The sequence below is a fragment of the Bacillus rossius genome, chromosome 6 (genome assembly GCF_032445375.1).
Source record: "Bacillus rossius redtenbacheri isolate Brsri chromosome 6, Brsri_v3, whole genome shotgun sequence".
In the NCBI taxonomy this organism is placed as follows: domain Eukaryota; kingdom Metazoa; phylum Arthropoda; class Insecta; order Phasmatodea; family Bacillidae; genus Bacillus; species Bacillus rossius.
In genome coordinates this window covers 4,836,481-5,124,838 of record NC_086334.1, presented here as the reverse complement: position 1 = coordinate 5,124,838, position 288,358 = coordinate 4,836,481, and the positions used below count along the sequence as shown (strand labels likewise).

The 288,358-nt window shown below is 40.7% G+C and overlaps 8 protein-coding genes and 2 long non-coding RNA genes across 24 annotated transcripts; 4 read left to right on the top strand and 6 right to left on the bottom strand.

Moving 5' to 3' along the window:
* Positions 1 to 30,315: 30,315 nt before the first annotated feature.
* Positions 30,316 to 33,322, bottom strand: LOC134532549 (glutathione S-transferase C-terminal domain-containing protein homolog). Its single transcript, XM_063369061.1, has 2 exons — positions 32,126 to 33,322; positions 30,316 to 31,756 (listed from the first exon to the last, which is right to left on the bottom strand). Exons 1-2 carry the CDS (start codon positions 33,320 to 33,322, stop codon positions 31,238 to 31,240), a joined length of 1,716 nt encoding a protein of 571 aa, XP_063225131.1. The 3' UTR covers positions 30,316 to 31,237.
* A 4-nt stretch (positions 33,323 to 33,326) lies between these two features.
* LOC134532550 (protein JTB) lies at positions 33,327 to 37,001 on the bottom strand. The gene is made up of 4 exons (XM_063369062.1): positions 36,860 to 37,001; positions 34,309 to 34,457; positions 33,579 to 33,672; positions 33,327 to 33,489 (listed from the first exon to the last, which is right to left on the bottom strand). Exons 1-4 carry the CDS (start codon positions 36,913 to 36,915, stop codon positions 33,327 to 33,329), a joined length of 462 nt encoding a protein of 153 aa, XP_063225132.1. The 5' UTR covers positions 36,916 to 37,001.
* A 14,596-nt stretch (positions 37,002 to 51,597) lies between these two features.
* Positions 51,598 to 75,062, top strand: LOC134532547 (non-lysosomal glucosylceramidase). 3 transcript variants are annotated; one of them, XM_063369047.1, is made up of 16 exons: positions 51,598 to 51,858; positions 54,535 to 54,623; positions 56,672 to 56,852; positions 58,219 to 58,381; positions 59,097 to 59,217; positions 60,751 to 60,869; positions 61,969 to 62,092; positions 64,868 to 65,003; positions 66,269 to 66,394; positions 67,077 to 67,184; positions 67,731 to 67,975; positions 68,605 to 68,863; positions 69,651 to 69,793; positions 70,463 to 70,569; positions 72,061 to 72,252; positions 74,868 to 75,062. In XM_063369047.1, exons 1-16 carry the CDS (start codon positions 51,725 to 51,727, stop codon positions 75,060 to 75,062), a joined length of 2,442 nt encoding a protein of 813 aa, XP_063225117.1. In that variant the 5' UTR covers positions 51,598 to 51,724. The 3 variants fall into 3 exon arrangements, with proteins under 3 accessions (XP_063225117.1, XP_063225116.1, XP_063225118.1); XM_063369046.1 differs by having other exon boundaries at positions 68,521 to 68,863; XM_063369048.1 differs by having other exon boundaries at positions 51,617 to 51,858; positions 64,868 to 65,007; positions 66,273 to 66,394.
* On the bottom strand, positions 74,502 to 95,055 carry LOC134532548 (DNA-binding protein RFXANK-like). 11 transcript variants are annotated; one of them, XM_063369051.1, is made up of 6 exons: positions 94,967 to 95,055; positions 88,921 to 89,152; positions 88,199 to 88,328; positions 85,631 to 85,854; positions 84,463 to 84,610; positions 74,502 to 83,731 (listed from the first exon to the last, which is right to left on the bottom strand). In XM_063369051.1, the coding sequence occupies exons 2-6, from the start codon at positions 89,110 to 89,112 to the stop codon at positions 83,685 to 83,687; spliced, it is 741 nt and encodes a 246-aa protein (XP_063225121.1). In that variant the 5' UTR covers positions 89,113 to 89,152; positions 94,967 to 95,055; the 3' UTR covers positions 74,502 to 83,684. The 11 variants fall into 11 exon arrangements, with proteins under 11 accessions (XP_063225121.1, XP_063225129.1, XP_063225128.1 ...); XM_063369059.1 differs by having other exon boundaries at positions 88,921 to 89,138; positions 94,967 to 95,039; XM_063369058.1 differs by lacking the exon at positions 94,967 to 95,055 and adding an exon at positions 94,878 to 94,899.
* Positions 95,056 to 105,688: 10,633 nt separating this feature from the next.
* On the top strand, positions 105,689 to 120,328 carry LOC134532546 (uncharacterized). Its single transcript, XR_010075153.1, has 2 exons — positions 105,689 to 106,011; positions 119,943 to 120,328. It is a non-coding gene; the product is annotated as an uncharacterized LOC134532546 (long non-coding RNA).
* On the bottom strand, positions 113,720 to 213,303 carry LOC134532544 (NADPH--cytochrome P450 reductase). 2 transcript variants are annotated; one of them, XM_063369044.1, is made up of 15 exons: positions 212,910 to 213,303; positions 151,719 to 151,887; positions 147,003 to 147,192; positions 144,898 to 145,047; positions 128,713 to 128,837; positions 126,315 to 126,503; positions 125,613 to 125,740; positions 123,859 to 123,966; positions 123,029 to 123,162; positions 122,158 to 122,355; positions 120,003 to 120,169; positions 118,952 to 119,055; positions 118,711 to 118,817; positions 116,364 to 116,485; positions 113,720 to 115,284 (listed from the first exon to the last, which is right to left on the bottom strand). In XM_063369044.1, exons 2-15 carry the CDS (start codon positions 151,883 to 151,885, stop codon positions 115,140 to 115,142), a joined length of 2,034 nt encoding a protein of 677 aa, XP_063225114.1. In that variant the 5' UTR covers positions 151,886 to 151,887; positions 212,910 to 213,303; the 3' UTR covers positions 113,720 to 115,139. The 2 variants fall into 2 exon arrangements, with proteins under 2 accessions (XP_063225114.1, XP_063225113.1); XM_063369043.1 differs by lacking the exon at positions 212,910 to 213,303 and adding an exon at positions 184,497 to 184,731.
* On the top strand, positions 116,364 to 119,935 carry LOC134532545 (uncharacterized). Its single transcript, XR_010075152.1, has 3 exons — positions 116,364 to 116,592; positions 118,476 to 118,835; positions 118,927 to 119,935. It is a non-coding gene; the product is annotated as an uncharacterized LOC134532545 (long non-coding RNA).
* Positions 213,304 to 218,370: 5,067 nt separating the features above from the next.
* On the bottom strand, positions 218,371 to 236,821 carry LOC134532542 (ras-related protein Rab-34-like). Its single transcript, XM_063369041.1, has 7 exons — positions 236,579 to 236,821; positions 232,548 to 232,790; positions 225,036 to 225,137; positions 223,886 to 223,950; positions 222,392 to 222,522; positions 220,820 to 221,027; positions 218,371 to 220,579 (listed from the first exon to the last, which is right to left on the bottom strand). The coding sequence occupies exons 2-7, from the start codon at positions 232,784 to 232,786 to the stop codon at positions 220,515 to 220,517; spliced, it is 810 nt and encodes a 269-aa protein (XP_063225111.1). The 5' UTR covers positions 232,787 to 232,790; positions 236,579 to 236,821; the 3' UTR covers positions 218,371 to 220,514.
* LOC134532543 (ubiquitin carboxyl-terminal hydrolase MINDY-3 homolog) lies at positions 234,561 to 236,585 on the bottom strand. The gene has a single exon (XM_063369042.1). The coding sequence runs from the start codon at positions 236,438 to 236,440 to the stop codon at positions 235,028 to 235,030; it is 1,413 nt and encodes a 470-aa protein (XP_063225112.1). The 5' UTR covers positions 236,441 to 236,585; the 3' UTR covers positions 234,561 to 235,027.
* Positions 236,822 to 238,311: 1,490 nt separating the features above from the next.
* Positions 238,312 to 252,429, top strand: LOC134532541 (deoxyribodipyrimidine photo-lyase). Of its 2 annotated transcripts, none has more exons than XM_063369039.1 (10): positions 238,312 to 238,530; positions 239,507 to 239,620; positions 240,406 to 240,532; positions 241,728 to 241,853; positions 244,145 to 244,347; positions 245,789 to 245,947; positions 248,567 to 248,765; positions 249,872 to 250,064; positions 250,762 to 251,003; positions 251,991 to 252,429. In XM_063369039.1, exons 2-10 carry the CDS (start codon positions 239,519 to 239,521, stop codon positions 252,155 to 252,157), a joined length of 1,518 nt encoding a protein of 505 aa, XP_063225109.1. In that variant the 5' UTR covers positions 238,312 to 238,530; positions 239,507 to 239,518; the 3' UTR covers positions 252,158 to 252,429. The 2 variants fall into 2 exon arrangements, with proteins under 2 accessions (XP_063225109.1, XP_063225110.1); XM_063369040.1 differs by having other exon boundaries at positions 238,313 to 238,530; positions 250,762 to 250,999.
* The last annotated feature ends 35,929 nt before the right edge of the window (positions 252,430 to 288,358 follow it).

Below are 288,358 nucleotides of genomic sequence, written 5' to 3'. Positions count from 1 at the left end.
TTGTGAGGCGTCTCCACTGGGTAGCTTGTGATTCGACGCTTCATTGGTCGACAGTCTCTCATTGGTCCGGAGAGCTCCAGTTAAACTGCGAGCCAATAGTAGAACCAGCAGTATTGTACACATGTTTGAATTTCAGCCTATCACGAAATGAATGCGCGAATTTTTCCGGTCTCTACTTATTAGTAGAGTCCCGGAAATTTCGCGGATTCCTCTGGCCTCAGGATAGAATTAAAAGTTATAGGTGTGCTTGACCCATGTTTACTTTCCCATTGGTTGATTTCTTAGCGAGAACATTTTTATCCTTGTTATTTGGCACTACCTGATTCGCTTACTTCTCTCCTAGCTGGACATCGTTGGCTCACGGTCGTAGAGGGGCGTGTCCAGATAACTGCGGTCCAATCATGAACACAGTGCGACAGTGTGGAGGTTTTCATTTTATCTTGCGACTAAATGAATGCGCGAAAATTCCGTGGCTCTACTCATTAGTACCATATTTATAGGGGCATGCAGATTTCGCGGAAATATTTCGGGACTAGATGGAAGTTAAAACACTGTAGCATCGTCTGTGTTTCGTGATTGGGAGAGTTTCTCTCAGGTACATATCGATTGTAACAACACCAATCAAATAAGGCAACGACTTCTCTCGCAGAAGGCCGCCAATCACAAGGAAGACAACACAGGTGCGGGTATACCTTTTTGCAGTCTAATAAGTGTTCAGATCTTTTCGCGAAAAATGCCTGCCCCTACATATTTAGTTGTAAGACAATACTGTCAGCACCTTAAGGGAGTAGTATCATCCTAAATATTTTACTTTAATTTTTTTTGTATTTTTCCTTGTCATTTTAAATAAAATGTTCAATAAATTATGTATGTATTGAATAAAATTTCTTATAAACCTAAATGCCAATTTTTTTTATGTAAACTCTAGCATAAACTAATAGCATGTGTGTAGTTTTAAATTTTTATAGTTTGTGTGTATCCTTTGACGCGTATTACATTTTTTTTTCATTGCCTAAATTTCCCAAAGCGTTAAAATATTGCGGGGGGGGGGGGGATTTTTTGATATGTGGACGATATACGACAAATTAACTTATGAGTTCAAAAAGCCTAAAGACAAACAATTAATTCAATAACTTTATACAAAACGATTATAAAGTTATTAGTTCATGCTAGGATTGACATTAAAATTGGTTTTTGAATTTTTTTAAAACCATAATATATTTTTTTTAATTTAGGAACATTTTATAAGTAGAGACAGGAAAAATTCGCGGATTTATTTCGTGATAGGATGAAATTCAAACATGTGTACAATTCTGCTGGTTCTGCTATTGGCTCGCAGTTTAAATGCAGCTCTCTGGGCCAATGAGAGACTATCGACCAAAGAAGCGTCGAATCACAAGCTACCCAGTGGAGACGCCTCACAATTTAGTACCCAATGAACACGCGTGTTTACTTGAGAAATTCTGGAGGATAATGGAGGCTATCCTAGAGGTCATTGAATCCGCGAATTTTTCCGGTCGCTAGCAATTAACAATAGTTATATAATGGTTCTATTTAAAGTATGAGGGAAAAAACCACCAAATCATGGACGTAAAATAATTTAGGATATCACCCCCTTGACTCAGCCACGTGTGAAGTAGGCAGATGTACTGGAACTCGCGGTTCCAGGGTGCGCCTCCTGGAATCTCCGCGGCTCCGGCGTCTGGACGCACGACAGGCCGCGACTAGGACGACGCTCTTCCCCCACCGCCTCCTTTGTTTGCCCCTGGGGTGGGGAGGGGGCGTGGCCCGGGGTGGGGGGAAGGGCGAATCTCGAAGTCTTGTTTCCAGATAACTCGGTCTGCTGCGAAGGGGGAGACGCGAGTGTATGAGACGGCGAGGAAAGTGCAGGTCGAGTCCAAAAAGGAAGAAAAAGTGAAGAAGAGTGCACGAGGGTTAAAAGGGTAGAAAAGTTCCCTCCCTCTCTCTTTCTCTCTCTCTCTCTCTTTATCTTCCTCTCTTTACTTCTCTCTTCCACGTGCGAGGGCAGCCCGAAACTGTTCGGGGAATGTTTATTAAAAACACACTGTCTGAGACGAAAGTTAAAAAAAAAAAGATTTGTATGATGAAGGAAGAAAAGGGAGTGAGGGAGGTTCGGGAATAAGAAGAGGGCTGGTTTCAACCCCGCGCCAAGCCTCTATCTCGCCTCCTGGGACTATCGGGGGATTCTTTTCAGCTGCGACGTCGCAGTTGCAGCGCGTATGTTTGTACCGGCGACCCCCGGATCCCTGCAGGGCTGGAGAGACGTCGGTGCGCAAAGAATCGGCGAGCTGACAGAAGAGGAACTGGTCGGCTCTGCGGCGCACCAGAGCAGTCTCGGTTGCCTGCGGTGTTAGGGGCCTCCGCAGACACGGGCGTCAGCCGGCCGAGCAGGAGTCCCGACTCGGAACTCGATGGAAGCTGTAGGTACCATCGTCTGCGGGTACCCTGATGGCGGCGCAGATCCCGGTGTCGTCGTCGACGACAACCACAAAGACCTTGACGGAAGCTGTGCCAGCGACTGCGGAGACTCGTCGGCGACATTGCAGATGGCCGAGATCATGACCTCGGCGGTTTAGCGCGGGGTTGTAGAGGCGGACTGCAGGCTGCTTTTCAGACGTTTAAAAACTGTGACATTTTTGAGGACTAAAAACGGGACATTTTCTCTCAAAACCGCACGAATTATTCCTTCTAAATAGGGAAATTTTCTTTTTTTTTCTGATTTTTTTTTTTTTTTTTTTTTTTTGAGTTTTTTGGCAGAATGTTTCTCCTAAAACTGTAAATTTTGGCGAATGTTGGGCTAATTTTAGCAATTTTTGAATCAATTTTTGGCAAATGTTAGCAAATTCTGAAGGTATAGGTAAAGCACAACCAACATGGCCGCCGTGACGTCAGAATCCAAGATGTCGGTCGGCTCCTCGACTCCTCCGCCTGCCGCCTGTAGCCGGACAGGCTGTTTGATACTACTGTCATAGCTTAGACCTCTGGCACGGCCAGCCAATTCCCAATAAATCACACGATGTTTTCGTTTATTCCTGCAAGGTTGAAACCCCCGCGTGAAAAAGGTTTATAGACTTTGGCCGGACCCAGACCTTTCCGAACCCACCACACTTAGAATAAATAATGCTATAAAATATTTTCAGCTATAAATGCGCGGGCTGCGCATGGCGCGGTGTTCATAAAATTAAAAAAAAAAGGGGTGTTGTCTGTAAAGTCGGTTTACGGACGATAATTTTACGTGATAACGTCATAAGAAAACAATTTATGTAAAATTGCATACTTTTTTATAATTTTCAAATATCATTTACAGTTTTTTGCAAATTTAATTTAAATAATTTGTTTAAATATAATCACGAACAATTAGTTCAAAAAAGCCCGCCTTAACCTGTTTGCATATTATAGAATATTTTCCTCTCGCACGGTGGTCGGCCGGTTCTTGAACGCTCGGCTCAGGTGGAACGTGACACTTTTTTTCCGTGCGTGCAGCCGGCGCCCATCGATTCATGAGACGTTATCGCGTCGAAATGAAGGAGCGCGTCAGGTCGCGCGCCTAGCGGACAAGCGGAGGCGCTGGTGTCTAGGAGTGTCTGAGGACTGCGCGGAGGGAGGAGTTGAGACAAAAGAAAGTCGCCGGCCTCCCCGGGGTTATGGCGGCGCTCGTAGCCGACCCCGGGGGATGGCTCTTAACACCCGGGCCGGGCTAAGGCCGTACCCCCGTGGCCGCGATGAGTTACGGCCGGCGTAAAACTTAGCGGGCGGCCGCGGTAAATCTGCGGCCTCGCAGCGCCCCTGCAGATAACCCCCTCCTTTTCCCTTTCCCCTTCCCCCCTTCCCGACTCCGCGATGGGCAACTTCCGGCGGAGATGGTATCGCCGCCCCGCAGACCCGGCCACGGCTTGGAGAGGGGGTGGAGGGGGGTTTCGACGTCATAACTGGCCCGGTGGCGGCCATGTTTGGTCCGCGCTTCTTCTAGCAGCGGCTCAGCTCCGACAGTTCGCCACCTACCACACGGGGCTATCCATCTCTTCGTGACGTGTTGTTGCATTCACCAAAAGAAAAGAAAAATTAAAACAGCTATTTCTTACTTTTTTTAACTTTATTTTACTCAATGTTGGAGTCTAATATTCGAAAGTGAAAAATACTTCCTGTGGCGAAGTTTTCTTTTCTTTTTCTTTTTTTTTGGCTTCGTTTATGTATTTTGAAGAATACTGTAAATGTTTAAAAACAAAAGGAGAATTTTTTTCTTGAAAAAAAATTACCTTTGTCAGTTAAGGTGAGACGCGGACAAATTGTAATATTTTAAGAAAAGTTTTGATATTGTTCTAAAAGAAATTTTAATATTTAAAATCAAAGTCTGTCAAATTAAAAATGGTGATTGACACCTCGACGAAAATGCATGACAATACTTATAAGCGTGTTATACAATGCCAGTAGATATACCTTAAATATTGTACCCCGATGGTTCAAAATTGACTGAAATAAATGTTCACGGTAACGTAACAGATTTCTTGCTTATTTATTTATTGGACTGCAGCAATTTGTGGCGGTGTCTTCTTGGACTTTATAACATATGTAGCGAGGAAAGGCAGTCATGTCGCACAACTCTTGTGAAGTTGTGTGCTGCGAGTCAGTTCATATTACTTTGGAGCCCGTTGGTTCCAGGTTATGAAAGCGTTTTAGGCTTCCGTGTGACGCTGAAGCCTGAATTGGTATTTGATAGACGATTTGGTCTTAGTCTTTTGTGCTCTAAGGTACACCAAACTCTTAACCGAATTGCATGCAAGTTTTTTTAGATCCTTCTTGACACCAGAATGAACTAGCAAAAACGTTTTCCTATCTCTGATGACTATTATAGAGAATAATAATGATTTCGTGAATTCGTTCCTTGCATTTTTCTTCTTACTGGAGAAACAAGCTAAGTGGTTTGGGTGGTACAGGCGCGAAGAGTGGGAGAATTCTTCTGGATCTGTGTGACACAGGACGCGGTTTCGCTAAGTTTTGCAGGACACACACACACACACACACACACACACACAGCGTAGGTACAATAGTAACCTACCACTTCAAACTAGCTCTTGCTTCGATTGCGTTCTTTTTTATCCGAACTAGAATCGTAGATTTGTTACCACACGCCAATAAGCCAGCTCGGTCTAGCAAGAACCTTTCGTGGGCCAACACGCAGTTGGGAGCTGCAACGTGGTGGTCTAAGATAATTTCAGATTTTTTTCGCTAGCTGACTCGTGAAAAAAAAACTCCCCTTAGCTAATTTACAGGAATAAATAAAATACTACCGTAGAACTAATTATCTGGTGTAATTAATTTGCCAATTTAATGGGTTTTTTTTTTTACAAATTTCACGTAGGTTTTGACAGAACAATGATTCCGCTGAGAAAAAAAAATTGGTACTGTAACATGATTTATTTTCTACCTCAAATACATATACAACGTTTCAAATTACATTAATGGACGGCCGGTGATGTTATTTGTGCTGCAATGTTTTGGATCTGTTCACACGAGGTTAAAAATAAAATGTTTTCACATTCCTCCACTGTCGTGGCTTCAAAACGCAACCCCCCGTTGAAGAGAGAGAAAAAAAATGTTGCGCGATTTTTCTAAATTCATTTAAACGCATTTTTTTATCATCACTTGTTCGCTGCATTTTTTTAGAGGAGAAGGGGAAACTGGGAACCCACAAGTGCTTGTGGTGGACATCAAAACCTTCGAGAGTGTTAATGTTGTTTTTATTATTATTAATATTATTATTAGCTGGCAGTTGATTTCATAGGAAACTGTTTCACCCATGACTGTGTACTTCATGTTACCCCAATGGTTTTGTTACAAGTTTGCCATTCGCTCTAAAGCAGGCAGAAAGTCCAATTTTTTTTTTTTTTAATAAATACGAGCAGTTGATATGCACATACGGTTGGGTTGTTTTTTTTTTTTTCCAGTGTCTGTTGGTCGTTTGAAGAGCATTAATTCGTTGTTCGAAGAGAGATAACATGTATGAGTGATCCATTACCGCTAATTAATAGGTGCCTCTAAAATAGTAATATGTAATAGTCCCTATGGCGCCAGATTCTAGGGTCCTGATTGTTGATTGTCTACCACCATATTTAATTGTGACGTCACGGTGGCCATCTTGAAAATTATGACACCACCTTTGAACTTTAAGTTATGGCCGCCATCTTGAAATTTCATAAATATTAAACTAAAAAATTGGGGAAATTTTATAAAAATATATAATTAATAAAACCTTAATGAAAATAACTTCTGCCATTTTGAAATTCGTCCGCCATTTTGAAATTTGTCCGCCATATTTGAAAATCCTCAATTTTATGTTATAAAATCGGGAAAAAATTTAATTCATAAAAAATTAATTTACTTAAAGTGTGATTATAAAATTTAAAAAAAAAGTACTGGATTCGATTCCGACGAGATAAAATCATGGTGATGGATCCTTTCTTCAAGGAAGCCACCGGCCGACTGACCTCCCACCACTAATGCCAAGGCAGATATTACGTCAGCCAGTATGACGTCATGGCGACCATCTTGTTTTCGTCTGCTGGAGTGATGTGTAACATTTAAATGTTACACATCACTGGCGAATACTGAAATACTCGCTCATATAAATGTTTTTTTTTTTTTTAATTTTAATTTATTAGGATTTAATAGCTTTAGATTAACGGGGAAGCAGCTAACACACCAAACTCAACTTTATGTTATCATTTGAAACGACACGCGTGTATGTCTAACCCAGGACTCCAACCCAGTACCCTTCACGTCGCTCCAACCCACTGCGATGCTGCGGTCGGTGCGGGGTTGTCTGAAGGCGGGTTCACTGTTGCGTTGCGCCAACTGCCTGCGAACACTCGTAGTGTCGAGTCATTCCGGGAGTTGGTATCGAACCCGCGACCCTTACCACGTGACAGGACGCCTTAGCAATCACCGCCATCACCGCATTCCCGCAAACAGTCTAATTTTTTTATTTTTTATTTATTAATTCTTCTTCATTGCCGATTTCCGCAGAAGACACTAGATTTCCCTCCGCGAGGATAAACATTTCTGTTTTCGCCGCGCGCGAGTTCCGTGGGTTAGGTATTTCATTTTCTGGGGGAGGTGAATAAATACCGCGAGCGAAATAAATACTTCAGGAGGGGGGGGGGGGGAGGACGCACCGGCTGCAGCGAGCGGCGAATAAATGACTTCTCCGGGACCTGAAGTCTGTGGTCGCCCCGAGAGAGAGAGAGAGAGAGAGAGAGAGAGAGAGAGAGAGAGAGAGAGAGAGAGAGAGAGAGAGAGGGTACCGCCCGCGCAACACTGCCGGGAGAAATATGCGGCCGTGAGATACTGAGATACGCGGGCCGCAATGGGCGACCATTCGCGCCGGCCCGCGCCGTAATAAAAGAACTGCCTTCTGGGGCAGGGGGGGGAGGGGAAATGGGGAGAGGGGGGAAAGAGAGATGGAAATATTAAACTCAATAAATTATTTAGATCGCCTCCCACCCCTCGAAGCCGTAAGTTGCGTTTTTTTTTATTTTTTTTTTTTGGGTGGAATTCCGAAGTTAGGCAAACACTTTAGGTAAAGTTGTGTTCGTTCACCCTGTCCTCTCAAAAGCGAACTGGCGTTCCTACCGTATTACAGTTCTTCTAGCGCGGGCAGCTTGATTGTTCTCATTAGCGGGTCAGGCGCTAAATACTGAAGTTAATTTATAAAGTTGCCTCTTTTTTTTTTTAATTCGCCACACTGCAGCCAACGGTATAACTGCATAAGGTATTTCTGCCCCTTTTGTTTTGTTGACCCAGCCCTCTTAGCCGTTAGGCCCTGCCGGCCTGGGGCCCCTACGGGCGTGGATATGGATACGCCGTATATACGTAACAGGAGAGGTGTTAGAGATCCAGCTATGCCCAGAGGGTGAGGCTACCCATCCCAGCATAGCTACCAACCTTCACCCCCTGACTCGCTCAGCTAACCAGACTAGTGGCTGTGTCCTTAGCTCTTAGACGTTACCAGCACTGCTGGCGCCTACCCCGTGCGCTGGAAGAGTGAATCCCTTTCCGAGAAATTTTGTACCCATGACATATGTAAAATCTCATGGATGCGATGAAAAATTACTTTATTTAACATTCTTAAAATATTTGAAAGCAGGTATCAAGAACTTTATTTTCTGAAGTTTTGACGACTGCCGACGATGAAATGTAATGCAATATTAGTAAGATTCCGGTAACACGTAATCTGGATTTAAATTGTTGACAAGATTTTAGTTTTTTTTTTTTTTGTGTTGTTATCGGAGAATAATCAGCCCTTTCCAGTTTATTGAATGTGGGTAACTAAAGGAAAACAGCTCGTATTAAAGTAAAACACAGTGTTACCCGTTCCATATATACTTTTGACGTAACAGAATTTTATTAAATTTGCGAAGATCGCTTTTCAACGTAGACCCACTCCAGTAACGAGAGAGCTAAGTATGGTGAGCCCAACAGGAATATTGTTAAATACCAATAAAAAAAATATATGTATAAGCATACGTGTTTGTGTGAGTGGTGTGTGCGTGTGTGTTTAATATCCTGGTTTCATTTTTTTTTTCAGTTTTCAGAGATTAAATGCGCATGTTTCCATTTCGTGCGAGCGTATTGTAACATTTTACGAGTCGTTCAGTTCAGTCCTGGCGCGCCGACAACTCCGGCTGGCTGATGTAATAACTGGCCGTGTGTGGGGATATGAGTTTTATGACACGGTGCTGTTTGTATTCAGTTCGGAGGTCGCAAAACGCACTCCGCATGTAAAACCTCCCGGCTGGCTGTGACAGGGCCTTTTTTTTATGTTGTTGCTCAACTTGAGCGTCGAAATTTCGGAAGGCTTGGGAATCACACAGTGTTTATGACAAGCGAAGGTTTTTACACTCCTCCGGAGTTATGTTTTAGGCGTAGAAAATAAAATACCTCCAGAATTCACTCATTGTGCAGATTTTTTTGTACTTCATATGTTGCTTCTTTTAATACTCGAAGTTTATTATTAATGCATTGTTAATCCTGGAATTCATGGGTCATAAAACGTTTGGAAAAACAACTGTGTAATGAGTTAGTAAACAAGCCAAACTAAAAACTCTATAACACATGTAATTTTTAACCTTGGCTCTTTGCGATTTATTGAAACAAATGGTGTAGACTAACTCATGAACTATACTAACCTAACTTTTAAATCCCCATTTGTTTATTCTGCTAAAGTTATTTTTTTTTTAATGAAGCTTCCAATGAAATATATTTAAAATGCATGCTGTTATAATTGAAGAGCCTAAACATCTCGTGCTCAGGGGAAGGAGTATATTTTTAGGAATGTTAAAATATGGACTTCCATCCGGACGGAACTGGGTTTGAGTCCCGGCTAGCCGCCCGGATTTCTGAGTATGAGCGTACACAGGATTTCATTTGGGGAGGGGGTAATATAACCCCTTTTCTCGCTGCTTGCTTACAATTTTTTTTTTCCTTATGTGGGTGGGACCGATGAATTTTTCAAAGTTTTGGGAAGGGGGGGAGGGATAAATTCCCGTGATCCTCCCTGTACAGTCCCTGGTTTGTGGGTTCCTGGGTTGGCCCTAAATCAAATACCTTAACCCGGAAGCCCAAAAGTAGACAAGGACACTGCACACAATAGACTCCCGGTAGCAACCCCTACAAGTGCTGTGGTGGTTCTTTACATTAGGTCAGAGCCAAATCATTTTTCCTTTTCTTGTATTGTGTTAGTCGTTCCCCCGGATGTAGCTATCCCGCTGGCCAAAAGACGCATAGCTTAAATAAATTTAATTCACGGAAGAGGGTTACATAGTGACTTTTCCTAAGTATATTCGACTCTCTAGCAGAGACCAGAAACGACGAGCCCATAGAATGCAGTCTGCACACTCGTGCCACTGTACAACAAAAACTCCAGTTTGGCGTTGCTAACCTAGTCATACTCCGTGCTTGCTGTAAGTGACGACACAAATCCAACTTCATTTAAAACTATTTCTTTACTAGACTTAAATCCTCCAAACTTTGCAAGTCTTTCCAATAACTCCTCGCGATGTATTGATTTTAATTTAGATAATTAATCTGGATCGTAATAACACTGTTCCCAAAAGGTTTTCCCGCTATACAATTTATTCTTATGTCCATATATTTGACTGGTTTGTTTGTAGTTTATTTTAAGAATTAATGTTTCGCCACTGTAAAAAGATTACAAAAATTGTATTTGTTTAAAAAAAGCGGCGGTTTGGAATCGAATGCAAACAAACACGTCATATAAATTCAGCGAAAACTTTGATGTACTGTGTTGGTGTCCTGCGATTATTTTGCTTCATGTTATCGTTTAATTTGAATTTTAATGACCGTATTCATTTTTGACGAGCAGTTAAACGTGTTTATCTAGTTAGGTCGCTGTTTGTTTACGCCGTACAATGGACCCCGGCGGAAATGTAATGAGGTCATCCTGGAGTCTGGTTGCTAGGCGACGGCGGCCCCAATCCCAGTTTGGAAACGCATATACCGGAAAACGTGGATTACGACACAACAAAGGTTTTAAGAGATGCGTCACTCTAAAGAAATAAGTTATTTTTTAGAAATTCTTCGACAATTTTGCAATTTACAAACAATATTCCCAGCAGCTTGCTAAAATAATGTAGAGATACGCTTATCATATTCGAGTGGCTGGTCCATTGTGGGTATCGGAAATAGAATTTGTTTTTTTTTTATTTATTTTGCTTAACTATTTGTCAACAGCAAGGTAGGGCATAATAGACGATAACACACTTATTCAAGGAACATAATATTAGTAGTAAAGTTTACCATGGCGTGTCTTAAGGAACCAGTCCAGTGGAATAATCTAGAGGAAACCATGGAATACTGAAATCAGAATGGTCGGACAGGATCCCAACCAGAGTCCTCTGGAGTGAGGGTCCAGTGTGTTACCACTGCGTCAGCTCGATCCATACATCGATTAGTTGCAGTCTTGCAAAGTCTGTGACATGTAAGCTTGTCCCAAATTCTACAGCTCTGGACAGTAGCTGGGAAACTAACACAACAGGGGTTGGTATATTCATTTTTGCCAGTGGAGTTCAACAAATTGAATTATATGAAACAGATATATACGCGGCCAAAACTTTCTCACTGAAAAATGCTGAGACTATCGGCATCGTCAAAATATGACGCTCTGCGTATTATCTTTGCGCCACGGACTCGGCAGCAATGCTATGAGGAACAGGTTAGCAAAGAGCAGTGGAAATATTACACTGTAAGCTCTTGAAAACAGAATCCATACAGCATTACAGAGTATTTACGAGGTATATTCGTAAAATAAGCTTCGTTTGGTCATTCAAAAAATACAAACGCGTAAGTAAAAAAGGTTTTTATTGACAGTTTTAGTTTACTACTAACCTACTTTACATTTTCACATAATTGCCATTCAGTTAAAAGCACTTCTAATAACGTTGCACCTCTCCACATAAAGGTTCGCCGCCTAGAAATTAAACCAGTTGACAATCGTCATTTTGTAATTATTGCTGTAATTGTTGACCCACGTTTCATCAAATGAACCAAAAACGCTATTTTTGTCCCAAAGCATCACACCCAGAAAAAGTTTTGTTTGTCACAAACAAATAAATTATTTGTATATGGCGAAACAAACATTTTGTTTGCTGTAACCATGCATTTTGTTGGCGTGAAAAAAAGTTTGCGTTGAACTAAATTTATGTTGTACGCCTAACAATACACACAATTAAATGGACTAAAACATTTTTGTAGTAGGAAAGTGTTCTTTCACTCAACGGTATGTATTTCTTTCGTCAAAAAGAAACAAATATATTGTGAAGGCAAACAAACATTTCTCTCGATGCACGTAATGTTTGTTTACGAACATTGACATCACACATCAGACTCTTTCGAGAGAACAACAATGTCAGAATGAAACGTAGACCACTGGTAGTGCTTTTGAGACAAGTTGCTTGACACAGGCTGTAAGGGAAATCAAGGGCCGAAGCAATGTTGGTACCTAGGATGAAAATGATAGCACAGTTAGGTTCCCACGTTGCTGGCAGATTCTCGGAAACGCTGCGTGTTTGTCTTACACCAGAGCCAGCCTCGGGGTGCAGTGGTCAGCGCAGCTGACCCCTGACTGTGAGGTCGCAGTCTCAAATACCACCTCGTTTCAGCGAGCCGTCCATCCACTAACCCTCGCCGAGTTTCAACGTCACGTCATGGCTGTTGGTAAGTCACCCGAAACAAATCGTTGGCAAGATTTCTTCCGTCGCCGGGTCCTATTGGCTAGAGGAGCTCGCGGATCTCTTCGCCTGGCCAATAAGAAAGCAGCTAATGCCTCACAGAAGGTTCGTGATTCGCCCGGAAATAACAACTTCACCAAGTCCAGAAACCCAATCATTTAGAATCATGTTTTTTTTTTTGTTTGACGTGACTACGTCTAATAAATCGATGAACGACGGCTGCACGCACGAAAAAGTGTCCCGTAACGCGCATTGTCCCGTTACGCTCATTGTACGCTTGCGCCGCATCTATCTCTCTTCCACTCGATTGGAACAACCATCGATTTGACTTTTTCGAGGCACATTAAACTTGAAACACTCCCATTCGTTTCCTACTTTTCCTATCATCGTCCTATCCTTAACAGAATAACACAAATTGGAAGAAGTTAAATAGCAAACATGTATAAAAGTTATAGTTAAAATAATCTGTTCGTTAAAGTAATAAACATATTTGAATAAATGAGTGCAAATAAAAGTAAATTTATCAATTAAATTGTAGATTTCATTTCACTACTTCTTTGTATCCATACAAAATAGTTTTATTCATAAAGGTATGTAATCATTTCATCAATGTCTTGTTATGACGTTGTCACGTTAAACTATCGTCCGTAAACCGACTTTACAGACAACCAATTTTTTTGTCTAAGATCATGTTCGTCGAAGCTGTGCGTCTCTCTCAAGTGTGTGGTTGATTTTTTGACGCCCCCGAAGGACTCTGCGCCAGACACGGTAGTGGAAGGGGAGGCGGGGTGTTGCTGGGAACCTCAGGACGCGCGCTCATTGGCGCGTGTGTTTCCGCGCGCGACGTCGTGATGGAAGCGTCTTGTTCTGCCCCTGGCCGAGGCGGTTGTGCCCGACTAGGATGTAGGTTAGGGGCGGAGGAGGCCTGGGGTGGTCCGGCCGCGCTCCAAACAATTTAATTAATTCCGTAATGAACGCTGTAAAATGTAAATCCCAGTCCGCTCAAGTGCGGGCAGTTGGGGGCAGCCCCGCGCCTGTTTCGGTCGGTCCATGACGGGGGAGGGTCTGGTTTGGGGGGGGGGAGGACAGAGATGTTGCAGGACATGACACGGTACTTCAACCCCTCGCCCCTCCCCTCCCGGCGACGAGGGGGTGGGGATAAACCCACCCTCGTCGAGCGCCCACGTCATTAAACTGCATAATGAAGTTTTTTTTTATGTGTCAACCCTTCATCCCCCACGGGGCATACACTCACGAACATGCGACAAACAAAAAAATTAATACTCGCTTTATGACTTGGGTCCTGCCAAAAATAAGCAGACTAAATGACAAGCGTTTGCATGTTTGGGCAACTTTTGTGATTGGGTCACAGTTTTTTTTTCTCTTTTTTTTCGACAGGGTAATTTTACGAGTTTAATGACAGGCAAGCTAGACTTCACTCCTTTGTACATCAAAGACGAGCCGGTTTGGTAGAGATTTTTCCGCGGTTTCCTTAGGTGGTAAAGTAGACTAGAAGCACATATAGAATTTTTTAACTACAGTTAAAATCAATAAATAAACAAGAAAAAGAAGTACTTATTCAATCGCGTGCAACCGGCCAAAGAATGTGAACTTCCTAAAGATCGTTTTGTTGTGTTTTTGTCTCGTTTGTTGTGCTGAATTTTTTGGGGGTTTAATTCATCATTTGTGGGGGTTTTTCGTTCTCTTAGTCCATTTTTCTTTGTTTCTCTTTGTTTGTTGACCATATTCCTGTTATGGAATATTATGTGGTGTATATATCCTGTTGACAACAGGATTTTTTGCTTAATTTGCGTTGTTTGTCTTTTGGTTTTTTGTTGTTTTCTTATACAGACACACATTTTCTTAGAAATGGCGTATGTCCAAAACCTTACATCAAGTCATTTCTAAAGACCAATGAGTGAACTAATAAAGATTGATTGTGTGTAGGCATGATGAGTCTATTCTGGAGGGAAATGAATCAGCGAAGTGATCGTGCTCTTCGGTTGGAGATTGTTAGAGACCTTACAGGCTGCTCCACATATATCTGTGTGTTTCTTCGTTTAGTGTGGTTGGGCAGTCGTCACTTTGTCGATCCCTATAGATAGGGACCGGAAAAATTCGCGGATTCAATCACCTCTATGATAGCCTCCATTATACTCTGCATTTCTCAAGTAAACACGCGTGTTCATTGGGTACTAAATTGTGGGGCGTCTCCACTGGGTATCTTGTGATTCGACGCTTCATTGGTCGATAGTCTCTCATTGGCCCAGAGAGCTCCAGTTAAACTGCGAGCCAATAGCAGAACCAGCAGAATTGTACACATGTTTGAATTTCAGCCTATCACGAAATTAATACGCGAATTTTTCCGGTCTCTATCAATCAGGCAATACCGTCGCAGGGGTAAGCTGCAGCTGTACTGTCATCACAGCCACTGCGGGCCTCGAGGTCCGAGTGCAAGATCCGGGCATCGAACCAAGGGCCCCTATAGAAGACCTTGAGCAAATGATAAACATTCAATCCTCGATTGTCGGCTTCCACTGAGAGCGGGTGATGGCGCCTCACCCAAGCGGCAGCCAATGAGCGACACGGAATCTCTCGGGGGGTGAGTATGCCTCCGCAAAGAAATGGCACAATCTCTGGTGATCGGCCCGTTGCCTTCTTGGATGCCTCGTCTCAATTGTTGGCTGGACTGCGCAGCTGCGCTGGCCTTATCTTCTCCAAGTCTTTCCGAGTGATCTTTGGTCCGACCGCTAGTGCGACTCTTGTGCGTGAGAATTCTGGCGTCTTAACCTGTCGACAAATGAAATCGCAATCTACGTCTGAGTGTCAAATTTTTACATTTTATAGCAAGCGCAAAGTAAAGTCTTTAAAGTGGCATTGCCCTGTTTGCATCTTTTTGTCGTGTTGTGACCACCAAAAAAGAGAATTCAAAATTGTAATTTTTTTTTAAGTCTATTTACATTAATGTTTCCGCTCGATGGGGTAAAATGATGATGTGTTTTGGGCCGGGGACCACCTATGCCTGTGCAAGTCTTCAACTCGTCCTCTCTGCCGGCGAATACACTTCCCGTGGGGGCGGAGCTACCCCGGGGGGTGGGGGGAGGATCGAACCCCTTCCATCCGCCGGAAGCACATCCGGCTCGCTCTCCTCGCCGGATGTCGGTGCCGAGCTCCCGGTACACGTGAGGACGTACTTCTGCCGGGAGACGTCTGCAGTCTCCGCCGACGCTACGTCAGGTTCGACCACTCCTGGCGCGATTTTGACGCGAAACTGTCTTTCGGTTCGGCAAAGTAAGCGGGGTCGCTCGCCAAACCCGCGCACGCAACGAAGACCATGTCGGGAAGCCTAAGATGCACATAAAGTTCTGCCATTCCCGATTACACCCGAACAATTCACCTTCGGCCAACCTCGGGTTTATTTATATATATTTATATTTCTCTGTTTATTTTAATTTAGCTATACCAACCTAACTAACCGTCCATTGTGTTTTGAAGTGTTTTAATGTAGCTTACCTAACCGACAACTTTTAATATTTGAATTCATTTTTCCTGCGCAAAATTAAAACAAATCCCGAAGTTGGCCGAAGGTGAATTGTTCGGGTGTAATCGGGAATGGCAGAACTTTATGTGCATCTCATGTCTCCCAGACATGTCGCCTTGGTGGTGACTGTAGCTCTGTGACCGCGTGCCAGGCGCTATTCATTCTTGCATCTTTGTGGGTAGAGCAGAGCGGCCATGACCCACGGCCTCTGACTCATGGCACACGTCGCAGTTACGTTTGCTTATAACTCGTCAGTGTGTGTACAGATTAGGACGAAAGTGGTCGCGTTAGTTTGAATTCGTAGCCCTCTAAGTATTTCAAACATAAATATAATTAAAAATAAGTGCCCCTCAATAGTTATAGTGGATTTAACTTTAATTTTATGGAAAATTTCAGATTACTTAAGCTATGGTGCCTCCTGTACGTACCATTTTGAGTCGGAAACATTATTCCTAAGAACTGTAGGTTTATATCTTCCATAAATCTGTAAGACAATTAAAAAAAAAATTTTTTTAAGAAAAGGAAGTTAGTTATTTTGGCTGTCATGGCGCAGTGCCACGTGTATTAACAGATACATTGCTCCTACTGGGCATACCGTCTGCCATCTATCGGACTGACGTGATAACAACGCCAGGTTTCCACGCGAAGCACAAGTTCCGCTCGACGGAATGGACTCGAATCCCCGCCGTTCCGAGTTCCGCGAAACAAGCTCGGGGAGAGCTCGTATTTGTAACTGTCGCATCTGGATCGGTTTGGAATGCTCGTGTACATCCGCCCGATTCATCTCCATCCGAGAACGTTAATTTCCACAGCGGAGGAAGTTCCGCCGGTTGCTCGGATCTTGGGAATTCCATTCCGTTCCCAGGCGTAATCAGTCTCTCTTGCCTTCTCCCGGGCTGCATGCTACCTCGATCATTTTTTATCCGTGTTTTTCATTCCCTCTTTCCCCGCTGCCTCCCGCTGGTGTTGAGATGCGCTCCGTTAATTTCGTTACATTTAAAACATTTTCTCGTATAAATTCTTTACCGGTGAAATTATTCTTCCCCGCTATGCTGTGTTTCAGCAAAGGCTGAGTGTCCAAAACTTTAATACCCGTGATTTTTTTCGCGATGTCTATTCGTGGAAACCGAAATATTTTGCGGATTAATCTCGTGATCGATGAAAAATTCAAACAATTTTACGTTTCTGCTTCTTCAGCGATTGGCACGTTGTTAAAATTAAGGCCTCTGAGCCAATGAGCAACAACCAACAAGAGAACTGCTTAATGAAGCGACCCCAAGTAGCCATTGCTGACTGACCAACGGGGATACCATCATCGCCAGTAGCGGACCCCAGAGGCCGAGTACCCCAACTATGGCATCGAACCCCGAGGCCCGCTGAATGCGGCCCCTAACCTCCTGTTTCTGTGCCTGTAAACAGTAAGTTTTTGACGGGGATTGTGAAATAACTACACTTTGAAAGTGCGCTGCGAAGCTTGGTGACTATAAACGGCCTCTTGTCTTGGTAGCCGTGGTCGTGTAGTGGCTAGTACATTGCGTTGTGTCCAGGCATACGGCGAGGCCCCTCTGCTCCCTGGAGAGGGGGAGGGGGGTTGTACTCGTGAGTACTGAAACGTTTTTATTTCATTGACGTGATAACGTCTTATAAATCGATGAACGCCGGCTGCAAGCACGAAAAATTGTCACGTTCCGCCTGAGCCGAGCGTGCAAGAACCGGCCAAAGCCCGTGCGAGAAAATCTTCTATAATATACAAACAGGTTAAAGCGGGCTTTTTTAACTAATTGTTCGTGTTTATATTCAAACAAATTATTTAAAATTAAATTTGCGAAAACTAAATAATATTTGAAAATTGAAAAGTATACAATTTTTCATCAATTTTTTTTCTTATGACGATATCACGTAAAATTATCGTCCGTAAACCGACTTTACAGACAACCCCCCTTTTTTTTAAGTGGTCATCAACCCACTTCCTCTCTCTTTGGTCGCGTGCTTGGAATTCATTCCTTACCAAATTTCGCGCCGGACCATCGCAAATCATTGGAGCGTGGTCGTACGGCCAGAGAACACGGAACTAACCTCAGCTCGCTTCCCCCTCCCTCACCCCCGAGAACCGGTCGCTGACAGGCAACCAATGGTTGCCGCACTGCAGCCTTTGTCAGCCGTGACTAATGACTGTGGAGGAATGACGAATGCTCGCCGATTGATTCAGTGACGTGCTACCTTCAATCAGCCGTGTGTTCCTACGACCTCTGGGATTGGGTTCATCGACTAATTTTTTTTTTCCCTCGGCGACACCCCTGTTTCATCCCTACTAATATTATAAATGCGAAAGTGTGTTTGTCTGTTTGTCCTTCTTTCACGCAGCAACGTAGCAACGGATCGACATGATGTTTTTGCGTATAGATAGTACATGGGCCGGAAAGTGACGTAGATCACATATAATTATGAAATTCCAATCCTAAGGAAGTGAAAAAGTGATAGATCCAGTTTAATAATATAAAATCATAGGAGTTAGGTAATAGACACACAAACATATTATCCTAGGCAAAAGCCTTCCGCTTAGTGAAGCTCGTGGCTGCTAGCGAACTACAGGCGCTAATAACAGCGTAGTTTGGAATTTCGTCGATAGATGGTGTTGCCTTGAATTTGTAACGCGCTATCGATTTGTGCGTCCGTCATGTCTCGCCTAGGGGTTACCTGCCTTCCCACCAAATGAAGCTGAAGATTGGCGTCCCGGTTTTGCTGATGCGTAGCCTTGATGCATCGAGACTGTGCAATCAACGGGACTTTAAAAATCAAATCTTCCCGTTTTTCAAGTGTATGTCCTACAGACTTGTTACTCGGTAGTGATGTTCCTTATATTATTATGTGTTCAGCCCGGGGCAATGCCAGGTACTTCAGCTAGTTTATCGATAAATACGTGCTGGAACACCTCATTGGTTCAATGACCTGGCTCAGGGAGCAGTTACCTACTAAAGTTCTTACCAGTTTTCCTGCCTTTGTATACTCTCGCCTGGGGAAGGGGTGGAGGTGCTTCCTGATTGGCTGCAGCTGCGGGCCAATCAGAGCCTTCCTTTCTTCAGGTTGGCTGGGCTGATTTGCCAATCAGGGGCGATCTGTCTGATGTTGGATGTGGAGCTATGTTTTGAGAAATGTCTTTAGAAATTCTCAATGAATTATTAGCTAAGGACACGGCTACAACCCAGAAGCCAAGCTACTTCAGACGAATGGCCTTGAAAGCCTGCGGACATTATTGACATAAGTGGGATGTTCGGTTTCTTGGGTGGTGTCGTCAGAACCACACTCGCTGGTTGGTTCGCCGTGGCCTCCCTGGTTCGATTCCCCGCGGGGTGCGAGTCAGCACTTTCGGGCGAAGTGAAGTGCTTGGCGGTGTTTGCCGTGGAGTTGCCGTCTGTTCCTGCGCCCGCGGCGCCTCGTCTGCGTCTGCGCCTCGCGCACGTGGTGTCTGCGTCGCCCCGAGCCGCAGACGTCTGATTATCCCCTGCATTTCTCAAGTGAACACGCGTGTTCATCGGGTATACTGAATTGTGAGGCGTCTCCACTGGGTAGCTCGTGATTCGGCGCTTCTTTGGTCGATAGTCTCTCATTGGCCCAGAGAGCTCCAGTTAAACTGCGAGCCGATAGCAGAACCAGCAGAATTGTACACATGTTTGAGTTTCAGCCTATCACGAAATGAATCCGCGAATTTTTCCGGTCTCTACTGATTGGCTCTCGGCGCGCGCCCAAGCCGCACGCCTGTTACACCGGCGTCGCTAGGGAAGGGAGTTCAATCCTTCACGCATGCGCATCAGGAGGATGACCTAGGGCTTTGCTAGGGAACTATAAATAAACTTCAGAAGCCAGCATCACCGCTTAACGTGTGAGATTTCAGTTTAAATGGCATATGGCACTACTTCGTGAGATTATTTTAGTTTTAGATGTGCACAGGTGTACTTTACTTAATACTAAAGCCATCGGAATCAAGATAACGCTTAGTTTTGAAATAATAGGAAACAGTAATGTTTTGATTTTTTCGCTAAGTAAGCATTGTCATACGTTGACCAAATATAACATGATCAACCAGAAGAATTTTAAAAGTTTTAAATAAATCAGAAGTAACATTTATATTTCAAATATAATAAAAATTATAAAAAAAACATAAACTATTATTCATCGGGGAATTGTGTACCATTTATGAGGTTATTTTACAAAATTTCTCATAATACCTAGTTTAAAATTATGAATGAGTTACAAAGAGTGGCAGTCTGTGCATAGGTATTGCGAGAATAATTTTATAAGTTATTGGTAGTAATGCCTCTGAAACAGTTTTTTGTCAATAAAAAATCATTTATATTTCTAAATTGCTATAATGTTTTATAGCACGGCTAGCATTAGTTTTAGACATATATGAAAAATTATTTCTGTTCGGCTAGAACATAGCCCCTGCAAAATTACAACACGCGTGCCTGCATTGCTGTTGTGTGATGCGGACTGCGTTTAAAGACCTTGCAGGCGCCGAGCTACCAGTTTCGCAAGTTGCGTCGTCGTCTGCAGGCGATTGACGCGACGCGACGGTCCGAAAATATTTCAACTGTCCAATTTTTTTACCGACCAGAAACTTTGCTGGACTTGATTGGCGTTTTGCTGGACTTGACTGAACGTTGACTCTTGCAACTAGAGTACTGTGTTGGAACTTGTGCGACAAATACCAGCTCAGTAGGCGGGGCGGAATCTTCTCACATTGCTAAAGCACTTACTTCGATTACATAAATACATTCACAGGTATAGTCCAGCGAACTAGCAAACGCAAATGTTCACTTCCCAAACTTTGCTTGAAACCTCTGGAAACATTTTTTTTTTTACACAGTTAAAACTTCAGGAACACGCGATTTTTTTGTTAAAATCCGACCTTTTTTATCAGTGCCTACAAATATAAGGCCATAGGTTTTGCTAGTTCAAATAGCGAGGTAAAATTATGTATCAATTTTGTCACAAAAATCATAAAAACATACTTGCTACCTCAAATCGTTTGGGGTATAGAGCTACTTTAATAATTTCCTTTGCTGGCGGAAATTTTGTAACACCTCGTGACAAAATTTAAAAAATTTTCTCTCACCCCCTTAGCTAAAACTTTGTTCTACTCTCATCAGCAAATGGTGTTTTGCTTGGCTCACAGCAACTTGGGCTGGGTTCGAACATGGATCACAGTTTGGTTGTTTTAAACATTAGCGTGGAAGCAAACCTGTTAGTCACCTGCACCCCATTTTATATAAAAATTATTTTCACATTTTACACGAAAAATCTTCTACAACCATTAAATATTTTACTATTAAATACAAATGAATGCCTGTTCCCCTTAGGGACTACTGTGGGTTTTTTTTCTGACGTGATAACGTCTTATAAATCGATGAACGCCGGCTGCACGCACGAAAAAGCGTGACTCGTTGTCATGTTCCGCCTGAGCCGAGCGTGCAAGAACCGGCCAACCACCGTGCGAGAAAATCTTCTATAATATCATACAGGTTAAGGCGGGCTTTTTAACGAATTTTTCGTTATTATATTAAAAAAAATTATTTAAATTAAAATTGCAAAAACTGTAAATAATATTTGAAAATTAAAAAGTCTGCAATTTTTCATCAATGTTTTCTTATGACGTTATCACGTAAAATTATCGTCCGTAAACCGACTTTACAGACAAACCCCCCCCCCCTTTTTTTTTTGTAAAGATAAGTCATCAGATTTTCACATTTGTCAGCATGACTGTCGTACTTTCAGTGTTCCGAAAATTATTTGGTCAGCTTGCCTTCAATGAATCTGCTTGAAATAATACAAAACGATTGCTCGTTTGAAGAATTTTTTTTAATAATGTGCACGCTGATGCATATAAAATGAGAATTGATTAAGATAATAAAGATATTATTTGAGCTTACAAAGATTTTTTTTCTTCATTGAACTACGCCTTTAAGAAGCGGAAAGCAACCAGAACTGTTCCAGACTGCTGCGAGTGTAACAGGCCCAGAATACCAGTGGGTGAAAGCAAGATTCCGACCCTGTCGAATCCCTGTTTTTTCCCCCGCTTTCCTCTGATAAAGAATCTCGCTAATGAAAGCACGTTCATATCATCCTTCCCTCCTATTCCTCCCCACCCCCTCTTCTTTCCCCATTCTCCCCTTCTTCCCGGCGAAGGTGAAAGCACGGATGGAATCGCGATGTACACAGTAATTATTCCGCGCATGCCAACAAAAGGGACGTGGATTGGAGTGAATATAAATCTAATAGGACAAAAGAAAAGTTCTTCCTTTTTTTTATCAAACCTCCTTCCCCCTCCTGCCGCTCTCTTCTATCTCCGGCACAATTAAAAGTTTCTGCACTATTCCGAAAATTTATGATCGGATTTCTCGGCGAAATAAGTTTGCGACGAGAAAAGAAGGGAAAAGAGAACTCTGATTGTATAAAGAACAAAAAAAAGTTGGGACGAAAGAAGGAAGTGCTAACAACGATGACTGATTGCAGATTAATTTCATACATTCTCTTCTTAAGCCGAGCTCAGGTGCCAATCAAATGCTCTATCTAGGAGCTGCTCATTATTTCATCGCCATTGCGCGATAAATTTTTTTTTATGTCCTTTTAGTTGGACTTTGTCTGACTCTGGTTTTCATCTGTTTCCTACATATACAAAATATAATTACAGTAAATAATGATCATGTTATCACTTGATCAATATCAAATCAGAAATCAGATAATTTTTTTTCCTTCTATTTTCGTCCTTCTTAAGATATACAAGCCTTTAGATGGCACGTAAATATCATGTTTTTAGCTACATTTTACAAAATGGTTTAAAAAGTATGTGCTTAAGTGACCCTTCATAGTTGAATGAATTTATAGGGGAAAAAACATGGACGTATTGTCCTTACGAGCTATGGTCAACTATACCCCACGAGTCTATGGCAGAGAATAATTATATTTGTTGTTGTTGTTGTTTTCCTACACTGCGTTACGTTAGAGAAATCGAGAAGAAAAAATTAAATGAAGGAAAATATTTTCGGGTTTGTACCAAAGCTGTGTCTGTGAAAATTTCTTCTTTCTGTCGTCGTTTGCTGTCGACGAGCTAGAGGCCTGAGAACTTTAAGCGATGTTGAAGTTAGAGATCCAAGTTCCTTTCCTTGAAGTCGATCCTGTGATTATCATTCTTACTGTGTTCCATGTTTAGGTTGTTTTCAGGGTGGGAGTATTACTTGATGTTTTATTTTGTATTTTGTTTAAAATTATTTATTTATTTGGTTGGCATCCAGTACTCATCTCTGTTAAGTTTTGCTAGAGTATTTAAAATAAATTTAAAAACTGGAATAAAATGTTAATAAAATCTCTGGATTATTTTGTAATTAAAATAAAATGTGAAAATTGTTTTCCCTGTTATACTTGTGTTGGGATAGGAGCCTAAAGAAAAGGCTTAGGAGTGTTCTTTGTTGTGATGTCACTGTGTTAATGCCTTGTAAATGTTGTTACAGAAGTCATCTCCATTGGCTGTGATAACGACGCGACCTTTGAAGCAGGGGTTGGCGGAGAAGTGGGCAGCCCTGACGTCCTGTTGTTATCTTTTCGATAACCTTTGTTCAAGAACTCGCGTCGGACATAAATCAGCTAAGAAATTTTTATATTTGTAACAGGGGACATGATACTTAATTTATTTTAAACAAAAAAAATATTGTTACAGTAGGTTTAAATTAAAGATAAGAATCAGGAAAGAAATAATGTAAAAGATTACTTTTGTTCGAAGAGACGGAAATTTAGAGAATAATCATTCAATAGGATACTTAGGAGAGTGATTGATTACAAACAAATTATCAGTTTTAATTTACTAGATTAAGTTTCTGGCCGAATTCATATACTTTTCCTAGGTTAGGTTTAATTAATAAAAATTTACTTATGCTAAGGTTATTATTTCGTAGATTTAGTTTACGATTGCTGTAACGACGTACCTAGCGTTATTATTTATTAATATATATATTATATAGCTCAATTAAAATTATATTATACTAAATGTCTCGATTTTCTTTTGTTAAATTCAAGATAAATATATGGTGTGAATTCGTATAGTAAGATTTATGATAGTCGATAGAATTTCGTTAGTTTTTAGTGACTTGGGCGGGGGGGGGGGGGTTGGTTGGGGGGCTTGGACATTGTTGTGCGCAGTGTGTTTGGGTGGCGCTGGTTGTTTCGGGGGCGACTTTTTGTCGTTTCCCGCCGGGCTGCCAGCCGGCCCACTTAGATTAAGGAAGTGTGAAAAAGTTGTGTCGAGTGATCAGAGCGCTGGTTCAAACCCTCGGCGCAGCGAGCCCCGGGGCTGATCCGCTCTCGCGGGTTTGCGCCCCTCGGCCGTGGTCCAATCAGGCGGCGGGCCTCGGTACTAGAGCCGGGCTCAGCCGCCCCCAGGTCGCGCCGAGGAACCAGCATCCCCCCTCCCCCCTCCCCTTTTATAATTACGTATTGTGCAGGCTGTCCACAAAAGAATGCCCCAGTTTCGAATTGTACATTATCACCACATAGCAGAGACCTGAAAAATTCGCGGATTCATTTCGTGATATGCTACAATTCAAATAATAATTATACTTTAGTGCTGCTTCCACCACTGGTTCGCTGTTAATCTGGAGTAATGAGGGCCAATTAGAGACCCTCACTCATAGAAGTGTCGAATCACAGATACTCAGTCGAGACGACTCACAAGTCAGCAGCCAATGAACAGGCGGCATTTTCCCGAGTGTGTAGAGTGTAGCGGAGTCTATCCTGGAGGTCGTTGAACCCGCGAATTATTCCGGTCTCTACTACATAGTTTAAAACAAATTCGCTTCCCGAGGTCTGTCCCTATGTTTGCTTAGATATTTAAAACTACGCAACGGATTTTGATGCGTTTTTTTATAGATAGAGTGATTCAATAGGAAGGTTTATAAGTATAATACATGCATAATATAGTAGAGAAACACTGATAATTTTTAGAGGTTTCTAATGTGATGTCGTAAATAAACACATTTTTTTGCGCTTACATTGCAAACGCTGGCTGAACCCTACGAGATAGATCAAAATAATGTACTACAGTATTGTACACCTTAAAAAGGTCTACAAAAAAGTCCGCGATGATATATGACAATACTCACCGGATGTGGTAACGGAGAAGATGTATTGATTCCCCAAATTCCTCTGATACCATCGGATTTACCGTTCCAATTTAAACGCCTACAATTTCCGGTAAAGATATCTTTTGCAATGATCCAATGACCATTAATAAATCGCAGGGTCAAACTTTCAACGTTGCAGGCTTAGATTTGAGCGTTGAGTGTTTTTCACATGGCCAATTATATGTCGCTCCTTCAAGAGTAACCTCTAAAGAAAACATGTTTGTATTGGCTAATGACAAAAAAGCTGTGAACGTTGTATATAACAACAAAGCATTACTCACGCATGTGCTTATCTAAAACTGTTATGAGTTACCCTTTTATTGTGATGCTTAGGGCTAGTTCAATTAGAAAATACGGCCAAGAAAATTTAATTTCCTAAAATTACAAGTTCAAAACATATATTTAAGTTGAATTTTTGTTTTTTTGTTTTTAATGGTACAAGGGATTGTTTTCACTTAACATTTGTCAGTGGCAATCTCGTTAAGACAGAAACTATCATTAACACACATCAAAGATGCCAGGGAGCAAAATAATTATTTACAATACATATTTTCAAACATCTATATTTTCATTCAATTGAGGAACTTCAGCAGGCTTTTTTTTCTATATCCGAGTATTTGTTTCTCTGTTTATTGAAGCTAACCTCAGCTGGCGTTGTTGTAGTGTTGTTTTTTTTTAGGTTAGTGTAATGAGTGTGACATCAAACTTTGGATTTTTCCAGAATGATCTAGGCATTGATAAGGAACAAGAGTTTTTATTAATATTAATGAGGTACCTATATATCTAATGTTTGTATAGTAAGGAAGATTTGTGAATAGTAAGTTAAGTGAGCATAAATAAAGAAGTGTGTTTCTGGTCGTTGGCGTAAAGCTGTAGACTACATACATATATGTATGTATACACACACATACAGTAGAACCTCGATTATTCGTGACCCGATTAACCGGGCACTTGGTTAACCAGGTTCCCAACTAAAAATTATACTATTTTTTACATGCTTTATATTAGCTTCACCTGTATGTTTGTCTGTCCGTCTGTAACTCTTTCGACTAAGAGTGAGTGACTCATCACTGTAAAATGTCCCACCCATTTCATTACGTTCGTTAGCCGAGCGGTCTAAGGCGCGCGACTTCTGTGACGTCAGCTTTCGGATTCAGCGATCGTGGGTTCTACTCCCGGCCACGCCGAAAAAAAAAAAAAAACGTTTTTTTCCCCCCGGTAAATTCTAATATTATATCCATACATCTAACTGCAAATGATTCGTAGAAACGTTACCATTTCTTTGTGACGTTGCAACTCCAAATAGTTATCTCAGATGGTAATAGGTAGTGTCGGTAACTCATTTCCCTATGATAATTATACATAAATATAGTTTAAAAAACTAAAAAAAACATGCTTTTAAAGAATATCAAACTAAAAAGTTAAAAATAAATATAGTTTAAAAAACTAAAAAAACATGTTTTTAAAGAATATCAAACTAAAAAGTTAAAAATAAATATAGTTTAAAAAACTAAAAAAACATGCTTTTAAAGAATATCAAACTAAAAAGTTAAAAATAAATATAGTTTAAAAAACTAAAGAAACATGCTTTTAAAGATTATCAAACTAAAAAGTAAAAAATAATTTTAAAATTTAATTTATGACAATAGTATATAACCAATACTAGTATAAATGAGAAAAAAGCATGGGGCGCTTAATATTCAAAAAATATGGCACAAAGCGCCTCAAGCTTTTTTCTCATTTATACTAGTATTGCTTATATACTATTGTCATAAATTAAATTTTAAAATTATTTTTTACTTTTTAGTTTGATAATCTTTAAAAGCATGTTTCTTTAGTTTTTTAAACTATATTTATTTGGCTTGAGGATGGGGGGGACCAAGCCTGCAAAGTGTAATTCATTAGGGAAGGGACAGGAAAGGAGAAAAGCTAAAAACTACGTATTAAAAGTAGAAACGAATGTACAAATATTCTGACTAAAATTTCCAGTGAGAAGAAATATTAGTCCCAGTTAGAATAGATTACAAGTATATAACAAAATTTTGCTGTATTGTATATGACCTAAATATATTTTAATTGGATTATTCGTGATTTTTGCTTATCCGTGCTTACCTCCCCTTGCTTCACAATATAAGCACGAAGCTACACAAGTATTATGTATGCTAATGAATCTTCCACTTTAAACTGTTGAGTCTTTTGTAAGATAGTGTATCTTTGAAACAGAAAAGTGACATAGGTACCTATTGTGTATACTTTACAAAAGAGATTTTTCTGGTTTCTTTTTTTTTTTTATTTCAGTCAAGAATTTACAACTTTTCGACATTTTCCATAGTACTACATTGCAAGATCTATTAAATTTTAACCAATCAAAATGGCATTGTGAAAACCACAAGATAAAACTATTAAACAAAAATTTGTCTCCACTAGTAAAATTGACTGAAAAATCAGATATTGATGTAATATTTCTTGTCCTTTAATTATGATATTTAAAGAAAAATAATATGAAATAGCATGGCTTCAAAATACCTCTTGCCTTACTGAACAAAATCAACCATCTGAGTGCTCCGTGGCAATCCAACTAACGACAACTCTCTCCGCACAGACAATGTAACAATGTAAGCGCACACATGACGATACTGAACAATCCCAATGGCAACGTGGAGATACAGCTGAGGACGAGGCATCATTAAGGCCTCCCACCTCAGCCAAGGCACTCGCACACTAATGAAGCTCTCAAGACAAATAAACATTGACACGGAATTCACTGTTTAGTCTTCATTCCCCACTTACAGGTACCTATACATATAAGGTACTTCTTGCAACTTCCTAAATAATTTACCAAAAAACCTTAAGTTGTGCAAATGTACGCCACAAAAATTAAATTACACCAATATCTCAATTAGCACGTCTTCAAATGGCGCCAATTTTTTTGCTGCTAGGTCCTTCTATACGGACTCTTCAAATCCTGTTCAACATCTCCACAAGCAATAATTTATTTTAAACCTATAAAAACTGAATCTATATTGCTGTGCCAATAACATTTTGGATTTAGTATTTCACACAAAAATGTTATCTTCATATGTATGATATATGTGACAAACATGGAAATAACAAATTTATATTGGTATAAATTAAACAAACATCATAAATTGCAGGAAACAGATTGCAGGTGTTTTGTAATCCATAGGAATTCATTACATTGCATCAAATGAAGTTAAAGATGGACTAAAATAAAATAGTGCAAATAACAGGAAAAGGTAAAAAGCGGTAATTTAAAATTGAGGTTCTTCTCTATATATTTTTTTAAAAGAAAAGGTTTACATTTTCACCTTCTTGCAAAAAACAAAAATTAATTTTTTAATATATTAAATTTACAAATCTCATTTATCTAACATTAAATTTGTATCAAAATATGGATATATAGATAGGAATTTTTTTTTACATTAAATGTATGTATAATTCCAAGTAATTCTGTCCTTGACAAAATAATTACTTATTTTTATATTGTAAAAAATTTTCATGTATCAGTCAACAAAATTACATTAGTTTAGTGAAACAGGTATTAAGAAACACTTTTGTGGCATAACTGTGGAACAATGCTGTATGTTTATTAATAAACAGCATTAGTTAAGAATAAACACAACACAAAAATCTCTTGTTTCAAAAGATGAAATTTATTTAGTAATAATAACTTATTTTTATACAGATAATTATGTAATTATATTATACACAAGTTGAATAGATATATTATATTAATGTATAATTAAAAATAACATATTAATAAAAACACATAATAAAAACACATATAATAAAAACTTATTTTTAATCACATTAGTGTTTAATTTTAACATATTTACTCAAGAAATTGTAGACATGAACATCATTTGGCTAATCCGTATTAATTATTTTTATTAGGTGGATCGCCAAGGAAGACTACTATTGCAGTTGTTACCATGCAGCTATTACTTAACAGCCATAAACCATTAACCAAACATCTATATATGTACATAGAACTGAATATCCTTAAAAAAAAAAAAAAAAAAAAAAAAAAAAAAAGAGGGGGGGGGGGGGCTTGTCTGTAAAGTCGGTTTACGGACAATAATTTTACGTGATAACGTCATGAGAAAACATTGATGAAAAATTGCATGCTTTTATGAATTGAATTGAATTATTATCAATGAATTATCATTATTTTCTATAATACAAAGAAGGAGTTAATTGAAAATTACAATTTTTTTCATTGAATACTAAATAAAAGCAGCAGTTGACTTTTTATACGACATTTATATGAGATAATAATTTTTTAGTCATACATAATTGTAACATGACCTATTATTACTGCACTCGCCGACCGATGCTACTTTTTTTTAATAATCAAAGAACATATATATGAGATTGTATCGCTAATCAAATTCTTTAAAATGCAAGAATTAATTACTTTTTTTGCTAAAATTGTTGTTGTAATAAACAATGGAAACCATATTAACTTTTCACTTCACTTTATAAACAGTTGACAAAACAGTTCACGTGCAGGTTGTGTGCTGCCGCTGTCTCTCTTCTACTCGGACGCATCGGCCGATGGAGTGGAAGAGAGATAGATGCGTCACAAGCCGATCGTGCCTCTCTATCGCTTGTTCCGCGCTCTCGCTTGCACTCTCGGCTCAGGCGGAACGTGACAATGAGTCATGCTTTTTCGTGCGTACAGCCGGCGTTCATTGATTTATAAGACGTTATCACATCAAAAAAACCTCAACTAACTGAAGGTTGTGAAGATTTTGCAATGTTACAAACTGTTAACAGAATTTCTGTTGACTTCCACATGATAACAAACACAACAATTATATAGCAAAAAAATAATCTTCAAACAGAACCTTGCATACTCCATTTTACAGTGTGTATGAAGATGACATTTTCATCTCAAATTTTTTTTATTTCTATGAAGTTGTTAATGGGTAAAATTGGACCAAGAAGGATGAAATATGAAATATGATTTATATATATAAATAAATAAACTGAAAAATACAACTCCATTAATATAAAGAATATCACTGAAAAATACAACTCCCTTAATATGAAGAATATCGCATACCTCAAGCTATTATACACCTTTAAAATAATACCAAAAACTTTAGTTTGAAAGGTTTTTTGATACTCATTAGCTTAATGGTAAAAAAAAAAAAGGGTTGGGGGGGGGGGAGGTCAAAGTAAAAATACAGTTCATTACTCTCTTAGTAGGTACAGAAAATCAAATCTGTTCAAAGTTACCTCTTATAAACATTCTAAATATGTACTATTAACCAAACTATTACCATACTTCAAAAAAAAAGTAGCTTGCTTTTAGAGAAAACCTTTAATTGTTTTCACATGAACAGAACAATTATAATATTATTTTCAGCCCAATATTGATATAAGATGACTATATCTCACAGCAAAGTAAGGGTTATTTTTTTCTTCAAAGTGCATATTCTTTTTGCAGTTGTGACTATAGAGTGACCAAAAATAGTAAGTACATGAATGTTTTCAAATACTTTTCACTACCATTAAGTTGAAACCATTTACGTAGTTAATTTCTCTGAGAATTAAAAACCGAAAAAAAAAAAATATATATGTATATATTGTTTGGTTCTTGCTCCTTTGAAAACACTGGCAATATTTTGCACATAATACGTAAGATACAGTAAAAACCCTGTTAAGAAATTTCTCAAGGTACTTAGAATATCAGACTTATTACAGGTAAAACTTAATTAGAAGGCTAATGACTTGACGTAGCTTTTGGACATACACCATTGCTAAGCACATGTATGTCTGTAGAAGAAAACTACAAAAAAAAAAACCAAAAGACAAAAACACAAATTAAGCAAAAAATTGCTGTTGTCAACAGGATATAAACACCACATAATATTCCATAACAGGAATATCGTCAACAAACAAAGAAAAACAAAGACACACATGAGCATAGCAATGGCGTATGTCCCAAAGCTTACATCAAGTCATGCACTCCCATTGCACAAATCTTTCAAAGATAATACAGAAGGGTAATATATAATATTGTATGTACTTATAGGTCAATTGCCTCATTTTATAAACTTATTATGCAGGAAATTTTCTTAAGAGTGTATCTACTGTATATACAAGTATGTCGATATGCGGGCCATTTTGAAGACAAATAATTGGTACATTACATTTGCTTTTCAAGGTACTTTACTAAAAGACAGACGTGTCAGTGCACTGTTGACGCAGCGGGGCAGAGGCAAGGATCACCGGGCGACGCGCCAGTGGCGCGGGACGCCCACCAGCAGGTTGTTCTTGGGCGTGCACGACGGGGGCACGAGCTTCGCCAGGGACACCGTGTAGCCGTGCTCGCGCGCCTGCAGGCAGCGGTCCGCGTCGATCAGCCCCATGCACAGCCGGCCCTGGCCCGTCTTGGCGTCCGCGTCGCCGTGCGTCTGGTCGGCCGAGTGGCCCAGCACGAGGTACTCGCGCGGCGTCATGCCCGCGTCGCGCAGCGCCCGGCTGCGCGGGTACGACAGCACGTGGTTGTCCTGCACGGAGCCGTAGCAGCAGGGGCAGGACACGAAGGCCGCGCCGTGCCGCACGCAGCGCCGGATCACCAGGTCCGTGGCGACGCCGCAGGCGTGCAGCGACGCGCCCACGTCGAAGTCCGCGCAGAAGTAGTCCAGGTTGCACTGGCAGAACGTGACGTTGGGGAGCCCCAGCCGCGCTACACGCTCCCTCGCGCGTCCCAGGCTCTCCTCCTTGTTCTCCAGCAGCACCACCTGCGCAGACAACACCGTGCTCAGTCTGGCCACAACACCACAAACATACCATGCACTTGTGTATCCCATAGTTTTATACTTCACATGAGAGAAAGTTGCACAAAAGAGTGACTTCTTTTCAAAATAAAGTCTAGTAAATAAATATAAAGTTAAGAAATCGGTATTGAAAAATATCATTACAACTAAGTCACTAATTTAAACATCTTTAATAATTTAAACACCTTTTAGTATTATAATTCACACCCATGACTAACTTAGTTATTTCTTCACTAAATTATTTTACATCTTGAGTAGTGCAACACACTACAAGCAACATTTACATATATAAAAACTACTAAGTACATCAAGGACTCCTTGCCAGACACGCACCTGGCAGCGAGGCAGCAGGTGTGCCAACACAATCCCCAGGTGCCCGCTCCCTGAGCAGAAGTCCACAATGATATGACCAGGCTGGGCAATCTTCAAAACTGCCTTGGCCAAGTTCTCCAGCTGTTGTGCCTTCCTCTCCTGTCGCTGGACCGGCAGGTGGCCCCCTTTGGGGTGTGCCTCCGGGGGCAGCGACGACCAGTCAAACTCCTGCTCCCAGCCGAAGGGCACGTCCTGCCAGTCCGGCACGACTCCCAGGTCCAGCGCCAACTTCACGGACACCTCCACATCCTCCTGCCGCGTGAAGATCCTCCTCCTCGGCTTGTAGCGCTTCGGGTCGCTCTTGTACAGAGACTGCTTCGGCAGGTCGGGAACCACGTAGTCCACGTACAGCCTGCCGGCGAGACCGCCCCCCAGACCTCTTATCAGCCCCAGGGCTTCCTCGGCGCCCTGCCGCGACCTGACCAGACCGAACCACTTCATGGTCAGCGGCAAGTGCTGAGGGAGGTACACGCTCTTGACCGCTTCCAACAGGATGTGGAAGCACGGGAGCAGGATGATGTCCGCCAAGGTCATGGCAGGGCCCTCCGCAAAGCTGTGCTCCAGTTCGACGCTCAGCCGGCCGGCAGACTTGACGTGGTCCTGGTACACCTTCTGGATGTTGTGGATGCGGAGCGGCTGAGCCATGTGGATCTCGAAGCGAACGAGGTCTTCCGGCAGGACCACTACGTCGCTCTGCTCCTGCTGCCCGGCGATCACGCTCTTCACCGACGAGATGACATCCACCTCGCAGAAGCGGGTCCAGAGGGAAGACTCTGCACACGCTATCAGGCAGCCCTGCCGAAACCCCAGCAAGTTCCCGCAATGGTGGCCGGGAAAGAGTGCCACAGTGCATTTGACAACCTGGCGCAAAACAGCACAAAGTCCGGCCACGACGGAACTGCTGTTCGTCAGCACGACGACCGGCAGCTGGCATATCGTGGCCAAGTGAGGTAGGTCAGGTACCTCGATAAGATCGTATTCGAAACACGACACCCTGACCGTGAACACGGGGTTGATCGCAGGCTTCAAGACAAACACTAAATTAACAGGTGAATCCTGCAAGAACTTTAAAGTGCACAGGGAGATTAGCGTCTCGAGGGGTGCCTGCACACAGTCGTTCTCCGGCCTGGAGAACACGTCGACGTAGAGGACATCCATGACCTCACACACTGTTTGCCAGCTGCCTCTGGATCCTCCTCATCATCCTGATGTCAAGCACCTTCTGACGCGCAAACACAGCGGTGGTGGAGATCACGCCCAACACCAACATCAGCCCTTCAAACAGCCAGAAGTTTCGCTCCTCCAACCAAGTCACTTTCGCACAGCTGAAAACAAACACACCCCGCACACACACATTACAGTGGAAAAACACGCTTTCTAAATTCACAATTCACATAATAAAACCTTATCTCACCTTCTACTGATTAATCCTGATGTTTTGCATCTCAATACTTCTTTGAAGTTTGTTGCTACACATACATTACTTATTTTGCTAGCAAGTTCAAAATCTGGAAAAAGAAAAGAAAAAAATTTGTGAAATTTAAGAGCAAGAAATACTGTGTCAATTTTATTCCCTGTACTCAACACTTGATAATTAAACTTATATGGTTTATTTATTTGACAATCTCATAATTAAAATGGCTGTAAAAACAACCTTTCATTAATCATGCACTTCAGCAATGTAATCAACGTTGTAATTATTTAAACATAAGTAAAGTAAAATTTAGAAAACTGAATGAGATAGTAAGGTGTCTAGTGCGAAAATGCTGAAAAATAATCCAATGATGCCTGTAATCTGTAAATACATATCTAAGATTGGCTGGAAAAATTGCACGTCAAATTTTGTATTGGCATTATCATACAAGCGATAGATTTATTATTATTACTATTATTATGTTGTATGTTCTTCTAATTTAATTCCTTTTATTTGCACATCCAGAATTTTCTTGGTTACTAGCTGCCACTAAACAAATAAAACTCTCTCCTGCAAAATGAGGGATTTTGACATATGTAATTTTTCCTGCCGACCCTATATTTTGTTCGCATGCAATCTGCAGGCCTACTCAAGAAAGCTTCCTACAGAACGTTCTTATCACACACGATGAAAGCAGACGACGTCGAGGACAGAAGGACGCACTCGGTACCTGAGCACTGGTGGCAGGGTTCCACTACAGTGTAGTTCTCCCGAAGCCAGCACGGGCCTTCTCCCGCGGAACTGCCGTCAGCCAGCTGCGGGGCGTTCCTGTTCGACGACGTCCATCGACTTTCCACCACCAGCACGAACACAGTCAGTCTGCCGAACAACGCAAGGAGCGATCACCTCCAGAAGATACGGCGCGATAACAACCACTTTGGTCAATGTCGAAAAGACGCTCCTGATTGGAACTAAGAGAGATAAATAAATGAAGTTAATTTTATCTGCATCTAAACTAAATTATTTGCCGATAGACGCATTGAAATATTGCAAGTGTTTTTCTCCTTGAAAGGTTGTATCCTGGTTGGTTTATATACAATTTTCCATAGCCTCTGCCACAGAGCAGATTATTTTTCACATTCCAAAATTAACAAAGCAAGTAGATTAATTAGTCAAAAATTGCTACGGATAAATTTTGAAATTATTAATATTATAACTGCAATTCGTTTTTGTTTTTATAATAGACATTTATCATTAGGAATGTAAGAAGGATTTCATTTCAGGGGTTGGGGGGGGGGAGAGAGAGAGAGAGAGAGAGAGAGAGAGAGAGAGAGAGAGAGAGAGAGAGAGAGAAAATCACACTGTTTGCCCACTGTTTGCTTTCAAAATCTTCATTTTTTTCATGGGAGTGATGGATTTTTTAATCCCCATCCCTTTGCATATGCCCCTGTTTCTCATTTTTATTTGCTTTCACATGTTTAGTTAAAAAACATTTAATGTACAAAATACCGATTTTAAATTTTTCGCTCTCATTCAAATGTTCGTTACTATGTGACTAAAAATCCTACATTAAATGCAAATGTCAGCAAACAAAGATTCCATAATGCAATTAGTTATTTACAAAATCAACAAAAGAAAATACAAGCATTAAAATTTCCCTTATAATTGCAATACAGTCATTATATTAACTCCTTTCATTATTAAAAAAAATACCTCTGTTTACTAAATTTCTCCTTAACAAACACCCAGATCCACAAAGAAAAATAAAAGGTTGTTGCAACATTAATTAACATACATTATATGGAAGCTATAAACAGTGATTGCTCAGAAACACTATTTTCAGAGTAAATACAGGTACTTCTCTAGTGTTTGAAAAAAGTACATTCAAATTTTTATTTTTACTTTACGTAAAAGCCTCTCAGTACCGGTAAGTATATTACCAAAAAAATGTTACTAGATGCAGTGAAAGGACTATAATTAAGCATTCTATGGTTCGTCACGTACTGCGTTCCGGCACTAACTGAACCACTCTCGTTCAGAATTTTTTTCTGGTGGGTTCCAGTTGTTGGGCAATGGCCTTCAGGTCACAGTACTGCGCTGCCGGCATTTAAAGTTACTTTTGAATTTCACACCAGCACTTTCTTCCTGTTTTACAGCAGTTTAATTTCACATTTTGCATTCCCATTAAAACTACAATTACTTTCGATAATTCAGCAAAATAGCTTATCTGGCCTGGCCATGGTACCAAAAGTGCTCGATTTAATTCCTTTACCATATAATATTTTACAAAAACCTCTCATTACTTGCAATTATTAGCCAAAAATAAAAATTAACTCACACAATATCAGTTTTGAAAACTTTAAAAAAATAAAAATAAACAACCCAAAAAAATATCTCTGTAATCCTACTATTCTAAGGGTAATTGCAAAGTTATTGAATAAACATAGAATATTTGAATTACTAAGCATAGAGCTAGAAAATAATGAATTACTGCTGCTACAAGAATTTTTTAATGGTTGTTTCCGTAATACTTGGATATAGAGGCTTTTTAGAATGGAAAGAAAAAAAATTGGAAAATATGTTTTTCACACACTACACACGTCCCTAAATAAAGACTGTAAGTGTTTATAAGTCTAAATGATCGTAATTAAAGTGATAGGTTGGCTAGGTATGTGGCTTTTAGAATACTGTGAAACCATTAAAATATTGTGAATTGTCACAAAACAGGGTAAAATAACACGTAGTCACTGCTTATTCTTATAATAATAATAATAATTTAGCAGCTACAAGTATCAAGTGACTTAAAAATACTAGCTTCAATTTTCAAATAACTATTTTTCGTTTTTAATGGCTCTTACCCCACAATTTCCCTTGACTTCATTGCCCTGCCTACTAGCTATTGTCTTAGAATTCTATTGACAGAATCTAATTTTAAAGACCTTGTAATTACCATATTATAATATTTAAGGGAAAGAAGTTAATCAGTGGTACCGATAAAAATTATAGGGAATTTTTTTTCTAAGACGCTAAAATAAAAATTACACATGATTATGGGCACAGAAAACGTCAGTTTTAATAAACTTGAACTAAATATATTATGTATATATCAATTTTCCGTAAAAAATTATATATTTTTTTAATACTTAATTTTTATAGAGCATCAGTTAAAAGTGTTATTTATCACATACCATTTGTTCTCTCATGAGACCATTCTCGTCCCTCAAATGATTCCATGTCAATTAATATCCAACTAAATTTTAAAAATCAAATAAATAACTTACCCTCCTAAGAAAATTACTGCCAATAACATCTGTTTTTTCGAACACGATTCTATCATTTTTTCCCCGAATATTTTTTATCATCACAAAAGTATTCATATAAACTCTTATAATCCATAGATGAATGATAAACATTATAGCATAGAGAGAAGTTATATAGGACAGAATCTTGTTTAAAAACAAAACACTGATTCAAGCGCTTCCTTTAAATGTGCAGAACCCATAAACTCATATTTCTGATCAGATTTAATATAAAGATAGCCTGCCATCTTTTTCCCGTGCTGACTGATTCTCTAGTGAAGCTAAGGGTGCCAACAAACTTCATTTACGGTCCTGCAAGTTACTCCACAGGTAGAGAACGAGTGTTGTATCCGAGAACGACGTCGCCACGTGGCCAGCAGACAGCAGGTGATGACAGACAGAAGCTGTTACAACTACTGGGGACTTTATGCTAAATTACTGTCTAGCTTGCTACGAGATTATAACACTCATATGCCAGTATGACTGTTTTAATGACACATGTCGCTCATACATGGTGCTACTGCCAAAATGACATGAATTATCTCCGGAACCTAACCTTAACACAACACATTGTACAGAGACATGTGGTCATGATTAAATGGAGGTAGTTATACTGTGAGCTAATAACCACCTTTTGGTCATAGGTTAAACCTAACGTGGCCAGGCTTTACTGAAATGCTGATTTTACTTGGAACATGAACACATTATACACCATTAAAAAAGGCCTTCCCAATGGTTACACCCGTGGAACAAAGACTGACGCCGTCCCCGCTGCCTGTTTTAAAATTAATGAATTTAAGTTGTGAAAACTAAGATTTTGACTCGAGGGCGGGGTTCTTTGCCTCGTGGCTGCAGGCAGGGACGCGTCACCAAGGACTCCCCGGGCTGTTTAGGCCACCCAGGATGCCGTAACGATTAAAAGGAACACGTAAATATAACTAGATTTATTAACACATCACACGGTACATTATGTCACCTGGTACAGTACACAGTCACGTAACTGGCCGTATCATCGTCTACCTTCTCATCTCCGCACACACAGCCCTCGAATGGCGGTACTGATTCACGATTTACGGAATTCCCTGGAAATACCCCACCGAGGGTTGCAGGCTATCCTGAGATTACGAGTAGAGGCGATGAAGGCGCGTGACACGTCCGGATAATGTGGATGATATTCCGGACAGTGAACAAAGGAATAATCCAATTAATTAATAAATAAATGGCCTACGGGAAACACTGGAACTACACAAATATACATGGCTGAGGGCCGAAACTAATGCTAACATCGATACCCAGGGGGAAGAGTCTGACCTGGAAATGTCCCGAAGGTCATGATTAATCTTATACAGCCACTGCTCAGATTAGATTGACATAGTTACCGAGAGTCCATCCACGTGGTGGCGTGGGGCCACGTAATTTTGGGCGCGGGCGCGGCAGTACCGGGGCACGAAACTCACTCACGACCGCGGTACGTCCCAAGAACTGAATCGTTAGTAATTCACTGTTCGCATTTGGTACAACACCGCCCCGCGTAGGCAAAGTTCAATTCTCCTGATGGAGCGATTATGGCGTGAAGCGCGGGCACATCAGTGTGCTGCCCAAAACTATATAAATTACGTAATACACTAAACGACTCATGGTTGAGTCACACACATTTAATAAAGAACCGCACGACACGTCGTACTGTCGATTTAGGGTGGATGAAAACAGATTGCAAGAAATTACCTATGAAAGCTACATGTTGGTTTTGGTGCGAAGATTGAAGGCTCCACATGCGCGGAGCTGCCGGCCCTGCTGAGTGGTAGATGGCGACTGACGACTCTCCCTGGCAACCCGGCCAGGGTGGGCTCGATTTCCCGCGAAAAGTTATGGAGCGCGGGAAGATGTTGACGGCCAGTTTTGTGACAAAAAACATATCAATCAACATGTAATAATTATTCATAAATATTAAATACATAAAAAGTTTTAGTTAGTTCTCTTAATTATAATTGCATGTGCACTATGTTGCGATTGCGCATCGCCACACCCGGCCGGGCGCGTCGCACAACACAGCCGGCCGTGACTCGTTTCACGCCGTTCGATGCACTGCTCTATTCTACTCTACTTTGCATGCACGGGCATGTTTGTTACACTTGTCCTGATTCAGGTGTTGAGGACACATAACGGCCTGTGCTCTCAGAGGGAGCACCGACAGGCGGCGTCAATACAAAAAATCCAACGGATGACTAGCACGAATACGAAGTATTCACTTAACATATGAGAATATAATTACCCATGAAACATAAACTAACGAATGGTATGCAACTTTTAACTTATTCTACGTCACATAGACGAACAAATAGGCCCCTAAAGTCTATGGGTTGACGCCGTCCCCGCTGCCTGATTTGAATTTACGTGAATTAGAAATGTTTTGATTAATTTTGATCTCAAGGGCGGGGTTCCTGGCCTCGTGGCTGCAGGCAGGGACGTGTCGGCAAAGGGCTCCCCGGGCTGTTATGGCCTCCCAGGATGCCGTATTAAGAAAAACACACACGTTCTTTTAACTGGTTTATTACGCCGCACACGTTACACTTGACACTCTCACGCGACTGGCCATGTGTGTGTGTTTTTTTTTTCTGCAGTGTCAACAATTATTAAAATTTTGAAAGCAATAATAATTTTCCTTTTACTAAAAACCTGAGATAATTCTGACTTTCATTAATAAGTGATTAAAATTGCCATTGTGTTTTGCCGTCGTCTGGGGTCTCGGGCTCGAGTCCCGGTGTGGCTCCTAGTGGGAAAAGACGGTTCTTGATCTGTGTTGTCCGGGTGGACGCCAGACTAGCTCGTTTCTAGTCGTGAATTTGGGGTCGTGGATGTATGTGCCCCTGCGTGGCCCACTAGGGCCGGCGGCGGTGTTGCGTGAGATGATTTTAAATAAGAGGCGTGGAGTTGAGGTGGTGGTGTCGTACCTTTTATTCATAGGAACGAGTCGTACACAATACTGACGTCGTACCGACGCTACCCTTAAGCCGGTTTCACCCGATCAGTGGCAGGTTGCCCTTTCGGAGCGCATCCTCTCCAAACCCCGGACGAGTCAAGTGAGAGCTCCGCCACGGGACCTAATTCGATGCATAACTTATAAACATAATATAAGTACAATGATCAGTCCCGTTAATTTCAATCACCACCAACACTTTAATTACTTAGTTAATCAATGCGCATCAGTGTAATTACGTGTAAACAACAGTCGTCCACTGACTTATATTTTCAAACAGTTACTTGCTAGTTTGTCATATATCAAGCCCTCAGCAATTAGTTTCCAGATACTAATTTGTAATTAAGTACCTGGAACGATTTTTTTACTTAAACTTATAGTTGTAAGGTGATATAAGTGTCTTGGCGCGCGGCGCGGGGTGGTGGGGGTAGCCCGGAAGCTACCCCGCGCGGCGGCCATCTTCCGGCAGTCTTCTCCAAGCTCAGGCCCGGGGCGCAACTAACGTTCCGTGAGCGGCCATCATCTTTGAATTCAACGATCACTCATTCTGCCATGTGAGTAATTACCCCAAAACTTCCTTTTATTAGCTGCCCACGTGTCCCCGAGCCCTTTTTCCGCGGATCCGGGACTATCCCGACCGGCTTAAAGAGCATCGAGTGCAACTGCGCCACTGGCTCCACTTGCGGTACTGGCCGTCTCCAGTGAACTTTTTAATTAACATGTCGTGCAAATGCCTGCCGGTATCACGAGCGAATAATTTGTAACGCCAAGCTTCGTAACGCCATCACGCGACCCCCCATGGTAACATACGGCACTGGCCGCCTCCAGTGAACTTTTAACCCGCAAGACTGCCGCGGAGTTAGATCGTAGCGTAATAATTAATTAGTGTTTTCATTGGGTAACCCGGAACTTGTACCGTGTACCAACGTAACTTGTCATTCGTGAGTAACGACTAATAAAGTTACTCAGAAACGTCCCCGTGTGTAATTTCAGTGTTCTTGTAATCCCATCAGCCAGGCATGCAACCCCCTATATTGCTTAGGGCGTATCCAGCACCAACACAGTAAGTTCGTCGTCATCGTAAGCCGACTTATCTAGCGGACCACGCTGGGGCAGAAAGAACCCACGATTCATCTCATGGTCTAGTTCAGGCTAGCCTGGCGCCCACCGGACATTCAATCCACATACACGTCACTGCAACCCGCTAGATATTCCCCCTCAGCTCCCACAGAGAGACGGGCGGCGGCAAATGGCGCCCCTGCGTGGTGCGTGACAAGAAAAACGAAATCAGAAAAATTCGAAAAATTCGCAGGAAAAGTAGGAAATTACGACGGAGAACGACCATTTTTAGAAAGCGAAGGGCGAATAGTCGCGGGCGTGACGTGGAAGGCAGACAAAGGTTTTTCCACCCCCCACCCCCTCAAGATTCAACATTCCAGCAGGACGTGCGACGCGGGCGGGCGACGTCACACTACCCCCACTCCGCGGCGACCGTTTCGCTCTCTGCTTTGTGCGGTGTTCCGGGCATTCCTCCTGCCCACCGTTCGTTCTCGCTCTTCGCTTCACACAGCCGGCGCGGCAGCCCCTTCCACCGACGATTTGGATCGGCGCGCGCAGCTCCAGCTGCCACCATTATCGGCCTCTGTTATATGCGACAGTCCGGGCACCTAGCTCGCGACCCGGCGTAGCGCGCACGCGGACACGCAACAAAACAGGCACGTACAGTGCGTGTCATCACACGGCCACGCATACGAGACGAAAGTTACGTGTTAACACTAGACATCATGTCATACCAGGGCGGCGGATTACCGGCTAATATGGATTTATTAACCGGACCGGAACCCGCCTGGGTACAATTCCTAAGTGGAAAGGGGAAAACGGAACCCACGACACAAGTTAACAACGGACTCACCGCGCCCGGAGCGACGGCTGTTTGCCCAGCGGCAAATCACGCCGAACACGTGCCCCAGTTACAAGACACCACGCGGTACATACCTGACTGGGCCACGGTGACCACACTCGCACGACCGAGCACTGGCCAGGCGATGTCGCTACCCGAATTCGGAGGGGCCCCACACGAGGACCCAAGCATGTTTCTCGAACAATGCACATCGCGGCTAACGCATAATGGCACACACCCTGCCGAATGGGCGGAGAGGGCCAGCGGGCAGCTACGCGGCGCGGCGCGGACTTGGTGGACCAGGTGGGGGCGCTTCGGAATGCCGTGGTCCGAATTCGCCGACAGCTTTACGCACCGGTTCGATACCGGATGCCCACTCATAGACTGCTCGGCGCAGTTTTATGGGGTTAGACAGCGAGAGGGTGAAGATGCGGAGGCATTCGTAGCCAATAAGATCAGGCTGTTTCGGCGAATTTCGCCTAACCAGGATCCCGCCCAAGCACTGCCAGTCGTGACCAAACTGCTTAGGGACGACCTACAGCCATTCATGCGGCTATACCAAACCACGTCCGTCGTGGACTATGCTCGACAAGCACAGGCCACGGAAAACAACCTCGGCGCCGGGAACCAGCGTCATCAGGCGTCCACGACCCCGCGACGACCTTCGATACTACCCCCACCGCCTCAGGCGACGCAAGATGTTCGCGGGCACGAGGAGCAGTCACGCGGGACAGCCGGACGAGCGCCAGACGTTAGGGTAACCGAAGCCCGGGCCCCCCAGTGCAGGTTAGGTTGCCCGCGCGGCACGTTCCATTGGCACAACGACTGCCCCCGGAGGAACGACTCACCCGGCCCACCGCCACCCACAGCACGACCGGACCCGCCCCCGCAGCGACAGACACCCCCGTTCGCCCCCACCATGTCGGGAAACGGGCCCCGGGGGGACCATTACTGAGTCCCCCGGCCGTGGCACCAGCTGTCCCGCCGAGCGCCCATCAACCCCTACCGACCCTGGGGCAACTGCACAGCCTGCCCGCCGGTCTTATGCGTGTGCTCGTGGAGGTCAACGGACACCCAGCCACCGCACTGATCGACACCGGAGCAAGTGCGGTCTTCGTGCGCCCCAACCTGGTGCCGCCTGGCACAATGCACCCGGAGCAGGGCGAACTACGCCTGGCCACCACCGCCCACACCGGACGGATGATCGGCCGCGCGGATATCAAGGTAAGCCTACGGGAGCTCGACACCAGGGTAAAGGCCATTGTAGTGCAGGATCTGAACGAGGAGGTCGTGCTGGGCATGCCGTGGTTAATTGACCAGGACGCCGTGCTTGAGCTACGTCATGCCCGACTCAACCTGGGCCGGACGGAACGCTACGTGGCTTACGCTATGGGACAGACGCCCGTGCCGGAAGGCACCATCACGACGTTAGCCGACATCCGTCATAATGTCCCTCCACAACACCAGGCCGACATAAACCGAGTGCTGTCGGGACGACCGGGCGTCTTCATGACAACAGGCCCGTTGAGACGCACCACGGTGGCAGAACACCGTATCCCGACCACCTCTGATCAACCAGTGTACGACCCACCACGAGGTTATGGTTTCCACGAACAGCGAGCCATCCGAGAACAAGTCACTGAGATGCTACTGAGCGGCGTTATCGAGCCATCACACAGTGCCTACAACTCCTGTGTCGTTCTGGCCTCCAAGAAGGACGGTACGAACCGGTTCTGCGTCGACTTCCGCCCCCTGAACGCCGTCACTGTTAGTGCCCCGCCCCCTCAAATCAGCGTCGAGGCCGCCGTGGCCGGACTGGGGAAAGCGTGTGTATTCAGCACGCTAGACTTAAAGTCCGGTTACTGGCAGGTGCCGATACGGCGCGAGGACCGGGAAAAAACGGCGTTCACGGTACCCGACGGACGCCGATTCCAGTTCCGAGCCATGCCCTTCGGACTGAAGTGCGCCCCAGCCACCTTCCAGACCATGATGACCAGGGTCCTGGAGGGCTACATCGGGGAGTTCGCCCTGGCATACTTAGATGACGTCATCGTGTTCTCGGAGTCGTGGGAGGACCACTGTCGACATCTGGCGCTGGTGATGGAGAGACTGGCCACCAATCACTTGACCGCTAATCCCGCAAAGTGCCACATTGGGGCGACCGAAGTCGATTTTCTGGGACACATAGTTAGCGAGGACGGCAACAGGCCACAACCGGGTCATCTCCGGCAGATAGCTGAAGCGGAAGTGCCACGCACGCGCAAACGGCTACAGCAATTCGTCGGTCTTATCAACTGGCTGCGAAACTATATACCTAATTTTTCGCAACGGATCGCGCCGCTTACAGACTTGTTGTCGCCCCAGACTCGTTATCGATGGACCCCGCCCGCCCAACTGGCCTTCGACGAGATAAAACAGGAGTTCACCCGATGCCACACACTAGCGCGCATAGACCCTGACCGGCCCTTGGTCCTACAGACCGACGCCAGCGCCCTCGGAACCGGCGCTGTACTGTTCCAGGTCGACGACCAAGGGGAGCGGCAAATAGTGGACTATGCTAGCGCTAAGTTTGGGGCAGCCGAAACACGCTACCACAGCAACGAACAGGAATGTCTCGCCGTCGTGTGGGCGATTAAGAAGTACCGCCCACACCTGGAGGGCCGTCCGTTTACGCTCCGCACGGACAACCGCTGCCTCACCTGGCTGCATACCATGCAGGGGCAGAAGGGGAAACTGATCCGCTGGGCACTGCTCCTACAGTCCTTCGACTTCGTCGTTGAGCACGTGCCCGGCGTCGAGAACCAGCTCCCCGACCTGCTCTCCCGTGAACCCGACACCAGCGAAGGGGTGGTGGATGACCACGACTGGGAAGACGTCCTGCCCCCAGACTACGCCACGGCACGAGGCGCCCAACAACCCGCCTACGCTCAGAACATCGTAGGCGAGGCCACGGACGACGCGCCTCCGAACACGGCCGCCGACGTAGACCGCCGCGTCTTAGAGGCCCAACAGCGATCTCCTGATGCCCACCGCCGTCGGCAATCGGCCGAGAGAGTGGGGCAGACGACCTGGCTCCTCCAAGGGGACAGGATAATGAATAGGTCTCCCGACCCGACGGGAACATGGAGGACCTACGTGCCACCGGAGGCCCGCGAGGCCGTGTTGCTGTTTCACCATGACCACGACCTCGCGGGACATCCGGGGGCAGATCAGACCCACCGGGCCATCGGGCAGTACTACCACTGGCCCGGGGTAGCTCGGGACGTCCGTGAATACATCAAGGGGTGCGAGGTCTGCCAGCAGCGCAAGGCTCGGCGTGGGGACGGGGTGCAACAACAACAACCCCGCCTACCGTCGACGCCATTCCAGACCATCGCCCTCGACGTGATGGGGCCCTACCCGCGCTCACCACGTGGCAAACGGTTCCTGATCGTCATCACGGACATGTTCACCAGGTGGACCGAGGCCTACCCCTGCGGCAACTCCCGGGCGGCAACCATCATCGGCCTACTGACCCGCGAGTTCCTTCCTCGTTGGGGCTACCCCCAATCCGCACTGACGGACAACGGCAGCCAGTTCCTGGGTGCACGTTGGAGGGACTGGTGTCGTGAGGCCCACATCGACCACCACACGACGCCCTCCTACCATCCAAGGGCGAACCCCACTGAGCGCCGGAACCAAGAGCTCAAGATCCAGCTACGACTCCGCCTCGGGGACGATCATGCTCAGTGGGACAGCCACGTCGCCGACGCGCTCTTCTGCGTCCGGAGGCGCGTGAACGCCGCCACCGGCATGACACCTGCGGAGATGGTACAGGGCCACAACCTCCCTCTGCCCGGCGAGTGGGCCACCCACGGCGTCCCCCACCCCGAGGAGCGAGGGGGAGAACGCGACCAACGGCGCACAGCTGAACATGATGCCGCCCGGCAACAGCAGGAACAGTATACCCAACATATCACCCCCCAGACCACCAGGGCACCACCCCCTCTACGGACGGGAGACCTGGTGTTCGTGCGGGTCCACCCGCTGTCCACCGCCCCGCGGAATTACTGCGCCGGACTCGCACCCCGTTGGCGGGGGCCCTACGTTGTCCAACGCCGCGTGGGAGCGACCTCGTACCGGATCAACCTGGGTGGTCGCCATGTCCGGAAAATTCATCGAGACGACCTCCGGCTAGCGGCCGTACCGGGTGCCCCGCCGCCCGATGGAGCGGATGACGACGGCCCAGTGGAACCCCGAGACGACGATGAAACAACTCCGGCCACCATGAGCCCGACGCCGCATGGGATGGGCCCCGCGGACGAGCCCCACCCCAACCCAAATGGAACCCCGGACCAGGCCGTTACCCCTCAAGGGGCTCAACGGGGCACCACGCGCCCCAAGAGGCTCTGCTTCGCCCCCACGACGGCAGGCGAAGAAGGCCACGGAGCTGGGCCCGCGTCTCAGAGGGGCGAGGGGTCGCCTGGCGAGAGAGTAGACCGCCCCCGCCGAAGACGACGCCGCCCTGCTCGGCGTCGGGGCTGTGTCCCCGACCGCGCCCCCGACGGGAATATGACGAGTCCCACAGGCGAAGTCCGCGTGACACGCCCAAGCGACGGCCCGGGAACCAGCACGGACAATCGGCTCGGCACGTCCGGCCCCGGGACGCCAACGCCCGGGACCCCCCCATCCGACCCGGCCACGGTCTTCATGGGCCCCGACGGGGATTCCAGCCGGAGCACGAATAGGCCACGACGGGAGCGCCACCCTCCGACGTGGCTCCAGGACTATGTGCTCGACGACGGCGAGCCAGGCGCCGCAACGCCGCCGCCCGACCCGGCAGCCACTGTCGCGTCGCCCCGCAGCGAACCCGCCGGACGTGAACACTCCCCAAACCGGGAGAGCTCCATCGCCCACGACGTGGCCCTACAAGGGGGAACGGACCGGGATTGGTCAGGCCAGTGTCGAATTACGGAGGCGACGCCGTCGGAGCTCAGGGACCTTGACGGGAACATGTCCGACGCGAACCCCGTCATCACGGAACCAGACGAGCCACTAAGCATTGCTACGGGAAGGCCACGACGGGAGCGCCACCCGCCGACGTGGCTCCAGGACTATGTGCTAGACGACAGCGAGCCGTGCGTCGCGACGCCGCCTCCCGGCCCAGCTGACATCGCAGGGATTGGGGCGGCGTCCCCATGCGCCGCGATGCTGCCTCCCGGCCCCGCTGCCTTCGCAGGGACTGAGGCAGCGTCCCCGTGCGCCACCGCTTCGTTCATCGCGACGCCGCCTCCCGGCCCAGCTGACATCGCAGGGATTGGGGCGGCGTCCCCATGCGCCGCGATGCTGCCTCCCGGCCCCGCTGCCTTCGCAGGGACTGAGGCAGCGTCCCCGTGCGCCACCGCTTCGTTCATCGCGACGCCGCCTCCCGGCCCAGCTGACATCGCAGGGATTGGGGCGGCGTCCCCATGCGCCGCGATGCTGCCTCCCGGCCCCGCTGCCTTCGCAGGGACTGAGGCAGCGTCCCCGTGCGCCAACGCTTCGTTCATCGCGACGCCGCCTCCCGGCCCAGCTGACATCGCAGGGATTGGGGCGGCGTCCCCATGCGCCGCGATGCTGCCTCCCGGCCCCGCTGCCTTCGCAGGGACTGAGGCAGCGTCCCCGTGCGCCACCGCTTCGTTCATCGCGACGCCGCCTCCCGGCCCAGCTGACATCGCAGGGATTGGGGCGGCGTCCCCATGCGCCGCGATGCTGCCTCCCGGCCCCGCTGCCTTCGCAGGGACTGAGGCAGCGTCCCCGTGCGCCAACGCTTCGTTCATCGCGACGCCGCCTCCCGGCCCAGCTGACATCGCAGGGATTGGGGCGGCGTCCCCATGCGCCGCGATGCTGCCTCCCGGCCCCGCTGCCTTCGCAGGGACTGAGGCAGCGTCCCCGTGCGCCACCGCTTCGTTCATCGCGACGCCGCCTCCCGGCCCAGCTGACATCGCAGGGATTGGGGCGGCGTCCCCATGCGCCGCGATGTTGCCTCCCGGCCCCGCTGCCTTCGCAGGGACTGAGGCAGCGTCCCCGTGCGCCAACGCTTCGTTCATCGCGACGCCGCCTCCCGGCCCAGCTGACATCGCAGGGATTGGGGCGGCGTCCCCATGCGCCGCCATATCTATGCAGCACACGTTCAAGTGCTGTATTTGGCTGAAGATACCAAGTGACGTCGGAGACTAATCGGCAAAACCGGGCTTCTCTAGGGGGGGGCGTTTGACGTCGTACCGACGCTACCCTTAAGCCGGTTTCACCCGATCAGTGGCAGGTTGCCCTTTCGGAGCGCATCCTCTCCAAACCCCGGACGAGTCAAGTGAGAGCTCCGCCACGGGACCTAATTCGATGCATAACTTATAAACATAATATAAGTACAATGATCAGTCCCGTTAATTTCAATCACCACCAACACTTTAATTACTTAGTTAATCAATGCGCATCAGTGTAATTACGTGTAAACAACAGTCGTCCACTGACTTATATTTTCAAACAGTTACTTGCTAGTTTGTCATATATCAAGCCCTCAGCAATTAGTTTCCAGATACTAATTTGTAATTAAGTACCTGGAACGATTTTTTTACTTAAACTTATAGTTGTAAGGTGATATAAGTGTCTTGGCGCGCGGCGCGGGGTGGTGGGGGTAGCCCGGAAGCTACCCCGCGCGGCGGCCATCTTCCGGCAGTCTTCTCCAAGCTCAGGCCCGGGGCGCAACTAACGTTCCGTGAGCGGCCATCATCTTTGAATTCAACGATCACTCATTCTGCCATGTGAGTAATTACCCCAAAACTTCCTTTTATTAGCTGCCCACGTGTCCCCGAGCCCTTTTTCCGCGGATCCGGGACTATCCCGACCGGCTTAAAGAGCATCGAGTGCAACTGCGCCACTGGCTCCACTTGCGGTACTGGCCGTCTCCAGTGAACTTTTTAATTAACATGTCGTGCAAATGCCTGCCGGTATCACGAGCGAATAATTTGTAACGCCAAGCTTCGTAACGCCATCACGCGACCCCCCATGGTAACATACGGCACTGGCCGCCTCCAGTGAACTTTTAACCCGCAAGACTGCCGCGGAGTTAGATCGTAGCGTAATAATTAATTAGTGTTTTCATTGGGTAACCCGGAACTTGTACCGTGTACCAACGTAACTTGTCATTCGTGAGTAACGACTAATAAAGTTACTCAGAAACGTCCCCGTGTGTAATTTCAGTGTTCTTGTAATCCCATCAGCCAGGCATGCAACCCCCTATATTGCTTAGGGCGTATCCAGCACCAACACAGTAAGTTCGTCGTCATCGTAAGCCGACTTATCTAGCGGACCACGCTGGGGCAGAAAGAACCCACGATTCATCTCATGGTCTAGTTCAGGCTAGCCTGGCGCCCACCGGACATTCAATCCACATACACGTCACTGCAACCCGCTAGATATTCCCCCTCAGCTCCCACAGAGAGACGGGCGGCGGCAATACAACACTCTACAGAGGTCCCCGGGGGGGGGGGGGGGGTTTACTCGTTATTCCGTGGCGCCGTATTGTTTGTGTTCCGCGTTACGTGGCCTCGGACGCTGTTACGTCTCAGACGTCTCACTGGATACGCAGGTAACGTAATTTCGTAACACAAAGGCAGGACACAAAATACACTGAATTAAGGGGGCGCGCACAGGTTACGTGGCACTCGTTACTCGGGTAACGTAAGTTAGCAATACAAAGTACGGGATACAAAAATACACTGAATTAAGGGGGTGCGCACAAGTTACGTGGCACTCGTTACTCGGGTAACATAAGTTAGCGATACAAAATACGGGATACAAAAATACACTGGATTAAGGGGGCGCGCACAAGTTACGTGGCACTCGTTACTCGGGTAACGTAAGTTAGCAATGCAAAATACGGGATACAAAAATACACTGAATTAAGGGGGCGGGCGATTGGAGACGGCCAATCCCGTATGCAAATGTCTCGGCGCGGGTGTTGTGCCCACTGTGGTGAAACACGCACCGCAATTAAGTTTGTCCAAGTTCCCTTGCGGGTTTGTGGTCAGCGCCGTGCGCGTGACCTTAAATAAAGTTCTGTAAGTTGCGGGAGACGGCCCGTGCCGTATACTGAAGAACAGCCCCGCTGACCAAGTGTGGTGCGGGGTGTCTTTAACTTGATGCGGCCAGATTAGGTCCTAGACCGAAAAAAGGGACCGGGTACTCACGGAGAGGTTAAGTAATAAAAGGGGTTCTGTTAATTAGTGACTATATTTACCGGACATTACTTTCGATGAAGACAAAGGATGTTGCCTCTCCGTGGGACGTAGGTCCGCCCCGGTCCGTGAGCTGCGCTGAACTGCCGAACTGGCATGGCGTCCGAGGGAGGCTCTGCCTCTCTCGCGCCAGGCGTGACCTCATTACGCTAGACTCCAAACGGGTGTGTCTGGAAGAGATTTTACTGTCGCTAAAATCCTAATTTAATGTTTCAGGAGGAATGGGTACGGTTCTTCTCTTGTCTACTCAGGTTTCCGCGGTTTTGCCTTTAATTGCTGTTCGGCTCGCCTGACTCGGGTGGGCCATGGCCAGGGGTGTGTTCCGTTAGCGGGTGCGTATACTGGCGGGTGCAGGTCGGGCTCTGGGGTGGTCGTCGGCCAGACGACGTCAGTTTTATAATATTATAATATACAATGACGTCCCTCGGCTTCTAGTCCCTATTTCCCCGTTTACTAGAAATTCCTGTTATGCCCGTACTGCTCTCGTCGGGAGAGGTGTGGGTCCACTTAATGAAAATTAAGCGCGCACAAATGACGTGGCGCAAAATTACGTTAACAAAGTACCCTTAATGAAAATTAGGCGCGCACAAATGACGTGGCACACAGAGTTTGTGGGTGACTGGAGTCAGCCAGTCCCGTAAGCGATTGTTTCTACGCGGGTGCCGTGCCCACTGGGTGGTACACGCACCGCCACTAAACTTGGCTAAGTTTCCCTTGCGGGTTTGTGGTCCGCGCGAAGGCGCGTGGCCTTAAGAAAGTTCTGTGGTTTGCGGGAGACGGCCCGTGCCGTATGCTGAAGAACGACCCTGCGCACCAGGTGTGGTGCGGGGCGTCTTTACGTTTACGCGGTCGGATTAGGTCCTGAACCGTAAAAAACGGACCGGGCACGCACGGAGAGGTGAATAGAAAAAGGTTTGGCTTATGCTAAATGACTATATTTACCGGACGTTACTTGCGATGAAGACAATGGTTGTGGTCTCTCCGTGGGACGTAGGTCCGTCCCGGTCCGCGAGTCGAGTAGAACTGCGGAACTGGCATGGCGTCCGGTGGCGCGTCGGCCCCTGCCGCGCCAAGCTTGACCTCATTACGTTAAAAACTAAATGACTGCGTCTGGAAGAGACTTTAAGGTCGCAAAATTCCTAATTAATTGTTTGAGGGGGAATGGGTGTGGTTCGTCTCTAGTCCACTCGGATTTAGTGTGCTTTATAATAATAATGTCTGGTTTGGCTGTTCGGCTCGGTGGCTCGCTCGACTCGGGTGGGCCACGGCCAGGGGTGCGTTCCGTTAGCGGGAGAGTATACTGGCGGTTGCAGGTCGGGCTTAGGGATGGTCGTCGGTCGGACGACGTCAAAGTGAACTGACACCATTCACATTTTCAATACATTACACTTTTACCAACCAGAAATGTTCGCTAAGTTTCACCACCGCTGCTTTTTTTTTCTCCTTAATGTTTTTGGGTTTTTGATTGTTAAAGGTATGTACCATTTGTTTATAGGATTTTCAAATGTTTAAAATAGTTGCCACATAAATTTTTCTTACTTCTTGTTTAAAATTAGGTGAAGGCCACGAAGTAAATAAAGTCCTGTTTATTTTGGTTAGGTGTTCAATTAGTGAGGCACAGATAACGTTGACATATTTTGGCAAGGGAGAAAATGTAGTTTAGAGCTTCATTGAACATATTACGAATAGTTATTTTGAATAGGTTACAGTTAAAAATGAGTGGTGATAAGAACTTCATACCAGAATACGGGTGGAAAGTTAAATTGAATCATGTTTTTCCTGAAAGAAGAGATCAAAACTTTTTCCCAAAATTGAAGCAAATCCCGCCATTGTTACCGCTAGCATTTCGGTAAGAGTGGTTATGCTGGTGTAAAATGATGATTATATTATATTCTAGTTGTAACTACACTTATTTGGTGATTTTGTACAGGGAATCGATATGGGAAAACAGATACATAGAAGTTTGTTTCATCGACTTCGAAAATGAATTTAATAAGGTACCATAGGCGTGCGCACGGTAGGTGCCACAGGTGCCTTGGCACCACCATTAGGGTTAACGTTATTTTGTTTTTTACACGCAGAAATAATACATACTTACAAAAACCCGTATTATTTCCAAAAAAATATGTTTTCCAATCGTGTCGAGTTACAGATATGTGCTCATAACACTATCAGTATATCAATTATCAATCGAACCAACTATACACACGGAAACAAGCCAGTTGCAATTACTTGTGTTGTACACGCGGGCCGCGGCTACGAAACTTCTGAAATGTAAATACTTCTCCTAGTTCTCCTCGAATTACATAGAATGCGCGCTCGGTGTCCACTGTTCACTCCACTCGGCAGGCGCACGGAATAATAGCCGCCGTCCGCCAGGGTTTATTTAAAAAAAAGAGAGAGAGAGTTTAGTTAGTTAAAAGGATAGGCTTACTCGATGACTTATATGCAGTCGCCGACTAAACATTTTTGTTGTATTCCAAAAGTTAAAACTTTTGCCCACTCTTATTTGTGTATTTTTATTATTTTAATTTTTTACATATTTTAGGTATGTTACAAAAACTCCCTTCATTTGTTGATTTTAAAACTTAACATTTGAGAATGTTTTTTCTAGCATTTACTTGGCGTCTTCAGAAAACATATAACTAAGGTTTTTCAAAGCCACCAGCATGAATTCCGTGCAAACAATTTGTGCAATTTACTTTAAGGCTCAACAAAGCTTAAAACTGTAAATAGTTTAGTAGTTTTCCTGGTGATTATAACGTTCAAAGCTATAATTTGTAATAAAAAAAGTTAAAATTTTTACATCTGTGTATTTAATGTTTTTGTTCGGAAACACCTTAAATAGCACCATTTTGCGCTTTCAAATCCAATTTTTTCCGGGGGAGGACCCCCGGGCCCCCCGCTTTAGGTTCGGGGTCCGTGAATGACAGGGCTGTTGTGTAATCTGGCACCACCAATAATGAAGTCCTGCGCACGCCTATGTAAGGTACCGCATGCAAAGTTAATGTTGTAGGAGCAGACTGAAAGGATTATGAGGATGGTGATCGGAATTGGGGATTTCCTAATGAACAGAGAACAGATGGTGCAGTTAGAGAATGAGTGGTCTGAGAACGGCAGGGTTTCATTAGGTCCACTTGCTCTTAACCGTTAATTTCAATGACGTAGGAGAGGGCATAAATGGTAACATGCTGTGGGCAAGCCAATGGTAGTTAGGTTAGCAAGGAGGAACACTGTGAATAAGAGGATATATCGCTGGAGAAGGGAATATATAGGATAAACCAAAATTACTAATACCAAGGGATATTTCCACAAGAAAACCTGGAGTAGGGGGTGCATGAGGAGAAATTATTGAAGATCAGGCAGGCCGTGGTACTGGGTACTGAAGGAGAAGGTATAAATAATTCTGCAGCAGTGTGGGATCTGTACGCAGTGGTGCTCAAGAGGGAGTGCAGATGAGAGCAGAAAGTTATTGAAAACAGAAGTACACTATTAGCCCATCAGAGCTAAAGAAGGAAATGGGGTGGGATAGTCTAGGAAGATAGAAGGCACACTGAGAGGATAGTTAGGATGTACTGGATATTTAGTGGGGTGGGAGTTGGTTGGAAGTTGGGTCATGGGACAGAGAGGGAGAACTGTATAAATTGGAGGAAGAACTCTAGGTATGTTTTTATGAAGAGAATTAAAACAGAAAGGGAAAAATAATCATTCTTAATGATTGGGTAATGTAGTAGTTAAGTTAAGGGGAGTCTTAGCAAGTACTATGTTATCGCTTCAAGGTGGAAATGGACCCTCCCCTCCCTTCCCCTTGGAAAATGTACATGCTGAATTTCACAGCTCTAGACCTTTACATTTGCACGTTAAATTACAGACAGACAAGAGTTCAGGGGGAGGGTGAAAGAAAAGTAAGTTGAGTGCCGCCCACTGGACTTGTGCCCAACAGCAACAGGCTTTAAATTGAAAAGTTTGAAGTTAGTGTTTAACCACGTTCAAAACCTCAATAGAGCTCAGTATTGGCCAATTTAACATGTTACTGGAGTGAATGTTTTTGGGTTTCAATATTTATTACCTAATTAAAGTATCTGGAAATGTTAGCTAGTGCTAAAATAGTGTGTAATAAATTTGTTTTTAATTTTTTTTTTGAGAGTAATTCTGAGATATCAAGGCTTTTTAGAACGTAAAGAGAAAAAAATCGGGAAACATGGTTTTCACACACTACGCAAGTCAATAAATTTACCCTGAAAGGATGGTTTCTTAATTCCTTCTGGTGAAAAATAATGGTTTGAAGCTTACATTCATTACAATACCTGTGCTTTCACACTGTCGCCGCCATTCATTGTTTACCCGCGTTGGTGTATTCTTTTGTTTAGCATAACTACTATGGAGAATTAAAAATACATAATATTTTCCGTTTCATACGTTGAAGCTTATCCCTGGATCCTGAAGGCTTGACCCTTATGGCATGATCCTGTTGTCTTGATCCTGTGGTATATGATGCTGAAGGCCACACGTTTGTCTTGTCCAGGTACGTCAGGTACATGGTGAGCTCGTACAGACACGGGCGGCAGCCGAACATGGACTACGCCAAGATGCTGACGGGAAAACAGATTTATGGCAAGTGTCTACATTCCAGTCCTGACTGTGGTTTTTCCAAGTTGTTTTAAAAAAAAACTTGCACGTTGTTCATAGCAAATGCTGAATGACTGCATGAAGTGGCCAAACATTTTAGTATTGAGAGCCAATCAGATGGTTGTTGGATCGGCTTGGCCAAGTGTTTATATTTAGGACTTTTTTTTCCTCAATAATTTTTCTATGCTTAAGGGGTAGGGATGTAAATTAAAAAAAAAATAAACCACCATCTTCAGGGTTTTTTGCGCCTCCTTAATATCCTTAAAAAGTCCTTTAATTGAATAAGGCCCTTATAAGTCCTTAAATTTCACTAAGAATCCTTGAAAACTCGTTAGTAAAGACCGATAGTGTGAAAGTAATAGATAAATGCTGGTATGTTATTTTGTTTTTATTTTATTATGTCTTGTCAGCAAAAACACTTTGTGCATGCCCATTACAATTGGTGAATTTCAGGCAACACAATTACATTTTATATTTAAAAAATGGAGTTAGGTTTTTGCTCTTCTTGTATACCACCTTTAAACTAAAAAACGTGTGTTTTTTGTTTTACTGTCTTACTGTAAATGCAAACATTCAAGTCTTCCTTCACAAATGGAAAATTGCAAGAGTGGTTCGTAGTCGTAAGAGTGGTACCAAATTAAATATCACCAATTATCACCCAATATTTCATCTCAGTGGCTTTTAAAAAAAATTTTGATTTTTGATTTGATGATTTTTGTTGTTTTGTGTTGATATATTTACCATTGTACATGATGGGGGGAGTTAAAATTTAAATGAGTAGGGAATACTCCGAAAATCCACAGAAAGTTAATTGTTCATGAGTACAACTGTACTTTAAGACCAAGTGTGTGAAATGGAGAACATGTTCAATGTTTATGTTTGTTTAAAATTTAGTTTGAAAATAAAATTAAATGTACGCAAAGCACATCTCTCGCTCTTTATTAGTCTAGTGTTGCACCTCCCGGGGTACAGCACTGGGCAAGAATACTGTTATAAAAGAATGAGTTTTACCAACGTTTATGTTTGTGTAGATTGGGTAGATGCCTCTTATGTAATTAAATTAGAAATTATACTACTGGTTTTTAGTGAGTAATGTACATTTAGAAGATTTTGGTATTGGTCTTGTCTGAAATCAGATAAATTTAAAATATGTAATTTTTCAAAATGTACATAATTTTATTTTAGTATTTTATATTGTCTATGATATTGTAGCTCACAGTTTTGAAGATGTTGATAAGGCAGTAAACCTTTATCTACCTACAAAACTTCAAATCACTTCAACATGAATATAGTACCAGGAATATATTCAGTGTTTTGCATCTTAAAAGATAAACAACGTAATCGTCAAAATAATATAATCATATTTCAATACTTCGAGACTGACAAAACATGTTCATCCAACATACATGTTCTAGAACCTTTTTCCTGCTACTTTTGTAACAACACTACATCCAAAGAAGAAAAATACAATAAAATATATTACAAAAACATCTTTGTTTAGAACAACTACCATAGACAAACAAACAAAAAATTAAAATTGCATAAAGAAATATATAAAGAACACCCATAAGATTGTTTAAGTTTATATTAAACTTCTTTGTACAATTAATATCTAAAATATAGATGTAGGTCTTGATTAGCCTAAAAAAAAATTTTTGTGGGTTTAGAATTTATTTTTATTTTTCCCCCTGAAAAAAGTTATAAAAAGGCTGTATTGTATTTATTCATTTACAAGTTTTCGAGGTACAGCAGTGTTAAAATGTCTATTTTGGCAATGTGAAGGACTTTCAATAAAACATTTGCCAAGTGAGTGACCTCTCTAAAGTAGGTATCGTGCATAACGATGAAGGATTTTCTCTTTTCTGTCGAAAATGGATCGCGAATGCATTCGGTTGTGTCTTGCAAGGCCACGTATTTATTCATTCACGTGTCCCCTCGTGTTCCAGGCCAGAAGTGGGATGTGTTTTCGGGTGGTTTGGAAACGAACTGCAGTAAAGGGTCGGCTGACGGCGAGCGCCCGTGTGTGTGTGCAGGCGCTCCGGTCGGGGGCATCGGGGGTGGGACGATCGGGCGCGGGTTCCGCGGGGAGTTCTGCCGCTTCCACATGCGGCCGGGGCTGTACGAGTACCACACCGTGCCGGCGGACCAGTTCATCGTCAGCATCCAGAACTGCGAGCGCGACACCGTGTACCAGCGAGTCCTCTCTGCGCACGGGTGTGTCCCGACCACATCGACGAACTTCACATACCTTTGTGACTGCTCCGTTACATTTTTGTATTTTTCTGGATTATGACACTGTGTTTTGGTAATGAGTACACAACTGAGTTTGCTAAAATATGTGTCACTTGAATATGGATGTCATTAAATGGAAAGTGATAACAGTAACAAATCAGGATTCCTGCAGATATGAAAGTCTGGAAAACAAACTTCAAATACTTTTGTGACTGCTCCATTAAAAATTTTTATTTTTCTGGATTATGACACTGTGTGGCTGGTAATGAGTACACAACTGAGCTTGCTCAAATATGTGTCACTTGAACTGAAAAGTGATAACAGTAACAAATCAGGATTCCTGCAGATATGACAGTCTGGAAAACAGGGAAGTGAGGGAATTTATGAGGTGTCTTCAAAACCTGGAAAACACAGGGAAATTAACACTATATTAATTACCAAACTGCGTGGTCCTGGATTGGATCAACAAACTTCAAATACTTTTGTGACTGCTGCATTAATTTTTTTTTTCTGAATTATGAGAGATCCAAAATTTAGTATTTATTTTGTGGAGAGGGTGGTGTAATAAGCTGTTTAGCTGTTTAGAATAAAATAAGTGTTTTACACTGTGTTTTGCTAATGAGTATACAACTGAGCTTGCTAAAATATGTGCCACTTGAATATGGATGTCATTAACTGGAAAGTGATAACAGTAACAAATCAGTATTCCTGCAGATATGACAGTCTGGAAAACAGGGAACACAGGGAATTTATGAGGTGTCTTCAAAACCTGTAAAAAAAAACAGGGAAAGTGACACTATATTAATTACAAAACTGGATTTATAATTTTTTAATAGTAGTTGGCTTATTTAATGTCATAAAGTCAACCCGTATTTTAAATACTAATTCATGTATATTTGAAAACTTATCTGTTATCATTATTATTAGTTAAGTGTAAGAACAACGAATGAATAAACATATTGATTAAATGATTTGAAGCAGGATTAAAAAATGTCGGTAATTCCCCTGGTCACTATTAATAAAAGCATTGTTCCAAAGTTTGAAAAATATATGTGCTATTATATTACAGACTGACAGTGTTGAAAATGACAACAGTGTAAAGTATTTTGACATGTTAAATGTAGTCGAAGATAAGTATTTTTTAGTGAAATGTATTCATGTTGTATTGCGAGATTGATTGATGAGACGGATAAAAAAATGTTTGGTTGGCCAAGGAGAATAGAGAAAATTCTGGAAAATAGTCTAAAGTAAGAGTATTGAAACTGTTGCAATTGTAAGAAGTAGGAGGGCGGCTTGGTGCGAGCGTGAGCCAGAGAGAGAGAGAGCTGAAGCGAGCGTGGCCCTGCAGGAAGCCGAGGCACGGACTGTCGTCGTGGGCGTGGGGCTTCGACGGCTCGGACGGCCAGTACTGCGCGCTCTACCCCCGCGCGTGGACCGTGTTCGACATCCCGGAGCTCAGCGTGCGGCTGGTGTGTCGCCAGGTGTCGCCCGTCATCCCCCACAACTACAAGGCAAGTGTGTCCGTCCGAGATCGCTCTCTCGTCCTGTTGCCGTCGCTGGCCTGGTGAAGCGTGTTTGAGAGGAGATTTCTGAAATTTCTCAATGGCTCAAGCGAGTAGAGGGGAAGGTTGGAATGACGAATAAAACATAGTGTCAGGCAGTTGAAATTTTCTTTGTGTTTCATTGCCATATTGCAGCTGTGAACCTCTATTGTGTACTTATTTTTTTTTGTTTTATTGTTTAAGTGAACTTTTGAATATTTTGAATTGAAAATCTTAACTGTCTGTATCATAGATAGCAGAAGCACATACACTCCTATACTTTCAATTATTGTGCATACTTTGCATGCTTTACATACTTTGGCATATTTTCGCGTATTTTCGCAATTTGTCATATGCCATTATCAACTCTCAACTCTGAAGTTGTTAGAGTAAGAATCGTGAAAATTTGTAGAGTTATTTCCAGTAGGGTTATCTATCATATTTTGGCTTATCATATACCCATTATTTCATTCTTAGATTCCACTGAAGACATGGAACTAGTAAGTAAAAAGTCTATAATCACATGTGTTTCAAATATTCGTGTACACTCAAAACTACATAGTATTTCCTATCTCTCTAATGCGCATGGTGGCCATGCGCCCATGTTTTTTTTTTTGTAAGAATGTTTGGATCAGCATCGAAGAGAAGCGTTTTGTGACGGGCAAGCGGCTTGGTGATGTTCCAGGACAGCTGTGTTCCCGGGGCCGCCTTCGTTTGGACGGTGGAGAACAACGGGGACGACAAACTGTCTGTCAGCATCACCATGACCTTCAAGAACGGCACGGGGAGCAAGGAGGACAGGAGCGGTAACGGACATGCTGCGACGACGCTCCTTATCTGTCCCGTCTGGGTGACTGTTGGCCCTCGACAGCCACTCAGATTCTCTGCACGGTGGCCGTGATAGCAGAGGGTGTCCATGCTAGGGGTCTGCGAGCCTACTTGAAAATTTTTAGTTTGAATCAAATCATTTTTCCAATTATTCATTATCGATATATACTACAATAGCCTATGGAAGTTAAAGTTTTATTAGCTGTCACAACTATCCATAACATCGCACCATAAATCCTGGCCTTTCGTGTAATAAAAAGTAAAAATTAACAGTTTTGTATATTTGACATTTTTCAATGTCAAAGTCATATCATTGTGATCAATAATACATGATCTCCTGATCAGTAACATATGTAAGTCATATGAAGTACGTACAACACAATCAGTTTTACAGGATAGTAAGAAGTATTTACACAACTGAAACTTTCAACATGCTACTTAATGATTTTCCCTTTACCAAAACAATACTACTCCGTTTCATTTTCTTTGTGCACCTGACCACTTATCATCTAACCACGTTTATCATTACACACCTGCCAATATTTGAAATACATTTCAAGAATTTAAAATATTTAAAGGTATCATTTCATAAATATTTACAGTGAAAAACCTCTCAGTAAGGACTTTGTTGCACGGTAAACAGACAGCTAACTTTTAACTTTATCCATCTTCAGACTGCACAATGGCGGTTTATGTGAACACAAGTCAAAAGTTTTCATTCGTCGTGAGCGGTTATATTTTTTATGGACGGACGGGCGGGCGGGCGGGCGGGCGGGCGGGAGGGTGCGTGCATGCGTGTGTGGTCTTTTTTTTTTCTATTATAAATTTTGAGCACCCTTGAGTTCATATTTGTGTGTTTGTGTGTGTGGGAAACATGCATGGCATTGCCATAGGCTGGCTCCTTTTGTCATGGCAGAAGAATTTGCAATGTAAAATTTTATCTCAACCCACTCTTTTATTGAATTTTTTTTCATCCCATCCTGAAACAAGATAAATAGTTTTATCCAAACATAGACACCATGTGGCTCATTTTTCTCATATGTCTTAACTGTCGTATTACTTCTCAGTTAGAAACATAATTTATTATACATAGAGACCGGAAAAATTCGCTGATTCATTTCATGATAGGCTGAAGTACAAACACGTGTACAATTCTGATGGTTCTGCTATTGGCTCGCAATTTAACTGAAGTTCACTGGGCCAATGAGAGACTATCGACCAAAGAAGCGTCGAATCACAAGCTACCCAGTGGAGACGCCTCACAATTTAGTACCCAATGAACACGCGTGTTTACTTGAGAAATGCAGAGGATAATGGAGGCTATCCTAGAGGTCATTGAATCCGCGAATTTTTACCGGTCCCTAATTCTACAGCACAAAAAAAAAAATTCCGTACAATTTCTTAAATGGCGCAAGTAAAATGATGTGATTTCTTTGTAAGTTGGAAAGATATGGCAAGTGGATTATCTGATAGTGATAAGGTAAATGTGAAAGTAGCGTGTGCTGCCTCAGGTGGATGCTGGAGCGAACTGTTTGAGCGGGAGGACGCTGGTGTGAAGGTGTCTGGCGTCCAGATGCACCACAGCCTCAACAAGATGCCTTACACATACGCAATAGCGGCAGTGCACCAGGTACTGTCTCTTTTACACCATAGACTATTTGAATATGAAATCTATGCGAACAAAGGCGATTATTTATGTATTTGGAGGGGGGGGGGGGGGGGGGTGTTTAAAAATTGGCCCGAATTCTCTATTGCGACCATTCCGTTTTTAAGTCCGTTTTTTTCGGAAACGGTGAGGGGTCGCATCAGCGGGATTCTACTGTACATCTTTTAGGTCATTGTTTATATTTTATCACAAAAATATTTATTATTATTTTTTTTTTACTTTTGTCTCAAAGATTTTACAATTATTAGGAAACTAAATTTATTATTCACTATCTAATGTTATTTGCAAAAGGTAAACTATTTTAATTTATTAATAAAGTAAATATTTTGTTGGGTAGTTGCTGAAAAGGTTTTTTTTTTTTTTACTGAAGCACCAAATTCTATATAGCCAAATTTCTGGTACAACTGGCTTTCTATTTGCCTCTTAAGCATGTTTTGTCATAGTACAAACATTTTTTAATGATGTTCATTATCAGATGGTGCCAAAGTATTGGATGAATTGATTCTGATTCTTTGATAACTCGTAAAACATGAAGATCATAAAGTTGCTATTTCTTTTAAAAAAAATTTCCATTTTATATTTTATTGATATCATTATATTAGGGCGGAGCCGATAAAATCCTCAAAACCCTTCAAATCCTTAGTATTAGAACGATTCTATATTCGAGGAAAAAGAGTCAAAGAAAAATATTGGAGGAAATAGAATAAAATTAAAAAAAATTAAACGCTGATAACCTCTGAAGATTACTAGGTAAATTGTTTTCTGCTGTTGGCATTTCCCAGGATATTGTACTTTTAACATATAATTATGTAAATATAATTACAATATATGTATATTGATTCGGGGAACTTGTTCATTAATAAAACATTTAAAGGGGTAAAATGTTTCAACACCATAGTTAATACTGTTTATTTTGTGAACAATATTTTATTTTGCACCCTTGAGACCTAGATTCAGATTCAAGGGGTATATTCGAAGCATTCTTTGTAATTCAGATTTGACAAGATTGCTGTAATGTTGAGTGCTGGAGCAGCGAGTGGACCGCAGCCGCGCGTGTGCGCAGGAGGACGTGTCCGTGAGCCGCCTCACGCACTTCGACCCGTGCGGCAAGGGGAAGGAGGTGTGGGAGCCCCTACTGAGGGGTGGGGAGCTGGACTCGAACCCACCGCCCGCCAGCCACAAGACCCGTGAGTGCCTTCTGCACCCTGCTTCCTTCCCACTACATGCTCTCGAATTCAAGAGTTTGAGAAAATAAAAAGAAAAAATTGGTTGTCTGTAAAGTCGGTTTACGGACGATAGTTTAACGTGACAACGTCATAACAAAATATTGATGTAATGATTGCATACTTTCATGAATAAAATTGAATCATTTTTATTTTAATAATAAAATAATAAATACTTGAAATTATACTAGTAATCAGATTTTTAAAATGTAAGAATAATTAACCTTTATTGCCGAAATTGTTGTTGTAATAAGCAATGAAAACCACATTAAGTTTTCACTTCACTTTATAACCAGTCAACGAAACAGTTCACGTGTAGATGTAAGTTGTATGTTGCCGCTGTCTTTCTTCTCCTCGGACGCATAGGCCAGTCGAGTGGAAGAGAGATAGATGCGGCGCAAGCGTACAATGAGCGTAACGGGACACAGCGTAATGGAACAATGTGCGTAACGGGACACTTTCGTGCGTGCAGCCAGCGTTCATCGATTTATTAGACGTCACATCAAAAAAATTTCCTCGTAACTGCGTTTAATTTAACTTAGGTGATTATCATAGGCAATAAATTTGTTTCAATTTTGCTTCCAGTGAAAATTACAGGAATATATATTATTGTTGCTAGACTAGTGCATGGTTGGTAAACCTCTTTTTTGAAGTAATACTCCTTTAGGCACGTTATGGAAAAAATGATGATAGTGAATTTTTATGATGCGTGCGCATCATGCAACAAAATTTTCACAGGAAGATGGTGGACTAAGCTATCAACATAAACACATATGTAGTCACTTTCATTAAAATTAGGGGACATACCAAACGTAATGGTGTGCCAAGTGAAACTTTATGATATATGCAATATATTTGGTAAACCAAATAGTCATAGCTAGGAGTAATTTCCAGTTTTAAAAAACCTAAGGATATTGGTATTACAAAAAATTTAATGCATATTCTCCGTACAATATTTTGTCAGGCTTTGGAGCACAGTGGTTATAGTGCGCGGCTAATAAACTAAAGGAACGTGGTTCAAAACAAGCGGTGGAAAATTTTTTACTTTTTTTTTTTTTTATAAATTACAGATTACTGGATTATACAAATTGTATTGTAAGCAAATATATGTGAATACATTTTATTGTTTTATCGTATTGCTATAATATTATTAAATACATAACTCAGTCCATTGGATTGATTATTTCATACTAGGTAGGCCTATATCCTCTATTATTTACTTAAAGTAATATTAAATTAATTATGTTTGTTATGAAATGAATTTCCATGAACTTGCATAGGTTAATAAATAAAAATTTTGTATTACAAATAATTTAATTAAATAGTTAATAATTTATAGTCATCTTATGTGTGGAAATTACATATGTATATAGTATTAACTTTTTAATGTGTGCCAACCATTAAAGGCTTGTCCTGTTGGTTGGCATGTTACAATTACAAATAAATAAATAAATAAAATAAACAATGTGGGCATTATTTTAATAAATTTCCTTGTCAGAAATTAGGTTCAAGCCAATATTTAGTATTTTTCTAGTGTTTTTAGTTTTTTATCGTAGACGTTTCATTATATAGTTTAATCTTTCCTTCTACAAATCAAATTATTAGATATTTGACGTAGCTGTTCTGGCAGCAAATTTCAGCGGGGGTGCAAAATTATCTGTGAGTCGCGCTCAGAAATGTAGTAATTGATTTTGAATACTTGTCCATATAACAAAAACATTTAATTATTGCAAATATTATGGATAGAAGTTGTGTTAATAAACTTTATCAAGTGTATTTATAAAAGTCAGGTTATGTTCCTATATATTTTTTTTATTTGCATTGTAAGTTATAAATAAATACATTATTTAGAAATAAATAATTAAAATTTATCTAATTATTTTAATAAATTAAATAAATAATTTTATACATGTGTTTATATTAATATGAGTACTGCATATTTATTTAATTCATTTTTGTTGCATTAAATTTCAAAATAGTTCAGAGTATTAAATCAAAAAGAATTTTAACTTGTAACGTGCATACATAATTACACTCACTTTTGTTTTTACATCATGGGCACCCAGGTAAGATATATGACTTTCCACTCCAATTGTCGTTGGTTATATTGAGACACCTAGTGTATTAGTAGTTTTAACCAATGACGAGCTTCTGGTCCTCCAAAAACATAACTTGTGACGGTTAAAAATTCATTCTCCTTGGCCTAAGTTACATTTTCTATTTATATAGCGGTTTGTGCCCTTTTGCCTCATCTATAGTCCTTTTTTTTAATGTTGTTTCACTCACAGGGCCAAACTCTTGTCTTAGAACATTCCCCTAGTGCGAAGTCGTCATTTTTCACTTCTCCGAATAAAGAATTTTTCCAGGTGTGTGAGAAAAAAAAATGTTCAGGAGTTTGTATGATTTCGTAACAGCTGTGTGCATTTTTTTGTTGCGTGGAACCAGGTCGTGTGTGCCAGTGGCGTAGCCAGGATTTGTGTATAAATTTGGATTTTAAGGTGTAAAATAGTGCTATTTAAGCAGTTTTCGGTACTTAAATTTTAAGTATTGTAATGGTAAAAATTTCATTAATTTTAATATGAAATTTGTTTGAGTGATGAATAAGAAATTAATTAAAGATTTGGTGCTAATGGGTGGGGGTTTGAACCCCTGGCTACGCCCCTGGTGTGTGCAATACGTAAATGAGGACTGGGTAGAGAGTGAGGCAGCGGCCGTGTGTGTGTGGTGTTGTGCGCGCAGGGAACGGGGAGCAGCTGGCCTGTGCCGTGTGCGCGAGGCTGGTCGTGGCCGGAGGGACGGCCGGCCGGGCCACCTTCTCCCTCGTGTGGGACATGCCCGTGGTCCAGTTCTCCGGCAAGAAGCACTCCTACCTCAGGTACCTCCTTCCTGCCCGCCGAGACGCCCGTGCGCTGCAGTCGGGTCTCAAACACTGCTTCGTGAACCACGTTCGACAAATTACCAGGGGGGGTCTGTAATCCAACACGTTTCGTACCACTGCCACGCTGGATTAGCCGTTTGGCAAGTTCTAACGATAATACAAAAGAAGCTTTAACATTCTTTACAGTGATATTTTTAGAATCAGTTTGTAATAAAGCTGCACTGTACGAAGAAAAATACGTAAATATCGGTGTTCTTAAAAAAAAAATTCACTACGGAACTTTACCCGTGAAATGAAAACCCGCTAGAAAAAAGAAAACACGATACTGAAATGAAAAGAGAAGTTACAGTAAAATGTGAGCGAACAATGAACACCAGTAGCGAAGTAATTCCACCTGGTGCCCAAGTTCAACAGCCGAAATCCACTCTAAAAAGCAGATCTTGAGTGGTTTGTTGGTGCCGGAACACAGAATGTGCCAAATTATGGAACGCCAAAAAAACCATATACGTAATGATATAATTCCTTACTGGACTTACCATTTTATCATTTTTGAGGTACAAATGACACATTTTTTCAGCTCTGCCTTATAGTTAGGAGTGAGTAATACCAATTAATGGCTTCATTAGTTTTCCTAATATATTTAAGAAGGGTCGTGTACAGTGCATTAGAAAAATCCTAATTGCCAATCTTTTGTAAAAGAAAAATGCCTTTGTCATGTGAAAGAAGTTCCCAATACAATGAAATGCTGTTTTGTTACAACCCCATTTATTACTACCACCTCTGTTACAACCGCTTTTCGAAGAACTGTGAAAAATTTGTGTTAAAAGTAAAAAAATTGAAGGAAATTGGGTCAGAAATTTGTATGAAGTGTGTTGTGCTTGGTCTTGGACACACTGTCCTCTCTGAGAGACAATGCAAAATTTGTAATTATGATTTAAAAAAATTAACATTTCTGACCCTTTGAAGTTAAATTTCAGTTTCCTAAAAAAACTTTTTTATTAAATTCTTGCCAATAAGGCTCTCATACTATGAATGTTGTGTTCACGACCTTTTTGGTAAAAGTATTTATTAAAACTGTGCATCATAAGAGAAAACATGCGTTGAATAAATTTTATTAATGAAAAATGGATAGTAATGATAAGTGTCTAGCAGTAACACAACTTTTAAGAAGGTTGTGAACAGATGTAAAAGACTTGTTAGTAGGCACCATCTTTGCTGAGTAACCTTGGTCGGCGTCCGCTCAGAGGCCAGGCTGCCCGCAGGTACTACACCAAGTGGTTCCCGAAGGACGGCACGGCGGCCCCGGGGCTCAGCCACTACGTGCTGGCCAACCACGACCGCTGGGAGAGCGAGATAGACGCCTGGCAGCAGCCCATCCTGCGAGACCCGTAAGCTACGACCGTGCCGAGCCTGTATCCCGGGAGCTTTCACTCCCGGCCCACGTTATCATGCTCGACTGTTCTTTCAAAAAGACAGTCTTTTAATCCAATAAATGTTACTTCGAGAGTAAGTTTAATTTTTTCTGTGTTCGAAAAATGTGCCAATGTTAATGAATGTAAAAATGTGTTAGCGCACTGAGATGCAAGATCAAAGAACGTGACAATTTTTTATTCCACTCCATTTAGTTAATAGATTTTTATACGAAATTCATGCTTAATAAATTAAAATTGGATGAATTTACTATAATAATAGATACAAATTTCGTAATCTGAGTTAGGTTTTGTCGAATTTCTGATTTATTTAATGTTTTAAGTTACATTTTGATGCTAAATGGGGTATTAACTTGCATTTCCGTTTTTTATGTTGTATTGGCATACTTTTTGTTTTCTTTTGTTTTGTTTTATCGCTATCCACCATATAATCTTGTCCCTAATTATTACACATTTGGCAGATCTGGCTGGTGTATTTTCTTGTCTCTGCCAAACGTCAAATTTTGCTGCTTCATCAGGCCTTATCCCACATATTGCATTCTTCAGCCTGTATAGTTTCCAACCACAAGTGTAATGAATGGCCTGTTAGGAGGTAATGTTCCCTGAATGACCGGCCTAGCAGCGAGCACTCGTGTTGCAGGGAGCTGCCGGACTGGTACAAGAGCGCTCTCTTCAACGAGCTGTACTTCATCGCGGACGGGGGCTCCGTGTGGCTGCTCGCCGAGGGCCTCGGCCCCACAGACCCGAGGTGAGCATGTTAGCGGTCGCTCTCGGGGAGAAAACCTTCCTTTCGACACTTCTCAAATGACTGAGGCTGTTTTTTTTGTTACATTTCAGATTATTTCGATGGTTTCACTTTGACATTACAATTTAGGTAACAGTTCAATACATTTCAGGTCTTTGCTTTGATTTACTGTATTTCGTTACAATTCAAACATTTGAAACATTTGAATCATTGAAATTCTTTTCTTTTAAAATAGTTTTTATTTTAAGAATTGAATTGGTTTCTTTCGAGTCTTTTTCATGTTGTTTCACACTTCATTTCATTTATTTCATTACATTTAAGTACATTTCATTTATATTCTTTAAATTAAAATGTGTTTAATACATTAGGATTCAATTCATTTCCAGGAGGTGTAAGCATAGAATGCACTTCTTGCAGTGCTGTGGTTGTTCCAGGAGCGATGGTTGGCTACTGTGAAACCTTCCTTTCAACACTTTTAAAATGACTGAGGGGAAAATGGATAATAATTCCAGGAAGTGTAAGCATAGTGCAGTGCTGTGGTTGTTCCAGGAGCGAGTACGGGAGGTTCATGTACCTGGAAGGACACGAGTACCGCATGATCAACACGTACGACGTGCACTTCTACGCGTCGTTCGCCCTCGCCATGCTGTGGCCGCAGCTGCAGCTGTGCCTGCAGCGCGACTTCTGCGACGCCGTGCCGCGCGAGATCGCCACCCGCCGCTCCCACCTCTACAACGGCAAGGTCGCCTTCCGCAAGGTCAAGAACTCCATCCCCCACGACCTGGGCGACCCAGGTACTGCTGCATGGTGTCGATGGGCTGTCACACTTTACAGGCAGAATTCTGATCGCTGGTAGCGCTCGCTCAGACCAGAAATAACAACATTTGCATTTACAGCAAATGTGCAAATTGTAAAAAAAAAAGTATTTTCTAAACCAAGTTAAAGGACGTTAAAAAAAATATATCTATTAAGGTATTTGCTCATCCGCTTAAATTGTGGTCGAGGATCTTTGAAATACATGACTTTACACAAAAAAATTTTTACATTGTGCAATTTAGTCACACAAAGTAAAATATTTAGATTATGTGGTATGTCTACTTTTAGGACAATAATTGTTCGATAAATAGTATTTGTTGGAAGACTTTTCAACTTAGTAAAAAAAAAAGTATTTTTCACTTTGCCACATCCCAAAACCGTGTAATGAAAAATATTTACAAAACTACCCGAGGCATGTTGCATTGAACTTGAGCGCACATTTACCGACGGCGGAATCATAGGTTTGCCTTTTCGAAGTTCAGTAGCTGCACGCAGCTCAGTGTAAAGACTGCCGTGGGTGCAGACGTGCGGGCGGGTCCCGCAAGCTGTGCGATGCAGGCCGGCGGGTGGCGGACGAACGGAGCTACAGCCGCGGATCCTGTCGCAGACGAGGAGCCGCTGGAGCTGCTGAACGCGTACGGCATCCACGACGTGGCGGACTGGCGCGACCTCAACCTCAAGTTCGTGCTGCAGTGCTTCCGCGACCAGCAGCTGACGGGCGACGAGGCCCACCTGCGCGCCGTGTGGCCCAGCGCGCGCGCCGTCATGGAGCGCGCGCTCGAGTGGGACCAGGACGGCGACGGCCTGGTGGAGAACAGCGGCACGCCCGACCAGACCTACGACAGCTGGGTCATGAGGGGCCCCAGGTGGGTGCGCTGAACCAGACGTGAGCCGGTGCGTTGGGAGTTCCTATCGATACAGCTGGTGTCGCTTGACGTTAGCTGATTTTTCACAGTTCTGTTGCCCATCATGAGCTGGTAATGGCTCCATGGACAGAAACCAAGAATCAGTCTGTATGATATCAGTAGGATGATACAGTTCGGGACTTTCTTTGCCCCGAAATTCCGGCATACCCAAATCGGGTTCCTCTTTCGAAAATGGCCTTTCTTCTTTATGGAGTGAAAAACAAAACATTCTGTTCTTATTGAGACAGCACAAAGTTGCTGGGATAAGGCTGGTGCTTAGTAGAGAAATGATATTTTATGTATATTTTGAAATGTCACAAATATGCATGGTTTTGAATCGTTAACGTGATTTTTCCGTTACTTTTTTTAGCGAGACAGTAGAGAAAAAAACCCTTGAATACTCATTGCATGTTGCATGTTTGAAAGTTTGTTTATTGTTCATGTTTTTGATTACAAGGTCACATTAAAACATTTAAAAAAAAAAAGGATATTTTTATTTTGCCAAATGACAAATCATGATGTATGCTATGTCAAATATTTGTAAGCAAGTGAATATAAGTGTAGTATTCGAGCTCGGGATGAATACAAATGATAAACTAATACACAGCTATACAGCTGCAAATTAGTACTAGAAATATTCCAAATGGTTGAAGTCCATACGGCGAGTGGAGCTGTGGACTAAATATTCATCTGTCAATGCCAGTTGCACACTCAGAAAGATCAGATGAGTGTGTTGTATTGGCTGCAGTGCATACTGTGGAGGGCTGTGGTTGGCGGCCCTGTTCAGCATGGGCAAGATGGCGGACAAGGTGGGGGAGACGGGAGTAGCGGCTCGCTACCGAGCCATCCTGGTAAAGGCCAAGCAGGCTCTGCAGGAGAAACTGTGGAATGGTGAGTGCCTGACAGCTGATAAGTCGTAGCAGTGCATGATCTGTTCTAGTTGCAATCTTCCTAGCACAGCTTTTGTGTGTTGATGTTCAGTGTTACTATTTTGTATCCTGAGTGTCTAATCTCGATTATAAACCTAAATTTGTTGAAGTGTTACTCTAACTTTTTTTAGGGATGGACCAGTCAAATCTGTACTTCGTAGTATTTGAAGGATTCGATATTGGAGGGAAAAGATTTGAAAAAAACTTTTAGAGGAAATAAAAATAATGTAAATAAAAATTCAACACTCATTCAAATTTGAGGGGTATATTCAAAATACTCTTTGGGATTTGAATTCGAGATTTGGATTTGAATAAATTGAGTTTTGACCTATGATTACTTTTTTTAAAAATGCTACCTATGAATCATCAGTAGTAATGTTTGGTTATTGAAACTAAACAAAAAAATGTACATCAATAAAACCTGTATTGGTATTGAGGTCACATAAAATTTCATTTAAATACATAATATTGAGACCAAAATTCTGCATGACCATTACAAAAAAAGCTTAAGCGCGAATTTCTAACCCCAAATATGGACGTCTATCGCCTTGCTTAGCTTTTCCAGCATGTTGAAGTATTTCATGTACCTTGTTCGAGGAATGGATGGGATGTTTGTGATGTTTGTGACCAGGCAGTTACTACAACTTCGACTGCTCTGGCACGTCGCGGTCCAACACCATCATGGCGGACCAGCTGTGTGGACACTGGTACTTGCGGGCGAGTGGTGTTTCTGACCAGGTGAGTGGTCGCTTCTCGAGAGGTGACTGTCGCAGTAGGAACAGTACACTTGTACCAAAACAATACATTTATCCCTGAAATTATTGTACCGTATTCACCCAAATATGTTGGCTTGCGTTTAAGTCAAATCATTTTATGGAAGAGGGAACAAAAAAAAAAAGGAATGTAAAAGAAAATCTTATGACAGTTGAATTTCATTTTCAGTTGAAGATTTTTAATCATATACCTCAAAAATTAAAGTATTTAAAATGTATAATAAATATTCAAATAAATTACCTATTATTAGAGACAAAATTTTTTTTTCATATTAAACTCGAAAAATAACGTGAATTGTAATGGTTTGAAGTTGGAACACAGTTTTCTTATTTTTGTTAACCTTTTACATGAATTTTATGAATTTTCATGTTTCTGGGCTTTTTCATCAATTTTGAACATGTCAATTAGGCACAACCAAATACAACCAACGTATAAAAGTACAAATATCACTTCGAAACAGTTCAGCACTGCATGCACTGCTGACAAGAGGTAGAAATACGTCAGAATGTATAGAATGTTAAGATATTGCGGGGCATAATTTTAATTGGTGATGCCAAACCAAGCGATTTTTTGAGGAATATTTGTCCATAAACACAATCCTGCTGTGTTTCAGGCATGAACAGTAGTGCACAAATTTTTAATTTTGCGCTCATTATGCGCCACTCCATTAGCTGAAAGGACGTGCAGTCATAAGCTCTATGGGAAGCAGGCGACCAGCCAGGTGCAGATGGTGGTAGCTATGCTCTCTAGCAACCAGCAGTCTGGTCTACAGCACCCTTCAGGCAGTGCAGTAGCTACGTACACGTAATATAAATGATGTATTATCATATTTTTTGACGTTACGTCTAATAAAACAATGAACGCCGGCTGAACGCATGAAAAAGTGTCCTGTCACACACATTGTCCCGTTACACTGTATTTATTATTTTATTATTAAAAAAGTAGCATCTGTCGGCGAGTGCAGTAATAATAGGTTATGTTAGATTACAGTCTATTTATATGAAAACTTGTTCATAATTATATTAAACTTTATAGCTAAATGCCAGTTTTTAAAATTAATTACAAGTCATCTACACGTGAACTGTTTTGTCGACTGTTTATAAAGTGAAGTGAAAAGTTAATGTGGTTTTCATTGTTTTACAACAACAATTTTGGCAATAAAGGTTAATTATTCTTGCATTTTAAAAATCTTATTACTAGTATAATATCAAGTATTTATTCTTTTATTATTTAAATTTAAATGATTAAATTTTATTCATAAAAGTATGCAATCATTTCATCAATGTTTAGTTATGACGTCATGTTAAACTATCGTCCGTAAACCGACTTTACAGACAACCAATTTTTTTATGTTGGCAACTTTGGGCACCAAATGCGTACAATCCGTGTGCTGTTGTGTCGTAAATAACGCACGGTGCACGTGTAACAGCCTGTTCTGTTCCGTTTCGGGATGAGGTGTTTCCCGCGGAGAACGTGAAGTCGGCGCTGGACACCATATACACCCACAACGTGCTGAAGTTCCGCAACGGGACGCTGGGCGCGGTGAACGGGATGCGGCCCGACGGCCGGGTGGACGACATCACCATCCAGAGCGAGGAGGTGTGGGTGGGCGTGGTCTACGCCCTGGCTGCGACCATGATACACGAGGTGCGTGCCACGTGTCGTATTACATTTGACTCCTGGTGCAAGTGTTTTGCTACGAGTATCTGTTTCATCAAGTGAGCATGATGTTACAAATGGGAAGCCTACAACTCACGTAGTATCGGTTCCCTGCGAGAATTTCCGAAGATTTCCGAAGTTTTGCGTTTTGGTATTAACGCCACTTCAGCCGCTAAATCAGAAGTTTCAAGCATGTTGTGACTGACCTAACCTAACCCAACCCTTCGATTTTTTTAATTTCAATTATTGAGAGAAATCCGATGTTGCACGAACGTGGTAGGGAACCGAAACTATGTGAGTTGTAGGTTACCGGTTACAAGTCAGAAATCATTTTACCCTGTCAAATCTTAGTTCATGCTTGATGCATTGGAAAGGCTATTATTTTATTTATGATTTTTCATGGAAAAAAAATTTTTAGTGCAAACTCTTGAGGTAATAAATAAAATATTTATTCATTTAGAAGTTAGATGATAAAGCGCATACATACTGTAGAAAGCAAGAGAGATACTGGAAGAAATTAAGAGGAACCTCTCTTGATTAATAGTAATGACTAGAAAAATGAAATTACTTTCTTGCCGAAACCTTAGGCTACACCATCTTTGTTTTCCAAATACACCACGGTTTGCAATACAGCTTCCGTGTACTAACGCTCACGGTTGAGGTATAGTAAATTGTGCGATGTACATACCCTTTTTTTGATGTTTTAATGGGACTTCATATTTAAAAACATGAACATCAAGCGACATTTTAAACATGCAACAACAATTCACAGTTTTTTCCACTACTGTCACGCTAAACCATAATGGAAAAATAGCATAAACATTTTAAAACATGGCACATTTGAATTTCAAACTTTAAAACAAAATATTAATTGTATTTTCTTTTTGTCCACCAAATATTTTGCTCACACACACCAGAAGTAGGAAAAAAAGTCAACAACCATGGACTACTCCATAGCGATGATCATTACAAAAAAGTAAATGCCGTAGTTTCAACGGCATCTATAAATCAAAAGCCATAATCTATCTTAACGCCATGTGACACAGTAGCAGCTTTCTTGCTGTATGTATCTATGATGAAACAGACGTTGCGACTCAACAAATATTTAAAAAATTAAATTATGGTTTGATATTTCAGATGAAATGAGCAGAATTTGTGTTTATAATATGCTTATTTGTATTCAAATCGATTTTAAATACTAACACTTTGAAAAAACTAGTTTTGTCATTTACGAATACGGCTGTGCTGAATCTAAAAGTTTGGAATGATTTTGAGATCACAAAAGATTTTCTCGTGGCATGGGGACATTTCCACAGGATTTTCCGTTGTGTTTTAGGGTTACGTATTTGTGTGGATTTTTTCTGGTACGTAAATTTTAAGTAAATCAGAACCATTACTAACACCTACATTATCAGCTAAAGTACCTATTTTACTGAGAAGAGTCCTGCAGGTTGCCAAAACTAGATTATAACTGACAGCATACTGACATACTGATTCATATTTACTTTTTCTTTAAATATGTATTAATTACGTATATGTGGAAAAAAAATTAGTGGGATTCTAATTTGTATTATTCCAATTTTATATTCGTATTTGAAAATAATTTGATATTTGTATTTGATTTAAACTAAAAAACTGATATTCGCACAGGGGCTGAACCAAAATACAAATTGTCTGGCTGATTCATCAAAGAAAACTCATGAATAACTTGGGTTTAAATATGTAAATGTGAGCTCAATTTGTAATGAAACAGTTAAAAAAATGTTTCATGGTATTTTACCATTCATAAAAATTTCCTGGATCAGCATGTTGAGTAACAGAGTCTGTAAAGTAAGTCGAATAAGGAATGAAATGAAATTAATATTGGGGTTGGTCAGTTTAGGTTAGGTCAGGTCAGGTTTAAAAAAAAAATGTTTTTACTATTTTTAATATTTTACATATAATTAATGTATCTGACTTAACCTGGCCAACCTTTCTTTTTAAATTATTTGTTGTATAGAGGTGCATCATTTGTTAGAAATTCTTCATTGTTCTCAAGATTTGAACTCATCATTATGTACTGTTGTTCATACTCCAACATAGTGCAGAGTTTGCTACGACTGTTACTGCATCTCCATCACTAAATTAAAAAGATTACATTGAAGTGGATAGCTGTCATAGTAACCTAAATCAGAGTGAGTTGCATAATAATTACATTACAATTAGTTCACCTATTTTTAGGTCAGATTATTTTTAAATTTTTGTCATTTTTTTTTAAATACTATAAAGATATGAAAATATGTTCTCTTGGTATAAACATTTTAAAAATGTTATAAAAATGAAGTTAGTTAATTGAAGGAGTTTATTGAGCGATTGGAAAGAGGCCTAAAATAATTTCCTTAATTTCTCTCGATAGTCCTGTTTGTGATGCACTTACCAAGGTGTGAACAATTTTAACGAAGAGACAAGTTTTTACCATGAGACGTAAGTACATATCTAAATTTAATCTGGCCTTTCTCTCCCCTTCCCGTTTTTTTTAATGAAAGTGACTATATATTTGACATGATGAAAGAGCAAGAAAGTGCGAGTGGTATGAGTAGTGATGAGATCGTGGCGGTGCGCAGGGGATGCTGGAGCAGGCGTTCAAGACGGCGGGCGGGGTGTACCACACGGTGTACCACCGCATCGGCCTGGGCTTCCAGACGCCGGAGGCCCTGTTCGCGGAGAAGCACTACCGCTCCATCGGCTACATGCGTCCCCTCAGCATCTGGGCCATGCAGCTGGCCTGGGAGCAGCGCAAGCGGCCCGCCGCCTCGTAGCCGCGGTGGTGTGTCGGTCCTGGCTTCACCCGGAACCTCGGTCGTGCCGGATCAGTCGTTTTCCCACGATTACAGAACGGCAATTCATTTTTAATGGAAATACCAAACAAAAATTAATATGGTATTAAAAACGGGCTTTATTATTACTAAGCTGCTGTATAGAAGTAAAAAAAAAAAGGGGGTTGTCTGTAAAGTCGGTTTACGGACTATAAATTTACGCGATAACATCATACTTTTTAATTTTCAAATATTATTTACAGTTTTTGCAAATTTAATTTAAATAATTTGTTTAAATATAATTACGAACAATTAGTTAAGAAGCCAGCCTTAACCTGTTTGATATTATAAAAGATTTTCTCGCACGGTGGTTGGCCGGTTCTTGCACGCTCGGCTCAGGCGGAACGTGACAATAAGTCATGCTTTTTCGTGCGTGCAGCCGGCGTTCATCGATTTATTAGACGTTATCATGTCAAAAATAATAATTTAGAGCATTAGTGTTGAAAAAATTTTCTGATATGTTTCGCCAGTGATTAAGATCTTTCCTTCAAAAAATCATTACTGAAATGTACCAGAGAAATGTGAACTGTAAAATATAACCTGCTAGAAAACAGGAATCACTGTACTGAGATGTACACCGACAAAAAATAAACAACACCGGCAATGCAGTAACATGACCTGTCGGTCAAGGCCTGAACTTGATTGGCTCAATATGTATCGGATTGCAGACGGTGCCGAACCATAGAATCACGGATTAAAGACCCTTTGCTGTGGAGCGTCGCTCTAGCCTTCTAGACACACGCAAACCAACTATGCTACTTAGGTGCTGGTTGACTTGTTTGGGGTTAGATTATAGCAATAAACTGGAGTGCTAATAAGTTGTGTTGAACAATCAAACTTTACTATCAGAACATATTTTTAGTTCAATGGTAAATTATGTGAGAATTAAGATATTTTTAAGAATCTGAACCCAACCGAGAATCGGGGTGAAAGTAGAACTGACACATCACTAGTTTGACGAAATGCTTGCTCAAGACTGTTATAATGAAATTTTCCCCGAAATATGATAAGATAACCTAAGACCGACTACTGGTGTGTGCATTTTGAGATGCGTGGTTAATTTTTTATGATTTTATAATTGTGTTGTTTTTATTTTATCAGTTTTTATGTACTCATAAAATCTCTTTTATAATTGAAGTGATATATTTTAATGTACTGCCACTTTGATTTTAAGTTTTTCTTATTCTGTATATAATACTAAATACGTAATATTTGGGTCATTCTTGGAAAAAGGGAATTTTTGAAGTGCTCAATTATTTATTTTTTTATTTTATCGATTTAAGTTTTTGATTATTCTGATACACTTATTAACTTATTCTGAATCGGTGTATGCCACTGGTCAACATCTTTTTTCATTTACTTATAGATTTTTTTAATGTTTTGTAAAAAACTGTTAACGGAGGATACAGCTATGTAACGGAGGAGACATTGCGTGCAAGAACAGCATAATATTATGCAAATCAATAGAGATTTTAATATGTAATGTAATTCTTTAAATGACATATGTACATTTGTATAAAAAACTTCAAAATTGGACTTTATTAATATAATTCAATATCTTTATTAATATTCTTCTTCTGTTGCTGCTTATTTTTGTAGCTGGTCTTTATTTGATTTTGAATAACTTCTCCGAAAATTAATTTTCTTCGAATAAGATGTGTCGCTGACGTTTTGCCTAAAAGTTTTGTAACTGTTCTCCTTGGTGTCTCTTCCTTATCTTCATTATATTTTTTTTGTAATCTGTGTTTTTGCTGTCTAAAATTAGCATGTTGCCTATTCCTATCCTTTAATTTATTTTCTAACACTGCAATTTTTTCCTTCAATTCCTGTCTGTTTCTTCTCCTTACTTTCTTTCCACTTTCTTTTCGCTTATCATCAACCGTAAGAGGTCTACTACGGTTATTAGTACTTCTGGAAGTACTCGGAATGCCAGGACTAAGAGGTGCGTTTAAATTTTCAAGCATCTGGTTTCTATCTTTTACAGATGCTCTATATTTCCTAGTTTTTTCTCGCCATGTTTTTCTCAGGTTCCTTTTGGCACGATCACTCATTTTGGTTTTAGCAGTTTTAATTTTTCCGTCTTCTACACGTTTCTTGAATCTTTCACGTTCCTTTCTCTTAGATTCCTCATATAGATTTGTATCGTTCTTAATTTTCTCTCTGTATTTTCGCATTCTTTCTTTAGCTGTCATCTTGTTGGTTTTGCTCATTATGAACTGTAATAAACAAAAAGACCATACAATTTAAGAGTCTGTAACAAATTTGTGAAAATGTAATAATAACACTATTTTTTGTTTAAATATCCCAAAACTATATGTTTAAGGAATTTTTAAGCAAGTTACCAGATAAACATCTTTTTCTAGTCCAAGGAAGTAATACTTTTTAAGCCAGACTATAAATTAAATGTGACCTAAACCAGACCAAAGATTTTAAAAGTATACCTCAATTACACAAATGGTATCCTCCGTTACACCACGCGTAGGATACCATATTGCACTAAAAGGCAAAACACATGCTTTACTTCGAAGTTATGTCTGTTGGCTATTAGTAAGGTTAAACATACTGATATGTCACAATTAATTAGGATTTAAGTGATTTACTGGTAATTGAAATTACCTTTTTAGATGATGAACGGATGATACATCAGGTGTATAACCTTCCAATGAAATATTTGTTCACACTTATAAAACTGTTGATTCAGCACACATTTATCCACTGAAACATCAAAGATGGCCTCCTCCCAGCTGTTCCAAAGAGGAAACAAAGCCAATATTGCTTACATGTGAGGTTCTGTAGAACTTTCATTTTAATATAACGGAGAATACACTAAAGTTCGTGACAAAGTTCAGAGTAACATTACAGGTTTTATAAAGGGAAAATTGAAAAAACTATACATTGAAGAAACAAGAACACATTTTATTTGTTTTACTAGGATTGTTAAACTTATTGTCATTATTTTTTATATCTGAGATAATTATAAAAGAAAATGTCTAAATGAAGATGTGACATGTAACGGAGGTATACATGTATCCCTCCGTTCACTAAAACAAAAAATGTTTAAAACAGATTTGACGTTCAAAATTAAAAGAAAGGAAGGGTTTTAGTTCCTGTGATTTAGAATCAATTAATTAAGTGTGTATGTATTGTTTCTTTTTAGTGCTGCTTTAGTGACATAAAATGTTCCCTTTTTGCAAGAATGACCCATTTAATGTTGATGTTGCTTGGCGTGTGGTTGTAGCCAAATTGAAGGGAACACCAAATGTTTGGTCGCTATTGCAGTCTCCAATTTCAGGATAGCTGTCTTCTACTGAGGGTCTAACAGTCCGTGATGTAACTCTGGAGTTTTTTTTACTTGTGTAGGGATAGGAAAATGTACGTTAAACTGTGTTTACATATTGTTCAAACAGCTAATATTGAAGTTTATGCTAGTGTGTAGACCTGTGTAAATATTGAAATTTTGGAATACGAATAGTTTATAATTCTTATTTGATTCGACCTCGAATTGTGCGATAAATAACCAAAGATTTTTTAACATTGGAAAAAATATGCCGTTGAAACATAAATTATTGTATCGTGTCTATTTCAAATTTTGGGAGCTGTGTAGTTTCGGCTTCAAAAGATCACACTTTCCACCGTCATTCGCGAAGGATTTAGGACAGCGGAACCTCACAACTAAGAGAACTGACAATGGCAGAAGATTTTCTTGTAACAGAAAATATTCACAATGCCCAAGTGATGATGCAATAAAATTCCAAACTTAGATTCCCACACCTTCCATAAATGTCTGATTTTCATTTCATATTTAGAAAATGGTCCATTTTAGAGGGGAAAAAAAATGGATAAAATAAAAATTGTTCAAAATTTATTTATGAATAAAAAAGTACACATACTAAATGATTCTTTTTTCTCTAGCCATTTTATGTTACTGCTACTCTCCACATGAACGTGTTTCTCCGCTCAAACTCTGAAGACTTTAATAACTTTCACAATCATGCACTCTTAATTAAAGATGGGAATGGCTCAGTTGATAAACTATGCCCTCTGTGTCTAAACTACGTCACTTATGCCACTGTTGTTTACAGGCCTCCTGAATTTTGGCTTGGACTTGGATGTGGTAGCAGAGACAGGATAACACTTTGGAATACAGAGAAAGGAAAAGGGGAGTAGAAAAGGAGGGAGCGGTCTTTTGTGTATCATATTGTTTACATGTTTGCTTTGTAAACAAGGACTCTTGTGCTGCAACTGCAAAATACACAATTTTTTTTTTTTTCAAATTGCCACACACATACTGACACAAGCAGCTGCAGAAAAAAAAACATACAATGTGCTATAAAAGTGCACATCAATACACTCATATATATATATACATACACACATATACATACATACACACATACACACACACACTTTGAACCTCTCGTAATATCCCTTACTTGTATTAGCAAGTAGTATGTATTTATTAAAACAAATATAATTTTTGTTTTGATTTCATGATACTAAAAATGATATTGCATTATTTAATTTGGTTTTGCTAAACATAAGTGAATTAAATCCCCAATGAAATAGGTTCCATATGTTCAGTTGTAACATTTGTAGACATGAACTCTTTTATACACCTTAATATTGTAAAATAAAAAACTCATTTTATTAATAAAAAACATATAATACAATCTAAATATTAAGTTTTATTTTATCTAGATATATTCTACGTACATTGACATGAATTTTACTTTTAAGTAATATTTCTTAATTCTTATAATAGAGAACAAATTTATTTGTGTAGATTCCAAAGTTTTAAGTTTTACTAAATTAGTTGGGTTTTAATTTACCTTAAATAAAAGTATCCACATTTTAAACAAAGAAAATTTTTTTTCTTAGGTGAATCCACCTATTTCATTCTTTTATCCACTGTGCTGTAATAAATATTGAACTACAGTAAAACCCTGTTGAGAAGTTCTAAAGTACATGTGTATTTAGTAGTAATTTAGACTTATTAACAGGGAAAATTATATTTGATTTTAGGTCAATTGCTAAAGTTTCTAAACTTATGATGCAGCAAGCTGTACGTTTTATAATTAACCAATATTTATTATATTATGACAAATATTTTTCTCTTCTGGCTATAGGAAAGTTTAAGTACTTGAGCTTTACTTCTGCCTTAAATTTGTATAATGATAAAAAAAAAAGTTGTCATTGTAATCACAATTTTTAAATCAATTTAATGTTATATATATTGGACACATAATTTGCTATCTATTGGACTGGTGTGGCCATACCCATAAGCCATTGCGAAAGGTTTTTGTAAAGTCTTGTGGTTTGATGTAGGTGTATAGGATGTTTGCTGAAACCAAAGACTCATTACTGATTTTGAACATGAAATATTATGTATTAGGTTATTCTATGCTATATTTTCTGTTTTAATTTAATTTGAAACTTGCATTTTCAATATATTTAAAATGTAACCATATAATTTAGCATCTTTTTTTTTATGGCCAAAAATGTTACTGGTATTTAGATTTAGTTTCGTGTATTTCAATGTGAATCTAAAATAATTATAAACTTTTATACTGTGTATCACAATCATTTTCTTTTTCTTAAAATTGTTAGCAATATTTTATATATGTGCCAAAACTCATATTTCCAATATATCAAATGTGATTATAAATACATAGTGTAGACTTTACCAGTATGTGAAGTAATTACTCTGTTTATAGATGGTGCTGTATCACATCTAGTTTAGATAGTGTTGTTTTTTTTTTTTGTTATTTTTTTTTTTTATGTACCTGTAATACAACTATTTCTGTTATATGTTATGTCAGTATCACGAAAATAAATAATAACAAAAAAATAATGTTTACAATCACGTAAATGTGCAATTCCGACAGATTCAGCTCTGGTACGATGTGATGACAAAGGCAGACTTAGGCAACAGAGAAAAACAGAAAGAAACAGGCTGATAATTAATTATAAATATATATAATATAAATGTTTCCTTTGTAAGTGTGCTATTCTGAACGTTTAAGTTTTGTGAAATTAAATTAATTATAATATTATTGCAAATGATAAAACGGAAGAATGAAAAACTAGGTTACAATGATCTTGCAACTGATCAACTTAAGTACTGAGAACATTTTTTTTTATCCTTTTAATAAATGCTTATAAAAGCCGGGGAGGGCATGGTCCCACAACGTTACAAGCATTTATATTACGCCATCTCTGGAGAGAAAAGCCAGAAGCTTTCAGGGCTAGTTTACCGTGTGCCTACTAGGTTTCACTAGTGGCAGATTACGACACACACACATTTGGTTAACCAACAGTCTGGAGTGATTAATTAATGTTATAAATTATTAAGTTCATGTTTTTTTAAACCTTATTTTAATTTAAATATATCTCCTATATTGATAACATTATTATTTTGTAACTCATTAATGTTGTTAGAGCCTCTTTGGAATGTTATGCCCAAGCCTGTGCGAACATCAGTTTTTTAGTTTGAATCGAATACTAATACCAAATTAATTGCGAATACTAATTCAAATAGTAAGAATGAAAATTAGAATCCTGCTAATAATAAAAAGTGAAAGGTTGGGTAGGTCAAATCAGCTACAATAATTATACAAAAAATGTTTGTTAAGATATTTAAATTATAAAATATTTTTTTTATATTTTAAAATTATACAGCTAACCTATCCTAACCTAACCTAACCCAACCAACCTTTCTTTTGGTTCCTATTAGCCTTATTTTCCATAACCTGCTACCCTACATGTTGTTCCAGAAAATTTTCGCTAACCACAAAATACCATGAAATCCAATGTAATCCATTTCACAAAAAAGTTAATTTTTTTTTTAATACTGTATGTACTACCAAATAAAATGAGCTCATATTTAATTATTTAAATCCTATTTAACGCAGTCAAATACATTTTCTTTTTCAGCAATATTATAAACACGATTCCTGCTAATTTCATCTGAAATCTTAAACTATTATTTACGTGTTTTTGTACATAAATTTTTGAGTCACAATATCTTGTTTCATCAATTTATACGCAGTTGAAACTATGATCTTTACTTCTTTTAATGGCTATTGCAATGGATTGTCCATGTTTTGTGGTGTTGTAGTCCATTCTTTTTTTATATTTATTTATTTTTATTTTATCTACTTTAGGTGCGTGTGACAATATTTTGTGTGATGAAATGAATACAAATGATATTTTGTATTCAAGTTTGAAATGACAAATATGACTTTTTGAATTGTTCACGCAATTTTTCTGTTACTGTTTAGTGAGACAATAGTAAAAAAAAACTTTGAATACTTGTTGCTTATTTTAAATGTTGCTTACTGTTCATGGTTTTGAATATTAAGTCCCATTAGAACATCAAAAAGGGTATTTAACTATTTATAATGCACAAATAACTTGACCTCAATATTGAACGTTCGGTATATGACAATTTCATGAGGTATGCTAGGGAAATATTCATAAGGAAACAAATATTTACATATTTCTAAGTGTTAGTATTCGAGGTCAAATCAAGTATGAATGGTTTATTATTCATATTCAAAATTTTGAATATTCGCACAGGCCTAACAATTACATAAACAATGCGCCTGTGAATTTTTTAAATTAAATTTTATGTCATTTAATCTCAAAATGTTACTCAGCATTTTTTTTTAATGTATTTACACATATATTAGTACCGTAAATTAATTTTAACTTAAGTTTGCCTTGATTTAAATTTATCAGCAAGCACACTTACCTGATGGGAAAATAATTATATAGATCAATGCAAACTATTATGGAAAAAAGTATCTGACTAGCACTTATGTTTTCCTGAAATTAATTTATAAAAGAAAACTTTAAAACTTTACTCAGACAACTCAATTTTGATAGCAAAAATAGACTATATTATCTCATATCCTTTTCACTTGAGCAAATAATTGTGTTACATAGTTAATAAAATGTTCATTTAATTTTTGGTTACAAGTAATTCTGATCAAGCCATTTATACTTTAAAAAACTGGTTTTCTTTAACAACTGTACAGCTCGTACAAAGATAAAATGGCACTATTTCACTGAAAATGGTATAAAACATTTTATCATATATATTTAATATATAATCATTTTTGTTCATAAAATATTTTTAAAAACAAAATTTAAAAATTAAATATTGCGCTGGACATAAAACTGTAAATGTTTCTACCAATAACATTAACTATTCCAACTGTTAGAAATGTATCTCTCAAGCTCTACCATTGCAGAGAGAAGACTTGAAATGATCTTCCAATAACCCAGAAATCTTACAGCAGTGGCCTGTTTCAATCACGTGCTATTCTGGACAGATACGTATTGCATTCGGATGTTGTTTACTACCCGCTGATCCTCTTACGTGGTGCCTCGGTGCATTATTCTTCAGATACACAGGTCCATCCCCGCCGTTGACTCAAACACGAGGATGCACATGTTGAACTTGCGCGGCGCAAGGGAACCGCAATACGCGCACCACGGTACACGTATCGTCAAAAGTTAATTGTACGTCGCAGCGCAACCTGGACAGTTCAGTCGCTGACCTTAGCTTGCCAACAGATTCAGCAAGTGGTTCTCAATAACTGACTGCGCTGAAAATAGAATACAGTGGAAATCCATTACCACACGAAATCTTTGAAACCAAGCATTTTTCACTGTCCCAAGATAAGATGATTATACCATTCTTAACTCACATAAACCACAGTGCTAATCCTACCATATTTTCGAGGTGTACAGAAGCTGAAAAGTAAGCCAAGCCACCCAGGCGGCCAGCCAACTGCCGAGACTCGGAGCTGGATGTTACCACTCTAGGATAAGAATCCAGGGCTCCCAACATCGACAAAGGGCGGACAGGGGCGGAGAAAATGAGGAAAGTACGGTTTATATCTGTGCTGAAGCTGCAGTTGACCACTCACTCCTCAGCCGTCACCAAAGCCGTAAGTCACAGCTTTGTCAGATAAGACAAGTATTGTTGGAGTGGTTTCTAGACAAGCAAGGTGCAAATACTGCGGAGTTGAACTTTAAAAAAATATATCAAAAATAAGCATTGAAAAACAGGTGCTATGTGATTAAGTATGGTAGTACATTTTTGCTGCTTTACAGGTTTTGTAAGGCTCGGTCACAAATCTTGTCACTTAAGCTACTTAAGATGGTTGTTAATTACTGCCTCCTGAACAATTTTTGTGAAAATGTTGCATTAAAATTTGGGCTTGAAAATTTCCTCTCACCGTGCCCAAAGAAGTTTCACTTAAAAACAAATAATGTTACACTATACAATCCAAATTCTTGGTTCAACATTAACAGCTACGTAGCAGGCACTCACCAAGCCTGCTCTTCCTCTTCACCGCGATGCTGTAGGCAGTGTCTTGGTTGTGATTGGTGACAGTGAAGTCTGCTCCACGGAGCAGCAGCTCATTGGTGCAGTGAGGGTGGTTGCCGTGCGCCGCGTACATCAGCGCAGTGTTGCCAACCTAAGAACCATGTACCACCACGGATTACCAACACGGCAGGCTACCACCTGCGGCTGAACCCACAGAGCCACAGAGGCCATTACATTCTAGACGGCATGAAATGTTGATGCGGATAAAGACCACACTATCCACGGTAAAGGCAGTCAAGCAACCTTACTGCTGAGTCTACCCTGTAAAGATCTTGTGAGTTTAACAGAATGATCAACATTATCTACATCCAAAACCGTGCACAACCCAATGGCGCAGATCAATCCAATATTTCAAACATAATTTCGAAAAATTTCCAATACTTCAGTCAAACATAGTCTGTAACAAATTTACAGCCAGAAAATTAGGAACACATTGTAAATCGACAGCTTTCTGATACTGTAAAAGGATGGCTAAAAATATAAAACGGCCAAGCGTCGAAATGTGCCAGAGCGATGCCATCTTTTATTTACAGCTTCAGAATATATCAAGCCAATAATTTAACTAAATTTAAGCATGGATAATCTGAAAATTGGACAATCTGAACCTGGATAATCGAACGTTTACCGTAATTTATCTATTTTGCAATTATATGAAATAAATAACGAAAATCCTGCCTTCCAGGCCTATTTTTTCTCTCCGCTTTTCCTTTATTTCTATTTTCACAAAAAAAAAATTTCAAACCAAAAAAATTTCAAACCAAAAAAAACCTTGCATATATGCAATTTGATAGCGTGTATGACTGTGCACTAAAAAAAAAAAAAAACATAAAAAAAATATTCTCACAGTCTGGGTGATGGCCAGAGTGGACCCTCAAAATAACTATCTCCTAAACATCATGATAGGAGAACATGGGGAAACTCGCACGATACACGTGATAACAATGAACCTGGTAGCGTGGTGTCTAGCGGCGCGGAGTGTAAAATAGCTAGAAAGCTATGCCAATGCTAACTCGCACGAGACACGTGACTACAGTGAACCTGGCAGCGCGGGGTGTACAGCCAGAGAGCGGTGCCGGTGCCAGGGCCACGGAGGGGACGGGCGGGCACTCACGTCGTCCACCAGGTCGACGGCCGCGCCCTCCGCCAGCAGGGCGCGCAGCACGTCCAGGTGGCCCCCGGCGGCCGCCAGCAAGAGGGCAGTCTCCCCCTCCGGGCCCCGCCGCCCCGCGCCGGCCCCCCGCCCCAGCAGCCGCTGCACCGTGGGCACCTGGCCGTACGCGCTGGCCCACATCAGGGCGCTCAGGCGGTGGGCGTCCGGCGCGTCCACGTCCGGCTCTGCCCGCACGCACACACACACACACTGCCACAGGACCGCATCCACCGACAACTAGGGACTGGAAACATTCGCGGATTCACGATGACCTCCGGGATAGACTCCGCGATCCTGTGCATGCTCGGGCAAACTTCACCTGTTCACTGGCTACCGACCTGTGAGGCGTCTCAATTCGGGGACTTGTGATTCGGATACTGCTTTGACTGAGGGTCTCTAATTGGCCCACAATCCTCCAGGTTAACAGTAAACCAATAGCAGAAGTCGCATAAAAGTATGATTATTTGCATTTCAGCATATCGCGCAATGAATCCGCAAATTTTTTCCGGTCTCTACCGATAACACATTCGGGGAATGAAAAACCCTACCGGCTGAACCACGCTGTTGCTGGTTGTGGGATCCGTCTCTTCTCTCCCGACCCTGGGGGCAGCTATTCGAGGACCTGATCGAGATCCTCTCCCTGGAGTGGCCTCCCGAGAACTTGCCCCTAGGCCCGCCTCAATACGCCCCTCCCTCCCTCCCTCCCGTGGCCATCAACAAGGTGGGATTTAGCCACAACAGGCAAAGCCAAACACTGACGAGCTAAGGAAGAGCGTTTGCCAGCATACCAGCAGGGCCACTTAAAGCCACAGGATAAAACAAAAAGAGATATACATAAAAAAAAAATGGGGGGGGGGGGGTGGGGGGTTGTCTGCAAAGTCTGTTTACGGACGATAATTTTACGTGATAACGTCATAAGAAAACATTGATAAAAAATTGCATGATATTATGACTTTTAATTTTCAAATATTATTTACAGTTTTTGCAAATTTAATTTAAATAATTTGTTTAAATATAATCACGAACAATTAGGTAGTTAAAAAGCCCGCCTTAACCTGTTTCATATTATAGAAAATTTTCTCGCATGGTGGTTGGCCGGTTCTTGCACGCTCGACTCGGGCGGAACATGACAATTTTTCATGCGTGCAGCCGGCGTTCATCATTTTATAAGACGTTATCATGTAAAAAAAAAAGCACACACCAATTAATTGAACTGACGTGCTCATATTTAGTTTGCAGTGCGCACTTAGATGGGCATTTACTCTCTCTTTCTAATGCATGATACCTGCCATTAGCACCATCCTTGTTCCGGTCTGCTCTGTTGCCAGATACACTCAAAGAGCACAAAAGTTTAGGACACAACTTTATAATGCAATAAAAAATTTTTTAAAATTAACAAAAAAATAATTTTAAAAGAAAAATTTGAAATGAGAATTTTAGAAATACGCTTTTGTGTTGTATTACATCAAAATCACCATCTGATAATAGTGATAATACTTAATTCTTACATAAACGAAAATGTAACTAAAAACCGCCATTCTGGTTTCACCAGTTTTTTTTTTACATAAACTTTTCCTTTATAATTTAATATCAAAAATTTTTGGCTCTAGTTGTATTTAGTACAATATTAATTGTCTTGTTTATTTTTAGTGACCAACTTCCAGGTACAAAGAGTTTCTCCTGTAAAATAATTACTGGTGTTTATAATTTAAAAAATTTTCTTTTAGAATGTATATAACTGTAAAAAAATACTGTCAAAGACACTATAGTTGTCAAACAACCATTCAACAAATTGCAGAAATGAACACAAAAGTATTGTTACCAGTATACCGTGGGAGAACTGGGTTACTAATATTCACATTACTAAAAAAATAATTGTACTTAAAAATTTCTGATCACCAATCACTTGAACTTAAAAATGTTCATTCGCAAGTCACTCAACGTCTTGTCAAGTTCCACAGTCCGCACTCTTCACTGGAGCTAGGCTCGCCCCTTATAACTATAAAGTATAAATAGTAGTGAAAATGTATCTTGTATATGTTGATTACATTGAAGATCACAATCATTAAAGTTAAGCACATATGAATGATTAAACTCAATTTTTTTATTGTTCTCATATTTATTAGTATATTTTCAGTTTTACCGTACGTAATTACACTTCCACGTCTGTCAATTTTTGTATCAAACATATATCTTTAAAATGTTTTCAATGGTTTAGTTAAAATCATTTAATGTAAGCTGCTAAACAAATAAACACGCTTCAAAAACTTTTTGAGATAGTAAAAGGTTGCTGACAATACCTTGCTAACATTTTGGAGGTTATAATTGAATCTGTCCATATGTCGAAAGTTAAAGTTTCGGAAGCTCCTGGATCATGATTTGCTTGGGGTCACGTGATCGACGGACAGATGGGAAACAAACGGACACGACGGAGCATCGAGAATCCAGCGCGACATGCAATACAAGCAGCCGTGCAAGCTGGCACGGAGGCTGTGTCCGACGAAGGAGCACCAAGGAGGGAGGAGTTACCGCTCTCAATGTCCTGCTGAGTGAGGTTGCCCTGCCCCGCGCGGTGGTGGAAGCTGGCGTCCCCCTCGGTTGGCACCACTGCCTCCGTGGGGATGTTGCCCCTCTGCAGGTTGGTCAGCACCGTCGTGGGCTGCGGACACGAACAGCAATGTTCCTGTGAGTCCACTGCTGCCACAACGCCACTCACTAGCAGAACAGTGAGTCGGAGTGAGGGCGCCTTGTCACCGTTACTTCTTTCTCACGGGAAAATTTTTCTATTTGCATTTCAGACTGCCCAAAAGAAAAAAAAGTGTGCATGTGCAAGACCAAGTACCTTACATTAGCTAAAATTAGATTGTATTTTATAATAAATGATTTGAATGCTTGTGTATTTAAAAGTAATGTCATAATAATGTTGCTTCGCCATCAGCTCCACGATAAGTACCCACGGGTTGTTTCCTGCCCCTGATGGCTGAGAGGGGAGGAGGTATGTGGAGGTATATGGAGGTATGGGGAGGTGTGTGGAGGTGTGGGGAGGTGTGGGGAGGTATGGGGAGGTATGTAGTGGTATGGGGAGGTATGGGGAGGTATGATGCGGTATGGGGAGGTATGGGGCGGTATGGGGAGGTATGGGGTGGTATGGGGAGTATGGGGCGGTATGGGGAGGTATGGGGTGGTATGATGAGGTATGGGGTGGTATGGGGAGGTATGGGGAGCCCCCCCGACTCCACGCCGGCGCTCACCCGGTACGGCTGGAAGGCGCTCCGGCGAGTGCCGTCCTGCCACGAGCCCGGAGACCACCGCATCTTGACCGGGGCGTCGTCCCGGGCCGGGCTCCCACGCAATTCCACCTCCGACTTGACCTTCAGCAGGTTGCAGCAGGTGTCCTCGTTGAACAGCTCCGGCCGCACGGGCTTCCTCTCGTCCTCGCTCATGTCCGCCCGCCGTGCGTCCTAGAGGCCTGACCGGTCCTTACTAACACACATGTCACTATACTGGTGCTTTCTGTAATGTAATCCACACTACATACCATATTCAGAATTTTGGTTTTTACTAACAAAAAAAATTCCTTCTTTCTTCCAAAATTTGTTAGAATACCTTTAAATATAATTTTAAAAATATTATGTTTTCAGAACTGTTAATATTTCTTGTAAAATGAAAAAAAAATGATTGCCATGTGGCTTGGTTTGGTACATTAAAAAATCATTTTCTGTATTTTGTATCAAACAACAAATATTAAAAAGTAATAAATGATGAGTTACTAAGATTGATTCTTAACCTTTATAGTTAAAACTTATTGTTAACATTTTTAACTTACCTATATATTAAGTTTAGAGCTTAAAACATTAATATTATCAATTGCAGTTATACTTAGCTTAATACTTAACTTATTATTATACAGTTAAACCGCATAAATGGTAAGAACACAAAATATATTTTCCTTTATATTTAATTGAATATCGTAAATTATTGTTATATCAGAAACTTTGTTATGTGCAGGATCTTTTAACGCAAAGAATTATAACAGCAAGCATCATGTACCTCAGGGTCAAAACGTACAGGATCATACCACCAGGATCAAAGGATAAACTTGGATGCGTGATATGGAACAATTATCGTTACATGCTTGGACAACACAAAGAATTCGTTGAAGGATTTAATTCTAAAAAAAACAGCACAGTTGAACACAACAGGCTGAACAGATAGTGAATACATAAAAAACTTTGGGCAAAACTGTGACGCACAGACGAAACCAGTAATGAAAATTAAAAACCAGCTATGGCGTGTGCCCAAGATATTATGTTACATAAATCTTCCTTAAAGCAAAAATAATTTACATAAAGAAAATGTAATACAGTTGTGTTAAGCGATAAACAATTAAATAATTAATGTGTCCAAATTGAAACACAACATAAATTAATAAATTCAAATTTAAAAACTGCGAAATTTCATCACAGCTATCCCATAGCTTTGAGGTAACAGGATGCCACTTTGCTAACCAGAGTGCAAGCAGAGGGAGGATATATATATATACCCATCAACCTTGTGCACTTGTTGATTTGGTAATTATAAAATGACGAAAGTAATTATTGAAAAAATGTCATTTCCTGAAAAATAATTTACTAATTAAAATTCCATAAATTGTATTTGAGTGCTACTAATTAATACCTAAATGTTTGATGTGCAGACATTTCAAATATTTATGTTATAATATTCTTACTTAATATATTTAATTGGTTTCATAAGTTGTTAACAATATTGACAAATTTCAAATCAAATATTTACACAGAAAACAAAGATCATATCCAAGAAAACTAAATTCCTCTCCTGCTGCCAGTGAAAATTCGTATTAATTATTTGACTTGGGCATTTTATATTGAAAACTTTCCCTCAAAAGTACCATTTCGGAAAACTTATACATTTATTTACTTTTTAAAAAGCATCAATTTTCAAAATAATCACCATGCCTCGCCCTATTTTACTTCGAGCATATATATCATAGAGAGCTTATTCGTCGTTTGTTTGGAAACCGAGATCTCGAACAGCTGATTGTTGGCTACCTGCTGGAAAACTTCCATAAGAACCAATGTAGTGGCGGGCTATCGTGCGGGATTTCTATAGTTTGCTGCGTTTGAGAAAGATAATAGGTTTGGTTTATATTAATAAACGTATTAATTAACCAACGTAGAAATATATTAGTGCTGAAGCTTATCAGAAAGTTTTTAAAATATGGTTTTTTAACTTGAAGACCCAACCCTTGTTTACCCTACTTCAAATGTATTTAATTTAATATGGTTACTTCTTGTGTTGCGTACGGATGTAATGAGAGATTCGAAAAAAGAAGCAGTGTTTCGTTTCACAGGTAAGGTTATGAATAAATAGATTTAGTTTAAGAAAGGATTTGAAACAAAGCTGTTGCGATGTGACGATAGCCGACTTAACATTTTGTGAATTAGGCAAATCCGTATTTATAATATACTTTAGTTAATGTCAGTGTCGAGAATTCTATGAAACAATTATTCTAAAAGACAATTATAAACTGATATTCTCTTATTGTTTTGCAAAAGATATTTGGAATGTGATAAACCTAACCTAAGCGACCTTAAACATGATCAACCATTGGACCATTAAATTACTTATGAACTATTTGAATTATTGCAATGCTATTTTACATAATCATTACAATAGATGTCAGTAGCTAAGAAAAATGTTTAATCTTATTTCTAATTTATTTTTATAGGATGACCCCTAGTTTGATTTTTAATGTTTTTTGTAGGTTTTGTGTCAAACTTATTGTTAACATTGTGAGAGTTTTTAAAATTTACTGTTTTACAGTTTCCCAGTTGATGAGAAAAGAAGAAGTATTTGGACTTTGGCTCTTAAAAGGGTTGATTTATATATGATCTTTTGTTTTGAGTAAAGAGCAGACATTCATAAAACTAAACAGGGTTGATGCATTTGTAAACAAAGATTGTGCAATGATATGGATGCCAATGATGTGACCAAATTCTTGTAATTTATGTCTTTGGACTAAATTTATTTACTACTTATTAGAATGTAAACTCAAGAAATGTAACATACTGTATAAGCCTGTTTACCATAATTATATAGTTTTAAGTTTCATTGAAGCTAAATGTAAAATGATTTTGGAAAAGTATCTGTATGTGTGTGTGAATGTGACATACAATTGTACATGAACTATTGTATTTAATAAAATAGATTTTCTTACTTTTTTTTTAACTAAAATGGTTTTCAATTTTGATTTATTATTTATTTTAGAACCTGAAACCTCATATATTTAACTGCTGTAATTTAAACATAACTTATTTTTTGTTTACTTTTAATTGTAGGTAATTCGATACCTACTGTAGATACCTACCATATTGTTTTTCAGTTCCTAACTCGGTGGCCAAGGCGGCAGTTCAGCTTGTCGCTCAGCAAGTCAGAATATAATGTCTATATTTAAATGTGTGCTTTAATAAGAATAAATTTGTCATTCCTTCCTCATTATTATTTCATTTCAAGCTAACATCCCTAATAAAGACAAATGAACCTGTCTCCTTTTTTGCCCAACAGTCTGAAATCAAAGAAGGGAGGGATAGAAAAGTAGCAGAATAATGACTGGCAGGAAGAAGATGAAACCAGATCACAAAACCGAAAACTAAGCTTCATAGGTTCAGTATAGTGGACAGATTTTATAACTTTTAAATTTAGTGTGTATAATTTAAAATAAATAATGTTTAAAAATGTATGGCTCTTTGCTTAATAATTCTTTATCTGGCCAAAATCTAGAGAAAATAAGGGTTGTTGCTGGTTTTTCAATAGCAGATGAATACTTAGTTGTGAAAATGTAGTTACATTTAATTTGAGGGCATTAAAAGTCTAGGTCAAACAAGCATTGCTACTATTTTTTTAAAAATGTGATTTGAGAATTGAAAACCTAACACACTACTTAATATTTACGAAGTGTATTTTTATAAGTTTTCCATTATCCTAAGTTTTTTAATGGCAACATCTTTTAGGGGTTCCATATAACGGCCAAAATTCATATGCAGAGCTTCTAGTTACACATTTTTCTCGAAAACCAATGTTTGTTTCAGCACACTATTTTCATATTGGTAACATCTGTCACCATTGTATGCATGTATCTTAAATAACTTATGTAAGTTATAGGCATTATAAACACAATTTTACATTTATTAAGAGCATAAAAATTTTAACCTCTTTATAAAAAATAGTTATTTTATTGTTAATTCAAAGTTATGATCAATACTTTCAATCTTAAGGACTTAACATGTTTCTCTGCATTGTAATATTCTTATGTCGCCGCTTTTCCGTAATAAAACATTCCAAAATTACTTTTTTCCAGTCACTAACTACATTCCTCTACTTATCCTGAAAACGATGTTTCTAAAATCCTACTAGTTTCTTAGAAATTATCATTTATAGCTTACATTGCAATACCTGAGCATTTTTGCGGCTACCACCATTTTTGCTTTTCCTTGCGAGACTATGTGTGTACATGTTCTGGAGAACATAAAATTATTGTGGATGGTTGGTTTGGTTAGTATAGCTAAATTAAAAATACTGTACAGTATTTTTTTTATAGTTTCTTAGGTATTTATAATTTAAGTAGTAGGTAACTATCCTGATCAAAACAATTATCCACAATATTTGTAAGTATTTTTAATTTAGTTTGAATATTATCTAATTCCTGTCACACAACTCTATAAAAGATGATATGGAGATTTCTCATGCACATTTTTATCCTTTAATGTTGTGGTATTAAATTTTCTTGTGTGAATGACAAACTTCGATGAACTTTGAAACTATTTGGGTCTCGGAATTTTCTGGTGTGAACTGTTTGCACACTGTAGTAATTTCTAAGCAACCATTAAAAATATTTTACTTTATTTTTTAATGTACCCATACTAAACTACATATTTTTAATGTAGCTAACATATTCAAATTGTCCATTATTACATCACAAATTCATGATTATTTACACTGAACATGCACAAACGAAGCCTCAGAACAGACTGTTGTAAACGTTAGCACGCTAGGTTTGCAGATCCCGTGATTCTCCATACATACAAATGTTTACCTGGATCTGAAGCAACAAAAGGCTGTTGCTATATGAATGCACAGATATTGTTATTTAAGTTATAAATTGTGATTTCTCAGAAACCTACAGGAATTTAAAAACACAATGTTTAGGGTAAATAGAAGAATGTCATTACTGTTCAAAAACTGTATTTTCTAAATTCTATTATTTTAGTCGAGCAAAAGTCATCATGTAAGAATATTACCCTCTGAATATGCAATTCAAGCTTTCATGTAGGCCTAATACAATTACAACTCTGTCTTGCATGTACATACCCCAAGGTAGGCTACCTGTGCCCCTTAATACACATCTAATTATTTTCATAGGACATGGTGGGGCATTATTCATTTCATTTAAAAATCATACGGCCAATCATTATGGTTACCTTTTTTTATAGTTTGAGGAAACTGTAGAGTAACATTATTATTTTATTTCCACTCAGCATAAATTATCTGAATAAAAATTACTATTTATTAGCTCCGGTAAATATTAAACAAGCTCACTCAAACGACCAAAGCCAATAATGATAGAAATGTAGCAGTCTCGAAAATAATGTTATATATCTTGTATCATTACATTTAGTATATTTATATTTCCAATATTGCCTAGCATTGTGTAGATTTTAATAAAGTTCGTAATAAAATACGAGCTTAAGACTGAATCCATCAAAACGTATTGACAAATACACAAGTGTTGAGGTTAGAGGTACGATACACAACAAAAACACTCCCTTCGGGCACAATAATAACGTGAATTCCGATCAATTCAGACATATTTAATTACTTATTTACTTCTACATTCTTTACTTAACACATTTATTGATATAAACGAAGCCTACAATCGTCCGTGAATGCAGCAAACACAAAATATCACACATGTTAGTCGACTACTTCATTGTTTCCTATGGCAAAAACCCGTCGCGTAGCCTACAATCAGCTGATTGAGATCCCGGGATCAACAAACAACACAGCAGCTATAGCCAATGAGCTATCTATAAGTATATATGATCGAAGCTATTTTATAATTATCACCATAACCATCACATTATTTACACTGGACAACTTAACCTACAAGTTATTGCACGGGAAATCTTACTAAGAGACAATTTACAGTAAAATGTATTACAAATAAATTTTTCGATCGTAAATACTACTAAGGAAATAGAAAAATTAGTTCAACTTTACCTTAACACAGAAATAAATAAGTTAATCTCACAATTCAGAATATTTTAAAACAATCGAATATCACAGAACACATGCATAATAGTAGTTTAATTAACTGGTAAAATAATTCCATGTTAAAAAAAATTCGTATAGATATTTCCAAGGAAATTTGTAGACACAAATAAAAATAAAACATAAGGTATACATATTTACAATCTACAAAATTTAAAAAAAAAAGTTATAATTAAATTAAATTAAAGTTTACAACGACTAGTTTGTACCCGCTGCTGCAATCTCCTGGATGTTCAAAAGAGTTGATTAAGGAGTAAATTCTTCACTTTAAGGGTCCGGTTATACAGGGCTCTGAACTTCTTCGGGTAAACATGTTCTCATTTTGTGTGTGGTTACACAATCTGAAAATGTTCGCGTAATATTTTACTGACTGAAACAAAAATATCAACCGGAAAATATGTTCTTGTTTTAAATTTGAATCTGGCGGTATTTCTCTAATAGAGGTACACTTGCTCTAATAAACATGATCCATAACAACATTTTATTATGACAATAGACAATCAGTTTTGGAGTTAAACATACCTACTTTACACCAACTGCAGTGTGACCATACACTTTTGCGTTTGTAAACATGTTGACGTCCCTCGGCTTCAGGTCCCCGTTTTCCCGTTGAAATAAATGTCCTGTTATGCCCGTACTGCCCTCGTCGGAGAGGTGTGGGTCCAGGCCAACGTGGCCGGGACCGGGAAAGGCGGGACCTGGAGGGAGAGTGAAGTGATTGCGAGGAATGTTGGTAGGTTGTCGCAAGCAGAACACGGCATTAACGAATTTCACGAGCCGTCTTTTATTAACGCTTATAAAGTCCTGCCGCAGCCTGGCGGAACCATCGCGGAACAAGTGCCCTACCACGGCGACACGGACTCCCTGATGACGGGGCGGTTCTCAAATACGTTTCGGCGCGAATCGTAAAGTTTATTAATGCTAGGCTGACCCAGTGAGAAAGGGCCCGAAGACGGAACGCTGTACATACGCGGCCCGTTACGTAATGTTCCGTGGACGGCGAAAAGTTCAGAGACTCGTAGCACCACGTTCGCGTTGTAGAAACTGCCCGCTAGACACGTCTCCCGATGACTCGTAAGTTAACAATGCTAAGCTGATTCGCGGTGGCAGCTCAGCTGCCGTGACCGACTGCGGACTGAGCGAACGTTCAATCCCGAGCGCAACGTGCGCGGCTCGCGGAGCAACGAACACGTCTGTCTCCGCTCGAGACCAGGACGCGACTGCCTCTCCCCGCTCGCCCGCGGGCCGGCGCCCGCGGGTTGCGGGGAGGGAGGGGAAAATCGGCCGGCGTGGGAGAGAGCTCCGTCCCGCGGCGCGCCAGGCTGCGATTACATACTACGGCGAAACCCTTCAGAAAGTTATTGAATTATTTACAAAGACATACACGAGACATTAATGAATAAATAAGTTATTTACATTTAAGACCCTTGATCGTTTGCAAATATATATACACAGACATAACCCTCACTGGCATGCTAGGGCGCACGCGGGTGCGTCCCTGGCCGTCGCACTCCACTGGGGACACACAGGGAGGACGTTGACGAGGCATAACGGCCTGAGGGAGCCGAGGAGACACTTGGGTCGACGTCAAATGCCCCCCCTCCGACGAGGCCGTTATGTCCGTCAACGCCTCTCATTTATTAAATGGACATGAACCACCAGGCCGTGGCACTGGAGAACTGACCTGCTGAGTCCGGGACCCTCGTGACAGATGGAAGGGGCGTGGCACCTTTCGCGTCGCGCGCGGCAGTGGGCGGCGGCGTCGCGTCAAAGGTGCCCACGTGATGGTCCGAAGGGGCGTGGCACCTTTTGCGTCGCGCGCGGCAGCAAGCGGCGGCGTCGCGTCAAAGGCGGCCCGCATGACAGTCCGAAGGGGCGTGGCACCTTCCGCGTCGCACGCGGCAGCTGGCGGCGGCGTCGCGTCAAAGGTAGCCCCCGTGACAGTCCGAGGGGGTGTGGCACCTTTCGCGTCGCCCGCAGCAGCTGGCGGCGGCGTCGCGTCAAAGGCGGCCCACGTGACAGGTGGAAGGGGCGTGGCACCTTTCGCGTCGCCCGCAGCAACAGGCGGCGGCGTCGCGTCAAAGGTCGCCCACTTGACAGTCCGGGGGGGCGTGGCACCTTTCGCGTCGCACGCGGCAGCAGTCGGCGGCGTCGCGTCAACGGTGGCCCACGTGACAGTCCGAAGGGGCGTGGCACCTTTCGCGTCGCGCGCGGCAGTGGGCGGCGGCGTCGCGTCAAAGGTGGCACACTTGACACTTCGAGGGGGCGTGGCACCTTTCGCGTCGCCCGCAGCATCAGGCGGCGGCGTCGCGTCAAAGGTGGCACACTTGACTGTCCGAGGGGGCGTGGCACCTTTCTCGTCGTCTGCAGCAACAGGCGGCGGCGTCGCGTCAAAGGTGGCACACTTGACAGTCCGAGGGGGCGTGGCACCTTTCGCGTCGCCCGCAGCATCAGGCGGCGGCGTCGCGTCAAAGGTGGCACACTTGACAGTCCGAGGGGGCGTGGCACCTTTCGCGTCGCCCGCAGCAGCTGGCGGCGGCGTCGCGTCAAAGGTGGCCCACGTGACAGTCCGAGGGGGCGTGGCACCTTTCGCGTTGCCCGCAGCAACAGGCGGCGGCGTCGCGTCAAAGGTGGCACACTTGACACTCCGAGGGGGCGTGGCACCTTTCGCGTCGCCCGCAGCATCAGGCGGCGGCGTCGCGTCAAAGGTGGCACACTTGACAGTCCGAGGGGGCGTGGCACCTTTCGCGTCGTCCGCAGCAACAGGCGGCGGCGTCGCGTCAAAGGTGGCACACTTGACAGTCCGAGGGGGCGTGGCACCTTTCGCGTCGCCCGCAGCATCAGGCGGCAGCGTCGCGTCAAAGGTGGCACACTTGACAGTCCGAGGGGGCGTGGCACCTTTCGCGTCGCCCGCAGTAACAGGCGGCGGCGTCGCGTCAAAGGTGGCACACTTGACAGTCCGAGGATGCGTGGCACCTTCCGCGTCGCACGCGGCAGTTGGCGGCGTCGTCGCGTCAAAGGCGGCCCACGTGATAGTCCGAAAGGGGCGTGGCACCTTTCGCGTCGCCCGCAGCAACAGGCGGCGGCGTCGCGTCAAAGGTGGCACACTTGTAACTTCGAGGGGGCGTGGCACCTTTCGCGTCGCCCGCAGCATCAGGCGGCGGCGTCGCGTCAAAGGTGGCTCACTTGTAACTTCGAGGGGGCGTGGCACCTTTCGCGTCGCCCGCAGCATCAGGCGGCGGCGTCGCGTCAAAGGTGGCACACTTGACAGTCCGAGGGGGCGTGGCACCTTTCGCGTCGTCCGCAGCAACAGGCGGCGGCGTCGCGTCAAAGGTGGCACACTTGACAGTCCGAGGATGCGTGGCACCTTCCGCGTCGCACGCGGCAGTTGGCGGCGGCGTCGCGTCAAAGGCGGCCCACGTGACAGTTGGTGGGGGCGTGGCACCTTTCGCGGCGCGCGCGGCAACAGGCGGCGGCGTCGCGTCAAAGGCGGCCCGCTTGACAGTCCGAGGGGGCGTGGCACCTTTCGCGTCGCGCGCGGCAACTGGCGGCGGCGTCGCGTCAAAGGTGGCCCACGTGCCAGTCCGAAGGGGCGTGGCACCTTTCGCGTCGCCCGCAGCAACAGGCGGCGGCGTCGCGTCAAAGGTGGCCCACTTGATAGTCCGAAGGGGCGTGGCACCTTTCGCGTCGCGCGCGGCAGCAGGCGGCGGTGTCGCGTCAAAGGCGGCCCACGTGATAGTCCGAAGGGGCGTGGCACCTTCCGCGTCGCACGCGGCAGATGGCGGCGGCGTCGCGTCAAAGGTGGCCCACATGACGGTCCGAAGGGGCTTGGCACCTTTCGCGTCGCGCGCGGCAGATGGCGGCGGTGTCGCGTCAAAGGTGGCCCACGTGACAGTGGTCGCGGCACGCCCTTGTGTGTGCAGAGCGGTTGTGTCAGCACAGCCGGTTCGCACCGCGTAGGCTCCTCGTGAGCCCCTACGGCAGTTGGGGGCGGCGGCGTCAGGGGCGGCGTGTCTGAGTCGGACTGCCGTATCCACCCGGACGTCGCGTGCCAGTCGTACCACAGGGGCTGGACGGGCGCGGCTTCCTCCGTCTTCAGCGATGTCCTGCTCGGCGTCTCCACCCCATAGGGCGGGGGCTGTGTTGGAGGCGGTGTCGGAGGCAGCGTCGGCGGCGGTGTCGTGGGCAGCGTCGGCGGCGGCGTCGGTTGCAGTGGCGTTGGGAGTATCGCCGACTCCTGCAGCGTGATGGCGCCCGCCCAGTGTGACCACTCGACCTTCGCGGTCGAGACACTTGCGGCACCACCCACGCCCAGTTTCGCTTGGCACTGGTCACACGTAAAGCAGGACGTCCATTCCTCTTCTCGCGCGACCAGTTGTGAACACTCCCTGTGCCACAGATTCCCGCACGTCCCGCAGATCCGCCCATCCGATGTCCCGCCGGGGCACGAGTCCGCACCGCACATTGTCCTACCATACGCCCGGTACTCAAAGCAGAAACCGCACTCGTAATCTGCGAAGTGCTCGCAGCACTCGCCGGGCTCCGGAAAGTCTGTTTCCGCCCATGTCTCGTACGCTTCCTGGAAGTCGTCCATGTTTATCGGGAGTGTCTCTGTTCGGTAATTCAGTCCGTGTCTTCCTCTCGCGGCGTTATCTTGAACCGAAGATCCCTGCTGCGTCGCGATCTCAGGTTCGTGGCGCTCCCACGACACGTTATCTGTCGCGCCACCGATCCCTGTCGCGTCGCCCGCCGTCTCCGGTTCACACCGCTCCCACGTCGCGTTATCTTACGCCGAACGTCTCGAGTTCGCGTCGCTCTCACGCCACGGTATCTCTCGCCGAAACGTCTCGTGTTCGCGCCGTTCCCGCGCTGCGTTATCTCCCGCCGGCGCGCCGGCGCGCCGTCTCGAGTTCGCGCCGCTCCCACGCCGCGCGGTCGCACCTGCTTCCGTCCTGTCCTGCATCTGCGCGCTTGCGTGCGCTTGCGTGCGCTTACGGCCACACTAGTTGGGCGCCAAATGACGTCCCTCGGCTTCAGGTCCCCGTTTTCCCGTTGAAATAAATGTCCTGTTATGCCCGTACTGCCCTCGTCGGAGAGGTGTGGGTCCAGGCCAACGTGGCCGGGACCGGGAAAGGCGGGACCTGGAGGGAGAGTGAAGTGATTGCGAGGAATGTTGGTAGGTTGTCGCAAGCAGAACACGGCATTAACGAATTTCACGAGCCGTCTTTTATTAACGCTTATAAAGTCCTGCCGCAGCCTGGCGGAACCGTCGCGGAACAAGTGCCCTACCACGGCGACACGGACTCCCTGATGACGGGGCGGTTCTCAAATACGTTTCGGCGCGAATCGTAAAGTTTATTAATGCTAGGCTGACCCAGTGAGAAAGGGCCCGAAGACGGAACGCTGTACATACGCGGCCCGTTACGTAATGTTCCGTGGACGGCGAAAAGTTCAGAGACTCGTAGCACCACGTTCGCGTTGTAGAAACTGCCCGCTAGACACGTCTCCCGATGACTCGTAAGTTAACAATGCTAAGCTGATTCGCGGTGGCAGCTCAGCTGCCGTGACCGACTGCGGACTGAGCGAACGTTCAATCCCGAGCGCAACGTGCGCGGCTCGCGGAGCAACGAACACGTCTGTCTCCGCTCGAGACCAGGACGCGACTGCCTCTCCCCGCTCGCCCGCGGGCCGGCGCCCGCGGGTTGCGGGGAGGGAGGGGAAAATCGGCCGGCGTGGGAGAGAGCTCCGTCCCGCGGCGCGCCAGGCTGCGATTACATACTACGGCGAAACCCTTCAGAAAGTTATTGAATTATTTACAAAGACATACACGAGACATTAATGAATAAATAAGTTATTTACATTTAAGACCCTTGATCGTTTGCAAATATATATACACAGACATAACCCTCACTGGCATGCTAGGGCGCACGCGGGTGCGTCCCTGGCCGTCGCACTCCACTGGGGACACACAGGGAGGACGTTGACGAGGCATAACGGCCTGAGGGAGCCGAGGAGACACTTGGGTCGACGTCAATGTTTATATAAACCTTGATGCCGATCGTTTGTACACCCTCTGGTCATACAGGCTACTATGCCTCATCAGCCAGTGCAAGTTTGACGAACATGCCCATGCATGCTGTGTAGTGTAATGTCTGAACGGCCCGCGCCGCCGACATGTCGATAGTCGCGCGGGCGGCTGTATCACTCCGCCAATTATGACTGGATCCTTATACCTGTTGAATCCGTCCCCGCTACCTCCTATGATTTTTACGTGATTTTTGTTTGGGTTCGAAATATCAGGGAGGGTTCGGCCTTGTGGCTAGAGGTAGGGATTCAACGCAGTAGGGCACCCCGAGCTGTTATGGCCACTCGGGACGCCTGAAGAAGAACACAAAGTTACTGGTGGATACTTGACGAATTTATTACGGCACAGCCCTATACATAATGCTGCCCGTTCTGGCCATAACGGTTGTCCCGAATCGAATAGTCACACGCGCAGCCCACTTCCTCAGTGGCGGATCACGATTTTACTGCGCGTGAAGGACGTATTCTTGCACACGATGCGGCGGTTACAAAATAAACTCTAACATGACAAATTATACCTTGACGAATAAAACACTTCACTATTACACAATACGTATTATGCTGAGCTAATGACACGTAGGCCCGTATCTCCGGCGACTCTACGTGACTCTTAGATGTGTCCCAGAAACTGATTCGTTAGTAAGTTGGGTGGTACGATACCGTGCGGCGGTTACAAAATAAACTCTAACATGATGAATTATACCTTGACGTCAGAAACACTTCACTACTACATATTACGTATTACACTGGGCTAATGACACGTAGGCCCGAAACTCCGGTGACTGCGTGGCTCTTAGACGTGTCCCAGAGACTGACTCGTTAATAAGTTTGGTGGCACGTGTCGCCTACTGGCTGCCCCGTGCAGGCTGAAACTAATTAGCCGGTAAGCTAAGTTGTTGCGTGAAGCGCCGACGTAACGTCTCATAGACTCCCCACAGTACTTTCGAAAAATGCTGAACACTCATCTTGGAGCACTGATTTATTTAAGTGAAATACCTCATGGTAAATTGAGGCCGACCACGGAAATGTACGTAAAAGATTAAGAAAAGATTATGACTATTGAAACTACATGTCGGTGAAAGCAAGAGTTGATGGTTCCGCGTTGCGCGAAGGCTGCCGGCCTATCCGAGCTCCTTAAGGACACTGACGGTGTTGCCGCGCGCGACCCCCCTTCCCCCCGCCAACCCTCCCGCAGAAATGTGTGAATTTCGCGGGAAACTGAACGGGCCAGGTTCGTGACAAGACGCACAGTGAAACATGATTTTGAAAGGACTGAAATATTAATTGATGAAAATAATGTCTAATAAAAACCTGTGGAAAAATATACATAATTGCATTTGTTGTAGTTCGGTGGAGGGATATGCCACACCCGGCCGGATCCTTCCGCCGACGTAGCACTCGTTGCCTGGCGTTAGCCTCGTTGCACGAACTACAATTTGTTGCGCGCACGAGCGCGTTCGATGCACACGCCTTTGCGAGACATTGATGACGCATAGCGGTCTATGCGACTGACGTCGTCCGACCGAAGGCCACCCTAAAGCCCGACCTGCAACCGCCAGTATTCAACCCCGCTAACGGAACGCGCCCTTAGCCATGGCCCACCTGAGTCAGGCGAGCCACCAGCAACCAAGGTAGAACCCAAACCCCCCCCCCCAAATAAACAGACCGTCATTTCAACCAACCACGTTATAAAAACAAACACAGATTATTAAACAGTATAACGTATTAATTTAAAGTTGGTTGACGAAAGTGCGAGGTAGGAGTGCCCGGGCACTCACGTGTGTAATACGTCGATATGTGTGTGAGTGTTCCCCTGGCTGCCTTCTACCTGAATTAGTCAATGAAACCATATGACATAATTATTCATCCCTCGTGTTACGTTATTACCCCCACCAGAGCAATCCGGCAAGAGACGAACAGTCGCTGGTGTGACGTAAAATTTAAATGAAATAATTCCTAAACATAATAACTTCAATTTGTAGAAGGGACGAATGACCTTGGTTCAGCTTTAATAATTAATGTAAATTTTAACGTCATTAAATTCTCTTATTTAACATGTCGCATTGGAAACTAACGTAATGAGGTCAACCCTGGCGCGAGGGCCACCGAGCCTCGGCCAGACACCATGACATGACGCCAGTACAGCGCAACACGTGGACCGGGGCGGACGCACGTCCCACGGAGAGAGATCATCCTGTGTCCACACCGAGTTCACTTCTGGTAAATATAGTCACTTCTTATAACCTCTTTTTTACTAATCTCTCCGTGCGTACCCGGTCCAATTTTCGGTCCAGGACCTAATCCGGCCGCATAAATTTACAACCCCCCTGCACCACACTTGGTCCGCAAGGTAGGTTCAGCATCCGGCACGGGCCGTCTCCCGAGGAACAGAACTTTAGTTAAAATCAGTCGCTCCGGCACTGACACCACCCGTAAGGGAACTTTTAACGAATTTAGCTGCGGTCCGTGCTCCACTACCATGGACGCGAACACCGCCTCGATACGTAGACTTACGGGATTGGCCGTCTCCAATCACCCTCACCCCTCATGTGAGTAACCAGGCTCAGAAACTCCTAGTGCCACGCTAATAAGTAATAGTTAGTGACTTTGTACGGCGCCTTGAAACTGATCGTTTTCGTTTGTAAACTTGTGCAACGCACCTCCACGTAACATTCATAAACTTGTGCAACGCACCTCCACGTAACATTCATAAACCTGTGTAATGCACCCTCGTGTAACATTTCTTTTGTAAACTTGTGCCACATTTTATTAAGTAACTTTCAGACTTATTTGTGTGTAATTGTGTAGTTTTTTGTATTTTGTGACGTCACCTGTTGTACGACGTGGCGTGTAACCAACGGCGTTACACCCAGACCACAGTCGCCTGAATAAATGACACATGTCATTTATTGCCTCATTTCAGCGTATGATTACTTAACCCTACGATTCCCAACCACCGCCGAGTAAGGAATTCCTTAAACCCACGACACATCGCCGACGGTCCTAGTGGGCCACGCAGGGCAATCGACCGCACGACCCACCTACCGACTAGCACCAGAGCTAGTGTGGCGCCCATCCGGACACATTACATTCACAGCAGCCACTCCCGCTAGGAGCCGCACCGGGACTCGAGCCCGAGACCCCGGACGACGGCAGGTAGGTAATAAGTTTTCCTTTATATCTCTTTCGATTTGGAGTGTTTCCGAGCCATTCGGGGTCCTCAACATCACCCCCCTCCCCCCCCCCAGGTGGTTAAAGCCCCAAAATTTCGAAAGTTTAAATTTTTTTTTTAAATCTTTCTCTTTCGATTTTAAGTGTTTTCGAGTTATTCAGGGTCCTCTAACCCCCCCCCCCCCGCCCCCCTCTAGGAAAAAGCCCCAAAATTTCGATAATTTTAGGAATTTCAAATATCTATTCTTTCGAGATGGAGTGCTTCGAAACATTCGAGGTCTTGAACCTCCACACCCCACCCCCCCCTACCGCCCTTCCACAAAAGTGAAAGTCACAAAATTTCGAAAAATTGGAGGAAATTGTATTAAAATTAAGTCATTACGAACTAAAGTGCCCGGGGCATGGTGGAACTTTTACCCAAAGTCGACTTCCCACCCAATTTTGAGGGAGGGGGGGAATGCAAAACCCCAAAATTTCGAAAAATTTCTGAAATTTAAGTATACTTTTTTACTATTTTGAGTGTTTCCGAGCCATTCGGGGTCCTCAAACTACCCTCCCCCCACAAGTAGTCAAAGACCCAATAGCAAAAAAATTTCCCAAAATTTCAAAAACCTATTCTTTCGATTTGGAGTGTTTACGAGCCATTCGGGGTCCTCAACATAACCCCCCCCCCCCCCCATAGGCGTGCGCAGGACTTCAGTAGTGGTGGTGCCAGATTACACAACAGCCCTATCATCCACGGACCCGAGCCTAAAGCGGGGGGTCCGGGGGGCCTCCCCTGGAAAAATTTGAATTTGAAAGCGCAAAGGGTGCTATTAAAGGTGTTTCCGAACAAAAACATTAAATCCACAGATGTAAAAATTTTAACATTTTTTATAACAAATTATGGCTTTGAACGTTTTAATCGCCAGGAAAACTACTAAACTATTTACAGTTTTAAGCTTTGTTGAGCCATAAAGTAAATTGCACAAATTGTTTGCACGGAATTCATGCTGGTGGCTTTGAAAAACCGTACTTACATGTTTTCTGAAGACGCCAAATAAATGCTGGAAAAGACATGCTCAAATGTTAAGTTTTAAAATCAACAAATCAAGGGAGTTTTTGTAACATACCTCAAATATGTTAAATACTAAAATAATAAAAATACACAAATAACAGTGGGCAAAAGTTTTAACTTTTGGAATACAACAAAAATGTTTTGTCGGCGACTGCATATAAGTCATCGAGTAATCCTTTTCGGGATCCGGCTTTTTAATTTTAATCAACCATTTATACATCATACAGACAGATATATACCTACAGCAACTAACGAACCATAAAAACTGTCAACTAGTGAAAATAAAATGATAATTAATTAATGAGTGATCCACCTAACAAACACAGGCTGTACTCGTGTACTCATTAGAATAGTAAACTGATGAGTAAACAGTAAGAGTAAACACTACACAGTAGTGCTACCTGGCGGACGGCGGCTATTATTCCGTGCGCCTGCCGAGTGGAGTGAACAGTGGACACCGAGCGCGCATTCTATGTAATTCGAGGAGAACTATGAGAAGTATTTACATTTCAGAAGTTTCGTAGCCGCGGCCCGCGTGTACAACACAAGTAATTGCAACTGGCTTGTTTCCGTGTGTATAGTTGGTTCGATTGATAATTTATATACTGATGGTGTTATGAGCACATATCTGTAACTCGACACGATTGGAAAACATATTATTTTGGAAATAATACGGTTTTTTGTAAGTATGTATTATTTCTGCTTGTAAAAAATAAAATAACGTTAACCCTAATGGTGGTGCCAAGGCACCTGTGGCACCTACCGTGCGCACGCCTATGCCCCCCCCCCCACTACACAGGGGTCAAAGCCCCAAAATTTAGAAAATTTCAAAAATCATTCTCTTTCGATATTTAGTGTTTCCCTGCCATTCAGGGTCCTCAAAATAACCCCTCCCCCTCTGGGGACAAAGCCCCAAAATCTCGAAAATTTCAGGAATTTAAATATTTCTTTCGAGATGGAGTGTTCCGAACCATTCGAGGTCCTGAACCTCCCCCCCCCCCCCCTCCTTTTTAGCAAAAGAGAAAGCCACAAAATTTCGAAAAATTGGAGGAAATTGTATTAAAAATAAGTCATTACGAACTAAAGTCTCCGGGGGATGGCAGAACGTTTACCCAAATATTTCTTCTCCAACAAATTTGTGGTAAGGGGATTGGGGGAATGCAAAACCCCAAAATTTTGAAAAAAACTCTTTAATTTAAGAATACTTTTTTACTATTTGGAGTGTTTCCAAGCCATTCGGGGTCCTCAAACTACCCTCCCCCCTCAAGGAGTAAAGACCCAATAACAAAAAAATTTCCAAAATTTCGAAAACCTATTCTCTTTCGATTTGGAGTGTTTACGAGCCATTCGGGGTCCTCAACAACACACCCACCCCCCCTCAGGGGTCAAAACCCCAAAATTTAAAAAATTTCAAATATCATTCTCTTTTGATTTTTATTGTTTCCCAGCCATTCAGGGTCCTCAAAATCACCACTCCCCCTCTGGGGACAAAGCCCCAAAATTTCAAAAATTTCAGGAATTTCAAATATCATTTCTTTCGAGATGGAGTGATCCAAACCATTCGAGGTCCTGAACATCCACTTTCCGCAAAAGTGAAAGCCCTAAAATTTCGAAATACAAGAATCTATATAATTGGATGTTGGCATGTATGACGTCGATAAACTCTTACACCGTTTGACCGATCGCCATGAAATTTGGCACATCGAAGTGTTTTTATCATGAAGAAGGTTTTTATGTTATCCATTTTTTTTGTAACTCGCCGCTAGATGGCGCTGTAGCGCATCAACTTCTAAACCTTTCAACCGATCGCCATGGGTAAACAGAAAATAATAGGTCACAGATACACAAACAGTAATTATGTGTCATTTCTTAATGTCCAACACACTGGACATATCGCTATTCATTTTGCTGTAACTCGCGGACAATATATCACCCGGTGTTCAGCCCGGGCAAAGCCGGGTACTACAGCTAGTAGTTCATAAAATAATATTATTTCAATTGTAAAATGTCATGACAAAAAGTCCTTAGAGAGGTAAGAGTATTACATCTATGCTGGAACAAGTAGGTGCCTAGAGTCAAAGTGTCGTAGATACGATTCGAGTATTTATACACAATATTGTTTAGTAGGTATGGCAAATGTGATTAACTATTAGAAATAAAGTTATTAAAATCTGTGATGTATGTGTTTTAGCACAATATGTAGTATTATCTGATCGCAAGAGTCTGTCGTAGCCCCGGATATCACCCCCGTGATGCGGTTTGCGTAGTATTCTCAGGGAGGGTTCAGGCCTCGTGGCGGGGGAAATTAACACTATCCGAGCTACAATGATGTTCCGACAGTTTGACCACAAGTATTTATTGAGCCCTTCGCGTAATCTAGGTACATGGGCAATCCGCGGCACAACCCCCGTCCCTCCGCGGAGTGAGGCTCGGCTGCACGTGTTTGGGGTTGGGCAGGCGCCAAGTGCGGACTGCACCCCCTGGTTCTTTATGCGAATGATGAACGGTCTCTGCCCCTTCCCTAGGATAATGAGAAACCAATTAAGTTGGAACGCCGTCGCCAGCGACGTGAAGTCCGTCCCGTTGCGGCATGCACGTGTCCGCCGATGCGCGCAATATCCCGCCTCAACAAAACCAAGAAAATACTTATTTACAATTAAATTAGTTACAATGACGACTGATAGCGTAACGCCCGTGAACGTGAAAGTCCCGATCGCGCGGATCCAGTCTCACCAGTTCTGGCTCACATCTCGCTGCCACACTCGTCTCGCCTTGCGACCGCCTTCCTCGGCCGCCAGATGACTACTCCCTCGTTGCCCGGCGACCCTCGTCCCAAGACACGTCTGTCCTCTCCGGCCACCAGACTCCGCCTCCCTCTCCTGCCGCGCGTCTGCCTCTCCGCCCGACCTCCCCCCACCGCCGCGACACGTGCAGCGCTCGGAGAGATTCTGGGTGTTGGCCTCGGTTTTGTTGCCAGGTGACAGCAATTAAAATAATACTTAAGAAAGACATATAACAATAATAAAATTACAAAAATTACTGAAAAATAATACATAAAACAATACATGACCCCTTATTAAATAAAAAGTACATTCTTAATATATACAAATTAAAACGTCACACTGCACGGGCAGGGGTGGTTCAGGAGTTGGCGCAGCATAACTGACTTTATAAGCAGGGGAGACACTTGGGTCGACGTCAAGTCCTTATTAAGATAGTGTTTTTAGAAAAGTTTAAAGCTACACTCTCCCTTAAGCTTAATGTACTTTGTCAACTGCTGGTCCCTTTTCCTCCCACCGTAACTTTATTTAAAACCACCTGCCAGCATGTGTTGTTTGTATTGGTCCGTCGTGAATGAGGAGTGTTGTAGTGCCTCTGTCACACACTCTTAACATAAGTATTTTAATTAAAATAAATGCAGTTGTTCTTTTCTCTTTCAACCCCAAGTGTATATTTCAGTTATTTTATTATTGACGGAGCAGTGCCATGCGCGAGTCTCTTCCGATCACTACCCTTTTCATTATTTTCTTTTGTTAGTTTCAAGAATTGCAAGAATACATAGATCAAAATTAATTGTGCCCTGGCCATCAAAATTAATAACTTACAAACAGATTATTAATTATACCTGGAATATAAGGCTAAAATTTTCCTTTAACATAATCATTCTTTCACAAAAATAACAAATACTTTAACATGCATAGTTTTAAGGTTGTTAGCCCAGCTAGTGCGGGACTATGTAAATTATGATTTAACAATACCTATCAGATCATTGTCTGTTCACTGGTGGTGGTGGTGACTAGAAGTGGGAGAGAAGCGTAGAATTCATGTCCATCCCGGAGGGAAGGGTGCAGATTCGGGTGAATTCTGTGATGGGCTTGAGCCAGAGAAAAACATGAACTCTTGTACCATATCTTGGACCCCACTGGACAAAAAAAAAAAAACTCCAGTGGTCAAGAATAGAAATTAAGTGGACAAGCAACAGGAATCTAGAAGTCATGGCAAAAGTTAAGTAGGGAGCCAACTATAAGCAAAGAGCATAGAATTCTCCACTTACCATTCTGGGGGTGGAATGATGAAAATCACTCCCTCGAAAGATGCAGTAGATTGCATAGTAGCCACGCGTGAGTCATGCTACGAGATTACCTAGTAATTCTAACTGAAGCGAATAGTAAATTTAGAGAATTAAAAAAAAACTAGAGATCACTCCTGGACGAGCACGGGGTAGATGCGACCATGGTGATGACAGTAGGACGAATACATCCAGCCATCCATAGGGCTACATGTAGTTTAAACTTGTGTTAGGGGCCTGGAGGCCCAGGAAGCTGGGGAACTGGCTTCTGATTGGCTGGAGGTAGCGCGCGGAGGGCTTGCTCCGCCGACCAAAAGAAAAAAATGACAAAGGTGGCTGGTAGCCTAATTTAAGAGGCATCAGAGCTCACTCGGCCTCCGAAAGGCATCGCGCTCCATGGGGCGCGGGTTAAACAGACTCGGTGTTAGTTCACAAAAGTCCCGCAAGAGGGACTAGCGTAAGCCAGGCACTTATGGGACCAGCAGGTTTCGTGCTGTAGGGCTAAGAGGAACTTGAGACAAGTAAGGTGGCAGCCGCTAGAGTTCTCGGAACTAAAATTAAGTAGGTAGTTGTCATTTTCGCCGCGAGATGGCGAAGGCAGGCCTTTCGCCGACCAGCCAGAACACCTAGATTTAGGCTCGCCGGGAATGGAGGTTAACGACTCGGTCGGTGCCTTGGCTGAAGTTTGTGAAAATCATTGGTCAGGGGGAGGGGAGATCTGCTGGCTCACGAAAAACACGTTAGGGCGAGCTACAATATGTGCCAGACAGTCCTGGAACATTAGAATGGAGCATGACTGGAGCTGCTAACCTAAGCTGAGCTCTGGGAAGTGGGCTGCCCTGGGAGGACGCTAAGAAAAGCGTAAGACACTGTTACTGGTCGCATTCATGGCCCAAGGCGGGAAGAAAAATGATGTCTAAAACTTGCCTAGCGAAATCGCAACAGGCTATCGGGTGCAGCGCTGGGAAAACGCAGGACTAGAAGGAATGATTTGATAAGGGTGAATAATAGGCTAACAAAGTTTATTTTAGCGAATTTAGGTGAAAAATAAATTTGTGCCAAATCATTTCAAATTTGCAGCACACTTCACTGTGAGTTCAACTGATCATTTAGCATCTACCATATACATATATTATTATTATTATTATTATTATTAAACCTTTTTGTTTCTTTTTGGGGCCTAATCTGGTTGGAAGGCTGTTTCACTTAATTGTTTAAGTTATCCAGAACATTTAAAATAAACTAAGAGACATCTAACACCATGTAATACAATAGCAGCTTACAAGCTGTATACATCCATGACAAAACAGATGTTGACTCAGAAATATTTATAAAAAACTTAATGGTTTAAGATTTCAGATGAAGTTACCAAAAAATTGTTTTATAACATTGCTGAATTAAAATACAATTTACCTGGAGACTGTTAACAATGAAAACTCACGAATATTTAAGGTTTGAATGACCTCATATTTACATATTTAATCACTAATTTATGAATACACCAATAAAAAAAATCAACTTTTTCCTAAAATAGTGTGTAATGGATTTCAGTGTATTTTGTGGTTCGCAAAAAATTTCTGAATCAATATGCAGAGTAGCAGGTTATGAAAAACAAAAAAAGGTGAATAGGAACTGAAAGGTTGGTGGGTTGGTTGTTTGGTTAGGTTAGCTGCATAAATAAAAAAGTTATTTACTAATTTAAACATTTTAACAAACATTTTCTTTATAATTATTGCAGCTTATTTAACCAATATTTTACTTTACTATTATTTGCCTAATATTCCAGAAGTTGTTACATAACATGAACCATTTCTTTTATAGTGGGATTCTCATTCTTACATTTGAATTCAATATTTGTATTCATATTCGATTTGAACACACAAACTGATATTTGCACAGGCATAGTTATTTATTATGACGGCTTTAAAGAATTAGGCTTACTAACTATTAGAACAACTGTATCAGTAAAGAAATAAAAATTTCAATATATATTATATTTTATTCTATACAACATGACATACATTATACAGGAATAATAAAATACAAATCTCAACAATTAGTTTAGTATACACATAAAACAAACTGTGCGACATTTATACCATAAAATATCATGCAAGTATTTTGAGCAATCAAGGCTACAAAATTGATTCTTTGTTTTCACTTCGCATTAATGCAGTTCGCATCTGTGCGGCTTAAGGCACTGTTCACGCTGTGCTCATTCCCAAGCTTTCTGCTGCAAAGATAAATTTTTACCATTAAAGTTAAAGTGGGGGGCATTGATCGAAATTAATGAACCAGAGGCCTTATTCTGCAACTTTCATCTCATTAACTCAACTACATAGTGCTTACAATAAATAAAACATTTACTATGCAGCCAAGATTTTATGGTGTTATAAAACTCCAATTTCGTCATTAAATATAGTGGATTTCCTCTTTATCATCATTAAAATGAAAACATGTGTAATAATAAATATAACATTGATCAAATGCTTTAACAACTCGTGTACATTAAATTAAACAATACTACTACAGCAAAACCCCTTATTTGCACTTTTCATGGGGACAAAGTAAAAAAGTTTAAAAAGCGGGAAAGTGTAAATAAAGGGAAAAGTATAAAAAGGAGTACAGTTTACCTTATTTAGAATTTTTTTCCTTTTGTTTAATAGCACATACTACAATGCAGGTACAAACACACTAACAACAAATTTTTCTTTAGTATTTAATCAATTATTAATTTACCACATTTGACAAAAATAAAAAAAGAATGAAAGCCAAAATGTTTTTCTGATTACTTCCTAAAAAATAAATTTGAAATTTTCTTCTGCTTGCTTTTTTGGCTGTTCAAGGAGATTATTTGCCTCTCCAAATTATAAATACAGTTGCAACCGGCAGGGTTTATAACAAATACGGGCTACATACACATTGCTCACAGTAAAAATTTTTTTAAGAAAAGGCCGCAAATTGATGAATATTTACCGTCAATAGCGCGCCAAACGCGGAGAAAGGTCATTGTACTTGGTCAGCTGCTGTAACGACGCGGCGGCGCATGCGCACTCTATGCTCCGCCCAGACTCATGACGCCATCAGCCGCCAACCAATAGATGCGAGCTTAGCGGAAAAAAATATAAGCTCCACCTCCCGTGTACCAATTTTATCCAGTTCTAATACCAGTTTATTGGTATACGCACCAGTTTTCTCGCTGCCGTGACATGTTCAAGTTTACGTTTATCATGATGTCTTGATACCAATAATTAATTATTTACGATCCCCAGAAATAAATGGTTAGTTTAAAAAATATGGCGTCAACTGTACAATACTTCCCAAATTATAAAAGACGTATAAAACAGTTACCAAGACACCGCTCATTTTATCTTGTGAAGTTTATGTCTCGTACCAGTATTTCGGCTAAGTTGTGACATAAATACAGTATCAGAACTTACAAGCAGCCATGTTTGTACATTCATGAGTTTACGTTTTTCCCTCGTGCATTTTAGATTGTCTCCTGCTATAATTACTCGTACTTTTACACGCCTAGGCTTAAATTATTACATGTTTAGAAATAAAAGCAACTTTTCATGTTATAAAATATGTATATTTTGCTATTTAAAATGTTCATTGCCTACTAGCTCCACGGTATTTTCTGGTTGTTTATGGTTGTTACGTGACGTAAACAGCGGGATTGATTCGATTTTTGAGACGTAATTTGCGGGAAAGTATTGTATTGGACTATATGGGAACCAAACGGGACCTGAAGAATATAGTGCAAATAACGGGAAAACGTAAATAACGGTAACGTAAATAAGGGGTTTCGCTGTATATATATTTTGCTGAGAGTAGGTTGAACAAAAATCTGCAATTATAACATTCAATACACACGAAATAACTATGCAATGTTAATAGCTCAAAATTATACATGTACATTTTCTTGTGATGTTTCTCAGTAGGTCTTTATCCGTGACTGTATGGTGTTAAGCTATAGGCTGATTTTATTTAGTTTTAAAAAACCATAGATACAAAAAGATACTAAAGATTAATGAGATAAATCGTAAATTTTAATAGCTATAATGAGGTAACCGAGGTGAATTTCGATGCATTTTGGTGTCACGCAGTGTTACAGACTTCCATTTCCATGTTAGGCGGTGTATCGACTTAATTTCGCCTATATTTCGGTTTTATCGCTTTTCACCATATAATCTTCCCTCTACCTTTGACAATTACTAAGTGAGACTATAACATCTTCAATATATAGTCCTAAAGAATTCACAAAGGTGGAGTAAATATGGTCCATACTTTTTTTTTTCCCCGACGCTCTTCTTCATTCTTATACAACATTTTAAATTTAATACAAAAAAAACTATTTTATCAACATCTTTTTTTTTTAAATATATAGATTTCACCACAATGTACACTATTTAACTGAAAAATTAATCACACCCAGCATACAAACTTCCAGGTTTGTAATGGGATGTCTTAAATGTTTCAAACTTAATTCTTCTTAAAGTCAGTTTGCTTACTTGTGAAGGAAACAACTACCTACTATTCAGAGGCATGCAGAGATGGTCTCTTCATTGGTGAATTCTGCCACAGTCACATTTCACTAGCTCAAGAAAAAATAACAAATTTTACATAACATATAATTTTTTTTTGAAGTTTGTTTATACACTGGTAGTTTGCTCCTTTAAGTTTGTTGGATTAAGGTTTTTGTTGCTGTGATTTGGAAAAAGGTGTTTGTTATATCAACAACATAAAAATTTAAGATAAGCTACAGTGGCACAGGTCATTATAGACACACAATACAACTAAGCAATAACTTAAGGTTGTCGGAAGATAACAGAATAAGGCCTCAGTTCTTGTCCAATAAACATCAATGCTCAGCAAATTCGAAAATGCTGAACTCACAATAAATGTATACATGCAGTAATTCCAACTGACAGTGACAATGCATTTCCAAACAGATGGTGGCATGAATAGAGAGTCAATTTTAAAAATAGACTATAATTTCATAAACTGGCCAAAAAAGCAACTGTTCAGGCAACAGGTGCGGGGAAAAGTTATCAAAACTCTGAACAGGGCTCATTTCTCATTTCGTACTCCAAATTCATTATCAATCTTAATTACATAGCTTTCATGATATTTACGATTCATGAACACAAATGTTATCCCACAAGTAGTGTGATTTATTTTGATGTACAATACATATTCTGTAAATCTATATGAAATTAAAATCTCATCTTAAAATGCACAGTGTGGAATGTATTTTTTTCCGAGCATTTAAATAACAGTTTATAAAATGCATCACTTAATATGGAATATTTCCTTCGCCCATATAAAACCTGGTTCCTATAAAAAAAATCTAATGTACTCCAAATTAACTATTACTGGCATTCATTATTCCTCTGGACGAATTAGCAACCTCAAAATAAAATAAAACATGCCTATTTATATAAGCAGTAATATTTAAAATATTTAGTTAAATAGGATAAAATCAACGATAGCACTTGGAGGGTCAACAATTGTCACTCCACGACTTTGCATTTAAAACACTGACGCAGTTGTCTTCCCGAACAAGCTGGCCGGTTAGAGAGTCCTCGCTCCACGCGACTTCCAGTCCGATGGTCTCTGGAAGCGTCTCGCGGAGGAGGGCCCCCAGACAAAACTCAACGCCGGCAGACCAGAAGCGCTGCACTGCGCACCGATCGGGAGACCCATCGCTGGACTGGGGTTGGCCGCAGCGTCGCAGCTCAGCTCCACACGTCCGCCGAGTATCTCTTCTGCGCCTCCATCTTCTTGACGTAGGTGGCGGCCTGCGACTCCGTCATGCCGCCCTTCTCCTGGACCACCTTCTCGATTATGTTGTGGACGTCTCGCGCCATGTTCCTCGCGTCACTGCAGCCACAACGGGAAAACCATCAGAACGCCTCCCGTGCGCCGTAAATACTGAGCACTGCCGAGCCCCGATACATCCAACCTCGGATCTGCACTTGAAAATGCTACGAACTGAAGGCCAGAGAATGTATTTGGTCAGGATGAAGTGCAATTGGTATGCCAAACACAAACAGAATACCATATGGCAAAGCTGAATTTGACACTGAAAAGATGGGATGGTCTACCAATAAAACTAGAATTAAAAAAAAAGATTGGAACATAGGAGAAAGGATAAAATTTATCTTGAGGTGAGGAAGATGGATTAAAAAATAATTTTTTTATGTCAAGTATTAGTCATCGGATTACTCACATGCACCTAAAAAGAAAATTAATCATCTGATATTTTGAAGTATATATTTCTAAACTTACCATAGAAACATTAAATAAAAAAGAGGTAACTATCTCTGATCCACTACTAGTGAGCAAACCCTGCAATTGGGCAACAGAACAATGAACAAAGAAAACCCACATGGAATGTCACAGATTTTGAGGACGTTTAAGTTGAAAATACCGTAGGAGTCCTAATGCGACTTTAGGAATCCTTGTAACACAACTCTGTACAACAGGACGAACAATGATCCAAACGTTGTAGAATAACTGCATCAACGGCAACCAAGCAGATTACACATTAACTGATGTGATAACGTCTTATAAATGGATGAACTCCGGCTGCACGCACGAAAAATTGTCACGTTCAGCCTGAGCCGAGCGTGCAAGAACCGGGCCAACCACTGTCCGAGAAAATCTTCTATAATATACAAACTGGTTAAGGCAGGCCTTTTTAACCAATTTTTCGTGATTATGTTTAAACAAATTATTTAAATTAAATTTGCAAGAAACTGTAAATAATATTTGAAAATTTAAAAGTATGCAATTTTTTATCAATTATTTCTTATGACGTTATCACGTAAAATTATCGTCCGTAAACCTACTGTACAGATAAAACCCCCCTCTCCCTTTTTTTTAAAATTAGAATACACTGAGTTTCCCCGACTGCAGTAAGTGGCGAGGTGGCGGGACTACAAGGGGACGACACTCACCCGCACACATACAGGTTGCCGTTGTTCTCGCCGATGACCCGCCACAGCTCGTCCTTGTTCTGCTCCAGGAGGTGGGTCACGTACACCTTCTCCTTCTGGTCGCGCGAGAACGCCACGTGCATCTGCAACAGGCAAGCCCTCGGCCGTGCCACCCTCCCGCTTCCGCCCGGTGCGCGTTCCCGGTCCCGAATCTGCACCGCGCCAGCCTGACCTACTGAACGATGTCGAGGTACGATCCCTCTTAAAATGATCCCATCCACTGAAACGGCAATTAGTGGCGTAGCCAGGATTTGTGTATGGGGGGTGTTAAGAAGCATGCCCCCCCCCCCCCCCCCCCCCGTATTTAAGCGGGGGGTCCGGGGGTCTTCCCCCGGGAAAATTTGGATTTGAAGGTGTAAAATAGTGCTGTTTTAGCAGTTTTCGGTACTTAAATTTTAATATTGTAATGGTAAAAATTTTATTAATTTTAATATGAAATTTGTTTGAGTGACGAATAAGAAATTAATTAAAGATTTGGTGCTAAGGGAGGGAGGGGGGGTTTGAACCCTTACACCCCCCCCCCCCCCCACCCTGGCTACGCCTCTGACGGCAATTCATAAGACTGATTATATTCAACTGTTCCCACCCTACGACCTAAGCCCGTTTGCACACTTGTCTCCACAATTACTCTACTCTGAACCTTCCATTATTCCTTATGCTGTCTGTTCAACCCGTTCTTCCCGAGTTCTCCCTTTAATCCTTCGATTCTTAAGATATTAGCACTTCACTAGGCACCTTCTCTTAAAACTGTGTTTGCATCGTGCTGTCGGAAAAAAAACAAATTGCTGCCATGGTTCCTCTAACATACAAGAACATGGTTTACCAAGCTTCACTAGTTGGATCAGTCAGAGTTTATGGTTTTCTGGTAATTGGCAGTTTGCTTCTGTTACTGTTAAATCTTGCAACCTGAGGCAAATTAAAGTGTGGAGAGAAATATTTTTGAATCATGGAACCTGAGACACAGATTATAGAAGCTCTGTTGTTCGCCAACTAGTCAATGACATTTATCTCATGTTCAGGTTTCAAACTAAAACCTTTAAAATGAACAAGGGCGTAGTGAAAAAGTGAAAAAACAAGGAGCAAGGAACTGTAGTTAGAAAATTTATAAATAATCCTCACAAACAATTGTTCAACATACAGCTGTCCCTCGAAGTAACGCTGTTCGATCTTTGCAGTTTTGAAGTAACGATGCCAATAAATTACGGCATGATTTGAAGTAGTGTGATCATAGATTCGAAGTAACTCTTTTTTCTTTTACGTGAAATTTTATTTCCGTGCACGCACAATGGAAGTAGCACTTGTGTAGCATAAATTAAATGCAACAAATTAATAATGTGATGAATCAACAACACTAGATTTTGCCCTTTCTTTAACAGCTATCACTTCCTTTACTACGTATTTATTTCCGACACTGCCCATGTGATCAGACACCGTTTATTTATTTTATTTATCCTGCATGTCAACAGCAATTCTGGAGAGAAAAGCCCAAAGTTTTCAGGGCTAGTTTACCTCACGCTTACTAGGTTGTGCTAGTTGCAAATCATGACAGTAACACAGTTAGTACACAACAGAGTCAGAATTACATTAATAGGTTAAATAATATTTCAAATAAAAAATTTTAAGTTTATGCTTTTTTAAATCTTATAACTGAAATATACCTCCTGTATTAATAACTCACTCAGAACACTCCGAAATGTGTTTCGCTTACTTAGGACATGTAAACAATGCAGTTCGTGAATTTATAAAATTTAATCTCAGGTTGTGTAATCTCAAAATGTTATTCACCATTTAAATATATGTACTTCAATTGTATTTAGACAAATATTAGTACTGTAAATTAATTGGAGTTGTGTCTTGATTAAAATCTGATTCGAAAACTAATTATTTTGTTAAACATACTGTTGTAGGAAGAAGTATCTGATTAGAGCTATGTTTTCCTGGAACAAATTGGGGGGGGGGGGGAATATTATATATAAATAAATGATGTTCTACCTTTATATCTGTTATCATTGTATGGCAACATGGACCCTCCTCCTCAATGAAAGAGGTTTAATTCCTACTTTTTCTTTGCAGTTACCACACTATACTCTTACAAACATCATAATCTAATATGAAGGATGGAGAAGGTGAGAAGGGGTAAGGAAAGGGGGAAGAGAGAATACTAGAGAAACTTATGCACAAGAGCAGAGGAAGCTGGAACAACTCGACAACACGGTGGGAAGAGGTGGAAAAGATGCAGATGCAGCAGTTACAACCCAAGCAGGTGGCCGGGAATCCACAGACCACGGAGACGACAGGACGTCCTCACCTTTAGCGTGCCGTTGTTGACGTACTCCGTCAGCTCCTCCTCGTAGATGAAGTCCTCGCTCTTCTTGCGACAGCCGAAGTACAGGATGGTCTCCCCCACTGGCTTGCCTGCCGGGCGACACGACAGTGAGTCCTGCACGCCTACCGCCTCAGCATTTCACATGTTCATCACGTATTACCACACTCAGCATTGCCGTACTACTATGTTACTCCACAGTTCTCGCGTGTGCAGTCAGACCTACCTTCTTCCCTCAACTGGTTGCGCTCCTGGATGAACCCGCGGAACGGAGCCAGGCCCGTCCCTGGACCAATCATTATTATCGGCACCTGCGGTCTGGTGGGTAACCTGCAACAACGTTCTTCACGTCAGTGACGACCCGACACTCATCATTCCCTTTGTGTATTGGGAAAATATTTCGGAAAACCTAGAACCACTCAAACTATAATAGCTTTATAAATTAAAACGTCAGCTTTGTTTTTTTATTATTATTCTTTTAAAAAGCATATAATGTATTACTAAAAATGTGTTGCAGATGCAAGAGTAAAGTGGGGGTACTTTACATTGTATGGGTATGACTCATAAGCAAGGATAAAAAGGGAAAAAGTGTAAAATAAAATATCCTATATATAGTTGTTATCACCGACTCACCAACTCAAACACCAAAGAGATATGTATACCTTGGAGACAAGCATGGAGCTCAAGTATTAGTCTACTCCATAGAGATGTGTATAAAATAGAAAATGGTATATAAAATAGAAAATGGAAAATTAACAATAGAGCAACATTTGAAACACAGCTACATGAGCGGAACACGTCTTAAGTTATTAAATTTAAATGTTTGGTGTATTCATCATTTTTCAATGGGCACCTTAGATGCCTTAGGAATAACTAATGCTCATAATTTAAAAAAAAAAAGAAGCTTATATCTCAGAAAGTTTAAATCTACATGAAAAACCATTTCCCTTTTTGGAAACTTAAGTTTCCTCACCAATAATATTTTGAATTTTGTACTTATGACCTTTCAAAAAAACTTTTGTTTTTATTATTTTAAATATGCTTATACCTTTGAAGTTTATAATTTTATTAAAAAAAAGTCAGTATTTTTTTTTTTTTTTTTATGTATGTGTGTTTGTATGACAAAGATTTTTTCGAAGATTTACTTTTTGTAGCTAAACCCTTTTGAATTTCTGTATTATATATTCTTCTTTAGCGGTCAGTCAATATCTTCCCAGCAGGAGGAACGGGATGGTGCCAGCGCGAGTGGCAGCGCGGGGGCGAGAGAGCGGGCCCACCTGAACTGCGACCTGCGGATGTAGATGGGAGCCACGCAGCGCTCGTCGTCGCCGCCGGCGGGCTGCTTCGCCGCCAGCCACGTCGTCGCCACGCCCTTGTTGGTCCTCTTGGTGGGCGTCTCGTACTGCACCAGCACCGCCGTGATGTGCACCGTGTCGGGGTGTACCTGCACAGGACCCCGCTCCGCCTGCTACCCCGCTGCTCTGGTGCTTGCGATACAAGTGGTGAGGTTAGGTCACACATCACAAACACAGTGACTTTGATGAAAATGGATCAATTAATTAAGTTTAGCTACAATAAAAATCCTAAAATTTTGTTTGAACAATTCGTTAGGAATCACCAATATAATGTAGCTAACTTAAACTAACCAGATATCATTATTTAATAGTGTTTCTAATGAAGCTAACTTAACCAACCATTTTACAATTTTACTACTGTTTAATGTACTTAAGATAACCACTGTTTAAATGGAAAATTACTGGCAAGATACTTGTAGTGTCACAATGCCCTCTTAGATAATAATTGGATAACATGTCAGGAATTAAAAACAGAGGCATTTAGAATTTTTATTGCAATTTTTGCGGAAAAGTGGATCTCCTTTAGAATAACTAGTCTCATTTTGCTAACTTAACTGTCTGCTACACTTTATTTGAATAATTTGCATAATCTCATCAAAATGTTTTTACTCTTGCTGAGTTTTGTCCAAGGATAGTAAACAACTAGAAATACATATCAGAGTTATATTGCTCCACTTTGAATAAAATTAAGTTCAATCTTTGTTTACTCCTTTGGCTGTTGAAATATTTGCAGTTTAAACAAAAAAGAATGCTGATTAATTTTTGAAAGTGAAGTATCGTAACGGTGAAAATTCAGGGCCAGGGAAAAATATAATCTGGTCAGGGAAAACGTGGAAAAGTCAGGGAATTTCATTTGAGAGATTGTGTGGCCACCCTGTGGTAGGCCACAACATGAAACAACTGACAAGTGCGTTATATTTAATCTGTTAGACCAAACTGTAGTTTACGAGCGAGTGGAAAGAGAGAGTGGCGCGTCCCTGGGACACGAATGTCAAAGGGATTGCTCCTCCTTTTATTTGTTAACCCAGCCCTCTTAGCCGTTAGGCCCTGCCGGCCTGGGGCCCCCACGGGCGTGGATACGGATACGCCATATATACGTAACAGAAGAGGTCTTAGAGATCAAGCTATGTCCAGAGGCTGAGGCTACCCATCCCAGTATAGACACCACCGTCACCCCCTGCCTCACCCAGCTGACCAGACTAGTGGCTGCATCCCAAGCTGTAAAGATGCAGCATAGCTGGCGCCTACCCCGTTCTCCCACATCTCACTGGGACCCCTCAATCACCCGGTGAACCCATGGTCCGGTGGAGGCCTATCCAACCTCTACTAGCTGTCTGGGCTAGCACCGGAGTTGTGCGTCCCCGGGGACATGTTATTCCGGGTATTCTAGGAGCACTCCTTTGTTCTTGAACTTTCCAAGCATCTATCGGCTTGATAGATGACCTTGGAGAGTGTTTGGCCTTAGATGTTCCATTCTGCCTTAAGAATGGTTAGAAACCATTCGATGGGCCATTACCGAGAATAACATATCCATTCTGGATCACCGCCGTGCCAGCAGCCAGAATAAAGCTTCGTCAGTTATAATAATATCCATTCCTTTTGTGTCCACAAATTAATAACGGCGGTGGATGATTTTACTTTGCTGACAGTCCGTGTGGAATCTCTCACATGTCCACTGTGCCCGGGACATGATTATGATTATGCCGGTCCAGGGGTTTCCCCCCCTTTCTTTCGTAACCCAGCGCTCTTGGCCGATAGGCCCTACCGCCCTGGGGCCCCCACGGGCATGGATGCGGATACGCCGCATACGCAACCGGGAAGGGCGTTAGCGCTTTTGGCTATATACAGAGGCTGAGGCTATCCATCCCAGCTTATGTACCACCTCCGTCCCCTACCCCACTCAGCTCACCAGCAAGTTGGATGCTCCCTTAGCCCTCTGGAGTTGTGTTCACTTCTGGCGCCTACCCCAGTCTCCCGCCTCACGCCGGGACTCCTCAATCACCCAGGGAACCAGCGGTCCGGTGGAGGCCTACCCAACCTCTCCCAGCATGTGCCCGGGACGGTGACGAGCGCGCACCTTGGGGGAGGAGGAGATGGAGTAGTAGCGGGCCTGCAGGCGCGGCAGCAGCTCGCACAGGTGGTCCAGCGCCGGCTTGCACGAGGGCAGGTCCTCGAGGATGTGCACGATGTTGCGGTTGTCCTGGATGATCCACTGGGTGTACTTCTGCTTGCCCTCCACGCTGTTGCTCGACATCAGCCTCAGCAGCTCCTGGTCCTGAGAACCACCGACACCAGCTGTACGTCTCGGGGCGTGCACCACTGCCTCTCTCGAGGAGGAACATACGGTGATTCGACATTCCTTGAAGGGCCAGAGATTTGTATAAACAGGTGACTGTCATTCCTTGAAGGGCAAGAGATTTGTATAAACAATGTGACTGTCATTTCTTGAGGGGCAAGAGATTTACATAAACAAGCAACTAGTTCCTTGAAGGGAAAGAGATATGCATAAAACAGGTCACTGTTATTCCACGAAGGAAAGAGAGATGCATAAAACAAGTCATTTTCATTCCTTGAAGGGCAAGAGATTTGCATATACGGCCAACTATCATTCCTGGAAGGGCAAGAGATCAGCATAAACAAGTCACTTTTATTCCATGAAGGGCAAGAAATTTACATCAACAGGCGATTTTCATTTCCTTAAACGACAAAAGATTTGTATAAACAACGCAAGTACACAAGTCATTATGAAACTGGGAACTTTTTGTAATAATAATTTTTTTCTTCAAACATATTTCAACTTGGTACATACATGCTCACAACAGAAAAAACTAACACACCAGTAATATGTTTATAAGTACTTCTTCTCGTGAAAAAAAAAAAAAAAATAGAAGTCCATCAGTAATGTTTGAACTGGCGACGTGGTCGGTGCACACTGGCGAAGGCCCTACCTTGGGGTCCTGGGTGTACTCTATGATCTCCTTGAGGACGTGTGTGCGGGGGTTGCTCGTGATGTCCAGGTAGTGCGACAGGGCCGTGCGGTACGAGCACGGGCACGGGAACGGGTGCTTCTTCGTCGACTCCTCTGCGGCAAGCCAGCACAAACACCATGTTTCACGCAACAAGCGCAACAGCTAGCTAGCCTTTAGCTACTCGGATACATATTAGAGGGCCACACCTTTTTTTTCAAGCTGAAACTATTAAATGACTGGCTTCCTTACCTTACATACAATAACAATTTTTTATATGTTCAGCACTAGCCAAATGACTTGTCAGACAGAAATGATGTCAGACACAAGCAATTCATATAACAGTGTTCCTAAACAACTGACCATAAAACTTAATGGGACAGTAAAATTTCCTGACAAATTTTTATCATAATGATGCAGCCAAGATAAAAATAGGTATTTCAGGTAGAAACTAGTGGTGGGAGTAAAACAAATTTTGTGTCTGTGAAAGCTGTGACCAGCTACATAAAAGTTGCAGGAACAAGTTCCTACGACTGTCACTTACAGCTACTTCATAATCCTGAAGCTTCACAAACAGTATATCATAGAGGGATACCAAAACAGAACTTTTTTTTTAATGTACCATAAAACAGGGTGAACAGAAACAAATCTGAACTTTGGATTAAAAATTTACTTATTGTTTATTAAGTTAAAACAAACAAAAAATACTACCCGAAACTCAGGTCTGTATTGCCCGTCAGCTTATGATATAATTATATTATTTTATTTAAATAAAATTTAAAAATATATAAACATTGTGGCCGCTTACTCACCGTCGGTGTTGGTGAGAGTGATGACGGTATCCAGGTCGACAGACAGCAGCTCACCCAGCCTGTTCACCAGCTCCGTGTTGTTCTGCGGGTACACGGCTAGGTGGTCGCCTGGCAACAACCAACCACGACGTCACACACCAGCACACTGACTCCTCCGCACACGCCCATCAAGCTACGTGATACTACCGTGAACATCGTATCTCTCCAACAGAACTGTAATGACGCACGCCGGGGAACATTACAAGAGAACGAGGGTTCGGACGTTGATTTTAACAACTAACTCGGTTATTTCATAGACTAGACATGACTTGGACCGAGTTCAATAGTCTGCATATGTCCTGCGACACAACGTCACAAATTGTTCAAGTCATAATATATAAACGTGTTTTAAATAAATTACTTTTAAAAAAAAATTTTGTACACACTTTTACAACTTATTTAACTGTTTAAATGAAATTCAGACTAAGAGCTATCACATACTTTATAAGATAGACAATTTGCTAATTATCAACTCTGCGCTACGTGAATCTGTAAACTCAATCGCTAAACAAAACATTCTGATGCCGAGTCCAAAATCACTAACTGCACCCATGTTCACTTTAAAGTTATACAGTCTAGGGTTGCAACAAGACACTCGTAACTCCCAACCACTGGAAGTTACCTAGCTGATTTAATTCCATGTCATGCTGTACACGAGTACCAAACAATTCCCAGCTAAGTCTTGTGTGAACCTGGATTGCCAATTGCAACACTGGAGATGTGGTAGTTACTGAATTTAAACTGACAGATAAATATTCCTGTGCGAAGCTTCCGACTAAGCAAATCAATCAAAGCTCTTTTTAATGTTTGTTTTGACTCACCAGTAAATTTGCTGTTAGTTTTATTTGAAGGTTAGGTTGAGATGCAAAGCTTTAAAATATTGGAAACCTAAAAGTCACTCATGAAACTATTTACTTTAGTTTTGTTTTATTTTGCTTTGCTTGAATAAAGTTAGTTATGTAAAAAAAAAAATTGTTTGCTTATGAATGCTCAATATTTATATTATGCATTGTTATTTTATAATTTTTATTGAATGATGTTATATTTAAGGGCTGGTTGGTTAATCACTTAATCAGTTCAAAGAATACAAACATTAACCTTTTTTTTTTACTTCAAACTTATATTTTGTAAAATAAGTGAACTCAATCTTTGCTGGGAACAATATTTGCAATTTGATTCGACTTCGCAAATAATTTTAACATTTGATTTCATATTCACTTTGCATAAAAAAAACTAGCATTTGCACAGACCTACAACCATTCCAATTTTCTTTGAAAACCTTCGTAAAACTCACATCCAAACTTGCATTTAAAAATATTTTCCTACCTACATGGGCAAGAACATGTTTAAAGAAACCAAATGAGAAAACATGACAGAAGTATATTATTATTTGTGAATAAAAATAATGAAGATCAGATAGAAAACTCATCAATTGCAAAGTAATAGGTGGTTGGAATCTTCTTACCAGATGCATGGGTGCCAATGTATTTAAAGATAAAACATTTAATTATATAGTACATAAATGTCTTGAAATCTAGTTATGTTAACCTAGTGAGCAAAGTATTACTTACCCAAATATCTCTATTTTTTTATGAGTAACCTATTGAAATTGTATTTATGTTAAAACATAAAATTAAAGAGCACCTCATAACTAGTTACAATATGTTGTCTGGAACAAAAAAAGAATAGTTTAAGATAATATTTAAGATTCTCACCTGTTTCATATCGCATTTTGGAGTTCTCAATGTCAAATTCAATGTGCATACACGAGCGATCTCCAGTCTTGTGCAATTCCCTGTTCACCTTTATCTTCGATAAGAATGGGTTCTTGGCGTCAAATGGCCTGTGGACAAACGTAAATATTTTAACCAATATACACTTTTAACATTTTAAAACCAATGAATTACAGGAAAAAAACTTAAAGCAGCTTGAAACACACTTCAAAGTACCATGTTCCAAACAAACAGATAACAATAAACTGAATTATATTAGAAAAGGGTTTGAAGTTACATTGCGAACCCCTTTCCCCACAACGGGCACCCAGAATAAGGATTTCCTCACACACAAAATAACGTAATACTGGCTGAAAAACCTCTTGCGCACTATTGTGGCTCTAAGAGTATCTATGATTGGTGGCTAACACCCCTCATCAATTCATTAAAGTATAACTTGCTCACACTGTAAAATAATAAAAATTAGATAAATTTATAACCTCAACCAATGACATCATAATACCAGCGTTAGCTACACTGCCTACACTGTCCAACTGTCCACATGAAATAACTCATGCACGGCTTCTTTAAAACAAACTGCTGGATAAAATGTTCATGAGAGCATTTCCACAGGAAGACAATAGAAAAATTGTACTGTCAATACTAATTGAACAGTTTGTGTGAGCGAGGGGAGTGCCAACTCACGGGCGCTGGTTCTTGAGCGAGTGCAGGCGCGCCATCTCGCCGGTGTACACGCGGTCGAGGTTAGCGTCCGTGTGCTCGGTGAGGCGGTACTGGCGCACGCTCACGTCCTCCCCGGTCGCCTCGATGCCGAAGTACTCGCACACCACAGGCCAGAAGCGGTCCTTCCACGTGATGAAGTCCTCCTCGATGCTGCAACCGTCAACCATGCTCGGCCGTCGACAATGCCCCGGCAAACACACGACACTCTTTCAGGAATCACCAATGATGATGGGTATGAGGAGCACTAAACCCTTACTGGCCACAGTTTGTAGTACACATATGCTATTTATAGGGACCGGAAAAATTCGCGGATTCAATGACCTCTAGGATAGCCTCCATTATCCTCTGCATTTCTCAAGTAAACACGCGTGTTCATTGGGTACTAAACTGTGAGGCGTCTCTACCGGGTAGCTTGTGATTCGACGCTTCATTGGTCGTTAGGCTCTCATTGGCCCAGAGAGCTCCAGTTAAACTGCGAGCCAATAGCAGAACCAGCATAATTTTACACATGTTTGAATTTCAGCCTATCACGACATTAATTCGCGAATTTTTCCGGTCTCTAGCTATTTAATTTCATGGCTTCACAGACCACAGAACCTACCATTAGACCTAAGGTGAAGAAAACATTCACGGCCTAGTTCACTACTATGGCAAATGAATTTGCTCGCGTGAAATAATCTGGGATTTTCTCCCCAAAGTTACTTGGTGGACAGGAGTGTATGTAGGTGGATGGGGGTAGGGGGGATATATACCTCCTCCCCCTGAAATCCTAAAAAAATCTATCATGCTCACCAACAAACTGAACGAATTTGAAAGCAAACAGCAGGCAAAATATCCTTCCTCCACCCAACCCACATGAAATTCTGCGTATACTCCTGTTGGACTATGTTCACTGATACCGTACAACAGCAGCACAAAACAACCAGGAAATATATTTTTTATGCCTTATGTCAATAACTAGGTTAGATGTTTCAAAATAGAGATAACAAAAAAAAAATTCTAAATTTAAGATTGCAGGATTTGTTCCCCCTTATTAAAGGCACCTTTCATAGATACAAATAAATTATTTTGCTTGGTAGCTCAAGTACATGACTGAACACATGCCAAAAAGCTTGGCTTCTAGGCATAAATAATTAGGGTTTTTATTTTTTATTTGGGCTTAAAGGTCCAAACCACAGCAAGGTCATTATTGAGCAGTACAATTAAGACAGGAGTTGACTGTTGCTTGAAGTGAGGGACCCTCTCAGCTTTTCGCCAGGGTTCCCACTTCGCAGTATTGCACACCCATGACCAATTTTTTTTACTTAACCAACACTAATAGTCTGAAAAATGCAACAAATATTATATGTTTAATCAACTTTTAAATTTTATTGTTTTTGAAATTAACACGCCACTGTTGTGTTACTAAAGATTAATGACGAAATATATATCAAGCTTAACACATTACGATCCTAAATCTTAATATATATAAATCCAGTGTCCTGATGTTTGTTTCCAGTGAACTCTTCACCAAGTCAACTGATTTCGATGAACATTGGCATTAATGTGTAATTTTTTCCAACTTGAGAGATAGGATAGTTTTCATTTTGATTAATTGTCTTAATAATTTATAATTAATAATAAACTGATTATCAATGTTGATTGGTGTTATTAATCGTAAGTTTCGTAAGTCTCAAACAGATGGCATCTTAAATCAGGTTTTTACAGACAACTGTTGTACTGTCTGACATAAATATCTCATAGATGGCGCTACGTTTCAATTCAAATTTTATTTTTCTCCATATTGTGCACATTTTCGTTGATCAATGTACTATGTAACCTCGCTTTTTTTGTATTATTTTTTATTTTGTTCTCACATGTTTACAATTATTGATATCTATCTTCAGCTGTCAATCTACAGATATAATAATAAAACAAACAATATTAGCTAGAGAATCAGAGTTCACCAATTTTTATTTCAAGTTAAAAAATTTGTAAGGATTAATTAATTCTACCTTTCCTGCAAATTTTATAACATAAGTTTATAAAAATTACAAAAAAGATCTATGTATTAAGTGCTTGCTTTTTATTTTCTCATTTTGATTGAATTTTTACTATACTTAATTATTATTTTCAGTAAAATGCCACCAAAAAAATCGAATCTCACTCAGCCACAGCAACGCGTGGCCGGGTCTGCTAGTGTTATGTAAAATTTCTGATAGCAGCTGCTGTTTTGCAACCGACATTTTGTCGATTTCCTTGATTTATCCAGGTTTTCGAGACATGTTTCAAGTCGCCAGAGTGGCGGGTGGTATCCGGGGGAACCGGGGATGGGCGCGTGGCGGGGGGGGGGGGGGGGGGGAGTCATGCAGGCACTCACTTGGCGTCGTCGTCCCCCAGGCCCAGCTCGAAGACGCGCGTGGCCCCCAGCTCCTCCAGCCGCTTGTCCACGTACTTGCCCACCTCATTGTAGTGCTCGTACGTCTTGTTGCCCAGGCCGAACACCTGCGGGCAAACGCACTCTCTCTCTCACCCCCTTGCCCCAGAACACCACTCCCTACCATCCAGCCGGCCTCACGCCAGTCCTCATCATCGCCTTGACAACAGGGCCGCATTTAGGGGAGGGCAACCGGGGCGAACGCCCCGGGGCCTCCACAAATCCTTTGATATTTCTTTTTTCGCTGTTTTACCTTTACCTACAGTACTTTGTACATACATGATTACATTATTGTTAAATATTAATAGAAATATTCATTAACACTAAAATTTAATTTCAAATAATTCTTGTCTCCAATTATCCGATTATATTTATGTATATTTTTTTAAATACTGAGAAAATCTGCTTGAATTCACAATAAATTATTTATTGGAAAACTCGAATGAAAAAAATTGTTCATTTTATTTGGAAAATAATTTGGGGCCAGGGGGCCTCCGCTCCTCTGTTGCCCCGAGGCCTCCTGACCTCCAAATCCGGCCCTGCTTGACAACGTAATTACCACGAACAATCTAATTACCACGTAGTGACGAATAAATATTCCTGTGCGAAGCTTCGACTAAGCAAATCAATCAAAGCATTTTTAATACTCGTTTGGACTAGTCAGTAAATTTGCTGTCAATTTTATTTTAAGCTTCGGTTGAGTTGCAAAACTTTAAAATATTGGAAACCTAAAATTCACTCATGAAAATATTTAGTTTTTTTTTGTTTTGTTTTAGTTTTGCTTCAATAAAATTAGTTATGTAAAAAAAATTCACTTTTGTTTGCTTATGAATATTCAATATTTATATTATGCATGGTTAGTTTATAATTTTTATTTAATGATGTTATATATAAGGCCTAATTGGTTAATCACTTTTCAGTTCAAAGAATACACACATTAAACTTTTTTTTTTTACTTCAATCTTATATTTTGTAAAATAAGTGGAACTCAAACTTCGCTGAGTACAATATTTGCAATTTGATTCAACTTTGCAAATATTTTAAACATTTGATTTTATATTTACTTTGCATAATAAAAAAAAACTAGCATTTGCACAGACCTACAAATATTCCAATTTTCTTTGAAAACCTTGGTAAAACTCATATCCAAACATGCATTTCAAAATATTTTCCTACCTACATGGGCAAGAATATGTTTAAAGAAATATTTAAGGAAAAGGGGGGAGGGGTAAAGGCATAGATGACCGGCGGTATGTTGGAGAGCAATATTCTGAAAAATATAAGCCCCACCAGAAGGCCATCTTAACGCATTATCTGAAGTCCTCTAAGTAGCAGCTTACTTTTGTTTAAGGTCTAGTTGAAGCAAAACTTCTTTCCTGAGGGTGCTGAAATTTTCGAGCGTTACGAAAACTCCGATCGCATGAGGGGAATAATCAGATACGTGTTGGGTGCGGGATAGGGGGAGGGGGAACCGGTAGAGGAAAACAGGCGGTGAGGTAGAGGTAGAAATGACGCAGCATTCTTGCACACTAGCGCAACAGCATAATATTTAGCGCTCACATACTTGCATTCGTTTCCCTACACCTAATAATATAACAAGCAAGAAACTTCACTTCTGTCGCGCATGGACTCCACACATGTTTCAGAGGCTATCGAGAGTGGAAGGTGTGAGTTAGGTTAGGACCAGTGGCGGATCCAAGGGGGGGGGGGGGGGGGGGGGGCCACCAGGGGCAGGTGACCCCCTCCCCGAAAAACCAGTTGTCTGCTTTAATATTGCCGACAAAAATGATTGTTTCTGAAACCAATAAAATATTTTTATATAATTAATGAATTTCTTGTAGAATCATAAAATCTGGTGGTTGGATGTTATGTGTAGTGTGAGCAGATTAAATACAAATTTATTTAATTTTATGACATTTTTTTCTCTGGCTACTCTGAAATCCTAGAGTGCCCCCCTCCGAGGTGAACCTCTGGATCCGCCACTGGTTAGAACCGGGGGGGGGGGGGGGGGGGATCTCTCCCATCGCCGGGCAGACACGGCTGGTGGTTGGGGGGAGGACATTCGCGCGTGGGCACAGGGTTCAGCACGGCAGACTGGCCGCGAACTCCCGCGGACACAAACCGGTCCCTCCCCTCCCATTCCCAAACCCTCCCGGTCACATGACCCCGCGGCAAGCAGCGGTGCGTGCGACCGACACCGGGACCCCGCACGCTAACCCCTTCGCTCGCTAACTACATACATACCTATACTGTGCGCTACGGAAGTGAGACTCCTTGCTCATTAGGTGTACATAGAGATAATTCATCTAAATTTTCAATCAACCATCCACATAAAAAAAAGGGGGAAAAAAAGGGGGGGGGGGGGGGGGGTTGTCTGTATAATGTCGGTTTACGGACGATAATTTTACGTGATAACGTCACAAGAAAACATCGATGAAAAAATTTCATACCTTAACCTGTTTGATATTATAGAAGATTTTCTCGCACGGTGGTTTGGCCGGTTCTTGCACGCTCGGCTCACGCGGAACGTGACGAGTCATGCTTTTTCGTGCGTGCAGTCGGGTTTCATCGATTTATTTATAAGACGTTATCACGTCAAAAAGAATGATACTTGTAAAGATAATTGCACAAATCAATTACTCTTTTCCACACGAATAAATAAATTGTAGATTACGTTAAATTCAATTAAAAGAAAATATGGTAGCGTCAATTGTTACCAGTCACAACAACCGAGGCGTAGACAAACACAAGCTGCAATACGAAGCCTTCGTAGCATCACTGCTGCGTCATTTCTACCTCTCTCCTGCCGTCTCCCCTCCGGCCGTTACAACTGGCATGCAAATTATTTTAACCTCGGTGGCGGTGACGTAACTTTTGCTATGACAAACACTATAAAACAAAGTCATTTTTCTAACAAACTGCAACAACAACACGGCGGAAAACTTGTTCGTCAAGTGGCAAGTATGGAGATACAATAATAATTAATATTAATTTAGTTTTAAGCTTTTACGTTGAAGGTGATAACCACATGTCTTTTGTTAGTTTCAATCGTGGCATATCATAATTCGATAAAGGTGTTATATTAATTCCGGTACTCTCAGCCCACAGGTTAATGTGTAGCTATAACACTAAAATCGTGAGTTTCAAGTTTCGATGCCAAAATTTACGTGGGCATGCCCAACAATTACTTTGAAAGCAAACCTGTCAGACGGATTTCAAGAAAAATTGAAACTTTCTGACATGGACCTTTTGTTGCTTGTTATTTCGAAAAAGCGACGGACCACACAAAGCGAAGCTGTACACAACGTGTTCCTAGAGCTCAGCTGCCGTCCGACGAACAGGTACCCAGGATTGCTTTGTTGGTTTCAAAAAGAGCGCGTATCTCGCCGCGCGGTCGGGCCGACGCGACGCTCAGGGCACAAGGTCACGTGAGGTACATGGAGTGGGGAGGAGGGGCTCAGACCAAGACTGGTAGAGAAGAAGGTTGGGCCGTCTCGCCTGTTTTGAGTAACGGTACCCCGGAGGGTCGCGCGTGACGTCACCGCGGCGCATCCCTCTCCGAGTCTAGGGCTGACTGCCACGCATTGCCAGTTCCAGACCGCGATTTTTACCCGCCTTACTTCGGCATGAGTTCGTAGTTAGATCGGAGTGGTTTAAAATTATATTTATTTATAGTAGTTTCCTTATCCTACTTATGTTTCGGAGTTTAATGGTATTACAACCGCACAAACGGGAGAGCTGCGAGTTTTTTGTTGCTGCGATCAGTAGTCGCACGCCGTAGTGGATTTTTTTCGTGCTTCGTCGTGGATGTGACTGTGTAATAAAAATGCCCGCTTGTGCAGTTGCGACCTGCAGAAACGTTTCAGGTCGTGGTGACAGTGCGTTATGTTTTTATAGATTTCCTGAAGATCCAGACATTTCAATAAAGTGGGTGTTAGCTTGCAAGAGAAAAGACAAGTTCAATCCGAGGAATGTTAGCATTTGTTCGGATCACTTCGTTTCCGAGGACTTTGAAAGAGACTTACAAGCGGAACTGACCGGTCAGAAGAGAAGAAAAGTCTTGAAAAAATGTTCTGTGCCACATGCAAACATACCTAATAAAACTGAATGCACTTCAGACTATAGAGGAAAACGTCTTCGTTCGCGAAGCGTGAAGAGGAAGCTTGTGGAAGAATTACACAAATCTGTAAAGGCACGAAAATCGGACGATTCGGTGCATTGTAACACTGTACATGATGAACAAAAAAACTCCGAATTGTCAGTTAGTTGCAGAAGACGATGTGAACTCAGAGGCTTATTTGTCAGCGAAAATGCAAGCCATGGAAAATGAAATAATGATATTAAAAATGAAAGTATCTGACCTGGAAAATGAAATAATACGGAGGCGAGAATCTGAAAAGCGCTTGGAAATGGAAAACAAAATGTTGAAACAACAGTTATTGAAAATTAAAATTCTGCATAAGCGATGTCCAAAATTAGTTAAAACTGAATTGCGGAATATTTTGAAAAATGTTTTCACGCCAAAACAAATTGAAAGATTCATAACCAAAAAGAAATGCTGCTGGGGAAAAGAAGACATAGCAGCAGCAATTACTCTAAGATCAATTTCTCGGAAAGCCTATCTTTACATGAAAAATAAAGTAGGCTTGCCACTTCCGGGATTGTCAACTCTTCGAAAATGGACCAGGAATTTAAAATGTATGCCAGGAATTCAAACTGAAGTGTTAGCAGTCCTTGAAGCTACGACTAAAATCATGACTGAAACAGAGCGCATAACAATTCTGTCATTTGACGAGATGAGTGTAGATTCAAGATTATGTTACGACCAAAGTGACGATAGAATACTTGGGCCAAATATAAACGCACAAGTAATAATGGCTCGAGGACTAGCTTCAAAGTGGAAACAGCCAATATTTTACGACTTCGATAGAAAGATAACAAAAGATCTTCTTTTCGATGTTATAAGAGCGCTCGAGGAACGGCCATTTTGTGTCGTTGCGATGGTCAGTGACATGGGCGGAAGTAATATAGGCTTGTGGAAAGAACTAAATATAACACCAGCTAGTACAACGTTTGAAAATCCCCATAGTAGCCACCCTGTGTGGGTTTTTGCAGACATGCCACATGCCATTAAGTTGTTGAGAAATAATTTTTTGGATTATGGAATACAGCTCCCTTGTGGAACAGTTATTAGGAAAGATCATGTGCAAGCCATAATTGAAAACACAGAATTGAAATTGTCTCCAAAACTTACTCCTCTTCATATTCAGCTAAAAGGGAACACTCGCCAGAAAGTAAAATTTGCTGTTCAGCTGTTTTCGCATCACACAGCGACACGGCTTTCCTTGAAATATCCTGAACATCCAGAAATCTGTAACTTCTTTGAATTAGTTGACAAGTTTTTTGATGTTATGAATTCAAGATTTATTCACGATAAATGTAAGCCGTGGCACAGTGCTTTTGGTTTTCGAATTGAAGAACAATTGTCAATAATTACAGAAATGGAGGCGATGGTTCTTAACATGAGAATCGTAGGTCACAAAACATTGATGCCATTTCAGAAAGGTTTATTAATTTCTGTGCGATCTGTAATTGGTCTACACAATTATCTTCAGAAAAATAACTCACTGAAATACATCATAACTTGTCGCTTAAACCAGGACTTACTTGAAAGTTTTTTTTCGCGCCTCAGAAGCATCGGCGGTACTTACGATAACCCTACACCAACAGATTTCAAGTACAGGTTCAGACAAATGTTACTAGGATCTGAACTTCCTCTGCCACAAGGCGCATGTGTTGAAGACGATAGTTTGAAGCAAAAACCATATCTGACCAGCCAGATGTTCACCGAATTGAATTTAAACATTCCAGAAAACAAGAACGAAGAAAACGAGGCGGTTCAAGATGATTTGTTCACGCCCTTGACTACGTCATGGGAAGAGAATGAAGCATTAAGATATGTAGCTGGATATTTGATTCATGCAAGCGAGGACGCTAATCTAAAAAGTATTGAAGAAACAGAAAACAAAGGTAATTATCATAATTTTATTTGTTGCTATGATTTATTTTATTTTATTCTCTGTTTACTGTAGGATTGTGTGTTTTGATTTTTATAGATGGATGGATAGAAATACTGAGTCGCGGAAAATTGACTGTCCCGTCATCAAAATTTGTGAAAACTGTACAGCATGCTGAAGAAATATTTAAAACACATCACGGGTTAGGATTACAGAACGGAAAAGGTGTTGTGCGAAACTTTTTCGTGAAACTAGTAGAACATTTTCCAGATGTTAACAAAAAAGTTTTAATGAAGTTTGCAAGAACCAGAACTTTTATTAGACTTCGGCATTTAAATCGTCAAGCAAAAATTGCAAGCACGGAAAAGAAAAGCCAGAAGAAGCTTGCACAGCTTGTTCAGAAAACCAGAAATTAAGGTAACTGATATATTAATATTCGTCAATGTGCTTGTTTGAGTGACAAAATGTTATAACTGCATGCATATGAGCAATATACAATGGTATGCGCATTTTTCGAGCCATGGTTTATTTCTTTTTCTAGTCAATTTATGCACTCCCGTCTCGTGTTCATATCAGTAAGGCCGAATTGGTAATAAACACAGCGTGTAGTTTCTACACTACTTAAAAATGAACGTCTTAGTCTACAATATAGTAAATTATTAGATTATTGGTATTTGTATGACCGTCTTCAGAAATGCTCACTTAGTCACTTTAGGAGTATCCTTAAAATAAGTTTCAAACATACATAGTATAATTATAATATAATATAATTACCTTGCAAACAAAAAAACAAATACGAGTAGGTATTATTAGAATTTGTCCGACGAATCGCTTGCACGAGCATGAAACACGATGCGCATGAAACTGTTATTATGTATATATACTCGTAACAAAGTTATTTATTTTTCCTCTCCAAATTGTGACAGCCACATAACTGTGTGAGATATAAAGAAACTGTTTGATATGTGTTCCAACACAGTAGCTGTATCGGCGTGAAAACGAGTGAAAGATGTAGGTTTTGCCCTTAGCTGAGAGCTCAGCTGGCCGGTTCCTGCGCCGCAGTGACGTCACGAGCAGCCCTTGGAAGTACCGTTACTCAAACCGGCCCTCTCGGGCCAACCTCCTTCTCTACCAGTCTTGGGCTCAGACTAGCGCGCTTGACCCCTGCTATCTCGGCTAGACCCAGGCCAGATAACAGCGCCGCCCCGACCTCACTGAGACACTCGCTCGCTCGCGGGCGAACGCCAGCTAATTTTGGCAGCCGCGCTGAGTACATTAACAACTAGGTCGGAAATGCATGGCAATCTCTTGTTAGTTTCTTTTGTACTGAAAAAAAAAAAAAAAAAAACCTCACGTAGTTTCCCACTTGCGGCATGGATGGAACGAGGCTGACACAGGGGCATACCAGGGCAGGGCAACTGCCCAGGGGCCCGAGTCGACCTCTTAATTTTTTTTCCCATTTTGTCAAGTTTCCCGTTAAAAAATAATGGAATGCAGTGAGAAAAGAAACACTTAAAATGTAGCTAGCATAGTGCCTTTCGATTTCAATTTGGGTTATCACGATTGCGTACTAGGAAAAAAAAAAAGTGTGCGTGGAGTCGCCGTGCGACAGAAGTGAAAATTCTTGTTTATTATATTTTTGTGCGACAGAAGTGAAAATTCTTGTTTATTATATTTTTGGGTATAGGAAACATAATTCTTTGGTTGAGGTTGCAGATTATATAAATATATATAATATATATGCAATTATGAAAGTGTAATGTGTGAAAAGTCTGCAAGTATGCTGCGTCATTACTACTTTTCCCCTGTCATCTCCTCTACGACCAATACCCCCACCACGTACCTAACTATTTTCCCTCCTCTCCTGGTTCCTCTACCACATACCTACCTATTCCCTTCTTCTCCTGGTTACCCCACCATGTACCTAAGTATTCCCCTCCTCACTCTATTCCCCTACCATGTAACTACCTATTCCTTCCCCTCACAGTTTTCCACCATGTACCTACTTATTGCCCTCCACTCTCGATTCCTCCACACTTTACCTAACCATCCCCCCCTCACGGTTCCCCTACCACGTACCTACCAATTCCCCATAAACTCCTGGTTCCCCCACCATGTATCTAAACATTCCCCACATTTCTTGGTTCCCTTACTACATACCTCCTCCCGAAATAGTTCATATGTAATGGGGTAAGTGGGAGGAGGGTAATAGTTATATTTGGTGGGGGAACCGGGAGAAGGGAATGGTTAGGTACGGGAAGCCTTCTTTTCACAAACGAGAGAGCCAAAACCCGAAGTTCCCCGAAGTTCATGCTTTTTTTCCGTATCTTTAATGTAGCTATCCTAACCAAATCAACCGTCTACAATGTTTTAAAGTATTTATAATGTAGCTAACCTAACCTAATTGACCATTAGTATCCTTTTATCAACACCGCCATATTTATTTACAATGAACAAAAAAAAACAACCGAAGATGCACGATCGGGCGTTTGGCTCTCTCGTCAGTGAAAAGAAGGCTTCCCAACTATTTCCCTCCTGTCTCGGTTCCCCCAACCCGTACCTGCCACTGGACACGCACAAACCGGACAAACCTGTGGTTCCGGCCAGCCTGAAGAAAACGCGCTGTGAGACGAGATGTGTGTGTGTGTGGAGCAGGGACGGAATGAATTGGCGAGGGGAAATGGGAGTACCCCGAGAAAACAGGCGACGGCAAAGTCCGCCACTTTCCCCACTTGCGGAAAATTTTTGTTCGACCCCGCCTTGGTAGGAGGCGAGTGATCTTACCACTCAACCACCATGTCCATTTCCAACTGCAAAGCTTCACTCGGCACTTGTTTGCAGCTTGCACCATTGCACAGAAAGTTTGACGCGAGAACCCCCGTTTGTCGAACTTTATTGTTCAAATAATAAAATAACATATTATTATTAAAATCGTTTTTGAATTGTTTGCGCAAATTGTTATTAATCATATACATTATAGTTTAAAATGACAATGATATATAAATAAACCAAAAAGTAGTAATGAAAATGTTTATAAGTTTTTTTACGTACGTAAAATTTATACCGATCAATACTTTTGATATTCACTGGATCTTAAGGCCTACTTCATACCAGTAGGGTTCGAGTAGTAATAATAATCATCATGTGCCATTATTCGTCTGAAGCGACAAGGCGGTTCGAGGGTATCTTATTGTCTACAGTCATCCTTGAGCGTGACGTAAAATAATGACCTAAATACACAAAGTTTTAAGCCAACTGTCATAAAAGAGATACTGGCAGGCCTACTTCAGTAACCAACAAATCAAACTAAGTCGAGCGATTATTCTTAGCTCGCTGCTAATCCAACTAGAATACACCCAGACAAAAATACGTTAATTGACAAGGGTGAACGGGCTAAGGCTGATTACAAAAATTTCTAGATTAGCATGAACAGTCTGTGCATAGTTGGAAGGACATTAGTTTGTAAATGCATCGCACAATTCTAACAGCTTTCCTTCACAATCGATTGCACTATAGGCCATTTACAAGCTACTTGAAAAATTCTCTTCCGTGTACGCGTGTGGTAAACAACTCAGCGAGTGTCAATTACATAGCGTGAAATATCGCTTACTAGTTAAAATGAAGTGAAATGCGAGTTGCATCTCAACTAATTAATTATTACACTGTTTTCAAGTTGTTTTGATTATTTTATTTTTGAAATTATATTTTTCGTATCTTTAAAACCCTTAAAACAGGTTTTCAAGACTTCTAAGATGGCTAGCAAATATATAGACAGTGGCGGCCACAATATATTATTTTTAAAAAAATGCGAGCGAGTCTTTCAGTACTCGCCAGTGATGTGTGACATCTAACCTCAGTAACGAGCAAATTCATGTGATCTCATGTTGCAAATAAACTTATAGTACGAAAATCGGACATGGCATTTAAATTAGAATTATTAAAAATAATACCGAGCGTGATAAATATATGCAAATTGTGTTTCAACTAAACTACATTTCTTGACGCGAGTAATCAAATATCTATCATCAATTATATGAATCACCATATTTTTTTAGTCAATTGTAACATAACCTATTATTACTGCACTCGCCGACAGCGTAACGGAACAATGTGCGTAACGGGACACAGCGTAACGGAACAATGAGCGTAACGGAACACAGCGTAACGGAACAATGTGCGTAACGGGACACTTTTTCGTGCGTGCAGCCGGCGTTCATCGATTTATTAGACGTTGTCACGTCAAAAACTCTATTGGCTGAAGTGTAGTGTTTGCATAGTGGAAAACAATTTTAAATTGTCATTTTTTATATCATAAAAGTGACTTTTCAAGGACGGGGATTGTTATTCGTACTCAGTGACCATCATGAGACGTTATCAAGCAAGGTTCTGGGCGGAGCGATACGGCGACGGCGGGGTTACCAAGTGAATACCACTACGACGTCACAGCTGGCGTGACCTCACCGCTATCACGAGCTTATCATCGCAACCGTCGGTGCGCGCAACCTGCCCGCTCACTGCTGCTCACCTTGCGTGAGGCCCGTCTGACAGGCAGAGTGCCGGCCGCCAGCTGAGAGACAGAGAGCGAGCGAGAGCGGGAGAGAGAGACAGTGAGACAGACAGAGGAAGAGAGAAACAAACAGACAAAGAGAGACCGACAGACATAGAGAGAGGGAGGGAGGGAGGGGGGGGGGGTGGGAGGGAGGGGGAGAGAGAGAGACAGTGAGAGACAGATACAGACAGAATAGAATATAGACACACATACATAAAGGAAGAGAAAGAGACAGACAGATAGAGAGGAGACAGACAGACACACAGACATAGATAGACACACAGATATGGAGACACAGACATAGAGGGGGGAGAGAGAGAGAGACAGAAAGAGAGACCGACAGACAGAGAGGAAGAGAGAGAAAGCGACAGACAGAGAGAGAGAGAGAGACCGACAGACAGAGAAACAGTGATATCATTCATCATTCCAATTTCACGGTTACGATTTAGCAAGCACAAGAAGGGGCTTTTTAATTTCATGAGGAAAAAAAGGGGGGCAAAGGGGGGGGGGAAGGTAGCAGCATTCGAATGTAGCACGGGGCCTTGTCCCTGCCGCTGACGTCAAAGTGACTTGTAACAACTGGGCGAGCGTCAGAAGGCCGCAGAGAAGAAGACCCTGGCCGAGCCTCGCTGGCCGCACCAACTATTTACCTGCAGCGCTGTCCACACCGGACCGCGCGTGGATTGCTTCATCCACAAACTAACAGCTGGGAATTACGAGCGAACACAATGTCAGTGCGACATAAAATCGTGAACAAACAAAAAGTGCGCTTACTTATGTGGGTTGGTGTTCAGCGTAACCTTGCTGGGGCTCCGGATGGATGTACGAAGAAAAAGGGGGGATGGTGTTTCAAGACTTTTTTGTTGTGTAACATCTGAGCTCTCGGAGTATGGCATATTGTGGGAGTAATCATGTGAATGAGACGGAAGTCCAGGAACGGAAACGTGTAACAACCACGGCGCTGCATCAGTGGCGGATGACGCGAAAAAAGAGTTCACCGATACAAAGGGAAATATTTAGAGTATTAACTGTTTAATGAATTTAAACAATATTGGCAGTATTTTGATAAAATTCCTTGTCATGAATCAAGTCCAAAACCGGGGTTTTGAACTTTTTTTTGACGTGACGTCTAATAAATCGATGAACGCCGGCTGCACGCACGAAAAAGTGTCCCGTAACGCACATTGTCCCGGAACGCTGTGTCCCGTTATGCTCATTGTACGCTTGCTCCGCATCTATATCTCTTCCACTCGATTGGAACCATCGATTTGACTTTTTCGAGGCACATTAAACTTGAAACATTCCCATTCGTTTCCTACTTTTCCTATCATCGTCCTATCCTTAACAGAATAACACAGATTGGAAGAAGTTACATAGCAAAAGTTAGTGTTAAAATAATCTCTTCGTTAAAGTAATAAACATTTTTGAATTAATGAGTGCAAATAAAAGTAAATTTATCAATTACATTGTAGATTTCATTTCACTCCTTCTTTGTATCCATACAAAATAGTGATAATTCAATAAAAATGATTCAATTTTATTCATAAAAGCAGGCAATCATTTCATTAATGTTTTGTTATGACGTTGTCACGTTAAACTATCGTCCGTAAACCGACTTTACAGACAACCAGTTTTTTTACAATTATTTTTTCTTTTCTTTTATCGGAGTCGTTTCATTATTTAGTTCAAAACATCGCTCTGCAAACAGAATGGTTCGATAGTCGACGTCGCTGCTCCGGCAGCGGAAACCACGTGCGAGGCGCGTCAAGAAACGTTGGAAACACAACTGGCGTATATTTTTATCGCGTTCGGAATTATTTTAAAGAATTCTACCTTAAATTTTGTGTTCCGAGTTTTGTTATTATAAGTACAAATTTGCAACATGAGAACGCATGAATTTGCTCGTTACCGAGGTTCGATGTCACACATCACCGGCAAGTATTGAAAGAATAGCTCTGGCTCATATTATATATATATATATATATATATATATATATATATATATATATGTTAGGGTTTACTCCGATAGAACGAATTACAAGTCTTTTTAACAGAATGAATGCACTACCTATACCTTACAACTTACGCGATTAGTAGAGCCACGGAATTTTCGCGCATTCATTTAGTTGCAAGATAGAATGCAAGCCTCCACACTGTCGCACTGTGTTCATGATTGGACCGCAGTTATCTGGACACGCCCCTCTACGACCGTGAGCCAATGATGTCCAGCTAGGAGAGAAGTAAGCGAATCAGGTAGTGCCAATTAACAAGGATAAAAATGATCTCGCTAAGAAATAAACCAATGGGAAAGTAAACATGGGTCGAGCACACCTATAACTTTGAATTCTATCCTGAGGCCAGAGGAATACGCGAAATTTCCGGGACTCTAGCGATTAGTTATGGCTAGAGACCGGAAAATTACGCGTATTAATTTCGTGATAAGCTGAAATTCAAACATGTGTACAATTCTGCTGGTTCTGCCATTGGCTCGCAGTTTAACTGGAGCTCTCTGGGCCACTGAGAGACTATCGACCAAAGAAGCGTCGAATCACAAGCTACCCAGTGGAGACGCCTCACAATTTAGTACCCAATGAACACGCGTGTTTACTTGAGAAATGCAGAGGATAATGGAGGCTATCCTAGAGGTCATTGAATTTGCGAATTTTTCCGGTCCCTAGTTATGGCCACAGTAACGATCAGTCTTTCTTAGATGTTTATTTTACATTTATGGGGTTTGCCGAGTTGTGCTTTAAGGAGGCCCGACAACACTATTTGCCCCCGGGTCCTCGGTTCCTCTCGACGGCCGGGTGACCTTGGGACTGTGGGTTCGAGTGGCAACCCTGGCGTGGGCTCCTCAAGTGGGAAGCCTTATTTTCACAGACGAGAGAGCCAAACGCCCGATCATGCATCTTCGGTTTTCTTTTGTTCATTGTAAATAAATATGGCGGTGTTGATAAAAGGAAAGACCATAAACGAGGCAACGGTATTTATTTGTTATTGTTTTTAGAGGAATACCTAACTGTGCTACAAAAATTCCTCTATTTAATACAACTTGCGCTGATACGAAATTCCAAAACGCGTACGAGAAATCGCCGTTTATTCATTAACATACATCTGTACATTGGTGCGCCCGCCGCAATATTTTCGTTTGCCGTGTGTCCGTGAATGTTTATTTTGGACAACTCATGGTAACTAATGGTCTCTTAGGTTAGGTTAGCTACATTATAAATACTTTAAAACATTGTGGACGATTGATTTGGTTAGGATAGCTACATTAAAGATACTGTGAAATCATGTAAACGGTTTCCTAGCGCTGGATAGCTACATATTAAAAAGTTATTTGCTAAGACACCCTTAAAATGATTTTACAGTATTTTTAATGTAGCTATACTTACCTAATATAACCAACCATCCACAATGTTTTAAAGTATTTATAATGTAGCTAACCTATCATATGCTTCTTTTAATTAAAAAAAAACCAGACACGGTTATATCTTCATTTACTGAATAATTCTTTAAATTACTTCTTGCTAATTTTAAGAATGACATCTTATAAGTTAAACCCTCGCATTTGGAGAATAAATGCCCGCGAATTCCCCCCCCCCCCCCCCCCAAATAAATACACCTGTTGTGGTACAGAAAAAAAAGAAGCGAGCATGAACTTCGGGAGTGGTTCTCTCGTCTGTGAAATGAAGGCTTCCCACCTCAAGCATTGAATATATATAATGTTATAAGTTATATATATTCAATGCCTCAAGTCGTCCCCCATTGGCTCACCAGTATCTCCGGCCAAACACCGTCACGCTACCACCCTCCGGGAAGAAACTAACTAAGGCGCACACGTGCTCAAGCAGATGGATGTGTTTCACGGTTCGTTTACGTTCGGGCGAGACGTCTGCTCGCCAAGCGCGAAGGCGGATCTTTTTACACACGTTTTGTAAATATCGTTAAAAACTTCATTAGATTTGCGCAATGAAAGAAAATATGTTTTGCAAATCTTTTTTTCCAAAATACACTCGTTACTGATTGTTTTCTTTGAAAATAAAGAAAGGGGAAGAGAGTAACGCGAGACAGAGGCGAGTCATTTTAACAACTGAAAAAAAAAAAAAAAAAAAAAAACCGTCGTCCAATCACGGAAGTAAATTACACCGTAAGAGTCTCGCTTATACGTCATTAACGGGCAGGCAGACAGTCTGCTCATCCGAAAATGTCAGATAAAAGGACGGTGTTTAGACAAAAAAACTATTTGACGTCAAGCTATGTGATAATTTTACACAATACGAACATTATAATCTTGTGTTACAACAGAATAGAAAATAAATTTATTGGAAGTGAAAACTTCTTTAGCCGTGTTGAGCGATTTTTGGTAGGGGCAAAACTTACGGGTTCGCGTCACCGACATGCTAGTGACGTGTTGCGCCAGACTGGCGACGCGCACCGGCCTGTGTACATGTACACGCATATATACACTCATACATTGTATAATATACTCAACTGTATCATGTGCGTGTTGGACTCTTTTTTTTGGATGGGTAAAATCTTGTGAGTTCGCATCACCGACATGCTGTAGTAGCAGTAAGTGAAGTTAATTTGACCACGTGAATACATGACCTAGGTCTGACATCACTGGTAAGTCACAGCTAGGAAATGAATTTTTACGTAATTTTTTACATACCACTGACATATGCTGACTAAAAAATGATGTAAGGATAAATGATGTAAGGATAAATGATATCATGCTGACATCGTACTGATATAATACCAAAATCATTTTCTTATGTACACTGTGACGTAGAAATGATGTCATATTACACATTTACAAACAAAGTTTTAATTTTTCGCTTCTGTTGACAGTCCCCATGACTGGCTATTTTTTTGACGTGATAACGTCTTATAAATCGATGAACGCCGGCTGCACGCACGGAAAAAGCATGACTCATTGTCACGTTCCGCCTGAGCCGAGCATGCGAGAAAATCTTCTATAATATCAATCAGGTTAAGGCGGGCTTTTTAACTAATTGTTCGTGATTATATTTAAACAAATTATTTAAAATTAAATTTTGCAAAAACTGTAAATAATATTTGAAAATTAAAAAAAGTATACAATTTTTCATCAATGTTTACTTATGACGTTATCACGTGAAATTATCGCCCGTAAACAGACTTTACAGACAACCCCCCTTTTATTTTTTGGCTACAGCTACATGGGAAGCCTTCATTTCACAGACGAGAGAGCCCAACCGAAGTTCATGCTCGCTTTTATTTTTCTGTATCTTTAATGTAGCTATCCTAACCAAATCAACCGTCCACAATGTTTAAAAGTATTTATAATTTAGCTAACCTAACCTAATTAACTATAGTATCCTTTTATCAACACATTTACAAGGAACAAAAAAAAAAAAAACCGAAGATGCACGATCGGGAGTTTGGCTCTCTCGTCTGTGAAAAAAGGTTTCCCACAGCTACATTCTTCCTCCTCCTCAACAGGTCGGGCGAGACGCGGGAGCGGGGCGGGGCGGTGCGGGGCGGCGCGGAGCGGGGCGGCGCGGAGCGGGTACTCACGGCGTAGTTGAGGCCCGACAGGTCGCCGTCGCCGCTCTGCAGCCACTCGTAGAACTCCATGGCGTTGTCCGTGGGGTCGCCCTCGCCGTACGTGGCGAGGCAGAACACGGCCAGCGAGTTGGGGATCTCCTTCAGCGCCGTCAGCTCCTCCTGCGGGCACATCACCCTTCTTTGACGTGACAACGTCTAATCAATAGATGAACGCCGGCTGCACGCATGAAAAAGTGTCCCGTTACGCTGTCGGCGAGTGCAGTAATAATAGGTTATGTTACAATTGACTAAAAAATTATGGTGATTCATATAATTGATGATGGATATTTGATTACAGTTTATTTATATGAAAACTTGTTCATAATTATATTTAAACTTTATAGCTAAACGCCAGTTTTTAAAATTAATTACGAGTCATCTACACGTGAACTGTTTCGTCGACTGTTTATAAAGTGAAGTGAAACGTTAATGTGGTTTTCATTGCTTATTACAACAACAATTTCGCCAATAAAGGTTAATTATTCTTGCATTTTAAAAATCTGATTACTAGTATAATTTCAAGTATTTAATCTTTTATTATTAAAATAAAAATGACTGAATTTTATTCATTTAGTATGCAATCATTTCATCAATGTTTTGTTATGACGTCACGTTAAACTATCGTCCGTAAAATTCTTAACTAAAACAAATCAATTCTTTCGTTAATTCGTTAAAAAAGAAAAAAAAAAGTATTTACTAATGTTATTAGAAACAAAAATCGTTACTTTCGGTAACGTGTGTGCAAAATGGCTATTATAACAGACTACTTGAAATTCTTGCCGCTCCTGTGTACGAAGCATGTCGGGCTATTATTGTAGCCCACTCAGGATTACGATAATTTTCTTATTTTGCCTTGGCTTCTTTTGTTTCTCCTGGAAGGGAGGGGTCCGGACTTAGGTACGTACACCAGCTAGGCTACGTCCCAGCATGTGTTCCAAAATTTAAAAAAAAAAAAAAAAAACTGGCATGTCTCTCAGCATGATACCTGCTGTTAGCGCTGTCCCTGTTTGAGTGTGCCCTGTTACCATAAAGCACAAACACTTAAGTCACAGCTTTATATTGAAAAGATCAATTTTTTATAACGTATCTGTTACATTACATTTTGTGAAGGAAAAATTGATATGAGAATTTTGTAAATATATTTTCTTGTTGCATATCCAATTTTTATTTCAAAGGACATGTATTTGAAAGACACCATATCGGTTTCAGCATTTTAGTTAACAAGTACGAGGACGAGGGCAAGGGAGTTGGGAGTGAAGAGAGGGGCAGTGGGAAGAGGGGGAGGAGAGGGGGAGGATAGAGGGGGCCGGGAGGGGCGTGATGTGGGAAGGGGTAAGGGGAGGAGGGGAGTGATGAGGGGGTGGCGGAGGGGTAAGGGGGAGGGAGTGTGGAGGGGAAGGGGAGAGGGAGGAGGGATATGGGAGAGGGGGTGAGAGGGAGAAGGGGGAGGGGGAGAGGGAGAACGGGAGAGAAGGGTGAGTGGGAGGGAGGATGGGTATAGGAGAGGAATGATGGGAGAGGGGTGGGGAGAGGAATGATGGGAGAGGGGTGGGGAGAGGAATGATGGGAGAGGGGTGGGGAGAGGGAGATGAGGGAAGGTGGAAAGGGGGAAGAGAGGTAGTGTGTAGGGGGGAGAGGGAGTGTGGAGGGGGGATAGGGAGTGTGGAGGGGGGATAGGGAGTGTGGAGGGGGGAGAGGGTGTGGAGGGGGGAGAGGGAGTGTGGAGGGGGAGAGGGTGTGGAGGGGGGAGAGCGAGTGTGGAGGGGGGAGAGGTAGTGTGGAGGGGGGAGAGGGAGTGTGGAGGGGGGAGAGGGAGTGTGGAGGGGGTGATGAGAGGGGGGAGAGGGAGTGTGGAGGGGGTAGAGCGGGTGTGGAGGGGGGAGAGGGAGTGTGGAGGGGGGAGAGGTAGTGTGGAGGGGGGAGAGCGAGTGTGGAGGGGGGAGAGGTAGTGTGGAGGGGGGAGAGGGAGTGTGGAGGGGGGAGAGGGTGTGGAGGGGGGAGAGGGAGTGTGGAGGGGGTGATGAGAGGGGGGAGAGGGAGTGTGGAGGGGATGATGAAAGAGTGCGGAGACCCACCATGTCGCACTCCTCGGGGTCGGCCACCATGCCCTTGAGGCGGTAGCGGATGCCCTCCTTGGCGAGGCGGCCGGCGAACTCCTCGCCGGTGCCCGTCTGGCTGCCGTAGAACACCACCAGGCTGCGGCCCGACGTCTTCAGCTTCTTGATGAAGGACGTCTCCGTGCTCTGCGTGGCCAGCGCCGTCGGCCTGCGGGGCGACCCCCCTCGGCATCACTGCCTGCACTGCCTGCACTGCCTGCACTGCCTGCACTGCCTGCACTGCCTGCACTCCCTGCACTGCCTGCACTGCCTGCACTCCCTGCACTGCCTGCACTGCCTGCACTCCCTGCACTGCCTGCACTGCCTGCACTGCCTGCACTGCCTGCACTGCCTGCACTGTCTGCAATGTCTGCAATGTCTGCACTGCCTCTGCTGCTCGGACCGTACACAGTGCACGCAACCAAGGAGGTTACGAAATACTAGTTAATTAATGCTGCAAGACCACAGCAGAGGCAGAATTTGCATGTATAATAAAAATAAACCACAAAGAAATGTAGCGGTCAGGTCCACTACCTCTTTGCATCGCGCGTTTGCGCGGGCGTCGGCGCACCTCCCCCCTCCTAGTGTTTGTTTGATTTCTCCTCGCCACCCCTCCTGGGGTTGGCGCATGCGCGCTGTGCCTTGAGTGGCTACATTGTCGGTTGTGGCATGTAGTCTGTTAAACTTTATATTGTAACGACGTGCGAGAGCGACTTCGGGGGAAATAATGTAAGTGTTATTCTTGTTTGCGAGTGAGGCGGTGGACCTTGCCCTAATGTAACGTAAAATAATAGGTTGTCTTGTTTAAATTCCCTTTCGGCCGCCACCTAGAAAATTATGTTTGGCTTAACTGAATTTATTTAATGAACTTAACTTGTAATTGTTCTCCCCTGAGGCGTCGACGTACGTAAAACTTACGTAAAGTACGTAAAATAATTTAAGTAATTTTGTAATAGAATCTAACTTCCTGGCGCGCATTATGTTGTTGTTCGCGTAGTTTTTTTGTCTTTGAAGTCTCATTCGATGTAACTTTTCCGTATTTGAGGCGTTTGTCTTGTCTGGACATAACGTCCCTTTTGATGGTCCGATTAGGGACCACGCACTGTTAAGCAGGTGTCGCTTGCATTTTTCTTGGCCTTGAGAGATGGATCGTCCACCTCAATATTCATCGTGAATTTTCTTTGTCAATTATTAATGTCACTATTAAAATTGTCTAACTATTTGTCATTAATGAAGTGAAACTTGTAACCGTAAAAACAAACATAGTCTGTCATGCTTTTTCTCTTTAACACGTCAGTATTAAAAACCAATGTCAATCTTAATGTATTTCCAGTAATTAAACCTGCTCCCAAACACCTTACCGCAGTCCCAGCCGTGGTATAGCTCTCCCTGCTCGCCTTTAAGCCTTTAAGCTTTCAGGAAAAAAAAAACCTTCCTGCACAGCCTACAGGTTGATTTCGAAGTATGTACCTTTTTTCTTCTGGTAATATTTTGTTAACTGCTATAAACTCCTGGAACATTTTAGGAACTTAACGTAGCCTACATAACATCATATATGTTCGCCAATATTAGAAAAAAAAATACATTAAAAAATGTTCCGAAAGTTGCACCATGGTAACGGCTACAATAGGTAGCATTTCTTTGAAATCTACCAAGCTGAATATTATGGTTGTACTTGAAACAATTTTTAACGTGTTTAGGATATAAACAAACATGGCTACCACCGCAGTCAAGTACTCAGCTTCTATTGGTCACACGGAGAAAAGTAAACGTAAGAGCTCAGCATTACCAAGCTAGTCCGTACGGATCCGTCTCCGTCTGCGTGTCATTGTAGTAACTCTGTTCCGTGAGATCCGTTTACGTTTACGTGATCCGTTTCCGTGTATATGTCATTGTAGAACGTGCCTACCACCGGCAGTACATACCAAGCAACCAACGCAAGAAAATCACGGTCGTTAAAAAAAAGTACGAAAGTAGCACGATGTAATCAATCCTACAACGTGAAATTGAAACAGCAGAAGAAAATATTCCATCCTCGAGATATATTGATAATCCTCATCATGAAAACATTAGAAACTTTTGAACACTTTGATTTTAAAAGTCTTCTTTTCTTTCACTGCGCGAAAGGTAAAATAGCGAAAACGTGAAACGTGTACTGAAAACAGCTATTGATCGTATCTTTAAAGTTTTGTGACATTTCACTTCAAATACGAAAGGCGAAAAAGCAAAAGTCGCTATTAAACTCCTTTGCGTTTTGCGTTTCTTACTTAGTTTTCAAACCTGGCCTAAGAAAATTTGTCGTATACAAATAAAGTGAATTGGCGTGAACAGGACGTGTGCGAATAAGCTGATGGCTTAAGAATTAACAGAAATTTCTTTCGCGGTCATTTCCTAATATAATAAACCTTGGCCATCGAAGCTAAGCCGCGTTCAAGTGGTAGATTGTACCAGCGCAGCGTTTCGCTATGCATTGCAACAGGCAGGCATATTCGGAGTTAGGAAAATATCAACTGATTTGATTTGTTGATTTTCGAACCCAGCAGATGTTTGCTACACTGTAATTATGTATTTAAAACTGTGTTCGCAAGACCAGGGTGTCTACAAATATTTGGTAAATCAATTTCAGGACTTCTTCAGGTAGTTTTAATAAAATCTTTTATAAGTGTGTTGTCATAGGGTAATTTTAGTTTAAAATAAAACTAAACTGAATACATATCATATTCGCAGGAACATGCCGGTTTTTATTTTCGAAAAATTATATATAAATTCCACGCGATTTAAGTGGACAGTCTTCAACTATTCATATTTGATGTGCGACTGTGAAATGAAGCGAGGCGTCAAAATAAAAAAGAAAGTCAGCAAAATGCTGTTGGAAATTATACGTTTCGTGACTTCCAGCACCGCTGCTGTTTATTCCGAGAACCTTTCGTGACCAGTCCTACAGTTTCGTTTCTTATTCCTGACCTGAAAACGCCTGAAGACCCCACATAGGCAACACGCTCCAAAGGGCTGACGGGAAGTAAAAAATAAAAAAACTTAACACATAAAAAAAATTCTAACTTCTTTACAAACACACACACAATCTAAACATCAATCACCAGAGAATATTAAGTTGACTTTGAATTAATTAAAACGTCTACAGAGGTTATAACAGGTAGAGACGATTAAGTATTTAAAGCCGCCGTCGCCATTGATTCTGGATGACAAACTCAGAAAATATTTCAGGAGATTTAAGTAAAGTTTTGAGATATTCATGCACGCTACAGATTATATCTGAAGTAGAATCCAAGTGAAAAGTAGTGATGATGTTAAAAATGTCACAGTGTAATTATACTATCACCTTATTATATTTGGTCCTATCGGCTCCAGGAAGACTTTTCGAGGTGGAGGGGGGAGCTATCGAACAACGAAAGTGGCATTTGCAAAAAAAAATTACTTTAAATATTTTAGAGACGGGCTTAGGAACTTTTCATGGTCTTAAACACTTAACCTTAAATGTTTCACACAAAGTTTGGAAGATACAAAGGTTGAACACGTGAACAGGGTTTTACATGTCCCGGGTACCATGACGCCATGACGCATAACTCTTCCTTGCTGGCGGCTGACATCTGCAGAGATATCACGATAATTAGACAGTGGTTTTGAAAACATCAGCCAAATATGTTATGAAAATCTTGTACAGAAATGACTGGGTCCAAGAAACCTGGACGGTATTTGCAACTGCAATCAGTTAACTCGAATTACTGATATTGTACCTAGTATGCTACAAAGGTACCGTTTAGCGCTTCAACTAAAAACTTTAATGATTAGATTTTTATATCGCTGGATCTTAGATTCTGTGCCTGGCTCCTGAAATTTCAGAGATTTTCGTATAGGCCTGCAAATGAATTTAAGTATTAATTTTTTGTACGTTTTACGAGGAAAATCCTTGGAAACCCAGTTGCCAACGATATCTCTAGTAAAAAAATAACTGTAAGGCACAGCTTTGTAAAATCGCAAGGCAGATGTTTGTACCATTTGCAATTTTACAAGTGACGTAGTTTCCAAGGGAAAGTACAAAAGTAAAAATACAAAACTTTTTTTCTTTTACGGTAAAATAAATGAACGCAGTTATGCAAGGCAGGATGGTTTAAAAGAACAAACAATTAAAGTTAAAGGGCTCGTAAATAATTCGATTCAATTTTCGGTGATATTCTTACTTTTTTATAAGACCACTGTATTCCATGATGTCGTGGTGGGCGAGAGGGTAAAGGCGTCAGCTTTAGCCAAGACTATCATCAACGTGAAGCACCATCGGGCGCGGTTGATACGCACACACACCTTCGGGGTTCCCGAGACTTCCACCGCAGACCGCGGCGCCGTGGTTACGCATTTCCGTTTCATCGCCAAGCTCAGGGGCGTAGCCAGGGGGGGGGGGGTTAGGGGTTCAAACCGCCCTCCCCCCCCCCCTTAGCACCAAATCTTTAATTAATTTCTTATTCATCACTCAAACAAATTTCATATTAAAATTATTAAAATTTTTTAGCATTACAATGTTTAAATTTAAGAACCGAAAACTGCTAAAATAGCACTATTTTACACCTTAAAATCCAAATTTTCCCGGGGGAGGACCCCCGGACCGCCCGCTTGGCCATGCTTCTTAACACCCCCCATACACAAATCCTGGCTACGCCACTGGCCAAGCTGTTCACTCACTGAATGGTGTAGGACTTGGCGGCGCTGGGCGGCTCGCTCTTGCGCTTGCCGCGGAACAGCCACCAGGCGCCCGCGCACAAGATGGCCGCCAGCAGCGCCACGTCCAGCAGTCCCAGCAGCGGCTCGTCCTTCATCTGCTCCGTGGCGATCTCGTCCCCGCCCGCCATGCCTGCTCAAACACGCGCCCAACAATGCCGTGTCACCACTCCGTCCGAACTGCAAATACAACTACTAAAGGGAAGCCTTCATTTCACAGACGAGAGCCACACCCGAAGTTCATGCTCGCTTTTTCAGTATCTTTAATGTAGCTAACCTAACCAAATCAACCGTCCACAATATCTCAAAGTATTTTTAATGTAACTAACCTAACCTAATTGACCATTAGTATAGAGCCTTCGTAATTTTTATAAACATGTTAGATACAAAACGATTCAGTATTCTAAAAATCAATCAGAAATAGCATAATTCCTTACCTACCTGAAAATTACAAGTTGCGTAAAATTGCAAGGGGCCATATTTATTTACAATGGACAAAAAAAAAACCGAAGTTGCACGATCGGGAGTTTGGCTCTCTCGTCTGTGAAAAAAAGACTTCCCTACTTTAACAGGTGCATCTCACACAAAAGATCGAGGAAAAAGGTGTCAGAAAACATTAGTGAAATTTACAAGTAACCTTGAACAACAGCAAATACTTATATCAAACTTAGAAAAAATACTGGCCATTAAAGAAAATAACAAACACAAAAATTATACTTAACTCTCCAATAACCTCCATACTATCGTGTCCCCCCTTCTCTCTCACTCTCTCTCTCTCTCTCTCTCTCTCTCTCTCTCTCTCTCTCTCTCTCTCTCTCATGTCATTGATGACAAGCACCGAAACCAGCAATGGCGTATGTCCAAAATAACTTCTTAAATCATTCTTCCACATTGAAAGAATCATTTAAAGAACTATTTCCATTGCCTGCCGGCCTCGGCTGTTCAAGGAACTACTCTTATCTCTGGGGTCGTGGGTTCGAATCCCCCCAACTTCCAAAGCAAAAGGCGGGGAACCCGTTAACAACCACTGTCAAGTATCCCATTACAAGAAATTAACACCCAACAGATATGCCTGTGTGCTTGCCTAGTTCATAAATAACCGGCTAAGGCAAATGTGACTTCGTAATGACCGTGAATCAAAAGGTAATCGCTGTTTGCACTTGTTTGTTTGAATGGCCAGAACCCAAGGGTTTTCCATCATACTCGTGTGACGAGTAACAGCTTTATATTCACCCGTGTGTACAAATGTTTGCAATAACATTCTAGATTCGTTAGAAAACATCGCTAACCAAATGTAAAATAAAAGTAATTCACTGTGCTATATACCCCACTACATTTGTGCAACGACGGAACGTGTCATCACGCACTTTACTTCAAGAAACATCCATTAAGTCGCCCATTATTCTTCACTAGGCTGTCTGTATCCGTAGCGAGGATGTTTTCTTTTTATGAACAGCACTCGGTACGTTTCGTAGAAGTCTTCTCGGATTTGTTGCTGCCGAGTTTGCAAGTTCTTGATTTTATTGCAACTTGGGTACCCAAAAAAAAAAAAGCTTTCTTAAGCAACCTATAAAGTAAGGTCAAACAAACTTTAAATGATACATGAGCCCTGCGTTATTTAATATGGAAATTTTGATTGTTATTACAACTTGGGTACCCAAAAAGCAAACATAAGCAATCTATAAAGTAAGATCAAACAAACTTTAAATAATACATGATCCATGTGTTATTTAATATGGAAATTTTTATTTTTATTGCAACTTGGGTACTCAAAAAGCTTTCCTAAGCAATTTAATTCATGATACATGCTCAAGTGTAATAAACTATTCAGAGTAGATCGTAGTCAATGTGTGAGTAGTTTTAAGATAAATTATACTTTTAACTATAATCCCACTCAACACATTTAAAATGTTATTTTTTGTCAAACTTAAGAGTAAGATTAGATTACACGCAAGGTTACGTGTTTTGGAAACAGCCCTGCAAAATAAACCGGTTAGTCCACTGGCATTGTGTCACTACTGGGTAAGCCAAGTAACAAATTACTTAAAAAAAATTACAAATCATAGCCGGATACACTAACATATTTCCTGGTACAAACATTAGACTGAGTGATATACATTCTTTTTCGTGAAATTAAAAAAAAAAAAACTTAATTTTACTATGGTAATATGACAAAATTAGCTTCAGCCAAACAGAATGAGTTTTTGAACATTATCAATAGATTCTTTCCCCAATGCAACCATATTTTAATTAGCAAAGTCTAAAATTAAATTATGAAGATATGCGCGAAAATCCAAGTTGGAGGGAACATAGCATTCTGAAAACCCAGACACCTTCCCGTCTTTGGAAAGAATTCCAACAATATGTTGCTATAATGAATTGACATCGTTGAACATCCTGGTGTTAAAGAAATAATTTCGAATTGTTGACTATACCAGTATACTATAACTAATTATCAGACAAAAAAAGATAAATAGTGCTAAGTTCACTGTTTGATTGAGATAACATAATGACACAGAACTCAAAAAAGCCTTGGAAACAGCGACTACGGCTTATCTCGCGGAGTTTCAGTCAAGGACACGATAAGGCACGCCACCTGCAGACATCGACTGAAATTCACTGATAACGCAACTGCCTCGCATTGCAAATGTCGTACATATTTCAGGTTTCTGCACCTGAAGTCAGCACTCGTGGTCCAATATGCCAATTGGGCCATCTGTGAATTAACCAGTTTTCTTCACTGTGGTTGCACGGTGGAACAAGATTGGTTAAAACCAGAGCATAAAAAAATATATATATAAAAATAAAAAACTTCGGAAAAATCAATTTTTTTTGCCTTGCCATGTCAATAATTAGAATAATAGATTAAATATGCGTATAATAGAAAAAAATTGATACAGCTACGATAACAGACTTTCAGCAGGATCATAATTTTATTTTATGATTGTTTCTGAAGAAATTACTGTTGCGTACTAAACTTTCAACGCTTAAACTGGTCAACTTTAACCATTTTGCCTCGCATAACATTACATATGAAATGCATAAAATGAAGATAATGTTATTGTATAGATGGTAACAAAAAAATAATGGTTTTTCTTGAGTAGTTTTAAATAAAATTCTTAAATTTCAAACTCCGCTCGTAGTTTTGAAACTTAAACGCCTTTAAATGAGTACCTACTATCAAATAGCGCATGGTTGTAGCTTTAGTCTACACTAATGTTATAGCTTCGACTTCAAATTGCTACAGTATTCGTTATTTATACTCTTGCTACAGTATTCGTTATTTCTACACTTGTGCTCAGCTAAGAACTTGCACTGTAGGTAGAAATTTTTGATGTGTAACAATCTTAGCCCTCGGTATAATATGGTAGCAGTGATTTCGTGAAGGGAAGCCGCCTGTTCACGTACGAGAGAGCCAAACGCCCGATCGTGCATCTTCGGGGTTTATTTATTTTGGACAACTCATGATAACTAATGGTCAATTAGGTTAGGTTAACTACATTATAAATACTTTAAAACATTGTGGATGGTTGATTTGGTTAGGATAGCTACATATTAAAAAGTTATTTGCTAAAGCAACCTTCGGGAAAATTCGGGTGTCTCTCTCTCGTCTGTGAAATGAAGGCTTCCCTTTCGTGAATGGAACGGAAGTCGCATGGAACGGAAATGTGTAGTTACGGTAGTGCCATCTTCGGCAAAAACAAATTTTAGAAAGCCAAAGGGAAACTTTAAATTATTAACTGTGTAATGAATTTTAACAACACGAGCAGTATTTTAATAATATTCCTTGTCGAAAATCAGGTCCAAAGTCGGGGTTTAGTAAGTTTTCAAGTATTTTTCGTTTTTTATAGGAGCTGAAGTTTCAATATATATTTTAACATTTCGCTGTGCAAATCGAATGATTCGATAGTCTACGTAACTGCTCCGGCAGCGAATTCTAGCAGCGAGTAAGGAAACTACGTGTGATTAGCGTCCAGAAATATAGTTAAAAACACAATTCGCGTATATTTATCACACTCGGCATTATTTTTAAGAATTATACGTTAAAATTTGTGTCTGAGATTAGTTTAAGTGTATTTTCTACATGAGAACACACGAATTTGCTCGTTATGGAAGTTAAATATTACACATCTCTGGCGAGTACCGAAACATTACACGTTCAAACATGTTCAAAAATTACACACAATCCGAAATAAACTTGATTTAGGAGGAATAGATTTTTTTTTTTTTTTTTTACTTTGCTGATACGGCAAGGCTGTAATACGACACACAGTGTGAATAGTACTGTTGGTACCTTCCAAAACGAAACTCGTCTACCATTTTGTGATTTACATCCAGACGCCAAAAAATAAATTACACAATAAGAAAAATAACCCAACCAACAAACTCACGCCTATGTGCCTACAATTCAGTACCATGACAGTGCGAATGTAAATATCTTATGCGAACCTTATTGCAACGTATCTTCTAGTATATTTTTGAACATTCGGGTAATAAATGAAACCACATAAAGATAAAGTTATCTTATCACAATTAACAGATGACTTAAGTCATTCGGATTTTCCACCGAGATGACTTACCTGCTATTTTAAAAACTAGCGAGACTTCTAAGAAGCTATGGTGATGAAGAGGCACACACGTGAACAACATGTGTACACCTTTCATTGACTGCTGAGTCATGACGGCGGCGCTTCATCACTTCCGCTACCACACGAAAACTTGGCACTCTCGTCAAATGCTCTTCGCTCCCGAGATATCTACTGATGGTGTTACATAACGATGACATGGCAATGTTCGCAGGTACGTAACGACCACGAGTCATGCTCACGTGATTCCTACAGCACTCGTGTTTTATGGTCGACGTCATCAGCACCTCACCACAAATCTGAGCGGGTCACGGTTTTAGGTCACGCCAGTCCAGAATGTCAGCAAAACTCACAGACAATACTTCTCCATGTCACTCACTTCTCAAAACATCCAAAATTTCTGTAGAAATCTACCAATAAAACACTGACAGAGCTCTGCCTCACAGATTCATCAATGTGAAAAATAAAATGAAGTTTCTCACATACTTCAAGGAAACCATCAGAGATTGGATTGAGCCTCACGTGCCTGTAAATAAGACTCTACTAAAAAAAAAACTTGGCACGAGAGCTTTGCAGCACAACACAAACTGAACCCAAACAAAATCTGCATAGTTGATGGGTTAGTGATAGAAGACGATGCCTTTGGCTAAACCATTTTAGTCGAACTCCCCGATTTTTTCCCCAGGATTTTCAAATTTCCATGCTTTCCCTGCTTTAACTTATGCTTAACACCTTGCAGTGTTACATTCAAACTTGTTATATCTCTCCGTACCAAAGCTAACTCGGATATTTAAATACATGGAAAGTGGTCAGTATTCCTACCTGCCAACTCCAAGGTCACGGATTCGAGTCCAACTTCGGGCATGGGTGTTTTGTGAAGCCCTCTGGTATAAAGGTAGGAACACTGGCATTCTCTGGAGTAAAAATTTAAGTTATGTTACACGATTTAAAATAAGCCACAGCAGATCGGCGGATAAGTGAAAACGAAGTGTGAGAGGGATGAAATGTAGATGAACTAAATGCGGTGAAATTACGTTAAAATATATTGTTAGCGATATTTTCAATAAATCCAAAGCAGCCGTTTTAACTTACACCGTAATCAATCACACAGACTCCAAGGCAATTTCCACAATTTAAATTTAAATTTTACCACACTGCTTCAGAGATGCACACATTGATATTTCGTGGATACGGGGGTATCTGAAGAGAAAAGTTACCAATTTAAAATATATATATTTTTCAAATCATCATTTCGGTGTGATTTCTTATGAGAAATCAAATAAAAAAAAGTTCTGATAATTTTAAGTGTCTATTTAGAAACACAGTTACTTGAAAATCTAATGTATTAGGTACAGCAGCTCTTAAAATTAAATAAAAAAGTAACCACGCAAGACAAAACCATTTTCTGGTGCATAAAACTTAAATATTTTAAAGCATAAACCATGTTTTGTCTGCAAAACTAATAATATTGTCTAAGTAAACATTTACGCGGAATAAATACATGCATTACAATATAAAGAATGAGGCGTGCTCCACGCCTCAGTGTCTCTCGTTAAGTTTTATTTAATTTATCAATTTGTCACCCTTAATATATTTATTATTTATAGCTCTTTAGGTTTAATTAATTTGTTTGGTTTGGAACGGAACTTTTGTTGTCTCTTGAGTCTACCGAAACATTTCGCCTCTCAGCTGTCAGCGTACCGAAACTATCGACCTTGCAGTGTGTTAAGTTTCCATGCCACTGCATGGCAGTATGGTTGGACATGAATCTCTTTGCAAATCAGCAGGTATTTTTTTTTTTTGCCTTAGCTGTGACTGGGACACTCTACTAAAGTGTTGCAAGCTATAGCAGTAAATATAGTTTGCTCTAAGGTTGCTACGTTCGCTAATCCCTAGCATCAGCAAACATTCTAAGGCCGGTATTCCACTGTAAAATATTTTATAACACATATTTTATAAAATACATTTTTCATATTTTAATAAAATATTTGAAGAGTGATTTTTTAATAAAAGTTTTAGGCTTTAAGTACACAATGTAAAATATATATGTCAAAGAAGTATCCCGTTTATAAGAATTTCATAACATGTCATTGTAGTGTAAAGAGTATTAAGTGTTCATTAAACAGTTACACGTTATAACCACATTTAATTGATTTTTTTTACGTCTAGGATAGTACAACCAGGTTTAACTGTGTTTATAACATCTTGCTTTTTATTTCTATTTTTGTAGTCTTCTTACTTTGCATTGTGTAGCATTTCATGAAACATTTGCACTAAGAAATACACTTTGTCGTTGTGTCCACACTCCAAGTCTACTTATTTGTGGGCTGTGTGGCCATTTAGACAATTCACAACCGTGACACGATCTTAACAGTTAACTGGATAACTGCTTTTATAAAATGTAATGCCAACCCATTACTTTTTATAAAATAAATTTTATAAATGTAATAATTTACGAAAGATGGCCTATTACACTATCAAAGAATCTTGGTCAAAGACGTTTTATAGAATATGTTTTATTAAATACTTAACAGTGGAATACCGGCCTTAGAATATGAAATTGACTTTCGGAGTGGCAAAGAAGTTTGGGTGGCGCAATAGTTGTTTTGACGACGGAGTTATACGCGAGTGGAGGCGTTCGCTTGTGTTCCAAATGGACATATCTGCGTGCTAAATTAATGTTAGTAACATTCGTGTTACGTCTCCGCCATTCTAGAGCTAGCCTACATTATATGGAATTTTCTATTTAAGTTTTCCTTTTTGAAGTGAAAACTTCTATGGTAAGGTTTGGATAGGGAGTAAAATTCATGTAAGTCGTCATCGACATGGTCACGTGACGTGTTAACGATAACACTATATCTGTTCCTATTAGCATAACTTATTGCGCTTTTAAATCTTAAGTAAACGATTACTGTGCAGTAAAACGTGAGTATAAAATATATTAATATTCTCATATAGATATATAGTTTGAATAACGAAGAAAACCGAGTCTTTGTAGCAATATAACCTAAAAATTAAGATCATTATTTATTTTTTTAATACCTACAATTACTATGCAATGCGTATTTTATAGTAATTTATGAGTTATTTTTACTAACGTGATAAAACAAATTTGTTGTGTGATAATATTTTGTCGTAAAAATTGCAAATAAGTCTGATTTTTATCACAAAATATTTTATTATAACAAATTTGCTGTGTAATAATATATTTTTCGTAAAAATTGTGAAAGTTATCTGATTTTTATCAAAAAATATTTTCTTATGTCACACACTTATATTTTACAAAGTTAGTATTTCTTATTTCAAATTATATTTGTATTTTCTTAATTCTATTATTAATATTAATAATAATTACTTCTATTATTATTATTTCTTACATTTTAAGTTTAGGAAAAAATGTTGTGTAAATTATGTTGTTATTCTCTCTAAATATCTATTTTTAATATTTTTTTAGATCCTCGATTTTGTGTGGAAAACGGAGTCTTTGAAGCAGTATAACCTAAAAATTAAGAACATCATTATTATTTAATACCTATAATTACCATGCAATGCGTATTTTATAGTAATATAGGAGTTATTTTATTAACGTGATAAAACAAATTTGTTGTGTGATATTTTTTCGTAAAAATTGAGAAAACGTTTTCACTTCTGTCGGCAGTCCTCATGACTGCTTTGAATTTTTTTTAAAACTTATTTTCTGTTAATTATTTAGTATAATTTTATTACGTTTGTTAGTATATTTTTTTATTTAGGTTCAGAAGAAATGGTAGTTACTGGCCGTTTACAGCAGGCCGAAGGCCATTATGTGCATGAATATTAATATTTCCTATTTATGGTGGTGTTATTTCAGTGTACGATGTTAAGACGATTATTTTTAATTTATTTATGTCTAACTATAATGTAAAAACTACATAAGACTGCATATATGGCCAAAACATTTTTTTCGTGCCGCTAAAGGGGAAGCCTTCATTTCACAGACGAGAGCGCCACACACGAAGTTCCCGAAGTTCATGCTAGCTTTTTTTTTTCCCGTTCTATCTCATTGTTTAAACCGGTGTGGCATTAAATTTTGCGGTCGATTAGGATAGGTTAGCTACATTATAAATACTTTAAAACATTGTAGATGGTGGGTTATATTAGGTAAGTATAGACACATTAAAAATACTGTAAAATCATTTTATGGTTGCTTAGCAAATAACTTTTTAATATGTAGCTATCCAGGGCTAGGAAACCGTTTATGATTTCACAGTATCTTTAATGTAGCTATCCTAACCAAATCAACCGTCCACAATGTTTCAAAGTATTTATAATGTAGCTAACCTAACCTAATTGACCATTAGTTATCATGAGTTACAATGAACAAAAAAAAAAAAAAAAAAAAACCGTAGATGCACGATCGGGCGTTTGGCTCTCTCGGCTGTGAAAAGAAGGCTTCCCCCGCTAAAGTACGGGCATGTGGTCGTGACGTCAGACGTTCCAGCGGTTGGGCTGAAAATAGTTCCGCGCGGGGAACGACACTGTGTACTACGCCGCTCCCGTCCCTAATTGCAACCCCGCGGAATCATATGTTTAAGCATATATGGTTTTACAAGCGTTGAAAGTAACACTGGGTGCGTATAACCTACGCGAGTGTGTGTGTGTGTGCAACGGAAAACAAGGAAGCAACTATATCCTCATGACTGCCTCGTCGACACGTCGTTGTGCGTTGTGTGTATTAAGGTGTGACGTTATAACAATAGACACCTTTGGCATTGTACGACTAAACTAGTCATAATCAGGTTTGTATGCCCTGCAAAACAAGTAAGTAACCACTTATAACTAACTATATTTGGGTGTCGGAGATTTTGCATGGTGCGAAGATGTGTGAAACGATTAATATTTAAAATACTTCACAATGTATAACTTTTATTTCACGCAAGGTTAGTGCAGAGACTATATAACAAAAACTATAATTACACCGTGTACAGTTGCAGACGTCACCCCCGCGTTTGACTTAACAACTTGAGTATGCGTATGAGACCCCACTCGGATATCTTGAGTAGTTTTCAAATCGCGCTGTTTTTCCTGAAGCTCTGCGCACCGTATGTGCTCCCGGATACACGGGTCCCTTATCAAAACCAATTTTCGTTTGATCTCAATTTTCTTACGATAAAAAATTTTAATTTGTCTTTCACGTAAGATCCAACCTCATCATTTCACCAATGGAAACTGTGTGTAGTCCCTCCACATGTTAAGTGCATTCAGTACACGTCTTCTCATACAGCAGTGTAAAAATGTTGCTTCTGTGTGTGCGATGTGCAGACAGTTTGAAAAAAGTTATCGCCCTGACATAGTATGGAACATTTTTCCATTTTCGTAAGCAAATTGCGAATATAACGCAGAGCTATCAACTTCCGGGCACACTCGTCAGAAATAACGATTATGCACGCAATAAAACACGCGTAAAATAAACGCCATAAAGATTACATCAAATAGTTAGACTCCACAAAATAATCAACAGTCCCTCCTATGTACATTAACGAGGTAGTCATCCATTAAATATTTAAAATTACACACAGGTTTGCAAACGACTTCATATTTTAAAAAGCTAAAATAAGTTTCAGAATTTATACTCATGTTAAGTACTAAAAAAAAATGGGTGCCTGTACTTAGGTACGCGCGTGAGAAGTTAGGCCTATACTTCTTTGGCATCATTAAAAAATAGTTTTTAATTGCATGCAAAAATAATGCGTGGAGTCCCTCCGCGCGGAAGGAGTGAAACTTCGTAATGTGGAAATGAAAATAGGAAGGGGTAGAAATTGATTTTTAGTGAAATCATATTGTATCAAATCAAACTAAAAAAATAAAGGAAATAAATTTGTAACGATTCATAGATTGATTTTCGGCGAGAGAGAGACCTATTGAATGTCTATAAAACTAACTTTTTTATGAGAGCAGATTTTCATGAAATAAATCATGAAATCATTCAACGATAAAAGCTGTTTATTTAACTAAGCGGACGGGTTCGCCCCAAGGAGAAAATTGACGCGGCGAGACCTCGTGGACATAGAGAAAAGACACACACTCACTATTTATGTGTCTATGAAACATGATTTTTTTCTGCAATTTAAATTGTAATATACAAAAAGGCTATTGAAAATTGAAACAAATATGGCGACACTACACAAACTGTCAGGATCTTTATTTTTTTTCTTACTCTCTACTTAGTTCCTTACAATAGCAAAACTTAATGGCTTCTTATAATGATTATATTGTATGTCATAAAATTAAGATATCTTTTCTTTTCTTGAGCCGATTTTGATGAAATAAAGCTTATATTTCTTTCTCTGCTACGCTCAAGTTAACTTGAAAATCCCATTTTAAAATTCGTACAGTAGTTTTGTAGAACACCGCGTACAAACAGAGTGCTTTAATACCCCCTCCATGGTAGAGTTAAACGTTTAACGCTACCTTGTTGGAAGTCGCATTAGAAGTATAACTCCAAAAAGTTTTCCTTATTACATTAAATACATGATAGATTTATCGTAACGCTGATACACACGATGTTTCATACGCGTAAATTAAGTTTCTGTTCCAGCAATAAATAACACTCCGTAATTCCCTAACGGGACGTCTAAACCCACACCAACCAGGGGAAATACTAAACCCACACCAACCACGGGAATTACTAAACCCACACCAACCACGGGAATTACTAAACCCACACCAACCACGGGAATTACTAAACCCACACCAACCACGGGAATTACTAAACCCACACCAACCACGGGAATTACTAATCCCACACCAACCACGGGAAATACTGAACCCACACCAACCACGGTATACTATACTGCTGCTAAACTTCTTCGGTGTGTTCTTACTGCTGGTGCCAGTACCATTAATAGTACTCGTTTATTTATATATAGACCCTTTTGTTGTGTGTGTGTTGTCGGGACGATATACACTGGCTGTCATCTATTTTTCAAAATATATATATAGACATATATATATATGTGTCAATGGTACTGTTATGCTCTTGTACTCTGACCCTTAGAAACATGCAAAAAAAAAATGTTATTTATCATAAAACACACACTCTTGGACACAGGTAGCTAGGTAACATATATCAACACATAGGGATAGAATTCAGGTTTTTATTAATAATAAAAATTGCTATTCATCAGGGACAACTAACATATGTGTAGAGATAAAAATCAATATTAATATAATTAGATAAAAAAAATCACAGAAAAACAATCCTAACGATACTGAACATGACTCGTGGATATGCGCTTATGTAAATTAAAACATCAGGAAAATACGTAGCACACATGAATCGTTCAGAAAAGTTCGTTAGTGTATGTTCAGAAAATAAATCAAATGATGTTTCTACGGACGCATTCTTACATACCAGAAAATGTTTGAAATCATAGCACAATTAATAATTAGTATGATTACTGTTTATGTTTATATTTGGGTTCGTATTTGCCTTGGCTTAACTCAGTTTATATGGTAGAGACACGAAACTTGTACTCCCATTTCACCTCTGGGTATCACAAAATAAAATAATAATTTAAATCTTGGAACTAATAATTCATGACGTAGTTCAGGATAATTGACACCTTTTACGTGAAAACTAATCAGTTTGTAGTCAAATCGGAGTTATTTACGACGAAATTACATACAGCTGGGTATGTCTATGGGCGATACAAAATGCAAGATCTTTACTTACAGATTTTCACTCCTAATAACATATCCGTCAGAATATGCCCTTATACTCTTACACATTATTTATTTATACGTCGTTTAAGCTCATCCTGAGTGTCGGATGGCATAATCTAGCTAGCTATATTTCAAATTTAAAATAGGCCTCGCGCCTTTGCGTCGGCATCAGACGCCTTCATACAACCAACCTCTTAATTAATACGTTCTAGACGCCTCACATCTAAAACACGGCCTCTCATTGGCCGAAACCAAAATCGGTTAGCGTAATTTACAATATAAATACCGTAAATAACACTTATTAATACAATTGAAAACACAAAAATGCGGTAAATTTAAAACGAAAATTTCCAACAATGAAAATTTCTTTAAGTAATACCCCGAATAAAATCCTCGTTAATTCGTTAAGTTCATTAGTCCTTAGAGGGGTATACTCAATTGGCTGTCCATATAAGTCCATTTCAGGTCATAGAGCATAGCTCTCGTAGATATACATAATTAATAAAAATATATTTAAATAACTTTTGCGGGCGAACAATATACAAATTAAATAATAAAATTTCATAATAATAATAATAACAATCAAAATAATAAGACTTTATAAATAATAGTATCATTAAAATAAGTCATAACTTTCTGTGCATTATGAAAATAGTAACAGCACAGAATTGCCGCCCTTGTCAATCATATTGAACTGCAATCGTTGACCTGTTCAAAACAGTACAATGTGATTGGCAGTTTACCGTCTCTCTCGCACTGTGTACAACGAATAGCCTTGTCGCCAAGCGGCGCGCGCACCACACATAAAAAAAAAAACTTGGAGCGACTGAGTTTCTTCTTCTCCTCCTTTTTTTTTTTTTTTCTATCGTCCTTTCGACCGTTACACCAGACAATTCGCGCAATTTTAATCACTTTGCATCGGGTCGTCGCCGCTAGCAGACCTGCGCTCGAATGGTCCACGGGTTTTCCCGCGCAAAATCTCTGCTGGACCTGCTGCAGCTCTCCGACGGCGTCTACTCCCTTGAGCCGCTCCTGTTGAGAGGGACGTGGGAGGACATACTTACTGTAAGTAGCAATCTCATATGGCTGTAACGGGTGTATGTACATGCGTGTCAACAATGTGACGTTCTCCAGGACACGTCACGGCAGTGGATCAATGTCCACCCGCGGTGCAAACGACATCCACGGCGGCGGCTGAGGAGGCATCGGGACAGCGCCCGACCTCAAAGCGGCCAACACCAACACCTGCTCCACACCTCACGTCGGCGGGATTGGCGTGTGGCGGCTCGCAGTACCGGACACCACGGCTCCTGGCTCCGCGGCGAACATCTGCAGCGGCGGACTGCGGCTGCAGCTGCCGCCCTACCCCACGAACACGTGAGAGGCGGCGTCGGGACGTCTGCGGTGCTGCTCGTGTCGGCGGAACCGCCCCTTCTCACAAGGACGCACTCGTCGGGTCCCATCACTGATAGGTACACAGCCGTTGCGAACTGTATTGTGTACATTTTAACTAACAAGTATCCCGGTCATTAAACAGTCTTAAAACTCTTCACTCATGTGTGAATCGTGCACTTGTAACGCACGAATGTCGGCAGGCTAAGACATCTTCTGTGCTTAACGTAGCCTATCCACAAGCCAGTTCAGTATAAACTAAATCTATTAAAACAAATAGTAACTAATGGGATCAAATAACATCAGATATTAAATAATAAGTATAGTAACTTAGGCTAAACATTCAATAACTTTCAAAGTGAAATTGTTACATCTTAACAATAGGTATCATTAGCTAGATAACATTCAAGCATAACTAACTAAACTGATTTTCATGTTAATGAAATGGTTTGTTTACCTCATTGTTAAGCATCCTTATGCCTTCAGGTTGTACCTGTTTTATTCTATGTACAATTTCATTATGCATCTCGTGCATTTCCATAAGCATCATCTCACAATCTTTCATAACTTCATAATATCAACAATTGATAAAATTAATAATTCTCATTAACATCTCATATCATATACATAAAACATATTTACAATATCACTTCAAGGAACATTTCATATATTACATAATTAAAAGCATTTGTTTATGTTAGCAAACAAATCAACAATAGTTTTGATTTCGTTTAAGTACACGCATCATGTGTAACTTGTGCTTGGAAAGGGAACGCACAGTGTTTCCTTCTCTTTTATCTCTCTTTTCTCGCAGCTTACCGCTCGGCTTTCTTTTTCTTTCTTTTATTTTACTCGAGTGTCTGGTGAACTTTTATTTCTACCACTTCTCGCAAGGTAGTATTTTTTTTTTTTCTGTAATCAGCTGGGTTCTCATATAACGCAAACAGCTGTTTGGAAAGTGTATAGTAGTTTCCCTCTCATCTCAACCATTAGTTTCGTTTTCAGGTATCCGATGCGGGCTTCGCAGGATCCTGACTGTGTATTCATATCATTCAGAAATTTCTCTGATAGGAATTGTTTCTTGTTAAAATCACTTGAGATTCATGATCTCGATGCAAAGGATAATTCTATCCTGACAAAGCTATGTGAAACAAAAAAAAATGCTTTCATGATAGCTTGCAAAAAAATTTTTTTTTTTCTTTTCTGGCTGGCTCAATTTTGCAGTAACTTAGTACTTGTTTATAATACAGCCTGCTGACATTTACTGCAACAGTGTACTAAGTCCGCGACATATTTGTTAGACATTGAGTTTTTCAGGTCTTCGTTTGACATCATATTCGCCTACTCGACGATTACAAACATAAACAAACAAAATCTCAAGTTCCACGTTGAATGAAATTAAAATCTTTTGTATAGTTTTTTTTTTTTCACAATAAATGACACAGTCGTTCGTATATATCTCGTTATCATTTCATAAATATCATTATTTAAAATAACCAATCAAATTAATTTAAAGAAATAGCTTTCTAATACTGAGTGGATTTGTATGCGAAAGGAATGCATACTTTTCTACTCTGCATTCAGGGCAGAATGCAACCCTATGAGATCGTTTGCAAAGCCCTACTTCAATCATAGAATTCGTGTAAAACAAAAGTATTACATTTGCAAAAAAAAGAATATATTTTTTTTTATCTTCTTCTGCAGCAGTGTTTAATAACAGAAAATGATAAATCTCGGCGATTCTTAATAAATTCAGTGGTGTGTTGTGCTTCGGAAAAAATGGAGTAACCACATCAGTAATTCAAGGTAACCTTATTATTATTATTGTTATGCTAGTAGTTGCAAAGTGTTCATGTGCTTCTTAGATGCTTTGTAGAACAGTGCTCACCCATGTTTACACAGCTAGGCCATACTTCTCTCACACAAGTTAGTCGACAACACATAAGCTTGACATTTCTTTTTGCTAGTTAGTATGATAGTACTTACAGATAGGCGCATCTCATTACATAGATTCAGATATTACTGTTAGTGAACTTATACTCACACGAAGAATAATGCAGACCAACTGACAAACAATATTATACACATAATACACTATTAAATTCGAAGATTCATTACATCTGTGTGGGTGGCATTTCACTTCACCTCACTACAGGCAATAATAAGCGGGAATTGCACTTCCGCATCGACGCGACGATAATGTACCAAGCGGGTATCACACTTCCGCTACACATTAGGTACCTGTCAGTGGTTGCAATACGCCTCACATGGCGTATCAAATTACACAGTAACCATTTAATACCTTTCACATTTATACTGGTCTGGTCCTGGCTCTGACCTAGACATTCCGATTGCGCTCAGCTGTTATGCTACCTATACTCGTACTATACAGGTGTCTCACTAGCTTGTGTCGAACTTGTTCACTGGGACACAGGTTTCTTGTAGGCTCTCAACTGCGAAATATTATACCGGCCTACTGGTCGGCCTGTAGATGGGTCTTTCAGAGCATAACAGTTCTCTTGAACTATGTCAGTTATGACATATGGTCCGTCGAAAAGCAAAAATAATTTCCTGGTGACATTCTCCCATGCCTTGCTGACAGGAGATGTTTTCTTGAGCACAAGGTCGCCGATATTAAATTTAGATAATTTGGATGCTGGTTTCCTTCTTCTTCGTACATCAGCTTCTGCTGTGAGCTTCATTCTTACGAATGCTTCCACTTCTTCTCCGGTGGGTAGTCTTGTCCTTTCGGGCTCCTTGTCACAATGGGGTATAAATTCAGGGTTGATCGTACAGAGATCCTTAATAGTTTAACGTGCCAGTGTTGGCACGTCCACCTGGAGCTGGTGATCTGGCTCCTTCTTGACGATTCCACTGTCGGTTCCCTGCTGCTTCAGACACAGCAGCTTTGAATTCTGCTGCCACCTGATTTGCTGGTCCCTGGTTGTAGTACGTCGTCTGCTGAGATGTAGACGGTGCAGCAAATGGTGGTGGGAATGTTGTCATCTGTGTGTTCCGGTTGTATGAGAGGTGGCTGTTCTGGGCATGGCCGCCACTTGTCTCGTGAGTCCTGGGGGCATAGTGATATGGCGGGCGGTAGTCCTCAGGTTTGCCGTTGTAGCGGGGCTCGTCGGTACGGCGGTACTTCTTGCAGTACTCCAGCTCGTCTTCTGACGATGCTCTCCGGCGGCGGTCTGCTGACTCCCTGGGTGGCCGTGACTCTGGCGAGAATGATCTTCGCTTGTTGTGTCGGTAGTCCCCCTGCCTCCGGCGGTGGTTTGCTTCGTCATCGCTGTGGTAATTCCTGGAGTTGGACCACCACGTCTTTCTCTTGTAATAGGGGGTCTTCCTGTAGCCTGTCTGGTATTGATCGTTCCGGCTAGGTCCTCCTCCTCTTGGCTGCCAGTTCATTGTGTTTACCGCTGCCTGTCTGAGCTCCTTGGGTTTTCCCTCGCGATTCTGCCAGTAGTTGTGGACTGGCTGTTGTCGGTGGGGCTGTGATACCCTCTCACTCTCCTCCTTGGTATTGGGTGCTCTGTCCATTTTCTCAAGTTTATCATAATTGAGAAGGCGCTCGCGGAACTCTGTCACATCACGGTACGGCAGGCCTGACAACTGCTTCTGATACTTGAGTGGAAGCTGCGTGAGGATGGCCGCGATGAATTCATCATCCGTCATGGGCTGATCCAAGTAGCGTGTCTTCTCAAACATTGCTGATAGATGCGCTTCCAAGGACGCGCACTTCCTTGGGTCATACTTCTCCGTGTGAAGCTGTGCACGGAGGTGACTCTGTATTCGGATGTTCCAATACTGGTTGTGGAACAGGGACTGGAACTGGGCGTAACTATGCGTTGATGCACTCAGCATCTCCCACCAGTAAAATGCCGGTCCTTTCAGGGCGCTGTTGAGACACTTCAGTATCTCTGTATCTCTCAAATGAAAGGTTGAGGTGTATTCCTCAAATCTTTTCAGAAAACGGATGGGGTTCTCTGTAGCTCTGCCAGCAAACGTGGGCATAGCTTCTGCCCAATGCTTAGCTGGATGGTGCATGAGCGTGGCCGCATCAATGTTGGATGGGCTCAATACAGGGGTTTCTCTGGGCAGATCCATTTGAACGGTAGGATGATTGTGGATGGGTAGCAGTGGAATTGTGTACATCTCACTGGGGTACGGTTGCCTGTCTACTGGGGCAGTCGGTACAGTTGACACAGGGGCTGTGTGTGACGGTACATGAGCTTGGCGGTCAGCTGACTCACTCCTGGGACTGGGGTGTACACTAAGGTGCTCGATTCTATCTCGTAGTGTGGCAGTAGCCACCTCCATGTCCTCCAGTCTATGTTCGAGATGCTGGAGATGTCCTCGCACCTCCTCCCTAGCACTAGCTTGTCCCTGGTGTTCATTTGAGATCATGTTTCGTATGGATGTTACATGAGTCTCCAGACTGTCCACACGACTACTGTTCTGTGATACCTGCTCAGATATCTGCTGGACCTGTTCGTGTTGCTGGGCCAGCCTAACCTCAATGCTGTGTTCCAGGCTCTTTAATCCTGAGTTGGTCTGATCCCTCAGCGCTCCCAACTCAGTCGTAAGCCTCCCCATTTGAGTATTGTTCTGTTCTAATTTTGCATTTAGGGATGCATTATGCTGCTCCATTTGAGTATTGTTCTGTTCTAATTTCGCATTTAGTTGAGTATTACTCTGCCGTAATAATTGCATGAGTGCTTCCAGTGTCACAGGTGATGTAGAAGTATTATCTGGCAATGGTGTGATGTTAGGGACAGTGGCCTCCCTTTCCTCCTGCTCCCCTGTTGCTGGTGACGTGGGCCGCCCTAACCTCTCAGCCACGGTGGTAGAGTGATCACTAGGCCCCTCCACACAAGTGTTCCCTGGTGAACCCCCTGCTGATGATGTCGCCGTGTCACTTCCTGAATTCCCTGTGTTATCGCAGTCTTCACACATACTGTCATGCCTACTCCTGAGCGAGTATGTGGGGTGGTTGTGTGCCATGTTATTATAATGGATTAGATACACAATGCAGGATCAAATGACAACTTGAATTAAGGTGCGACAACTCAGTGTCAACACACTCGGGCCCCACGTTTATGTGCGCCACTTTCTATACTATACTGCTGCTAAACTTCTTCGGTGTGTTCTTACTGCTGGTGCCAGTACCATTAATAGTACTCGTTTATTTATATATAGACCCTTTTGTTGTGTGTGTGTTGTCGGGACGATATACACTGGCTGTCATCTATTTTTCAAAATATATATATAGACATATATATATGTGTCAATGGTACTGTTATGCTCTTGTACTCTGACCCTTAGAAACATGCAAAAAAAAAATGTTATTTATCATAAAACACACACTCTTGGACACAGGTAGCTAGGTAACATATATCAACACATAGGGATAGAATTCAGGTTTTTATTAATAATAAAAATTGCTATTCATCAGGGACAACTAACATATGTGTAGAGATAAAAATCAATATTAATATAATTAGATAAAAAAAATCACAGAAAAACAATCCTAACGATACTGAACATGACTCGTGGATATGCGCTTATGTAAATTAAAACATCAGGAAAATACGTAGCACACATGAATCGTTCAGAAAAGTTCGTTAGTGTATGTTCAGAAAATAAATCAAATGATGTTTTTACGGACGCATTCTTACATACCAGAAAATGTTTGAAATCATAGCACAATTAATAATTAGTATGATTACTGTTTATGTTTATATTTGGGTTCGTATTTGCCTTGGCTTAACTCAGTTTATATGGTAGAGACACGAAACTTGTACTCCCATTTCACCTCTGGGTATCACAAAATAAAATAATAATTTAAATCTTGGAACTAATAATTCATGACGTAGTTCAGGATAATTGACACCTTTTACGTGAAAACTAATCAGTTTGTAGTCAAATCGGAGTTATTTACGACGAAATTACATACAGCTGGGTATGTCTATGGGCGATACAAAATGCAAGATCTTTACTTACAGATTTTCACTCCTAATAACATATCCGTCAGAATATGCCCTTATAATCTTACACATTATTTATTTATACGTCGTTTAAGCTCATCCTGAGTGTCGGATGGCATAATCTAGCTAGCTATATTTCAAATTTAAAATAGGCCTCGCGCCTTTGCGTCGGCATCAGACGCCTTCATACAACCAACCTCTTAATTAATACGTTCTAGACGCCTCACATCTAAAACACGGCCTCTCATTGGCCGAAACCAAAATCGGTTAGCGTAATTTACAATATAAATACCGTAAATAACACTTATTAATACAATTGAAAACACAAAAATGCGGTAAATTTAAAACGAAAATTTCCAACAATGAAAATTTCTTTAAGTAATACCCCGAATAAAATCCTCGTTAATTCGTTAAGTTCATTAGTCCTTAGAGGGGTATACTCAATTGGCTGTCCATATAAGTCCATTTCAGGTCATAGAGCATAGCTCTCGTAGATATACATAATTAATAAAAATATATTTAAATAACTTTTGCGGGCGAACAATATACAAATTAAATAATAAAATTTCATAATAATAATAATAACAATCAAAATAATAAGACTTTATAAATAATAGTATCATTAAAATAAGTCATAACTTTCTGTGCATTATGAAAATAGTAACAGCACAACGGGAAATACTGAACCCACACCAACCACGGGAAATACTGAACCCACACCAACCACGGGAATTACTGAACCCACACCAACCACGGGAATTACTGAACCCACACCAACCACGGGAAATACTGAACCCACACCAACCACGGGAAATACTGAACCCACACCAACCACGGGAAATACTGAACCCACACCAACCACGGGAATTACTGAACCCACACCAACCACGGGAATTACTGAACCCACACCAACCACGGGAAATACTGAACCCACACCAACCACGTTAAATACTGAACCCACACCAACCACGGGAAATACTGAACCCACACCAACCACGGGAAATACTGAACCCACACCAACCACGGGAAATACTGAACCCACACCAACCACGGGAATTACTGAACCCACACCAACCACGGGAAATACTGAACCCACACCAACCACGGGAAATACTGAACCCACACCAACCACGGGAAATACTGAACCCACACCAACCACGGGAAATACTGAACCCACACCAACCACGGGAAATACTGAACCCACACCAACCACGGGAAATACTGAACCCACACCAACCACGGGAAATACTGAACCCACACCAACCACGGGAATTACTGAACCCACACCAACCACGGGAAATACTGAACCCATACCAACCAGGGGAATTACTGAAGCCCACCAACCAGGGGAAACACACAGTGTGTGGCAGCAATTGCGTGCCGGCGGCGACCGAGCGTCCTTGGCGCACACACCCCAGGGACATGGCCGTGGACGGGAGTGACTGTCCGCTGCACGGGCGAAGTAACTCCCGAACCAAGGCCGGGAAGTGACGAAGCTTCACGAAGAGTTTCCCGCCGGCGGGGCTCGAAAAAATATTGTTTCTATACTGTAATTATTCATAATGCTCATTACTTGCACCTACTGCTTGAAAGTTAAGAAAAAAAAGGGGGCACAAGAAGGCCTCGATGGTCAAAAACACACACACACATTTAACAAGGCATTAGAAAACTTCTAACATGGCGTGTGTGGGTGTAAAAACCAACATTGAAATGGCAGGGCAGTTTTTGGGCAGCAGATCCTTGCAGAGCGAGTCGTTTTTTTTGTTTAGGTGGCAACTGTGCTTTTGGTAGAGGAAAACGATTTACGTCTTGAGTCGCACCCCTTCTTCCACTAAAGTACTGATAACTTAAAAAAAGAAGTTAAAAAGCTAAAGTAAAAAATATATTTTCCTCTTCGTAAAAAAAAACGGAAGTTTGTTATTTACTTGGCCATTCCAGCGAAGAGGTGACAAACGTATCGATGATCGCGGAGGTGCGGGGCGACACGCAGACATTGCGACACGGGCGAGACACGGGCTCGTATTCCGCGGTCGCGCGGGGAAAGCTGTCGTGGGAGAAAGTGACAAGCACACGGCGACTTCCGGCGCATCATCACCGACCCCCGAGGGGGGGGAGGGGGGGGGGGGGGGGGTCCGCGGCCCGCGGCCCGCGCGCTCTCCGTGGTGACACGGGCGGGGACGTCGAGGGAGCTGAATTGTTGCCCCTGGGATGGGCAGCCCTTCAGGATTTTTCTGACAGTGGTTAGTTTAGTTTAGGTTAGGTTAGGTCACTTTACAAACTAACCACTGTCAAAAAAATCCTTAAGGGCTGCCCATCCAAGGGGTAACAATTCAGACAACCTTTCAAAAACACCACTGTTAAAGATATCCTGAAGGGCTGCCCTTCCAAGGGGCAGCATTTCAGTCGGCCCGGGACGTCGAGGCAGGGTGCACACGAGGACCTCGCCCCAGGAACCAGTTCGCAGGACACCCACAGTGAGAGGCTCATCTGACCGGCAAACACCCACCCGAAATACGTCACGGCGGCCAGGGTCACGTGGTGACCGACAGTTCAAAGCTCCCGACCCCAGCATGGCTGGACATTCCATCTTCCGGGCCATCCCTCCTCGTCCTGTACTGAACCTGCCTGATGCTCCCACTATCTAACCCCGCATGGATGAGCCCGGGGTTTATTCCCGTGTCTATGCAGGGAAGCCTTATTTTCACAGACGAGGGAGCCAAACGCCCGATCGTGCATCTTCGGGTTTTTTTTTTGTTCATTGTAAATGAATATGGCGGTGTTGATAAAAGGAAAGACCATAAACATGGCAACGGTATTTATTTGCACGCCGCCATATTTTTCGTTTGCCGTGTGTCTGTGAATGTTAATTTTTGACAACTCATGATAACTAATGGTCAATTAGGTTAGGTTAGCCACATTATAAATACTTTAAAATATTGTGGACGGTTGATTTGATTAGGATAGCTACATTAAAGATACTGTGAAATCATGTTAACGGTTTCCTAGCGCTGTATAGCTACATATTGAAAAGTTATTTGCTAAGCAACCATAAAATGATTTTACAGTATTTTTAATGTAGCTATACTAACCTAATATAACCAACCATCCACAATGTTTTAAAGTATTTATAATGAAGCTAACCTAACCTAATCGACCGCAAAATTTAATGCCACACCGGTTTATACAATGAGATAGAACGGCGTATGACGTATGAGTAAGCTACATCCAAAATAAATACACCTGTTGTGGTAGGTACGGAAAAAAAAGCTAGCATGAACTTCGGGGAACTTTGGGTGTGGCTCTCTCGTCTGTGAAATGAAGGCTTCCCAACACAACTAGCCATAGTCTAGACGTATGATAAGCAGGGGCGCAACAATTAAATTTCAAAAAGGGGGCAATATACGTTTTTATAAAGAATCGTCGATCCCCCCTTATTGAAGCGGGGGTCCGGGGGTCCTCCCCCGGGAAAATTTGTATTTCAAGGTGGAAAATGGTGCTATTTAAGCAGTTTTATTATCTAAAAATTGATTACACAGCACTTTCTTTGCCCCCGTTTGCCACCACTTCAAGGTTTCAGAGGGGGGGGGGGGGGCAAAATACCCTTGCCCCACCCTGTTGTTGCGCCCCTGATGATAAGGGGAGTTACGTCACGGCATCAATTGCTGCCATGGTTGGCCAATCCCCAAACAAAGCACGTGATACATGGCTACCCTTTCTGCGTGGCTGAAACACAGCATGATTAGGCGTATAGGCTTCGGCCTGAGGCGAACTTAAGACTTCCAAAACCCAGACCCTTCCCAAACAAATACACTTAGTTTTAGTTAGGTTAGGGAAAAAAAATATTGGCTGCATGGATCTTTGTATCACCGAGATTAAAAGCAGAAAGTAGATAACTAGTACATTAAAATAATTTGCTACTGTTTCAAACTGCTAATTTACATTTAATAATATATGCGAATATATATCATAATATATAATAATGTATATAATAATATATGCAAATATATATAATATATGCAAAGATGCACACTTGTCATGTTTACATCAGACGATTTAGACAATTCTATTGGCAAATTGTAAATCGATGATGGGGCCATGTGTAGAAGAGAATCAGTCTATGTTAAATAATGTTGGAACCAAATAACCAATTCGTAACTACTTTCGTAAAACTGAAATTTTTAAAGCTACGTTAGACAACCGAACACAGCAAACAGAAATACCGAAATGCTTAATCGATCGCATCAATGAATTTCGATCACTTGACCATTTGGACACCACTATCGCCCTGTATTGCCTTCCGCTTCTGTCGAATCTCTGTCAGCCTCTCGTTTTCCTCCTCCCTTCGAATGTTACACCAATTGCCCCCCCCCCCCCCCCCCCGAAAAGGGTCGATAATGGCCCGTCTACAATAGCAATGTCCCAAACTATGTCCGAAGGACACTCGTCGCTGATTGGTCCACGTGACCCTCTGACGTCATGCGTCAAGAGGGCGAAGGTCCGAAGACATTCGCCAATTCGAACTTTTTGTCCCAACCTGTGTACTTCAGATACAGAAAAAGAACACTCACCATATTTGAATTTCCGGTTCCCGTTTGAAAACGTGGTGTTTGTTTTTGTTATTGAAGAACATGGAAGGTGTTGTATGTCACTTATAACTTACATAACTTCAATCTCAAACTACAAAGCATCAAAACAATAAACAAAAACATTTGGTTTGGCACATTTACTACGCTCTGGAGACAACTTTAGAAATCAATACATCGGACATCGCAATTCTGAACAGGGAAGTTTTCGGTGAGACAATGTGACGTCACTCACATTCGGATAAGGACATGGACCACGCACAGGTTCGGACTATTGTAGACGGGCTCTAAGTCAGCCATCATGCGAGACGTGGTAGCCCGTGTCTGAATCAAAAGAGATGCGTAAATTAAAACATGTTTTCTTTTCTTGTCACTAAGAACGACGTCGTGTGAGGCACCTATCAGCCGCTGATTACGCTTATCAAACTAATGAATGTTGGGAGAGGCTGCGCGTGTCGGGAGAGGCTGCGCGTGTCGGGAGAGGCTGCTCGTGTCGGGAGAGGCTGCTCGTGTCGGGAGAGGCTGCGCGTGTCGGGAGAGGGCTGCGCGTGTCGGGAGAGGCTGCTCGTGTCGGGAGAGGCTGCTCGTGTCGGGAAAGGCTGCGCGTGTCGGGAGAGGGCTGCGCGTGTCGGGAGAGGGCTGCGCGTGGCGGGAGAGGGCTGCGCGTGTCGGGAGAGGCTGCGCGTGTCGGGAGAGGCTGCGCGTGTCGGGAGAGGCTGCTCGTGTCGGGAGAGGGGCCTCTCGTGTCGGGAGAGGGGCCTCTCGTGTCGGGAGAGGCTGCTCGTGTCGGGAGAGGCTGCTCGTGTCGGGAGAGGGGCCTCTCGTACCGGGAGAGGCTGCTCGTGTCGGGAGAGGCTGCTCGTGTCGGGAGAGGCTGCTCGTGTCGGGAGAGGCTGCTCGTGTCGGGAGAGGCTGCGCGTGTCGGGAGAGGGCTGCGCGTGTCGGGAGAGGGCTGCGCGTGGCGGGAGAGGGCTGCGCGTGTCGGGAGAGGCTGCGCGTGTCGGGAGAGGCTGCTCGTGTCGGGAGAGGGGCCTCTCGTGTCGGGAGAGGGGCCTCTCGTGTCGGGAGAGGCTGCTCGTGTCGGGAGAGGCTGCTCGTGTCGGGAGAGGATGCTCGTGTCGGGAGAGGCTGCTCGTGTCGGGAGAGGATGCTCGTGTCGGGAGAGGCTGCTCGTGTCGGGAGAGGATGCTCGTGTCGGGAGAGGCTGCTCGTGTCGGGAGAGGCTGCTTGTGTCGGGAGAGGCTGCTCGTGTCGGGAGAGGATGCTCGTGTCGGGAGAGGGGCCTCTCGTGTCGGGAGAGGATGCTCGTGTCGGGAGAGGCTGCTCGTGTCGGGAGAGGATGCTCGTGTCGGGAGAGGCTGCTCGTGTCGGGAGAGGATGCTCGTGTCGGGAGAGGCTGCTCGTGTCGGGAGAGGATGCTCGTGTCGGGAGAGGCTGCTCGTGTCGGGAGAGGCTGCGCGTGTCGGGAGAGGCTGCTCGTGTCGGGAGAGGCTGCGCGTGTCGGGAGAGGCTGCTCGTGTCGGGAGAGGCTGCGCGTGTCGGGAGAGGCTGCTCGTGTCGGGAGAGGATGCTCGTGTCGGGAGAGGGGCCTCTCGTGTCGGGAGAGGCTGCTCGTGTCGGGAGAGGATGCTCGTGTCGGGAGAGGATGCTCGTGTCGGGAGAGGCTGCTCGTGTCGGGAGAGGCTGCGCGTGTCGGGAGAGGCTGCTCGTGTCGGGAGAGGCTGCTCGTGTCGGGAGAGGCTGCTCGTGTCGGGAGAGGCTGCTCGTGTCGGGAGAGGCTGCTCGTGTCGGGAGAGGCTGCGCGTGTCGGGAGAGGCTGCGCGTGTCGGGAGAGGCTGCGCGTGTCGGGAGAGGCTGCGCGTGTCGGGAGAGGCTGCTCGTGTCGGGAGAGGCTGCTCGTGTCGGGAGAGGCTGCTCGTGTCGGGAGAGGCTGCGCGTGTCGGGAGAGGCTGCTCGTGTCGGGAGAGGCTGCTCGTGTCGGGAGAGGCTGCTCGTGTCGGGAGAGGCTGCGCGTGTCGGGAGAGGCTGCGCGTGTCGGGAGAGGCTGCTCGTGTCGGGAGAGGCTGCTCGTGTCGGGAGAGGCTGCTCGTGTCGGGAGAGGCTGCGCGTGTCGGGAGAGGCTGCGCGTGTCGGGAGAGGCTGCTCGTGTCGGGAGAGGCTGCTCGTGTCGGGAGAGGCTGCTCGTGTCGGGAGAGGCTGCTCGTGTCGGGAGAGGCTGCTCGTGTCGGGAGAGGCTGCTCGTGTCGGGAGAGGCTGCTCGTGTCGGGAGAGGCTGCTCGTGTCGGGAGAGGCTGCTCGTGTCGGGAGAGGCTGCTCGTGTCGGGAGAGGCTGCTCGTGTCGGGAGAGGCTGCTCGTGTCGGGAGAGGCTGCTCGTGTCGGGAGAGGCTGCTCGTGTCGGGAGATGCTGCTCGTGTCGGGAGAGGCTGCTCGTGTCGGGAGAGGCTGCGCGTGTCGGGAGAGGCTGCGCGTGTCGGGAGAGGCTGCTCGTGTCGGGAGAGGCTGCGCGTGTCGGGAGAGGCTGCTCGTGTCGGGAGAGGCTGCTCGTGTCGGGAGAGGCTGCGCGTGTCGGGAGAGGCTGCGCGTGTTGGGAGTGGCCCCAGACCCTCGCGCCGCTGTGGTGAAGAGTCCGCCGCAGGCTGACTACATTCCGAGAAGCTGCCAAGTATCTCTGCCAGTCCGCTCATTCGTCCATCCACAGCGATGACGCACAAAAATGTTTCTCCAAGTTCAATATCAGAGTTGTTCAGGAAGTCCACCGTGGTTTCCTAGCACCAACGAGCGCAGATCTTCCGCTCTATCGTGAACACACGTGACATCGATCTGCGACTTTTGGGGTTTCTAACACGCATTTGTTTCATTGCAACAGTAAGGTTGTGACATTTCAAATCTCAAACAAATCTGGTATCATGCTTTTTACATGTTTTTATTAGTATTAACATGATTAAAAATTAAAAGAAAAATAATTTGTATAGGCCTAAATCAGCGTATAAAATTGTGAACTCCCATTACATCATTTTTAAGAATCGAGGTGAGAAAACCGGTTCCGAATCTTGCAAGTTGTCACAATTTGCATTGAATTTTTTGGTAACATATATTTTTTTTAAAGACATAGCACAAAATTTATCACAATAACTGAAATCAACCACGACTGACTGAAACAAAATTACCCCCCCCCCCTTTTTCTAAACCACTTATAACTCAACGAATACATTATCGTTAAAAAATAATAATTCTTGACAAGACTGCTAACAATGGCCAGTGTTACAATGTGGCTCCCTAGAATTTTTATTGAAAGGTACTTCATATAATTTATTCCACCCCAAGATTGAATCGACACATTAATTAATCAATTGAGTTATAATTAGTAGATACCTGCAAAATTAGCGGGTTCAATGACCTCCAGGATGGACTCTACTACACTCTACACACTCGGGCAAATGCCACCTGTTCATTGGCTGCCGACTTGTGAGTCGTCTCGACTGAGTGTCTGTGATTCGACACTTCTATGAGTGAGGGTCTCTAATTGGCCCTCATTACTCCAGATTAACAGTGAACGAGTGGTAGAAGCAGCGCTAAGGTATAATTATTTGAATTATAGCATATCACGAAATGAATCTGCGAATTTTGCAGGTCTCAATTAGTTAATTTGATCTTGCCAAGGCTGACATGTTGCAATTACATAATTGGTGCAAAAATATAAGAAATAAAACAAAACAAAGGAGGGACGAGAATCTCGGGTGTTTATTCGCCAATCGTTCTTAAGGCGCCCGTATGGTCGGGCTACATGTGAGGCTCGCTGCTATTTTTAGCGTGGTATCGTCTCTACGCGCAAGGACAACTAAAGCACAACTGTGACATTTGAGCGGTGTCCGTAGCATTATATAGAGGAGAAATGAAGATACAGGTGTAATGAAAGTCCCTTAAGTGCTTTTAAATACATGTACCGGTCGGTTTACGCCTAAAAATTACTTTAAAAAATACGCCTTTTATCCATTTTTACTCTTCTAAAAATACTGTTTAAAAAACTTAATCCATAATCAAAAGTAATTTTCGGGACTGGACGAAAACTTAAATAATTTTTGTAAACAGACTCCACTCTGATATATTGTAGTTTTCAAATCGCGTGGTTTTCCTGAAGTTCCGCGCACCGCGTATGCGTGTGTGCGTGCGTGCGTGTGCGTGTGCGTGTGCGTGTGCGTGTGTGTGTGTGTGCGCCCTGGCAGACGGCGTCCTTGACCTAAATCCCCTTCAATTAAGAGGCCCGGCTACTCAGGAATGATTAAGTGCCACGCTCAGTGATGGTCATAGCGCGGTATCGCCACTTAAGCACACGACCTTGAATTGGCGTGCAGTTTTATCGTCGTGCGTACGACCACTATGAAATTTGAGCGGCAACCTAACAGATGGCGGAGAACTGAAGATAAACGTGTAACACAAGGTTTCATGTCTAGAATTAACTCTGAAAACACGCGTTTTTAGCCCTTTCCACTCTCCTAAAAGTGCAGTTTAAAAAAAATGATTAAAAAAAATTGTCTGTAAAGTCGGTTTACGGACGATAGTTTAACGTGAAAATGTCATAACAAAACATTGATGAAATGATTACATACTTTTATGAATAAAATTGAATCATTTTTATTTTAATACCTAATAAAATAATAAATACTCGAAATTATCCTAGTAATCAGATTTTTAAAATGCAAGAATAATCAACCTTTATTGCCGAAATTATTGTTGTAATAAGCAATGAAAACCACATTTACTTTTCACTCCACTTTATAACCAGTCGACGGAATAGTTCACGTGTAGATGTAAGTTGTGTGCTGCCGCTGTCTTTCTTCTCCTCGTACGCATAGGCCAATCGAGTGGAAGAGAGATAGATGCGGCGCAAGCGTACAATGAGCGTAACGGGACAATGTGCGTAACGGGACACTTTTTCGTGCGTGCAGCCGGCGTTCATCGATTTATTAGACGTTGTCACGTCAAAAACTAAATACGGTAACAGAACTACTCATCTGCCCTAAAAGCGTGTTCTCCAGTGCTTATCGTAAAACAGACGCACCTCGGATATCTTGATTGCCTGAAGTTCTGCTCGCCGCAGTGTGCGATCGGGGCAAGCGGGCTGTAATCAGCTGTTAAGTTTATTCAGCTCGTGGCGCGCGCGCTTGTGGTGACGTGACGTCAGTAGCCGGCTTCCTCTGTTACTTTCCCACGACACGACCTGTTCGGCTCGCTGCTCTGGCCTGGCCGCATCAAGGGCCGTTCACACAAACTGACGTGCGCGCGTAGGAAGTTAATAATTACTTGGCGTAATCAAAACTTTAACTAATTCTGCACATGAAAACAATTAACATAAATTTAAATAATGAAAAGGATTCCAGTGATATCATAAACACGGTTGGTAAGGATATAACCGAAGATGTACATCGAACATCGAAAGTAGTTACGAATTGGTTATTTGGTTCCAACATTATTTAACATAGACTGATTCTCTTCTACACATGGCCCCATCATCGATTTCCAATTTGCCAATAGAATTGTCTAAATCGTCTGATGTAAACATGACAAGTGTGCATCTTTGCATATAGTATATATATGCATATAGTATATATATGCATATATTATATATATATAGGAGACTCAAAACGTAGCCATTTCGTTGTTCCTAGACTTTACGAAAGCGTTTCACAGTTTGGAATCACGAATTACTCAGGTTGTCTAGTGCCAGCTGGCGTGGTTAAAGGACTATTTATCAGACCGGCAACAGCAAGTTCGTGTATGCTTAGGGTTACCAGACACTGATAATAAAAAAGGAGGACATTCATCTCGCAAAAAGAGGGCATTTCACTAAAAAGGAGGACAATATATTTTCTTAAAAAGCCATGAATTAATTACAATGGAGTACGATAATTTACAATGTTTTGGCATTTAATACAGTTTCAGTACCTATAAAGAATCAAACAAACTACGCATATACAGCATATTAAAAACACGTGCTTCTGCATGTGCTGCTACCTGTCAAGCTGTCATTGAACTACTTACTAGTGGGGTAACTCTGCGGACAGCGCATTAGTGCGCACCGCGCGCTTTACTCAGAGTGTAACTGCAGGAATTATCTCACTTTATAAAAAAGCCGGACATTTTGGAGCATTAAGGAAAATCCGCCCGGACGCAAAAAAATACATAAAAAGGAGGACATGTCCTCCTTTTGCCGGACGTCTGGTAACCCTATGTATGCTCCAATGCAGGAGAACTAGCGTCAAGTAAAAAAGCATACTATGCTGGAAGTGCCACAAGGCTCTATATTAGGGCCTCTTTTATTTTATATTCTTATATTAGGGATGCCACAATGCTTCAAAACTTCAAGCAAATGTCATCAGTATTTTGACGATACCGCGCCTGCTGATGAAATCTCGCATGCAGCGGTAACAATAAACGAAGCCGAAAGTTCGTTACACAATTGGCGCATTCAAAACTGTTAAAATTAAACGCTTCAAAACGTGTATACATGAACGCAGAAAAAATATTAATAAAATTATTAATCCTAAAGATATTAAGCTAAATAATTACCCCATATCCAACTGCCGAAATTGCAGAAATCTTGGTATAAAATTTCATAACCCGGAACAAACACATCTCTATTTGCTCTACAAAGGAGATATTACCGACTTCGGCACCTGTACAAATTAGAACACATTTGCACCCCCCCCCCCCCCCCAAATATTAAAATTAAAATTTGCGACTCACTTGTTACACTTTTTAAATACTGTGCAGGAGGATTATTTGTCAGCATTGACAAAACCTGGCAAGCCATCTGTGGAATGACATGCCAGACCCCCCTTCGGCAGAGCACACACGTCTATTAAGTACTGCTTCACAAGAAACAGCTGGAATCCTGGTGCATCAACAGACATCTGCGGTATAATGAATAGAAATAAACTCTTAAGTAGGGTTTTTTTTTACGAATGTGAACTGATTTATTTCATTTACGGAAGGACTTCACAACATTCCTCACCAGTACACGCTTCTCATCAAAAGCAAAGCAAAACAGGACTCTCGCTGTGCAAGTGTGTAGAGATGTGTAGCATTGTGCATGGTTTCAAAAGAATTCGCGGAAAATACATGTCTAAAAATACACACGACTCTAATCCTGTCCAAAACCTGAAAGAATACAGTTACACAGCTAACTCTATCCCCCGTCTTTCAACACCCCTTTCCCAGCGTCCCGATATTCCTTCCACTCGAACAACAACCTTATTAAAATGCGTGATATTTGAAAGCGAAAAAACTGGGCGTACTAACAATTAACACACTATAAAAAAATTTCAAACTGCCTTCTCTTATTTATTAGCTATGTCGAGAAAATTAAAGTATATTTAAATGTAAGGCGGAGAAGAAATGTTACTTGAAAAAATTAAAATTATAGCTTGTATCGTTGCATGCACTCACGGGCTACAATAAACTTAACAACCCACGCACGCCTTAATTTCTGCGGCATTCGAATCCCGGAGGTAAAGTGTAATTTAGATTACGTAACAAAGCTATTGCACGACAACTTGCCCCTCAAAGGACGCAGTAAAAAAAAAACTATCATGGATAATCATACCAGAGTCAAGAAAAAAACAGACGTAACCAAGTCTCTCCCTAATCCTGATGGCATGGTCCCGTATACTATTTGGTGTTCCTAGCGCGGCATTGCCTATAAGCCCAAGGCTCTCTGAACTGGCGCGCAGTCTTCTCGTCGTGCTTAGGGCAACCATGACATCTGAGCAGCAACCATAACAGTATATGACGGAGAAATGAAGATGAAGATGAAGATGTAATGCAGGGTCATTGGGTGCTTTCAAGAATTTCTACCGGGTGATTCATGTCTAAAAATTATTCTGAACGTGGCCCCCACATTCGATTACGGGCCCTGAACACAGGATAGGAGACGCCCCCGTCCCGCAATTTTACAGTCACGTGCTACATTATAACTGCATGATTATTTCTTACCTACAATATTTGTAGACTGTTATTTAACCTGAAAATACAGGGTATAATTATGATTACTATTTTAACAAGTCCAAACTAAGCTTTATTTATAAAATATTCAATATGTTTTCCTAGTTGGTAAAAAATTATAATAGTTAAACATTTAAAAATAAACGGGGCTGGGCCCTGGACCCAGGGGTCCACCCAGCCCCCCCCCCCCCCCCCTGTGGGGGCCATGGTTCTGAATACACGCGTTTGCACTCTTCTAAAAATACAGATTAAATACGAAATGCGGAAACGAGCTACTTATCCGCCCTCAAGTGTATTCTCAAATGTTTTTCGCAAACAAAAGACACCGATACGATATCTTGAAGTGGTTTCTTCTGAAGCTTTCCAAACCGTTATGCGCTTCCAGGCGGGCATTGTGCACCGACACGGACGTGAGCAGAAGAGATGGGTCTAACTCATCACCGCGAACATCGTAACGTGTGACGTGAAATGCGTGTCGCGCTCACCGTGCAGCTGGCTTGCAGTTAGGTCCTCCGCTGGGCCGGCTACAGCAGCACTCGACAACTCGACACCGGCACTCACGTTGCTGCTGACACCGCGACACTGGGAGAGAAAGAGCCGTGGCGCGCTCTCAGACAATCGGCCCCCCCCCCTTCCCCTTCCCCCCACCCATTCCGCGCCAAGGCCACAGTCGGGCCAAGGTGAGGATCAGCCGTCCGTCAGCTGAGCGACGTCCGGCCTGACGGGTTCCCAAGTCGACACGAGTGATAGCGCTAGTGCAGCTAGCAAGTTCTTTAGAAAATTCATAGAGAGCGTTGACACTTATAATTAAATATTAAAATGTTTTGTGGCGGTATTTAAGGTATGAATTAAATAATGAATACCAGTAGAAAAAAATTAATTGTGTTCAATTTTATTGCGTTCTTTTACGGTAATACGTTACCGCCCCCAATCGCTTTTATAATAACTGACGAAAATAAACTTGGCAGGTATAATAAAATCGATAATGTACATGGATATACCTTTCAGCGATTTGAAATAATTGTACCGGGCATCCTGGCAATAAAACAAGTCTTGAGGCGGTTGTTATTATTAATAATACTATAAGTACTATAATATCCTAAGGCCGGCCACACACGCTCCGGTTTTCCTCAGAGGTGAGCCTCAAGGTGCTCTGCCTCAAGGCAGACCTGAAATAAGGGGGGGGGGGGGGGGGGGGGGTTGCGTCCACACGATCGGGTCTCCTAGAGTTACCTTGAGGCCTATGTGTCAGTAGCATACCTGCAAATATGGCGTAAAAGGACGATGCTTTCGCTGTCGTTGGATTGCTTATAGCAACGGGGAAAATGAAGACACAGAAAGTGAAACAAAAAGTATGGCGCAAAGACTGGTAAAAAAAAGACAAAAATATTCAACCGTAAATTTGTTGAATGAGCTGATATTCGCGCCAAAAGATTGGCATAATTACTTTAGGATGGACTAAGATACGTACTTGAAACTCCTGTCGCTTGAGACACCAATAATTGGGAAATAGGACATCCAAAAGGAAATCAAACAGATTGAAATACCACAATGTCGGCTCATAAACTTCGTCGGCACCACTTCCACTTTTCTTAGAATTCTTCACTTTTTTCGCTTCTTTGCGGATGTTGCTTCTAAAATTATTAATTTTTTAGTTACTATATCTTTGTTGGCAGCAGGCTCTATTTCATTTTTTCCACTAATCGTCTGTATGCAGCGAACATGATATTCTTTCGCTTTACTTGCCATAAGCAAGGAGAATCCTTGTACAGATTTATAAATTCCTCCAATACTTCGCGTGTTTGAGAAGAAATGGTTACCACAGATAGTATTCGGACTAACCTCACTCGCGGATGTAGCGGGGGGGGGGGGGGGGGGGAGGCATTGACATGTCGCCTCAATGTCTGCCTGATCTTTGGTACACACGCACCGGAAACGTGTTGAGGAAGGGGGGCGTACCTTGAGGCGAACGAAGGTACCTATTTAAGATTTTCACTCCGGTCGCCTCTTTCCAGGAAACCTCAAGGTACAATAACATACACACACTCCGGTCTAACTTAAGGTTCTGTACCTTGAGGCAGACCTCTGAGGAAAACCGGAGCGTGTGTGGCAGGCCTAATCTGACGGTTAACCAATGGCTCCACTCGAGCTTTTTTTAAAAAAAAAAAAAAGTAGACAATCGATATTTCCAATACCTGGAGAGTCCAGACGCAGGGATAAACTGTATGGACGCTGGTTACGTCCTCGGGGTTGCACCGCCCGACCCCGGCATGGGGACGACGCGTCATGAAAGTCGTCTTTCGTTGAGGCGTCATCGCTATGAGCTAGAGACCGGAAAAATTCGCGGATTCATTTCGTGATAGGCTGAAATTCCAACATGTGTACAATTCTGTTGGTTCTGCTATTGGCTCGCAGTTTAACTGGAGCTCTCTGGGCCAATGAGAGACTAACGACCAAAGAAGCGTCGAATCACAAGCTGCCCAGTGGAGACGCCTCACAATTTAGTACCCAATGAACACGCGTGTTTACTTGAGAAATTCAGAGGATAATGGAGGCTATCCTAGAGGTCATTGAATCCGCGAATTTTTCCGGTCCCTAGCTATGACACGCCCGTCGTACTTATGACGTTCATCTAACCCCGTCATACAGCCGACGATGTGTATTAGAAAGTTTGAACCTAAAATAAAACTAACTAAATAAAAAAAATTGAAAAAACATTATAAAAAGCCTAGCGGTAAAAATAACACGCTAATAAATGACACAAATCAAATCATTATAACGTGTTTTGATAGAATACCAAGAGCTTGCGAAGTGGTCCAAGAAAAATGAAAAAAGAAAGGAGGGGGTTGGTCAAATATAACTTGTTGCGTCACGTCAAACTGCTGGCAACCATGGAACGTGATCCACGACTCCAATTACTCAATAAAGAAAGTAAAAATGTTTTGTTTGGCAACATAATGGCGCTAAAGTACCGTGTTGTACGTTCCCGACAGTTTTGCGTGATCGACAAGACGAGCTGAGCATGGATTTCAAAACATGTTCAGTTTGCAACGAACCTCACACCTTGCAGTGACTTGAAGTACATTCGATGGAATGAAGGGCAAATCGCTGACAAACGACGGGAAGATGTCTGGAAGTGGCAACTCAAGTGCGCCGCGAACAGACAGTGACTCGACCGCTCGCGGAGATGACGGAGCTTGCCCTTGGAGCCCTGTGGCCTATTTCATAAAACTACAAGTCTACAAGTTATTAGTTACAAGTTACAAGGGAATTTCTTACAAGTGTGAATCTGAAGTCTTTCACAAAGAAAGTTGCTTGACTTGTAGAAGTTGGTGCACTTGTAACACATACCTACAAGTTTACGAGTCAGCTGTTTATTGTTCGTGTTTTGATTATGTAACGAATTTGTAGGTTATATTTGCGAAGTGTATGCTGATAAAAATGATTTCGTTGACAGCATTTACAAATGTTTTGATACATCTGTGTACTGTTGCTTTGGAAATACCATGCATATCTCCAGCTGCATGGTACTGTCCGCCATTTCCCAACAAATGTAGAGAGACAAATATTTGTTCCCTTGCAGATAACGATTTATTTCTTCGTGTATGGTGATCCAATAGATGGCCTATATCTTGTACTAGCTCCTCCAGTTTAACAGGACTCTGTTCGGGACACAACTGCTTACACACCAGAGGTTGCTGAACACAGGGGTTCTCATGTTTTCATTGTCATTTTATGTGTGGCTTTAATTTTTAATTTTGATTTTGACGTGACAACTAATAAATCGATGAACGCCGGCTGCACGCACGAAAAAGTGTCCCGTTACGCACATTGTCCCGTTACGCATCTATCTCTCTTCCACTCGATTGGAACAACCATCGATTTGACTTTTTCGAGGCACATTAAACTTGAAACACTCCCATTCGTTTCCTACTTTTCCTATCATCGTCTCCTTTAACAGAATAACACAGATTGGAAGAAGTTAAATAGCAAACATGTATAAAAGTTATAGTAAAAATAATCTTTTCGTTAAAGTAATAAACATAATTGAATTAATGAGTGCAAATAAAAGTAAGTTTATCAATTAAATTGTAGATTTCATTTCACTCCTTCTTTGTATCCATACAAAATAGTGATAGTTCAATAAAAATTATTCAATTTTATTCATAAAAGTACGCAATCATTTCATCAATGTTTTGTTATGACGTTGTCACGTTAAACTATCGTCCGTAAACCGACTTTACAGACAACCAATTTTTTTTTACAATATTTAATATTGATTACTATGAGTGACGCGTTTTCGTGGAATACTGGACTTCACGCTTCACGTGACAGTGTGAGAAGGGATCGAAACAGCTATCACCCTCAAGCGAAGCAGGAACAAACAAGGTGTGCGTGCGCTGCAGTGCCAGGCGAACGTGTGTTCGCCATTGTTTGCAAATCCCCACTCGGGTGACGCGCGCCGCGAACGCCCGCGGAACAGCGTGATGCGAACTTTACTTATCGGACCGCGTGACGCAACAGCGTTTGTTCTTTTGTTTCTGGCAATACGCATGCATAGGCGTGCCCAGACATTTCCATTAGGGGGGGCCCTGCTAAATTTTTAAATCAGAAGCTGAATTTAGAATGTTAAATAGCCTAAATACATTCACTCATCGCCGTGTTTATATTTTTGTGCAGTATCAACGAGATATGTTTACTAGTTAATATTTATATCCGTATAATTTTAACGATCTTGAAAATATGTTTTTTTTTCATAGACAATGTTTAAAGGGTACTTACACATTTTTCTCCTTCAAATTTTCCAATAGCTTGGTCCAGATCTACCTTTGAAATGAACTTCTTTTTAGTGAATTCAAACACAGCAATTCAGACAACAGAACTTTAACAAACCTCTTAAAATATTTTTTTTGTTTGGCCATTTTAAGGGACCACGTGTTTTAAATAAACTAAGGCGGCTGTATTTCCAGAACGATAAAATGTTTAAAAATATTGTTAATTAGCACGCTGCAACACTGAAAAACAGTTTGAGTGTCAAAGTGCCAGAAATATACGAATATTAACAAACACATTAGAGAAAATGCCGATATGAGTGATTACATTAGGGGGGGCCATGGCCCACCTGGCCCCCCCTGTAGGCACGCCTATGTACGCATGTAATGCTGTGACATTAGGATGATAACGTTGGCACACACCACAGACGTAATCATAATTACATCTATGCTACCAAATCCGCCAAGTCGAAATATCGAACAGTTTATCGTGGTTTAGTTTGTTAAGAAAGTATCGTATGTTGAAGCTATAAAAAAATGGTTTTAACGGTGTTCCGTATGACTGTATATGTATAGGTGTCCCACCCAAACAGTAGTTTTCAAAACGTATGCTGATATAACATTTGAAGCAAAGTGCTGACGGCGCAGCCGTCTTTCCTCGTGACCAAAGCCTTTGTATTCAAATGAGACCATGAACATGCAATAACTACTAGAAAACTAGCACGTAGCAACTGCAAACAACCCTTCTCCCAATGTCTTCGGTCGACATTGCATAAGCCATCTTCAGGGCAGCAGTTTTTTTTTTTTTTCGAGAAATGACCTTAGTACTAAAAATAATCATACATTCGTAACCTAGCAATGTTAACTAATGTAAAAAAAAAATAGAACTCGTAGAACGTGTTTATCCAGCATTCTTAATCCAATCATGTAACCAACCCCCATTTAAACTGTTCACTATCTGTCACATCTGAAAGTCAAATTTCCCTTTTTGTATAGTCGGGCTAGATTTCGTGCTCCAATTTATAAACTCTTGTCGCTGGCAAACGGAATTTTAAAAACGATCATGCAAGAAATAATTGCCTAAGCACGTGAGAGCAGTTTTTTCGAGACTTAACTGTAATCAATATATAAAATAGCATCCAAAGGCCTCTCCATTAAAAAGGTGTATTTTGTGGTCCCACTAAGACAGTTTTCTTGCATCACATACAGTAGTAAATGAAGGAAAGATAATGCGCTTTTTGAAGTTAAACTTCCTTAGGCGCATTATGAAAAAAAAAAAAAAAAATAATGAGAGTGAATTTTTACGATGCATGCGCACCATGCAACGAAATTTTCACAGGGTGAAAAAAGGTTACATGGACATAAAAATTATACATGTGCTTTTAAATCTTATACTTAAATGATTGATATTGAATACTGGTCCATATAATTTAAAATATATATATATATTGATTGTGAATATCAGTGATAGAAATTGTGTTAATAAACTTTTTCAAGTGTATATTTAAGTGGATTTATAAAAGTGATGTTAAATTCCCGTATGTATAACGATGTCAGGTTGCTTGTAAGTTTCTTTTGTCGCTGGTAAGGAGTGTCTGTGGAGGGTTAGTAGTCTCCTGGCCGTTTTCATGGGAGTGTTTGTGAGGTTATGTTCCGTATTTACTTGCATTATAATTTAGAATAGACATTCAACATATCTATTGATTGTAATTATTAATTAAAATGTATCTCAATTATTTTACTAAATGAAATAATTAAATTTATACAAATTTTTATATTAATTTCGAATACTGAGTTTTATATAATTTAGTTTAAAATATAATTGAATTTATACTTTACCAACCGTATTTATATTATAATTGCAGTCCTTTTATTATTTTTATTTCTATTAATTAATTATTTGCATGCCAAATTAAAAGTTAGTTTTTATATTACGCCAAGTAAGTGGGTTATTCTCCAAAAAGTGTGCAATTTCAGTCCCGGTCAGTTTCAGAGTATTATAATATATTTTTAATGCTTGAAATTGCAACATAAATTCAATGGAAACCAATAAAATTTAAAAAAACCTGTATAAAACCTAAATAAAATATAATCTCATATTTTATTTGTCACAAAGTGTGCAATATCTCACCTCCGTGGCTTGTCCCCGCCGACAACTAAGCACTTTTATCAGTTCACTTTATTTGAATGGCACAATTTTTATCTGCTTTTATTTATTTGCCATAATGTATACCTCTAAACAAGTTTTTGTTGATAAAATAAAGTGCATAATTTATTTATTTCATAATTATATTGGGTGTTTTATGTTTGTCCCTCACACAGGTTCTTACATCCATCAGTAAGACTTGAAACTGTAATAATTTATTATAGAGTGCATTGCAAGCAACAATCTGTAGACAAAAACAAGGTGTGGTAGTCAATTTGTTTACTCTTAAAAATGCAGTTTAGTAAGTTGTTTCAAATGTGTATTTTCTGAAGTTTGTAGTATGAAATATGGATATTGTGTTTTGAAGTTCTCACCTCCGTGATAATTATTTTAAGGTAAGAAACATTGTATTTAACTTTCATTCTATAGATAAATGTAATAATGTGGTGAATAAAAGTGATATCAACAAACACAAATGTCCTAACCTCAAATATGCCATAATTATTTAACTTCAAGTTTAAAATTCTCACCTCCGTTACCCTCACCTCCGTTACTTGCAATATTCACGGAGGTGAGAAGAAGTAACGGAGTAACATTTTTCAACATTTTAATTTTGTTATTTTTGTGAGTAAAACATTATGTACACATTATTACATCACATAAATAATTATCAAGCATTAAAGTATATTTCAGGCTTAATATATTTATGTATGGCCATTTTAACATGCTCTTAAAGATTCATTGCTATTAAATGGATGTTCAATTCTTCTTTGTGACCTACAATTAAGGTTATTATAGTAACAGACACTTCCATTGTTCAAAACTGTAGTATAAATAATCACTATTTTGCAAAATCTACAATGCAGTGTTTAAAAAAATAAAAAAATATTGAACATGAAATGTCACAAGCTTCTTAAATGTACGTATTCATATGCAGAACAATTTTTCTGGAGTGATGCTTCAAGAAATGTATGCAAAGTTTACTTTCACTAATAATATTTAATTTAAATTTTAAATATTTGTTATTACTTTAACTGTACAGGCCTAATTGTAAATATATTTGTAAAAAAAAATAGTTTTTGTATTTGCGGGATCTAGTAAGCTAATTACAGTTTGTTCTACATTTCAGAATGACTAAAAAGGACAAAATCTAAGAAATTTATATTTCCTGAAGTTGAGGATACTTCTGTTGTTGCAAGAATAGATATAGTCCAAATTATTGAACAACCTTTGGTGAACAATCGTGGGCAGTATTTATTCAGCAATAATCTGGAAGGCTATGAAAACCTTTAATGAAATGTATTTAAAATACTTTTAATTTGTGAGACCAGTGTGTGTGTGTGTATTGCAATTTTTCAAATTATTACTAGTAAGTTTTAATACTGAATAGAAACTTGAAATCGGAGGCTGATTTAACAGTGCAAATTACTTGCTAACATCAAAATTTGAAATTTAAGTTTATGTAAATTATCGTAATTGTGTCTTAATATTATAGGTACATTTTCTGTCTGTCTGTGGTTATTTATTATACTGGCTTCTAGAGATTAACTCTACTCTATGAACTCTATTATCACCTCCGTTACCATAATCTCACCTCCGTGAATGTGAACTTTTTAATATAATATATTTTTTAGGAACAATCACAACAGCAATAATGTGCATAATACTGTAGGTAACTTGTAAAAATAATAATGAAAAAATCATATTTTTAAGTTTTGAGATTTCAAAATCCAAATTGCACACTTTCTGGAGAATTTATACTTGTATAAATTATAACGCGCGTACGTAAGTACGTGCACCCATTTTTTTTTTTATTCGCTTTGACTGCGAAATTTTAACAGTTATTCCTCGTGTATGTGTCCGAAGAAATTTAAAATCGTAAATACCTAAACATTCAAACGAAACACGTCAAGGAACTGATATGCGTTCATTCGACTTGTGTAACACGAAAGAAAGAGCAAATATGAATAATGGAACACTACGACAATGGAAGGTAACAGCACTCTCGTTTTGGGACCGAGGAGCTAACAATGCTCAACCTGGCAGCCCGATAAAACTTTTCAATAGAAGGTTTTCTTCATTTTCAGCTGGTACAAACACGAGCAAAGGTCATGGCACTAGAGGTGAAAGCCTACTTATAACCCGCAGCCTCATATTCTTACAGCCCCCCCCCCCCCCCCCCCCCCCTCCACCCCAACAAACTCAGCCCGAACTTACGTGTGTGGAAACAGCGTCTCGCCAGTCCAAACTGTCAGTCCATAGTACATCAGCTGGATGACGTGGCCGACATATTTGTTTAAACTCTTTGCTTACTTTGCTATGTTGTTTTCCTTTCTCTAACTTAAAGTGCAACTGCAGTTGCAACATGCAGAGTTTCTTCCGTATTCTACGACGAAACGATACATCAACAGCAACCACAATAATGGTCGTGTGTGCAGAGGGCCTCAATTCGATCCAAACTGTCCGTTCGGGCTGAGCTGTCCGATTTCTACTGACAGCGCCGAGTTAACTGGGCAATATAAGACAACTGGGAACGCCAATTACCAGTCGAAGATCTCGGTCGTGAAAAGCTACGTCAGGAGTGTCGGCCTTACGAATACCGACGTCTGTTCTGGCTGATAAACCAATGAAGTTGTTTACATAGAGTAAATGGAAAAAAAAATCAATATTTCTCATAATAAAAAAAATACGCTAACCATTGTACGATAACATGTCGCACAGTCCATGCTGAAAAGTTAATTTAATAATTAATTAATTTTATTCACAGCCACCGACTGGAAAGACAGCATTTCGATATGCAAACTGGGATACTCTATGTATACATGCTCTTTGGATTATTCATGGTAGTTTAACCCAGCTCTTATAGACTTAATTAATATTGTACCATGGATTATTTTGCGGTTAAAATACCAGTTGGAAAGGACTAAATATGAACTCTTCAGGCTAAATTGGCCATTTCCTGTACATTTCTGTTCATTTTGTAAATGTTTTAATGTCATAGTTCATAATTGCACACCGATTGAATGTGAATCTTAACGGCGCCAAGTTAAAATGCGTGTTAAAGCTGTTTATCATTGTTTATCTTTGATTTTAAGTAATACGAACAAGGAGGTTATACTATACTGCTGCTAAACTTCTTCGGTGTGTTCTTACTGCTGGTGCCAGTACCATTAATAGTACTCGTTTATTTATATATAGACCCTTTTGTTGTGTGTGTGTTGTCGGGACGATATACACTGGCTGTCACTATTTTTCAAAATATATATATAGACATATATATATGTGTCAATGGTACTGTTATGCTCTTGTACTCTGACCCTTAGAAACATGCAAAAAAAAATGTTATTTATCATAAAACACACACTCTTGGACACAGGTAGCTAGGTAACATATATCAACACATAGGGATAGAATTCAGGTTTTTATTAATAATAAAAATTGCTATTCATCAGGGACAACTAACATATGTGTAGAGATAAAAATCAATATTAATATAATTAGATAAAAAAAAATCACAGAAAAACAATCCTAACGATACTGAACATGACTCGTGGATATGCGCTTATGTAAATTAAAACATCAGGAAAATACGTAGCACACATGAATCGTTCACAAAAGTTCGTTAGTGTAAGTTTAGAAAATCAATCAAATGATATTTTTTTACGGACGCATTCTTACATACCAGAAAATGTTTGAAATCATAGCACAATTAATAATTAGTATGATTACTGTTTATGTTTATATTTGGGTTCGTATTTGCCTTGGCTTAACTCAGTTTATATGGTAGAGACACGAAACTTGTACTCCCATTTCACCTCTGGGTATCACAAAATAAAATAATAATTTAAATCTTGGAAATAACAATTCATGACGTAGTTCAGGATAATTGACACCTTTTACGTGAAAACTAATCAGTTTGTAGTCAAATCGGAGTTATTTACGACGAAATTACATACAGCTGGGTATGTCTATGGGCGATACAAAATGCAAGATCTTTACTTACAGATTTTCACTCCTAATAACATATCCGTCAGAATATGCCCTTATAATCTTACACATTATTTATTTATACGTCGTTTAAGCTCATCCTGAGTGTCGGATGGCATAATCTAGCTAGCTATATTTCAAATTTAAAATAGGCCTCGCGCCTTTGCGTCGGCATCAGACGCCTTCATACAACCAACCTCCTTATTAATTAAGACGTTCTAGACGCCTCTCATCTAAAACACGGCCTCTCATTGGCCGAAACCAAAATCGGTTAGCGTAATTTACAATATAAATACCGTAAATAACACTTATTAATACAATTGAAAACACAAAAATGCGGTAAATTTAAAACGAAAATTTCCAACAATGAAAATTTCTTTAAGTAATACCCCGAATAAAATCATCGTTTATTCGTTAAGTTCATTAGTCCTTAGAGGGGTATACTCAATTGACTGTCCATATAATTCCATTTCAGGTCATAGAGCATAGCTCTCGTAGATATACATAATTAATAAAAATATATTTAAATAACTTTTGCGGGCGAACAATATACAAATTAAATAATAAAATTTCATAATAATAATAATAATAACAATCAAAATAATAAGACTTTATAAATAATAGTATCATTAAAATAAGTCATAACTTTCTGTGCATTATGAAAATAGTAACAGCACAGAATTGCCGCCCTTGTCAATCATATTGAACTGCAATCGTTGACCTGTTCAAAACAGTACAATGTGATTGGCAGTTTACCGTCTCTCTCGCACTGTGTACAACGAATAGCCTTGTCGCCTAGCGGCGCGCGCACCACACATAAAAAAAAACTTGGAGCGACCGAGCTCCTTCTTCTCCTCCTTTTTATTTATTTTTTTTCTATCGTCCTTTCGACCGTTACACCAGACAATTCGCGCAATTTTAATCACTTTGCATCGTGTCGTCGCCGCTAGCAGACCTGCGCTCGAATGGTCCACGGGTTTTCCCGCGCAAAATCTTCTCTGCTGGACCTGCTGCAGCTCTCCGACGGCGTCTACTCCCTTGAGCCGCTCCTGTTGAGAGGGACGTGGGAGGACATACTTACTGTAAGTAGCAATCTCATATGGCTGTAACGGGTGTATGTACATGTGAGTCAACAATGTGACGTTCTCCAGGACACGTCACGGCAGTGGATCAACGTCCACCCGCGGTGCAAACGACATCCCCGGCGGCGGCTGAGGAGGCATCGGGACAGCGCCCGACCTCAAAGCGGCCAACACCAACACCTGCTCCACACCAGACGTCGGCGGGTTTGGCGTGTGGCGGCTCGCAGCACCGGACACCACGGCTCCTAGCTCCGCGGCGAACTGCGGCTGCAGCTGCCGCCCTACCCCACGAACACGTGAGAGGCGGCGTCGGGACGTCTGCGGTGCTGCTCGTGTCGGCGGAACCGCCATCTCACAAGGACGCACTCGTCGGGTCCCATCACTGATAGGTACACAGCCGTTGCGAACCGTATTGTGTACATTTTAACTAACAAGTGTCCCGGTCATTAAACAGTCTTAAAACTCTTCACTCATGTGTGAATCGTGCACTTGTAACGCACGAATGTCGGCAGGCTAAGACATCTTCTGTGCTTAACGTAGCCTATCCACAAGCCAGTTCAGTATAAACTAAATCTATTAAAACAAATAGTAACTAATGGGATCAAATAACATCAGATATTAAATAATAAGTATAGTAACTTAGGCTAAACATTCAATAACTTTCAAAGTGAAATTGTTACATCTTAACAATAGGTATCATTAGCTAGATAACATTCAAGCATAACTAACTAAACTGATTTTCATGTTAATGAAATGGTTTGTTTACATCATTGTTAAGCATCCTTATGCCTTCAGGTTGTACCTGTTTTATTCTATGTACAATTTCATTATGCATCTCGTACATTTCCATAAGCATCATCTCACAATCTTTCATAACTTCATAATATCAACAATTGATAAAATTAATAATTCTCACTAACATCTCATATCATATACATAAAATCATATTTACAATATCACTTCAAGGAACATTTCATATATTACATCATTAAAAGCATTTGTTTATGTTAGCAAACAAATCAACAATAGTTTTGATTTCGTTTAAGTACACGCATCATGTGTAACTTGTGCTTGGAAAGGGAACGCACAGTGTTTCCTTCTCTTTTATCTCTCTTTTATCGCAGCTTACCGCTCGGCGAAGGCGGCCTTTCTTTTTCTTTCTTTTATTTTACTCGAGTGTCTGGTGAACTTTTATTTCTACCACTTCTCGCAAGGTAGTATTTTTTTTTCTTTCTGTAATCAGCTGGGTTCTCATATAACGCAAACAGCTGTTTGGAAAGTGTATAGCAGTTTCCCTCTCATCTCAACCATTAGTTTCGTTTTCAGGTATCCGATGCGGGCTTCGCAGGATCCTGACTGTGTATTCATATCATTCAGAAATTTCTCTGATAGGAATTGTTTCTTGTTAAAATCACTTGAGATTCATGATCTCGATGCAAAGGATAATTCTATCCTGACAAATCTATGTGAAACAAAAAAAAATGCTTTCATGATAGCTTGCAAAAAATTTTTCTTTTCTGGCTGGCTCAATTTTGCAGTAACTTAGTACTTGTTTATAATACAGCCTGCTGACATTTACTGCAACAGTGTACTAAGTCCGCGACATAGTTGTTAGACATTGAGTTTTTCAGGTCTTCGTTTGACATCATATTCGCCTACTCGACGATTACAAACATAAACAAACAAAATCTCAAGTTCCACGTTGAATGAAATTAAAATCTTTTGTATAGTTTTTTTTTTTTCACAATAAATGTCACAGTCGTTCGTATATATCTCGTTATCATTTCATAAATATCATTATTTAAAATAACCAAATCAAGTTAATTTAAAGAAATAGCTTTCTAATACTGAGTGGATTTGTATGCGAAAGGAATGCATACTTTTCTACTCTGCATTCAGGGCAGAATGCAACCCTATGAGATCGTTTGCAAAGCCCTACTTCAGTCATAGAATTCTTGTAGAACAAAAGTATTAAATTTGCAAAAAAAAAAAAAAATTATTATTATTATTATTATTATTATTATTTCATCTTCTTCTCCAGCAGTGTTTAATAACAAAAAAAAAAATCTCGGCGATTCTTAATAAATTCAGTGGTGTGTTGTGCTTCGGAAAAATTGGAGTAACCACATCAGTAATTCAAGGTAACCTTATTATTATTATGCTAGTAGTTGCAAAGTGTTCATGTGCTTCTTAGATGCTTTGTAGAACAGTGCTCACCCATGTTTACACAGCTAGGCCATACTTCTCTCACACAAGTTAGTCGACAACACACAAGCTTGACATTTCTTTTTGCTAGTTAGTATGATAGTACTTACAGATAGGCGCATCTCATTACATAGATTCAGGTATTACTGTTAGTGAACTTATACTCACACGAAGAATAACGCAGACCAACTGACAAACAATATTATACACATAATACACTATTAAATTCGAAGATTCATTACATCTGTGTGGGTGGCATTTCACTTCACCTCACTACAGGCAATAATAAGCGGGAATTGCACTTCCGCATCGACGCGACGATAATGTACCAAGCGGATATCACACTTCCGCTACACATTAGGTACCTGTCAGTGGTTGCAATACGCCTCACATGGCGTAACAAATTACACAGTAACCATTTAATACCTTTCACATTCATACTGGTCAGGTCCTGGCTCTGACCTAGACATTCCGATTGCGCTCAGCTGTTATAGTACCTATACTCGTACTATACAGGTGTTTCACTAGCTTGTGTCGAACTTGTTCACTGGGACACAGGTTTCTTGTAGGCTCTCAACTGCGAAATATTATACCGGCCTACTGGTCGGCCTGTAGATGGGTCTTCCAGAGCATAACAGTTCTCTTGAACTATGTCAGTTATGACATATGGTCCGTCGAAAAGCAAAAATAATTTCCTGGTGACATTCTCCCATGCCTTGCTGACAGGAGATGTTTTCTTGAGCACAAGGTCGCCGATATTAAATTTAGACAATTTGGATGCTGGTTTCCTTCTTCTTCGTACATCAGCTTCTGCTGTGAGCTTCATTCTTACGAATGCTTCCACTTCTTCTCCTGTGGGTAGTCTTGTCCTTTCGGGCTCCTTGTCACAATGGGGTATAAATTCAGGGTTGATCGTACAGAGATCCTTAATAGTTTAACGTGCCAGTGTTGGCACGTCCACCTGGAGCTGGTGATCTGGCTCCTTCTTGACGATTCCACTGTCGGTTCCCTGCTGCTTCAGACACAGCAGCTTTGAATTCTGCTGCCAACTGATTTGCTGGTCCCTGGTTGTAGTACGTCGTCTGCTGAGATGTAGACGGTGCAGCAAATGGTGGTGGGAATGTTGTAATCTGTGTGTTCCGGTTGTACGAGAGGTGGCTGTTCTGGGCATGGCCGCCACTCGTCTCGTGAGTCCTGGGGGCATAGTGGTATGGCGGGCGGTAGTCCTCAGGTTTGCCGTTGTAGCGGGGCTCGTCGGTACGGCGGTACTTCTTGCAGTACTCCAGCTCGTCTTCTGACGATGCTCTCCGGCGGCGGTCTGCTGACTCCCTGGGTGGCCGTGACTCTGGCGAGAATGATCTTCGCTTGTTGTGTCGGTAGTCCCCCTGCCTCCGGCGGTGGTTTGCTTCGTCATCGCTGTGGTAATTCCTGGAGTTGGACCACCACGTCTTTCTCTTGTAATAGGGGGTCTTCCTGTAGCCTGTCTGGTATTGATCGTTCCGGCTAGGTCCTCCTCCTCTTGGCTGCCAGTTCATTGTGTTTACCGCTGCCTGTCTGAGCTCCTTGGGTTTTCCCTCGCGATTCTGCCAGTAGTTGTGGACTGGCTGTTGTCGGTGGGGCTGTGATACCCTCTCACTCTCCTCCTTGGTATTGGGTGCTCTGTCCATTTTCTCAAGTTTATCATAATTGAGAAGGCGCTCGCGGAACTCTGTCACATCACGGTACGGCAGGCCTGACAACTGCTTCTGATACTTGAGTGGAAGCTGCGTGAGGATGGCCGCGATGAATTCATCATCCGTCATGGGCTGATCCAAGTAGCGTGTCTTCTCAAACATTGCTGATAGATGCGCTTCCAAGGACGCGCACTTCCTTGGGTCATACTTCTCCGTGTGAAGCTGTGCACGGAGGTGACTCTGTATTCGGATGTTCCAATACTGGTTGTGGAACAGGGACTGGAACTGGGCGTAACTATGCGTTGATGCACTCAGCATCTCCCACCAGTAAAATGCCGGTCCTTTCAGGGCGCTGTTGAGACACTTCAGTATCTCTGTATCTCTCAAATGAAAGGTTGAGGTGTATTCCTCAAATCTTTTCAGAAAACGGATGGGGTTCTCTGTAGCTCTGCCAGCAAACGTGGGCATAGCTTCTGCCCAATGCTTAGCTGGATGGTGCATGAGCGTGGCCGCATCAATGTTGGATGGGCTCAATACAGGGGTTTCTCTGGGCAGATCCATTTGAACGGTAGGATGATTGTGGATGGGTAGCAGTGGAATTGTGTACATCTCACTGGGGTACGGTTGCCTGTCTACTGGGGCAGTCGGTGCAGTTGACACAGGGGCTGTGTGTGACAGTACATGAGCTTGGCGGTCAGCTGACTCACTCCTGGGACTGGGGTGTACACTAAGGTGCTCGATTCTATCTCGTAGTGTGGCAGTAGCCACCTCCATGTCCTCCAGTCTATGTTCGAGATGCTGGAGATGTCCTCGCACCTCCTCCCTAGCACTAGCTTGTTCCTGGTGTTCATTTGAGATCATGTTTCGTATGGATGTTACATGAGTCTCCAGACTGTCCACACGACTACTGTTCTGTGATACCTGCTCAGATATCTGCTGGACCTGTTCGTGTTGCTGGGCCAGCCTAACCTCAATGCTGTGTTCCAGGCTCTTTAATCCTGAGTTGGTCTGATCCCTCAGCGCTCCCAACTCAGTCGTAAGCCTCCCCATTTGAGTATTGTTCTGTTCTAATTTCGCATTTAGTTGAGTATTACTCTGCCGTAATAATTGCATGAGTGCTTCCAGTGTCACAGGTGATGTAGAAGTATTATCTGGCAATGGTGTGATGTTAGGGACAGTGGCCTCCCTTTCCTCCTGCTCCCCTGTTGCCGGTGACATGGGCCGCCCTAACCTCTCAGTCACGGTGGTAGAGTGATCACTAGGCCCCTCCACACAAGTGTTCCCTGGTGAACCCCCTGCTGATGATGTCGCCGTGTCACTTCCTGAATTCCCTGTGTTATCGCAGTCTTCACACATACTGTCACGCCGACTCCTGAGCGAGTATGTGGGGTGGTTGTGTGCCATGTTATTATACTAGATTAGATACACTATGCAGGATCAAATGACAACTTGAAATAAGGTGTGACAACTCAGTGTCAACACACTCGGGCCCCACGTTTATGTGCGCCACTTTCTATACTATACTGCTGCTAAACTTCTTCGGTGTGTTCTTACTGCTGGTGCCAGTACCATTAATAGTACTCGTTTATTTATATATAGACCCTTTTGTTGTGTGTGTGTTGTCGGGACGATATACACTGGCTGTCACTATTTTTCAAAATATATATATAGACATATATATATGTGTCAATGGTACTGTTATGCTCTTGTACTCTGACCCTTAGAAACATGCAAAAAAAATGTTATTTATCATAAAACACACACTCTTGGACACAGGTAGCTAGGTAACATATATCAACACATAGGGATAGAATTCAGGTTTTTATTAATAATAAAAATTGCTATTCATCAGGGACAACTAACATATGTGTAGAGATAAAAATCAATATTAATATAATTAGATAAAAAAAAATCACAGAAAAACAATCCTAACGATACTGAACATGACTCGTGGATATGCGCTTATGTAAATTAAAACATCAGGAAAATACGTAGCACACATGAATCGTTCACAAAAGTTCGTTAGTGTAAGTTTAGAAAATCAATCAAATGATATTTTTTTACGGACGCATTCTTACATACCAGAAAATGTTTGAAATCATAGCACAATTAATAATTAGTATGATTACTGTTTATGTTTATATTTGGGTTCGTATTTGCCTTGGCTTAACTCAGTTTATATGGTAGAGACACGAAACTTGTACTCCCATTTCACCTCTGGGTATCACAAAATAAAATAATAATTTAAATCTTGGAAATAACAATTCATGACGTAGTTCAGGATAATTGACACCTTTTACGTGAAAACTAATCAGTTTGTAGTCAAATCGGAGTTATTTACGACGAAATTACATACAGCTGGGTATGTCTATGGGCGATACAAAATGCAAGATCTTTACTTACAGATTTTCACTCCTAATAACATATCCGTCAGAATATGCCCTTATAATCTTACACATTATTTATTTATACGTCGTTTAAGCTCATCCTGAGTGTCGGATGGCATAATCTAGCTAGCTATATTTCAAATTTAAAATAGGCCTCGCGCCTTTGCGTCGGCATCAGACGCCTTCATACAACCAACCTCCTTATTAATTAAGACGTTCTAGACGCCTCTCATCTAAAACACGGCCTCTCATTGGCCGAAACCAAAATCGGTTAGCGTAATTTACAATATAAATACCGTAAATAACACTTATTAATACAATTGAAAACACAAAAATGCGGTAAATTTAAAACGAAAATTTCCAACAATGAAAATTTCTTTAAGTAATACCCCGAATAAAATCATCGTTTATTCGTTAAGTTCATTAGTCCTTAGAGGGGTATACTCAATTGACTGTCCATATAATTCCATTTCAGGTCATAGAGCATAGCTCTCGTAGATATACATAATTAATAAAAATATATTTAAATAACTTTTGCGGGCGAACAATATACAAATTAAATAATAAAATTTCATAATAATAATAATAATAACAATCAAAATAATAAGACTTTATAAATAATAGTATCATTAAAATAAGTCATAACTTTCTGTGCATTATGAAAATAGTAACAGCACAGAATTGCCGCCCTTGTCAATCATATTGAACTGCAATCGTTGACCTGTTCAAAACAGTACAATGTGATTGGCAGTTTACCGTCTCTCTCGCACTGTGTACAACGAATAGCCTTGTCGCCTAGCGGCGCGCGCACCACACATAAAATAAAACTTGGAGCGACCGAGCTCCTTCTTCTCCTCCTTTTTATTTATTTTTTTTCTATCGTCCTTTCGACCGTTACACCAGACAATTCGCGCAATTTTAATCACTTTGCATCGTGTCGTCGCCGCTAGCAGACCTGCGCTCGAATGGTCCACGGGTTTTCCCGCGCAAAATCTTCTCTGCTGGACCTGCTGCAGCTCTCCGACGGCGTCTACTCCCTTGAGCCGCTCCTGTTGAGAGGGACGTGGGAGGACATACTTACTGTAAGTAGCAATCTCATATGGCTGTAACGGGTGTATGTACATGTGAGTCAACAATGTGACGTTCTCCAGGACACGTCACGGCAGTGGATCAACGTCCACCCGCGGTGCAAACGACATCCCCGGCGGCGGCTGAGGAGGCATCGGGACAGCGCCCGACCTCAAAGCGGCCAACACCAACACCTGCTCCACACCAGACGTCGGCGGGTTTGGCGTGTGGCGGCTCGCAGCACCGGACACCACGGCTCCTAGCTCCGCGGCGAACTGCGGCTGCAGCTGCCGCCCTACCCCACGAACACGTGAGAGGCGGCGTCGGGACGTCTGCGGTGCTGCTCGTGTCGGCGGAACCGCCATCTCACAAGGACGCACTCGTCGGGTCCCATCACTGATAGGTACACAGCCGTTGCGAACCGTATTGTGTACATTTTAACTAACAAGTGTCCCGGTCATTAAACAGTCTTAAAACTCTTCACTCATGTGTGAATCGTGCACTTGTAACGCACGAATGTCGGCAGGCTAAGACATCTTCTGTGCTTAACGTAGCCTATCCACAAGCCAGTTCAGTATAAACTAAATCTATTAAAACAAATAGTAACTAATGGGATCAAATAACATCAGATATTAAATAATAAGTATAGTAACTTAGGCTAAACATTCAATAACTTTCAAAGTGAAATTGTTACATCTTAACAATAGGTATCATTAGCTAGATAACATTCAAGCATAACTAACTAAACTGATTTTCATGTTAATGAAATGGTTTGTTTACATCATTGTTAAGCATCCTTATGCCTTCAGGTTGTACCTGTTTTATTCTATGTACAATTTCATTATGCATCTCGTACATTTCCATAAGCATCATCTCACAATCTTTCATAACTTCATAATATCAACAATTGATAAAATTAATAATTCTCACTAACATCTCATATCATATACATAAAATCATATTTACAATATCACTTCAAGGAACATTTCATATATTACATCATTAAAAGCATTTGTTTATGTTAGCAAACAAATCAACAATAGTTTTGATTTCGTTTAAGTACACGCATCATGTGTAACTTGTGCTTGGAAAGGGAACGCACAGTGTTTCCTTCTCTTTTATCTCTCTTTTATCGCAGCTTACCGCTCGGCGAAGGCGGCCTTTCTTTTTCTTTCTTTTATTTTACTCGAGTGTCTGGTGAACTTTTATTTCTACCACTTCTCGCAAGGTAGTATTTTTTTTTCTTTCTGTAATCAGCTGGGTTCTCATATAACGCAAACAGCTGTTTGGAAAGTGTATAGCAGTTTCCCTCTCATCTCAACCATTAGTTTCGTTTTCAGGTATCCGATGCGGGCTTCGCAGGATCCTGACTGTGTATTCATATCATTCAGAAATTTCTCTGATAGGAATTGTTTCTTGTTAAAATCACTTGAGATTCATGATCTCGATGCAAAGGATAATTCTATCCTGACAAATCTATGTGAAACAAAAAAAAATGCTTTCATGATAGCTTGCAAAAAATTTTTCTTTTCTGGCTGGCTCAATTTTGCAGTAACTTAGTACTTGTTTATAATACAGCCTGCTGACATTTACTGCAACAGTGTACTAAGTCCGCGACATAGTTGTTAGACATTGAGTTTTTCAGGTCTTCGTTTGACATCATATTCGCCTACTCGACGATTACAAACATAAACAAACAAAATCTCAAGTTCCACGTTGAATGAAATTAAAATCTTTTGTATAGTTTTTTTTTTTTCACAATAAATGTCACAGTCGTTCGTATATATCTCGTTATCATTTCATAAATATCATTATTTAAAATAACCAAATCAAGTTAATTTAAAGAAATAGCTTTCTAATACTGAGTGGATTTGTATGCGAAAGGAATGCATACTTTTCTACTCTGCATTCAGGGCAGAATGCAACCCTATGAGATCGTTTGCAAAGCCCTACTTCAGTCATAGAATTCTTGTAGAACAAAAGTATTAAATTTGCAAAAAAAAAAAAAATTATTATTATTATTATTATTATTATTATTTCATCTTCTTCTCCAGCAGTGTTTAATAACAAAAAAAAAAATCTCGGCGATTCTTAATAAATTCAGTGGTGTGTTGTGCTTCGGAAAAATTGGAGTAACCACATCAGTAATTCAAGGTAACCTTATTATTATTATGCTAGTAGTTGCAAAGTGTTCATGTGCTTCTTAGATGCTTTGTAGAACAGTGCTCACCCATGTTTACACAGCTAGGCCATACTTCTCTCACACAAGTTAGTCGACAACACACAAGCTTGACATTTCTTTTTGCTAGTTAGTATGATAGTACTTACAGATAGGCGCATCTCATTACATAGATTCAGGTATTACTGTTAGTGAACTTATACTCACACGAAGAATAACGCAGACCAACTGACAAACAATATTATACACATAATACACTATTAAATTCGAAGATTCATTACATCTGTGTGGGTGGCATTTCACTTCACCTCACTACAGGCAATAATAAGCGGGAATTGCACTTCCGCATCGACGCGACGATAATGTACCAAGCGGATATCACACTTCCGCTACACATTAGGTACCTGTCAGTGGTTGCAATACGCCTCACATGGCGTAACAAATTACACAGTAACCATTTAATACCTTTCACATTCATACTGGTCAGGTCCTGGCTCTGACCTAGACATTCCGATTGCGCTCAGCTGTTATAGTACCTATACTCGTACTATACAGGTGTTTCACTAGCTTGTGTCGAACTTGTTCACTGGGACACAGGTTTCTTGTAGGCTCTCAACTGCGAAATATTATACCGGCCTACTGGTCGGCCTGTAGATGGGTCTTCCAGAGCATAACAGTTCTCTTGAACTATGTCAGTTATGACATATGGTCCGTCGAAAAGCAAAAATAATTTCCTGGTGACATTCTCCCATGCCTTGCTGACAGGAGATGTTTTCTTGAGCACAAGGTCGCCGATATTAAATTTAGACAATTTGGATGCTGGTTTCCTTCTTCTTCGTACATCAGCTTCTGCTGTGAGCTTCATTCTTACGAATGCTTCCACTTCTTCTCCTGTGGGTAGTCTTGTCCTTTCGGGCTCCTTGTCACAATGGGGTATAAATTCAGGGTTGATCGTACAGAGATCCTTAATAGTTTAACGTGCCAGTGTTGGCACGTCCACCTGGAGCTGGTGATCTGGCTCCTTCTTGACGATTCCACTGTCGGTTCCCTGCTGCTTCAGACACAGCAGCTTTGAATTCTGCTGCCAACTGATTTGCTGGTCCTGGTTGTAGTACGTCGTCTGCTGAGATGTAGACGGTGCAGCAAATGGTGGTGGGAATGTTGTAATCTGTGTGTTCCGGTTGTACGAGAGGTGGCTGTTCTGGGCATGGCCGCCACTCGTCTCGTGAGTCCTGGGGGCATAGTGGTATGGCGGGCGGTAGTCCTCAGGTTTGCCGTTGTAGCGGGGCTCGTCGGTACGGCGGTACTTCTTGCAGTACTCCAGCTCGTCTTCTGACGATGCTCTCCGGCGGCGGTCTGCTGACTCCCTGGGTGGCCGTGACTCTGGCGAGAATGATCTTCGCTTGTTGTGTCGGTAGTCCCCCTGCCTCCGGCGGTGGTTTGCTTCGTCATCGCTGTGGTAATTCCTGGAGTTGGACCACCACGTCTTTCTCTTGTAATAGGGGGTCTTCCTGTAGCCTGTCTGGTATTGATCGTTCCGGCTAGGTCCTCCTCCTCTTGGCTGCCAGTTCATTGTGTTTACCGCTGCCTGTCTGAGCTCCTTGGGTTTTCCCTCGCGATTCTGCCAGTAGTTGTGGACTGGCTGTTGTCGGTGGGGCTGTGATACCCTCTCACTCTCCTCCTTGGTATTGGGTGCTCTGTCCATTTTCTCAAGTTTATCATAATTGAGAAGGCGCTCGCGGAACTCTGTCACATCACGGTACGGCAGGCCTGACAACTGCTTCTGATACTTGAGTGGAAGCTGCGTGAGGATGGCCGCGATGAATTCATCATCCGTCATGGGCTGATCCAAGTAGCGTGTCTTCTCAAACATTGCTGATAGATGCGCTTCCAAGGACGCGCACTTCCTTGGGTCATACTTCTCCGTGTGAAGCTGTGCACGGAGGTGACTCTGTATTCGGATGTTCCAATACTGGTTGTGGAACAGGGACTGGAACTGGGCGTAACTATGCGTTGATGCACTCAGCATCTCCCACCAGTAAAATGCCGGTCCTTTCAGGGCGCTGTTGAGACACTTCAGTATCTCTGTATCTCTCAAATGAAAGGTTGAGGTGTATTCCTCAAATCTTTTCAGAAAACGGATGGGGTTCTCTGTAGCTCTGCCAGCAAACTTGGGCATAGCTTCTGCCCAATGCTTAGCTGGATGGTGCATGAGCGTGGCCGCATCAATGTTGGATGGGCTCAATACAGGGGTTTCTCTGGGCAGATCCATTTGAACGGTAGGATGATTGTGGATGGGTAGCAGTGGAATTGTGTACATCTCACTGGGGTACGGTTGCCTGTCTACTGGGGCAGTCGGTGCAGTTGACACAGGGGCTGTGTGTGACGGTACATGAGCTTGGCGGTCAGCTGACTCACTCCTGGGACTGGGGTGTACACTAAGGTGCTCGATTCTATCTCGTAGTGTGGCAGTAGCCACCTCCATGTCCTCCAGTCTATGTTCGAGATGCTGGAGATGTCCTCGCACCTCCTCCCTAGCACTAGCTTGTTCCTGGTGTTCATTTGAGATCATGTTTCGTATGGATGTTACATGAGTCTCCAGACTGTCCACACGACTACTGTTCTGTGATACCTGCTCAGATATCTGCTGGACCTGTTCGTGTTGCTGGGCCAGCCTAACCTCAATGCTGTGTTCCAGGCTCTTTAATCCTGAGTTGGTCTGATCCCTCAGCGCTCCCAACTCAGTCGTAAGCCTCCCCATTTGAGTATTGTTCTGTTCTAATTTCGCATTTAGTTGAGTATTACTCTGCCGTAATAATTGCATGAGTGCTTCCAGTGTCACAGGTGATGTAGAAGTATTATCTGGCAATGGTGTGATGTTAGGGACAGTGGCCTCCCTTTCCTCCTGCTCCCCTGTTGCCGGTGACATGGGCCGTCCTAACCTCTCAGTCACGGTGGTAGAGTGATCACTAGGCCCCTCCACACAAGTGTTCCCTGGTGAACCCCCTGCTGATGATGTCGCCGTGTCACTTCCTGAATTCCCTGTGTTATCGCAGTCTTCACACATACTGTCACGCCGACTCCTGAGCGAGTATGTGGGGTGGTTGTGTGCCATGTTATTATACTAGATTAGATACACTATGCAGGATCAAATGACAACTTGAAATAAGGTGTGACAACTCAGTGTCAACACACTCGGGCCCCACGTTTATGTGCGCCACTTTCTATACTATACTGCTGCTAAACTTCTTCGGTGTGTTCTTACTGCTGGTGCCAGTACCATTAATAGTACTCGTTTATTTATATATAGACCCTTTTGTTGTGTGTGTGTTGTCGGGACGATATACACTGGCTGTCACTATTTTTCAAAATATATATATAGACATATATATATGTGTCAATGGTACTGTTATGCTCTTGTACTCTGACCCTTAGAAACATGCAAAAAAAATGTTATTTATCATAAAACACACACTCTTGGACACAGGTAGCTAGGTAACATATATCAACACATAGGGATAGAATTCAGGTTTTTATTAATAATAAAAATTGCTATTCATCAGGGACAACTAACATATGTGTAGAGATAAAAATCAATATTAATATAATTAGATAAAAAAAAATCACAGAAAAACAATCCTAACGATACTGAACATGACTCGTGGATATGCGCTTATGTAAATTAAAACATCAGGAAAATACGTAGCACACATGAATCGTTCACAAAAGTTCGTTAGTGTAAGTTTAGAAAATCAATCAAATGATATTTTTTTACGGACGCATTCTTACATACCAGAAAATGTTTGAAATCATAGCACAATTAATAATTAGTATGATTACTGTTTATGTTTATATTTGGGTTCGTATTTGCCTTGGCTTAACTCAGTTTATATGGTAGAGACACGAAACTTGTACTCCCATTTCACCTCTGGGTATCACAAAATAAAATAATAATTTAAATCTTGGAAATAACAATTCATGACGTAGTTCAGGATAATTGACACCTTTTACGTGAAAACTAATCAGTTTGTAGTCAAATCGGAGTTATTTACGACGAAATTACATACAGCTGGGTATGTCTATGGGCGATACAAAATGCAAGATCTTTACTTACAGATTTTCACTCCTAATAACATATCCGTCAGAATATGCCCTTATAATCTTACACATTATTTATTTATACGTCGTTTAAGCTCATCCTGAGTGTCGGATGGCATAATCTAGCTAGCTATATTTCAAATTTAAAATAGGCCTCGCGCCTTTGCGTCGGCATCAGACGCCTTCATACAACCAACCTCCTTATTAATTAAGACGTTCTAGACGCCTCTCATCTAAAACACGGCCTCTCATTGGCCGAAACCAAAATCGGTTAGCGTAATTTACAATATAAATACCGTAAATAACACTTATTAATACAATTGAAAACACAAAAATGCGGTAAATTTAAAACGAAAATTTCCAACAATGAAAATTTCTTTAAGTAATACCCCGAATAAAATCATCGTTTATTCGTTAAGTTCATTAGTCCTTAGAGGGGTATACTCAATTGACTGTCCATATAATTCCATTTCAGGTCATAGAGCATAGCTCTCGTAGATATACATAATTAATAAAAATATATTTAAATAACTTTTGCGGGCGAACAATATACAAATTAAATAATAAAATTTCATAATAATAATAATAATAACAATCAAAATAATAAGACTTTATAAATAATAGTATCATTAAAATAAGTCATAACTTTCTGTGCATTATGAAAATAGTAACAGCACAAGGTGAAGATTAAAAACCCTTATTTATGATTAAAAATTAGAATAGAGACTCTCAGACTAAAGGTTGATTACAAGCCTGTTGTATATTTAGCTAGTTTCCTACAAGATGAACGATATGGAACGAGCCTCTAATAAGTTGTGATAAGAAATCGTTTCTAACGCCATGTGGGTTTCAATCAGTGCCGCAACTAGAGTCTCTGGCGCCCGGGGCATGAATGGATTCATGCGGCCCTCCCCCCCCCCCCCCTCTCTTTTCTTGCACATACCACACCAATAAAGCGGGGGGTCCGGGGGCCCTCCCACGGAAAAATGGTGCTATTTAAGCATTTTACATACCTACATGTAACAGTTTCTGTGCTACTGTACCTTCCATGCATGAACCCACTATGTCCATAAAGTAGTCCGTATAATCACCAGACTTGTTCATTAAATATGTTGAGACGTTATATTGTAAATCATATTAGACATTCCTGGCATGCAAGTTAAAAAATTACAATTACAATGCAAGCGATTTCGGCGCCCCCACAGCTTTGCGCCGAATGTCAAAATTGACCACAATGCCGACAGCTAGAAAAGTGCTGTGTACCACAACGCCTAAATAACAACTTAATGAATTTGTGTGTGTTTCTTAAATGTACCTTAACGCCGAAATACCACAATCAAACCTAACCTTACCTAACCTAGCGTAATATAACCAAACCTAACTTAGCCTATCCTAGTCTAGCCTAACCTAACTTAGCCTAACCTAACCTAACCTAGCCTAGCCTAGCCTAGCCTAGCCTAGCCTAGCCTAGCCTAGCCTAGCCTAGCCTAACATAACCTAACCTAACCTTTGTGGCAGTCCTGCAATGACATTTTTCGGCATTAGTGTATTTCGGCGTTGTGGTACGTCCCCGAAGCCGAGTAGGCTACTTGGCCGGGCTTTCCCCCCCCCCCCCCCCCCCCCAGCAGTGTAAAATATACACTGGATAATTACCCCAGAAGACAATCCTGGATCCGCTCCTGCATACAATATTTAAATAAAAAAGTAACACCGGTTATTAAATTTTTTTGCAATGAATAAAACGGAACAGTAACTCACTTACCTCTTTACCTCAAATCACAAGAGTAGCAAGGACACCTTGCATAGCATCTCTACACTCCACATTCGTAGTCACACTCGGGCCTACTTGTGACTTTGCTAGGTGGGTATCTAAAGCGGTGGCAAAAAGGAGATGTTTATTTATATCTTAGCTTTCGGTAGACGGTATTTGGTAGGAGTTATTTCGTGAACGGAGCGGACATGTGTAACAACCCCGGTGCTGCCACCTGTGACAGATGGCGCGAACCATAGTTAACAAAGCCAAAGGGACACTTATAGTTTAAACTGTTTAATGAATTTTAACAAGATGGGCAGTATTTTAATAAAATTCCTTGTCGTAAATCATGTCCAAAATCGGGGTTTAGTATTTGTTTCATATGGTTTCCTTTTTTTTCTTTTATCGGAGCAGTTTCATTGTAGACGTTAAAATTTAGGTCTGCAAATCGAATGATCCGATAGTATACGTAGATTCTGTGGCAGAGAAATCTAGCGGCTGGTGCGGAAACTACGTGTGATTCGCTCCAATAAATGTAGTTTAAAACAAAATTTGTGTATATTTATCACGCTCGGAATTATTTTAAAGAATTCTATGTAAATTTCGTGTCAGACTTGAAAACACACGAATTCGCTCTTTACCGAGGTTGGCTGTTACACATTTCTAGCGAGAACGGAAAGACACGGCCACATTGTTTTGCATATTAGAATAATTTTGAACTAATGGCATATTTTGTGTTTACAGACCGGCAGGCGGGTGTTAGTGGTTGGGAATCCGGCGCAGTCAGGCCTTCGGGGCCCAACATCGGGGGTTTCCACCTTCAGAAAACCCACGGAATGGAAAGGCGAGGCTTGAGTGAACTGTGGAGACGTTCCGCCAGCAGCCATAGCGCCACGAACAGTAGCGGACACAAGAATTTACTTCGGAAGAGGATTTGAAAAAAAAAAAATTGTACCAAAAAAACTTACGTCAACTAGGGGTTTGGGCAGTTACATCATCATTCTCAGCATGGACCATCTAAAATAACATATTGCCTTCACAGATCTTGAATATTAATCTTTAAAGAGTTGGGGGAGGGGGGGGGGGGAGCGCATACATTTTCCCCAAATTCGTCCCCGCATCCGCCACTGACGAATAGGTTGCTAAGGTGCTGGAAACGAGAAACCAGACTTAGGCCTATTACCTAAATAAACTCCAAAAACCACCGAAGATAAGCAAGTCTACCATGAAACAACGGACAAGAAAATAATTGTATGCTAGGAATTGTGACATTGTGACGTTTGAAAATTAAGGTTATCAGTACGCTGAAAAAGGTCGTCGGTCAACATACAAATCTATCTCTGGCAGCACTATAGTTACGACTGCATTATCAGTACCACATGGTTTTCACATAACAAGTTCTACCTATAACAATGTTTCTTCAAAATATAATTAGGCCGGAAAAAAACTTAACTCTCCAAACTATAAAATAAGAATTTCATGTGATATAATAGGAAATTTGAAATAATTCTAAGCTGTCTGCCAGAAGATCTACTTTCAGGTACTCACCAGTGATTCACTGAAGATTCAAAGAGCAATCGATACGGTCCTCTTTCACCACTGCTCGGAAGTCGTGCAAAGTTCCAACTCTCCACTTGATTTCTTATGAACCGTGACTTGATTATACGATGCGAACTTTACGTCATTACTGGCACGTACCTCTGTTCGCGTCCGAATATACAAGACCACCGAGACCAAAGACGTCGTACTAGCTTTGATATTTAAAAAAAAACATACACTACTGAAATGCAGATTTCGAGCGTTTAATAATGATGCCAAAACTCGCAAATTAAACGACAAAGACGTAATTAATGTTTATCTTGAAATATCTAGGCCTAGGTTACCTCATAAAGGTGCGAAGGGCAAAGATAAAAATACAGTACAGTTTAGCCTTGCACAGTACCAACAATAAAATAAAATTTTACTATGCCTCACAACAAAAGCAAGCAATTAAAATATAATTTAAAAATAAAAAAAATGGAAAACTTTCGGCTACTGTTACATTAGTGATATTTAAAAAAGAAAACAAAATATTTAATTTTGTTTAATTTATCTATTTTTAGTTTTGTTGGGAACACAATGATTAAAATCAGTCGCCAGATAATACTTACCAAAATAGTGAATGACAATACATATTTGATATCTCGTTTTCAGCTCGAGATTAGAGGATTTTATAACCTTTAACTGGCTACTTTGCACAACTTAACGTCGCAGGAATTTTAACTCCTATCGGCCTCACCTAACCTTAACACCCACAAATTAAAAATAGTCGATGTGCAGAAGACATTAGTAAAGGCAGAGTTTTAAAAATTGCGTTTTACATATACAGAAATATAACAAGTTAATGTTTATAGCTTTTTTGTATTTCTAAAATGATCAAGAAAAATGTACACAATATTATACATGTATAGAGGAAGACGGCCATTTCTGGATTCACTTTTAACATTTCACTTTGGACTTATCGGTTGTAACTTAACGCCCCCCCCCCCCCCCCCCCCCCCCCCCAACACGATTGGTCCAGCTTCCAGTTCGGACTGCTCAGTCCAAACTGACAATTTGGACTGAATTCAGACCCTCTGCACTCTCAATCAGTCCAGGTGCTCAGTTAGGAATGAATAGTCCAAATTGTCTAATGGCTTAACCATCAAATTGGACTGTGAGATCGACAGCCCTCAGTCTGAAATGCCACTTATAGGAACAGCGTCTCACCAGTTCCAACCATCAGTCCATCCGCTACTAAGTGTGTGGCAGACATAGTTGTATACTCTTTGATTTGCTATTTTTTTCCTTTCCTTTTTCTAACTAAAAGTGCAAAACTACAATTGCCTTATCCAAAGATTCTTCCATATTCTAGGATGAAGCGATACATACGACAGCAACTGCAACCACAAGACTAGTTGTGTTCAGACTGTTCATTTCAAACTGAGCGCCTGGACTGATCGTGTGCGCACAAGGCCTCATTTCAGGCTCAACTGGCAGTCCAAACTGGGAGCTGTACTGATCTTGTGTGGGGGCCTTAACCCTTACCTCAATTGCAAATTTTGTCACTGATCGCCATGAAATATGCCTAACCATTAAAGCTTTGCCAATTAACTTCTGCCATTCCCTACACATACCATAAAAGTATTTCTTTTCCTATCCACCAACTGAATTATTTGAATGCAGAGACCTTCATATAGCATTAACAACAGCCTGATATCAGTGAGAATGATGGAACACTCTAATTAACATAAAAACTAAAGTAACAGCCATACTGCTGCACAACTGATGGTGATGGAAGACACTGGAGAACAAACCATCTGGGAACATACATTAAAGATATTAAATTTTACTCTGTCCAACTCCCTTCTGCTTCCCTTTCAACCAATCAGGTGGTCACTTTTAGTGGAAAATGACCATATGGAATTGCCTCATACCATGCAATGAAATGCAGTGCAAAATTGAAAGCAAATATACTTTAAATAAGTTATGCATTCATTGTTTGTCTACACACATTTATCTGACAAATTAAATACATTGTGACTACTGAAGCACACAGTTTCATCAACCATAAGGAAATTATTTTTTCACAAAATTAAATTTAGTTAACAACTCTGACACATGTATACCATTGGAAAAGCATTTTGTCATTAATAAAAGCCATTCTCATCTCGCTCTCGGGGACTTGGTGTTGTGTTCACATTCTCTTCACATTTGGAAAATCAGGCCTTTTCCTTCTAAAGATCCTGGGTAAGTTTTATCATTCTTTTCAGCAGCAATACACCTATTGTATGATATAAATATGTATCTAATAGTATATCATCAACTTCAGGGGTGGCCAATCTTTAAATAAACCCTTCTTTTTCCTGAATTTGTTCCATCTTGAGCATTACGTTTGTACAATCATAACTCATCTACAGCAATTAAAAAAGTTTATCCATTTGACATCCCACGTTATTTTCTCGAGTGGAATTGTAATTTTGGTCACCGGCCTACTGGGTCTGTTGCGCCCTACAACAGTCTGGTGGGGCTGTGGCCCAAGCAGTGTAGCAGCCATTAAAGATTCCTCGTCCATGCCTGCCACTATTTGAACGTGAGCCTGCCTTCAGCCTCGCGCCAGTAACGGTGGGAGCTGCCATCCCTCCCAACATGCTGAGTTTCCAGTAGCATTTCCTCTACTGGGGGGCTCAACACCCTCCTACAGGCTCTCCGCCCAAAGCCATCGGACCTTGCCGCCCGAAACTCGAAACTCTGCGTTGAGTCGCTGGCTGTACGGTCCACTCTTTCCCGTAGCGAGAAAACCCCGGCCAGACACTGACATTTCCTAGGCAGCCTCTCTTTACCCATCCAATGAGATGGTACAAGCATGTCCAGAGACTGGGAAAATAGAGGATGCCTAGGAAAATGATGGATTTAAAGTACACAGGAAGAAGACCCCATGGAAGACCGAGGAGGAGATGGAAAGAGAAGATAGTTAAAGGAATGCATGAAAGAGGAGAAGACTGGAATAAAGTGAAATATGAGGAACAGTGAAGGGACAGATGAAGGCATTTTATTTTGCTGACACGGCCCACAGGATGCAAAAAAGTTGATGATGAATTGCACAGTATAATTTACTGTTTGGAATTTTGTAAGGATGTGGAATCTCATTTAAATTTATTTAGCTGTCGAGTAGTGACTTTTTGGTTGTATAGTGGGTCATTGCTCAAGCCCTGACCAATCAAAAACTTCCTGCAGGCACGTGAACTGACATCTCCATAGATACTAGCCAACTTTGTTAGCATCTCTGGTTCGGCTGTCTGATTCACTGAGACGTACACGATGTTCTACCCAACCAAGTTTACGTTGAGGACATTCAGACTGAAAAATTTTTTTACTGGCTGAAACTGCCTAATATGTACTTAATTTCTCTACCTTAGAATTAAGCACCCAAAAACACTTGAAATATGAATAATATAATTATTTCACGGACTGATGTGCTAATCATTATCATGTATACACATTACATGTATACAAATTGTGTAACAACAAACAAATGATTCCAGTAGGAAAGAAAACTACAATCATTAAGATTTGTAAAATAATGTTTTTCTTTCCTTTTGAATCGCACACTCAGACCTGGCATTGTCAATGATTGTTTTGAGATAATCATTGTGTATCAGTGAGCAAACCACCGCTTGCAATCAGTAAAAATAAAACTTAAATTAGATGAATCACATAATTAATCTAAGGTTTATCACACATCAACATAAAATCAAATTTTTCTATCTGATTAATAAAAAAAACAACACATTCTTAAAAAAAAAAAAAAAAAAAAACATTTCTTTTCTTCAAAAAGTACTAATTTATATGAAAGTATAAAAAGTACAAAATCATGTTTTACTGAAACTAATTACTACATCATACATTATGATTAAAAACTTACATTAAAATAAATAGGCATCAAAATATTTTCAAATGTGGATCAGTAATACTAAATACAGGTAACACTGGGGAAAATAAAAATTGTAAATTCGTTAAGATCTCTAGAAAATTTGGTATCCAAAAAACCCCCAACACTTAATGATTTTGTATAGTAATGTCAAAAAAAAAGAGGGCAATTAACATACACTGAGCAAGTACCTACATTTAGTTTCATACACAAATAAAATGTTGACCTTTTTAAGATCAAATTTAGGCTGCCTACGTTTTCTTTGAAACAGTAATTTTTTTTCTTTAGCTGTTTTCATCAAAGGTATAGAAGATTTTAAAATTTTAGATAGGCAAGTGCTCTTTTTTCTTAAACTACCTATGCTATCATGCCCCCAGTGTGTTGACTTCTGCGCCAACAGCAGACACATACGAAGCGAGGTGCTACCATAAACCTTGTGCATCTTGTGCACACGTGAGGATGTGCTTGAAATGAGTGCCTAACTTGCATAATACTAGTTATACCAGTGCTACAGCTGTATTTGTTGTGCCTATGACTAAAATTAACTGACCTTAGCTGTTAATAGACATGTCACAAATAAAATAAATAAAAATTTGTAAAAAATAAAAACCTATTAATGGTGTTGCAAGGTTCTACAACTCTTTGGCATTAATATGAAAATCACATAGCTGCATGCATAGTTAAATACATAGCACAGACGCTTGATAAAACTCAGGTCGCATACACACAAAAATTTTTTTAAGTGACACTAAAATGGAATTTGTCAAAAATTTATCACACTGACAATATCTAAATACATTTTTTTATTTATAAGAGATGGTAACAATTCTTTCTAATCTGAGGTAAAATAAGAAAATAAGACCAATGCATATTTCTTTCCAACTTTCAAATTGCTATAGTATACGCAATCCAAGCGCTCTGTAGCGTGCAGTACTACACTAGCTGCCTGCATGCAAGGAAAAAATAGGTTTTAACGTTTTAACCCTTTTACCCTCACAAAGTAAAAGTATTTTACTACATCAGTAAATTGTGGGATTTCAAAGCATTCACTAAAAGCAATCATAAATATGTGTTATTGATATTATATTGACGTTGACCGAGGCTACACCCCAAGCCCGATGTGCTTCGCCCCGCTTCAGCCCCCTTCTCCCCCCACCCACACCTTCTATTCCTGTCAACGTGTGTGTGTCCGTGTGCGTTTGTCTGCTCCGCAAGAGACTAATTCTTCAGAAGGTGTCTTGCCAAACTTACGTAATTATTTGAGAGTTTTAAGCCCAGCCTGTTACCAAATTAATACACAATATTTTTCCAGTTGTTAGGTAGGCTAAGGCTACACCATGCCAAAAAAAAAATTAAGGAAAAAAAAATAGGGTTATGACCCCCACCGCCTTCTGGCTACACTGCTATGTGGTTGTAACTCAAAAATTAATTCTTCAGAACAACTATAACCACAAAAACAAAATAAACAATTACTCACGCTTACCTTATAGAAAGGATACACTTTTCAAATACAAAAAAAAAGTTACTTAAAACAAACTAAAAAAAAACACATGCAAGTAATTCAATTTTTGACTAACATCTGTACTCCTTAAAATTATTCACAGTATCACATTGTTTGTTTAGTGTTAATATGTAACCATTAATGTAATAGACATCTTTAAAATTTGACATACATCAATAACAAGGAATTCGTAGATCACAAAAAACAATTCATCGCACACCTTATATAATATAAGACAATAAGAGTACATCATATCACATGGCAATAAGGCATTTTTCACAACGCCCGACTAGATTGGATGACAGTTATTACAGTTAAGGCAAGCATGGTTCATTCACATAATTTAGTACTAAAAACATGAAGGTTTTTTTTATAAAGTCTAAAATAATGACATTAGTGTATATAACTATGTAATGTAACCAACAGCAAATAACATGCATATCAAATGTGATGTGAGACATATTATTATTACTATTACTATTAATGGCAAGAACAAGAAGTACACTTTGTGACAGAACTTGTAATGGAACATTTTCTTTTGAGACAAGTGAACAGAAACTATGGCAAATACATAAATACTGTTCCAATAAAACCAACCATGCAAATGGTTGAGAATATTAGTTAGGTACCTACCTATGCAATTTCTTCTGCTAGTGATTTTGTAACAATTTAAAATCATCAGTTTCAATGAATGAGTTTTCAAATTCAATACAAATCTAAGTTGGAAATTTGTAAAATGCACCTCAAATATTTAATGTACAAATAAAACATTAATATTTAAAACCAAACAGAAATAAATGATGTTAACTGAATATACAGTTTCATAATAGTACAGTTCAGATTAGAAACTTATTGATATGTCAACAATTCTAAAATCTCATGTCACTCAATGCAACCAAAATATTTACTAAGGAATTACACTCACTGTAACCCGTTCACGTAACCTATACTAAATTTTTATTTTGTTTTTTATCATTCAATAACATTTAACTAAATTCTGAACCACAAATTTTCTCAAAGCATTAATTTTTTCTTGAAGCCAACTCTCTTGTCAATAAATACAAATAATTTAAGTTTTTTACTAACGTTAAAATAATTTAATTGTACGAACTGAATCACAACAGAAAAATAGATTATAGTCCTTTCTTCACACAGTCTGAACTCAGCTTTAAAAATTTTACACTATATGTGACTTCTCTGGTTGGTTATTAAGTTAACTTACCAAATATTTTTAAAGATCTGAAATGTATCATTAATCTTAGTTTTAAACTGTAGTAACTACTTATTTTCACTAAAGGAAAATTTTCTTTTTGATGATTAATAGTAAATATTCACTTATAATTCAAACAGTAACAAAATAGAACTTTAGTAACGGGAGAGTATCAAAATAATTTTTTTATTTAATTATGTAGGTGGTATTTAAATTGTGTTTTGGTATGCTATTTCATTTGTAACCTGAATTTTTATTACTGACATGTTTGATGTTTAGAACCACTAACAGTTTAAAGTTCTTAAAAAACAATTGTATATTTAATTTGTAACTATGAGAAGCACCAGAAATTATGTTCGAGATTTTCCCATTGGTGACATGAAGGCAGAATTATTTATGGTACAATATTATGCCATTTATTACAAAAAAAAAAAAAATCCATTGAAGTGTGGAACAACATTCTAACATGCCTCTACATGTTTGCAGACTCGCAACAGTCACTGAAATGCATTAGCCCTAAACTTAATCACAGCTTGGATATGATATTACCATCAATTTTGAACATTGACATTTGCCAGGGGACAAATGCTAGCGTTTGTAACTGGTGGGAAATAAATCCCCAGAGAATTATTTAGAAAAGTCCCATTTCAAGTTACAATGAATTAAAAACGATGGTGTATTTCTGTGAATTGCACAGCATACACAGCCAAGGCACTCAGGTTAGAAATAACTAATGAAAGTGGTGTCGCAAAAATATGACACGAGTGTAAAAGTTCCGACCCTTAAAGGTAAAAAAAAATAATTAAGTGTTACAGGTGCAGCTACAATTTTTTTTCCTTAAATAATGACTAGAAAAAATTTAGTACATCTACACCTACGATATGTGATTTTTGTTTAAAATTTTAATGTCCGTGCAGCTACCACCATTTGTGCGAGGAGTAGAAATAAAGTAGATGGCAGCACACCGGAGCCACAGGTAAAGCTGCACCTCGTTCACTTTGCACAGCCGCCGCACTTCTGCCTCTGCTTGCAGGCTGTCCCGCCCGCTCTCTTCAGGGCTGCAATCACACCACAACGCGGCCTTTCTCTTTAGCCGGTCGCAGTATTCTGGTACCCCACATTTAACTTATTCAAGGACGCTCTTCAAACGTTTCACCGCGGAAACACTTCCAAAGGCTTTTGTACTTGTTCTCAAGGCTTCAACCCATTTTCTCGGCAGAATTTTAATATCATATAAAAAACAGTTGTGCACTATACGTTACAATTACGTTGTATAAAGTTGAAGCGCGTGTACTCACAGACCAGGTCCGAGCCCACGGTGAGCACAGAGCCGTTCCCCGCCTCCTGCTCCTTGCGCACGGAGGCGTCGAACGACAGGGCCGCCATCCGGGAGAACATCTCCGCCACGTTCTCCCCCGTCTTGGAGGACACGGCCCAGAGCTCCGCCCCCAGGCGGGCGGCCACGCCCACTGCGTTGCTCTCCGCCTCCGCCATCCCCGCCGCCGACTGCCGACAACACCCCCGCTACTCTCGCAGCCGCCTGCGGGCCACCTCCCCATTACCCCATCACCTAATGTTAGAGACCGGAAAAATTCGCGGATTCATTTCACGACAGCCTGAAATTCAAATAGTTATACCTTAGTGCTGCCTCTGCTATTGGCTCACAACTCACCCGGATGACTCCGGTGCCAGTGAGAAACACTCGAACGTAGCTGTATCGAATCACAGGCAGCTATGTTGGGACACCTTCACAAGACGGCAGCCAATGAGAGGGTGGCATTTGACCGAGTGTACGTAGAACTAAAAAGTTCATCCTAGAGGTCATGGAACCCGAAAATTTTTCCAGTCCCTACCTAATGTACAGTTTTTCAAACCCCACAAAAAAACATATACATATATATACACACACATATATATATATATAAATAAATATCAAGGTCTAGAAGTTACCATGGCCAAAACTGTAAACATGATCTGAAAATAGTGCATTAACTTGTATGGTTTCCAATGAATTTTATTAGCTATAGAATTACTATAATTTTTGTCCTACTATTAGGGTGAACACAAGTATATAAAAAAAAATGTGTGTGGAGTCCACCTGTGACAGAAGTGTGTGTCTACACACACTGCTTCTAACGTTTTGGTATAACAAAGCTAGTTTCATAAATATGTATAGCAAAAAAAAAATAATTAATGAATAAACTTAAGTACATATTATTAGATTTTAAAATCGGCCACATTACTCACACCCACTTTTGATTAGGGAATTAACCTGTGCATGGAGTCCATGCATTACAGAAGTGAAACTTCTTGCTTATTATATTATCAGGTATAGGAAACATATTTTTTTTTGCGAGGTCACAGTAAAAAGAAATTATAAGCAAGTATGCGAGCACTAAATTATGCTGTTGCACAATTATGCAAGTGTGAAAGTATGCGAGTGTGTAAGTATGTGGGTATGAAATTATGCGAATATGTAAGTGTGTAAGTTTGCAAGTACATATATACATGTGCAAGCCTGCACATGTGCATGTATACAAGTGTGCAAATATGTAAGTGTGCCAGTATGTAGGTGTGCAATTATGCAAGTATGAAAGTATGCAAGTCTGCAAGAACGTTGCATCCTTTCTGCCTCTCCCCTGCCAACTCCTCTTCTTCCAGTATACCCAACACGAACATAACTATTTCCCTCTTCTCCCGGTCCCCCCCCCCCATACCTGACTACGCTTCTCATGCGATAGGAATTTTCGTAATGCTCAAAAATTGTAGCCCCCTTTCAGCAAGGACGTTTCACTTCAAACCAACTAAATCAGCGACAGATTCTATTGGTTTTGCCGGCCGCAGAGCCGCTGCCCCGGAACTGGACTCACCAGGAGGTCGCGCTTGGTGCCGACCAGGAAGACACGAGGGTCGCCTCTGTTCACCTCCAGGGCCTCTCGCAGCCACTGGGCGCAGTGCGCCAGGGTCGCCGTGCTCGTCAGGTCAAACACCACCGCCACCACTGCAACCGCACGGCGGCACGTCCCCCACATACCTCTGGCACGGCATGTGCACGTTCATTCACACAGCTCGGTGACGCTCCATCCGTTACACGATAACCTCGCAATCACACCAACTACAGCTGATATCGAAACATTTAAATGTCGGGAATCAAATGTTAAATAAAACATAATTTAAAAATTTTTATTTTTAATTCTATTATTAACAAAATTTAAAAAAAAAAAAAAAACAAGTACGCAAGTATTTTTGTAATTGAAAACTTGATATCAAATTGATATTTTCACCAAAATGTAGTAAGTGCTATGCCTAGTTGTATACATTTTCCTAGACTTCCTCAGAATCAAGTTTTTTGGAACGCTGCTCTTTTGATTTTCAATTTATAAATTAAGGACGCTCGGTCCATTTCTCGAGGGGCTCTGTTGTTCTGCTTGCTGTTTGGTGATCTGTGTTACATTAGATGAAGCCTGACAGTTGGTATTGCAGTCAGTAACCTGCCTCTCGAGGTCGGTACTGCCCTCCCCGTCACGTACTTCATGAACGAGGCCCATCTGCCCAGTAGCGGCCTTTCACGGAGACCCTCCTCCAGAAAATTGGAAAAATTTACTCTTTTAAACAACATTATTAACCAAACCTGCAACTTAAATTTCGACGATGGTTTTGCTAATTTATTTTAGGATATTTTGATATTCTTTCCTGATGAAATATCCTCAGGTAAGTTTTATAAATTCTTACGATTTCGGCTACAATCAAGTCATTATACATGATAATAAAATCTTTGAATTTTTTGACGTGATAACATCTTATAAATCGATGAACTCCGGCTGCACGCACAAAAAAAGCATGACTCATTGTCACGTTCCACCTGAGCCGAGCATGCAAGAACTAGCCAACCACCGTGCGAGAAAATCTTCTATAATATACAAACAGGTAAAGGCGGGCTTTTTTTAACTAATTGTTCGTGATTATATTTAAACAAATTATTTAAAATTAAATTTTGCAAAAAACTGTAAATAATATTTGAAAATTAAAAAAAAAGTATGCAATTTTTCATCAATGTGTTCTTATGAAGTTATCACGTAAAATTATCGTCCGTAAACCGACTTTACAGACAACCCCCCCTTTATTTTTCTGATACGTAATTAATGTTACAAGATGATGAAAATGTAATTTTCCTTTTTCCGTTAATGATCATATATTTAACAGAACACTAGACAAACAAAAAATAAAAAAAATAAAAGAACTGGCAAGGAGGGAAAAAAAATGGGGGGGGGGGCTTCCACTGGCCTGGAGTCGTCCCTGTACCTGCCTTCCACCAGGAGAGCGACGAGGGGAAGAGAGGATAACTCGTGGCATACTCCACTTACCGTGCGCGCCCCGGTAGTACGACGCCGCGATGCTCTTGAACCGCTCCTGGCCGGCCGTGTCCCATCTGCAACGACACGCTTCGCTCCGAACACAGCCAACACAACCCTCCCCCCACCCCCCCTGACGCAACAGCGTTCTCCGTGCCTTCTTCTGCGATGTTACTCACACATCTAACAACAGTGCAGTTTCAATTAAATATGTGAGAGGTGTGTGAATTGGCCTTTAACAAACAAACTGCGTTACAGCATGGTCTAGAGCTAGGCCAGATTGTTAAGCTATGAATTACAACGTAACAAACTATGTTTTTGCTGACTACAATGGTTTAAAACATGGTTTACATCATGGTTTAAACTAAGTGGTTATTATAAAAAAAAACTTTTTTTGAATAATGTATTTTTAAGTAATATCTTCATTTTTAAAATAAGTATAATTCCATTCTAATAACAAAAAAAATATTATCATTAATCTTTCTTGTGATTCACTAGAATAAAACAATTATATATTAATCAATATAATATCATTTAAATTATCTGAATAAGTTAAAAATCATACCCCACTAAATAGTTCTCTAAAATTAAAAATATTATATAAAATTCCTTTTCGGTGGGAAATCACAGACTGTCCTGTAAATCCCCATTCTGTGGGAAACACCCATTCTATGGAGAATCATCCTCCTGTGGGGAAACACCCTTTCTGTGGTTAAGTCCCACTCAGATGTGCAGTTTCGGGACTTCAGTTCTTTAATGTTACAACTTGTCTGGTTCAACATGAGTGGCAGAAAGTGGGATATTGTATGGCTTTCTTTTGAACACTAACATAATAATATAATCTGGTTTTAACCTCTCTCTCTCTCTCTCTCTCTCTCTCTCTCTCTCTCTCTCTCTCTCTCTCTCTCTCTCTCTCTCTCTCTCTCTCTCTCTCTCTCTCTCTCTCTCTCTCTCTCTCTCTCTCTCTCTATATATATATATATATATATATATATATATATATATATATATATATATATATATATATAAGCATAAACAGGTTTTTTAAAAAACCTGGTTTTTTTCCGAACCCTGCATCAAACTAAGGAAGTCATTCCCCCAGAATTGTGACCCAAACCCTCACACTTCTTGCGGTCGACACCCGTCAACTGGGTACACTCACATCTGCAGGTTATAGGGCACTTGCAGCACATCGAACCGCTCCACTTCAAAGTCCACGCCGATAGTTGCTTTGTAGTTGCTGTCAAACACTTGGTGACAAAATCTGAAACATTTTAAGGAATGCAAACGACTACCAACATTCTTACCCCAGTTTAGACAGATGCAACACAAACACTACTGAGCTAACAGTTTTTGCAATGTTGCGCCCATATAGTAGCATCACTTTTGTAATGTATCTTAAACTCTAGTTTCAATTCGCAAGTTTACCCCAGCAAATGGAAAATATCCAAGATGATCCCTATTCACAAAAATGAAACCAAACTAAATGTTTCAAATTACTGACAAATTACTTTACATAATGGTTTTTCTAAAAATTTTGAAAAAAATTTATTCAAAATTCCTAACTTCCAATTTAGGAATTAACTAACTTGTAATCAACTTGGTTTCATTTCTGGTATGTCCACATCCACTTATCTAATTACTTTTCTTCATCCTATCTATGACGCAGCAACAAAGAGGGGACAGGCTGACACCTGTTATTTCAATATAGCAAGGGCCTTTTATACTGTTAATCATTCATTGCTACTTGACAAGTTATCTAATTATGGTTTATGTGATTAATTTGTACACTGGTTTTCCAGGTATCTCAAAAATAGATAATTTTATGTAGGTACTCATTATTCAGTGCTAGTTCTGGTGTTCCTCAGGGAGGTACTTTATCACCCCTGCTTTTAGGTAGATAACAAAGCAATGCTACCTAATGTAGCTGTTACCATGGAACAACATTCAGAAAATTTTTATATAGGTTTTAGTTTCATGGTCCATAGACCCCAAAACTATTGTCAACTAAAGTTATATAGGTATTATATATATAATCACAATTTTGTGAACATAATTTCAGTTGCAATTATTTCATAAAAAAAATTCCATACTGATACATAAAATCTAGTACTGGAAAATCTCGGTTGAGTTGTTAATGGGCAATATCTGACCAAATGGGTAGAAATGGGGAAGGCTTTTTGAAAAACAGAAAAATCACTGTTAACTCCTATAATGTTGAAAATATTACATCCTTTTGAACGTATTACAATTTGTAGAGGAATATCAAAATCTTTTGTCGGAATACGTTTTTGGAACAACCAATTATAGCTGCAAGGAGTTAATAAAACAAGGGTTGGAGGACAAAAAAAAAATCTAACTCCCTTCGTAGGCACATCAAATTCATACAGTGTGTGTATTAATCTTATAATTTTTATCTAAAACTTTTGTCTGAAATAATTTTTGATTAGACGAACCATTGCTGCCAGGGGTTAAAAATATAAGGGAAAGAATAAAAAAAAAAAAGGTGATTGTACTTACGTACGTGCGTGAGAAGTTATACTTCTTTGGCATCATTAAAACATAGTTTTTAATTACATGCAAATAATTAATTGCAATAAAATAATAAAAGGGCTGGAAAAAGATAGTCAACACAGTCAATAAAAATAGGTTTAAAATTGAAAAATTAAATACATAAAATTTAGAGAATAATAATATATGACATAATTTGTACTAAATATTATAAGATTCTTGATTTTAAATATTTATTATTGATTATTTAATATTTTAAAAGAAAATAAATAAATTTAATAATAAATTCAAAAATTTAATTTAAGTTTATTCAGTTTTTAAATTTTATTATTTTCTTAATTTAATATTCACTTTTAATTTTTATCGAAAATGGTTATCATTAAATTTGTTCAATTATTTTTATAAATATTTTTTTATTTATTCAATTTAATAATAAATATTAAGAATTAATATTATAATTTGATGTTAAATTTTAATTTTTATTACAAATTTTTAATTAAATGTTTTATTAAATTTATTTCTTTATTTTGTAAATATTAAATAAACAATAATAAATATTTAACATTAATAATTTAATAATATTCAGTATTAATTATCTAAATAATAATATTTGAATTTGTATCAATAAATAATACATACCTCAATTATATTGGAGCACTTGAAAAAGTATATAAGCACAATTTTTTTTTTACTGATATTTATGAATAGTAAATAATATTAATCAAAATATTCAATTTAAATCACTACTGAATATAATTTATTAGCATATATATAATTCACACTTGTATGAAACTAAAATACATGTTGTGAATGTAGAAACTAAAAACATGTGGATAAATATTATAAATATGAAAACAGTGATCAGAGGCGACGAGCGTGCCAACATGCGCGACTAATAGAGGTTCTATTTCTATTTTGTTGGTAGCTTTTTTTCTAGACTTAATGAGCGGTTTAGCGAGCAGCTTCAAACTGTTAATTTTGTGTTAGTGATGCACGCGCATCTTAAAAATAATATAAAAATTGGTTGTCTGTAAAGTCGGTTTACGGACGATAGTTTAACGTGACAACGTCATAATAAAACATTGATGAAATGATTGCATACTTTTATGAATAAAATTGAATCATTTTTATTGAATTATCACTATTTTGTATGGATACAAAGAAGGAGTGAAATGAAATCTACAATTTAATTGATAAATTTACTTTTATTTGTGCTCATTAATTCAAATATGTTTAATACTTTAACGAAGAGATTATTTTAACTATAACTTTTGTACATGTTTGCTATTTAACTTCTTCCAAACTGTGTTATTCTGTTTAGGATAGGACGATGATATTAAAGGAAACAAATGGGAGTGTTTCAAGTTTAATGTGTCTCGAAAAAGTCAAATCGATGGTTGTTCCAATTGAGTGGTAGAGAGATAGATGCGGCGCAAGCGTACAATGAGCGTAACTGGACACAGCGTAACGGGACAATGTGCATTACAGGACACTTTTTCGTGCATGCAGCCGGCGTTCATCGATTTATTAGACGTCACGTCAAAAAAATAAAAAAATAAATATATAAAGTAGTAAAAATATTTGAATTAATGAGTGCAAATAAAAGTAAATTTATCAATTAAATTGTAGATTTCATTTCACTCCTTCTTTGTATCCATACAAAATAGTGATAATTCAATAAAAATGATTCAATTTTATTCATAAAAGTATGCAATCATTTCATCAATGTTTTGTTATGATGTTGTCACGTTAAACTATCGTCCGTAAACCGATTTTACAGAAAACCAAATTTTTATATTATTCAATCCCTATGATAAATTACATGTGAATTTAAATTTATGTTTTTCTAGTTTATTTTTGTAGCCTTTCTGTTATTATTATTGTTGTTGTTGTATATGTCTGTAATTATCTTGTCCTGTTCAGTTGCTGCAAGTGTGCTCACGTGTGCTGGCCAGGGGTGGTCCCCCCTCCCTCAGGCAGGGCTGTCCGCTCTTGGTGGCAACAGAGGGGGCTGTCCACACACTTGCTGCGACACTGTATTTGTCTTTTTTTAGTGTCGTGCCCACTGCTGAAGCCTTCGGCTGTTGGTGGGCATGTGACAATGTGACAATAAATAAAATGTAAATTAAACTTCGTGCTAAATTAATTAACTTCATCAAATTTAATATTAAAAAGATTACATGTTTGTCATTAGAGTTCAGTTTTGATTCAAATGGCTATCAGTTTCATTATTTTGATTGCAGTTCTGTGCTATTGTGGTGTAGTAACTTCAATTTCAGTGTTTTATATACTGAGACGCTTTTCTGTGGTATTTTTGCTTTATCGCAACTCACCATATAATCGTGTTCCTAATTATTATTACTAGATGTGTCAACACAATGCCAAAGGAATTAATAACGAAAAAATGCAAGTTTTTTGTGAGAATAACATCTTTTCTCACACACAATGAAATGGCAATGTTTACTTCTGAGGCGGTAAACCGAGAGTTTGGGGCTGGGAGGAGGTGGGAATAATTCCCACTAAATGAACATGCCTATCTGAGCCACTAAATAGCATGACAAACCTCATATTGTGAGCATTTTAAAAGCTGATCAAGATATCAGTGTGGAATAAATTTACAAATTAAAGCTAAGAAAATTAATAAGACAGAATGATAGTTATGTTTCAGTGTTCTAAAATGTATTCTTTGGGTATGAGAAGTGACTAAAACAAATATTAAATATGAAACAGTAATTGCTCAAATACCAATTTTCTTGAATCCAAAATCTTGAATCACAAAGAGTATCTTTAATTTATCCCTCAAAACCAAATCTAGATCTAAATAATCACTTTAAAAAAAAAAAAAAAAAAAAAACCCTCCAAAAATCATATCTTGCAAATACTAAAATACTAAAGATTTGATGGTGCTAGAGGATTTAAGGTATTACAGGTAAGAAAACTACAGTACTGAATCTGGACACCATTGGAACGGACATCACACCACATTGTGCCATATGGTGGTCATCGTTCTAAGCCTCCTAGTTGTGTGCTATGCTGCACGACGGGAAGACTGCGCACCGGTGCCGTCTTGAGCTCGGAGGCGGTACTTCAGTACATGCGCCAGCAATGCTGCATTCATCACGGCGTCTCACAAACACTACTTAGCTACTAACCCTTGTATGATGCTATACATGAATTACTGTAAAAAAAAAATTATGCTTTCCATATTTCCCCCCATATTCAAAATAATGGATATGTATGTAATTAATATATTATTATGCCTGGCTTCGAAGGCCCTTCATGTAGAAGTGTCACTGGTGCTGCCCCACTGCATTGGGGTCCACTTGGTACCCCCATGATATCCTACGATAATGGACATTTACAACCCTTGACAGAGGTGCATCTGGAGTTAAGAACCGTGCTAGGTGCAGGAGAAAAGTCCAGAGTGCCCAGAATCCAGCTGACGCCATAGTTTTATCAGATGATGTCACCTCACAATGCCAATAGGCCCCTCAATCCTTGGATAACATCCGAGGTCCAATCAGGGTGGTGTACCCCCCCCCCCCCCTCGGCTGTGTTTGCTACACAGTTTAAGAGCAGTGTTGCTGCTGACCGCCATCTGGATGTGGTACATTAGCGAGAAAGATGCCTTCAAGTGAAATGCCGGCCAACTTCCACGCCAATCACTGACCAGCATGTTTGGGTACGCAAAGGAGAAATACATTGTGAAAAGTACCCGTGTTTGCCTGGAATAAGAGTGCAAATTCTACACAGGATTTCTTAAAGCTTGGCGACTGTTAGAACTGCAACATATTCGATATTGCCAGTTCATAATGTTATATTGCCCCTATAGAATGTTAACTTTCTTTAATCGTGAACGAGTTCTTTACCTGCTAGGTGAAATAAACTAAACTAACAAAACACTTCATACAAATATTCGCTACCCATGATCAAGAGAAAATTCAACAGGAACAAAACTTTCTGTTATCCTTTGTAATGTTTGGGATTAAACTGCTGTACCCACAATCTGATTAAAGTGAGAGGGATCATGTTGTTAAACTTTCTCTATCAGCACAAGAGTAAATACTGACAAAACTAGTGCTCCAAATTGCTTAATTGCACAAAACTGTGAATAAACAGTCATTAAAAGTAGTCTCCTTGATTCAAGGTATTATTTTGGACATACGTCAATTCTGGTAACACTGTATGACATAAGGAACGTCAATAACGGACAAAAAGGATGAAAAATCTGCCGAAAAACCAAGTGGTAGAGTGGTTATCCTCTACATCTGTGGTTTTCTGGAAAAAAAATAAGACAACTGGGAAACAAACACTGTCTAAGAACAGTTTTCAAGTCAAATTTCACGATTAAATGCATGATCACCCAGAGTAAAACCATCCACAGACATGTTTCAGTGTCAGAACTGTGTTTATCAGATCCCCTGTGAATGCACATCAACATACATCAGAGAAACTGGCAGAGCCCTTTCCACACGCATTAAAAAAAAACAATATAAAGAAGGGTGAAACTCAAAAATCTAGACTGGCCTCACATGCCTGGGACCACAGTCATAAAATACTCTGGGGAAAAAACCCAAAAAACAAAGGAAACTAAAATAATCAGTAATTATTGTCAGCAATACCAATGTTATCAGTCACTATTGAATTAAAAAATATGTGGATACCTTTAGTTAAAACTAAAACTAACTAACTCGCACCAAGACACCAGCCAATAACATGAGCTCTCAGGTGCACGGCCAATCAGAGGACCGCTCGTCTGACTTTGACCGCACAAGAAGAGAGGGTCGAAGGTATGCATACCACCTGTTTTCCAGTGTCCTCTTATCAGTCTGTTTGTGCATGAGGATGGGACGAGATCTCAAATCCCGAAACATCGCGCCTTATGTCTGTGCTATCGTGTTGTTTTGTCACATCGATGGGTTTTGTTTGTGCTCCCCTGTGTTGTCGTGTTTTCCACATTATCTGTTTAGTATCATTGTGTGTTGTCCCAGGTCATGTTTTGTCTTTATTTAATGTCCATGTTGCTACTGTCTCGCCGGCCATCTGTAATGTTATAATTTTTTTGATTAATTCCTTCCATGAAATCTTCTGACACTAGCTAGCTGATTTTGGCTTGTTCTTTGAGCACTTGCATGCTTATCTTTTTGGTATAATCATCCCTTTTGCCCATTATTGAGGTTTCTAATGACATACAGCGTAACCGGCAATTGTGTATTTCCAAAATAATATTTTGAATCTATCTTCCTCAATGCAAGAACCATTCAAAGAAAGTTTAATTTTTTTTTGGGGGGAGAGGGGGGGGAAGAGGGAGCAACACTTAGTGACATTCTCAATATATGAAATGTTGCTAGTGTAAGATGAAGAATGAACTAGATGTTAGATAACAAGAATGAACTATATGATGTGTGTGTGTCTATATATATATGTATGTGTGTGTGTGTGTGTGTGTGTGTGTGTGTGTGTGTACACTACACTTTGAAGATGTGCGAATCGTATAAAAGTCATTACGGACTTCACTCCACTTGGTATGTAGCTGTGTGGCTTCTCCGATGCAACTTTAGTGAAACAACATGGTCTGATCCACCCCACTGATTGAGCATGTTCACTTCCAAGATGCCCACAAAATACATAAATAAATACAAAACAGGCTCAAAGATTTCAAAAATCTCTCATTAGTAACAGGTTGTGCACATATACTAATGGTACTCTTCAAATGCTTACCTCTCAGGTTACAAAAGAAATCGGAGAATGTGAGCAATCCTCCCCTTACCATTCTTTCCACTGAAGGATGTTTAGGACAATTTTTTTTTCTTTTTCCCCTGCAGAACTTACAACGGTTATTAACGCCAGCACTTGTACAGCTGCTTACAACAGGAATAATGTTCACAAGAATTCCAGCGAAGACGTCTTTGAACATTATCTTTGAAAGATTTGTGCAATGGGAGTGCATGACTTGATGTAGGCTTTTGGACATACGCCATTGCTATGCTCATGTATGTCTGTAGAAGAAAGCTACTACTACTGCTTTTTGTCATTTGTGTTTTTTGTAGTTTTCTTCTACAGACATACATGAGCGTAGCAATGGCGTATGTCCAAAAGCCTACATCACGTCTTTGAACACTTGAAACAACTCTGCACACAACCAGCTGACCAAAGTGATTACCTGTTGATAAGGCAAGTTTTCCCCACACCGACATCGCCCAGAAACACCGCCTTCGAGATCTTGAGGCCCGCCACGACGGGGAGGCTTCCGGAGCACGCGTCGCGCACTGCCCTCGCGAAGTCTCGCTGCGAGTACGGCGTGGCGTCCGAACGATACGGCGGCGGGAAGCGACAGATCTGCCGGTCCTTGCAAGCCTCGTCTTTCAACATTTTGTAGATAGCCGAACGTGATTCGTACATAAACCTGTCCGAAATGGGAAACAAAAAAAAAATGTTACCTCTAAGAGAAATATAGCTTCTTAGTAGCAAAAAAAAAAAATTGTTTATTTTGATAAAACAGCAGCAAAATATTTATCATTCTTCGCAGACATACAGAAAATGTTATCTCTTTAATTTCACTTGTGATTCGTGTGCATTTTGTAATTTTATTTATTTATTGTGAATATTGCGAACAGTAAAGATATGTATAAGGATAATTTTCAATGTTTGCATTTACATCAATTATTTAATTGTAATGCATGTCATGAAGAAATTTCATATTTTTGAAAATTGGAGATTGAATCAAATTCTACCATACATCTGAGTAGCTTACTCATGATTCATCAGACTAGGCTAGGTTAGCAATGCTCCTGTGTAACTCAACCAAAGCTTAAATATAATTATTTCTTTGTGTACTGAAATTCATCCCCCATAGTGAGGTTATCCCATTGGCCAACAATTTCTTCATTTACATAATCCTGCCCCTCTTTACAAATTCTTAGAGCACACGAGGTATTCAAAAACTTTCATTGCGTAAACGCCAAAGCCGCAAAGGAAGAGCCCCAACATCAATTCCAAATATTTTCAAGTAACCATTTCATAAAACAATAATTATTACTACTCATATTTTGCAATCAACTATATTTCAATTTGTCTTTCTGGAACATTTTTAATCTTAAACAAAAACTTTTCCTTTAGCAACACTGGGTTATGTGCCACTGTAATGCAAACAAACGTACCGTATTGTATGAAATATGAATAAAAATAATTTCCAGGAAACTACCATTTTAGAAAGCTTAACCCTTTACTAACTTTAATAAATCTAACATCGTATTTTACAACAATGTTACATGGGAAGAAAGGTTTGGTTCACACAAAAGAAGAAAAGTTAGGTACCTATACAAATTAATCCATCATTGGTCGTGCTACGAGCATGTCTCACACTAAAAAATAAAATGGTATTAGTTTTGAAGACGGGTTGGAGCAGCCTTGTCCTTTCGTCTTCGAGTTTCAACTTTCACTGAACACCACCCAAATTGGTTGCAATGAATGATGCACTGTAGATCTTAGGACAGGTCTCTGTCGAGAACTCTCTCATCACGCGACCAATCACGTTTGTAAAACCAGAGGAGATGGATATGAATATTATCACTGTGACTCTGTTCATTCAGTTTAGTTAATGTTTTTTTTTTTTTTTTTTTCCCTCAGTGGTGCTGAAGCATATTTCCCTAAATTAAATCTGTTTGTTTTCTGTGGTTAAAAATCCATACTTATAAATACCTAACTATTTTTGCATGATTTTAATTTTTTTTTCAAGGGCTTAAAACATTACTTAGGTATAATTCTAAAGGTGATAGGATAGGTTTTGTAATTTTTTAACACTCATGTTCTGTTAATGTACTATAAAATAATTTTAGGGAACAAAATATATACAGTACCTATAACAAGTTGCCAATAGATATTCTTTTATGCACTCAAAAATGATTTTATCGGGAACGAGTTCTTTACCTACTAGGTGAAATAAACTAAAATAAACAAAACATTTCATACAAATATTCGATACCCACGATCCAGAGCAAATTCAACAACCACAAAACTTCCTTAAAACTTTTTTAAAAGAGAAAAATACTAATGTGTGACCAATGACAGGTTAATAAACTCAATAGATACGGTACCCTAAATATGTCTCTCTGTAATAATTACACAACCATTCGTGGGAAATCAGAAGTAAAAGACAGGTAAAAATAAGTTAAGCTTTCACAATTCAACAATATTTTTATTTCTGTTACAAAATTGAATAAAGGTATACCAGTTACACACCTTTTCCAGGAAACAAATAAAGCACTCGTATTGACGCATAGAAGAATGAAGTAATTCTGGAAAATTTCGGTTCACATAACAATTCATCATTTAGTAATACTCCAGACAGATACATTCTTGGCTACACCAAACCAAAACAAATGATTTTTTTTTTTTTTTTCAATAAATATTTTGAACGTCAATAGAGCAACTACATCTGGCAATACGAAGCGAGCAATAAAGACATCATTACGATTACAACCATACAATGGCTATAAACAATCACACACATTAAAACAGCATATACGGCATTACGATATACGTACTCGCAGTCGAAAAAACGTGCTAAAATAATTTTAGTACTATGCGGCTTTAGGCTCAAATGGTTTGACAGAACGTGCATGGTAGTGAGGGACAGGGGGATCAGTTGAGGGAAGGAGGGCCGCCCGACAGCCACTGCACTTCTATGCTCGGCCACTTGGTCTGCAGACAAGTGAGCATCGCGTCGCTGCTCAGCACGCTGAGAACGTCCGTCTCGAGCAGCACGGCGCTGCCCTCGCGATACACCACCTGGCCGCCGGGGCACGACTGCGGCAGGCCGTTGTAATGCAGCAGCGCGAAAGTGTCCGGGGTCGACAGCTTCTCCTCGGGAAAGAACTCGTCGAGGAACGCACTCAGCAGGATGATGCCTAGACTCTCTGGGTCCAGCTTCTTCACCATGATGTCCACGTACTCCTTGTCCGAGACGAGGTCCAGCGTCCTCAGCACGTCCTGCAGTAGCGGAGCCGCGATGAAGTTGTTGCCCTCCGGGTCGAAGCTCTTGAACACGCGGCAGGCGACCTGGGTGGGCGTCTCTGCGCTCGCCAGGCGCTTGTCCGGCGAGAACAGCACCGTGAGGTGCGTCTCGCTGGCCAGCAGCCACACCGGGTTCTTCGGGTTCTTGAGGAACGACCCCACCTCGCAGTATCGGAAATGTTCGAGAAGCGTGAGGAAACCCACTTCTGCCTGCTGGTCCACGCCTCTCAGCCTCAGACCGTCAATGTCCCTGTCGTGGTTCCACACGTAGCTCACGGCTCGACCCGTCAGCATCAGATTGATCAAGCTCTGGCTTGCGTGGCCGTATGTTTCGTCGATCAATGACTCCTCGGGTTCGTTCATTTCGCTGCGGATCTGCTGTAAACCTTTGGTACACAGCACCGAGTAAAGGAGATGTAAAACACCATACTTATCTCTCAAAATGCTGATCCTCTGAGTGTAAAATGTTCTCACATCACCCATACTAGCAAATGAAATCAGTTTCAGACGTGCGTGAAAATTCTCGCAATCCAATGCTTCAGGTTTAATTGGATTTTCTATTGAATCCACTACTACTGGTGATTGTGAACCATCGCTGCACTCAGAGGGTTTGTTAGAGGGGTTTTCATTCATTGTAGCAATGAAAATTTTTCCCTTTGTGTAAGCATTGACTTGACCGAGGATATCGCAAACAGCTTGAACTAAATGCCTGTTACATGACTCTGTGTCAGCATCTCTCCAGTTGTTACCCAACTGTTTGGAGAGTATCGACTTAAGTATAAATGCTTGAACAGGCGCTATAACAGCGCACGGTCCGCCTTCATTTTGCACAAGAGCAGTGGGTTCGTACTTACTGAACTGAAATCCTTGCGCCCATCTTCTGAAGACATCTTCCTTAATACAGGATCCCCATAACAAATTGCGCACATCACGAAGTTCACTGACTGGACTTGTATGGCAGGCCATTTCCTTAGAATGTGCGTTTTCATACAAAGCTACTCTCTCACCGACAAGTGGCTGTAGCTCATTTTTCACATCCATGAATTCATTACAACACAAGCAAACGCTCTCTCTGTTTAATTGCTGGACTCTACACCAACGTGATTCCCACTGACAAGATGACGAAGGTAAATACAAACAACACAATAACCCTAGTGTACTTCGTCTCACAAAACTCACCAATTGTGTAAATTTCTGCCGTGGCAGAGCTGTTACGACACACAATGGTACATTCCCATCATTATTTAGAATATATAGTATAAATTCAAGTTTTTTAAATGACTCGAAACAAAATAGTTTTGTTTAAATGTTTCAAATTAAAAATCCACTAAACATAATTATTGATTTTCTCATGTCAACAATTAATTTCGACACAACACACACTACAGTTTCAATGCAAATGGCCGTTGTAGCCAGTTAAAGCCTTGATAGAATTGTTGGGCATTTCAAAATAAAATTTAGATCGATTTTTTTCCAACAATTTTAGGGAAAAAATATGAAAATCGCAAACACAGTCAGAAAACCTCAATTGAACCCATAAAAAATTTATATCGAATAATGTGAGCATGGTACAAAATATAAATATTTAATTTCATAGCCATCTTGGATTCAACTTAGTATTATTATTATTATTACTTAACCTGCAATTGGGCTTTCACCCGGTGGCAAGAACTCCCACTCACTCCCCTCTCCCCCCCCCCCTCCATCAGCTTTCTCCTCAGCTCCCTCCCATCCCTGACCTCCACCATTTCCTCCCCCAGCCCATTCCACTCCCTCCCCGTCCTCACCAGGAAGGTGTTCCGCCCTCTCTCTGTCCGCCTCCACACCCTCTGGAGCTTACATCTGTGGTCTCTTCGTCCTCTGTACTCCCCTCTATGTACTTTGCTTCCCAATTGCCCCCATCCCCCTTCCCCCTTCAGCACCTTGAACATCCTGACCAACCTTTCCACTCTTCTTCTCCTCTGTAACGTTTCCCACCCCAACTCCTTAATCATTTCCGTTGGGCTATGCAGTTTCCCATCCTGCCCCTCCCTCCTTCTCCACATTCCCATCACCCACCTAGCCGCTCTGCGCTGCACCCCTTCCAGCTCCTTCACCTCAGTCACCAGGTAGGGGTCCCAGACCGCCGCCGCATACTCCAACATTGGCCTGACCAATGTGGAGTATGCCTTCTCCTTTGTCCTCCTCCCAGCTCCCTGCAGGGTCCTACCAAGCAACCCCAGCGCCTGCCTTCCCCTCCTGACCACCCCCTCTATGTGCTCCGCCCATCCTAGGTCATTTTTCAGTGTCACCCCCAGGTACTTATATCCTGCTGCCTCTCTTATCTCCTGCCCCTTCCAGTAATATACATTTCGTGTGACTTTCCTCCTCTTTGTAAATCTGACAACTTTTGTCTTACCAACATTCAAGGACATTCCATTTTTCTCCGTCCATTGCTCCAACCTTATCAAGTCCTCTGTTAAACATCCCCCTTCCCCCACAACCTCATACACTACACAGTCATCTGCAAATAGCCTCCATCTGGCTTTCATGCCCTCCCCCAGATCGTTTATCATAATTGTGAACAACAGAGGCCCCAGCACACTCCCCTGTGGCACCCCCGACGTCACTTCCCCCTCCTCGGAGCTTTCCTCACCCACTCTCACTCTTTGTCTTCTATTCCTCAGGAAATCACCCACCCAGTTTACCACCCTTCCATCCCTCACCAGCAACTCAACCTTTTCTTAACTGTGTATTAATTATGATATTAAATCTGATTTCATGAAAGCATTACCTAAATTTAAAAAAATTAAAAATTATAGCAGTCCTCATTCATATTTGAAAAAAAAGTTATAAATTAATTGGTTATATTATCGATATTTGGAGCCATTGTAGAAGAACTCCTTGCTTATGAAAATGATTTTTTTCTTCTAGGTTTTGGCGGGTTGTAGGAAACGTGGTTGACTGATTATTTACAAACAGTAAGGGGAAGCATTAAAAAAATTTTGAATGACGTAACAGACTCGTGCATATTACATTGTAGATTGTAGAGCCGGTTATTGTTCAGTATTCATAACACAGTACGTACTAACGTGGCGTACGTTTCTAAGTCGCAATATTGCGTTTAAGTGGTCACAGCCAAAACAGGTTAGGTAAGTAATAAACATTATTCTTTTCGGATTTATTATCATTTGATCCTTATGTAAGAATTTGGTTATAGATGTAGATGTTTTCAATTTGTATTATAATAACGAATATTTTATATTTTTATTTTACATTATTTACATAATGTCCTGGACGCAGTTAAAGTAGCATTAAGCTTAACACAACACAACACGTAAATTAGCATAGCTGCCCGGCTACAACGGACATAAACTAAACCATATTCCTTTGTTATTTTGGTGAGAGCCCATACCAAAATTTTCAATTTTTCTGAACATTTTAAGATACAACATATTTACATAATACTTAATTTATTTATTTTTAAAATTTGTAACATGCCCACCTACAATCATAAGACATTAATGGTGGACATGACACGTAAAGACAAATACACAGTAATCACTACAGAGTTATGGACTCCCACCACCGTCCGTACCACAGCAGGCAGAACAACTGCAGATGGCCAATACACAAGAGCAAGTGTACCACACATTAGCAGTGATTAGGCCCCTACAACAGATGCAACCAATTACTAATACAGTAATTAAAGTGAAATAACACATTAATTGATATAACAGACATGAACTCAAAACTAAGCATGATATACAAAATAAAACAACTATAATATTAAAGAACTAAAATTATTAAAAAATGGAAAGACAATAAGTGCATAATTAAGAATGACTCACGGCAGAACCATTTTCAATAGCCATTTATTTTTGAAACAGACCAGAGAATAGAAAACCACATGGGCTTAGTGTGAATAAGGGGCTCAAGGTCTTCTCTGGAGGTCATCGAAGAGGACTTAAATGAGAAGTAAGGCAGCCACGGATTGTGGTTGTGCAGGTGCTGCAGAATACTGCCGTGGTCTAGGACCTGTACACATATAAAGGTCTCAAAAAAAAAAGATGTTTATAGTTGGGCTTTTGACTTTTCGTGCAAAGTGCGTGCTGTGGCACTCCTCAGGTGCGCGAGGCCATGTCGAAGGCTCCACCGAGCAAGAAGCCGAAGCTGGGGGCCAGCGCGGCCGCCAGCGACCTGCCTGGGTTCCTCGCCAAGCTGGAGGAAGACAGGAAGACGGTACGTGCGCCCACGAACGTTCTTTATCCTTTTTCAAGGGCGTCGCCAGCCGATGGCCTTGGGGGGGGGGGTAAGTTGTGGGAAAAGTATGTATTTTTTTGCATTTGGCTACATATTTTTGAATCTCTATGGCTCTAGGGGGGGGTAACTGCCCCCCCTACCCCCTCCTGGCGACACCCTTGCCCTTTCCACTCACTCACCCCCAAGTCTCTGGCTTTGTTGTTGTCTGACATACTATTTACTGCCATTTTTAACTCTTGTCCAATTTCAATTAATGTTGTCCATTGCCAAAAAAAACAGGAACATACAAATAACACCTCAGTAAAACAAAAGCAGTTGCGAAAATACAGAATTGAACATGAATTTAGCAAAACTTACTTAATTATATCTCATTATAATTAATCAGATGTTGATTGCTCTTTCTAACAACACTCATTAAGCTCCTGTAAAATTCAGAAATTGTAGATAAGGTTATGACAGCCAAAAAAGGAAAATATTTTCAGTGTTTCTTTTGAAATTTAATGTTATTAAAATGTTTCTTTGTAATTGAAATGTTTTGCTTTATCGTTATGATATGACGTTTTAAATGAAAGAATTATTTTGGTGAAATATTTACTTTTGCACCACTGCACATATTGTAAGAGTCTCAGGAACATGAATCACGAGAGATTGGAGCTGAGAACCTTGTAGGCAGGACTCATGCCAAACTGCAGGTGCCGATATCCTCTGAGCCAGGCAACGTTGCGGTAGCACGTGAGTGTCCACAGCTGCGATTTTCCCCTCAGGCCGCCGCTTCTGTGAGCGACTTCAAATTTAACGAGAAGCGGGTGCGGATCCTATCGAAGCAGAAGACCATGCCAGACTGGGCGACCGGCGTCATCTACTGGATCTTCAGAGACCAGCGTGTCCAAGGTGCGGTGACATTTTTGTTGTTCAATTTGAGTTTACAACATTAATGTGTTTTAAATTTTTGATCTTTTCCTTCAGCCAAGACAATGGTAAATTTTCCATAACTGATTTTTAATGCTTAAATGATTATATTATCAGCAAAGGACTAGAGGTGGCAATTGCACCAGGGGGAAACGTTTTGGCAATGTGTGTGCCACTGATGTTGATTTCATCTTCCCAATTTTATTTTTTTTCATTTTAATGAGTTAACATTTTTACAATGTATTAAATCAAAGGGTTTTCTTTTTATTGTGGATCAAATTTTAACACTTAAAGATTCTTCAATTTGTAACAATCTTCCAGGGTATATATATATTTTAATTCGAGGTCCCTGCTAATATAGTAACTCCCTAATAATACATAGTAAGATGGTCCACCAAAGGTGTGTGAGCCGTTGTAAAACATACTTTCTAAATGAATAGATGGTAAAATTTTACATAGTTAATGACTTATTAGATTTACCTCCACCCACTGTGATCTTTGAACTTGTATATGCTTAAGTAGTAATCTTTCTGTTTCAACATGCAAACATCATCAACAAATTAGAAAATAAGAATACTAAAATTGCAAGTTTCATTAATCTAAATTACAGGAGGTATGAAGTCTGTAATTAGCCACATTAGTTACAAGTCAGGCTATTGTGTCACAGCAAGCAAAACTAAGATGTCACACTTGCAACTCTGTGAAAATGCATTTTGTTACCATTCCAAATATCAGAGTACTCGATATGCTTAAGAAACTGGCAGTGCTATTGCGTTAAATCCTGGCTTGGGAGCTTTGCCAGCGTCGTGGTTAGTTCTCACTGTGGATTGAGCTGGCAGGCAGCTTTGTCGCCTCATAGTCCCACAGGGGCGTGATTCAAAACGGCCCGTTTCCCGTGCTGGCCTTCGAGCTAGAGGCTTGCCTGCACGAATTTAGGTGTTGCTAAGGTGGCAAAACATCGTACTAACATTCAGTGGGACTCAGGATTCACGTCCGGCCAATCTGTCCTCGTTTCGGCCTCCCATGGCTTCCCAGTCACTCCAGGCAAAAACAGACGGTTCCTTACAACAGATCAAAGCCCATCCCTGCCCAGTTCACCTGGATTGGGTTTTTGTCGTGTGTCTCCCGTCTCGACCCCCCTGTAGGCGAGACGTAACGCCCACTCGTTGTTTCCCAGACAACTGGGCGTTGCTGTACGCCCAGAAGCTGGCCCTCAAGCGGAAAGTGCCGCTTCACGTCTGCTTCTGTCTCGTCCCCAAGTTCCTGGACGCCACCGTCCGGCAGTACGACTTCATGCTGAAAGGTGAGGATCCTCCCAGCAGAGCGCTGGCATGTCGGGATGGACATGTGCTCTGCAAGTGGTTCCCGTCTGTGATGGTGCTCACATTGATTATGACCTGGACACAGGGCTGTCAAGGAGGAGAGGCAGGGGGACAAATTCCCGGGGTCCGGATACGAGGCGAGGCCAGTTAAAGTTTCAAGATTTTTTTTTAATGAATGAATCTACTCTGGCGGGTTAAAATTACAAGTCTTTTGCTAATAGAATAATTACCGATTAGAAACCTTGCTAAGTAGGCAATATGCAGAGACAAATTTTCAGTTATAGTCGATAAAGTTTTTTTTTTTGTATGTGTATCATCTTAGCTCTCACTATACAACATTTTGGAGGAGTAATTTTGTGAATGGAACTGAAATGTGTAACCACAGTGTTGCTGTCTGTGGCAGATGGCACGAGCCAAATTTCACAAAGCAGAAGGAAAAGTTTACAGTATTAACTGTTTAATGAATTTTAACAAGATACGCAATATTTAAATAAAATTCATTGGCGAAAATCAGTTCGAAAGCCAGGATTTAGTACTTTTTATGTGAGCCATTTTGTTAAATAGTTAAAAATTTTGTTCTTCAAATCTAATAATTAAATAGTCGATGTAGCTGCTTCGGCGATGAATTATAGTGACGGGTGTGGAAACTACATGTGATTTTCATCAAGAAATGTAGTTGAAAACACAATTTGTATATAAATTTATCACACTAGACATTAATTTAAAGAATTCTCTGTGAAATTTTGCAACCGGGTTTCCTATTTGCAACAAAAGCACACGAATGTGGTCATTACCGAGGTTAGATGATAAATTCTCTGGTGAGTACTGAAAGACACTATGAATTTTTTTTTAATTGTATGGTTTAAAAAATTGTTCATTGATAATGGGGAGGGAACTCGATCCAGTTATTTGGCCCTGGGCCTGATAGTTTCTCTTGATTCCCCTTCTCGAACAGTCACTGTGCGAACATTATATAGAGTTGTAGCAAGGAAGTTATGTTGATTTAAAATTTAAGATTAGAAATGTGTGCCCACAAACAATGGATCTGCGTACTGCCCTTTAATGTCAATTTAAAATTTATTCTTCAGCCAGCTCTCTGCTAGTTTCTTAATTTTATCAGAAAAGTGTTGCTTGGCTCCAACAGTTAGGAGAGCAAGATAATTGTCCTGGCCGAGCATTCAAAATTTTTATTTTCATGTCATTTCAGAAATAAACTGTCACTGTTAGGAATTGTATGCATTGGTTCCCAATTGTCCCTGTATAAAAAGATATTAGGCTATGCAAGCCCATCTTCCTCGCTGTACTTAATACCGATGTCTGTAAAATTCTCTCCCTCTGATCCCGCCAAAGAGTAAAGCTAGTGCGTATTGTGTTTTCAAGATGCTGAAAGAGGCACGCTTGTATAGAGGATATAGAGGAATGCTGTACATCATTGCTTGATGGTATAGACCAGCCCCTCGAAGTAATGCTCTAATTCGTTCCAGGTAAAATAGAGCGCTAATCAAAACAGCGCTAATCAAATACGTTTTTGCCATAAGAGTGCATGTTATTCATAATAATTGGTTCTCCAGCCACTGAAATCCGTTTGTTTACTATTCCTTATATGACATTTATTTCTTTTAAATGTACGTATTTACATACTGTTAACACATCTAAATACAATTTAAGAAAAATATAAATGTATAAATTGCATTTAAAGTTCAAATAACCTAAAATAAAAAATAAAAAAAGAGTAACTTCGTGTATGCACGACAAGGAGTCAGCGCAGCCTGTCATGCAAGATGTGAAATAGCCTTGAAAGCTTCCGGCATTTCCCACTAGAGCTGCTACTGAGTTGCAAGACGGCATAGTATGTATAAACATTAGCTAAACACACACGTAGGCTTCGAAAAATGTATTACCGAAATATTATTTACTGTGCAATTTTAATTAGGCTTTAAAAATATGCGATGGAAGCGAATAACTATTACATAAAAAGGTAATATCTTTTTTTGATTCGTCATAATGTTTATGTTACACAAGTGCCGTCTTATTTTTAATTTGTTGCATTTTGTTTGTTACATTGTGAACGTATGAAAATGAAATAAATTTTGTGGACGAGAAAGAGCGCTACTTCGAATATATGACCTCGCTACTTCAAATCATGCCCTAATTAATTGGCGTCGTTTCTTCAAAATAGTGCTAATCGAACAGCGTTACTTCGAGGGGCTGGTGTATCCTGTAATCGGAACGCAAGGTGCTGAGCGTGACTCGGGCGTGACGGACTCGGCAGGGCTGGAGGAGATGGCGCGGGAGTGCGGGCGGCTCGGCATCCAGTTCCACATGTTCCTCGGGGAGGCACGGTCCGTGCTGCCGGCCTTCGTGGCGGAGCACCGGCTGGGGGCCGTGGTCGCAGACTTCTCCCCGCTGCGCCTGCCCTCCGAGTGGGTGGACCTGCTGGCCGTCGCCCTCCCCAAGGACGTGCCTTTCTTCCAGGTGCCGGCTAGCTGTTCCCGTGCTTCCCCCCGCTTCCTACAGTTCCTCACAGTCAAGACTGTTGAGACTATCATTTCATTCACGTACACAGTGCATACTCGAAGTGCAAGGCTCTGAATTAGTAGTGCGCAGTCTTCATTCTTCTCGTCGGGCACAGGGAGATAAATAGATAAATGTGTAATTCAAGTTCCGTGACTGCTTTCAAGAATCTCTGCTGAAAGTTTCACTCCTAAAAATTTTTCTGAAAACACACTTTTCTAAAAATACTGTTTAGAAACAAAATATGGAAACAGAACTACTCATCCGCACTCAGCCTTTCGTAAACCGACTCCACTTGAATATCTTGATCAGTTTTCAAATCTGTTTTTTTTTCTTCTGAAGCTGTGCATGTATTATGACTTAGTTCTGCGTGCCGGAATTTATTAATGTGTATTTTTTTTCCATTTAACTCCATCTTGCATTTTTTTTTTGTTCTGTACTTGTTAGTTTGATTTAAATGTATATCAGAGGCTGTTGTGGCAGTCGCTGGGTTGACTTCGCGTCCTCGGAAACGATGGTGTGCCCGAAGTTTCGGCGTGCCTTGTTGCAACCCTCTTCGAGAAGACCAACAGCTCTTAATAACTGTTAATAACAGTACATAATAGCTGCTCTCGAAGATGGCTGCAACAAGTTATGCAGAAACGACAGAAACCCAGAAAAATTAAATTGATTTAAAATGAACTGTAAAATATTTTCGCAGAACTCGTTAATATTAATATTCCTTAATCATTAAATGAAGAAGGGGGAAAAGCACTTGAATATATTTAAAAGTTTGAATTGTACTATCTTTATATTACATTTGTGTGAAAGTGAGATATGTATATTGTTGATATAATTCTGAGTTATTTCTACCTTCTAAAGTTAACTTAGTATTGAAATATTCTTAGGATTGTATTATATGATATTTACCCACGCATGGATAGTACATTTTATGCCGAGTTTTTGTGTAGTAACATTTACTGCGACCCTTATGTGATTTTTTTTTTTTCATTTTGGGTAAAAAAATTAACATTGCACCGTGTGGTTGAATAATTGCGTAAATTTAACTATCCTCTATTGGTTTGTAATATACAATGTTAGAAGTAAGTATAAATTGTTTTAAGTGAAATAGCTGAGCAGCGCGTGTAAAACATCATGAACTGCACCATCAAGATGTGTCTGCTGCCGTGCTGGCTCTCGGCAAGAAGGGGAAATCTAAAAGTAAACAAGCCAGAGTCTGTGAAAAAGGAGGGTGGGGGGGGTGGCCTGTGTGCATGCAACAGTGTTTAATGGTTCTCCTTCCCTCTCTCTTCATTGTGCACGTCAGTGAACTGTTACGGTACATCTATCGTATCAAGTCCGTAGTCAAGCCGATGGAAAGTTTACGATGTTGCTAACCACGGAAGGTGACGTCCCCCAACAGGTAGACGCCCACAACATTGTGCCGTGCTGGGTGGCGTCGGACAAAGCGGAGTACGCGGCCCGCACCATCCGCAACAAGATCAACTCCAAGCTGCCGGAGTTCCTCACCAAGTTCCCGCCCGTCGTGAAGCACCCCCACTCCAGCAAGCTTCTCGCCGAGGTACGGTGTTCAGCTCAAGTGCCGGCTCTGTCCACTTAACTATGAGACGTATGGGTGACGATAACAATTTATTTATTTATTTATCTATCAATTTGTTACGTGCCTACCGACGGCATAAGGCCATGGGTGGTAGGCACGATAAACATAAAAAAATTACTTAGACAAAATAAACACATGAAACAAAATGAATAACATTGAGGACATTACTACAGTAAAACTCGTTTAAGAAGTTCCCGTTCAATTTTTCCAGCTTATTAAGTTTACAAAATTATTCCCTTGATAACTTCTATATATCCCTATGTTAATTTTTCCCATTCAAAAGTTTGCATTTATAGATGCTTCCCGCGTATAACGTTCAGCATTTCAAGAAAAAAAAATTGTAATACTGTTTATCTTTAAACTTATGAAATATATTTATCATTGATTTTCAAAAATTTTGTTATTTCCAAACAGTTACAAAATAATTTGAACTGCAAAAACCTGCGAAACCATTGCCGTAGGCCACACGCTGTTATTACTGTATTTTTTTGACCAACCATCTGCTTGCATTTGTATAAACTGAGAAGCTGTTTCATCTTTCCGCTATCTCTCTTATCTGAACATTTGACGAATGATAAACCCTTCAGTTAGTTCAGTTTACTCATATAATTGTATAGTATTTCCAGTATACCATGATAATAATAGGTAAGTGTAATTTTTGTGTTAATACAGTGTGTCATTTGAGTAAAACTTTATTTTATGTAGCAGAAGTTCCCTTTTAAGAAGTTTTCCCTGTTAAGAAGTTTTTAGCACCCAGTCCTTTGAAAAATGTCTTAACAGAGTTTTACTGTATAATAACACATACACAAGACAAGACAGCAGGCAACTAACAGATACACAAGAATAAGTTTCTAAACAAGAACAGGTTCTGCTTTTGTAGTACGTCAGTTTAAGGGGCCCGCGTAGTCAGGAGTGTATTTGTGTTGTGTGACGCTCGCTCGTTCTGCTAGTGCGATATCGCCTCCAAGTGCAAGGCTCTGAATTTGTGCGCAGTCTTCATTCTTCTCGTCGGGCACAGGGAGATAAATGTGTAATGCAAGTCCCGTGAGTGCTTTCAAGAATCTCTGCTGAAAGTTTCACGCCTAAACATTTTTCTGAAAACACACTTTTCTAAAAATACTGTTTAGAAACAAAATATGGAAACAGAATTACTCATCTTCCCTCAACCTTTCATAAACCGACACCATTTGAATATCTTGATCAGTTTTGAAATCAGTTTTTTTTTCTGAAGCTGTGCATGCATTATGACATTATGAGTGCCCAGATAGGTGGGACTCATAATTTGTGCTGTTTCCTCTTTTCTTAACACTTTTAAAAGGGTTGGGAGTAGGGCATTGTAGGATGATGGCATGTTCCAGAGCCCATTTTGTAAAGTTGGGCATTTAACTTTAGATTTTTGAATTTCTTTGACATGACCAGTTATTAAAGTTTGGAATACATAGCAGGATTATGCAGTAGTAAAATGCAGGACTCACGTTCAACAGGATCTGGATTTGATTTTGGATCTGGCCGTCACGTTTTTACTTTTACATGGTTTCCGAATATGTATTACTCCGGTCAAATGTCTGGTAACTAGCCATCACCAATTGTGCATTGACTCTCCTTGATTTGTGTTGTAAGTGTGTGTCTGTCTCAGATGTCCTAACTACAGAGTATTGTTCAGATGTTACATTGTCATTAAAGCAGGTAAGTAAAATTCTTTTGGGTGTATAAATTTCACTTAAGTAAAAAATATCATTAATTTTATTTGTACTTCCACTCAATTAACAATTGTGTTGATACCTTGGTAGTCTGAAAATTTAAATTAATCAAATTGCTAAAGTACTAATGCTCCTTGCTTTACAAAGTATATTTATTTTAGGAATTATAAACTATTTTTTTGATTGCAATATTCATACATAGTATGTGATAAGAGGAGCAATTTACATTTTATCATATTATTCATTTGACTCCAGTCGTGGATTAAATATTCATTAATGGAAAGACTTTCTTTCTACTGCTTGATTCCCCTGCTCTTAGGTTTTAATTTAATTTTAAGTTTTGTCAAAAGGTTGATCAATTTCATGTTTTTAGTTACATTTCGGTGCTAAATGTGTGGCACAGCTGGCCTACCCTCCAAAGCCGTACAGAGTGCGGCCCTGCCTCTTCAAGGCGTACACGACGTCCATTGTGGTGACGGTCTTCCTCTTGGCGTGCTCTGTGTGGGTGACAGCATCGCGGATCACATTTTCCAGGAACACTTTGAGCATGCCTCGTGTCTCCTCGTGGATGAGGCCCGAGATGTGCTTCGCTCCACCGCGCCTGGCCAGCTGGGTGATGATGCCCTGGATGTTGTCACGCAGCACCTTCCTGTGACGCTTAGCACTTGCATTTCAGGTTACATGTTGTATTGACTTGCTTTGCGATGTTATTTTGGTTGTATCGCAAGTCACCATTATAATCTTGTCCCTACTGATAATAGAGAGCAGTGATTATTTCAGCTTCAATACGAGATATACTTAAAACTCGGTACACTGCTGTTTGCTACAAGTGCCCGTTGCTGATGGGTGGACCAAGCGTCGCCGTGCTGCCGGGTTGCAGGCAGTGGACTGGGACGCAGCGCTGGCGTCCCTCGAGGTGGACCGCAGCGTGGGGCCCGTCACCAGCATCGCCCCGGGCTCCGAGGCGGGGCTGGCGTGTCTGCAGGAGTTCTGCTCCAAGCGGCTGCGACTGTTCGCCTCCAAGAGGAATGATCCCACCTGCAACGCTCTCAGCAACCTCTCCCCCTGGTGCCATTTCGGTAATTACTCCAGTTTTATTGCTCTACAAGAAGTACCCGGCGTTGCCCGGGCTAAACACATTGTAATGTAAGGAATATCGCTACTGAGTTTCGAGTCTGTAGGACGTACACTTGAAAAATGGGAAATTTTCATTTTGAAGTCACATTGATTGCACAATCTCGGAGCATCAAGGCTACGCATGAACAGAACCAGGATATGAAAATCTTCAGCTTCATTTTTTGGGAAGGCAGGTAACCCCTACGCAAGACGCACCAAACCATAGTGCGTTACAAATTCAAGGCAACACCATCTATGGACATAGTTCTAAACTAAGTTACTAAAAACTAATCTCCCAAGTATTTACAAACACTCCCAGGATTATCTAGTACGTATTTCCTTAAGAAATTGTTTACTGCAAAATATTTTTTAACTATGAACAATTTATTTTGTGCCTTAAATTCTTTATGTAACTGGTTTTAAATGAGAAAGAATTGCATAGTAATAATCACACCAATATTATCAGCTTGTCTTGTTGTTGTTGAAAGTTGTCTATGGCAATGCATAGTGAGCTAGCTAAAGTAACACAGCAGGTCTTAAAAAGTGTTAATTCGACAGTGAAACATATTTTATCCCTACTCCGTCATCGCGTCCTCCCACAAGTGTGTGTTGGAGTGAGGTGATGAGTTTGCTCAAAGTCAGTGTGGCAATGAATCAAACCGTCCGTACTTAAATTACCATAAATTCAACAATCGAGCTGCACATGCCATTTATTAAACTACATGAAAGTAAAGTTTTTTTTTTTTAAAAAAAAAGCATGTTTGCAATATGTTTAACATTTCTAATGATATCACTGAATGTTAGGAAGAAAAAAAAACACTTGTCCGACTAACGACGTGCTAAGCTGGGTTTGGAGAATAATGTTTCCCCTTCCCCCCTCAATATGCAAGTATTCTCAAATTGTACATAAGCACTTCTTACAATGCTTACACAGAACATTCGCCCCTGCTGGCGGTACTCTCTCCCACCCACTGATTCCACCATCCTCGTCACTCTCATCGTCTGCAGCGCACTCTGTGCTGATGGTGCTGATGAAACGTGGAGCTCTGGTTGGTTGGTTCCCTCGCAGGCCAGATATCCGTGCAGCGCTGCATCCTGGCGGTTCGCGAGCTCAAGGCCCAGTTCCCCGAGTCGGTGGACGCGTTCTGCGAGGAGGCGATAGTGCGGCGGGAGCTGGCGGACAACTTCTGCCACTACAACCGCGAGTACGACCGCCTGGAGGGCGCGCACGCCTGGGCCCGCAAGACTCTCGACGACCACAGGTGCGGGGCGTCGCGATCGTAGCTCACGGTTGTGCTGTCCGTGCTCACAGTCCTGACCGGTTTTTGGTCTTCGTGCCATTTGTGTAAGACACCAGACTACCGAGGTTATTGCTTCTGGGAGACAATGTCTCCGTCATCATCCGCAGATCCCAATAGATAATAGATATCATGCCCTTTTTTTGTTACTGTGGCGTGGTTCTGGAACTACTGTCAATCTTTTACCTGTGTGTCTGTATTTGCTAATTGAGTGCAATCAAATAGAAAGCTAGTCTGACTACTGTCTTCCAAGCTGTCGTCAATGATAACCTTGCATCCATACAGCACAGTGAAACACCTCCGCTTCCCCTCATTTCTTTCTATTTGGTTTATCTGAATATCATTGTTTTTAGTGGTTATTTTTTCAATCTTTTTTTTTTTTCATGTTAATAGCATTATTTTGTTACTGTTTTAATTCCTTCAGATGTTAACTCTACAAGATTTAGGAAAGATGTTTTGTTGAAAAAATTTTGCTGTCTGATGTAAAATACACATGACCATACTCACCCAAATAAGCTGCGCCCCCGTACAAGCCTAGAGCTCCTAATGTTTAGAATTATCTGAAGAAATTGGTATCCTGGAACATTCAAGTGCCATACTTGTCCAGTAAATTGCTATCTTGTTTAATAAAATATAAAACCGCAAGATCTCGCCTGCGCAGGAAGGACAAGCGGCAGCACGTGTACTCGCGGGACGAGCTGGCCCGCGCCCTTACGCACGACGACCTCTGGAACTCGGCGCAGCTGCAGCTGGCACGCGAGGGCAAGATGCACGGCTTCCTGCGCATGTACTGGGCCAAGAAGATCCTCGAGTGGACGGACACGCCAGAGCGCGCCCTCGCCGACGCCATCTTCCTCAACGACTCCATGTCCATCGACGGCCGGGACCCCAGCGGCTACGTGGGTAACTGTCGCCCCTGCTCCCGCACTTGTGTTTGCATTTTTCTTTTTTTGTGAAGGGGAAGCAGGTTGTCATGCTTAATCGGTAGCTGACTCCTGCTAAACAGCTTTTAGTTAGCGTTGGTTTCAGAATTTCGGAAGTCAGAAACTGTTCAGATAAGTCATTAGCTGAATGGGGAAAAAAAAAAAAATGATTTAGATATTCAAAACTTTAAAATACATAATTTTTTGGTTTCGTTCAGTTTATAATTCATTCTTTTGCTGTGTACACATATTAATAACTTGCCTATTTTTATTTAATGTACTCTAAAGGAAGGTGTGTTACCTTTTAAAATGATACTTCAGCAGGAGTTGAAAAGAATACTTGTCAAAATTCCAAAAAATGTATTTTATAGGTGTCTATGAGTGTTCAAAAAAATATTCAGTATCTATTAATAATTTGATACTAGATGGCTACATTTAAAATAGGATAATTATTTGTTACTGATTAGTATAGTAAGTGGACTCATTCACAAAAAATATATATATATATATATATATGAAGCTTAAGAAGATTTATTAAGGAAATTGTATTAGTTTTCTGCAACATAGTACATATCTACATGTTTTTATGTGTAACAAATAATCAGTGACTTATGTTTTGAAGTTATTAAAAATACTCTAGTTTTATTCTTTAAATGATTTGGCTAAACAGCAATTAATGACCTAAAAATTTTACTGGTTTAAGAAAGTGTATTGTATTACCAATTATTATTTGTATTTCCTTACAGTTTACACCAACCACTCTCTTTTACATTTGCTGAATTTTGTGAATTGTGAAAAAAATGATTTCATCGAAATTTTTATTTCAACTAGGAAAATATTTAGTAAATGTTAATAATTTGATATTTGACTCGAAATCCAATTCAGATAAGATGAACAGGATTCGTAAGAGCCGAGTGTTTCGACTGTGGGCGGGAGCCACCCCCACCCGGGCGTGTGCTTGTTGCAGGCTGCATGTGGTCGATCTGTGGCGTGCACGATCAGGGCTGGCGCGAGCGCGAGGTGTTCGGCAAGATCCGCTACATGAACTACGAGGGCTGCAAGCGCAAGTTCGACGTGGCTGCGTTCGTTGCGCGCTGGGGCGGCAAGAAGCACAGCTACAAGTCCAAGAAGTGAGCCGCTGCTGCTGCTGCTGCTGCTAGAGCGTCGCTGTTTTTGCATCACAGGTACAGCCGTATATGCGGCACAATCTGTCAAGTATTGGAAAGTTTTATTTATTTTCAGCTGGCAAGAATTGCTGAATTGCAAGCATTGCATCTATTGAAAATATTTTAAATTCTACTGTATACGGTGTCCACACAAATGTCATAAAATTTCACATTTCCATTACCATTTTTTTTTATACATAATTATTCGTTTCTACAATTATATAAAATAAATAAAGAAAACCCAGCCTCCGTCATCCTTATAACGGACCTTGTCTTCTCTCTCCACTTTCTTCAGTTTAAACGTAACCGTGCGTACACCCATTTTATGGATTTTATAGTGTCTATGTCTGTGCACTTAAAGCCACCTGAAAAAAAAAATGGTTTCACAGTCTAGTTGATGGTAAACTAGAACATGGCATTTTACCGTTAAATTACTACCACAGGGGAGTTTCTATTAATTATCACTTTATCAGGGATTTCAAGTTAATCTCTGTGTTTCCGTAAACAATTTTCCCTGTTGTTCCCTGACTTTCCAGATTGTGGACACCTTGTTAAAATATTTTAAAAATTATAAATATTATTTGTGGACACCTTGTTAAAATATTTTAAAAATTATAAATATTATTTGTGGACACCTTGTTAAAATATTTTAAAAATTATAAATATTATGTAGTTTTATCAACATCACCTACCTCGGATGTGAAGGCCTGGTCTTAGCTGTCTTGTTGAGTTGTTTCATTTTCATTACTTTATTTCTTTACTGTTGTAATTCCTACGAATGTTAACTACTATACAAGAATTGCCACAGGTGCTTTGTTGCACTATTTTGTCGTCGGATGTAGGCTATACATTACCGTTCTCGTCCGACTAAACTACACCTTCGTATAAGCGTAGGACTCCTAATATTTAGATCTAACTAAAAATATTTTTTGTTTTGAATAAGCGTTGCTTCAAACTTTCCCAAAATAAATCTTTTGAACATTTTATTTAAACTAGTAGCATTTTTGTGCTGATACTGGTTTCTGAAAGTTATTTGATCAGCACTCTTATTCTTTGAATGAGAATACTATGAAATGTATCGGTATTTCTTGTAATATTCTTTATCACTTTAAAATACCCAAGATTTAAGAAATCGGGCTTTAAATACCTTATTTATGGATAAACTATGAATGATATCTTGTTTCAGTAATGTGAGTGAAAAAAACTATCATGAATGTAAAAAGTCATGGACTGCAGTCGTTTTACTGCGATGAAGCGCCAGTAACGTGTTTGGCTATTAATGGTAGAAATCAGTGTTATATTACACATATTTTAAACAAAATAATTGGGAGATGTCTGAAAAAAATCACATAATCTTAAATACTTACCTTTCAAATAAAATTTTTTTACACTACCACCACACAAAAAAAATCCTCGAGGCACATATGCGAATTTATGCGATGACGTAGTTTCTTTCTGTCTTATTTCGTTAACTTCTCTAAATAATTCAATTTTTTAAGTTCCTGTAGTTTATAGCAATTGCAGTCTTGCCTCGCACACACAGACATGCAACATGTGTGTTTACCGATAAGCAACAGCAGGTTTTAAATAGACAAATATTTATAAATCTTTGCTTGGACAGTAAATAAGTATTTACAGGCCACCATTTTCGTGCCCACCTAACAAAAATAAGTACAATCAGTACGGGTAAATAAGAATCTCATTTGTAAAATCATGTATTTATTGTTTAAAATTTATCCATGTTTTAATAAGCAGTTTTGGTGTGTTTTCTGTAATCCCTAAACAGTATTAATTTCAAATGAGTGCAAAGGTAAAATTTCAAAGAGAAAATGTAATTATCAGTCTGCATATTTAGTACCTTAATTGGGTTTATTGCCAATGCTTTTTATTTATTAAAATAATGAAGTTAATGTTCAATAAACTTAGCCACATCACGCTAAAGAAATATCTGTGTTAGTCTAAAACCTTCCAAAGTTACCAAACTATAAACTTTGTAAGTTGCATATACAAAGTCAACATAAAAATATTACTGTTTTATTCTAATAGATTTTTATTTTGGAGTACATTTTTTTCAGAAATGTTATCTTTGCATAGTCAGTAACTTCTGTCTTCAATATTAATGTTTTTAAGAAACAATACATAAATATTTAGAGTTATATCCATGTATGTTGAAGATATTTTGAGTTGATTGTAGGTAGATTTTAGTGATAAAATAAGAAACAGCATTCTTTGTAGATGCTACAAAGTTTTATGAATGTTTTAGAATACATCTATAATGGTGGTATAAGAGGATTCTGCAAAAATTGGTTGGGATAACACATAAGCAAACTGTGGGAATTTGCACAAATACTGTAGTATTATAAAATTATATATTGAAAAAAAAAATTTCCATGTGGTAAAGTTTAGTTTCTGTGCAAATTTATGTTTTTCTTGTGTCAAATGTATTGTAATGCTGTGAACGAAACCACTATGTTCAGTCATCAAATCCTTCATTCGTAATGTACTTAATAATATTTATGGTTGTTTACTTTCAATATTTTTTACTTTTGATAATTTTGATTACTTTTATGTTTTATTCAGTCGTTGCACATTCATATAACTAAGTATATTTGTCTTAAAATATTTACATACATGTATAAAAATTTATTGTCACTAACTTGCTATTAGGATTTAGTGTTACATTATTGTCAAAATTTGTATGCTAAGTGCCTTATGAAGGTGAGACATTCGTCATGTTTAGAAACTTAGAACTTTCATTATATATGTGGCACCCTCTTGTTAATTATTGTAATCAACAAAGTTTGATATTCTGCTGATTTTTTGATAATTTTTTTTTACCAGTTTTGTCTTTTCTAACTTAAATTATCGTAGAATCCTTAATACTTTTTGCTAGTTTATAGATAATAGCTTGTTCAGAGAATATGCTTGCATAATTCCAGCACATTTTTTTTTATTATTATTATTAATAATGCAAACATGCCGTGTTTAAAATTTAATATTTATACTTGTTTACTTTTAAATTTTTACTTTTGATAATTTTTATTATGTACTTTCATGTTTTATTTAGTAGTTGCACATTCATGTAGTTATGCATATTTGTTTTAAAATAAATTACAATACACACATATAAAGTTTTATTGTTTTTTTTTTTCATTAGAAAATAAAATTATAGAATTTTCATAAAAATGAAATAAAATTCAAAATATTTATTAATGTTCTCTTTCTAAATAACATTGTTTATGGAATTTTGAAAACATTTGTGTTCTTATTAAATAAAAAAAAATAAAACTTAATGCTTAAAAATTGTAATTTTTATATTTAAAAATTATGATTCTTCAATTCTGATTCTTGGAGAAGAATGGAGTTTACTTGTAACTTGCACAATCATTTCTTTACAGTAATGGATTTTTGTCTAGAACTTCACTATCCATTTAATTACGTTCATTTCAGTTTGACATCAATTTAAATTAGATTTTGGACAGAACTATAACTTTGATACTCAATACTAGATACAGTTTTCAGCTCAATACCCTTATAATTAGGGTTAAAAAAATATATTGTTCAATAATCATTTGGATATAAAAAAAATTATTTTTACATGTAACTGACAATATTATAAATAAAATATGTACTGTATTTACCTGAAAATAATGCAACTATGAATATAATGCGATCCCAAACATTTTGGTTATGAGTTTATGAAAAAGACTTTATGGAATGGAAATAACAATTAAAGTCTTAAGCACTTTTAATTAGTTATTTAAATTGGAAAATTTATTTCACATTTACTACCTAAACCTTTTCTGGTGCCACTTTCTTCAGAAGAATGATTTACACTGTCTCTTTTAAAACACCACGCTAAAAGATTTTTTTTTATGGCTGATTCAAAAGCAGCCTTTCAGAAAACAAAGAATGTAGTGGTCGTCTGTAAGTGGTCAGATTGGATAGTTAATAAGTCACGAAATAGATTTCCTTTCTTCCTGAAGATGGCTAAAACAACTTACTTAAAACAAAACTATTGTTATCGCTCTAATTAACTTCCTAAATTTTTCAAATTTTAAGTTATTAAAATGAAAATGACAAACCGTGAGATAACTGTTTTGTTATTTCCTACCTATACATTTGTCCTTCCCGTTTGCTGACCCGAATATGAGTCTGTATGCCTTAATTTTATATTGTCTCACTGCTTCCACCTCTAAGGTGTGCTTGATAAATACAAGGTTTCTTTGGGAATTTTATCCAGCACGCATTCCTGTAGTTTTATAATTATATATAATTGGAAGTTGTGACAACATAACATACCAAAAAAAAGTTGTATTGTTTACTTTCTTTATTCTGCTTTTTGCATGAAACTGTGTTTTTATGATGCATACTGCTGACCGTCCAGATTTATTGGCCATCAGCTGTCCCAGCGCGTATTGTACAAAATTTGTTTTACGAAGCAATTAGCCTATTGTTTGATGTTTGTTAGTTTGGTATCAAGAGGTATTTTCCCTTGGTTTGTGTAGTCCTAGTTGTAAACAAGTGTGTATACTGTAATATGTAACATAGAGTTAAACGCTGATCAGCATTAAATATATATATATATATATTTTTTTTTTGTACAGAATTTTTTATGATTAAAATGTTTGATTCTCTGCAATATTTATATTTTATTCTAGTGCAAAATTTCTATCCTAATTCAGCACTTGGTGTTGTGTTTTCATTTGCCTCCATAATGCAGAATGTACAGTAGAACCCTGTTATAATGTTTTTCAAGGGAGCACAAGAAAAAACATTATAAGCAGGAAATCTCAATTTAGCACTTAACAATGTTCAAGCTTTGTACCAATGGACTCACCAAGCTATGTAAACAACTTTAATGTTAAAACCAAAGATAGTATACTTGATACATGAATTTTCTGAAACAAGCCAACAATTTTTCATTTTCGTCTTGTTCCCTGGTTAAATTTTGTTTGTCTTTAAAGATACACTACCACATTTTTTGTAAATTTTTCTCACGATTCATGATGATAACATTAAGAGTGAGAACGTCTACTCCTTCGCCACCTGAAAATGTTTAATTTTGGAATTCCTACCTATGAATGAAAAAAATACTGTATATATATTTGTAAGCAATAGAAAACACTTTTAGTTATGCCCTTGCTCAATGGTTGGCAACTTAAATATCGTAGGACTATGTACGTGCATCTGAATACCCACTGGAATGGCAAGGAAGAGAAGAGTTGACTAAGGGTGCCAACTGACATGTAACTATGAACATTGTGTACCTTCAGTATATTGCATAAAATTCTATTTTAACAAACTTCATGTATTGTATGGCAGTGATTGTAAACATAAACATACATAAAGGAAACTTGTTATCTTAAGTGTTGGAATAATTTGGTTTTAAAATATATTTTCCCCATTTATTTAATGTTAGAAAGCAAACATTATAAGCAGGAAATTACACTATTTATGCAGGAAATAAATACATTATCCTTATGGGGGAAATATTGGGACTTTAAAAATATGACATTATAAGCAGGAAAACATTATATGCAGGAACATTATAACAGGGTTCTACTGTAATGGCAAACCATTGTAGTATCATTCTGGGTCATAGCTGTTTTAAGCATTAAAGTGTTGTTGGTCACCATACTCAGAAATGAACAAAGTTTGATGAGCAGTTTTATGGTTACGAGACGTAAATAATGTAATATCTTCAGGAAATTTTTAAATTGTATAATTTGTAGATTAAATATAGTTTTGAGGTTTTTACATGAAATATTTTTGTCTGTCTTGTCAGTTTTTTTTTTTTTACCTATGTATTGTGCAATAATGAATTTAATAAACTGAAAAGTTATATTTAATTAACAGTTTGTTTTTATTTATAACCTAGTTTCTGTATTGGTGTATGTGAAAATTTGTCTCTTCATGTTTCCTAGAGTATAAAATTAGTAATAGTATAATCACTGCTAGATGTAAAGAAACTAAAAATCATAGCATACATACATATTACATAAAGGTGAAAAATGAGTGTAGTTTTCTACATCACACTGCAGCTCAAGTTCTCAAGTAAAAAGTGACTTGGTTCATGTTGTATGCTATTTGTTAGAGAGCGCAAATACGTGCTGTCTTACATTTATGAGATAATTTTTTTCACCTTTAGTGGCATTTGAAAATATTTGTACTTGGTTAAGGCAAGTGAAAATATGTGCAATACTGATAAAACCTGGTGAATTCACACAGATGCAAAAAAAAAACACATTTTTTTCTTCTAAGCTAGAAATTTTAATGGCAGTTCATAGGGTTCACAGTACACAGAATTATTCTTGTTTTTCCACAACAGAAAAGTAAAGTAAATTCTTAACTAAAAATTATAAATCAGTATACATCAAGTACTAAAAGACCACAAATTTTTAATAAAAAATGTCCACATCATGTAGGTGCAAATGAACATATAAAAATAATATTAATTTATCAGTACAGTTGATTACGTGATTATGATTCTGAACGTGGTGGCTAGTTGAGGCTGTAGTTATCAGTGTAGTTGGGTGTTGGGCCGTACAGTCTGTAGTACAGGTCACCATTTCTGTACACTACCAGGCTCGGGCGGTCAGCAATAATGCCGTCCAAGAATAGATGTCCAGCGGAGTCACCACTGGGACACACTTCACCCTTTGCTAAAGTATGCTTGGTGCCGTTCGCTGCTGTCTCATTTGCATACTTTGCTGTCACTGCCATGTCGTCCTTTACTGCCATTTCCCTGAAGCCCTGAGATGTTTGTATGGTGCCCTTCAGTGCTGTTTTCCTGGCGCCTTTTCCAGCTGTTTCCCTGGTGGCCTTTGCTGCTGTAGTTCTGTCCTTTGTTACCATCATTTCCTTTGCTGCAGTCTCTCTGTCATTCCCAGCCATTTTTGTAGCACCCTTAGATGTCTGTATGGTACCCTTCACTTTCATCTTCCTGGCATCCTTTGCTGTCATAACCATGACGTCCTTTGCTTCCGTCTCCCTGACACCCTTAGATGTCTGCATGACGCCCTTATCTGTTGTCTTCCTGGTGCCTTTTGCTGCTATCTTCCTGTCACCCTTAGATGTCTCCCTGGAACCCTGTGCTTCTGTCTCCCTGGCACCCTTAGATGTCTGTATGGTGCCCTTCGCTTTCATCTTCCTGCCGTCCTTTGCTCTCATCTCCATGACGTCCTTTGCTGCCGTCTCACTGGCATCCTTTGCTGCCTTCTTGCTGGTGTCTTCCGCTGTTTTTAACTTCTCCTCACCTCGTTTTCTCTTTCCTTTACTTAGCTTTTCTTGTGCTATTTCATCCTGTTCTGTCTTTTTCTTTGCTTTCCTCTGTTCGTGTGTGGATGTGTCTGCAGCACTGCCAAGTTTCTTCACTGCAGCGAATGACACTGCAACATGCAATATATCATCCCTCTGTTAGAAATGATTCAGTCTAATGATTCACCAGTGAATAAATGTTTCAGTTGCTCTTGTGAGCATGTCTGGTTCATGGGTCTGTTGTAAGACTTTTTTTTTTTTTTTTTTTAACCAAATCCATTTGTCCGTTTCTTCCATTTTCATAATTACAATTTTATACCACTGCTTTGCAAAACCAAGTACTATGTGGAAGTTGGGTTAAATTTCACCCAGAAGTAGCTTATTGTTGAAGGTTGTAGCAATAATGGCTGTGTTTTGAATCGTGATTCAAACATTTTTTTTATTTATAATTGGTGAAGTGAACACGTACCAACTACCTTAATTTGTACCAAAGCATTTTATGTACTTACAAATCTCCTATTAGCTGGCTAATACTAAAACAGTTTATTTTAGTTAATGTTGAAAATCATGAGAAGTAGTCACTAGACAGCCAGTGGCGTAGCCAGGATTTGTGTATTGGGGGTGTTAAGAAGCATGGCCCCCCCCGTATTAAAGCGGGGGGTCCGGGGGTCCTCCCCCGGGAAAATTTGGATTTTAAGGTGTAAAATAGTGTTATTTTATTTAGCAGTTTTCGGTACTTAAATTTAAATATTGTAATGGTAAAATTTTTATTAATTTTAATATGAAATTTGTTTGAGGGATGAATAAGAAAATTAAAGATTTGGTGCTAAGGAAGGGGGTTTGAACCCCTAAACCCCCCCCCCCCCCCCCCCCCTGGCTATGCCCCTGTAGACAGCTGAGGCACTTATAAAAAAAATACGTATCTGATTTTTTTATAGACCATGTATAGTGCGGGACACAATAATTCAAAACAAAAGCAAAAGTGATATGCATTTAATTTTTTAAGCTGAGGTTTAGTTCACAACTGACACACTCAAATCTTCCATTCTTCACAACCGAGTGTAAAGCAGTCAGCTCTGAGCCGTGACTACAAAGAGTGCTTGTAAGTTATTTTTCAAGTGTGTTTTCAATAGCACTTGTGTTCAATGTAGGTAACTCCTATTTAATGTACCTTACTTTGAAATTTACACTTATTAACTAAAAAAAAAAATAACCAGTCATGGGGACTTCAACAGAAGTGATAAATTTAAAACTTTGTTTTTAAATGTGAAATATGACATCATTTCTACGTCAAATGTACGTAAGAAAATGATTTTGGTATTATATCAGTATGATGTCAGCATGATATTTATCCTTACATCATTTTTTAGGCACAACAGATGTCAGTGGTGTGTACAAATTACATACAAATTCATTACCTAGCTATTACTTACCAATGATGTCAGACCCAGGTCATGTATTCACATGGTCAAATTAACTTCACTTAACTGCTACTACAGCATGTCGGTGATGCAAACTCACAAGATTTTACCCATCCGAAAAAAGAGTCCAACACGCACATGATACAGTCGAGTATATACAATGTATTAGTGTATAAATGCGTGTACATGTACACAGACCAGTGCGCGTTGCCAGTCTGGCGCAACACGTCACTAGCATGTCGGTGACGCGAACCAATAAGTTTTGCCCCTGCCGAAAATCACTCAACGTGGCTAAAGAAGTTTTCACTTCAAAAATGATAAATCTACTGTGTTCGTCGGTGTTGTCATTTTGTTGTTTATAATATCTGTTTATCTACATCGTTGTGTTCGTATATTTGTTGCATCGTTCAGGTTTTGTTGTGTGCCTGCATTAATTTTTATTTTTGAAACTGTCTCATTGTTGTTTGTTGTGCTGTTATTATTTATTTCATGACTAAATTCCTTCCACAGATTTTTTGTGCTGTCTGACATTTTAAGTTTGATTTTCTTTGTCTGTGCTGTGTCAAATTTTTTTTCTCCAACTATATTTAACAACAAAGTTTCAGAGGTACATTGTTAAAATAATAGAATTTACCACATAGCTGAATTTATCACATTGCTGGAGGAAAATCTGAACATGTAGTAGCTTTAATACAGGTCTTTAACATTTAAAACAAAATGTCAAATGACAAAAATACTTGTTTTAATAACAAAATAAATGTTTACGTGTTTAGGTGTTTACGCATCATTTGATACCATTTAACTTTTCTCGAAAGTGTCCAATTGCGAATAGCAATTTTGTACCATTGCACTGGTCTGTGAAAAAAATTTTTATTCTATATTTTCGTGTTTAACATGTTTTCTACGAACAATGAAATAGGGTGAAACAGATGTTTTTATGGATAAAAAAAAATTTTCTGAACCTAGCATTCTAAGCGGTAGGTGTGGAGAACTGATTGGGCCTTTATTTTTAATATCTACTTAATAAAACTATAACACTGACAGACAGACAATCTCATCTTAAACCCGGTGGATCTAGAAGCATGAAATTTTTAGTAGGATTTCTTTATATAACTTAAGTGAGCACTACGAAAGGATTTTTTTGAAAATCCATCTTCTAATGGGGTTGAATAGGGGTGAAAGTGTGTGTCACGGACCAAAGTCCCATTATAGAGGCGCGTCAACGGCGCGAAGCCTGCTCGCCAGTTCGAGGCCTGGCGCGGGGAACCACACATAACTTTAAAACACACAACTTAGAACAGTCATAACTTAGAAATATCGAAAAAAATCCACGTAACTTAGAACTGTCATAAGTTGGAACGATCATAACTTAGAAACACACAAGGTAGAAACACACAACTTAGAACCATCACAACTTAGAAACACACAACTTAGAAACACACAACTTAGAACTGTCATAACTTAGAACCATCACAACTTAGAACTGTCATAACTTAGAACCATCACAACTTAGAATTGTCATAACTTAGAAAGTCATAATTTAGAACTAACACAACTTAGAAACACACAACTTAGAACTGTCATAACTTAGAAACATGTAACACAACTTAGAAACGTCGTAACTTTGAAACACACAACTTAACCAGGGGCGTAGGAACCGGGGGGGACAGGGGGGACGTGTCCCCCTGAACTTTTTGGGTGGAGGGGACTGTCCCCCCAACTTTCTAGACCGCGATATTTTTATTTTATAATATTATTCTGCCCAACTTTATTTGTAATTCCTTCACTCTCAAATTTTATCTTAAGGAAACAATAATAATTTTAACATCGATATATCCAATGGTTAGATACAAAAACTGCTTAAAAAGCGCTATTTTGCACTTTTAAAATCAAAATTTTCCGGTGGAGGACCCCCCGTCTGAGTAAGAGGGGTATGAGTTTACATGACATCAAAATCATTATTTGTCCCCCCCAACTTTATGAACACAGCTACGCCAATGAACTTAACAGAGGCATAACTTAGAAGATTCTATCGTGTGTGTTTCTGAGTAGTGACAGCACCCCCCTGGCACGGAGAGGCTCACCTCGGGGTCCCCGGGGCTGGCGCGCAGGGCCGCCACGACCCCGCGAGGCTCCTCGGGGGACTCCAGACCTCCCAGCAGCTCCGGGGCCCCCTGCGACAGCCAGGACACACCTCAGTCACACCACCTCCTTCTTCTGGCCGGTCAGCATCCAGGCCACGTGCTTTACAACCAGGGACAAGATTACACCGTTTCATTCTCAGGTACGTCTCTTTTTTTAAATTACTACGTTGTCTTCATCTCAACTTTTATGAGAAAATAGCTTTCCATTACTGTCATATTGTATATTTAATAATCCATTCGTGTAAAACCCTGACCTCGGAAAACTACATGGCGATTTTAATTTTGCTGGTGTGGGTTTTTATTGGTGTGCTGTTTTCATTACATCATTCGCATATGTTACTTGAATGATAGGAAGGAAGAACTAGTGTGCAAGATAGGGAGGGTGGGTAAAGGATATCCTTTACTTGCACATTTAATTGCATTCGGGCGAATTACATTTAAATCCCGGAACAGGGTCACTTTATTAATAGAGACAGGAAAAATTCGCGGATTCATTTCACGACAGCCTGAAATTCAAATACTTATACTTCGGTGCTGCCTCTGCTATTGGCTCACAACTCACCTGGATGACTCCGGTGCCAGTGAGAAAACACTCAACCGTAGCTGTATCGAATCACAGCGCCGCTACGTTGGGACACCTTCACAAGACGGCAGCCAATGAGAGGGTGGCATTTGACCGAGTGTACGTAGAACTATATAAAGTTCATCCTAGAGGTCACGGAACCCGTGAATTTTTCCGGTCCCTACGTATTAAGAATAAATGTGCATGCAGGGCCGGTGCAAGGTAAATTGGCGCCCTAGGCGAAAAACCTTAATCCCCCCCCATCCCCCGGACAACCACAAAAAAAATTTGCCTTGCCTCAAAATACATAACGTAAGCCTAAGATTTTGTCAACAATCAAATGTAAGCAGGCTTGTGTTTTTTTTTTTTTTACCTTTTTTACTTATTATAAATCATAAACAGGTAACCGTGGACTTTAAATAATTACTTATATCAATATAAACATTCCAAACTGTTACAAAAAATCCATTTTCATCTAGTTTCAATAATCGTTAAACATATTATATCAGCTGTTATGTGTCGTGCTGCGCCGCCCCAGCTACTTGACGCGGCGGCCCTGTGTGCATGTGTATTCTGACTACAAGTTGTGGTGGTTGGTTCACAAGCTTGTTCCTCACGAAGGCAGGAACTGGTCGGGGGAACGCGGACTTGCCGTCGCCCCGCCCGGCGGTGCGAGCCAATGAGCGCGCGCCACGCACCGGCCGAGGGTCGGCTCCGTGGTCCAGCAGCAGCCGACACATCTCCTCCGGGACGGCTCCGGGCAAAGACAGGCTGACGACCTGCAACGCGGTGAGGCCTCCTTCCTGGCAACAGCGAGCACCGCGGTCGCAGCGCCGGCACTTCGCAACAGCGCAAGGGTACAACTCGCAACACACGCCACAACACATACACGGTGGTTCGTAAAAGGGAAGCCTTCATTTCACAGACGAGGGAGCCACACCCCAAGTTCCCTGAAGTTCACGCTCGCTTTTTTTTCTTCCGTTCTATCTCATTGCATGAACCGGTGTGGCATTAAATTTTGCGGTCGATTAGGATAGGTTAGCTACATTATAAATACTTTTAAAACATTGTGGAAGGTTGGTTATATTAGGTAGGTATAGCTACATTAAAAATACTGTAAAATAATTTTATGGTTGCTTAGCAAATAACTTTTATAATATGTAGCTATCCAGGGCTAGGAAACCGTTTACATGATTTCGCAGTATCTTTAATGTAGCTATCCTAACCCAATCAACCGTCCACAATGTTTTAAAGTATTTATAATGTAGCTAACCTAACCTTTTACAATGAACAAAAAAAAACCGAAGATGCACGATCGGGCGTTTGGCTCTCTCGTCTGTGAAAGTCTTCCCGTTCATAAAACTCGCAAGTCGCGAGACATCACCGACCCAGGACCGTAGTCCGTGAGGTCCGGACCCGTCCCTTTAAGGAATTTAAAACAATTAAAAACAAGCAATGCTAGAAAGAGAATATAAACACTCAACTACATGAGTTTACAGAGGGATTCCTCAGTGGGCTAAAATAACTCATTACAGCCCGACATGCCACATACAAAGAAGCGGCAGGAACTGTTTCCCAGTGGTCCATAATTATTGTCAGGTTAATAATGCTATTTTAAAACATAATTAAATATGTACTTATGACTTGCGTTAACAAATTAACCAAACAATAGACTAATGAACAAAGTATTAAAAACCATTAAATAAATACCTATGTATGAAATATTTAGTTTGCCCCTCTCGAGTAGACACTCCTGGCGGGAGGCGGGAGGGACTCACCGCCGGCAGGGAGGCGGCGTCGGGGGCGGCGCCCCGCCCCAGCAGCAGCTCCACCAGGTCCGGGGCCCCCGCGAGCACCGCCAGCTGCAGGCCGGGCCGCGGCACGGCGGCGGCGTTGGGGTCGGCGCCGCGCCGCAGCAGCAGCGCTATCGTCGCGCGCACGCTCGCCAGCCTGCACACACCCCGCGCTACCGGCACTAACCTGCATCTGCCGGGCGAACAGCTTCCATCCCAACGCCGTCCAACTCTGATCATCAGCAAGCTAGTGCGTTCTTTAAAAGATACGCGCAAGGGGAAATGTTCTCGGACATACGTCATTGCAGTTTTGTATGTTTGTCATGGGAAAAATTCATAAATGTAAAATAAGGAATAAAAAATAAAATGAATTACAGAAAGCAAACCCAAAGCTGATGTCAAACAGTTAGACCCAATGATGAACCAAAACGGTATTAAGGAAAACAGAATTACTTGTGTTTTTTTTTGTGTGCATGTGTGTGGTGTGTGTTGTACATGTGTGTATATTGAGCGTGCGTGTGTTGTGCATGTGTGTTCATTATGCGTGTTGGGCATGCATGCATGTGTTGTGTGTGTGCATTGTGAATGTGTGTGCTGGTTGAGCGTGCACACACTCACTGCTCCAGTTCCAGGCTGTCGAGTTTCACGTCCGGCCACCTGGAGTCTCCAGCCCCCAGCACGTACTGCTGGCCTCCGTCTCCAGCGATCTGTTCCTCGCCTTCTCCTGGAGACATCTCAACCTCACCATCTGTCGGCACGGGAACACAGCTCTGAGGATTCCATTCACGAAGCCTGCAATCCTGGGACTCTTCAACGAAAATGATCATTGCCTACGTTTTAACCATTATCTCTCAGATGAATTATTATTATTATTATTTTTTTTTTTTGTCTCTCTAAAAACATGCAGAGTCAGGAAGGTTGTGACATAATCGGCCCACGACCCATAGTAAAGATTCATCCCAGCATTTGCCAGGAATGATTCAAGGAAAACTTGGAAAAGTGAGCTCAGGATTCGAACCCGAGCCCTCCTGTTCGTTACTTACTGTTACAAACTAGAACCTTTTACTGAAAAGAACATTAAAAACCAAGATATTTTAAAATTATTATAATACATGATTTAATTTAGTGTTGTTGTGAAAATAAAAAATATATGTATTACTATTCTTGTCATATTTTGAGAAAACCATAAAAAAATTAAAAAATAAAGATTTTTAAAACCCATTATAATAAATTATTTTAGCTTGATTTTGTTGTAAAATATTTATAAATGTATAATAATTTAAAAAAAGCAATAAAAATTTAAAAAAAATTGTTGTTATGAACTTTTCTCACATTTAAGTACCTATGTGTTTTCTGTGTGTTGTGTTGTCACATGTTTTAACAGTTATTTGTGTAATTGTGTTTTGTATGTTAGTGTGTGTTTTAAATGTTTGATTTTTAAATAACTCTGTCCGCTGTTGGATGCCACACAAAACCAAACCAAATAAATAAACTACATAAGAAGATGTATAGTTAATGGACCCCAATCTGGTGAAGTACAAAATAATTTTTTTTTGTCAACAAAGTTGTTGGTTTAAATTACCATTACTATTTCGCTTGGCCTTATTTATTACATCTGACAATTCTTTCTCTCTCTCCCCTCCTCCTCCTATCGATTAAAGGGGTGATGGATTCAAAGAACAGTCCTGCGTACCTCGTACATGGAGGTGTTTGAAGTCTTTACGTGCAAGAGTGTTAAGTGTGACAGAGAAATTCACAAAATGAAAATAAAATATATGATTATGTGTGTGCATCACATTTTGATCAAACACACTTTTACAACTTGCAAACAATGCATGTATTCTATAGTCATAGGGAATCAAATTCACCTACTTTAACACCAAAGCCTAATAAACCATACCTTAGGATACTTCAATGAGAAAGGTGTACAGAAAATGTTTTTCAATAGTGCTAAAACATTATTTTCTGATTAATTGAACAAAATATGACTAACAACAATTTTTTAAACAATATTTAGAAACAGAGAGGCTGAAGTAATACATTTTAGTATGAATCAAAATATAAAATATAAAAGACAAATGATAAAAGGAAAATGCATTATTTTAGTCTGGAGAGTATTTTAAACAAAAAAAAAATACTGTAAAGTTGATTGCTCCTATGTTTCAGTGTGGGTTTCTGTGTGAGGCTAAATTGTTGGTGGTTTACTTCTTTGTTAAAGTGCATGTACTTTGACTAGCAGCTTGCAGCGACTGTACCTTCCTCGTCACCGGATTGGAGAGAACACGATGGCCATGTTTCTGCTGTAGGCTCATCTTCTGAAACAAACAAGATGCCTTTTTAGTCTGAACTTAATAAACACAAATAAACAGTGACTAAACGTCTTTCATTGCCAATTATGAATTAAATAGTTTCATTTGAAGCTAGTCTGGTTTATTCTGCCAAACAGTTTTGCAGTACTACTTGCTGTCTCTATGCCTAATCAAAAAGCCAATAAGGGACTTCCTTCTCCAAAATGTTCGCTCGGGAGAGTGACCAAATATGTTTTTTATTTATTTTTTCCATTTCACCTCCCTTTCAGTCTAACGCAATTTTTGCGGCATTCAGTAGAATATTAAAATTAAATATTCATTAATAGTTGCTTATTTTATTTTTTACTTGGGATATCAAATGACTGCGCCAATACTTTGTGTTACCTTAAAATAAATTTTAATCGATGCAATAAAATCTACTAAATTAAAAAAAAAACCAGCAGGACAAACTTCAGGCACCTAAAAATATTTTTTTTTAAATTTATTTTATTGCATACCTTAATTCTTTCCGCATGAGCTAGTTTGCACAAAGATACTGGAAAAGTCATTGTTTACACCAAAAACATAACGATACAATGAAAACAAATAAAAAAATGATACAATAATAAAGATTGCAGGCTTTCACATCCATTGTCTGGATTTGCTTGGAAATATGGAAGTTTGCTACACAGATTCATGTAACGTACAAGGACAAGGCAGAGGGGAAAGTCAACGGCAAAATTTGTTGCAGACGTATATCTGTAAAACATCAGAAAACAGAAATCATTTGATTTCTATGAGGCAGCACAAAAAAAAAATCGTTCCCTAAATTTGCCCCCCAAAAATCTGCCGCCATTGGCTCAAGCGCTAGAGACCGGAAAAATTCGCGGATTGATTTCACGATAGCCTGAAATTCAAAATAGTTATACCTTAGTGCTGCCTCTGCTATTGGCTCACAACTCACCTGGATGACTCGGTGCCAGTGAGAAACACTCAACCGTAGCTGTATCGAATCATAGGTAGGGACCGGAAAAATTCGCGGATTCAATGACCTCTAGGATAGCCTCCATTATCCTCTGCATTTCTCAAGCAAACACGCGTGTTCATTGGTTACTAAATTGTGAGGCGTCTCCACCGGGTAGCTTGTGATTCGACGCTTCTTTGGTCGATAGTCCCTCATTGGCCCAGAGAGCTTCAATTAAACTGTGAGCCAATAGCAGAACCAGCAGAATTGTACACGTTTGAATTTCAGCCTATCATCATGAAATGAATCCGCGAATTTTTCCGGGCACTAATCATAGGCCGCTACGTTGGGACACCTTCACAAGACAGCAGCCAATGAGAGGGTGGCATTTGACCGAGTGCACGTAGAACAATAAAGTTCATCCTTGAGGTCGTGGAACCCGAAAATGTTTCCGGGCCCCAGGCTCGAGCCCACCCAGCCTGCTGGTGAATCCGCCACCTCGCGACTCACCGGGGCGGGCCGAGGGTCCCGGGGCCAGGAAGGCGGGCCCCCAGCTCCCGGCGCCCTTCACGCCCTTCAGGAGCGCCAGCAGCCTCAGCAGGCTCAGCGCGAGCGGCGACAGCCCTTCGTCGTTCACCTGGTCCACGCTGGCTCCGCAGTCCAGCAGCGCGTTCACCGCCTCGTGGCAGTCCGCGGCCTGACGTCACACACGCTCTCTCTCTTTCACCTGTCTGCGGTGGGAAGCCTTCTCCTCACCGACGAGAGAGACAAACCCCCGATCGTTAGAGACCGGAAAAATTCGCGGATTCATTTCGTGATAGGCTGAAATTCAAACATGTCTACAATTCTGCTGGTTCTGCTATCGGCTCGCAGTTTAACTGCAGCTCTCTGGGCCAATGAGAGACTATCGACCAAAGAAGCGCCGAATCACAAGCTACCCAGTTTAGACGCCTCACAATTTAGTACCCAATGAACACGCGTGTTTACTTGAGAAATGCAGAGGATAATGGAGGCTATCCTAGAGGTCATTGAATCCGCGAATTTTTCCGGTCCCTAATTGATAGGGTTAGCTACATTATAAATACTTTTAAACATTGTGGACGGTTGATTTGGTTATGGTAGCTACATTAAAGATACGGAAGAAAACAAAGCGAGCATGAACTTCGGGGAACTTCGGGTTTTGGCTCTCTCGTCTGTGAAAAGAATGCTTCTCGTCTGCAGTACTCACCCCCCCCCCATCCCCCCGCCGAGCAGCGTGTGGCCACGTCTGCATGATCACGTGCAAACTGGCTGAACCTATTTTCTATTCGCGCCATATTCGTTAGATGCCCCAAAACATTTGGCTCAGGTGCAGTGTTTGAATTGCGGAAACAGTTTTAAAATACTTTTCTTTTTTGGCGTGATAACGTCTTATAAATCGATGAGCGCCGACTGCACGCACGAAAAATTGTCACGTTCCGCCTGAGCCGAGCGTGCAAGAACCGGCCAACCACCGTGCGAGAAAATCTTCTGTAATATCAAACAGATTAAGGCAGGATTTTTTAAACTAATTGTTCGTGATTGTATTTAAACAAATTATTTAAATTAAATTTGCAAAAGCTGTAAATAATATTTGAAAATTAAAAAGTATGCAATTTTTCAATAATGTTTTCTTATGACGTTATCACGTAAAATTATCTTCCGTGAACAGAATTTACAGACAACCCCCTTTTTTTTTTTTTTTTTAGTGACTTTTTAACAATGGAAATTGTAATTCTTATATACTAACCATCATCAGAGTTATCAAGTATCATTTACGCAATATTTAGGGCGGAACAATATGCCGATGGAGAGGTTAAATACGTCAGAGCATGCCGTCTCCTGACAATTTCATATCTCCATGCCTCAGAGCACGCTGCTATCAAATATCGTAATAGAAAAGTATGGGGAAACCCTGGCCAAATAGCATTGCTGAAGCACGAGACATTCCTTTCCTAGCTATTTTATACTCCACGCCGCTAGATGCCACTACTGTAACTGCTTTTGCTCACTTAGAAACGTAGGTACACTCAACATCGACAGGTTCGCTGCAAACACTTGTCTTAAGTAGAGACCGGAAAAATTCGCGGGTTCAATGACCTTCAGGATAGACTCCAATATCCTCTAGACACTCGGGCAAATGCCAACTGTTCATTGGCTGCTGACTTGTGAGTCGTCTCGACTGGGTGGTCTGTGATTCGACACTTCTATGAGTGAGGGTCTCTAATTGGCCCCTCATTCCTCCAGATTAACAGTAAACCAATTGCAGAAGCAGCACTAAGGTATAATTATTTGAATTTTAGCAAAACACGAAATGAACCCGCGAATTTTTCAGGTCGGAAAAGTACCCATAACGGAAAAGTAACATACGTCCAAAGGATGAAACGGAATTCTGCCATATTTTCTTACACCCTCCATGGAATGAGTACAGCAGCATTGCCCTCGAAGTAATGTATAGAATACTCGGTAGATAGCGCTATCAACCCTCTAGCTATTATTCAGGTTAACTTTAAAGATTACAGATAGCGCTTCTGACGGCAATAGTTGCAATAACAAATCACTTCCAGGTCGCGGACGAGAAGAAAGAAATGTTTCCAATAAGTAGCACACTATTCTTATTACGATTCTGACAAAATATCTTATACATTCTATGGAATGAGGAAAACGGTCTTACTCGTAAAATTGTAATGTAACTAGCTTCATAGAATTTACATTTTTGCACACTAGAATAATTGAAGTTATTGGTAGATCATTATTTTTTTGATTGCAAATCCAATGCAAATATTCAAGGATTTTCTTATGCAATGTTTACATTATTAGGGTGACTGAAACAAAAAAAACTCAGATAGTAAGGTTTAAAGTCTACAAAATGTGTTTTTAAGATGCTGAAATGCGAGGGAAATATTTTTGTGTAGTGTAGTTTCTTGGCACAGGGCAAGCAGCACAGGCGCTCTAGGGAAGACATAGGCTCGTACTTCAATTTTTAAGGTGTTTGCTCAGGCTTTCAGTCTTTCAAAAATAAACTCTGCTGAAATTTAAGTACTTTATATTAAAAAATAAATAAATAATATTACTATGCATAGCGTATGATCCTGCTTCAATAAAACTGTCAGATCAAATTGAAATTCAGCTTTTTGGACCTTATAGTACCTATAAACGAATTATGACATCAAATAACAACAACAGACACACATCAATGCGACAAAACACTAAACAACACAACACACAGATAGATAAAGTTCATGTTAACCAATTGGTTACTAAAATGGTGTATACAAAATAAATATATAGATTACAAACGTTTTACCAATGAATATTTGTAGATTATTCTAAAGGAGTAATAATTTTTTACGCATTTTATAGTTACAAATGGTTTTATATTCTGTAATTGCAAATTGGAATTCTTAATCCAAACTGAGTCATAATGTCGGAACCAACTAAAATGGTAATAAAATGTATATGATAGAAAGTGCATCAATGATCTAATAAATATAAAATGCAAATAGGTTACGTAGGAATGTAGCATATCCAAAATAATTTAAATTTTAAATGTCTGCTTTTTCTGCATACTTTCAATTCTTTTCTAATTAAAATAATTTGATACAGAGAAAGTTTTAATAATTCATGACTAACTGTTATACAATAAATACTATTGTAATTCAGAGACGTTTATTAACTTGAAAATCAGATCCAAACAGCTGAAATATCTTGCTGAATAGTTTTACAAACATATTTCCCAATTTTTTTTTCATCAGAAACTTTTTTTAATCAATTATGATTACAGTTGGAATATAATTTATTAAATATTTAAGAGTACCTAGTTGAGATAAACTACTACTTTGCAGAACACCTAATACCATGAAATTGCATTTGCAAATTTGACTGAAAAGCGTCTATTTGTAAGATAATTAAAACATAATATATACCACGCAATGCTTGACGAGGCCTAAAATTGATAATTGTTTAATCATAATATTATGTTGTAGAGTATCAAATGTTGAAATAAATAGAAAATTGTATTTACATCTGGATTTATACTGGTACACACACACATAAAAAGTGTGTGTTAAAGACGACATTCCTGATTGAAAACTATGTGGTTTTACAGAAATAATAAACCGATAAATAAAAAAGTAATAAAATATATATAAACGACTCACTGACGGATACACACTTAATTCAAATATTTTATGTACAAAAGCAAACTTTTTTAATGTTGGAATGATAATGCTACAGTTACTAAAAACTAAAACGCTAAAAAACTACAAAAAATATTTTTGCAAAACTCCGTTCCCCCGGAGAAACCCCCGGAATGGCCACCGCATGGGGAGCCCAAGAAAAGAAACGGGCTCCCCATTTGGAAGCCACCTGGTAGATTTTTTTCTGTTCCACCCACCGTTTCTTTGGTAGCCTGACTTGTTACAAGGGATTGTATTCCTACCAGAGAAAATGCCACCATTTTGTCTGGGCAATCCGCCTTGGAGGAGCCGGGGCGCGAACCCGGGTCCTACAAGTCACAAGGCAGGCGCTCTACCCCAGAACCAGAGTGGTAGAGCGGATACTTGCAGTCTTCTTAACACTGACATGATGTTATTCCAAGTGTTTACTGTAGTTTTGTGTGTCATTGACACGTGCAGTACGTGCAGTAACATATAACCTCAGTAACGAATAAATTTATGTTCTCTTATGTTGTTGGTTCAGCGTTAATTATGTTATTTCATAACAGTGAAATATAATTTGTATAACTAGTCGGACAATTTTTTAGTTGATTTCCTGCAAAAAAAACGCTGTTCAATAATTATATAGAAATATAGACTGATAATAAATTATATAAAGAGTTTGCACTTTCGATGGTAAAGTTATTTTGAAATAAATGTTAGATATTAAAAGAGTGAGTTTAGTTAAAATTTGTGTGTGCTTTGTGAATATTAGAGTAATATAAATTGTGTTCATAAACTTTTTCGAGTGTATTTTCAAGTGAGTTTATATAAGTGAGTTTATGTTTCCGTGTGAATAGGGACTGACAAAATTCGCGGTTTCAATGACCTAAAGGATAGATTCTACCATAGGCGTGCGCAGGACTACAGTATTGGTGGTGCCAGATTACACAACAGCCCTATCATTCACGGACCCCGAGCCTAAAGCGGGGGGTCCGGGGGTCCTCCCCCGGAAAAATTTGGTTTTGAAAGCGCAAAATGGTGCTATTTAAGGTGTTTCCGAACAAAAACATTAAATACACAGATGTAAAAATTTTAACATTTTTTATAACAAATTATGGCTTTGTACGTTATAATCGCCAGGAAAACTACTAAACTATTTACAGTTTTAAGCTTTGTTGAGCCATAAAGTAAATTGCACAAATTGTTTGCACGGAATTCATGCTGGTGGCTTTGGAAAACCGTACTTACATGTTTTCTGAAGACGCCAAATAAATGCTAGAAAAAACATTCTCAAATGTTAAGTTTTAAAATCCACAAATAAAGGGGGTTTTTGTAACATACCTTTAATATGTAAAATATTAAAATAATAAAAATACACAAATAAGAGTGGGCAAAAGTTTTAACTTTTGGAATACAACAAAAATGTTTTGTCGGCGCACAACACAAGTAATTGAACCTGGCTTGTTTCCGTGTGTATAGTTGGTTCGATTCATAATTGCTATACTGATAGTGTTATGAGCACATATCTGTAACTCGACACGATTGGAAAACATTTTGTTTTTAAATAATACGGATTTTTGTAAGTATATATTATTTGTGCTTGTAAAAAACAAAATAACGTTAACCCTAATGGTGGTGCCAAGGCACCTGTGGCACCTACCGTGCGCACGCCTATGGATTCTACTATACTATATGAACTCGGGAAAATTACACACGCTCATTGGTTTCCATTAACGTGAATGCTTACGGTTAGATACTTCTTTTGTTGATTGTTTTCCATTGGCTGGAATTCAATCAGGTTAACTGAGGTCCGATCACTGCAGCAGCATGAAGGTGGACTAGTTTGGATTCTAGCCCATCGCGAAATGTATCCGCGAATTTTTCAGGTCTCCAAGTATGTACAATTTATTTGCATTATAAATTATTACATTATTATTTAATAAAAAAATTCAAATTAATAAACTAAAACAAACATTCAGTACATTGAATGATTTTCATTATTAATTACAATTATTCTTGATTATTTAATAAATAAGTAATTTAATTTTATACACATGTTCATATGAATGTTGAATACTGAGTAGTTATTTTAATTTTTTTTTAAATTTTATTGAATTTATACTTTACAATATATTACTCCAAATCTGTTATTATTTTATTTGTGATAACTATTTTCGTCAAAATTATAGTAAGTTTTATATTTCAATTTTTTAAATAAAAATAACGAATTTTCAAGATGGCGACCGTAGGAAAATTGCAACGATGATGTAACAATTCAAAATGGCGGGGGTTAAAGATGGCGGAAACCAAAATGGTGGATCCAAGATGGCGGAAACCAAAATGGTGGATCCAAGATGGCGGAAACCAAAATGGTGGATCCAAGATGGCGGAAACCAAAATGGTGGATCCAAGATGGCGGATCCAAGATGGCGGAAACCAAAATTGTGGATCCAAGATGGCTGGGTTCAAGATGGCGGACCCCCGAGATGGGCCGGAGTGACGCAGGTATACGCACCGCGGCGAAGTGCAGGCCGCAGTTGCCGCGGCCGTCGGCGACGCAGGGGTGCGCGAGGCGCTGCTGCAGCAGCCAGCGCAGCGCAGCGGTGCGGTGCTGCATGCAGCAGGCCAGCAGCTCCAGACTAGCAGCCTCCAGCCGGCCCGCCGGAGCCCACCGCCGTCTCTGCCCGCGCAGTATCGCACCCACCTCCGCCTCCCCCTCCCCCTGCCACAGACTCTCTCTGTTGCGCTCGCGGCTTGTTTCCCACAATCCCGACCAAGTGGCAAACGCATAACTAGAGACCTGTACAATTCGCGGATTCATTTCGCGATAGGATAGAGTCCAAATGCTTCAGTGATTGGGCCACAGTTTATCTGAAGGACTCTGTGCCAATGAAAAATCTTTAACAGAAGATTTAGCGAATCACGATCATTCCAGTCAACAGGTGTTACGAGTCGGTAACCAATCATCATATGTAATTTGCACGAGTGCATAGAGGATCGTGGAGTCTATCCTTTATGGAGTTGAAATCGCGAATTTTACAGGTCTCTACGCATAACTTATTATTTTTTTGACGTGATAACGTCTTATAAATCGATGGACGCCGGCTGCACGCACGAACAAGCGTGACTCTTTGTCACTTCCGCCTGAGCCGAGCGTGCAAGAACCGGCCAACCACCGTGCGAGAAAATCTTCTATAATATCAAGCAGTTTAAGGCGGGCTTTTTAAACTAATTTTTGGTGATTATATTTTTAAACAAAATCATTTAAATGAAATTTGCAAAAACTGTAAATAATTTTTCAAAATTAAAAAGTATGCAATTTTTCATCAATGTTTTCTTATGACGTTATCACGTAAATTTTTCGTCCGTAAATCGACTTTACAGACAAACCCCCCATTATTTTTAGAATTTATACTTCTTTATGTGCGTTATGAAAAAAAAAGATGAGTGAATTCTTACGATGCACAAGCAGCATGAGACAAAAAATAACACGTTGAAAAGGCTACAAACAAATACAAAATTATATATGTGCTTTTAAATCATATACTTCAGTGATTGAAATTAAATGCTGGTCCATATCATTAAAACATTTATATATTGTGAATATTAATGGTATTTTCAAGTGTATTTAAATAAGTAAGATTGTGTTCCTCTATGTATAATTTATTTGAAATGTAAATGATTATATTATTTTTTATATATGATTAATTGAAATTAATCAATTAGAATAGACATTCAGAATATTATTTTTATGTTTTGATCATTAATTTAAATGTATCTCGTTTAGTTTACTAAATAAAATAATTAATTTTATAACCCATGTTTTCATTACTATTGAATACTGAGTATTTAATTTTTTTTTAATTGGACTGAATTTATACTTTACCAAACATATTTATAATATCACTCCTGTCCTTTTATTATTATTTATTCTATTAATTATTTGCATGCAAAAATAATGTATTTTTTAGGTCAAGTAAGTATAACTACTAACGCATTTACATAATTACACGCACTCATTTATTTTTTCCATTTTGTCCATCTACCTACTAATGAATTAATTTCTTGATCCCTCTAAACAATATAAAGTGGATTTCCTCATTGATAAAAAACACGCTCATATAATGTTAGAAAAGCTAACCTAATTAATAACAACAGAATTTAAAAGCAAACTCCATTTTGTGTTTCAAAAATATAGCTCACGATTGTGAAACGTATTGCACCTTAAATGTATTATGAATTTACTATGAAAACGTATTAAAATAGTTGCAGTAGTTCTTGAGCTATCAGGTTACCAACATATACAGACACACCCCGTGTAGCTTTGCAAAGATACGATTTTTGGTAGATTTCAAAGAAATACTACCTATTACCTATTGTAGCCATTTACATGATGCGACTTCCGGAAATTTTTTTATACAGTATTTCGTTTCATGGTCCATATACCTCAAAAACATCGTCAATTCAAAAGTATATATATATCACAATTTTGTGGACATTATAACTGTCGCAATTTTTCACAAATCACTTACAAACTGATACATAAGATCTAGTAGGGAGTATTTTGTCCACGTATAAGTTTATCTTTGTTTATAAAGAAACATACAAGTCGGAAATAAAAATACGGCTTAGTGTCTTAAGGATATTCAGTTATTTGAAATTACGAAGAACTTTTCGTTTTATTGGGGGAGCTGAATTGTTGCCCCTTGGATGGGCAGCCCTTCAAGGATTTTTCTGACAGTGGTGATTTTGAAAGGTTGTCTGAATTGTTGCCCCTTGGATGGGCAGTCCCACAGGATTTTTCTGACAGTGGTTAGTTTATGTTAGGTTAGGTTACTTTACAAACTAACCACTGTCAGAAAAATCCTGAAGGGGCTGCCCTTCCAAGGGGCAGCATTTCAGTCGCCCAGTTTTATTTGAGGTTAATTATTCGTTGAACATTCCGTAAGTTGACTTGACCCGCTCTCGGCGGGACGCGAGGCGCTGACCTGCTGGTGGCGGAGCAGGTAGGCGTGCTGCATCATGCTGACCACGTGACTGCAGTTGTTCCAGGCCACCAGCCACGCGGCTCCTCCGCGCGGCCCCGGCTGTCGGCCGTCTTCATCCTGCAAGAGTCACGGTCACGTGGCGAGGGCTCTGAGTCTCTCAGACTCCCGTCACAACAACAACAAAGAAGTTTTACTAAAGGCAAAAGAGGAGAAAAACAAGTCATTATTAGAGACCGGAAAAATTCGCGGATTAATTTCGTAATAGGCTTAAATTCAAACATATGTACAATTCTGCTGGTTCTGCTATTGGCTCGCAGTTTAACTGGAGCTCTCTGGGACAATGAGAGACTATCGACCAAAGAAACGTCGAATCACAAGCTACCCAGTGGAGACGCCTCACAATTTAGTACCCAATGAACACGCGTGTTTACTTGAGAAATGCAGAGGAAAATGGAGGCTATCCTAGAGGTCATTGAATCCGCGAATTTTTCCGGTCCCTGCTCATTGGTGGGGACTTGTTGTGGACGCAGCAGACGCGACAGTGGAATGGTCTCGTGTGAGTAGCCACCGACACCCACCTGCAGTCCCTCGGAGAAGGCGCGGCGGTGCGCGGTGGCGTCGAACAGCGGGCTCCTGGGGTCGCGCGCCAGGCGCGAGTAGAGGCGCCGAGCCTGGCCAGTCAGCGCCGAGCCGATCAGCAGCGCCTCCGCCGCGTCCGTCTCGTCCTGCCGACCCGTCGACCAACTGCACGGCGCACTTCCTCCAGCATTTCAAGTACACCGTCTTCGTCTTATTGAAGTTATACTTATTTGGCACGTTATGAAAACAAATGATGAGGGTGAACTTTTTACGATACGCGCGCACCATGCAACAAAATTTTTGCAGAATGTAAACAATGCTACATACAGTTACCTGGGTGGGTGGCAGCAGCGGGCAGGAATCTGGGTGGGCGGCAGCAGCGGGCAGGAACCTGGATGGCCGGCAGCAGCGGGCAGGTACCTGGGTGGGCGGCAGCAGCGGGCAGGTACCTGGATGGCCGGCAGCAGCAGGCAGGTACCTGGGTGGGCGGCAGCAGCGGGCAGGTACCTGGATGGCCGGCAGCAGCAGGCAGGTACCTGGGTGGGCGGCAGCAGCGGGCAGGTACCTGGATGGCCGGCAGCAGCGGGCAGGAACCTGGGTGGGCGGCAGCAGCGGGCAGGAACCTGGATGGCCGGCAGCAGCGGGCAGGTACCTGGGTGGGCGGCAGCAGCGGGCAGGTACCTGGATGGCCGGCAGCAGCAGGCAGGTACCTGGATGGCCGGCAGCAGCAGGCAGGTACCTGGATGGCCGGCAGCAGCAGGCAGGTACCTGGGTGGGCGGCAGCAGCGGGCAGGTACCTGGATGGCCGGCAGCAGCAGGCAGGTACCTGGGTGGGCGGCAGCAGCGGGCAGGTACCTGGATGGCCGGCAGCAGCAGGCAGGTACCTGGGTGGGCGGCAGCAGCGGGCAGGTACCTGGATGGCCGGCAGCAGCAGGCAGGTACCTGGATGGCCGGCAGCAGCAGGCAGGTACCTGGGTGGGCGGCAGCAGCGGGCAGGTACCTGGATGGCCGGCAGCAGCAGGCAGGTACCTGGGTGGGCGGCAGCAGCGGGCAGGTACCTGGATGGCCGGCAGCAGCAGGCAGGTACCTGGATGGCCGGCAGCAGCGGGCAGGTACCTGGGTGGCCGGCAGCAGCGGGCAGCTACCCGGGTGGCCGGCAGCAGCGGGCAGGTACCTGGGTGGCCGGCAGCAGCGGGCAGCTACCCGGGTGGCCGGCAGCAGCGGGCAGGGACCTGGGTGGCCGGCAGCAGCGGGCAGGTACCTGGGTGGCAGGCAGCAGCGGGCAGGTACCTGGGTGGGCGGCACGACGCGCCGGAACTGCCTCAGCCTGTCCAGCAGCAGCGGAGTGGTGCCCAGCCGAGGTACGCCCTCCAGACAGACGCCGAGCCTGAGGAGGCGGCGCCCCGCCCACAGTCCCACGTCCTGGCGGCCGTTGCTCTGCGTCAGGACGCCCGGGCCCCAGCGCCGGTCCGCGTGCCATAGCCCCTGCCGCGCACCACGAGGCCTTGTGCCAGTTCAACTCACACTGTTTAAAACACATCTTTAAGGACCGGAAAAATTCGCCGATTCAATGATCTCTAGGATAGCCTCCATTATCCTCTGCATTTAAGTAAACACGTGTGTTCATTGTAACTACTTCGCAGATGAAATATATCTTTCAAAAATCAAGCACCTTAAATTACGTCCGACGTTTGTAAAAAAAATAATCGCCTTTTAGATTAGTTTTACTTGTTGTCGAGAATGATGTCATACCACTAGTGAAATGCTTGTCCATGATTCTAAATGTGGCGTTATCCGAAGCACAACTACGACAGCTGTTGCGTTAAGTGTCTGTTCTGAACGGGTTAGTACATAAAGTACATAACCACGCATCTCCCTTTACGCGGAGTCGTATTTGTCATACAAAGAGCGATGGGAGGCATATAAAGATGAAAGGTGTGACATATTTATAGTTGAGTGTTATTCAACGCATTTATATTACATTAAGTATATATTCCTACACAATTTTTGGAAAACATTAAAAAATTAGTCTTTCTGTTTATGGAAACTAATGCTTCAGAATACGCGATTTTGGATAACACGAGCATTTTTAGGAACGAATTAGTCGTGATAATAAGTGAGGGATAGTTGTATTAAAATTTGAGCTTAATATATGAAACTGGAAAAAAAAATTTAAAAAAAGAAGGAAGGTGGGGAAAGATATGTTCATAATGGTTTTTTTTTACCATTCATTCTCAAAACTGTAGCCCCAACAAAAAAAAACTGTTATAGCTCCTCTAGAGTTGTTTCTTGAGGCTTGCGATCTATAGAGACCGGAAAAATTCGCGGATTCATTCGGCGATAAGCAGGACGTCAAATACATATACCTTTTAGATGATTTTGCTATTGGATTACTGTTCATCTGGACGAATCTCAACCAATTATAAACCTCCAACCGAAGAAGGATCGAATCACAGACAAACCAGCTGAGACGACTTACAAGTCAGCAGCCAATGAACTGGCGTTATTTGGCCGAGTGTAAAGGGAAATGTGCAGTCTATCCTGAAGGCCATCAAAACCGCGAATTTTGCAGGTTTCTAGCGATCTGTTAACAATGTCTCTGCAGTAGGGGGGGATGTCCGCACCGGCCCAGCCTCACGGACACGGACGCTTGTCCGTGACGCGCGCACTCACGCGGAACTCGGAGCCGTCCGGGTAGCGCATCGTCCCGTAGCCCTCCCGGCCGCCGGCGTAGAAGGTCCCGTCGTAGCTGGCCTGGCAGCCGCGGGCGGTCCACTCGTAGCTGCCCCTGCCGTGCAGGCTGTCCCGGAACACGTGCCCCGTGTAGCTCTGCAACACCGCGTACATGCGCAGCTTTGTTGCTGGCGCGGCGTGCGGCATTTCGTACTACATAGTCGTTCCGTGGATGCAACCTCGTTTCTTACCGCCATATGGGGCGGACGGCGCGAACCACAGTTCACAAATAATGTTACCTGCCAAGGACACGGCTACGTAGGTAAATGATCTCTGATGATTGTGACTGCAATGTCGACCGAAACGTCGGTGAATTATTTGCCAAGGACACGGCTAAGGTAACTGCTCCCTGATGATGGCGACTGCCATGTCGACCGAAATGTCGGTGAATTATTTGTCAAGGACGCGGCTACAACCCAGAAGCCAAGCTACTTCAAAGTTCACAAAGCCAAAGATGAACTTTACAGTGTTATATGTTTGATGAATTTCAACAATGTGGCCAGTATTTTAATGAAATTCATTGTCGAAAAACAGGCTCAAAGCCGGGTTTTAGTATTTTTTTCCAGTCGTTTTCCCTTCTGTTTTTTTAACTGTTTCATTACGTAGTTTAACCTTTCGCTCAGCAAATCGAATGATTCAAATAGTTGACGTAGCTGCTCCGGCAGCGAATTCTAGCGACGGGTGCGGAAATTACGTGTGATTTGAGTCAATGAATGTAGTTTGAAACACAATTTGCGTTTATTTATCACGCTCGGCATTTTTTTTTTTTTAGTAATTCTACGTTACATTTTGTGTCCTAGTTTCGTATTATAAGTTTATTTAGTTTATTTGCAATACAGGACACCCGAATTCGCTCGTTAACGAGGTTAGATGTTTACACATCACTGGCGTGCACTGAGAGACTAGCTCACATTATTTAAAACTAATTTTCCCCTCAAAACAGCCCAAAAAAATTTCCATTAAACTAATTTCACTTAATTGATTTAATGTAGTTGATACATAAAATTACATTGTCAATAATATTTACCAAAATCAATAGAAGAGACAAAAAAAGCCTGAAAATTTTTAGTGCAGTTTATTAAATAATAAAAATGTTCCATTGTTACTGTATGTATGTAAAACCTTCATAAATCAGAAAATAAAAAGATTTTTGAAAATGAAACTTAAAACAGACTTGCTGTAGCGTGACAGTAGGAAAAGGTCTCATATAAGATATCATACTAAGTAATCAACAATGTGTCGCTCGTCTAAACCTGTATTATTCAATCTCAGAATATTATGTGTTTTTATGCGTTGTTACCAAACAATATTCTCATTAACATACTAAGTCAGAAATAATTTGTGTGTTTGTATATGTATATATATATATATAGCTTGAATACAACAATAAAAGCTAGCTTTAAAAGAATTTTATAATTGGTTTAGTAAAGCATTCAAGCATATGCTTTCCGAAAGCATGTTTTTTTAATCAAATAAATTCATGGTAAGTGTTTTTCCCAACTACGACATATTTCTAAACTATGCTAAGAAATTGGGCTGATATAACGTATATACTTTATTACGGGAACATAAAAAACTATTTTATGTTCTAGCCAGTTTTATTATTTGGGAAACACTTTAAAATTTATATGAACTAAGTAAAATACTCCGCAAAAAATTCTTTTTTTTGTTGTAAATTATTACATAAACTTTCTATATCGATATAATCCAAATCACGGTCGAGATGTAAGTTATTACACTCGAATAACCTCAACAGACCAAGATGGACAGATGGGCCCGTCAGCTTGGACATCATCTCTCTGTTCGAGTCCCGGAATGTTGCGAGAGGCGAAATAGTGGAAGCTGCCAGGTGGGCTGTGGGTTTTCTCGGGGTTTTCCAAAAATTCCGTCAAGCCTTCGTCGGTGGTATATTCGCCAAGGACGCGGCTACAACCCAGAAGCCAAGCTACTTCAGACAATGGCCGAGAAAGCCTGCGATCTTTATCAACAACAACAACTATAAAAACTTCACCAGCAGGAACAAACTAAAATTATGGACTGGGCCCGTCTTCGGAAACACGTCTCCACTAATACCCTTGTTACAAACACTACTTCACGACAAAGGAGAAGGTAAAATAACAATATTTTCAGAGTTATGGACCGTCAAAGCTACCACTTGTACAACAACGCGACATTGGAGAGTGAAAATTGTATTGTTAAAAATAAAGTTCATATCAATATCAGATACTACATGATATATAGAGGTTACTATAATTATTGAACCTAAGGTTGTTGGGTTATCTAAACCTTATTTTGTGCACCTGAGTAGGTTATTTGACACAGACATATAAGGTTTTTGACGTGATAACGTCTTCTAAATCGATGAACGCCGGCTGCACGCACGAAATATTGTCACGTTCCGCCTGAGCTGAGCTTGCAAGAACCGGCCAACCACCGTGCGAGAAAATCTTCTATAATATCAAACAGGTTAAGGCGGGTTTTTTTAACTATATAATTGTTTGTGATTATATTTAAACAAATTATTTAAATTAAATTTGCAAAAATTGTAAATTATATTTGAAAATTAAAAAAGTATGCAATTTTTCATCAATGTTTTCTTATGACGTTATCACGTAAAATTATCGTCCGTAAACCGACTTTAAAGACAACCCCCTTTTTTAACTTAAGCTATTCTAACAGCACCTACGTTTGATGACCATTTGTCTGTGCCAACTGATGCAGGCAAGGCAAAACAAATCGTCTTGTAACTCGACGCTTCCTCATCATCCATCACCACGTTTGATAAACTCCATACACAAACTCAACGTCTTTAGATATTTCTAGACCTTGGTGTGAACTCATAGGATAAAGAGGTTAGGTTTTCGAAAATATAGAGATGAGAAAAATAAACATTGCCGACACGCATGTTTTGGGCATAGAGGTATTAATCTATATGTTAGCGATATATTAATCGTTGACTTGTTCCATGCTCTTACGATATCTTTCGTTCTCTGATGTTGGCACGGAGTTAGGAATACGGCATTTTGTGACGAAGTTGAAATCACTTCTTAACCTCCCCGTCGCCATATTGTTCCGCCCAAAACATTGCGGAGAAGTTGATTGATGACGTCAGATGATGGTTAGTAAGTATGAATTAGGATCTTCATCGTTCAAAGCAGTCTCTTTCACAAAAAAATAAGTCATTGAAAATTTTCCACTCAGCCAATGTTTTGGACTTCTAACCAATTTTAATCATGAACTAACTGAATAAAATAAAAGGCTTCACACACTTGGCATGTGGTCATTCATTAGATTTTCGGTATTTTTCCACTTTTGCCATTTATTTATCATTTGTTTTTTACGATCTTTTTTTTCTCGATATTTTTGCTCACTTTAATGCTGGCTATTCATAGCATATAATTTTTTTATATTTTCCGCTTTGGTTTAGTTCGTGGGTTTTCTGCTGCCCGTTTTTGGTAAATAGATTCACATTGTCTGGTAAAACCTAGAAATAAAGTTAAAAATATAATAGTTGATTGTAAATCTTCTACATAATTATATGAAACGGTCTAAAACAATTTTTTATTAGACTGCAAAGGGTTGAAAAACTTCATGTGGGAATACAAAACTAACAAAACTTCCGTATCATGACCACTATCGAAACCATTCCAATGTTGGTTACACTTTATAAATATTGTAAAAAAGAGGGTTGTCTGTAAAGTCGGTTTACGGACGATAATGTTACGTGATGTCGTCATAAGAAAACATTGATGAAAAATTTCATACTTTTAAATTTTCAAATATTATTTACAGTTTTTTTGCAAAATTTAATTTAAATAATTTGTTTAAATATAATCACGAAAGATTAGTTAAAAAGCCCGCCTTAACCTGTTTGATATTATAGAAGATTTTCTCGCACGGTGGTTGGCCGGTTCTTGCACGCTCGTCTCAGGCGGAACGTGACAATGAGTCATGCTTTTTCGTGCGTGCAGCCGGCGTTCATCGATTTATAAGACGTTATCACGTCAAAAAAAGTCTCGAAACCTTGAAGGCAGCAGGTCGGTGCTGGTCTCTCCGCTGGTGGCGCGTGGTGTAGTCGGGGGGGGGGGAAGCGACCTCGCGCAGGACAAACAAGGGAGGCCTGTAGAGGCTTGTAGTCTTGTAGAGGCCCCGGGAGAGGGGGTGTGAAGGGTTGCAGCGGCCGGGAAGAAGGGTTGCGCCCCGAGGCGTCTCCCGCCCCAACTCGCGACACAGGCCCCGGCGCCTGTGATGTGGTCGGAGCGGCCGCCCGCACGACTTCCGCGCGCGGCACAGTTGCATAGCCCGCAGGCGCTCTTTGAGCCCCGGTGCCGGCGCTGCACGCCGCACAAAGGTTTGCACACGTCACGTCGTGAACAAAAATACTTGCTTTCACCCTTCATGCAGAAGCCTATTGGAAATTCACATTCCTACATGTACAGATTTCCTTTCTACTATGTCGGTTAGTTACATGGAGTTTAGTTAATCGGTGCGGAATGATAGACGTTGATGGATATTGCTGTTTTTTTTTTTTTGCATTTTTCAAAAAATAAAGATCATTTTTGTGCTTATCATAACCGCAATTTAATTGTTACGTCCATTAATTTTTTGCGTATATTAATTTTTGTAAACAATTACTGTGTCAGTTCTTAGTTATTTGCTGAAACAATTTGAAGCTAACATCATTTTCTCAAACCACTTAAGTTCCACGTGTGAACGAACTCTTCAGAGTTTCGCATTACGGCAGATCCTGGCTAGTTCACGGCAACGCCCATGAACACGGCACGCAACTAGGTTCCCCAGTTCAGCCGCGAGCACGTGGGACATTGTTGGCTGCTGCGGCCCGTCTCGGGACTGAGCCAGGCAGTCACGTGACGACGGTAGTGACGACGAGGTGACCGCAGCGGAGGTGCGCCGCACGTGACGCCTGGTGAACGTGTCGCGCCGTGTCTAGGTGTCTGGGCAGAGCATGTGTCACCCCACGGGAAGCCTGAGATGTACATCAAGTTCTGTCCCTGCCCGAACACGCCCGAATATTCACCTTCGACCAACCTCGGGTTCAATTATATATATTTATATTTCTCTGTTTATTTTAATGTAGCTATACTAATCTAACTAACCGTCCATAGTGTTTTAAAGTGTTTTAATGTAGCTAACCTAACCGACCACTTTTAATATTTGAATTCATTTATCCTGCGAAAAAATAAAACAAATCCCGAGGTTGGCCGAAGGTGAATATTCGGGCGTGTTCGGGCAGGGACAGAACTTGATGTACATCTTAGGCTTCTCGTCACCCCACTGCCGGGTCAGTGGGGGAGGGGGAAGGCATAGAGAATGCGACAGTGTAGAGCCGCCAGCCTGGTCTTCGTTACGGTTCGCTCGTCTCTAACAAGCTGTTCAATTACACGCAGAAACGTCTCTCCGTAGAGATTATTTCCATAGAGAAATACTTTTAAAAGCGCCTTTTTGCCATGGGGTGGCCACGTCTGCATGATGAAGCTACATATTTTTTTCCAGCTCAAGGCCTGCGTCATGTCGGTTAACGCCCAAAACATTGTAACACATGCTGAAGCGTTGAGTCTGCATTGTGGAAACAGTTTTAAATGACTAGTATTTTTGGGCGTGGCTGTGTTTAACAACTGAGATCCTAATTCATACTTATTTGCCATCATCAGACATGGTCAAGCACCATTTCCGCAATGTTTTGGCCGGAAAAATATGGCGTTTGCTAACTCCGTGTGTTTTTTTTTTAACTGGTATGCATAATCAGAATATTTTTGGGGTGGATAGTTAGGGTCCAGCATCGGGCGGTATTATTTTTAAATAAGTTTATGAGCTGTTCCTCCCTAATACTCTCAAAATAAGGTTTGGAACGTAAGTATAATTAAAGATAACTCAGCAGGGGTGCACTGTGGAGGGAGTGTGTGACGGGGTGCACAGCGCTCGAGTGCAGCTGTTGCCTTGGAGCGTCGCCAGCCCCTCCCTCCCCCCTTCACACCCCCCGGAGGGGGGGGGGGGGAGGGTTCCAGGGGGCTGGGTCGTCCGCTCGGCGATAGCGTAGCGCCATTTGCAAGTCAAGAGGACCCACCGCCTAATGCTCGCGGGAACATTCCGGAAGGGGGAAATCTCGCCGAACCCCGCCGCTCCCTTTTGCCCCATTTTACTCGCTGTTTTCTGGCCTCGTACGAGCCTTGTTTGAGGGTGTTTGAGGGGGAGGATTCATGAAAAAATATGAGCCGGAAATAGAGGAGAATGGGGGGAACTCGTGGGAGATTTGGGAGCAAGGAGAATGGAGGGGGGAAACAATCGCTCTCGTTGTTTATGAGTAGCGAACAGTACAGGATTTCCATAAAAGAATGTACCAGTTTCTATGGTATATCATAACAGTTTAATTTAGACTATTTACAACAAATCATAACATCAGATTGAAGGTAAATCAATATTTTTTTCTTACAAAACCTTCAGCTATACGGCACACATCCAATCTAAAGTTCAATTCTTTCCACAATTTGGTTAACACGTCCAGAGTAATGGAAGCAATAGCCGCTTCAGTTCTGTGTCTCAACTCTGGCAAACCATGAACGTAGCCACGATATTTTATGGAGCCCCAAAGGGAACAGTCTCATGGCGTTATGTCAGGTGAACGTGGAGGCCAGCTGATAAGAGCTCTGTCGTCTCGACAATCACAACCAATCCAACGGGCAGGGACTTCGACGTCCAACCACTCTCGTACGAAGAGATGCCAATGGGGTGGGCTGAAATTACAGTTTTATCTTAGCAAATTTCAGAACACAAAACGCTTTACGCTCAGGAGTCGCCATTTTGCGTAGGTGGCGTTGCAAGCGAGAAAACAACAAAGCATTACTCGCGCACGTGCTTATCTAAAACTGTTTGAGTTACTCTTTAATTGTGACTTGGAACAGAAACTCTACAACTATTACAGTTTATACTACTAAAATGTATAACTGGGGCATTTTTTATGTGTATGCTGTATTTAGTTTCCAGCCCGCGAAACAAGGAAAAGACGACACGCGTCTTGTGTTTTTAAGTCATGGAAAGGGTTTAGATCAATACATCCACAAGTCAAATTTTCTCATTTTTTAGTTTTTGAAAAATCATGAGTCAACCATTCGGTCTGCAGGCTTCTTTTTGTGATAGAATTAAATTTTAATAGATTTGTTACACCGTCACTCCTGACGTTTCCTCGTAGGATCAGTATTTGGCTAAAAATTTGACCCATAACTTAAAATTTCACTTTTTGG

Coding starts and splice junctions, on each gene's coding strand:
- LOC134532550 (XM_063369062.1), bottom strand. CDS start 36,915: ATGATAGAATCGTGTTCGAAAAAACAGATGTTATTGGCAGTAATTTTC. Junction 33,673..34,308: donor ACCCTGCCACCAGTGCTCAG/GTACCGAGTGCG, acceptor TTCTTTTTCCAG/ATTTTGAACTTGCTAGCAAA. Junction 33,490..33,578: donor TCAGGATTAATCAGTAGAAG/GTGAGATAAGGT, acceptor GTTTGTTTTCAG/CTGTGCGAAAGTGACTTGGT.
- LOC134532548 (XM_063369051.1), bottom strand. CDS start 89,112: ATGAGCGAGGACGAGAGGAAGCCCGTGCGGCCGGAGCTGTTCAACGAG. Junction 88,329..88,920: donor GCGCCTTCCAGCCGTACCGG/GTGAGCGCCGGC, acceptor TCGTGTCCGCAG/CCCACGACGGTGCTGACCAA. Junction 83,732..84,462: donor GAAGAGGAAGAGCAGGCTTG/GTGAGTGCCTGC, acceptor TTCTATTTTCAG/CGCAGTCAGTTATTGAGAAC.
- LOC134532544 (XM_063369044.1), bottom strand. CDS start 151,885: ATGGCGGGCGGGGACGAGATCGCCACGGAGCAGATGAAGGACGAGCCG. Junction 128,838..144,897: donor TGTCGGGCCTCAACTACGCC/GTGAGTACCCGC, acceptor GTTTGCCCGCAG/GTGTTCGGCCTGGGCAACAA. Junction 126,504..128,712: donor CTGGGGGACGACGACGCCAA/GTGAGTGCCTGC, acceptor TGACGGTTGCAG/CATCGAGGAGGACTTCATCA.
- LOC134532549 (XM_063369061.1), bottom strand. CDS start 33,322: ATGGATGTCCTCTACGTCGACGTGTTCTCCAGGCCGGAGAACGACTGT. Junction 31,757..32,125: donor ACCTGCTGCCTCGCTGCCAG/GTGCGTGTCTGG, acceptor TTGTCTGCGCAG/GTGGTGCTGCTGGAGAACAA.
- LOC134532541 (XM_063369039.1), top strand. CDS start 239,519: ATGTCGAAGGCTCCACCGAGCAAGAAGCCGAAGCTGGGGGCCAGCGCG. Junction 239,621..240,405: donor TGGAGGAAGACAGGAAGACG/GTACGTGCGCCC, acceptor TTTTCCCCTCAG/GCCGCCGCTTCTGTGAGCGA. Junction 241,854..244,144: donor GTACGACTTCATGCTGAAAG/GTGAGGATCCTC, acceptor CGGACTCGGCAG/GGCTGGAGGAGATGGCGCGG.
- LOC134532542 (XM_063369041.1), bottom strand. CDS start 232,786: ATGTACGAATCACGTTCGGCTATCTACAAAATGTTGAAAGACGAGGCT. Junction 223,951..225,035: donor GTGCCCTATAACCTGCAGAT/GTGAGTGTACCC, acceptor GTGTCGTTGCAG/ATGGGACACGGCCGGCCAGG. Junction 221,028..222,391: donor GCACCAAGCGCGACCTCCTG/GTGAGTCCAGTT, acceptor TGTTGTCGGCAG/TCGGCGGCGGGGATGGCGGA.
- LOC134532543 (XM_063369042.1), bottom strand. CDS start 236,440: ATGGATGTGAAAAATGAGCTACAGCCACTTGTCGGTGAGAGAGTAGCT.
- LOC134532547 (XM_063369046.1), top strand. CDS start 51,725: ATGAGTGGTGATAAGAACTTCATACCAGAATACGGGTGGAAAGTTAAA. Junction 60,870..61,968: donor CAATAGCGGCAGTGCACCAG/GTACTGTCTCTT, acceptor GCGTGTGCGCAG/GAGGACGTGTCCGTGAGCCG. Junction 72,253..74,867: donor CTGCGACCATGATACACGAG/GTGCGTGCCACG, acceptor GGCGGTGCGCAG/GGGATGCTGGAGCAGGCGTT.